The 251834-nt window shown below is 34.4% G+C and overlaps 27 protein-coding genes across 43 annotated transcripts; 12 read left to right on the plus strand and 15 right to left on the minus strand.

Moving 5' to 3' along the window:
• Positions 1-1264: 1264 nt before the first annotated feature.
• On the plus strand, positions 1265-12076 carry LOC117690135 (protein SSUH2 homolog). The gene is made up of 12 exons (XM_066068002.1): positions 1265-1521; positions 4820-4911; positions 5020-5086; positions 5548-5677; positions 8407-8467; positions 8556-8680; positions 8914-8976; positions 9091-9194; positions 9307-9399; positions 9544-9643; positions 11085-11183; positions 11512-12076. The coding sequence occupies exons 1-12, from the start codon at positions 1508-1510 to the stop codon at positions 11656-11658; spliced, it is 1095 nt and encodes a 364-aa protein (XP_065924074.1). The 5' UTR covers positions 1265-1507; the 3' UTR covers positions 11659-12076.
• A 3464-nt stretch (positions 12077-15540) lies between these two features.
• Positions 15541-25336, plus strand: LOC105327605 (protein SSUH2 homolog). Its single transcript, XM_011428180.4, has 13 exons — positions 15541-15636; positions 19771-19811; positions 20590-20685; positions 20796-20862; positions 21569-21698; positions 22111-22171; positions 22293-22417; positions 22592-22654; positions 22749-22852; positions 23133-23225; positions 24242-24344; positions 24517-24615; positions 24701-25336. The coding sequence occupies exons 1-13, from the start codon at positions 15623-15625 to the stop codon at positions 24845-24847; spliced, it is 1143 nt and encodes a 380-aa protein (XP_011426482.3). The 5' UTR covers positions 15541-15622; the 3' UTR covers positions 24848-25336.
• A 550-nt stretch (positions 25337-25886) lies between these two features.
• Positions 25887-29915, minus strand: LOC105327606 (2-acylglycerol O-acyltransferase 2-A). Its single transcript, XM_011428181.4, has 5 exons — positions 29773-29915; positions 27525-28032; positions 27115-27289; positions 26777-26976; positions 25887-26188 (listed from the first exon to the last, which is right to left on the minus strand). Exons 2-5 carry the CDS (start codon positions 28012-28014, stop codon positions 26031-26033), a joined length of 1023 nt encoding a protein of 340 aa, XP_011426483.3. The 5' UTR covers positions 28015-28032; positions 29773-29915; the 3' UTR covers positions 25887-26030.
• On the plus strand, positions 29762-34857 carry LOC105327608 (uncharacterized). The gene is made up of 5 exons (XM_011428182.4): positions 29762-29889; positions 31824-32030; positions 32496-32603; positions 33924-34031; positions 34214-34857. Exons 2-5 carry the CDS (start codon positions 31986-31988, stop codon positions 34742-34744), a joined length of 792 nt encoding a protein of 263 aa, XP_011426484.3. The 5' UTR covers positions 29762-29889; positions 31824-31985; the 3' UTR covers positions 34745-34857.
• LOC105327649 (uncharacterized) lies at positions 34369-61723 on the minus strand. 2 transcript variants are annotated; one of them, XM_034473413.2, is made up of 3 exons: positions 61652-61723; positions 37027-37217; positions 34369-36905 (listed from the first exon to the last, which is right to left on the minus strand). In XM_034473413.2, exons 2-3 carry the CDS (start codon positions 37199-37201, stop codon positions 35527-35529), a joined length of 1554 nt encoding a protein of 517 aa, XP_034329304.2. In that variant the 5' UTR covers positions 37202-37217; positions 61652-61723; the 3' UTR covers positions 34369-35526. The 2 variants fall into 2 exon arrangements, with proteins under 2 accessions (XP_034329304.2, XP_065924075.1); XM_066068003.1 differs by lacking the exon at positions 61652-61723 and adding an exon at positions 38900-39206.
• On the plus strand, positions 44688-50186 carry LOC136270679 (uncharacterized). The gene is made up of 8 exons (XM_066069040.1): positions 44688-45229; positions 45500-45748; positions 46407-46590; positions 47128-47174; positions 47428-47563; positions 47783-48214; positions 48353-48528; positions 49030-50186. The coding sequence occupies exons 5-8, from the start codon at positions 47551-47553 to the stop codon at positions 50128-50130; spliced, it is 1722 nt and encodes a 573-aa protein (XP_065925112.1). The 5' UTR covers positions 44688-45229; positions 45500-45748; positions 46407-46590; positions 47128-47174; positions 47428-47550; the 3' UTR covers positions 50131-50186.
• LOC136270680 (ATP-dependent DNA helicase RecQ-like) lies at positions 50213-52474 on the minus strand. The gene is made up of 2 exons (XM_066069042.1): positions 51742-52474; positions 50213-51050 (listed from the first exon to the last, which is right to left on the minus strand). The coding sequence occupies exons 1-2, from the start codon at positions 52251-52253 to the stop codon at positions 50213-50215; spliced, it is 1350 nt and encodes a 449-aa protein (XP_065925114.1). The 5' UTR covers positions 52254-52474.
• A 1147-nt stretch (positions 61724-62870) lies between the features above and the next one.
• LOC109618044 (cilia- and flagella-associated protein 300) lies at positions 62871-68711 on the plus strand. The gene is made up of 7 exons (XM_066068414.1): positions 62871-63066; positions 64669-64750; positions 64972-65041; positions 65405-65571; positions 67114-67286; positions 68139-68205; positions 68397-68711. The coding sequence occupies exons 1-7, from the start codon at positions 62966-62968 to the stop codon at positions 68523-68525; spliced, it is 789 nt and encodes a 262-aa protein (XP_065924486.1). The 5' UTR covers positions 62871-62965; the 3' UTR covers positions 68526-68711.
• Positions 68712-68853: 142 nt separating this feature from the next.
• LOC117690134 (octanoyl-[acyl-carrier-protein]:protein N-octanoyltransferase LIPT2, mitochondrial) lies at positions 68854-71003 on the minus strand. Its single transcript, XM_034473428.2, has 3 exons — positions 70856-71003; positions 70211-70757; positions 68854-69173 (listed from the first exon to the last, which is right to left on the minus strand). Exons 2-3 carry the CDS (start codon positions 70665-70667, stop codon positions 68869-68871), a joined length of 762 nt encoding a protein of 253 aa, XP_034329319.2. The 5' UTR covers positions 70668-70757; positions 70856-71003; the 3' UTR covers positions 68854-68868.
• A 141-nt stretch (positions 71004-71144) lies between these two features.
• Positions 71145-87044, plus strand: LOC105327610 (protein ECT2). Of its 2 annotated transcripts, XM_066068412.1 has the most exons (23): positions 71196-71264; positions 72918-73001; positions 74801-74874; positions 75276-75455; positions 75682-75768; positions 76430-76537; positions 78507-78605; positions 78789-78888; positions 79224-79339; positions 79434-79496; positions 79740-79965; positions 80244-80368; positions 80672-80860; positions 81198-81308; positions 81615-81711; positions 82086-82167; positions 82267-82345; positions 82979-83098; positions 83448-83586; positions 83829-83983; positions 84512-84597; positions 84806-84992; positions 85394-87044. In XM_066068412.1, the coding sequence occupies exons 1-23, from the start codon at positions 71219-71221 to the stop codon at positions 85544-85546; spliced, it is 2706 nt and encodes a 901-aa protein (XP_065924484.1). In that variant the 5' UTR covers positions 71196-71218; the 3' UTR covers positions 85547-87044. The 2 variants fall into 2 exon arrangements, with proteins under 2 accessions (XP_065924485.1, XP_065924484.1); XM_066068413.1 differs by lacking the exon at positions 72918-73001 and having other exon boundaries at positions 71145-71264.
• Positions 87045-91453: 4409 nt separating this feature from the next.
• LOC105327651 (uncharacterized) lies at positions 91454-101043 on the plus strand. Its single transcript, XM_020066982.3, has 17 exons — positions 91454-91609; positions 93974-94122; positions 94825-94955; positions 95228-95351; positions 95776-95844; positions 96480-96574; positions 97345-97423; positions 97673-97840; positions 97944-98027; positions 98142-98233; positions 98357-98443; positions 98705-98765; positions 98912-99019; positions 99214-99278; positions 99420-99491; positions 99613-99782; positions 100186-101043. The coding sequence occupies exons 1-17, from the start codon at positions 91543-91545 to the stop codon at positions 100428-100430; spliced, it is 1866 nt and encodes a 621-aa protein (XP_019922541.3). The 5' UTR covers positions 91454-91542; the 3' UTR covers positions 100431-101043.
• On the minus strand, positions 101036-112014 carry LOC105327611 (filamin-A). The gene is made up of 21 exons (XM_066068581.1): positions 111448-112014; positions 107427-107622; positions 107269-107334; positions 106963-107176; positions 106719-106830; positions 106105-106292; positions 105662-105817; positions 105083-105214; positions 104819-104945; positions 104591-104728; positions 104281-104457; positions 103974-104117; positions 103738-103863; positions 103468-103614; positions 103250-103354; positions 102949-103134; positions 102724-102828; positions 102322-102498; positions 102033-102182; positions 101729-101896; positions 101036-101452 (listed from the first exon to the last, which is right to left on the minus strand). Exons 1-21 carry the CDS (start codon positions 111764-111766, stop codon positions 101208-101210), a joined length of 3378 nt encoding a protein of 1125 aa, XP_065924653.1. The 5' UTR covers positions 111767-112014; the 3' UTR covers positions 101036-101207.
• Positions 112015-112649: 635 nt separating this feature from the next.
• LOC117690132 (D-beta-hydroxybutyrate dehydrogenase) lies at positions 112650-118555 on the minus strand. Its single transcript, XM_034473425.2, has 9 exons — positions 118411-118555; positions 117601-117757; positions 117387-117511; positions 117169-117291; positions 116686-116789; positions 116378-116450; positions 113440-113504; positions 113278-113328; positions 112650-113014 (listed from the first exon to the last, which is right to left on the minus strand). The coding sequence occupies exons 2-9, from the start codon at positions 117753-117755 to the stop codon at positions 112922-112924; spliced, it is 789 nt and encodes a 262-aa protein (XP_034329316.1). The 5' UTR covers positions 117756-117757; positions 118411-118555; the 3' UTR covers positions 112650-112921.
• Positions 118556-120411: 1856 nt separating this feature from the next.
• Positions 120412-130570, minus strand: LOC105328752 (NFX1-type zinc finger-containing protein 1). Of its 2 annotated transcripts, XM_066069126.1 has the most exons (4): positions 130486-130570; positions 129921-129946; positions 121467-126766; positions 120412-121344 (listed from the first exon to the last, which is right to left on the minus strand). In XM_066069126.1, exons 2-4 carry the CDS (start codon positions 129929-129931, stop codon positions 121157-121159), a joined length of 5499 nt encoding a protein of 1832 aa, XP_065925198.1. In that variant the 5' UTR covers positions 129932-129946; positions 130486-130570; the 3' UTR covers positions 120412-121156. The 2 variants fall into 2 exon arrangements, with proteins under 2 accessions (XP_065925198.1, XP_065925199.1); XM_066069127.1 differs by lacking the exon at positions 129921-129946.
• A 7005-nt stretch (positions 130571-137575) lies between these two features.
• LOC117690122 (NFX1-type zinc finger-containing protein 1) lies at positions 137576-146613 on the minus strand. The gene is made up of 4 exons (XM_034473398.2): positions 146486-146613; positions 145818-145839; positions 138262-143588; positions 137576-138152 (listed from the first exon to the last, which is right to left on the minus strand). Exons 2-4 carry the CDS (start codon positions 145826-145828, stop codon positions 137965-137967), a joined length of 5526 nt encoding a protein of 1841 aa, XP_034329289.2. The 5' UTR covers positions 145829-145839; positions 146486-146613; the 3' UTR covers positions 137576-137964.
• A 1478-nt stretch (positions 146614-148091) lies between these two features.
• Positions 148092-149950, plus strand: LOC105325922 (uncharacterized). The gene is made up of 2 exons (XM_034473396.2): positions 148092-148301; positions 149110-149950. The coding sequence occupies exons 1-2, from the start codon at positions 148180-148182 to the stop codon at positions 149726-149728; spliced, it is 741 nt and encodes a 246-aa protein (XP_034329287.2). The 5' UTR covers positions 148092-148179; the 3' UTR covers positions 149729-149950.
• LOC105325921 (protein N-lysine methyltransferase METTL21D) lies at positions 148721-152265 on the minus strand. Of its 2 annotated transcripts, XM_011425714.4 has the most exons (6): positions 152005-152265; positions 151598-151775; positions 151047-151166; positions 150377-150486; positions 149994-150039; positions 148721-149691 (listed from the first exon to the last, which is right to left on the minus strand). In XM_011425714.4, coding segments are annotated over exons 1-5 (648 nt in total). In that variant the 5' UTR covers positions 152244-152265; the 3' UTR covers positions 148721-149691; positions 149994-150038. The 2 variants fall into 2 exon arrangements, with proteins under 2 accessions (XP_011424016.3, XP_011424017.3); XM_011425715.4 differs by lacking the exon at positions 149994-150039.
• Positions 152266-152422: 157 nt separating this feature from the next.
• On the plus strand, positions 152423-156744 carry LOC105325923 (RAD52 motif-containing protein 1). The gene is made up of 6 exons (XM_066069655.1): positions 152423-152580; positions 152740-152964; positions 153883-154002; positions 154147-154282; positions 154467-154654; positions 154842-156744. Exons 1-6 carry the CDS (start codon positions 152467-152469, stop codon positions 154962-154964), a joined length of 906 nt encoding a protein of 301 aa, XP_065925727.1. The 5' UTR covers positions 152423-152466; the 3' UTR covers positions 154965-156744.
• Positions 156745-157067: 323 nt separating this feature from the next.
• On the plus strand, positions 157068-161357 carry LOC105325924 (uncharacterized). 2 transcript variants are annotated; one of them, XM_020066199.3, is made up of 4 exons: positions 157068-157615; positions 158040-158118; positions 159388-160450; positions 160965-161357. In XM_020066199.3, exons 3-4 carry the CDS (start codon positions 159443-159445, stop codon positions 161034-161036), a joined length of 1080 nt encoding a protein of 359 aa, XP_019921758.3. In that variant the 5' UTR covers positions 157068-157615; positions 158040-158118; positions 159388-159442; the 3' UTR covers positions 161037-161357. The 2 variants fall into 2 exon arrangements, with proteins under 2 accessions (XP_019921758.3, XP_065925729.1); XM_066069657.1 differs by having other exon boundaries at positions 157107-157615; positions 159388-160428.
• A 1032-nt stretch (positions 161358-162389) lies between these two features.
• LOC105325925 (uncharacterized) lies at positions 162390-167695 on the minus strand. 3 transcript variants are annotated; one of them, XM_011425719.4, is made up of 10 exons: positions 167431-167514; positions 167189-167313; positions 166782-166895; positions 166176-166334; positions 165570-165706; positions 165191-165290; positions 164366-164460; positions 163935-164098; positions 163639-163779; positions 162390-162748 (listed from the first exon to the last, which is right to left on the minus strand). In XM_011425719.4, the coding sequence occupies exons 1-10, from the start codon at positions 167441-167443 to the stop codon at positions 162630-162632; spliced, it is 1167 nt and encodes a 388-aa protein (XP_011424021.4). In that variant the 5' UTR covers positions 167444-167514; the 3' UTR covers positions 162390-162629. The 3 variants fall into 3 exon arrangements, with proteins under 3 accessions (XP_011424021.4, XP_034329285.2, XP_034329286.2); XM_034473394.2 differs by lacking the exon at positions 167431-167514 and adding an exon at positions 167548-167695 and having other exon boundaries at positions 162391-162748; XM_034473395.2 differs by lacking the exon at positions 167431-167514 and having other exon boundaries at positions 162391-162748; positions 167185-167313.
• Positions 167696-170805: 3110 nt separating this feature from the next.
• Positions 170806-180688, minus strand: LOC105325926 (histone deacetylase complex subunit SAP130). 2 transcript variants are annotated; one of them, XM_011425721.3, is made up of 18 exons: positions 180551-180688; positions 179708-179836; positions 179234-179324; positions 178776-179006; positions 178324-178525; positions 177727-178160; positions 177202-177285; positions 176152-176374; positions 175631-175764; positions 174962-175379; positions 174753-174878; positions 174471-174583; positions 174173-174272; positions 172902-173011; positions 172597-172731; positions 172088-172191; positions 171774-171902; positions 170806-171505 (listed from the first exon to the last, which is right to left on the minus strand). In XM_011425721.3, the coding sequence occupies exons 2-18, from the start codon at positions 179816-179818 to the stop codon at positions 171356-171358; spliced, it is 2895 nt and encodes a 964-aa protein (XP_011424023.3). In that variant the 5' UTR covers positions 179819-179836; positions 180551-180688; the 3' UTR covers positions 170806-171355. The 2 variants fall into 2 exon arrangements, with proteins under 2 accessions (XP_011424023.3, XP_011424024.3); XM_011425722.3 differs by lacking the exon at positions 178776-179006.
• Positions 180689-189403: 8715 nt separating this feature from the next.
• LOC105325928 (serine-rich adhesin for platelets) lies at positions 189404-203984 on the minus strand. Of its 6 annotated transcripts, none has more exons than XM_066069662.1 (11): positions 200948-201029; positions 200132-200523; positions 199559-199782; positions 198996-199119; positions 198225-198416; positions 197366-197461; positions 195382-197176; positions 195225-195260; positions 192845-194553; positions 191846-192181; positions 189404-191761 (listed from the first exon to the last, which is right to left on the minus strand). In XM_066069662.1, exons 2-11 carry the CDS (start codon positions 200349-200351, stop codon positions 190152-190154), a joined length of 6342 nt encoding a protein of 2113 aa, XP_065925734.1. In that variant the 5' UTR covers positions 200352-200523; positions 200948-201029; the 3' UTR covers positions 189404-190151. The 6 variants fall into 6 exon arrangements, with proteins under 6 accessions (XP_065925734.1, XP_065925733.1, XP_065925732.1 ...); XM_066069661.1 differs by having other exon boundaries at positions 191825-192181; XM_066069660.1 differs by having other exon boundaries at positions 189404-191782; positions 191825-192181.
• Positions 203985-204876: 892 nt separating this feature from the next.
• LOC105325929 (uncharacterized) lies at positions 204877-206387 on the minus strand. The gene is made up of 3 exons (XM_011425727.4): positions 206180-206387; positions 205692-205909; positions 204877-205508 (listed from the first exon to the last, which is right to left on the minus strand). Exons 1-3 carry the CDS (start codon positions 206290-206292, stop codon positions 205399-205401), a joined length of 441 nt encoding a protein of 146 aa, XP_011424029.1. The 5' UTR covers positions 206293-206387; the 3' UTR covers positions 204877-205398.
• A 13876-nt stretch (positions 206388-220263) lies between these two features.
• On the plus strand, positions 220264-221743 carry LOC105325930 (uncharacterized). Its single transcript, XM_011425728.4, has 3 exons — positions 220264-220445; positions 220889-221106; positions 221361-221743. Exons 1-3 carry the CDS (start codon positions 220327-220329, stop codon positions 221468-221470), a joined length of 447 nt encoding a protein of 148 aa, XP_011424030.3. The 5' UTR covers positions 220264-220326; the 3' UTR covers positions 221471-221743.
• Positions 221744-224715: 2972 nt separating this feature from the next.
• Positions 224716-231917, minus strand: LOC105325931 (uncharacterized). The gene is made up of 5 exons (XM_034473393.2): positions 231805-231917; positions 226815-226873; positions 226330-226557; positions 225595-225815; positions 224716-224894 (listed from the first exon to the last, which is right to left on the minus strand). Exons 3-5 carry the CDS (start codon positions 226449-226451, stop codon positions 224788-224790), a joined length of 450 nt encoding a protein of 149 aa, XP_034329284.2. The 5' UTR covers positions 226452-226557; positions 226815-226873; positions 231805-231917; the 3' UTR covers positions 224716-224787.
• On the plus strand, positions 230415-234584 carry LOC105325933 (uncharacterized). The gene is made up of 3 exons (XM_020066201.3): positions 230415-230714; positions 232373-232569; positions 233735-234584. The coding sequence occupies exons 1-3, from the start codon at positions 230596-230598 to the stop codon at positions 234502-234504; spliced, it is 1086 nt and encodes a 361-aa protein (XP_019921760.3). The 5' UTR covers positions 230415-230595; the 3' UTR covers positions 234505-234584.
• A 110-nt stretch (positions 234585-234694) lies between these two features.
• Positions 234695-248544, minus strand: LOC105325934 (filamin-A). Of its 4 annotated transcripts, none has more exons than XM_011425733.4 (24): positions 247549-248543; positions 245278-245467; positions 243205-243270; positions 242708-242921; positions 242206-242308; positions 241889-242049; positions 241263-241676; positions 241018-241135; positions 240292-240423; positions 239944-240117; positions 239815-239838; positions 239231-239335; positions 238777-238896; positions 238429-238602; positions 238191-238334; positions 237964-238089; positions 237618-237869; positions 237394-237532; positions 237016-237272; positions 236656-236913; positions 236169-236450; positions 235850-236002; positions 235559-235729; positions 234695-235405 (listed from the first exon to the last, which is right to left on the minus strand). In XM_011425733.4, exons 1-24 carry the CDS (start codon positions 247856-247858, stop codon positions 235140-235142), a joined length of 4353 nt encoding a protein of 1450 aa, XP_011424035.3. In that variant the 5' UTR covers positions 247859-248543; the 3' UTR covers positions 234695-235139. The 4 variants fall into 4 exon arrangements, with proteins under 4 accessions (XP_011424035.3, XP_065924738.1, XP_019921761.3 ...); XM_066068666.1 differs by lacking the exon at positions 247549-248543 and adding an exon at positions 245855-245999; XM_020066202.3 differs by lacking the exon at positions 237964-238089 and having other exon boundaries at positions 247549-248544.
• Positions 248545-251834: the final 3290 nt, after the last annotated feature.

The following is a 251834-nucleotide window of genomic DNA, read 5'->3' on the forward strand; positions in this document are numbered from 1 at the left end:
GGGGGGGGGGGGGGCATATGTCTACAGACCGCAATACATCCAAAAAAAAGAATTTTGCTTTGTAAATTTTTGAAAACTATTTAACAGATATGAATTAATATAAAATTTTACTTTAATATATATCGTAAAAATGTTAGTATTAAGTTTTTATGCACATATTGGCCGCTAAATAATATTTTCCTCACTCATAGAGACCGATTTCAATAAAAAAATTTAGACCCCGTGTTAGCAAAACTTTTGTTTAAAAATGAATAATTTGATTACAAATTTTATGTTGATATAAATTGATTAGGATTTGATTATACTTTTTAGTAAAAAACTTAGTTTTTGAATATCTGACAGGAATTCCGAAATATTTGGATATAAAATGTAGGCGGGAAACGGGCGTTAGCGTTCGCAGTTCTTTAGACATTAAAGCATAAATAAAATTTATTTTTCGGAACGTCATCATTATCACTATCGCATCAATTTCATGAATGTGTTGCTATTGGCAGTTCGTGTATATGCATACAGTATTATAGAGAAGTGGTGTCAGAAATACATCGTAATTTCGATGCTGATTTTAGTTGAACGATTAGAATTGCTCCAGTCTGTCCCAGAAAACATATTAAAATCCTGATTTTACAAAAATCTTTAATAACCAAATGTAAGATAATGCAAGCTCTTGTGGTCTTTTATAACTTTATTATGAATTTATCAACTTATATCTTTTTTGCCTGTATTGTTTGTATTTGAATTATGAAAAATGTTATTCTCAATATTTTATCATTAGAGGATGTATTTAAATGATTGTCATTATTGTATTTGTTTTAAAATGTACGCGAATAACATTGTGCGCGCTCCTCTTTTGTAGTCTATATTTTCACCACTATTAAAAAAAAAGATTTGAATTTATAGAAGGCAGGAAAATAATGTAAAATTCCTTTTAATAAATACATATATTTCTTTACATTAAAGATTTAAGTATAAAGCTCATGTATAAATATTAGCATTTGTATATATGCTATCTTTAGTTTGTCATTTAAATTCTCTGTCAGTGTCTTTAAAATATAAAAATCCTATCGTCAAGTCCGAACCATGCAAAACAAAACAATATGTAGAACGAGAAAAGGGGACTTAATTCTAGTTTACATGTACCAGACCCTGTTGAATGAAACGTGTAACTCAAGTTGATGGACTCGAATTAAAATTCACACTGTTTTGGATCTGATTGTCAAATGTGTGCAAAAAATCGGAACATATGTACATGTGTACACACATAAATGTACATGCATGATTAGACAAGCGTTTTCCCCTGTAGGGTTTCACACCTGTGTAACTAGGCCCGCCCTTCATTTGACTTTATCTGAGGTTTACTGACCATCTACAGACAGGTCTTTAAATTCCTCTAACTATACCAATTTGTTACCCAGACCTTTAAATTCCTGTGTTTATAGCAATTGGATTTCATACACAGTTTACCATACAGTAGCTTTTGTTACCATTCTGTCTCAATAGGACCTTCACAATGACGAGTGTTGCGTATGTATTACCTCATTCCTAATTGTTTAATATTTGTTTTGTATTCATTAATAATCATCATTTAGATTTTCGATCTGGCAACAAATAACTGTCCATTCTATACCAATCCCAATTATATGGTGGTAAAGTTCTGCCACCACTTGTCAAATCTTTATGTCGACTCGTCAGATGATTATGTGGACTTGTCAGAAAATAATCATAATGACTAGAAACTTAATATTTTGTTATTATAGCGTGTCCATGGCACTAATTGCCTGCCAATTACTTGTCTTTAAAATATCTGGCAAGTTAGCATAATGATTATTTGACATGTCGACAAATCTATTAAAGATGATCATTATAAATATTTGGTATTTCATGTATGGTGGCGGAGTTCTGCCACCATTTGCTAGATGATTATGTTGACTTGTCAAATCTTTATGTCGACTTATCAGATAATGATTTCAACTTGTCAGATCGTTTTATCGACTTATCAGTTATTCACGTTTTTAAAAATTCAGCACGAAAACGTGTCCACTCCAATTCGTGCCATTCAGTTGACGACAGTTTATATGACAAGTCGACATAGGGATAGACATGTCAACATAATCATTTTACATGTCGACATAATTCTCTGTTAAGACGACATGTCAACATCATTTTGTGACTACCTTACCGGTACACTTACCTTATGTTCACTCGTACTCGATTTTATTAGAAAAAAACAAAAACAAAATGGCCAAAGTTTTCTACGGAAACGTATAACCGCCTCTTGGTGTTGTGTTAAACCTCTTAATGGGGCATTAAAATTAGTGTCATCTTCCTATAAAATGTGTATATTGTCAAAATTATGTCGACATGGACAAAGAGATAAATACAAGTCGATGTATTTTGGATGATTTAACCGCTCATTTCAAGCTTTGTTGACTCTGATCAAGTCATAATATTATTTTGCGTTTTAAATTTGTCGCATTTATATAACTGCGTAGAAATTTTCTCGCTATCTTTTATAATGAAAATTAATTATCGTGAAGTGGTACAATTTGTTAGACTATCGTGTCTAACTTTCAGTGACTTCTTGTCTGTTAACAAGTATGTCAACTTAAGTTTGTCGTCTAAAGTTTGAGCAACAATTTAACCCAATCATAAAATACAATAATGTAAAGCAGTACACATTCTGTAGTAGCTATCTGCAAAGCTCCATAAGCGTGAGAGACAGAGGCGCAGCACATTGTTTTGTAATTAAAAAAACCCAACAAATTTAAAGTGGAAATAAACGAATGCAAAAATAAAACAAATATGATACAACCAAGATTTAAACAGTTTTTGATTATTTCAGAAAATACTTCAATTAATATATTAGTTAAATTAAATTTGTAATGCAAAACAATGAAACTTTCTGTAGATTTTAATTAACTTAAAGTTCAAAATTATACATGTATGAATGTATACATGAAGAGTTTTATCTTAACACAATTAATGATGATTCTACATTCGAAGTGCTTTTGAAAGATGACAAATAAAATTACTGAGCGAAATATACATTCCTGAATGCTTTTAATATTCCTTAAACTAAAGTAAAAAAGAAAGGCTAAACCTTTAGTTTGGGAACCATATTAACTTATACTATTTGATGGTAACGAAACAGGATAAAAGAAATCACAAAGAATGCAGTTACTGAAATGTTAAATAAATAGTACCTGAAATTAAAAAAAAATGTTTTTCTTTAATTGAATTAAGTTGTTTTCAGTCTGTTTAGATGGTCTTAACCAGAGCTTTGATTGATCACTCAATTTAAGGGTATCCACACACACACACACACACACACACACACACACACAAATATCGCTTAAAGTCTAAAGCATCTGGGGACCCACCCCTCTCTATATATATCACAGCATTCTATAAGTAAACCTATGGTGATAGTGTCACTATATAGAGTTTGTTGTCTTAATTAAATTGCTTAACTTTGAAACAATCATATATGACAATATATTTATGTGAATACATCGCGTTCAAACGCAACAACACGAGGTGGTTATACATTTCAGTAGTTTTCCACTCACTTATATAGGTTATTTTCTGACAAGGCGACTTAAAGATAGGACAAGTCAACATATTCATCTGACAACTGGTAGCATAACTAAGCCAAAATAAGTTTTGTTTTAAAATTTCCGCCAGTTTGTTTTCTGTTCAAACCATAGATTTCGAGTATATGTAAGGTAGTAATATCGATAAGGTCGGCTTGAAATAGCAAAATAGCAGGACAATAAAATGACTGCTGATTTGAAGAAAATTATCATTCAAATAATTAAGTCGACAAATAAGGTAATGATGTTGAATAGTTAGATGTAATATCTGCTTAACATAAATTATGCGGACTTTTCAGATTATTTTGTCAACTTGTCAGATAATTATGACGACTTAATAGAAAGTGATATGAACTTGAAAGATGATTATGTTGACTTGTCTGATCCTTAGACTTGTCAAAAATATGATGTCAACTGGGTGGCACAAATTCGGCATGGACTCTTTAACGTGGTGAATTTTTACACATGTGAATTAGTGACAAGTCGGCAAAAAGATCTGACAAGTTGACATAATTAACTGACATGGCAAGTCGACATGTAGATCTGACAAGTCGACATTAATTACCTGACATGACAAGTCGACATGAAGATCTGACAAGTTGACATAATTATCTGACATGGCAAGTCGACATGTAGATCTGACAAGTCGACATAATTATCTGACATGACAAGTCGACATGATGATCTGACAAGTCAACATTAATAACCTGACAAGTAGTGGCAGAAAAAAATTGCTTTAATCTTGTTAGGTGCAATGTATTTTTGGAGGACAATTATCACAAAGTCACTTATGATTGCTTTCGCTTTCAAATGTTAAATGTAAGTTAACACTGCCACGACAGTAATGTAAAGGATGCATTGTGTGCCCAACTAGATAATAGCTTAATAAACATTAACACATTTAAAACCGAAATAATTCACCATTTTGGAAGATTTTACTTTAAGTAAATTTTCGTGGACTTTTCGTTCAAGAGGAGCTAGGCTAATTTTTTACAAAATATTTTAAAAATAAATCAGAAATTTTCAGTCTAATTCAATTATTTCTAATGCATAGAAATAAACAAAGTAATTTATTCCCTTCATCAACACCCGGCCATGGCTATTCTCGCCAACATTAACAGGCCGTGGGCGAAGTTAATAATTATATAAATGTTTCAAAATTTCATAATGTATTAAAAATATACTGTAGATGTATCGACATTACAGATAATTTCTTTTACTTCGTGTAGCCCTAAAAACGACCTGAATCAGATGGATGATAAAAAACCAGTAATCGATTTCGCCATTATTCCAGGATATGAAAATGTACGACTGCATGAGTGTAAGTAACAATTTACTTTTCTTTTATGAATCCTCCCCATATACAAGTTATTTGAGGAAACTTTTAAATTTCATTTTCCAACTAGTTTCCGGTCGTCTTGTTTTACAGCACTACTTCCGCCTCCACCTGTGGACTACATTCCTCCGAAAAACCAGGAACAGCAGGATTTCATGAGGTACTTCGATACCTATATGCTTCCATATTCCTTTTTACCAAATTTAATAAACGACTGTTCATTGTCAGAGGACCATGGAAAATTATTTTAGAATTGTAAATTGGTAGTTCTAATTGACTTAAGTGTTAATTCAAGTTTTCTTGAAGAAGTTTATCGAACAATAAGAGTAGCAATTTTTGTAAGGGTGTTCGGATCCTCTGGAAAAAATTCCAATGTCTTAAATTTACGAGGTAAAATTACCAATAATATCCCTCAAACTCACCGTATCCCTTTTGGTAAACTCAAATATCCCTGGGACCCCATTAAGAAAAAATTCTACGTCCCTGCATGTTATGCATTGTTAAAAAACGATGAAATCGACTCCAGTGCAAAAAAAAAAATTGATTATACATGCATGCATATTTACTTTTATTATAACATATTTTTGAGCATTTGATGGACTTCTTTTCTTTATCATTCAGCGCTTCCGTGATATCTGAGGACACCGCCAGACAAGCTCTATTGGAACACGTGGGTCAGCAATGTTGCTGGGGGAAAGGTGCTGCACAAAAAATGACCATCAAAGAGCTTAAGCGGTCCCCGTCCTATCATGTTAGTTTGTGATAATATTACAATATATTAATTTAACAAATATATGGTATACAATAATATCATTTTCATTGTCATAATAGTAAAACGTTTGATACCTCTCTCTCTCTCTCTCTCTCTCTCTCTCTCTCTTTTTCTCTCTCTCTCTCTCTCTCTCTCTTTCTCTCTCTCTCTCTCTCTCTCTCTCTCTCTCTCTTTCTCTCTCTCTCTCTCTCTCTCTCTCTCTCTCTCTCTCTCTCTCTCTCTCTCTCTCACATTCTGTTCTTACTTTATACATCTACATTTTGACATATTTATGTATGATGTTTAATATAAATATATAGAAGACACTGTATTGAATGTACATGTATGGAAACATACATATATATATATATATATATATATATATATATATATATATATATATATATATAGGATCTCTCATGGTTTGTGATGGTATATGATTTTTATCCAACGAGTTGTGTGTTTTCTATCCCCGAGCCTTGGCGAGGGGATAGAAAACACACAACGAGTTGGATAAAAATCATATACCATCACAAACCATGAGAGATTCTTTTTATCACATGTTTTAACCAACTTAACTTGTTAAACTTCGTTATTTCTACACATTAAATCTTCGTGTTATCAAGCCGCACAACACACATTTTTGTGATGTCAACAATATTACGCATGACGAAAGAGTTCCAAGCCAAACAAACAAACATATCATTTTTGATCAGTGTTTTAATAATCTATGAAAGAAAGTATGCAAAATATCATACTCTGTTTTTATATTAATTGTTACTTTGGACATCTGGAATTGTATAATTTCGCCTTTGTTTAAATCAACGGCCTAACGTTAAGTCATTCATCCGAGTCAGAGTCAAAGATGACACGCGGCCTTTTTTTGGATGCAGAATTCGGTTCGTTTTGGATATTAACGATGATTTTTCCACCTAAAATATTTCCGTTGATCAGGTTTTGGACACCCCCTTTCACGTTTATTGTTGTGCTTGTGGCTCCTGTGTTATTTAAAGTGTTTCGAAAGGCAGTGTTGTTTTGGGTGAATTGGAAAGTGGCGGATCCTGAGGAACATTGGGGTGCTGTTGGGTTCGAAAGAATTGATGAAATATTTCTGTGCTGGATTTCATTTAAACTGCTGTAGTTGTTAATTGACTGGATATTTTTGTGTCCTGTGATTTGCATGATCTGGTTGGCAGGTACGTTATTTTCGCTTAATTTTTGAACCAGGTGTTTGCGAGCACTGTGATTTGTTAATTTTTTCTCGCCAACAATCCCCGCTGAAGTTGTCATTCTTTTCATAATCGATCCCAATTTATTGACACCTATGGGCTGTCTTTTAAACCATTGGTCTTTATGTGTCATCGCGCATTGTTGAGTGTGAGTTGCCAAATAAAACGGGTCATCGGGATTGCAGAAATCGGAGGGTCTTTTTTCTTGGTAAAATTTGTATATTTTAATTGGACAACGATTAGGTACTTCTAAATTTTCCCACATTTTTGGTTTGACAACGCGAACGTCTCGAGGATTTGCCCCTTGTCGGGTTTTTGATTGACGTTCATTGAAGGTTAAAAATTCGGCACCGCTGCTGTCTTTTTGTAGAAAGATGTCCCCCCATGACATTGATCTGTGTTCGTCGGAGCCCCTTAAGCCAAAATATATGGTGTTAAAAAGCCACAGGGAATTGATCACACTCTCGGGATTGTTTACACCCAACAGTTCTTTTTCCCATAATTGATTTATTTCTTCGTCCGTTATTGCGTCTGATTTTTTGGATATATTGCCCCTCCCCTCGCTTTTCAGATCCTTTTGTTTTGCTTTTAATACTTCCCTAACTTTAGAAAATTCCAAACTTGATATTATTTGTTTGCCATATTTCATTCTCCGTAAATGTCTGTCAAAGCTACTCATGAATGTTCTTAATGTATTCGGTTCGTAATTGGAACCATCAGATTTCCGAACACCGAGGAAAAATTTGCATATCAAATCGTTCAATTCGGGGGGAGGAATGGTTTCAATCGCTCGCTTTTCATTTTGAGTTTCTTCAAGGAATAATTTCAGCAAATTCATATCACATATAGTTTTTTTGAGAGTGTTTTTGTTTTCTTGATCATTTACAAATTTATCTATATCTGAAGCCCCAACTGATTGGAAACGTGAAGATGTACTTGCCATCGTCTGCTTTTTCGCCGGTACAATTTCAAGCCGATATTGAGAAAAAGGCAAACAAATATCGATCCCTTCGATTTCAACATCATAAATGGTTTCATCATTTTCAAATTTTGAAGATTTTACCACACCCGTACCCTTTCCGTCGATCTTCACAACTGTATTATTAGGAATTCTGCTCACCGACATAACGTATTAATTTTGTAAACAAACTACACATGTATAGTTCGTGTTTATCTATGACGTCATACGGCGTAAGAATACACAGTGGGATATCAAAAATTTATCTCATGAGTGATATCCACCGCATATTGAGATAAACATGTGATAAATATATATATATATATATATATATATATATATATATTAATATATACTAGTTAAATGTTCATGTTTGTCCTAGCTCTTTCAATCATCCAACTCTTTCCCTCTTGTATATGTTTATTTAATGTTTTTTTGTACATTGGATGTTGTATGCACAGTCTTCATGTTGCCTCTTGAGGGCCCTTAATTGGTTAATAAAGAAACTGAAATTGAAATTGTAATAACATTAATTGTTACAGTATATTTTGGAGACATTTACCGAAGAAAGAAGTACTAAATGGCATTTCGAACCATTTAAGGGTATGGGATTTTTATTATTCATAGTGTGGTGTACATAATATGTATTCATGTATAATACCATCATAATTGCAACATCTGATTTGATTAGGTCAACCAGTAGATGGCCCACATAATGGGCCTGCCCCTGGTCCCTGGGATATTCCAATAACGTACAGGGAGGTATTCAAAAACGAGACACTGTTTCATGAAGTTCCCCACACTGCTTACGTTAAGGTATCGGTTCATCGGTAATCGGTTAAGGTATCGATTATTCGGTTATCGGTTAAGGTATCGGGTTATCGGTTATCGGTTTAGGTATCGGTGTTGAAATTAAATTGAACAATTTGAAACAAACAAACAAAAACCATTGTCATGATTGCAGTTGTCTGATAAGTTTTTATAAGTATAGTATGATGTAATGTAAAGTAATCGACAGAAACTCTTTTAAAAATTAATCTTGATTGTAGGACTGCCATGGGTGCGACGCTAAAGGATACCTCAGATGTGCGGCGTGTCACAAACGGTCAAAGGTAAATTTGTAATTTCGTCTATACATTCATAGAAAATGTCAATTTAGATAACGGTTTTATAAAAAGCACAATCATGCATGAAGTTCAATGTCCAAGAATTCTCTGTTTAAACAGATAAGATGCCCCGCTTGTCAAGGCAGTGTACAAGAACGAGAGTACCAGAACATCAAACATGAGATCACCAAGTGTCCCCAATGTTCAGAAACCGGTGAAGAGATGTACCGGAAATATTTCCCTTTGATGTTTACAGTTGTCTACGTTTATTTTTAATACTAGTTTTCATGTCATTGTGCTCTGTACTCTTCATTATTCAGAGAGTCAAACTTTCAGGTGTGCGACATGCGGTGGCGACGGTCGGATTCAATGCCACTACTGCGAGGGACACCGACAGTTAAGATGGTTTATCCGACTTAGTATCTTCTGGTAAGCAATGAAATATTCTTGGAAACTGAAAAAAAAACTAAAATAAGGTTTTTCCTTTGTTTTAAGTTTGCATGAAAACCATTACTGGCCCAATAACGCTTTTTTCGTTATAAAATTACCGGTTTGGATTTAAACACATTACAGGGCCAATAACGTGAGTGATCACTTTATAGAGAAGACAGGTCTCCCGCATGAACTGGTTAAGGCTGCCGAGTCAATTGAATTTCAAGATACCCAGTTCCGAGTACGTACAGTACTTTGATTATTAATTTTGATACATAAACTGTAAATATAGTATTATGAATTAAATTGTAGATTTTATAAATTGATAGTTTGTTTTCAGGACTGACTGTGTATTTAGCGACCATTTAGTCCGCCTTTTTTGACACATACAAATTATATATTACCGAACTGTATTAATCAGACCTTCTTAAAATTACAACAAAAAAAGCAACAACAATAAAATCATTTGGCGTTCTTGTCAAGACCTTTTTATGAAAATTAAAGTGCAATGTGCAATTAAAAAATTGCAAAACATGCAACAAAACAAAGTAACATCATATCACTTTTATTCTTTATGGTTTTTTAATGATAATGTGAACCAAGTTTTCTCTGCGGAGCAGGAGTTTAAGGTGTCACCAATGCTAAAGTGATAAGTTATTATGTCTAAAGACCAGTACGTATGCCAGGATAAAGAAGACCAATTATTACCAAAAACAACCCCATAACTATATTCTCCTGAACTATCAGTAAAAATTTACAAAAGTTTACTACCTCATAGTTCATGTGAAGAAATGATCTATTAAAATTGAGCAAAAATTGAAAAATGACATTTGTTGATCAATTTTTGGAAAAATTGGAAATTGAAACCCACATTTGTAGGTCCATTTTATTTCATTTGTATCAGAATTCCTTATGTTTCTTCATGTGAAATGCATTATTATTACATATCCAATCAAAGAAGGGATACACTAACGCATCACAGAGGTAATATACCACTTTAAACTTATTACGTCACTTCCCCCACTGCTGAAAGTGCAATTAAATCGATGTAAATCAACGGTAAACAATGATCGTTTAAGCTCATGTTTAAAAAATATTCAAGAAAGTTTTCAAGTAAACACACTTTTCTTTATTCAAAACAGACGACTGAATTAAAAAATCTCGGATAGTCACGTGCTATAAACCTGAACTCTCGGTTTAGCCGATAACTTGTCAGTCTTAGCCTATAACTGGTACAATACCAGTGTGGCTGGATGCAATATTGGAGCGGGGGTCACTATCAGCATCGTGCATTTGGATGATGCAGCTTCAGTCCCTCTAATAGGTGCCCTTAGTTCCGATATAGTCACAGGTCTTACAGGCCGCAGCGATAGATCCCGACACCCTAGGGCGAGCATGTTGACATCCAGGCGTTAGCAACATTATTTCCAAGTCTTACACCGATGTGAACAATAAATGACGATTTTTGTATAAGAGCTGAGATTTGCGATGGTTCTTGCAGAAGTTGATTAAGAAAAAAGAAGAGTTGATAGCGCATGCTTATCAATTAACATGATGTTCTAGAATGTTCTGAAAGTAATAAAATGAATTCTCCGACTACTAAGAGTAATCGCCCTTTCCAGAAAAAAATTATAAACAATATAATTAATTGCGCTGATTATTTGGGGTTTTTTTATTATCAGGTGACGCCAGTCACTAAATTTCCAGAGGAGGAAATTAACGAGGCCTCCCAAAGACTCCTCAGTCGTCACCAGTTTCCCCAGCGTGTGATTCACATGCAGGTAAAATAAACAGTTCTTTCTTATACGTACTCTAACGTGTAAAATCCAGATGGCGCTTTTGATTTCATGTTGTATATATCATAAAATTGTACATTCGTCTCCGTATGCCTCTAAAGAATTATGTTTTTCACATCGATGATACCGGTATATTATAGAATGAAGAGTACTCTCATAAAGGACACAATAATGCTTACAAAAAGTACATTTTACCATTTAATTTAACATTACTTTTATCGATTTGAATTTCAAAGAAATATCAACCAATGGATATGAAATCTGGGGTCCTCTTTTTATCCACTAAGTTCTAAAATGACGTTCATGTTTTCAGCGTCACATGATACGCATGGTTCCAGTGACGCGGTGTTTATATGAGTACAAAGAGAAATATCTGTTCTACTATGTTTACGGATTGGAGAGCAAGGTTTACTCCCCCGACTACCCTGAACAATGCTGCTGGGGATGCTCCATCATGTAATGGCGATCAAACCGGATGTGACGTCACATGAAACGATTTTTTCTACAAGATACGATACCTATTCATAATTATGTGATGTTCTATAATGGTTTCTAGTAATCGTTCTGTACATTTACAACGTCCTGTTTTCTTTTATCAACTTTTCATTGGAATTCTTTGAAGCTTATAAAAACCATGAACATACAATAAAATATTAGTACATTGTATTGTATTGTTTAAATGATGCTCATCAGAAAATACGGTTTAATGAAAAAACAGCACGACTTAAAAGGGCTGAGCAACTAAAAAAAATGAATAAAGTGTAAATATTTGCTTTGAATTACGTGTCCATTTACTAAAACTAAATTAATTTTACCCAAACTAAAAGAGATAGCATTTACCGATTAGAAAGTTGTTACAGTTAATTTTTCTAACTTAAAATTGTTGATATATTTGATTTAAATCCAAATGATATAAATTTATTTTCAATATGTTAATTGTGAAGAATACATTTTTGTATAAAATAAACATGTTAATGACATTGGCATTTTATTTTACTTTATTCATGTATTGCCATATCAGACTATACTAATATTTCTTATCTTATTACTGTTGATTATTTACCACTTGGATATTAATTCCTGGGTGCGTCTTTTTACCAAAATGGACGCCAGTGAACCCCATGCAGTAAGACTATATATGTGCATAAATAATATATACCAGAATCTAAACTACACTTCAACGTTATTCAAACTGTTACACCCGATGATCATCCAGTTTACTCCAGTGATATCCAGACCAAACTAAGTGATACCTCAATGAGTCTTAATTTCCCTTAATGAACTTAAAATGAGCATTCCCCCAAAAACCTTCAACAAATGCACACCAACCTTACCCAAAATAACATTAATGTACCCCAATGATTTTAAAGTTAACAATTAATGATACCTAAATGAGTTAATCCAATAATACATTACTGAACCCATAAATATTGCACCAAAATTTTATTGTTATTGTGTTTATTTACAAAAAAGTTGATACCCAAATTTATAATGTGACTATGAAACCTAAGGCCATCCTCAGATAGTACCCGATCGCGAATATCAAGGAGGCGCTGAAAACCTGCTTCTCTCTCATCTAATCTTCTTGCTTGATTGGTGTGATTGTTAATATATATACTGAGTAATAAGACTGCTATTCCAATGATATGCATAATAGTTTAAATTAAAATAATCTTACGATATTTATAATATAAAACAGCATATTATATGGAAAATATCATATAACTAAATGTGGAACAGCGAAATGATATAAAGCAATTTAATATGTATAGAATATCACACTGTTGTTTTGATCTCGGCCCTGGTATCAATCTGAGCGGTTTGTGTATGATATGACATTATACAGTCGATATGATACAATATGATATGGTATCATATGATACGATATTATATTGTATGACACATTATCATCATATGACACAAATGACCTGTTATATACAATACTATATCATATTATATCATATTGTATGGAATTTTTATATGGTTTCATATTATTTGAAACAATATTGTATCATATCATATGTTACATAACATCTCGTATCCTATCATACAAATATGGACCTGGGTCTATATATCCACATTAACACCTACATGTACATTGAAGTCCATAATTTTAATTCATATGACATGATATTATCATGACTTTAATGAAAACTGTCATAAGTTGCATATATAAGATTGTTATAATTATACTAGTTGATCATAAATCATCGAGGTTTGCACTAAGAGTACTAAGGAAGCTCTTAGAGACCCTGATGTCGGTTTTTGAGTGTAATGAGGAATCTCTGGGGGACCCTGAGGTTTGCATTGAGGGTACTGAGGAAGCCCTGAGACCATGAGGTCCGCATTGAGTGTATTGGGGAAGCCCTGAGAGACCCTGAGGTCAGCATTGAGGGTACTGAGGAAGCCCTGAGACCCTGAGGTCGGTATTGAGGGTACTGAGGAAGCTCTGAGAGACCATGAGGTCGTCATTTAAGGTACTGAGGAAGCCCTAAGAGACCCTAAGGTCGGCATTGAGGGTAATGAGGAAGCTCTGAGAGACCCTGAGGTAAACATTAAGAGTACTGAGGAAACTCTGAGAGACCCTGAGGTCGGCGTTGAAGGTACTGAGGAAGCCCTGAGAGACACTGAGGTCGGCATTGAGGGTAATGAGGAAGTCCTGAGACCCTGAGGTCGATATTGAGGGTACTGAAAAAGCTCTGAGAGACCATGAGGTCGGCATTGAAGGTACTGAGGAAGCTCTGAGAGACCATAAGGTCGGCCTTGAGGGTACTGAGGAAGCTTTGAGGGACCGTTAGGCCGGCATTGAGGGTAATGTGGAAGCCCTAAGAGACCCTAAGGTCGGCATTGGGGGTAATGTGGAAGCCCTAAGAGACCCTAAGGTCGGCATTGAGGGTAATGTGGAAGCCCTAAGAGACCCTAAGGTCGGCATTGAGGGTAATGTGGAAGCCCTAAGAGACCCTAAGGTCGGCATTGAGGGTAATGTGGAACCCCTAAGAGACCCTAAGGTCGGCATTGAGGGTAGTAAGAAAGCTTTGGGAGACCCTGCAAAAACCTATATAACCAAATATATGTTCATGTAAACTCTACTTTTTACATATGTGTTCATATTCTATACATGTATATTTGATTTACGTTAGCTGATATCCCCGATATTTTATTATAAGATATTGTATTTACATGATTTACATTACTGTTTTTGTTGAAAATCTACGCGATTAACATTGTTTGCTATGTTCCTCGTAAGGTGTCTTTTTGCCACTATAATATGTAAAAGTTATTATGTATGATATTTGCAGGAAAAGAGTGTAAAACTTTATTTCAAGACTTCTTTACAATGAAGCCCATAAAGCCCATACATAAATATTATTAGCATGTGTATATATACTTTCTTTAGTTTGTCCTTTAAATTCTCCGTCAGTGTCTTAAATGTCAATAATCCTCTCGCCAAGTCCGAATCATGCGAAACGAAACAACATGTAATGTTAAAACTAAATCACGACCTATAAAACTGGCCTTTAAAGGCCCAGAAAATGGTGACAAATTTAATGCAGGTTTACATGTACCAGACCCGTTACTCAACCTTGCGTGAGCTGTGTATCTAGAACTGTTTGAAATTGGCGAAATAGGCGCATCACCTCTCCACGGAAAAAGTATTGGTGATCGATTCCGTAAATATTTTGTACGATTCCACAAAACTTCATTGTATTCTAAGTATGCAAAAATGTTATCATAAATAATACGTGTAAACATAACCTGAGAAAATATAAAATGAATACAATTGTGCATTCAAATGATATGAAAATTGCACACTGATAAAATAGCACCTTCTAACACTGCATAAAATGTATGAATACTTATGTAATACGATTTGATGATTACCTTTGAAAATTTTGTCGGTTTTTTAAGATACAAAATGTTGTTACAGCTGAGAAGCTGTAGCTCTGCACAAAAATGTTCTCTCAGCTGAAATTACCACTAAACAGTAATTATAACAACTATATATACAAATGTACAAGTATTTTAAAATGTGAAAACGTCTAAAACCTTTAGCAAAACTTGCAGACGTACACAAAAAATAACCAAGATGAAAAGAGTAACTGAGTATGATTGCATACTCAAATCTGAATTCACACTTATTGGATTGTCAAGTGTGTGCAAAAGCGAAACTCGTGTACATGTATACAGACATACATGTACATGTATACAGACATACATGTACATGTACACGCGTGATTGGGCAAGCTTTTACCCTGTGTTTCACACATCGGTAACTAAGCTCCGCCCCTCACTTGAACCTATCCGAGGTTAACTGACCATCTAAAGACCCCGGCCTTTAAACTCCTGTAATTATGGCAATTGGATTTACACGGTTTACCATACAGTAGCCTTTTTTACCGTATAGTGTCAATATCCATTTCACCATGACGAGTGTTGCGTATGTATTACTTTTTTCTTAAAATGTCTATTTATTTTGTATTTATAAATTATCATTATTTAGATTTTTGAACTCTCAACAAATTCCTGGTAATATTCTATACCGATTCCCATCCGTCAATTTAGATGGAAAAGAATTGTTTCTTTCTTCTTGTGTGTCATGTACATACTTGTCAGACATCTTTTGAGTAGAAAAATCACATATATGATAATTGAACGTGGATATCTTTTTTCATAAAACTGTTGACTGTATGAATATTAAATTCTTCAATATATTCGGATTGTTCCGTACAGAGTTTCTCTGGGACTGTTTAAACCACCAATCAATATAAATGTCGGACGGGGTTGCGAAATAATAAAAGCCGTTTCCCACTAACAGAATCGTCGATTAAATGGATAAGCTGAAAGAATCAAAGAAAGAATTCAATTCAAATTGAATTCATGTAATACATGTATGACCCGATCACTCTTAACGTGTCCAATTGTCAGGAGCACCTTAGTCACCCAACATATATTTTCCGTCATGCGTGTACTTTTAAAATCTAAAATCGAATCGGATCTGCAACACATCATGATGTTGTATTCCATTACGACCAGCATTTGTATTGATGATAACCTGACCTATTTGATGTTTTGAATTAAATACATGTATCACAATACGTTGATAGAACCATTATAACAGGAGCTTGGACTTTGGGTAGTTGTGTCAAACAGCAATGTCACGTATGCCTGTCTATTTCATTGCTGCCCACTCAGTGAAAGCTCATTGAAATCAACACGATTTGTCTGGCTTCTGAGCTAAGACTACGCAATCGGTGCATATTTCACTTGAATCCAGCATCATTTTTAACATGTGTTGACGCAAGAAGTGATAGCTACGTCCTACGGAAAGTCCAAGGCCTTGTAATAATGGTTCTAAACCAGACAGTTGAACAGTTACATCAAGAATCGGCGCGGTCTTCTGTATGAATTTTTCATTAATGTCATGCAAGAAAAAATATCTATGATTTTTTATCATTCTCTCTCTCGCTCTCCATCACCTCTTATACCTGTTTCTTACAAAATTCTAACTGCATTTCTCAATACCTTGTTGTAATGTCAAGCTGAAAATAATTCAGCATACCCACCAAACTTCCACTAAAGTTACAGGTACTATTCATGTGTATTGATTTTCACTCTGAATGCGATCCGAATTCCTGCATTATTTTTGCAAAAGATCAATAGAGTATATCGATCAAATATGAAGTCTACTGTCGGGTACATTATAGATTTTTTCCGTTCCTTATAGACAACAGTTGGGATATGATTGTGCTTCAGTGCCTACTTTGAGTTCATAAAGCTCGGAAGATTTGTAAAGAGAAACTGCTTCAAATACTTTGTTCATTGTTTGCAAAGATCCTGTTATGAAACTGAAATAGGTTAGAGGCTTAGGTTATCATAGCATAATTAGATGAACTATCGTCCTTTTTGAATTTTGTTTTTAAATTACTGTGTGTGTTTACACAAAGCAACCATTATAAACGACAGTAGATTTTGATATGCACAATAAGGCTTAGTTTTGGACGGTACGATGATCTTAAGAAATAAAAATGCATAGGTACATTGAATAATTGATGGAACAAGACATTATGTTGGGAAGTTGTCCTTGCCTGGCAAGGAGTTATAATCTACATCTAACAGAAAATAATAACATATTGTAACCATTTTTGATATAATAGTTTTCTACCAATTTTTAAGGGAAACAATAAAAGCAAAAGTAATTAACCTTAAGAATTCGAAAATGTATAATGTATAACTCGTTGGAAGCTTGCATTGGCGTTTTGGGGAAAAGTATATTTTCTCAAAATGTCTTCTTAAAAAGGCCAATGTACATGTATGTTTTCTACAAAAATTAATTTCTAAAAAACCAATTTCCGTTCGCACATTATTATTAAATATAATTTCTTTCCCCTCAATTTCATAAAAAACAACAACCATACATCCTTATTCCAAACTCTTTAATACAAAAACATTATCAAAGTTGGCTGACCTTTATTTATTTCAAGTTCTTTTTTATTAAATGATTTCGTATAACCAACAATAAATTTTCAAAAGTGTTGAATTGTCTCTCATTATTCATTGAATACCATTACTATAAAAAGAGCTGTTTTGGAAATAAAAGCACATATCGGGGAATGCGTCATTATTCGGGGAACTGTTTACAAACAGTGTATGTATTTAATATTTGACAAATCAAATAGAATATATAAGTGTACGCTAAAAGAATATATTTGGAGGAAAATCAGTTTTTCCTCAGGTTTTGAAATTACTTGGAAAATCTTGACTTAGGTTTTTACAATGGAATAAACACAAAAGCAACAAGATTAAATAATTTGCTGTCTTTCATTTGTTTTACAATTTCTATATATATAAAACGGAATGGAGATTAAAAACGAAAAATATGTCAATGATAAATCCTTAAATCAAAGTGAAAAATTGTCTTTGATTACAACATCTGATTCTGAAGAAAGCTTGTCTTAGATGCGATGAAATTTATCTTGAAGCAGGCAGTTATATAAAATTTGTATTCTTGATATTTTTTATAATAACTTTGTATGTCGTATAATTATAATAAATGAAACTGTACATTTATGTACTTATGCTATATTTTAAATAAAAGAAAAAAAGAAAAAAAAAAGTATCGGCTGCTATCGAGTCGAACTCATGGTATAGTTGATAAATAAATGCCGATGATTTTATTCTTTCCATTTAAAATAATTTATTAATCATAGTTTTTAAAAAATGATCAATATACATATATATACGGTATACCGAAATGTTAGTTAATCAAGTAGTGTAACATTTATGAATTGATACAATGAAGTAGTGTATTAAGCACTGCATTCACTTTGTTTATATGTGATTGTTTTCATGGTTGCTATTTAGCGGGATTTGACCATTTCGAAATTCATGACCTTTCACTAATCCCAAATAAAATGACCACACAGTAAATCTAAAAGAATTCCGAAATACACTGAGGGTAGCTTTAAACGTGTGTGAATAAAGATGGCACTCTGTTTCGTTTATGCAGCACAGATTTGTCAATATTGAGACGTTCAATCATAGTCAAAGATGGATTACATTGTGCGAGCAACCAAACATCCGTTTACTACCTGGCCTTGTAAAGGAATGCAGGCAAAATCATTATAATGTGTGTTCGTCGTAAATTAAACATAATCATTATCAACCCCTTATCTACAAATAATTGTTTATTTTGTGTCAACATACATCCCGTTTAAACAAGGAACTTCAATTTTCTGACCACAAAAAATAAATTGAGGCAAGATAAAGGTACCCAAGTTTAAAGAAAGATAACTCTAAATGGGCTACTTTAATTCAGAGTTATTAAGTCAGAATTTAAAATAAAATCTACAAAAATCTTGAACATTTCTATTGAAGTCGTTTCGGTTTTTTAAACAACTAATTTACATATATAGTATATTGTTTGTTAAATTATTACTTAGAGTCTGTCCAAATATATTTATGCTGCACATTTGGACGATTTTTAATAAAAAAATACAAAAAAATCGTTTTACACTCTGGAAATTCACAGAAACGAAAACAGATTTCTTACAGAGATTTATAATTTGGAATACTTACAAATTTTTTCCATTCGGAAGTCACCCGGAATTCCTCGCACTGTTTTATCAATGTTATGATCCGTGTTCCTTTATCTCTTTTGCAATGGAAAATCCCCCGTAGACTTTTTATTTTTAGCCGTGTATTGAAATCTTACAAGCTAGAGGGGGCGTTTCAAAAGGAAAATCATGGGATATTTTTAAAGGACAGACACACAATTCATCCTTCTCTTTACTAAATTGACCATATAACAGCGTTAACTAGACGTTTTTCAATCGTTCAAGAGGACCAGGGCTAGTAAATTTTACAAACGAACATTTTAAGTTTCGTTAAATTATTTCAAGTGCGTTAAAATCAAATACGATACTTTTTACCATCATGAAAAACCCGACCATGGCTATTCTTGAGAACACCTCATGGGCAAACTAAATTAATGCTTCATAAATATCAAAATGCATTTGGAATGTTTTGTAGAATTCCATTAACGATGTTAATTATTTGTTTTATGTTGTTGTAGTCCTGGAAACGACCTGAATCAGGTGGATGAGAATGACCCTGGTGAGAATATATTAATTTGTGTTATTTCCAAGGTATTTAATATATAATGAAGCGTTATTGAACAATTTTTAAAACATATTAAATAAGTTGAATATGTGTCGCTAGATAACAATGAAAGAACTGACAACATTTAAGAAGCCGGCAATTTCTCAGCTAAAACTTTTTGGAAAAGTTATCTCCACTTGATGAAAAGATAAACATTTTAATTTTTGTCCAAATATCTGCGGTAAACCATTTTTGTATAATATATTGATAAAGAGAAGAATTATGCATCTATTCACAAAGAGATTTGAATGAATTTCGTATTGCTTTTTACAATATCTCAAAAAAAGGCGAAGTCCAGAGACCCAAAAGTGAAATTCAAGGTGCAAAATCGTCGAATTTCAAAGTTCAAAAATTCCTCTAGTGGAGTATTTTTTTTAAAAGAAAGCCTTGAAAATTGTATCATGATTAAGAATATAGGACAATTAATTTATGATATACAAAATGTGGTCGTTATACATTGAATACCTTAAAGCCTTCTTAAGTGTGTGCCATATACATGTATACTTACATTAAATTGGACATTGTAAACAAAACACAAAGGTACTCCTATTTGATGGATTCCTGCAAAGTCCATGGACGCCAAGTACTATTATCTAATTAATTTAACATATAAATTAATAATAAGCTGGATTTTATTGTGGAAGTATCATCTCAAAGCAATTTTGCAGTGTTTTCGAAATATACAAATTATTCTTTAAAGCGAACTAAAAGTTTTGTTTGATTTCCTTTCAAGTTGTCGGCGGAGATTTGAATGCAGAGGGAGCTGAGGCCAAACCAGTCATCGATTTCGCCACAGTTCCTGGATACGACAATGTCCGACTGGATAAGTGTGAGTAACAATAAACTCTCTTCAAGAATCCTCACTACATACAAGAAGTTTTAAAATCTGCTTGGAATTCTATTTTCGAACTAGCTTAAGACTGACATCTTGTTTTACAGCATTACTTCCGCCTCCCCCTGTGAATTACGTTATTCCACAAGATCAGAAACAGCCGGATTTCATGAGGTACTTTGAAGAGTTCGATTCCTTCTTGCTCCCGAATTCTTTTTATTTATTTGATAAAATATATCTTAGATACTGAGCATCATTTTAAAAGTTTAATATGCAACTTCTAAATTACTAGTTCTAACTTGTTGGTTATTTTTTTTTTCGAGTTGCATTCAAACCAGGTACAATGAAGCGCATAATTTGTCGTTCGAATGGAATGTTCTAAACTTAGTATCGAACGTCAATTGTTACATAAGACACGCCCATTTCTTTTGAAACGAGAAGAACAGTGTTCGTCACAATGCTTTCGGAACCGCTACTCTTCTAAACAGCACAAGCAGGAATTTCACACACGTGCATTATACACATAAACACACTTTTTTTTTCCAAATAGATGTTCAGAAACAGTGATATTGTTCAAAATAAAGAGTCAAGAATATTTTTAGTAACAAATTTATTTGGGTTTACATTGTGACGAATACTATTTTCCTCGTTTCAAAAGAAATGGGCGTGACTTATGTAGCAGTTGACATTCGATACAAAGTTTAGAACATTCCATTCAAACGTAAAATTTTACCACTTCAATGCGCTTCATTGTATTAATTAACAATGAGAATAACGATTGATAATTTGAAGTCATATGTACCCTAGTTAAAACCGAGGAGAGTATTGAGTTTTATTTAGCAATAATATGTTCTAAATTGTTTTTCTTTTTTTCGATCAGCGCTCCCGTGATATCTGAGGACACCGCCAGACAAGCTCTATTGGAACACGTGGGTCAGCAATGTTGCTGGGGGAAAGGTGCTGCCGAAAAAATGACCATCAAGGAGATTCAGTCCTCCACGTCCTATCACGTCAGTTTGTGGATATATATATCTTCATAAGTTGTGCAAAATTCAAAACAGAAAAAATCAGATATAATACCGTCAACTTGGAATAATACATCGTGCAAGATATCATTTAGTTCATGCTAACTATTGTCGTTAATTGTCAGGGTTGTTTTATTTTAAAGCGCTAATGGCATGTAAACTCATGGATTCATTGTAATATGAATAATGTAAAGAATATGAAATCATCCACGAATATAACTGATATTACAAAAATGATTTAAATGAATAATTATTGCATTCAAAATAGACAAATTGCTGCGCGCGCTCTCTCTCTCTCTCTCTCTCTCTCTCTCTCTCTCTCTCTCTCTCTCTCTCTCTCTCTCTCTTACAATGTATTCGTACTTAAAAGTAACATAATATTGCATCATATTTACAGTATATTCTGGAGACATTTACCGAAGAAAGAAGCACCAAATGGGATTTTGAACCATTCCAGGGTATGGAGTTTTAATGTTTATATTAAGTATACTTATGTGTTTTACATAATGTGTACAGATCTAAAATTACCTTCATATTTCTTAAAAGTAACAACATCTTTATGTATCTTAATTTGGTTAGGTCAACCAGTGGATGGCCCACATAATGGGCCTGCCCCTGGTCCATGGGATATCCCGGTACCGTTCAGGGAGGTATTCAAAAACGAGACACAGTTCCGCGAGGTCCCCCACACTGCCTACGTTAAGGTAAATGTTTTTAAAATAATTAAAGTTGTAAAAAAAAAATGATTTGAAGAAACAGATTAAAAACTGCATTATCATGCTTGATTGCGGTTGACTTGTCTGTACAGTCATTGTATAAGTATACTAGTATGTGGACTTATCGACAGCAACTCGTTTAACGATTCATTTTGATTGTAGGACTGCCACGGGTGTAACGCTAAAGGATTCCTAAGATGTGGGACGTGTCACGGACGATCACAAGTAAATTTGTAATTTCGTCAAATTAGATAAAGAATTTTGTCAAAAGCCTAATAATGTATGTAATTCAGTTTCCTTGAAATCGCTGTTTAAACAGATAAGATGCTCCGCTTGTCAAGGCAGAGGACGGAAACAAGTGTACAAGAACGGCAAACATGAGCTCACCAATTGCCCCCATTGTTTCGGGACCGGTAAAAGGAGGTACCGGAAATACTACCTTTATATGTATACAGCTGTCTACCTGTACTTTTATTAATAGTTTCGATGTTAATGTACTAAGCCTTATATATAAAAGGGGATAGTTAAGACGAATAGCTTTTTTAAAGTAAATGTTATCACCAAATCGAGTTATAAAATAGAAGAACTATGAAATAACTTGAGGTCAAAAAGCAAAACATGATTTTACTTTCACATAAGCATTTCTGTAACTTTCATAATTCAGAAGATCAAAATGGTTGTATGTCACAACTTCCTGTTTCAGGTGTGCAAGATGCGGTGGAGACGGTCGGATTCAATGCACTTCTTGCAAAGGATGTTGTCGTTTGAGGTGGTTTATCCGACTCAGTATTGTCTGGTAAGAAATTTCTTTAAAATGAAAAAAAGCCTTACGTTTCTGAAGTTTTCCTGTCTGGACGAAATCATACTGCAAGACCAAAACACTTCATTGCACAATATAAAGAATTTAGATACATTATGTTCGCATTGAAACACAATGTAGGGCCAATAACACTTCCTTGCACTATACCAAAAAACTTATATATGTTCGCAATGAAACACAATGCGTGGCAAATAACACTTCCATGCACTACACCAAAAACTTATATTCGCATTGAAACACATTGCAGGGCCAATAACCATTCCTTGCACTATACCAAGAACTTATATATGCTTGCATTGAAACACATTGCAGGGCCAATAACCATTCCTTGCACTATACCAAGAACTTATATATGCTTGCATTGAAACACATTGCAGGGCCAATAACACTTCCTTGCACTATACCAAAAAACTTAGGCCTAACAAAAAAATAGGTTTGTTTCCGCTTTTAGGTTGAAAAAAAATAGGGTCGGTAGGTAGGCTTTTTTTCCCCTCTCCATCTGTTCAATTGTGCATATTAAACCATTTATCTATTAAACTTTTCATGGATGTCATCATATATTTGACTAAATGAAAGCCCAGAGGAAAATGATCTGATTAACTTTTTCCCCGCCTGGTGGGAACATTTCTCGAGCTCAACTGGCACGACATGTGCTGCCATTTGTAAATAACAAACATAAAAAAAACCACAACACTGATGACATATAAATAATGATGATATATGAATAAAATTTAGAGGACACAATAAATGTTTTAATCGGATAAAAACGAAATTTTAACAAAAAAACGGATAAAAGCGGAAATTTACGAAAAAAAACTCGGAAATTTTTTTGGGGGTCGGCGGGTTTAAGTTAGGGTCGGTCGGGAAAGCGGAAACAAACCTATTTTTGTTAGGCCTTATATATGTTCGCATTGAAACACAATGCGTGGCAAATAACACTTCCTTGCACTACACCAAAAACTTACATATATTTGCATTTAAACACATTGCAGGAGCAATAACGTTGGTGAACACGTTGTTGAAAAGACAGGTCTCCCGAATCAACTGGTCTCCAAGGCCGCCGGGTCACTCGGGTTTCAGGATACCCAGTTCCGAGTATGTGCAGTACTTTGATTATTACATTTAATAAATAAACGGTAAATAAGATATTACATGTATTATAATTTTAGTTTTTTATTGATTGGCTTCTTTATTTGTTGATTTTATCACTGATTAATTGATTCCATGACTGATTTCGTGATTGATTGAATGATTTAATGATTATAAGGTGATGCCGGTCGCTAGATTTCCAGTGGCTGAAATTAACGAGGCCTCCCATAGACTTCTCAGCAGTCACCAGTTTCCACAGCGTATGATTCACATGCAGGTAAATTACACAAAAAAGTCAGGGTCTTCTTTCTAACTATTTATGTTTTTTCGACATTACACAAAAATGACGTTCTTGTTTTCAGCGTCACGTGATACGCATGGTTCCAGTGACACAGTGTTTCTGTGACCACAAAGAGAAGGATCTGACCTACTTTGTCTACGGACTGGAGAGCAAGGTCCACGCCCCCGACTACCCAGAACAATGCTGCTGGGGATGTTCCATCATGTAATGGCGATCAACCCGGATGTGACGTCACGTGAAAAGGTTATATATGTGATATATTATACCTATTCATAATTATGTGATGTTTTAATTTGGTTAATCATTCTGTAACACTATAACGCATTCACTCTCTTCGAAACTAATAGAAACCATAAACTTATTAAATAAATCACTGCATTGATGAGCAAACCATGCCTGGTTTTAACTTGATACGGCGCGACTTTATAGGGCTGAGTAATGACAAAAATTAATAAAGTGTGCATTTTTATAATAATTTATCTGTCTTTATACTTAAAACTTAACTAATTTTACCCAAACTGCAAGAGCTAGGTTTTACCAATTTGGAAGTTGTAACACATTTTTTGTATATGACATGGATGTATATGCATGAAGTCTTATGAAGCTAATGCTGATGGGACTGTCAAACGCAGCTCTGTTAAGTATAAGGGTAAAGCTTAGTAATGATAAATTATAGTTTGGGTCATATATTGTATAATTATATCAAAAGAGTTATCTAGATGAGTAACTTCATCGTTAATGTATATATTGTATTATCGAGAAAAGTTTAAGTATTTCTCACTTAAATTGTTGGCATACCGGTATCTGACTTAAATTTAGATATTAATATATATTTTATTTTTATATTCTACGAACTATGTATTTATTGTTATTGTTACATATTTTTTTATATAAAATAAACATGTAAATGACATTTTATTTTACTTTGTACATGTATTGCACGATCGTATTGTACGCTTATTTCTTATCTTTTTACTTTCTTTTATTTACTAGTATGATATTATTTCGTTTCATTTTTATAATTCATACTTGTTCTTTTTTGTCAGTACTTTAATTCAATAAATTATTTTGAATGTTTTATTATCCTTGTGTAAACGCGTAATGGGATACTAGAAATACGTTCAAACGGCCTTATTCCGAAAATTTAAAACTGTAAGTCGCCGACCTCTCTGCAAACAAAGTGCATGTGTACTTGAATTCAAACTAAAACAATGTTTATGCTTGATTGATTTATAATAAGCAATGTATGAAAAAAAATGCATTTATATTATGCATTCGTAACGTCTCAATACACTTATAAAGCACAAAGAGCATATATGCTGGTCTGTATGCAGTGGAATCAGAACATATCCTAGGACATAATGGCAACATCAAGGCCAATGTCCGCCGTATCATTCAATGAAATGTATATGTTTGTCTTCGGCGACACCATACTTGGTCTTGTGTGTCTCAAACAGCTTTTCTAATTCCTTTAGGTAAGTTTTATGAAGTTCGTCGATCTTCTCTTGGGATGGGTTGTCGTCCTTTTGTACCTCTATTGGAGCTCCAACTGAAAGAAAATGTTGCTCTTTTCAATCCTATATCTTAGCATCGAGATTTTTTTTAAACCTCTTCTTCCTTTTTTGTGATTACCAAAAGTGAAACCATTTTTATTTATCATCAACATGCTAAACCATAGACACTGTTTCCGTAAATAAAGCCTATTTAAGAAATGATAACATTTTTTCGTCTGATTAAGTACATGTACGTATGTTATATGTCAATTTTAAATCAACAAATATTTCTTCCATATTTAACTACTGTGGAATCATTTAATTTCGTGGGGGCCAATTTTCGTGGATTGTGGTTTTTTGCTTGTTCGTGGGGATCTTATTTCATGGATGAGTCAGTTTTCAGTTTCAGTAGGTAAGCCAAACCTTTTATAATTAGTTTTCGTTGAGGATGTAATTTCATGGGCGAGGGCTACCCACGAATACCACGAAAATTGAGCCACCACGAATTTTAATGATTCCACAGTAATTTAATATCATATCAAAATTTACTATTTATTGAATTGATTCTACCTTACCAAGGCTTCAATGATTATGTTTCAGCCATTAGATTGACATTTTGATAAAGATCCAAGAACATTTCTTACCCACTGTGTAAACTGGTATTCTATATGGAACAAGACCAAACGTATAGTTGAACATGCCTCTGCCGTGAAAAACAGGGGGAGAAAATCCGGTGTATTTCGTTAGCCAGTTTTGAATATTTCTCAATCGGGACCCCTCGGGATTCTCCGCTTGTACGAACAATTCGTGTTCACCAAAAGAAAACACGGGAACTAAACATGCCCTGTTAATATATCAAAACAGAATTTTTCGCAAGTGTACATAGTAGCAAATAAAAGTATATTGCAAATATCAACGACATTAAAATCTACACGTAGGCAACAAAAATATTCAGAGCAACAGTAAAATCGCTATAAGTTACCCCGTTGTGAGTGCCACTTTGATGAAACCTTTTTTCTTAGCAAGCTTTAAATTAAATTTTCCGGGAAAAGCTTCCAATGCTTCTAATGCCCCGCCCACCACGAGACCGAGTGCATTTCCGGTTCCGTGCTTCGTTAGAAGAAATTTCATGCTCTCTGATGACGCTTCCACTGCTCCTGAAATAGTTTGGAAGTACATGTAAAGCATAAAACAAAATGCTGGTTTTATTCATTTCACAGTTTTAGTAACTACACTTTCTTGGCATTGACTTTGATAATTGTTGAAGTCAGTTGAAATCTTTCTCAATGCCATCTTCATATCATATACAAGCAAGTCTATCATATGTTGAGCTTCACCAGGAAATATGCCCTCTTGGAACCATGTGCTGAAGCCCATTATAAGTGAACTTACCACCAGCCATGAAGTAATCTCTGTAAACCGGAAACTGGAAATGGCCCGGAAGTACCAGTAAATACGGCGTTATTCCTGGAAATATTTTACTCCATCCCGACCCTTCCGTCGCAAAATGACAGAAAGCACTGACACTAAGAATTCCATGGGGATGAAACCCCATTATATAGTTCTTCTTTGGGTCTAACTCCACTGTTTTAATCAAGGTAATAGGAAAGTATTGCTGAAAGTATTTCCAAACGGGCCATTCCCGGATCCACTGCCATCTTCTGCCGCCTCGGGCCGAGGTCTTCCTGTCGTACAGGTAGTACACCAGGTAACATAGAGGAATCCAGTATAATGACGTGAACAATAGGTAAATCATCAGAATCAGACATCCAAAGCCCAGGAACAAGAAGGATAGCGTCCATTGCTGCACAGCCAGAGTCTGTAGTCGCCGCTCCATCGGTATGTGGAGGGGAGCTAACTCTATTCCCAGGATCCTCGGCATGTTGATCCCTCAGCTAGTCTAAAGATGATATTAAAACACTGTTCAGTTAGTGAAGTTTCAACAAAGTTGCTGCACTGTAAGTGTTGCAGTGTGATTTGCTAACCATATATTTATCGATTTATCGTTTGATTATCAAAAGATCAGAGAAAAGCATCTGTTTTAATAAAACTGCTCTACGTTTATTTTTATATATCTAAAAATCTGAGTGAATGTAATCAATATCACCTTAGATTGAAGTGGGTGGGGTCGATTATAAAACATACGGAAATAAAAGAAAATATATAGACGAAAAAATGACGGGAAAATAAACATCGTGGTTCATGTACAATATTAAACTTTAAAAAAATGCTTAATCTTAAAAAGTACAATCGTTGAAGTTACTTGTATATGTTACTTATCGCATCCATTTAGCTTATATTTGTAGCAAATGAATGATTAAGTAATACTGTTGACAGCTGAATAGGGTTGACTGCTCTCTTGAGTGAATTTCTGAATAAGAAAGCCTAGTTCATGTGATACACTGTAAGCTTAGTCATGTTTAAGTATCGCTCCACTTGTCTTATTACAGTATTTCGCACGTACCATTTATATATAATAACCCTCTTAATATATAGTTTATATACTATAGTACATTATGCATGTACAAAAGTGTTGTTGCTTACATTTAAATGTACTGATTAATGTGTGGAAATGCATTTGTAATTTGTGTAAGTGTGTCATCTTGGGAATTTTGTAGAAGCGTCAATTGACAGATATAAAAGAACTTGAATTTTTTAGGTATTTTAAAAAGTCCAAATTAGCACCTTGTCCTGTTTCCTCATTAGAACTGATTGGAAACTGGTACCACTTACTACCGGCAGTATATTTTCAATGTCTTTAATTTGATATGACAAATGTAATTTTAACTCCTGCATTGTTCTTGTTTACCTTGGTTATATACATGATATTAAATAACATTTGTCATATCAAATTTAAGACTTTGAAAATATACAATGTGCACAAATAGCTAAAAAATCAATAGCCGTATGCCCTATATTTCACAATGTAAACAAACCGTTCTTCGCCATTTTTATCATGACATGTGTACTTATCATTGAATATGCATTCTATATTAGTTTTGTTTTTAAATAATTGCATTTTTGAATTTAATGGGGGGAAACTTGAACTTTAAAAACAAAAGTTTTAAAAAATGAATTCTTAAATGTGCCCAGTGTGATTTCGTTTTGCAGATAAGGACTTGCACATCTTGGACCAAATGCGCCTGTTAATGATAAAATTTGTCTTCCTTTAGCTGATGTTTGAACAATGCATCATACTCGCCCACACAACTTTGTGTACAAAGTGAACAGTGTAAACGGTGTACAGCGTTACATAAAAAACTCATAACATAGCAGGCCAGTCATTGAACTTTCTCGAAATCAGCTGTTTAATGCATGTGTACTTCGTGACTTATACATGTGTGTGTACACATTACTACATGTATTGTATGGAAAGTGTAGAGATTTGTTTTACAGTTCGTACATATACACTGACACATGTTCATGTGTAGAGGGTATACCGCACGCGTGCCAACTGTGGACACTGAAACGTCCAAACACCGAACAAACTTTTCCCCAAAGAGAACCCCTTCCATGCATTTTTGCTGCTAAGAAAAACTAACTGTCAATAAATTGTGCACGCATACATTGACACAAATGTTCACTGTGACAGAGACTTGGGAAGGAATATAAAGCTATAGGTGTGCAGTTTGTTACTTACAAACACCGTGTGTCCTGTTCCAAGGAAGTGTGCTGATTATTTGTGCAGGTAACAGTCCAAGGAACACGTTCCTGATAAGGAAGCCGGGGAGGTGGATCCAGGGTTTTGAAGACAGCTGTATGTTACAAGTGATTACGTCTGCTGCGTGCTGTGCAGTCAGATCTACGCAGTACAAAATTCAATACGCGTCATCATAATGTCATGTTTTGTGAGGGTTTTGAGGGGTCCTAATATTTTTCTTTTTGGTTGGGAGGGGGGGGGGGGGGGGGGGGGGCTTGTCTCTTTGTCATTTAAGTCTCGTGAATAGAGACACAGCGATTTAATTTTCACAACATTTTCGTCTGTAATTTACAATGAAGCATTTTTTTGATTTAAATTCAATCTTGAGAAAAAAAGGGAAAAGGAATTAAAAGACGCATCTTTTCCTAATGATATATTAATGAGATAGTAAAAAAACACATTTAAGGAGGCCAACAAATTAACTATTAGGTCTGCCTAAACTTGACATATGGTATTTTTGGCCGTAAACTAACATTTAGTAAAGAAAAAATCCTAATATTTTAGTTTTAAAATTTGATCATTTTCCAATATCGTTATTTAAACAGAGCTCTTAAGGAGATAAAAATAGTCAAAAAATTCTTGTCGTTTGTTAAAATAAGAAAGAGTAGGAAACTGTGCTATTGCAAACTTGTATTCTAACATTATCAAATACATATAATTGAACAAAATATTTGAAATGAATTGTATTTTAATCTTCTTCTTCTTTAAGGAAACCCTTTTGAGTAATTTGTTGACCATTTCATCTCCTTTCAAAAATCAGATACATGTACTAAAGCAATTCGTGATAATGACATTTTAATCAAATTGAAAAAAAAATCATCCGTTCATAAAGTATTTACAAGTAAAATGGATTAACAATTGAATATAAAAAAAAGTAGCTACTACCATGCAATGAAGCAAAGTAATACATATAACGTCGAAAAATAGACGAACAGTTTCAGAGAGTATTTAACTTTGAAATTGTGTATAAAAATTACACAAAATTACGGAACGGTTGTTCATGGTTTCATATTATTTTTTAACGGAAAGGGGAGAAAAATTGTCATGAACTAACACTTGTAGGAATTTTTTCCAATTTTCCGCGATTCGAAGGGCATGCACTTAATTAATCTTTATTCAGTTATTTATTTATAGTGCATACTTTTAAGGCCTTGATGACTGGTGCATTGTACATGTCCAATTATTATGTGTAGTAGCTGATTACAGTATATTAATCTTAGTTTACGCTGGGTACATTAAACACGATAACGGACGCTTTGAATGAATTAAAACCCTGGTCGTAAGGTGAATCATACATTTCTTCAAGAGCAATAACTTGTTTACCGAGAAAAATACGAGGTGCCGATCTCAAGGGGGCGCTATGACAAATAGGGTAAATAACCCAGGGGATGATAGGGGAATTCAAAGGAAGGCGGTCCATTTCAGATAGTCGCAAAATAACAACTGTCACATATCGCTTAGGCCAATAATAAATTTCAAAAAGGTCCAGAAAAGGCTCTTTGTTTTCCGTGATATGCGAATATAGCTAAAGCTGATTGCTGAAAGATCTGGCAACAAACTCTCCAATCGCTCAACCTGTGTCTTCTAAACAATTTATCTCTTCAGCTGATATGCATTATCATCTTAAAACTCGGGTAGCTTCGGTAAGGAAAAAGCTGAATCGGTCCGTAAAATTTACGAGACTGTTTTATATATGTGTGGTATAGCAGAATTGGAGGGAATGGTGTGTTTTTTATTTGTTAATTGATACAGGGACATAAATCTGCTTCAATTAAGAAAGCTGGTTTTATCAGTCTAATACAATCGAACCCAACCCTTTGTACCCGGAATCGCAAATCACTCATTCCCGTCAGTTTGGGTACAAATCCAGCTTGCTCCCAAATCCATTGTAAGCCCCCTGAAATGAAAAGCAATTAAAACGTTTTCTTAAATTAGAAATCTGTAATGAATAGCTAAGTACCTGAGCTTAATCATTTGTATGTTTACTTTAGCTTTATGAATCCCCTCGGTTCACAAACACTTGGAGCATTGTTATCAAGCTTCCAGCAAACCCTGAATTACCATTGGATAAAACGAAAACTCGGCGTTTCTCGGGATACAGACGGACTATAAGAGAGCGGAGATTTCTGAAGTTTGCAAAGAGATTTAAAACAATGGATGGCTTTTATTTCGTAGTGAATTTTATTGGAGTTTTTCTGGTAGGATTTAGATATCAGTAGTTAATGTGATTTGGAGTTAATTTTAATATTCTTAGAATAACACACTGCGATAGAGAGATAATCAAAATTAAGCAAATTAATGATGAAAAATTTGGTTAAAAACAAAACAATGCGTCCTTTTCAAGATTTCATTCTACTGAATAATTCTGTTAAAATTATAGTGACCAAAAAAAATAATAATAAAATCTCTTCAAAAGTCATAATCAAAGCTAAGAAAATAAGGGTAAAATTAAAAAAACTACTTAATAATTAACTTATTTGTATTGGATTCTGTTACATTCTTAAATTTATTGCTTATAATTAAAGCAAATTGTCAAAAAAAAATATACGAGCATCCTTTACTATAAAGTGTTAATAATGTAGAGTGTAAATGTTAACTATGAATATCAATAAAACAAAAAAGTAATGTATTTTGGTCAGTCATTTATCATTCTTTTTCCACAGTGCTGTGAAGGTCGTTATTTCCGACCTTTCCCGATTTCCTCCGAGCCCCAGTCCGTGTTTGATGCTGTGGAGAGGAACACTGACTTACAGTATAGCGACCAGGCCCACGTAAGTATACTTGTGTTGTGGACATGATGATCGTGATAATCATAATAATGATGAAGATGGAAAATAGTTTGTGAAGTTTTCGATATGATGCAAGATATGATGTAAAAGAGAAGTATGCAGTATGCGATCAACATATGTTTAATTCAAAATGGTTTTAATTTTATATTGCAAAATTGAAATAACCATCTCTATGGCATAAAAATGAAAGGTTTATAAACTTCTATTGTTTATTAACTTGTTGGAAACCTGTTTAAAAGCTATGATAAAAGAAAACTGTGTTATTGTGTACAAAAATTCATTTATTTGAGAAGTATATTCCATAGAAATGATGAAATAAATAATATAAAAAAATTATTTATCATAACTACATGTCCATTAAATATCACAATAACATGTTTTACAGCAAAATGAAAATTTTTCAAAATGCAGCTAAACTGACCGTCTTAAGATTACATTATTATTTTTATTTTTAATAAACACTTATTTATATAAGTATAGTATTGTGAGTATAAGGCATCATTATTGGTTTTGAGACATTTGGGGCCATTCCAATCTAAAAATAACAACTGGTCAACTCTTTTATGTAACGATCCCGGTAATTCCGTCATCTTCCTGGGTGTGGTGTACGGTTACTTTGACGGGATCCCATCAATTTGTCCTTTATTACAATGAAGTATACACAGTCAGATAATCGGTATCTGTATTATGATAATCCATTCTATCTGGTCAACAGAAATCCGGGATACCGTATTATTTGTTCCTTATTAGAACCAGATACTTTGGTATCCAAGCCTATTGGTACTATTTATATTGTACGGAGGAACTTGAAATACATGGAAATGTATTTGAATTGTTTCTGCCTAAACCCGACAGAAAGCAGTCAGGCACGGTAGACATGAATAAAGTCCGGAGAGTTTGACATAAGTCTTGTTTTAGACTATGCTTTGCTTAGTGAATTGTAACTAAGAGACTTTATGGCACTGATTGATGTTGTCAAAAGCAACTGCAAGAAAGGTCACTTTTGATAGCCAGTCCAAGCTAAATAGGACACGTTTTTGATTTAAAAAAAACAACAAACCTTTTAGACAATCTTGATAAGAAACAACAACAAAATGTTACTAGTAAATCTACATGCATTCTTTGTTGTGCGGATGCGGTATTGTGAAATTGGTATGATGAGTCCGTTCATCAAAAAATAAATTAAAACTGATTAAATTAGTGCGATATTCATGTACAATCTTAATATAAATTTCAGTCTTTAAGAAATTAACATTTTGTAATATAAGTTTACATACTTGATTAAAACATTTTCTTCTACAGGGTGTGACGGCGTTACGTGACGTCGATTTGAGATCATGTTACATCACTAACTACGACCCAGAATGGAGCCTGGATCAGGACGGCAAGATTGCTGTCATGGAAACCGTGGTATGCATGTCAAGCTCTTTCATACTAATTAGTAATTGCAATCTAATTGTAATCGCATCGAAGCATAACTGTATTCTTTCCTGTAAAACATTTCAAACGTTAATTTCGATATTCCTTTTGATTTAACGCATCGGTGATAATTTGGAACGTTTTTGTGAAATAATTATTAATTCTGATTCTAGTCACCAATAATAATGAGGGACGAAGCCTTGTTTAGCCAGTTTATCAGACGAGTGGGTCCTATTGTCGGCAAACTCTGTAGAACCAGCAAGGTCTACGTGGTACGACCCACCGAGATCAGCACCGACACCGACGAGTCCTCCATATTTGCTGCCCCTCCTCCGCCCGGTCAACCTGTCCCACACAAAATATATTTCGACAGCGGCGAACATGTGCGACCAAGACCGTTCAGAATTCCCACAAAGAAACCTGAATTCCAGGAGCATTTCAAAGAGCATGAGGAATTTGGAGTACCGACCAAAAAACCCGAATTTAGTGCTTCCGGTCATGGTGCGCATGGACAGCACGCATTTCCAGTTCAGGCGGGAGGATCAGAACACAGGCCATTTCTCGTTCCTCAGCCTCTACAGCAAGGAATTCCTCAGCTGAAGCACCACGGACACGGTCACTTCCGCAAACGGAGCGACAACAGTCAGGAAGTTGCCGTTCCTGTTCCCATGAGACAGGAAACCCCCCACCTTCGTCAACCGTAGAGACAGTGATTTTTTTCTGTGTACATGCATTTAATCTTTCAGAACATTATGCTTTTCGGTTTGCAATTCTCATATAACCAAATCATCTTTTAAAAATTAAATATTGCAAATACGTCTTAAGTTTTAGATTGCTTATTAATAGATTTCTTTTTTTTTCTAATTTCATGTATAACAAATATTTGAAACGAATATGAAATTAAATCATGTATATAATATACCGGTAAAATAAACAAGATACAGCATAAACAAATCATATGAAATGAAAATAATGATGAGGACAGAACGAGAAAGATAGAGCAAGTTTTTATTTTCTTACGTGGAGATCGCCTTGACCACATAATACTGGTGTACATTTATTAATATATTTTACAATATATGTATAACTATATTAGATAGCAGAAAGCCCATCCAAAACTCTACCGGTTTCATTGTAATCTTCAGGAGATTTGAGTAATAACCATTTCAAATAATCATTTGACGTCATATAACATCAAGTAAATGTATGTACCTATGTATCTGTCACTTTTGGTAATTGCTCAAAACAATGAAACCGGTATGGTTTTGAAAAGGCTTTCTGTTATTTATTATTATTTTATTACTTGTTAGGATTATTTTAACTCAGTTTGGACTTTAATTATATGAGTAATGAGTAAATATTTTCTTTTACATTTGAATATGATTATTACATTCACAATCTTTGGACCGACAATAAGCCAACGATAATTGGATTGCCATTGTACGTATGCTGCACCTCGCACCAAACGCTTCACTTCTTTGATATGTTAGGCCGTCCTATATCTATTAGACCGTCTGTCACTAGATTTGTTCTCGTCGTCTTGAGATATCCAGTGTATGAACTGTTCTGCCTGTTGAACAGATATTCCATAACGTCTTCGATCGGTTCTGGAGGGAAGCCGGAATGAGCTCGACAATTTGAGAGAAGTATTTATCTTCTTGGTCGGAGATTGATTCGAACTTCCAGGCGAAAGTTCCGGTACCGTCTCTATAATGGCTGGAGAAACTGTTTCTTTATCAGAGAGCTGCGATTGGTTATTGATATCCAATGGAAAGTTGGGTTTGAAGTTTCTAGGTCGTGGGACGGGAATAGTTGATTTTGAATTGTCACCGTGGAATCGTGGTTCAACTGGTTGTGAGAAAGGTTCTCTAACTAAATGCAAAAATTCTGTATTTTTCACTTCTTCTTTATTTATCTTTATTTCATCTTTTTCATTAAATTTAACAAAGTCATCAGTGGAGGGAATTTGAGCATCGTCCATTGGACAACTTATTGGTTGATTTTTAAAGGTTGAAAAGGTCTTTTCATATTTTTCAGGAATAGTCGCTTTTTCATCGTTTTCTTCTTTTTCATGGCTTGATAAGCTCGAAAAACTTTCGTTTTCTTCCCTTTGTAAAGAAAACCCATGGGATATTTTAAATGAGCCCACTCTCTGCAAATCTCGAACCTTATTTTCGCTTAGTGGTCTTCCATCCATCGTGCTTATGGAGCTGACATCTGACAAACTTCCAGATCCGTCTGTCTGAAAACCACAAGCAGGTGCGTTCTTTTGCTGGCGACACAGGCAGCCGAAAAGTGTTTGAAAATCAACAGATTTTACAGACATTGCGATTTCTTTGTACTTTGTGGCAAGAGTTTCAACGAAAACCTCCTTACATCTATCATCCAATGATGCTTTCTTGAGTTGGTCGAACAGTTGTTTCCAGAGAATAGCTGGTGCCAAAGATGTACAGTTAAGTCTCCTCTCTATGATTGTGTCATCGATGAGTTTGTTTTCAAAAAGAGGATCAAGAACATCAGAAATATCAACCATATTTTGGATGGTACAGAAAAGACATTTTCTGTTGCCAGATGTTTCCAGTTTTTCTTGATATGTTGATTTAAGATCACTCAGTAATTTTGGATATTCTTCTTTGAGAGATTCTAATAAAGTCTCAAATTTGTCTGTACCATAGTGCCGGAAACGATGAATGATGTATCTGTTTTGATCTTTTCTTTTCTGACCAAGATTCAATATTGTCTCGTGGTCTGATTCCGATATGGCATCGCTCTGAAGAAGTCTGTCTAATACGTGTCCTTTTGAGAAGTCAAGCCCACATACAATCTTCTGATAATTTTCCTGTAATACTTCTTGGTGAACATACTCTTTCCGAATGAAAAGAAAACATATTTGTAAACGCATACTCAGTATATATAATCCATTAATGAGAAAATCAAATTATTGTTTAAAACGACATTATTGTAAAAATCAATATTACTCGATTACCTTTGAACGAACTCTCCGGACAACGATTTGAATTATGGCGGCGTTTTTTCTTTGGCCGTTCCTCATCGTGGAATGTCTCTCTGTTATTAAATGCAAATAAGAGTTTTTCTACTACTTCTTTCAATTTGAAGATTTCGTCCAAAACTTTCGAACAGCAACAACAACTGGAGTCCATCTTCTTTCAATTGTCCCTAGAAAAATAACATTTTTAATGCAAAATTTTAGACACATCCAACGAGATATTATTGATTCTTTCCCATCATATTTCTTTTTGTTTCACATTTGTTGGCTTTTAATTGAAGAGCTTATTTGCTTTTTTCAGATAATCGAAGTACATATATATTGCAGAGCGTTCTGTTTGTAGCGATACATATTTCAGCTAACAGATACCGAGTTCTTCTTACAGGTAATGTATGTGGTTTAACATGCATGGTATGACTATTTATGTTTAAACTAATGTTTGGAAACATCTCTACTCCTTAAACCAGTTATATTTACATCTACCAAGTATTATTCCCTCTATTTAATTTCTTACGAAAACTTATAGTTAATTCTGTTTCTTCTAGCTAACGTACTTATGTACATTAACAGTAATTTAGTGATTTTTACTTATTTTTCATAATCAATTTATTAATTAGCTAAAAGAGAGATGTTAATATAAACAATAAAATACTTTCTATGATGATTCATGCGGGTTATGAAGGTAGCGATCATTGCAGGAAAAATTACATAACCCGCTAACGTGGGTTATGTATTTTTTCTCCAATGTTGCTACCTTCATATCCCAAATGAATCCCCAAAGAAAGCATTTTATTGTTTAAATAACCTATATTTGATAACGTTTTGGTTCCACCCATGCAACGGTATGGCGCTACTTTATCAGATGAAAAACCACAAACAAAGATTACGTAAGGATCCACTCTCTGTAGTAACATACCGGTATTCATGAGTTGTTTTTAGATTTAGAACATTCTTTCACTCTTCACAGCACAACTATGAATTGAAGAAATGTTAAAACTTCGTCATAGCCATTAGGTTATGATAACTGAGTGTTTGACAACAAATATACATTCACATTAAAAATGAAATAAAAAAAAAGATCATACACAGCATTGCCAAGTTAGCTTAGAATTAACCGAGGTGTCTCGATAAGAAATGAAAATCGAAGATTATAACAAGGCCATTTATTTATGGAAAATTTTTCGGGTCAGTTATTTAATTTTCGATTAATTTTGTACAAATCAATCAAGCAATGTTACTCAAGATGAATATAAATTTCTGTAAATGATCAAATCAATAATGGCGGTTGTAATTTGAAACCCCTCAATGTCTTAGCTACGTTTAAAGATTTCTTTTTTTCAATTTTACCAAACTAAGTGTAAATGCAATGTTGAGTACTTGTACGTACGTTTTTTCAGTGCTCATTTCGGTACAAATAGCGCACGTGCGTTCATACACGTACATCTGTCGTTGTGTGAGGCACCCGAACACATTTGAGGAGAATCCAAATGAAAGGATTCATACTCCCCACCCACCCCTACCCCCGGTTGAAAATTTGTATGTATAGTGACATATCCAAATTATGTGTAATTAGATAAACACTAAAATAAATAATATTTTAGAATTAAATAGGTTTCATTAACGATAAAATCGAAATCTTTACTTTCTCTTTTATATCCTCTTTCATAAAACTTTTTTAAACAAACTACAATGAAATTTCTTCTTTTTGTGGTCATTTTAATTTTAAACCAACTTTTATAGATTTTTAAAAATATCTTACAAACAATCAAATAATATATTTGTACAATGTTGATCAATGAACAAGACATAAAAATAATGTTGCATTGTCGCTCTATAACAGTTTGGTACCTACCTTCTGTGCTTCACGGCAGGTGTATTTTCACTGGATATACATGTATCAACAATTGTCGCACTGCGCTCTATTTTAAGCACTATTGAAAGCGGTGATTTAAAGGTATCGTATTTATCTAAATATTGTGTCTTCAAATAAGACACAAGTTATTACTTTTTAAATGCAAACTCAAGGTTAAAATGTTAAGAAACCTATGTCAGTTATGATCAATTCTTGAAGGTATTGTTAATAATGAACAGATTACTATCAATAATCAGCCACAAAATCTACAATGTTTTTAAGTCTACCTGTGTTTTGTTTGAAACTTTAAATTCCTTTACGACAAATTATCAATTAGTCAAATTATTGATACAGATGAACAATCACCAGCATTGTCGATAAGATACGATTATGTAAGACTCTATTTTATAGCATTTGACTTGTCTCTAAATTTAGAACAATATTATTGTTTTCATGTTTTAGGCATATAAATATGAATTTTGAAAAATGAAGCTTGCTATTCTTTTCAAAATAAAAATAAAAAAATCTAAATAAAAATTCCCGGAAATTAAACTAGAAAATTTTTGAATCAATATCGTAAAACATAATGACATATCAATGAATAGACTTAAAAAAGTAGAACAGACTAAAAACAGTTCAGCTATGTTAGCTTCTGAAGTCTCTTCACGACAAATTAAGACAGCATCATAGACATGCTCTTAAACTGATTATTATGACTGCTATTTACCCATATTTTTTATTCACAAATTACGGAAATCTTTGGGTTTTTTAAATTTCAAGTTTTATTTAGTTTACAAATTCTAAATACGTGGTCGATCATTAAGGTCTTCCGTTTTCCAACGGAAGACCTTATTGTTTTCGTTCGGTTTCTTTTTCCCTATTATTAAGGTCTTCCGTTTCCAACGGAAGACCTTATTGTTTTTGCTTTGTTTCTTTTTCCCTATTATTAGGGTCTTCCGTCTTCAGCGGAAGACCCTTCTATTATTCTTCGGTTTCTTTTTCAATTCTATTATTATTAGGGTCTTCCGTCTTCAGCGGAAGACCCTTCTATTATTGTAATGTTTCTTTTTCACTTTTCTTATTAGGGTCTTCCGTCTTCAGCGGAAGACCCTTCTATTATTCTATTGTTTCTTTTTCACTTTTCTTATTCTTATTATTATTCTTTTTTTTTCTTACCGATTTTGTGCAGACGATTTCTCGGAGATGGCTTGGTCGATTTCTCTCAAATTTTCAATATAAACGTGTTTTTATCTAAAGCTGATATATAATTTTTATTTTTGGAAAAAACCCTTCCGGTCAGAAGTTATCGTCCGTTTACGATTTTTAAAAGTCAATTTTGTCTGTCGAGTTTCTCAAAAACGAGTAAAGATAAAAGGCTGAAATTTTCAGAGATGATAGATCTATCGTTTTGCTGGTGAACCTCGGTCAAGAGAATGTCCGCCGTCACTTCTGGTCGTCACCGGAAGGAATTTTGAAAAATTGAATTTTTCGACTTTTTTATTTTTTAATATTTTTCTTTGAAATTTTTACACCTTATAGTGACCCTTTCACTGATTCAGAATATGTACTTTGTTTAAAAATCGATCGAGGCATTCTCGAGAAATTAAGCGTCAAAGTCCTGAAGCGAGAGTCCGAGTAGCTCAGTCGATATAGTCGTGGACATGGCCCAGGCGACCCGGGTTCAAGCCTCGAGTGCCGCAAAATTTTTTTTCATTTTTTTCGCTTAGATCAACGATTTTATCTTTGAATTGATAAGTTTAATCTAATCTATTCAAAAATCGGACGGAAGACCCACTCGTTGCTCGCAACGAGATCGAATCTAGTTATTCTTTTTTTTTCTTACCGATTTTGTGCAGAAGATTTCTCGGAGATGGCTGGGTCGATTTCGCTCAAATTTTCAATATAAACGTGTTTTTATCTAAAGCTGATACATTTTTTTTCATTTTTGAAAAAACACTTCCGGTCAGAAGTTATCGTCCGTTTACGATTTTAAAAAGTCAATTTTGTCTGTCGGGTTTCTCAAAAACGAGTAAAGATAAAAGGCTGAAATTTTCAGAGATGATAGATCTACCGTTTTTCTAATGTACCTCGGTATAGAGAATGTCCGCCGTCACTTCCGGTCGTCACCGGAAGGAAATTTCAAAAATTGAGTTTTTCGACTTTTTTATTTTTTAATATTTTTCTTTGAAATTTTTAAACCTTATAGTGACCCTTTTACTGATTAAGAATATGTAATTAGTTTTAAAATCGATCAAGGCATTCTCGAGAAATTAAGCGTCAAAGTTCTGAAGCGGAGTCCGAGTAGCTCAGTCGTTATAGTCGTGGACATGGCCCAGGCGACCCGGGTTCAAGCCTCGAGTGCCGCAAAATTTTTTTCTCTTTTTTTCGCTTAGATCTACGATTTTATCTTTGAATTGATAAGTTTAAACTTATCTTTTCAAAAATTGGACGGAAGACCCACTCGTTGCTCGCAACGAGATCGAATCTAGTTATTAGGGTCTTCCGTCTTCAGCGGAAGACCCTTCTATTATTCTATTGTTTCTTTTTCACTTTTCTTATTCTTATTATTATTCTTTTTTTTTCTTACCGATTTTGTGCAGACGATTTCTCGGAGATTGCTTAGCCGATTTCGCTCAAATTTTCAATATAAACGTGTTTTTATCTAAACCTGATATATAATTTTTATTTTTTGAAAAAACACTTCCGGTCAGAAGTTATCGTCCGTTTACGATTTTAAAAAGTCAATTTTGTCTGTCGGGTTTCTCAAAAACGAGCAAAGATATAGAGCTGAAATTTTCAGAGATGATAGATCTACCGTTTTTCTAATGTACCTCGGTCAAGAGAATGTCCGCCGTCACTTCCGGTCGTCACCGGAAGGAAATTTGAAAAATTGAATTTTTCGACTTTTTTATTTTTTAATATTTTTCTTTGAAATTTTTACACCTTATAGTGACCCTTTTACTGATTAAGAATATGTAATTAGTTTTAAAATCGATCAAGGCATTCTCGAGAAATTAAGCGTCAAAGTCCTGAAGCGGAGTCCGAGTAGCTCAGTCGTTATAGTCGTGGACATGGCCCAGGCGACCCGGGTTCAAGCCTCGAGTGCCGCAATTTTTTTTTTTTTTTCGCTTAGATCTACGATTTTATCTTTGAATTGATAAGTTTAATCTGATCTATTCAAAAATCGGACGGAAGACCCACTCGTTGCTCGCAACGAGATCGAATCTAGTTATTATTCTTTTTTTGTCTTACAAATTTTGTGCAGGCGATTTCTCGGAGATGACTCGTTTGATTTCCTTCAAATTTTCAGGACTGATGCCCAGTGATATGAATTTTATACCGCCGGAAGAATTTTCAAAAATTCACTTCCGGTCGGAAGTTATCGTCGTTTTACGATTTTTAAAAGTCAATTTTGTCGGCGATGTTTCTCAAAAACGAGTGAAGATAGAGAACTGAAATTTTCAGAGATGATAGATCTAGCAATATCCTCGTGTACCTCGGTCAAGAGAATGGTGACCGTCGCTTCCGGTTGTCACCGGAAGCAAATTTAAAAAATGAAAATTTTAAACTTTTTGTTTTAATATATTTTTTCCAATTAGATGATAGTGACCCTTTCACTGATTCAGAATATGTATTTTGTTTTAAAATCGATCAAGGCATTCTAGAGAAACCAAGTGTCAAATTTCTGAAGCGAGAGTCTGAGTAGCTCAGTCGATAGAGTCGTGGACATGGCCCAGGCGACCCGGGTTCAAGCCCCGAATGCCGCCATTTTTTTTTAACTACTTTTTGCTTAGATTAGATTTTTTTATCTTTAAAATGATGGATTCTGTTCTTTTCCGTTTTGATTTTGTAAAGAAATTACAATAATAGCGCTTTTCCCAGTATTTGTGTATTGAGATCCATAGCTATGTATTCATACTGAAATAAAGTTAACATGTTGAAAAAAATTAATAGTTACATCTTTAAAACAACGCTTATACATTGTTCTTACATATGTATTTTATATAGAAATTGCATAATATGTGATATTTAGAATTTAATATTCTCCGTTTCATATAGAAGTCACTGACCGACACCCCCCCCCCCCATTCATAAAATCATTTAGTTTTTCTGACCCGATTTTACTTGATCTTTGATCTTGGACCTTTAATTTCAACTTAGTACCATTCTAGATTACTGTACTAAATACTAGTACAATTCGTTCATTATTAACAGAGTTATAAACTTTTTGGCATTTGAGTTTCAATCGGCATGTTTGACGTGTACTTCACCAAAAAATTCTAACTCCCGAGCCCTTCACTCAATTCTAATGAAAATTCGTGAATATAAACCTCGGACCCCATTCTTATTGTCTGTCAAATTAGCAGCAGATTGAAGAATTAAGAAGAATCAAACGGCGCTTATAGCCTATACGCGGAAATAAAATTTACACACTACACGCACCGACCCCCCCCCCCCCCATTCACAAAATCATTAAGTTTTTCTGGACTGATTTGACTGAATCTTTCATTTTGGACCTTTATTTTCAACCTAGTACCATTCTAGATTACTGTACTAATTACCAGACCAATTCGTTAATTATTAACAGAGTTATGAACTTTTTGGCATTTGAGTTTCTATCGTCGTGTTTGACATGTACTGAACAAAAAAAATCTAACTCCCGAGTCCTTCACTCAATTCTAATGAAAATTATTCGTGAATATAAACCTCGGACCCCATTCTTATTGTCTGTCAAATATGCAGCGGATTGAACAATTAAGAAGAATCAAACGGCGCTTATAGCCTATACGCGGAAATAAAATTTACACACCACACACACCGACCCCCCCCCCCCCCCATTCACAAAATCATTAAGTTTTTCTGGACTGATTTGACTGAATCTTTCATTTTGGACCTTTATTTTCAACCTAGTACCATTCTAGATTACTGTACTAATTACCAGACCAATTCGTTCACTTTTAAGAGAGTTATGAATTTTTGGACATTTGAGTTTCGATTGGCGTGCTTGACATGTACTGTAGAAAAAAATTCTAACTCCCGAGCCCTTCACACAATCCTAATGAAATTTTGTGTAAATATACCCCGGACCCCATTCTTATTATCTGCCAAATATGCAGCGGATTGAAGAATTCAGAAGAAATTCCTGAGATCATGCGGCAAGTATAGCCTGTACGAGGATTTAAAATGTACACAGTACAAGGGATGTAAGCAGCCGCGTGATATTTCTGTTGCATGTATATTTCTTGTTTTCCGTTTAGTCTGTATCTACGATAGCGTGTGAACTACTTATGAATGTTAGAACTGTGGAAATTACTGTCATCAAATTTTTACCGAATAAAATTACGTGTTACTGATTTCGTTATTTCTACATTTATAATGATTTTATCAATCCTGTTGAAATAAAACAGATAACACAATAATAAACGACACGGAAAAAAATCTCAACACTGAAATACATGTGTAAAATGCATCAGTCATTGTTTTAGGACTTGACTTCCCCTAATTGTCGTTAACCGAATCCGAGATCCACACCTCAAAATTCTACTTTCGATTTATTTACGACGAAAATCAAGCTCGGGTCTTTTCACCCCCCTCCAGACAAAAACACGCATCAATATTTCAAATGACATCGCACTGTTACCAAACCTGTGTAGTCAGACATCTCACACATCGTTCCTCATCTCATACAAAAATTCAGCTCCTCTCCCGGGCGGAAACGCCCCAAATTCAAAGAGAAATTCCGGAATTATTTCGCGTCAGCCATGTTTTGACGTGAACCTTTGCACTCTCTACCATCGGCTCATACATTCACCTCTGTTATTGGCTCACTTAATGTCGGGACTACTTTCGATCCACGTGACTTTCAAAAAGTCACATGATATTAAAGATGGTGACACCGGTGAAACGGGAAGTTGTTTGTTTTATTTGTAGAAACAAGAACTCGAGAAATTATAGTTTAGACAGCAAGAAAGCAAAAGAAGATAATTTTATAAGTAAACTTTCACTTCTCCTCGATAACGTTAATTATATAAACAAACTCTGTGTAACTCCAACAACTATATGCAGAAACTGTTATTCAAAAATCACAAACGTACACGGCTATTTACAAGATATAAGAAATTGTACTTCAAAATATTTGGAAGAAGGATCAGTTAGAGTGAAAAGATGCGCTTCCTCGCCTTTGACCCCCAAAACCCCCAATCCTGTGGCGCCCAAGGATATTTCGGGTATCAACTCGAAGAGTAGAAAGCAGTTAAAACTGGAACCTGATGAACCTGTACCAGATGGTCCAAAAGTTGAGCCAGACTTACCGATAATGAATGACCATGGGTATGTACATGTAACTGTTTCTTAATTTATTTATTTTTATTAGCAAGATGGTATTAGTCTGCGGATCCTGCAAGGAAGGAATAGTAGATTTATAGCAATAACAATAAAATTAACTCAAAGACAGTATAAACAGGTACACATTTTTACACAATTAATTTGGCCTTATATAGTTTATTACAGTGTATTACTGATTTCAGTTATGTATGACATTTGTGTACTCTATGTAATCAAAATAGGTTTTTAAAACAAAAATTGTAATAATAAACACAGGTACAGCATGGCAAAGCAGACCAAAGCATTAGACAACCCAGGGAGTAAGAAGACTCTGGAGAAATTGTCAAACATTTTCTCTGACATTTCTTCACATGAGATGCTCTGTGAATTACGGTCTCTTTCATCTACACTTACGTCCAGAACAGCAACTTTTGGGTCGGTATTGTATAAATACAGGGATGTTTCCAAGTTAGAAGACCATGTTGGTAATTTTACAGAGGAGATTGTGGAGGAGATGATCAATAGGTGTGTATATTTTCATGTTTGTTTCAATATACTACTCATTTTAAATATTTATTTTATTTAAATGTTTATGTCGGTTCACATATGTTAAATTGATTACATTACAACAATATATCAAATACTCATATATCATATACTGAAATTTGTTTTCACCTGTAAACCTGTACTGAGTGTGATTTGTCTGTATTTATAATTTTATTGAAGTATTAAGTAAGTCTGTTTCATTTTTAAACCTAAACATGTGACATGATTTTAAGTCTCCTCCAAAGAAAAAAAATGATGTATCATCTGTCCTTAAATCAGTGTTACACATCATTTAAGTATCAGAAATGAAGCACCTATTCTGATCTGTTCTTGTCCTTGCAGAAAACCTCTGATCTGTTTCTTTCAGTTCATATTATTCCTGAAACGCACTCTCCTTACATACTCTATGCAGTGTGCTTGCTACCTTTGTAACATAACTGCATGGTGTGCAATTTTTGCACATAAATTTTTGTGTCACTAACCCGTCAGTCCATGCAAGCACTTTGAAAATTGGAGATTTCTAGCTATATCTACTCATCTGTGATGCGTCCAGTATCTAACAAGAATATCATTTTTCAACACTTGAGTGATTGAGACAATATCTTCAAACATGACAATGATTAAATATTTTTTTCAGGGTACCATTATTAGTAAAGGCCATGTTAGCTGTAGCAGTCCCTGCCAGTAATGTGATAAAGGAAACAATCATTCCAGCATTAGCTGCATCTTACAGCATTCTGATGAAAAACAAATACGACAACCTTTCAGCATTTCACAGATTAACATCAATCATTGCTATAAAAGGAGGCTTAGATGAGAGGGTTTGTTATATAATAATTATTTTCAGTATTCAACTTTTAATTATCAATTTTAATCCCATTCTTGTAAATTTAGAGGTTCAGTTCATTTTTTTTTGTCCAAGAGTGATGTATTTTTATGGATTTTGAGATTTTTATTTGAATATTTAAATTCTATTTCATTACTAACCATGTTCACTGTTATAATGTTGAATACAGTTTAGTAGCAATATAACACAGACAAAATCCATAACATTCATGAGCTTTCATGACAAATACATTGTGCCACCTAGTGTAGATCACTTATGACACTATTTTTTAAAATCATTCATTTGGTTTCAAAGTAATGAAAAACTTTAATTAAAAACTTCATTGTCTTCAATACATATATAGTCTACATTTGTATTCATTATTTTCATGAGTACATTGTATCACTCTGGATCACATTACTACATCAACATAAAATCCTCACATATTAAAAAAAAAGTGATTTAGAGTATATATTGAGTTGTTCAGTATTGCTATTAACACTGTCTCTGTTGTTGTTTTCTGTTATTTCAGTTTTCTTGAATTGTTTATCCTCTGCCATTGAAAATGAAGAAAAACATGTAAGTCAATAAGCTGTTTTTCTATTGACTCATATACAAATAAAAGTTATTGTTTTGAGTATATAGGCTTTTCAACCAAGAATTAAAATTACAACTTTCACTTTGGTGCTTTTTAGCTCAACTGATCTGAAAGTAAAAAGCAGATAATTTTAATTTCACTCCATTAGATCATCTATCTAGCATGTAATTGAGTTAGTTATTACATACTAGTACATGTATTATAAAGTGTATGATTTTTTTAAAACCTATACAGGCCCAAACCAGACTGAACCATTTAGGGTTGTTACTTTCATGGTCTGTCCGAGTATCATTACAAGAGGACATTCACAAAAAGGCAGAGAAGAATATTGTGGACACCATAAAGTTGAACCCTTTAATGAAAATTACAGGTATGTTTATCAGTTTTGTGCATTCAATTTTATACCTTAAGTTGACAACTGACATGTTTACCTGTATGACTATCTGTTCAGTGTTAAATGCAAACCTCATTATTTTAGGCCTAAAATTATATTATCTATAGTACAACTGGAAATATATAATCATAATATTCAGAAGCAAGTTTGTTGCAGGGAACAGAGTAGCTTATAAATATTTTAATTTAATTTTAGGAGACAATGTTGATGTGTATGTGAGGACCAGTTCATTAAATAGGGAGAGAAGGAATAAAGATTTACATTTGTTTGCCAGTAACATCATCTTCAGTAGGATTGCTACTATAGACATGCCCAACACTCCTCCAGGTACAAATGTAGAGCAGCTTAAAAGTGAACATTTATTAATGACTGGTATGGAGAAGGCCAAGTTTTTGGGTGCATGTAGTGTTCTCCTAGCAAGAATATTGTGTAAAATTCCTGCCTTTGAAAACCTGAAGAAGCAAATTCCAGTTCATATTCCCCATGAATACAGCCAGAAGATGTCCACAAGATCTGAAGTTTTTCCACTTCCAATTATGTTCTTCAATGAATCCAAACATGAGGATTGTATGGGAATAATGGACAGCTATGAGAATCAGCTAACCAGACTGTTTGAAAATGCATTTGGTAAATCTTGTTTTCATTATCTCTTTAATAATGCAATATAGTGCTGATTACTAATGTATGCAATATTTGTACTTTCACCAGACTTGAATTACATGTAATGCATTACATTAGATTGATGAATTTTCAAATTTGCTTCAGGAAACATAGATGCGCTAAGAAGGTATGGGGTACCTGTAGGTGGTGATCAGCTGACTCGTGTGCGACTTCAGGAGGCCAAAAACATACGATCATTAGCTGTCACTCCAGAGAGGCGATATGACGATTTACATCCAATTGTATGTGAGATGTGGCATTCAAAGCAAGATTTTCTAGAGGTGAATTAAAAATTTCTTTTCTGTGTATTTACGAGACATCTGTATTCAAGAGATTGTAATCATCAGAAGTTTGGAAACATTTTAAAAGATATATTTAGAGCTTTAATAGGCCCCCTTTTTGTTTTGTTTTTAAACTACAAAATTCTTAATATGGTAAATTTTTAATATTATTTAGCATAATAGATTGCATATTTTATATGTCTTTAATCTTTAAAAATTGCAAATTGGGAGGGGGCACATGCCAACAATCAACCAGTGTGATTGACCTATAACTTTATTTGTTGGCTGTCTCTTAAGCGCTATCCCTTGTACCCTCTCTGTGTCCTCAGTTCACCACTACATATACAGGTATTTCATTATAAGAGGGTAGGAAAAATACATATGAACTGTATGAACATACTTTTAACTATATTTATTAATGGACACAGAGAGGGTACAAGGGATAACACTCAAGAGACTAAAATTACCATGTATATTTAGTAAATTTTGTTTATTTTTCAGAAATGTTACAAAAAGTTTTTTGGAGAAAAACATTCCTCAAGCCAGGGAACTCTTGCCCACTTCAAGACCATTCTTCACAGAACAGATGTGAATGGAAAAGTAAAGGGAAGGTTTAAGCCACATTTCGAACTTTTGATGCTTGTTGGAGAATGCATGGTCCAAGAACAGTTTCTTGAATTTCTCAACATGGAGTCTTTTGATAGCCAACCAACACATCCCATGACAAAGGACGTTGATGACCCAGAGAATCAGAGAGACAACTTAATGAAACTAATTCAAGAGTTCATGAAACACTATGGTTATGGTCAAGTAGACTGTCCTACTCCTAAAAAGGATGAAGCTGACAAAATTTGCATCATTACACGTGAAGGTCAAAATATACAAATAGAGTTGGTTCCTACAAACAAGCAAAGTGATGAGCTGTATAATTATTCAGTACAGCTCTGCCAATGGTACTTGCACCTAAATGAATTACATGATACTGCAAAAGAAGGAGACTTGAATAGGACAATCTTGAACTGTCAGTACTCACTACCCTTCTTTTTCTCTCACTCTAAACTTAGTAAATACTTAGTTGAAAATATTGACTATGTGTTGAAGTGCAAGTACCTCTTGAGCCCTTTGCAAAGAATGCGTGTTCTTGAGGGATCTTATGTAAACATTAATGGTGGTCAAGGGCAAAATGTTGAGAGTGATCTGACTCAGGAACACTCAGTCTGCAATCAGAAAATGCTGATTAAATCTTTAGGAGCAAACAAAAGTGAAAATGCAATTAAAAGAGTTACAGGTGCTGCAGAAACTATTTCAAATATCTGTGAGAAGTTTGATGAGAGTCTGAACATCAAACCAAAATCTGGAAGTCACAGTAAACCTTTAAATGAATCAGACCAAAAACTAGTGTCACGAACATTACGAAGACTTAGACCTTTCCGTTTTACACCAGGAAGGAAGTGTCCAGGCTTCAGTAACATTGACAGTGTTCCTGTAACATTTGAAAAACTACCAGACATGCATGCTAGAATAAATCAAATTATCTCTCGTCTCACAAAAGGTCTTCATGTAAATATTGATGAAAATGATAATGATTCAGAAGTGGAGTAGATTTGGTGAATGAGTTATAACAATATTTTATTTGAGCAAATTCAATGTTCTCAAGTTTTATATAACGTCATGTATTTCAAAATCAATATGAATCAGTTATGACAATATTTGCTATTAAACAATCATCACAATTACAATTTCTCTTGCAAATACAACAGCATTTACAATCAACAATATCTGAATTTTTTTGAAACCCAAAAACTGAAAGTATGCAGTTTCTTAAACAAGAAGTGTCATTTTTACAATAATGAATGATGTCCTCAGTTATGCCAGGGAGGTTTCTTGCAATGTTTCTTGCAGAGTAATAAAGTGATGCCACGGACGGTTGACCCCTGCGTCCTGCTCGACCAACTTCTTGAAAATACTGTGAAATGTTCCTTGGGGGACATGAATGAACAACATGTGTAACATTTTCTGGATCGAACCCCATTCCCAAGATGGAAGTAGTTAGAACAAGTCTTATCAGTGAATGTTCTTTCTTAAGTTCTTGCATGGTTCGGTCTATCACATACTGATCCTGACCAGAACAAATAGCACTGTAAATAGCATCGTTAATGTTGCTAGGTTTGAATAAATTGTTTAAATACATAATTGCCCTACTCATGTAATACACAGGGACATAGATTAAAGTAACTGGGAAATTCTTTCTTTCTACGAAAAGTTTGTCGCAGAGAGAGTTGACAATGTTTTCATACTCCTCTTCTACGTCGGAGGCATGTTCCTTCTTAAATTTCTCTAGATAAATGTTTGGCTTATCGGGACTACATTCGATTATTTTGAAATTATTAAGTCCTAGCATTTTTGGCAAATCTTGTTTCTGTGTAATTGTAAGAGTTCCACTCAATGCCAAGAACGTAACATCAGGGAAAAAGGCCTTTAAAGTTGGTAATGCCTTGAAAGCTAACCTGAACTCTTCTCCCCTGAAAAAAAAAGAAAGGAGTCATTAAAACACATAAAAAAATAGGTATAAATAAAAATGTTATTAGATGCCAATGAACCAAACTTTCAGTGGTTTAAGAAAAGAGAGCAAAAAAATGTAGGTTAGAGAACACAATTGACAGAACAGACAGACAGACAAATCAATTTTTCTTCTGTGACTTGGCATGATAGTTTTCACTTTTACAAACAATGTTTCATTTTTTATCCCCCCTCAATGAATATGGCCGGGGCATATGTTTGTCATGTCCGTCTTCTGTCTCACTTTGCGTTAAGTTCATCTTCAAAGAAACTAATCCATGGGTTCACATCCAGGGCTTATACTCTCTCTTACCCCCCCCCCTCTTTTTTTGGAAAAATATATATTATATAGGCATTGAAAATTGGGATTTACCTTTTTTGATGGTTTAGCCCCCCTCCCCCCCCCCCCCCCCCCCCCCCCACTTTCAATTTGCTTCGGACGCCCATGTGTTAATACATACTGAATGGCTTTTCGAAAAGACTTTAATAAAAATTATTTAGCTTTGATAAATCTCAATGAGATTAAACAGATGTATATAGGCCTAGCTCATTAAATCTATTACACCAATATACTGCAGCTTAATATTATTCAAAAGGTTTTTCTTGAATCAATAAATAATTAGAATAACAGGGTCTAAGATCTAAAATAGTTACCATTTCTCAATGATGTGGCACTCGTCTATAACAACAGATACAACATGCTGGTTAAAAACACCATTTAACAGCTCTCTCCCTTTGTTGGTGTTGAATAACGCTTCAGGGTGACAAAATACGATTTGAAACTTTCCATGCTTTACATCTTCGAAGTTTTCATCAGATTTGCACATGTATTCAGTCTCTTTATCATCTTCCAAACCATGAATAACATTAGCTACAATATCAAGTCTGCATGAACTGATGCCGTGGTCTTTCAACACAGATAATTGATCTTTCTGAATAATGTTGAGTGGTGAAATAACCAACACTACCGGATTTTCTCTGGTCTCTTCGAATATTAAGGGTAAAAGATGGAAAATAACACTTTTACCATACCCAACGGGAAGGCTAACGACAAGATCACATTTGCTCTTAACCACGTAGGTCAATGCCTCCCTCTGTTTATCTTTTAAAACCAAGTTCTTGTCGTATTTCTTAACTGCTTCGTGGATCACCGTCATCACGTCCATGTTTATTTACAAATGCGCATTAATATCACTATGTTATTCTTCCAAAAATAGTGCGCTTGAATTAATTAAATATCTTTGATTATTTACTTCAATATATGTCTTTTTTAGTAGATGTTTATTCATTTTATGTAGAAGTATTATTTTAATTTGAAAATATCCTTGAAATTACACTTTAAAATTTCCGTCAAAAATCTTGACGCGAGCCCATTGCAGAGGTGTCTGAGAGAGGAACGAAAGACAACTCTGCACGGGAGATTGGAACCTTTGCTGAAATAATGTTATGACACCTGCAAAGGCCTAGCCGGAGTTAACATTTCTTCTTTCTCTCTATTTCTTTCTCTCCATTTTTTTTTTGTTTTGTTTTTTTTTTTTGATTTTCTAACTAAGATATTCAACATAAAGGGGCTGTTGGACTGTAGTACAAGTTGAAAAACACACTTCCTTTAAGATTTATACAAAACAGCCTTTTATTATTAGGGTCTTCCGTCTTCAGCGGAAGACCCTTCTATTATTCTATTGTTTCTTTTTCACTTTTCTTATTAGGGTCTTCCGTCTTCAGCGGAAGACCCTACTATTATTCTATTGTTTCTTTTTCAATTTTCGTATTATTATTATTAGGGTCTTCCGTTTTCAACGGAAGACCCTCTTGTTATTCTTCGGTTTCTTTTTATTATTATTATTATTATTCTTTTTCTTTTCTTCTGACTCCTTTTTTGCCTCATAACTCAAAAGATTTTTAACCGAATTTGATGAAATTTTCAGAGATTTTTGCAAGTAGGCGTCCCTCAAAAAAGTTAAAGTTTTTGAGAGAACGTCACCTTCGTTTTGACGTGACGTCATTTTTAAAATTTTCAAAAAATCTTTTTGTCCCGGACTTTTCTCAAAAACGCTTTAAGATAGAGGCTTGAAATTTTCAATGAATATGATTTGGTCGATTTACCTCTGTAATAAGGCTCGAAATGAAAATCTGTCTCTTCCGGTCGAAACCGGAAGTGAAACAAATTTTTCGAAAAAATGAATTTTCTGATAAAATCAAAAGTGAATATGTGTTTTGTAGAGCTTATTAAGCTGAATCTAAAACTGAAAACCGTTTTAAAATCGGACGATGCATTAAAGAGATATCGGGGTTTAAAAATGGATTTTTCCGGAAATTTTGATTCCGCGTCCTTGGTTTAAAAAATAGCATAATGTTAATCGTAAAGTTAACTCGTACCAAAAATAATTGTTAAGTCGAAATTGAACACATTCGGATTTTTTTTGTTAAGTCGTTCTTGAAATCGGAAAGGTTTTTGTTAAGTCGTACTTAAAATCATTCGTATTTTGTTAAGTCGTACCAGGAATAATTCGATTTTTTTCATCTTTTTATTTTAGATACTCTTGTTGTTGGTTTAAGAGCTCTGCTTCTTACAGGAACTTCCAGCTTTACTTTCGACATTAACGGAAGACCCACTTGTTGCTTTGCAACGAGCTTTGCTCTAGTTATTATACTTTTTCTTTTTTTTTCTGACTCCTTCTCGGCTTTATAACTCAAAAAGTTTCCAACCGATTTTAATACACCTTTCAGAGATAATGTGAAACTATTATCCCTCAAAGATGTTAAAGTTTTCTTGACAACGTCAATTCCGTTTTGACGTAACGTCATTTTTAAAATTTTCAAAAAGTCATTTTGTCCGCGGCGTTTCTCAAAAACGTTTTGAGATAGAGGCTTGAAATTTTCAATGGTTATGATTTAATCGATTTACCTCTGTAATAAGGCTCGAAATGAAAATCTGTCACTTCCGCTCGAAACCGGAAGTGAAACAAATTTTTCGAAAAAATGAATTTTCTGATCAAATCAAAAACGAATATGTGTTTTGTAGAGCTTATTAAACTGAATTTAACACTGAAAGCCGTTTTAAAATCGGACGATGCATTACAGAGATATTGGGATTTAAAAATCGATTTTTCCGGAAATTTTGATTCTGCGTCCTTGGTTTAAAAAATAGCATAACGTTAATAGTAAAGTTAACTCGTACCAAAAATAATTGTTAAGTCGTACTTAAACACATTCGGATTTTTTTTTGTTAAGTCGTTCTTAAAATCAAAAAGGTTTTTGTTAATTCGTACTAAAAATCATTCGGATTTTGTTAAGTCGTACCAGGAATAATTCGATTTTTTTTCATCTTTTTATTTTAGTTACTCTTGTTATTGGTTTAAGAGCTCTGCTTCTTACATGAGTTTCCAGCTTTACTTCCGGTATTAACGGAAGACCCACTCGTTGCTTTGCAACGAGCTTTGCTCTAGTTATTCTTTTTTTCCTTACACATTTTGTGCAGGCGATTTCTCGGAAATGGCTGATTTGATTTCCTTCAAATTTTCACTGATGATGCCTCGCCATCTGAAGTTTGTACCCCCGTGATATTTTTTCGAAATTCACTTCCGGTCGGAAGTTATCGTCAATAAACGATTTTAAAAAGTCAATTTTGTCTGTCAGGTTTCTCAAAAACGAGTAAAGATATAGGGCTGAAATTTTCAGAGATGATAGATCTAGCGTTTTCCTAGTGCACCTCGGTCATGACAATGTCCGCCGTCACTTCCGGTCGTCACCGGAAGGAATTTTGAAAAAATGAATTTTTCGACTTTTTTATTTTCTAATATTTATCTTTGAAATTTTTACACCTTATAGTGACCCTCTTACTGATTCAGAATATGTATTTTGTTTGAAAATCGATCAAGGCATTCTCGAGAAATTAAGCGTCAAAGTCCTGAAGCGACAGTCCGAGTAGCTCAGTCGATATAGTCGTGGACATGGCCCAGGCGACCCGGGTTCAAGCCCCGAGTGCCGCAATTTTTTTCTCACTATTTTTCGCTTAGATCTACGATTTTATCTTTGAATTGATAAGTTTAATCTAATCTATTCAAAAATCGAACGGAAGACCCACTCGTTGCTCGCAACGAGATCGAATCTAGTTATTATTCTTTTTTTCCTTACACATTTTGTGCAGGCGATTTCTCGGAAATGGCTGATTCGATTTCCTTCAAATTTTCACTGATGATGCCTCGCAATCTGAAGTTTGTACCCCCGTGACATTTTTTCAAAATTCACTTCCGGTCGGAAGTTATCATCAATTAACAATTTTTTAAAGTCAATTTTGTCTGTCAAGTTTCTCAAAAACGAGTAAAGATATGGGGCTGAAACTTTCAGAGATGATAGATCTATCGTTTTTCTGGTGCACCTCGGTCAAGAGAATGTCAGCCGTTACTTCCGGTCGTCACCGGAAGGAAATTTGAAAAATTGAATTTTTCGACTTTTTAATTTTTTTATATTTTTTTATGAAATTTTTACACCTGATAGTGACCCTTTTACTGATTAAGAATATGTAATTTGTTTTAAAATCGGTCAAAGCACTCTCGAGAAATGAAGCGTCAAAGTTCTGAAGCGAGAGTCCGAGTAGCTCAGTCGATAGAGTCGTGGACATGGCCAAGGCGACCCGGGTTCAAGCCCCGAGTGCCGCAATTTTTTTTCACTTTTTTTTGCTGTGATCTACGGTTTTATCTTTGAATTAGTATGATCTAATCTATTCAAAAATCGTACGGAAGACCCACTCGTTGCTCGCAACGAGATCGTGTCTAGTTATTTTTCTTTTTTTTTCTTACAAATTTTGTCCGCGCAAGTTCTCGAAAATGGCTCAACCGATTTTATTGAAACTTTCAGATCTGATAGATATTGATCTGAACCTTATTGGAAATTTTTTATATTGATGACGTCATTTCCGTTTCCGATATTTTAACGTAATAGCGATTTTTGGAGGCTTAGTTTGTCCATGCAACTACTCCTAAACTATAAAAGATATTGAATTAAAATTTTCAGGGATTGTAGACAAAAGATTGTAGATGTGTATGATGTCAATCAAATTTGTCTGACTAAAAAGGCGTCGAAGCTCGCCTGGACCTGAAAATTAAGTTAAAATAAACATCGTATTTTTCTAGGTTTTCTGTGTTTATCTCTTTTCTGAGAAATATTTTGTTAAAACATGTATTGCAAAAAAAGTTGATTTTGACAGGACCTTTCATTTAAAACCAAGAAAAAGGGGCTGGCTCCTACAATTAGGGGACCAAGGGGCTTTAAAGTCTTTAATCTGTATCCCTTTACTGAGGGATATTTTGTGAAATGTTATAGAAGCAAATATGTTTATCTCACAGTTATGTATCTAAGCAATGCAATGCTTTTATCGTGTGTTACGTAATTAAGGGTTTTTAGGGGCCAAAAGTCCAGAATTTTGATCACCCATATCTCAGAAAGGACAAATATTTTGAAATGCAGTACAGAAGGAAAGTTGTTTAAAATGATGTTTTCAACAATATGCAACCGTCAAAATTTCGTTAAACGGCCCCTATAAAGAGATAAGGGATCGGCCCCTAAAACCTTCTTTCTCATATATCTCAAAAACGGTAACGAATTTCTAAACATTTGTTGAACAAAATGTGTTCAGAATTAAAAGCCCTTTCATTTGAAACCAAGAAAAAGGGGCTGGACCCTAAAATAAGGGGACCAAGGGGCTCTAAGGTCTATAATCTGTATCCCTTTACTGAGGGATATTTTGTGAAACGTTATAGAAGCAAATATGTTTATCTCACAGTTATGTATCTGAGCAATGCAATGCTTTTATCATGTGTTACGTAATTAAGGGTTTTTAGGGGCCAAAAGTCCAGAATTTTGATCACCCATATCTCAGAAAGGACAAATATTTTGAAATGCAGTACAGAAGGAAAGTTGTTCAAAATGATGTTTTCAACAATATGCAACCTTCAAAATTTCGTTAAACGGCCCCTATAAAGAGATAAGGGATCGGCCCCTAAAACCTTCTTTCTCATATTTCTCAAAAACGGTAACGAATTTCTAAACATTTGTTGAACAAAATGTGTTCAGAATTAAAAGCCCTTTCATTTGAAACCAAGAAAAAGGGGCTGGCCCCTAAAATAAGGGGACCAAGGGGCTCTAAGGTCTATAATCTGTATCCCTTTACTGAGGGATATTTTGTGAAATGTTATAGAAGCAAATATGTTTATCTCACAGTTATGTATCTGAGCAATGCAATGCTTTTATTATGTGTTACGTAATTAAGGGTTTTTAGGGGCCAAAAGTCCAGAATTTTGATCACCCATATCTCAGAAAGGACAAATATTTTGAAATGCAGTACAGAAGAAAAGTTGTTCAAAATGATGTTTTCAACAATATGCAACCTTCACAATTTCGTTAAACGGCCCCTGTAAGGAGATAAGGGATCGGCCCCTAAAACCTTCTTTCTCATATATCTCAAAAACGGTAACGAATTTCTAAACACTTGCTGACAAAATTTGTTCAGAATTAAATGACTTCTGATTTTTTTTCAAGAAAAATGGACTGGGCCATGAAATAAGGGGATATAAGGACTTTAAGGTCTTTTATCTATAGCCCTTTACTTAGTGCTATTTTGTCAAAGGCTATTTAAGCTGAATTAGGTATGATATGCTTTTTTATCCTGTCAATATCATGATTTTCTCTTGCGTTACCTAATTAAGGTTTTTAGGGGCCAGACGTAACCAAGTTTATCTTTTCTATCTTTTTTTCCATATTTATTTTGTTGTCGAAAATCAAAGTCGACGATGTCATATTTCTTAGAAAAATCGGACGGAAGACCTCCTCGTTGCTCGCAACGAGATCGTGTCTAGTTATTATTATTTTTTTTCTTACAAAATTTGTGCAGGCGATTTCTCGGGAATAGCTGAACCGATTTTCGTGAAACTTTCAGATCTAATAGATATTAGTTCTAACTTAATATACATTTTTTTATTTTGATGACGTCATTTCCGATCTTGAGAAAATGACGTTTTAGCGATTTTCAGAGGGTCGGCTTGTCCAGGGATCTCTTCCTAAACGGTAAAAGATATTGAGTTCAAACTTTCAGGGATTGTAGACAAGAGATTGTAGATGTGCAATTTGGCATTCATATTTGTCATGCTCAAAACGCGTTAAAGCTCGCCTGGTCCCGAAAATTGAGACTAAAAAAACGTCGTAATTTTTCATGGTTTTCTTAGTTTATCTCTTTTCTGAAAAATAATTTGTTAACACATGTAATGCAAAAAAAGTTTATATTTACAAGGCCTTTCATTTGATATCAAGAAAAAGGGGCTGGCCCCTAACATTAGGGGACCAAAGGGCTCTAAAGTCTTTCATCTGTAGCCCTTTACTGAGGGATATTTTGTGAACAGTTATAGAAGCAAATATGTTTATCTTACAGTTATGTATCCAAGCAATGTAATGATTTTATCATGTGTTACGTAATTAGGGGTTTTTAGGGGCAAAAGGTATAGAATTTTGATCACATATATCTCAGAAAGGAAAAATATTTTGAAATGCAGTATAGAAGAAAAGATGCTCATAATGATGAATTAAATCATATGCAATTTTCAAAATTTCGTTAAACGGCCCCTATAAGGAGTTAAGGGATCGGCCCCTAAAATGTTTTTTCCCATATATCTCAAGAACGGTAACGAATTTCTAAACACTTGTTGAACAAAATGTATTGAGATTTAAATGACGTTTTATTTGATATCAAGAAAAAGGGACTGACCCCTAAAATTAGGGGACCAAAGGGCTCTAAAGTCTTTCATTCGTAGCCCTTTACTGAGGGATATTTTGTGAACGGTTATAGAAGCAAATATGATTGTCTCACAGTTATGTTTCCAAGCAATGTAATGATTTTATCATGTGTTACGTAATTAGGGGTTTTTAGGGGCCAAGAGTCCAGAATTTTGATCACATATTTCTCAGAAAGGAAAAATATTTTGAAATGCAGTATAGAAGAAAAGATGCTCAAAATAATGTATTAAATCATATGCAATTTTCAAAATTTCGTTAAACGGTCCCTACAAGGAGTTCAGGGATCAGCCCCTAAAATGTTCTTTCCAATATATCTCAAGAACGGTTACGAATTTCTAAACAGTTGTTGAACAAAATGTATTGAGATTTAAATGAACTTTTATTTGATATCGAGATAAAGGGGCTGCCTCCTAACATTAGGGGACCAAAGGGCTCTAAAGTCTTTCATCTGTAGCCCTTTACTGAGGGATATTTTGTGAACGGTTATAGAAGCAAATATGTTTATCTTACCATTATGTATCCAAGCAATGTAATGATTTTGTCATGTGTTACGTAATTAGGGGGTTTTAGGGGCAAAAGGTATAGAATTTTGATCACCAATATCTCAGAAAGAAAAAATATTTTGAAATGCAGTAAAGAAGAAAAGATGCTCAGAATGATGTACTAAATAATATGCAATTTTCAAAATTTCGTTAAACGGCCCTATAAGGAGTTAAGGGATCAGCCCCTTAAACATTCTTTCCCACATCTCTCAAAAACGGTAACGAATTTCTAAACAGTTGTTGCCCAAAATGTGTTGAGATTTAAATGACCTTTTATTTGATATAAAAAAAAGGGCTGGCCCCTAGAATTAGGGAACTAAAGGGCTCTAAAAATTTTCAACTGTAGCTCTTTACTGAGGGAAATTTAATGAAAGGCTATAGAAGCAAATATGTTTATCTTACAGTTCTGTATCCAAGTAATGTAATGATTTATTCATATGTTATATGGAATAAGGATTTTTTAGGGGTCATGAGTCCATAAACTATGACCAGCTATATCTCAAAAAGGAATATATTTTGAAATGCAGTGTAGAAGAAAAGATGCTCAAAATGATGTACTTTACAAAATGCAACCTTCAAAATTTGGTTCAGCGGCTCCAATAAGGAGGTAAGGGACTGGCCCCTAAAACTTTTTTTTCTCAGATATCTCAAGAACGGTGACGACCTTCTAAACACTTGTTGAACAAAGCTCTTATCCCTGAAACAAAATAGTATCTGGTCCCTAGAATGTAGACCCCGTTTTTCTATTCTAAATCATGTTTAGCTGTTAAATAGCAAAATCAAGATCGAACATGTATCTCAAATTCTAAAATCAGACGGAAGACCTCCTCGTTGCTCGCAACGAGATCGTGTCTAGTTTTTTTTATTATTCAGATCTTATGTAATGGATAAATAACGAGATGGTGTTGAATAGTTTAGAGAAAACATTCCCTCCGAGGGCCGAAGGCCCGAGGAGGGGATGTTTTCTCTAAACTATTCAACACTATCGAGTTATTTATCTTACTTAAAAAAATTCCCCCATTTGAGCCTCTAAGAATCATTGACCCTGCATTCATATATCCAACTGTGATGTCATACAAAAGTAAAATTCCAGCAATACCATACACAATAGCCTAACCAAACACACCTTTTTAATCATGGACGAGTGAACAGGTGTGCATGTTATAGAAAACCATACCGCTGTACTGAGCAGACATAGATTCAGAAGATGAATTTTTTAACGCAAAGTACACACTTGTACAATGTATATAGAGATCCACAATTCCTGGAAAAACATGGATACCGTTTGAATGCATGATATTTTAAACTTGCAAGGAGAAAGGAAAAATCTAAATTTTGACGTCAATTAACAGACGATGGTTTATCTAAAAAATTGATAGGAGTCTTATGAAGTCATAGTGCGACAATATTTCCTATATTGTTAAAATAATTAGAAGGAGTGATATGGTTCAAGGTTCAAAGAGGAAATCTAAAAGTTTATGAAAGTGATTTATATGTGATCCCGAATCTATCAAAATTAAGAAAAGGAGATAGTTCTGCAAAACAATTATTCGTGGCTTATCGGATATACATTTATGGATGACAAAATTCTGTTTTATAAATTTGGATTTATATTGGAAATACACGTTTCAATATTTTTTTCAGTTTTCTTTGTTTAATGCCCTGTTGGATATTTGAATATCCAACTGATTGACGGTTGGATATTAAAAATATCCAACTCCTATCAGTTGGATATTTATATATCCAACACCTGCTGGTTGAATAGTGAAAATAAACGTTGACTAAATACAATGGGTGACGTCATAGAAGTTTTTTAATTCAGTATAAAAGGCGTTCGTGCGTTAAACTTTATTCATGTACACCTGTCTTAAATGAGCCACTCGTGCAGAAAGGCACCGGCCTGACGTTAAAACCATTATTTTCTTTTTACAATAAGATAATTTCATCTAGCGTTATAATAACGTTGAAATAATATAACTATTAAAGAAACATTTTAACGTCAGGTAGACTGTAAACGAGAAACCCAAGGATCCACCCCCCCCCCCCCCCCACCACCACCACCGCCACAACAGAGGTGTGGTATTGATAGCCGGATGCAATTAAATGATGTATATTAAAAAAAAGAAATGAATGGTAACGAGTTATATAAAGTTTCATCAAACATATGTTTGTTTATATTAAAGGCGGATTTCTGATAGAAGCTTGATAAAATATATCAATTGTTGCTGATTTACCTTAAGGCCGGTCTATCTTTTATTATGGGTAACAGTTGTCAGTTGTCTCAATGCAGTCTAGTGTATTGAAAGCACTGCACATTGAAGATATCTTATTTTATTAAATCTATAGTGGGTGTCCTTAAATAGATACACGTAATGGATTTCAAATGCTTAAACCTTTACCAAGTCACTGTAAATGTTTCTATCAATCATGAGAACAAGCCTGGCGTTTGCAACCTTGAATTTCTCTGCCAAGGATGATATTGGCAGCTGGAGTTTGAATACATAAGTCACCGTACAGTCAAAGACTTGTTAAGCATGGTGGGACCCCTAGGCCTAGCCACATCCAGAGAAATTCATTTACTGTTTTTGGGAGTTGATTTTTATCAACTCTCCTATGCAGTTACTCTGGCAAACCGAAACTGAAACAGTGTTCGGACCTAAGCACAAATCATCACCGCTGACAAGAGTTAGTTCTTGAAAATGATCGATAAATTCGATGTAATGTACGCTGAAGCATTTTTTTTAGGGAAACTTATTTATAAATATCTAAGAAATAGTCAGATTTTAAATAGTGCGAACAATTTAGAAGTTTTTTGCAGTCGTGTGTATTCCTACGCCAGAGTTCAATATAGTCTCGTTCAACCATCGGCTGTCTCCGTACATCTCCGACAAGCTGAGAGTCAGTCTATATTTAGAGGTCGCACGAGCTATATCACGTGACCTGGTATCTCTTACTTGACGGAGATTAACGGAGACAGCCGAGCATCTGGTTGAACGAGACTAGAGTTCATTATTGGTTAGATCCATACACTTTTCGAAATATTTCGAATACCGATACATAGTTTGATGAAATCAATTCTATTTTTAAATTTTACACAACATGATTTATAAGAGGTTTTCTCGAAATTCTTGTCGGAAAAGTGCAAGAATCCATATTATAAAAATGTGCGTAATTCAAATAGAGATTATAAACTACTTGCCAAGGAAAATAACATATCGTAACAGTTAAAGATTCAAAAGACAAGAAGATGCGGTAGGGTACATAGGCGTTGGAACCGGGGGGGCTGGGGGGCTGATTCATTTTTTTCATGATTTTCATGATTTCGAGAACTAGGCTTAAAAGACTTCATTTGTCATATAGCCAAAACGAAGTGAAAAACGAAGTGGCGGGCGCGGGTACCAGACTATTGCATTTCACCTGAGCGACCTATTAAAGGAACAAGTTGTTTTCTCTCTCACAAACACTTTTTTGACTAAGATCATTTACAAGCATAAAAAAGATTTTCATGTTTGCCGCACGACAAAACAAGAATTTTCTCGAAAAGAAAGATGTCAGGTGATAATGGTCCGAAGTATACGTTCCAGTTTTTGGATGGAAGAAAATTTCCTTCTTTCGATACGAAAGAGAACAAAGAATTCTTCTTGAAATGGTTTGTACAGCATTGTTGCTAGAGACGCTCATTCATTTTGAATAGTCGCGAATTTGTTCTTCATAAAGAAAATTTCTGTTAAATTAAAGAAACGCTGTATTTTCATTTTGCCAGAATTTTGCTATTGATTTTTATATTCAATTTTTCATAAGACTTTCCATGTAATACAACTGTAAAAGATTTGAGAAAAGTGTATATATCCTTGTGTGCCCATATTTCGACAGTCTTTATCTATAGGTCCTCTTTTCAGATAAAATGAGTAATAATTTTGAAAGCTAAGACATTTATCATGAATATCAATCATAGCTTGCTGTGTTAACATAATTTGATCAACCTTTTTACATTTTGTTATTTCAATATACAAAGTATAAATTCCTCAACAAAATTACGGGGGCCGCCATTACTGGGTCCTAAATTCGACGATTGCTCTCCATTGTCTTGTCAGTTAAATTTATCCTCACAACATTACTTGTTTTTCATTAATGAATCTTTGGTCTTTGCAGACGATACACCATGTGTTTTGTCATAGTGTTTATATTTTTGTGTTACGATGATTTAAATTCAGGGTAATGGTGGATTAACAAAATTTGCTGTTCTTTGTGAGGAAAAATTCATAAATTAATTTCTTACTTGTTTGAAATGCATTTTAATAAATACTAAGCCAGTTGATTGCTAGTCTATCATAGTATCATATGCATACAAAATTTCTCTTATTTCTGCGAAAACGAGCGAGATGTAAACAAAATTAAGATAAATTAAACACCGTCGAAATTTGGACCCTGTTGATTTTAGGACCTTTGACCATATTTTAGGCTTAGAAAGTGTGTATGAGCCTATACAGCTTATAATATACATGTATAATAATTATACTTGTTTATCACTTTGATATCCATGCCCCAGATATTAGGGATAAATTCTAGACCTTCAGAACCCACCCACCTAGCACTGTGTGTGGCCAACATGCTGTATTCACTTGGACATCTATAGGCAAATGGCTTATGCGATGACAAGCTGAATCGCCACATATATGTACATTGGACATGTAAACTATGCAGTAATTGAGATAGAGGAGAAAATTTTTCAGTGGATTATAAGGTTGCATTAGAAATATAGAACAATTATTATGGAACAGAAATATTGTTAAACTCTGAAATAATTTATTAAGTTATGCGAGTATAACCTGGGTTGGGGCAGTTAATTTACGCTTTATAATCCGCGAAGCAGAGTATAAAAAGCGTAAATTGCTCCAACCCAGGTTATATGTGTATAACTTGGGTAGATATTGAGTTTATTCCTTATAATTTAATTTCCTGTGATTTACTGTAAAAATTGAGTTCGCTTTACTTTTTAAAATACTAATCTGTTCGAATTTTCAAACGTAACGTCAAGCGGATTAGTATGTTTTTGACGGTGGTGCATTGTGACGTATCTTGTGACGTGCAAGCCAGGTTATACTAATTTAACTAAATTTTTCTATCCAGTCAAATGCTGTGTTACAACCAGAATTAAATTATATAACCATAACCCTACTTCAGGATTAAACTTGGAAACTAATCAGAACCTACTTTCAGAGCAGTATATAAATGTAATACTTCTTCCTAGGTCTATGAAAGGGAGACTGTGTGTACAGATGTTCAGCTTTGACCAGCCATTTCAACCCTACCAAAAGGATGACTTTGCTAAGGTAATAATATATTATACATGTATACTTTGAGTAAAAGCAAAACAGATCTGAAGATTATGAAATGTTCTTGCAATATGTGTTTTATGATATCAGGTCCTAATCAGGACAAAGCATTCATCTATATATAGTCACTTACAAGCAGATAAGGGGTGAAATCTGAAATCTTACCATGGATAATATGAGCTATCCATTTATTTTTTAATTTATGATCAATTCAACAGGATTTTATGAAAGATCCAAATGTGATTTCCAATTTACGGATGATATCAGGAGACAAATGGACAGTAGTTGGTATGTTACAGTTAGCTACACATTTCTTAAAGAGTATAAACTTATGCTAATTATAATGCATATATATAGACTTTTTCTTATTCACTTGTGTTTGTCTAATATCAGGCACATAGCATTGTTATTGAAAAGGGGGAGCTTATCCCAAAAAAAAAAAAAAACAACAAGTTTAAGTATTATGAAAATCCCAATTCATTGTTTTGGTTATTGATAAAAAATAATTCATTATTTCTGATATGGCTGTATGAGTCATAATCCTAGATACTATTTAAAGTCCATATTTTTAATAATATACATTCATATTAAATGCACAAAATATTTGTTATTTAGAATATGTAAGATAACTTTTCCTTATGCATTTTCCAGGCATTCCAGCTACAAGTGTCACTGCTGAACCTGTGCCCTGTTCTGTCTTGTCCATGACTTTCTTTGACAGACTGACAGAGAACAATGTCGTCAGAGAGTCGGGGCATATCAGTAAATGTTTTGATGAGTTCTGTGGAGAGTTCACAATCTCAGATGAGTTGAGAAAAGTAAGATATCTATACTACTATATTAAAATAATAGACTCGAATTTTTTGTCTTTAATACCGAGAAATCGGAAGAGTACTGTCATTTGTTTTATATATTTTAAACATTATTGGCAATTGAAGATTACTAATTTGTTTTTACTTTTTCTTAATCAAGCTTCGCTAATTAATAATCAACGAAAATTCCTTTAAAAAATCCGGAAATCATATGAATTTTTTGGATTTTACAATCTTGCGCATGCGCATTACATTCACGCTAAATCACGGGAGGCTCTTTAGTTTTTGTTTCCAGAATATCACATTAGCATGCATAGGCGTCGGAACCGGGGGGGCTAGGGGGGGCTTAGCCCCCCCACTTTTTTTGCAAAGTTATACCTAACCATTAGAAACATAGCATGATAGAGGGTTCAGCCCCCCCCCCCCCCCACTTTTTCTCGCAGGAAAGATTATTGTTCCTAAATTTACCTTGAAAGATTGAAAAGTTAGATTCAAAAGCATACTAGCCCCCCCCCCCCCCCCCCCCCCCCCTCCCCCACGGATTAGGAATTTCATGCTTTTGGGGAAAAAAATTTGGGTAAGTAATTTTTTTTTTTTGGAAGTATAGGTATACTCCCCCCCCCCCACGGATTAGGATTTCCATGATTTTGGGAATTACTTTTTTCTCAATATTTCTGAGGATTAGTCTAGCCCCCCCACTTTCAATTTGCTTCCGACGCCTATGGCATGGATAAACTTAGAAACGATTTTACAAATATGTGTAAATTTTCATTGAAAATTTGTTATATAGATTCTGTTCCTCAAAGGAAATACGGGAGATAACTCAAACTCAGTGCATTTAATATGAAAAATCCCGATATTTTCGAATGTCAGCTCGAAGTGAGTGAAAAACGTTGCTGGAGAGAGTGTTGAATTCTTCATTAATATGAATTAAATTTTTAGATGAAAGGTATCAACAGCCTCAAAATGGTTTATCATGAATAATTTGACTGTTATTTTCGATGCAGCTTCATTAATTTTCTTCAAGACACATACATTTCTATACACATTACGGGTATATCGGAGGCATTTTAACTGTGGTATAGGCAGAGACACATTTCGATTATTCTGTGTCGATGCATCTATTTCGTAAATATCCGATATCATATACAATGTCAACCCGTGCATGCACGGGTCAAAGTCTAGTGTATACAAATATAAAGTACCAGTATACAGATAGAGCTCTCTATATAGTTAAAACACAGTTACACAGTGAACTCACTTATATTGAATTCATGCATACTTTGATCAAAGTCAGTTTCATCCCCCCCAAGTCATAAATGGTATGAAAATAAAGCTTACCAGATATAACTAATTATTGTTGTAATTCATTGAATTCAAAAGGAATCAAAATTGTTTTGCCTTGCACCTTACTATAAACCTGTTTCGTTGTAGTACTACTCTGCACTCGGCGTATCGGTATTTTACTTGCATAATTTTATTCACAATATACAAGAACTAATAGATCACACTATAAATTTTAAAACTGTTGTACAACTTCATTTCTAGATGCTGCTGATCGATGACTCTGATAACTACTGTTTGTATAGTGATTCAGAGAGGGATGAGTTTTTGTTTCGAATCTTTTTCCACATTTGTCTGGGTGGCCGCTTCAACCAATATGAAGATGAAATACAGCCCTATCTAGATGTCACCAAACAGGTCTACAAAGATCTCATCAGGTACACATAGGTCTCATGATGCATTTATCTATTTCTTCATTTAAAAAACATTTGGTATAATTATCTTTAGTGGAACTTTGTCGATCTATACACCTTCAAACTATTATTAATGAGAATAAGTTTTACAAAAGAACTTATGACCATGCAAATTTATAAATGGTCATTATTTAAAAATGACTATGTACAGTAAAACTTGTTTAGTACGAACACGGATATTGCGAATTTACGGATATAGCGAAGTCATCTTGGATCCCCAGCTATGTAAATTTAATGAATTTCTTATACAGTTATAACGAATTACGGATATAACGAAGTAATTTCTTAGGTCCCAGTGACTTCGTTATAACCGAGTTTTGCTGTACATGTTTTAACTTCATTCCAAAATTATATACTTATATGAATTGAAATTGAATTGTTTATTATTTATAAATGGTTTTGTATAAATTTTGTTCTTTAGGATCATTCCACAAAACTGAAACGTTTTACGAGTTTGTTGTATGTTCTTTCGTAAAATGCAGCCCTAGATTTTTTTAAGCTTCATGATCCAATGTTACATCATATTGCTTGGATGCTGAAAAACAATGTTTATTTCTAATATGTAGTTTTCCTCATTATTTAAGCAAATTTTCTACATCTACAAACTGGTACAAATTGTGTTGTGGTATGGTATACATGTATTGTATATTGTGATAACCAACTGACTCATCTTGGATAGCTCATTATTTTTGTGTTAAAAGTAATAGGTTTATTGTGAATCATATGTCTGACATGTAGTGTTTGTTTTGGTGTAATAAGTATAATCATTATACTATACAATTTCTTAATTCAATAGCATTTTTATTTTCCAATTAGTGTTCAGAAAAATCCAGAAACTAAAGAACTTAATATTGTATCCTGTGTGTTCAAGCTCACTGCAAAAGTAGGTACTATTTGCATCTAAAAAATATTAAAAATAAATGTTGAATGATGTCTAAAAACCATGTTAATACTTTTCATCCTTCATTTAAAAGATAATAATATTGTAACATTTTGAAAAAAAATCAACATTTTTAAGAAAATAAATCATTCATTCATATTGCTTAATGCATTGATTGATATTTCTCTTGCCAGGATGGAGACAGTATGTTTTATCCAGCCAAGACGGAACATGAAAACACATTCTCTTATCTTGTGGTGGACCCTATTAAAAGGACAGCAACTGTGTTTTATCACAATTTTGGTGCAAGTGAATTTGAGTGATACATTATACATGTAACGGAATTTAGGAATTGATTACAACAGATATGTTGCAGATGTTGCCCAATCTAAGCAACATGGAGGTTCTTCATTTTCGTGTCTCAAGGAAAAATGTTCAGATTTCAGGGTAAAAAAATCATGAAAATTTACGTATTATAAACAGCTAGACAAAGACTCGCAAAAATACAGCTTTGTATTAATTCTCTCAGTTTCTTCTCAGTTGCAATATTCTGTTTAATTCAGTGATGAGGGAATACAATAAATGAAGAAAGGAAAGTTTTGTATATGATTTTAACTTATTTTTTTAAATACATGCATAAAGCACACTACATGTAGCTAGTATTGTTTATTTTTGTTTAAATGCAGATTTTATTCTCATTTGTATGACTTTTAGTTCACTCTCTTTTAAAATTGAAAGATCTTGGTCAGAAAGATGTTTAAAAGATAAGTCACAATCAAACTGCTTCTTAAAGCTCTCCAAAAATGGCCAAAATGCATCTTGAACTTGGACCTCTTCTTCCAGTTCCTCAGTAAGGGAAGTAACTCCTTTGTCCTCTATTCCACATGGTACGATGTGTTTATACCAGTCAAGATCTGTGTTGCAGTTTAGGGATATTCCATGAGTTGTTACAAAGCGACTCCCATGAATTCCTTAAGGATATTAAAGAATATATATATTTTAAAATGCCTTTACATGCAGATGTTACATTGATTACAATCAAAAGAATTTAACAGCTATAACCACTGGATAATTATGCAGTACATGTACCAGTATGATATTTTTAATAATCTCAAATGAATAAAACATTAAATTGTTATCATGGTAATCTGTGCAATATTGACAAATTCATAACTACTGGTAATTATTATTCTCTTTTGAGAAGTGGACAGGTATAGCCTACATCCACTTCTCTTCACAAGCCTTCATATTTTGATTCTGGAAAATGTGTAAATGTCGGAACCAAAGACGGTTTACGCTTCGACCCATGTTTCGACTCCAGTTTCCCTGAATTTTTGTAACAGACCTACTATTTCTACATTTTAAACATTATTGCATCCATATATCATAAAAAAATCAACACTAACCCGGGATGTAGAAGTTGCGAAAATGATTTGACAGCGGGTTAGTGTTGATTTTTTTATGATATACCGGTATGGCATCTGACGTTATATATTTTTCTCATAATAAAAAATATATACCATCTGCCTAAAAAAACACGAAACGCCTATCAAAAGTGTTCTGCATGGCAGTTATTGTATGGTAGACAGTAATTAAAACATCCAGGGTCATGTGACAAATAGCAAATAAAAGACTCTCAGACTGGTGTATTTTTAGGTAGAGGGGTATAATTTTTAGTATGAGAAAAATATATGACATTAGGTGCCTGTGCATACATTGTAATCTATTCAAAGCCCTTTACCAGGCAATTGGAATTGTTCTTTAAAAAGTTGGGGGGGGGGGGAGCAGCCAGAGTCTTGACAAGCAAAAAATTAAAAGTTTGTGGTACACGAAAAAAAAATTCTCATCCTAGTTTTTTTTTTTTTTTTTTTTTTTGGGGGGGGGGGGGGGGGGGCTATGTCATTTTGTTGATTTACATGCATCCAAAAATGTAGGGGTGATTGTTGTGAGAAGTAACCGAAAAATTTTAAACTTAAACTTGTTTTTGGTACATGGAATGTATGTATACCTATGGCCCCAATTTTTCTGTCTTCTATCCACACTCCAGTCTCTTGGTCAGCATTTGCCATCAAACCAAACCTCCTACACGTATCAATCATGGTTTTCTCCAATGCACACACATACCACTTCATGCTTGACTTGAAATGTTTCAAATTGATGATTGGGTATGCGACTAATTGTCCTGGGCCATGATATGTAATAAGGCCTCCTCTATCTGTACGGACAAAGTCTGCTCCAGTCGCTAGCAGTTTTTTCTCAGTTTCTTCATCATAATTCTTGCTGCGGATTCCAACTGTGTACACAGGGTCATGTTCAATTAACAAAAGAGTGTCACTTGCCGATGGTGTTTTACCATGTAGGGAGTCGATATGATACTGTTTGTACTTATTCTGGACTATTTCTGCCTCCTTAAATCCCATGCGACCAAGATTTACAACTTGAACGAGTCGAGAGGCTTTTTTCATTTTCAGTTGAGTTTCTATGCTAGTTGTGACAGTGCATTTTACTTGGCGCTTGGGTAGCTATACAGGTAAAGTCCTACGCACCTTCTATATCTGAAATGAAATGAAATGTAAAAATATGAATTGAATAAATAATATTGCCACAGTAAAGAGCCACTTATTAACCCAACCCTTAAAGGAAAAAAACCTACCTTTATCTTTCTATATACAAAATTACTGAAATATTACATTGCATTAGACAGGCTCTGTGACAGAACACTTTCTGGGGTCAAAGCAAAAATGAAAGTAGAAGTAAAACAAAATGCTAGTTAACCCGTACACAAAGGCTAATAAAAACTTTTCTATTGATTTTTAGTTCAAGGTCTACAGTCTATTCGTTTCCTTTTCAGTCTTTTTAATATGATCTTTAAAACGATAATTAAATTTTAATTTATGATTTTATTTCTTGCACGCCGCGAGTACAATTTATCTTTTCTTTATAAAATTGCCTAGATCATCCAATCAAAATCGTCGTATGATTTAAACAGCGCCATTTTCAAAGGAGTAAGCCAACAATGGCGACGGATTCCAAGCCTCTCGAGGCTTCAAAGAAGGATGACGGTAGAGTTTTATTTCCTTGTTTTAAGTATTTTTGTAGTCTTAATCCATGCGATCCATATGTTTTGATAAACAAAATGAAATCTATACAGTAGAGTGTCGCTTGGAACTCTTCTCTCTGCATGTCACGTTTGCATTCTTTGAATTCCAGTTTTGGTATGGTTCTATCACTACTCTATAGCTTTTTATGTTCACAGCACATTTGAAAGTATGTACAGTATTCACAATGGGCAATTTTATTGAGATCATCGCGCGTATATGTTAATTGAGTCAATAATTAGCAGTCTGCAGTGATAACGGAGTCTGGTGTCTTATCATGATCAACAAGCGCTCATTCATCCATGGACCTCACTTTTGACAAATTGTTTAAAATTTTTGTTTACACCTATGCTAAAAACCACAATCATCATACCAGTTTCTTTTTTTCCTTTATTAAATAACAAAATCCTAATATTCATTGTTGTGTAAATATTTGAGACAATATGCACAAAAATGTGTTATAATATGAACATTGGGTGAATCAAACAGTGCAATGTCATTACATTAAAACATGCTTTTGCATTTTTCACAACATTAAAAAAAATGGTAAATGATGGCGAACTTCGATTATCTTGTTAATCCGATCTTCACTAGCCAAGGACCGGATTTGTCTGTTTGAGATCATTTCCCCCATCACAGATTAAGCTGACTTACAGGGACTGGGTTTTTCCAATTGTTTTTTAAACTGGTCCAGGGGCCATTGAATTTGGGAAAGTGGTGCATAAATATTTGAAATTGGGAGAATAATAAATTTCTTAAAACAACTACTAGTTTCATTTTTATGCTGAAAGATATAAATAAAAGTGAAGAAAAAAGCTGTTTCTTTTTGTATTTTCATTATCAGCAAGGTTAAACATTGATTCTAATGACTTAACTATAAAAAAGTTATATTATTTTTCTCTTTTTTTTTGTCTTTAAAAATCAAGAGCTCTTTCCAACCTCTATGGATCGACACCTGATTGAGAAGAAAAGTCTTGAATTATTATTTATAGAAAATATTGATTTTTCTATTGGTAATTGGTCCGGTAAACAGGCCCAAAAATAAGCCAGGAAAACCCCTGTGACTTTCATATTTAGGGAATAATATCTAGTTGTTGAAGTTTCCTTTGTTATTTGATATCTTGTTCACAGTAATTGTGGCACGGACACCCAATGCTATTTGGTTTTGTCACATATAATTGGAAAAACTGTGTAAGAAAATTGGCAATTTTGACTATGCAATGCAAGTTACATGTATCGTGTATGTTAAGCTAGAAAAATGTATCTGCAGTATTTGTTCTGTAATACAGGTACTTTTAGGCTATACTGTTGTTATCACATTCTAATTAAAATTAGATCCTTTGATTGCTCACATAAGATTGCTACATGTACCTGTGTGTAGGGATTGTATATGAGTGAATCTAATTTTGATTAGATTGTCACCATTGTGATCACAACTGTGGTGGGTTTTTTTCAAGCAAGAGAACTCAGAAAAATATATAGATGGTGTTATGAATTAAGCTAGACTAGTGTATTCATATTCATCATCATGTTTAGGAAATTTTGATAATTTTAATTGCATGCTTTAAGTGTCCTAAGACCTGTTTCTTTGCCAAAGTCATCTTTCTGTCATTATAGCATATGACATTGGGGCTACACGTGTTCTGCGTTTAAGGCACTCACCTATGACAAAAATGTCATTCTACAAACATTACATGAGGGGTATGTCATCTGTAATCATGATAGCAAGTAGCAACATATATGATTTACATATATACCTTATCTACAGTTATTCAATAACCTAATCACCCATAATATACATGTTTACAAAATGTATATATATTTTTATATGGTACATATGCTTGTGGTACTGCATATGGGTGTGGGTGCTTGTATAATTATGTGTAGCAATTTATGGTACAGTGAAGGAATATGATATTAAGTATATGTATATTAAGTTACTGTTTAGGCAGTCAACATTGCAATATAAGCATGAACAAATTTTTGAAGAATGACTCTTATCTTACAGCATTCTGGTATCTGTCTTTACCTGTTCATTTATAATATACTGTCAAACTTTGTTATCTTGAACTAGATGGGACTGTTTAAAAACTTCGAGATATCCAAGTATTCCAGATATCGAGAGTAAAATACTTTTTAAAAAAGTGGTTGGGACTTACAAACCGCTTCGACATATCCATAGTATTCGAGATATGAGTGTTCGAGATATCGAATTTTAACTGACTGTATAGAATATATTGCTTATAGATATCTGCATGCACTCATGTTTTTTACTAACGCTTAACTGTTTATCTTGTTTTTCTTCTCTAATTTCCTCAACAAAAGGGTGTCATATCATCTACAAATATTCAGAAAAAAATGAGCTTAAAAGATATTTATAAAAGATAATCTCTTAAAGAAGTACAGGATGCGTGCTGTCTATAAGATTAACTACTTTTGTCTTACGTAGTGCAATTGTTTAGAAATTATTGTCGAAAATTGTAAATTTTTATGGAATTTTAAACAGTGTCAGATTATATTTTGAGTATTATCATATGTCCCCTCATGCACATTAAAATCAGATTTTTACTTTGTGTCTCATTCCTCCTTAATTATACTTAAATAGACTGTGTACTATTTAATGTGTAAACTGGGTGCTGGATTTTATATGCTGTTTGTTACATGTATATCTTTATCTTGTAAAAAGTTAATTAGCAATATTATATGTAAAATACATGTATTCAATTTATATAATGTATTAATATTACAGTCTGGTACTATAAAGCTGTTTGGTAAAAAAAAAAAAAAAAAAAATTCCCATTGCAGCATCAAACTTCATTTCTTAAACAAACCAATTCTTTTAGAAAGTTATAAAAAGTTTTTACAAAATAATACAAGTCTTGTAGAATCTGTCCCTTGTACACAAACTGATCAATGGATTGTTTTGATCAGCTGAATCACTTTTGTAAAAGTAGTTTACATTATTGGTGGTGAATACCAAAATCCTAGACCTTTTATAACCAGACATGTGTTTCAACATCGAGACGTATTACTATATAAGAGGCAACATTTTATGTTAGAAAAGTTTTATTGAGTAAACACGCTTTCTACATCACCTAATTCTAAGAAGTTTAACTTAAACGATCAGGAAAACTACTGCATTGCTTTCATTGTTTGTAAAACTGTCAATAGAATTTACATATATACAATAGGTCCAAGCAGCTTTAAAACTGACTGTTGTTTTTTTGGTGTTTTGTTTATAAACTGGCATAGTTATCTTTAACTTAATTTTAACAAACTATAACAAGTTTATATTTTATCATGATGGAGTTTTATTTACTTTGACATAATTTTCCTTTAAGTTTATTCAAACTTTAAAGAAAAACAAATTGTAAAAATAAATTTACATGATTTAAAATCAGGTTATATTAGGTTTGCATATACTCTTTGCACGCCATGTAAAACTTCTTCTTGAAATTATTGATCACGTGTAGAAAATAAAAAGATTCTCTTCTTTACAGAGGAAAGGCCCCTGCAGGTAGTATTGGTAGGGGAAACTACTCAGGAGAATGAAGAATTGAGGGCAGCTTTAAAAGTAAGAGTTGCATGGGATATAATGACTTATCTTCACTGGCTATTCAGGCAAAGTCAAGTTTATTGTTCCCCAAAAAAGCTATTTCCCAAGGCTGAATGAATGATAGAAGAAGTATTGATGTGTTTGTGTACGTGCTGATAAGACGGTCCTTTTTTTACAAGGACATAATCTTGCGCATTCTTTTTCCATTGGTAGAGTATTACATCTCTCTCTCTCTGTTGTTATTTGAATTAAGATGAACTTCAAAGTAACTTTTTGCTCATTAAAATTTCCAATATTTATCATCATTACCCACTAAAGATAATAACATAAAAAATTTGTGATTAATAAAAACTATGAAGACCTTTTGAACTGCACCCATTGTTTGAACATCCCTATGCATTGACAACTGTATTTTACAGAGTTTGGGTATAAAGCCCCGGAAATCTGACACAGGTACAGACTTCATACAGACTGCCTCGGAGAGAGAAACCGTGTTTGTTTTGTCAGAGTTCGAGGGAGATGTCTTTCACAACCTCTCCAAAGCAGAGGCTAACATAGTGGGTCCCCCCGTCATCTATCACTGTGCCAAAGAAAATAAGGTTTGTGTTCATTAAAATTTTGTGAGAAATTAATTCTGTACTAGTATAAAATGTCTGTAATTTGAAAAATAAAAGTTATTGATTTTCCAGGATCTGTAAAAATAATTGCTACGTATTTAGCTACCTGTAAAATGTTGTGTATGATGACATTTTTTACTGGTTTTGGATGTTTTGATGAATTACATAATAAATGAGCTATGACATAAGAAATCTACTCTCTCTGTAGGAGGTGCCCTGTCATTCCCGACCATTGTACAACACGGCCATGGAGGGAGTTATTTTGTGCTTCACTGGTTTGGACAAGCAAGAGGCTGTACGTAACTAATTTATTGTTATATTTATAGTTTCTGTTCAAAACGATTGTAAATTGACAGAGCTCTGATGTTAAGATATTTATATTTTTAATCGACATTTTGTGCTATAGGTCTAAATCGGGCTGTTTGCAGGGTAGAGAAGGCGTATGAAATTAGAACCATTTTAACAAGACCTTGGACATTCGGTTTGACGTAGCTGTCTATTTCTTGCGTCAAAACAAATGAAAAATGACACTGATTTCAGTCGAAATATGCACCGATTGCGTAGTCAACTCAAAAGCCAGACAAACCTTGTTGATTTCAAAGAGCCACGGCTGAGTGGCCAGCAATGAAATAGACATGCCTACGTCACATTGCTGTTTGACACAACTACCCAAAGTCCAAGCTCTTGTTAAAATGGTTCTATTAAACAAATGAGTAATCATATAGAGTTGTAGACTGTTTCAAATTACTGTATTAAAGCTACTAGTCATAGAATACAGCCTCAAAACGTCAATTTCTTTTGAATTTATGCAACTCTTTGTAAAATTACCATTTTCTTCTATAAAGGATTTCTGAAAGGAGTTGTTCAGGTATTCATGTATTTGTATGTTTGCCTGACTTACTGATGTAGTTGTGGGATTTTGTATACATAATGGTGTGTCATTTATGTTTTCTCAGAGACCCCTAGCAGAGATAGTGCACCACATGGGAGGAAGTATACGTAGAGACGTGTCTGCCAAAGTCACTCATCTCATAGCAGACTGCACAGACGGTCCCAAATACAGGGTAGGTCAAAGTCACTCACCGCATAGCGGACTGCACAGATGGTCCCAAATACAGGGTAGGTCAAAGTCACTCACCACAAAGCGGACTGCACAGATGGTCCCAAATACAGGGTAGGCCAAAGTCACTAACCGCATAGGGACTGCACAGACGGTCCCAAATACAGGGTAGGTTAAAGTCACACATCTCAAAGCAGACTGCACAGAGGGTCCCAAATACAGGGTAGGTCAAAATCACTCACCGCATAGGGACTGCACAGACAGTCACAAATACAGGGTAGGTCAAAGTCACTCACCGCATAGGGACTGCACAGACGGTCCTAAATACAGGGTAGGTCAAAGTCACCGCATAGGGACTGCACAGACAGTCAGAAATACAGGGTAGGTCAAAGTCATCCACCGCATAGGGACTGCACAGACGGTCCCAAATACAGGGTAGGTCAAAGTCACCGCATAGGGACTGCACAGACGGTCACAAATACAGGGTAGGTCAAAGTCACCCACCGCATAGGGACTGCACAGACAGTCACAAATACAGGGTAGGTCAAAGTCACTCACCGCATAGGGACTGCACAGACGGTCACAAATACTAGTGCTGAAACGAATGTTCGAATATTCGCGAATGAATAGTAAATTTCTAATATTCGAATGTATATTTAGCATTCGAATATTCAATCACATGTTAAACACCCATATCAAGCACTGTAAACTATGCAGCATCGTGTTATTTCATTTTACTCGGAACGAAAGTAAATATAAAGCCATCTATGAAAGCCATGCTTGGTAGGGTCTATTACTTAACCCAGTAATAGACTCTTCCGCCATGTGTGTTTACCTTGAAAGTAAAAGCAGGGTTTACATCGAACGGAGACAAACATTCTGGATTTTTCAATTCATGTCAGACGCTGAAGAAAAAAGTTGCTTAACTGTTTGAACGAGTGTGAGCTACGGAGAGTTAATATCGAAAGGTACATTGAAAGCTTTTTTTAAAAGATACCTCGATATAATTTTTTTTTTTTTTTTTAAATAAACAGAACATTTCCGGAGTTATGAGCGTTATCAGTTTTCTGTTTAATACTATATCAAACATGGGAGAACTATTTGGACTGACTTACGAAGTTACGTATCGGTCTCATCCAGGCGTCAGGACTGTATATTATTAAAGAAGTAATAAATCTTTTGATTGTAGTTGATGGAAATTTTTTAAAAATCAGTATATAATTATTTGCTTAAAAATTAAATGCGCACCCAATTCAATGGATACTCATGCATTAAGTGTCAACTTCGAACTGACATGTTTAAGCAGTCCACACATACACTCACTTAGTAATACAAACTATCATATATGCTTAATACATTGTCTATGAAGTCTTCGAATATTCGAATACGAATCGAATAGCACTCACGAATATTCGAATACTGATTTATGGTATTCGTTTCAGCACTAACAAATACAGGGTAGGTCAAAGTCACTCACCGCATAGGGACTGCACAGACGGTCCCAAATACAGGGTAGGTCAAAGTCACTCACCGCATAGGGACTGCACAGACGGTCACAAATACAGGTTAAGTCAAAGTCACTCAACTTGACCACACAGATGGTCCCAAATGCAGGGTAGGTCAAAGCAGACTGCATCTCATAGCAAATTTTGGTTGATTTTATAAGCAGAAGAGGCTGCGTTATTCTTCACAAGGCTTATTGAATATTGATTCATACTGAGTATAAAGGAGATGATATGCATGTACAATATGAAAAGCATTTACCATAATCATTTACAATAAACATTCATCATTACACTTTTTTGGGAGGGGGGGGGGATCAATTATTTTTTTAAGAATTATCAGGGATATGTTTAATAAATTTGTACATATTGTATTGAGTTATGCTAATTGGAATAACAGACACATGTACATGTATGTAGGATAGCTACTAGTAGTTCATTTTCCTGTATTCTCTGTGGTTGTAATTGTAGCTTGCCAGTAGTTTAGGGACTCCTATTGTCAAACCAGACTGGATCTACAAAGTATGGGCAGACAAAGATGTGGTGGGAATAAAAGCCGATGACAAAATGGTGTGTAATGGCTAATCTGTGTTAGTTTCATTCAAATCATCATCTTGATATGTGCATGTATCATGTGTATATGTTACTTTTAACTGCAGTTAAAACAATTATTTGAAGTACAACTTTTTTTAATTTTTATGTTTACAAATTATAGCAGTTGAATCAGAATGGTAACGTTTTTCCTTTTTTCAGGTACAATACAGAGTACCCCCATTTTACAAGTGCTGCTTGTGTTTTTATGGTTTTACTGAGGAAGAGAAGAAGCATATGGAAGAATTGACTGTAGAAAATGGTTTGTTTTATTTTTTGATATTGAATTACTTGATATCCAAAACTGACTTTTTAAAATGCAGTTTGGTTACAAAGTACATGTACATTGTAATCTCTTTTTCAATGAACATATATTCATACAAAGAAGGAAAAGACACAAATTATAAAAAAAAAATGTAATGGTATTAAATGTGGTATTTGTAAAATAGATGTAGACAACTTACTTTTTCTTACCTTTGAATAAGGTGTTTGATACTGTAGTTTGCTATTGATGATAATGCTAAGGTAATCTTTTGAATGACACAAAATTTACCAAAAAAATACAACTACCTTTTATAATGAGCTTTCTTCACACAGGTGGGATATTTGCTGAGATAGGGGATGAGGACTGTACACATTTGGTAGTGGATGATCAGCAAACTCCAGTGCTACCCAAAGACATAGTGCTTCCACATTTCATTGTCAGAGCTGAGGTTTGAAATTTGATTGCAATTGAAAATTTTGTTTTTATTTGATTAAATGTACATATTTGCATATAAATGTCAAAATATATCTGTGCATTTGCAGTGGTTTTGGGGAAGTCTACAAATGGAAGCTTGTTCAGATGAAAGGTTTTATGAATATCAGAAGGTAAGAAAGTTAGGTTTTTAAATGTACTACATACATGTAGAATATATTTAAGGAAACTTAACATAAGAAATGCTGGCTAGGAATAAAAAAGGAAAATTTGAAAAAAGTACTGCTTTAAATTAATGTACTATTAAATTTATGTACTTCTTACAAGAGAGGTCCTAATCAAATTGTGAAGACGATTACGTAAAGAAACCAAGAGTTACTAAGATTTTATTATTGTTTTGCTTGGAATTAATGTAGGAGACAACCCCTGGTTCTTTGTTTACACCTGGCCGGTGTATGTCCGGCTCCAAGTCAAGGAAACGCAAGAGGCTGAAGGAGAATATTGCCCAGCTGGCCGCAGAAGGAGAGCTGGACTCCCCTCTCTACAAGCGGCGCTCGAGTAGCGAGTATAGCCGGATATCCATGAGCCCTAGCTCATTCCTGGACGCCTCCAATACACCAGATAAATCAGATGTACTGACGGGTGAGTATTCGTCTCTGTAGCATAGTGCTTTGTCATTGCTGTAGTCTTTATCAATTTAACAGCATACCTTAATTTGTAAATTTGTTGATTTATCCAATTTAGTTTGAATGAAATGTGATCTCTCATGTTTTACAGTGAATCAAATGTAGCACAAGCATTTATATACTTAAAAAAATGAGTTAAAGTTGGCTTTCTGTAGCAAAATAAGTATTTCATGACAACTGTTTATTTACATGTGCATGTATATCTTATGTAATTATGCATTAATCTTTTTAAAGAAACAACTGAGATTGAGGAGAAGTCAAAGGCTGTTCCATCCAAGTTATCACCCAGACAACAGGTTGTCATGGAGTTACTGCAAACCGAGAAGAACTATGTGGCCATTTTGCATACTATTTTAAATGTAAGCTGTACAAATTGCAGTATGTCTATTAAGTGGACAACTATTGCTCCAACAAATCATAAAATATAAAGTCTAGATGCTTGTGTGCATTCATATGCTACACATTAAGCAAGTAAAGTCATTTATATGATATTCTGGAATGCATTTTTCCCTTGTAATTAGCACATTAGACTGTCTCAAACATTAAGCCCAATATGTATCAGTAAGGTGTTTAAATTATTTCTAGAAATCATTGTTTCAGGATAACAGAAATCATTAACTGTCAACATGGCATTACTTTACGTTGTATCGTCATGTTTGTAGGTTTTTAAATCTGAAATAGAGAAACCCAATCAATACCATGGTGCCATTTTGGCTGCACAAGACATCAAACTAATTTTTGGAAACATTCCTCCCATCTACAAAGTCCACTGTGAAATCAAAGATGAACTGATGGCCCTCATGGAAAACTGGACAGAAGATTGTCTTGTGGGCCAGGTCATATCACAGCATGTAAGTAGGTCATTTGACTCATTTCAAGAAAGACTGATCAGAAAATAATTCATATGTGGTAAGGACAGTTTGGTTGCATCATTAGTTAGATTTTGACACTTGTTTCGATCAGATTTGTCTTCAAACAGTAATTAGAGCAAAAAAAAAATGTTTGCAGTTTCTTTCTTGATATGTGTTCAGTTGAACATGCACATGTGAGCGTTCACTGGAATTCCCAATCTCTATAACACAATGTGAGCACCTATTCTGCTACGCAGGCCTCTAGATAGTCCTCCGTGGTAAATATTGTTTTTACAGTGTTTTATCTATAATTAATTCTGATTGGTTTACTTTTCAGGCTGAAGCCATGCTGAAAGCGTATCCTCCATTTGTGAATTACTTTGAGCAGACCAAGGAAACCATAACCAAATGTGATAAATCCAATACAAGATTCCATGCTTTCCTCAAGGTAAGATTGATTCACTGATTATGCTGTTTGGTGGGTTTTTATTTATAAGCATTTTCTCTGGCACAATGGACTGCCTCAGATTGGGCTCAGAACATGGCCATCAGTCATTTTGGATATCACTCCTACCACATTCCATGATTTTCTTCCTATTTTTTTTTTTTTTTTTTGAAAATGGTTTATATCTACAAGTAATCCTTTAAATGTAAGGATGTAGAATTTGTCAGAACTCTGTATTTTGATATATATGTGTGTTGTGTATTACAGGTGTGTTGAAGAACTCTTTACTATATGTGTTGTGTGTTACAGGTGTGTCAGAGTAAGCCTGAGTGTGGGCGTCAGAGTTTGACGGAGCTGTTGATTCGGCCCGTACAGAGACTGCCCAGTGTGTCGCTTCTATTGGGAGGTAATGTCTGATCACTGAAATGGTATTGACAAGAAATATTAACTCTTGAAGATTTTAGTATATTTAAGTACCTATATTTAAGTGCAAAATTAATTGTACCAAAAATTATTAAAAAAACTTGACTGAGTGATGTTACATTTAAAGTCACACAACTTAATGATTTTTAAGAAATCATTAAATCTGTAATAACTGTACTTGGCACTACTGGTAATTTGATAATTAAATTAATCATATTTGCTGGATCACAGATCACAAGGGCTCAAAAGTGTTGGCCCCAACATATCTAATGTCATCTAGCAAATAAATTTGTGATTAGTCAACATATCTGCCATTCCTTTTTTTTTAGAAAAATATAGCTGTTTTCTTTTTTGTAGATATTTTAAAGAAAACCAGTCAGGATAACCCAGATTATGAAAGACTGGAAAATGCAATTGATCTTCTTAAAGAAATTATGACGTAAGCACACTTTTCTTTTCATTGCTAAATGAAGTGTACATCTATGAAATGTACATCTATGTATATAGGAATGACACATTTCATGGCTTCTGTTTACAGACATATCAATGAAGATAAAAGGAAAACAGAAAACCAGGTTGTGATGTTTGATATTATGAATGAAATTGATAATTGTCCGGTAAGTATTTCTGTTTAGATGCTATTGTATCTAGAATTATTTTAACAAGACCTTGGACTTTCAGTAGGATGTAACCTTTTACCTGCATCAAAACAAGTTAAAAATGATGCTGGTTTCAAATGAAATATACAAGGATTGTGTAGTCTTTGCTCAAAAGCCAGACAATTCTTGTTGATATCAAAGAGCCACAGCTGAGTGGCTAGCAATGCAATTGACAGACCTAAATCACATTGCTGTTTGAGACAACTACCCAAAGTCCAAGCTCTCTTGTTAAAATGGTTCTGTTGTAAGTTATATTCTTTGCTTTTCTTCTGGTATCTCTAGCTTTAGTAATTTCAAGTTGCTTTACATTTTATTACTAAAAGATTAATTCTATGGCCTATACTACATGTAATTTGCAATTGTGATTTTGATTCTTAAATCATTTAGAATGATGAATAAAGTCAATGGTAGATAGATTTATGCATTTGCATTACAATTAAGATGTTCTCAAACATTTATAAATATTTGTGTATGGATTCATATAACACATGTACATATTGTATGTTTATTTCATAGTATTCATAAAGTACTTTTGTTGTAATGAAGTAGGAGGACTACCGGTACATATTTGTTTATGCCTTTATACTGCAGGCAACAATTTTGTCCTCCCATCGGAGTTTTGTGACGAAGGCTGATGTGATAGAACTGTCGGACGAGCTGAGTGGACGAAGCTTCCCTCTGTCCTTGTTTCTATTTACAGATACGCTAGAGGTTTGTTGACAATGAATTAATATTTACTGTCAAATTATTAAATTCATGTAGGCCAATTTTTGTGAATTTTTAAAAATGATTGGTTGGGATTTAATTTTGTGGATTTGCTCCTATGTACATGTACAATACTGATAAATACTGAGTTTAATGATTTATTAAAGATGTTAAATTGTGGATAAGGAGTAGCCATGAAATCTTCTAAAATTGAATTACAACAAACTAAATCGATTCTGCAGTAAAAAAAAAAAAAAAAAAGATATTAAGTTGAATTGATACATGTTCATGGCTATTTTGTAGGTTTGTTCAGTGTTTCCCACACCTTTACTTATGTATGCACATATATTATTAGATCTGTAAGAGGAGAACCAAGCATGGTAGTACTGCCAAGAGCCCCGCCCTCAGGAGGAGTCCCCAGAAGCCATACAAACACCTGGGTCTGTTACAACTGAAGACGGTCAAACGGATCATCAACTACAGGGAGTCCGAAGGTAGGGCTGTGTGTAATTAATACACAAGGGGACACTGTAAGCAGGATGTGTTAGTTTCTGTGAAAAAGAAAGATGGGTTAGTTTGAGTCATTTTTTTCTTTGTTCATGCCATGACTGGAAGAGCAAAACTGTCAGTGTTTCAATAAGGTCTTTTCTACAGATAAAATGATCATAATTGATTTTAACATATAAAGAATAAAATTTACATATACTTGTATATCAATGATGCTTTGGAATTGCAGATTGTCAGAACAGTTTCGGAATCATTTTTAAATCACATCCTGATGACAAAGACAAGCTTTACAGTTTCATGGTGGACGAGACGGATGTAAACAAAGTTCAGTTCCTGACCTCCCTGGCCAAATCAATCGCCCAGACCAAGTGTCTGGCTGATCATGTGAGTGCAATTTGTATGATCTTCTTCTGTGAGCAAGGGGTTGTCTTTCTCTCCACTTTAATAAAAGATGGCATACATTTGTAGTCTGTTTAGCATCTTTGGTGGAATGTCATGCATACAAACATGTTTGTATGTAATGTATGTATGAACTTTCAAAATCAGATCAGTGCTAAAATGTGGATTTATTAATTTCAAATAAATATCATACATACATGTACATTCTAGATGAAATACCAGTTAAAGACACAGAACTTATGGATATGGATATACAATAATATGCAGACTGCATATCTGTAATATACCGGTTGATTAAAGTGGCTTTGATAGATAAGGTCAAAAGAAACTTTACATGTAAAAAATCATGGTATATTACTAAGATATATATAACATTATCAAACACAATTTTTTGTCCACCTTGGGTATTGTGAACAGAACAAACCAGAGGTTATTTATGCATACGTATTCCGAACTTTATAGCAAGTGTAAGGAATGAACATTGATTTGTGTTTTTTCCTTGATGTGAAATAGGAGGGACTGATCGCCACAGTGGAGGGGCGGGACCTACAAATCAACACCTCCATCCTGGGGAGGAGCACATTCAGCAGGGCCGCCAAGTACGTTCATTAAGTAGAATAGCAAGTACATTTTATCAAAGCATTGTTCCCGTCATTGCTAGAATTATTTTTCTTTTGTGCAATAGATTTGCTACTACAGGTGTAATCTGTGATCATTACTTCACGAGGTCGATTACTGGATAATTTAACTTGATAAAATATTATTTGCGACAACAAGTGATGAATATTGGTAATGTTTTATTGACAGAATTGGTAAACGAGTCAGTAGGGCATTTTCCTTCAACAAGACACCCAGTAGATTAAAAAGAGCAGTGTCCAGTGTTCTCAGTCCATTCTCCCACGAAAACAACCACAACACCATCAATGTGATGGGCACGCCGCGACGTGGTGGTGATCTGTTCAACCGCAGACAGGCCAGCTGTATGGACCTCACTGTAAGTTGTTACCTGTAGACTTAGTAGTACTTTGATTCTTAATAGACATGTACATCTGTAGCTATAATTACATGTACATGTAGACTTACTCAAATGATACGTTGGTAAGAAACATTTAATTCTAATAAAAGTATAAATTTATTGGTGGGGGGGGGTCTACATGATTAATGACATATCTTATAAAATGTTACAGGTATAATCAAAAGGATTGAAAATGAATGCTCTTAGTTTATTTTGGGAATTTGAGTGGTGGTTTATCTCAATTATCTCATTTACTGTTTACCAGGAGTGAATTTGAGAATGTTTTTGTTCATAACAGAGTGTCCAGAAAATTGCACTACTTTTACCTTACTATCTAGGTTATTTATTGAATTCCATTGTTTGCTTTTCTGTATCTACAGGACTCCATCTCGATGCTGAGTAGCTACCCCAGCTCTACCACCCTGTACCAGGAGGAGGACACAGTCAGTCTGGGGGCCTACTCCCTCCAGACCCCCATGGAACACTCTAACATGAACGACTACAACAGTCGACTCATGAAGCCTCCCAGCTAACTGGGCAAAGATATGACAGTGAAATGTCCTAGTCTGTAATCTGACACAAATGAGAAGGGGTGACCAAATGAAGTCAATTACTTATATCTCAACTTACAGTCAATCAAGTGGAAAGAAAAAATATATGTTGGGAGTGATATCATTCTTGGTTTACTACCAGCATGTTTTGAATTCTTGTACATACGAGTAAAAGTATCTCCACAGAAGTTTAAAGTGCGGTTCAAAGAATATGTTGGCAAAAACGATCGAGTGAGAGTTAACTGAAAAAGTGCTATTTATTTTGTAACTGTACAGAACTTGCAATGAAACTTGCACTGTGTGCTCCAGGCGTGGAAGAAACATTTTGGAAGTGGAAGCTAAGAATGTCAAGTGCCTTGTTTTATGCATAATTAGCAGAGAAATGCTTTAATGATTCCTTCTTTTTTTCTTTCTCTTTTACTTAGATCTGATTGATGTGGTTTTTGTATTTTTAACTGTTTTTTTAAACAAAAATTGCTTGGTTTTTATTTCTAAAAATATTTCCCCATTTCACATTTTCAAATCTTTATGAGTTAAGAGGTACACATAAAGGTAATTGATTTTTGACTGATGTTCCAATTGTTCCAGAATAATAGAATTACAATGTATCTCAGATTTTCTTTTTATTGATGCCCTGAAATGAGATACAGCGTACAATCACTTTTAAGTACATGAATGCGAGTTCCTCTCCGTTTTCTGGGGTTGTAAGGTTTAGTGAACTTTATTAAGTAATTGTCTAGACAGTAGCTAGTGTAGACAAACAGGAGAACCCAACCTCCCAAGTGAAGTGTAGACAATCGTAAACATGAGCAGTTAACATCCCAAGTTTATAGTCATTCTTTAAAATCTTTGCACTGAACATGGTTCCCTCTCAGAGTACAAGAAACATGTATCTACATCTTCTTTCAAGAAGTACAAAATGTATTATGATGTTATTTTAAGTGTAAAGGTGCAAAAGAACATAAGAAGTAGTAAGGAGGTTTGTTTTTCCTCACTATATACATCATAGATTTGTTCATTAGATACAGTTTCAATGTTTTTCTGTGTACAAGTGTATGAAAATGCAGTATTCAGATCATTTATCTATGCCTACACCATTATTATCTTTTAAATATTATAAAGTTGGGGATCAAGGTCACATTTGATGTAATCTATCATTTACACTGTACATTATTTGTACCGTAACCATTTTTTCTTGTTCTGTGATAGAGTCGACAGGAATCTGCTTTAATTTTTGGTCTACAGCATTGTACAAAAGGTAGGTCTGTCTTGGTACAGCCTTGGCCAAATCATCTTAGTTTTAAGTATAATGTGATGACAGTCATTTTTACCCCACCCTGTACCTGATGTTTGTTATGTGTGACAACTGTAAATTATGTAACATAGACATGTAGTCCACAGTGTGATGAGAAAGGTTGTGTATGATGAAGGCAGTGCCATAGCACGCAATGACGTCAGTAAAGAATGCTAAAACATCAGATGTACCGGTGTTTGTTTCATTTATAAAAAGATCTTATGGTTATCGTTTTTTGACAATTTTGAATTGTATTAGGAAACCTTGAAAAAAAATACCATGTTGATTGATGAACGGACGATGTTATTCATTGCTGACACAAGGATTGGCATATGGAAACAACTGAATATTAATGCAATATTAAACGAAAATTCAAGATTTGGACATGATTGAAATAAATGTGAGTCCTAATAAAAAAAAATGCGCAATCCTGAGATACGGAAGAAACAGCACAACACAGTTATGAAATACAGTTTAACAACTGCAACAAAGTCAGGTTCCGTCACTTTGATACTCAAGACGTACTTAGAAGCAAACACTCTACATTTCTCCTCTACATTATGAGGAAATCATTTTCAAATGAAAATGGATGACCAGTATTTATCAGCAGAAGGCTAACCGATATGCATGGTATACGTTTCATGCGCGGATTTAAGGAAGGGGGGGGGGTCAGGAATCACCCCCTTCTTAGGAAAATTCAAATTTAATGAATTCACATTGTTTAATTTCTGAAACGGACCTTGGACCCGACTGGAAAACAAAATCATCCCTTGCCGCCCCCCCCCCCCCCCCCCCTCCACCTTGCAACAATTGTCTAGATCCGCGCACGAAACTGGCAACGGGACATATGCACCAGCACATTTTGAATTTCCATTGGTTCGTCCGTCTGTCAGAATTATTAGATGAACTCAATGTAGTTAAAAATTCATATTCTTACAGAAGAAAGTAAATAGACGTGGCAGAAACAATCAGCATCCTTATGTATATGGTACAGAATGGATTTAACAGGCTACTAAATTTTATTTTATTTTTTTATTTAAGAGGTAGCCAAATCATCCTTTGGAGTGTGATTGGTGGTTGGTGGTGTTTTGTAGATGTTTACATTGGTTTGAGAATTTTAAATTATGTAATGGTTGATATAATTAGAACTTACAAGTTTAAAATAGCGGTCTGCCAGTCATGTTTAGAATAGGATTGTTTTGTTTTGTCGATTTGCATTATGGTGCACGAGTTTGATTTTGAAGTTCGTTTTTATTTGGAATAATCATACGCTGAAGTAGTGATGGCAACCCATTGCTTCTAGATCTTCAACTATATATTGGAATATACCAGTGACAAATTAAATCAAATGTCGTTTTTTATGTGAAGAAATGTATAAGGAGAAGTAATAATTAATTGGCTTGCACGACAATTATTTAAACATTAACTAAATTTGATTTGGTCCGAGGTCTTTGAAGGTCAAGCGTGTTTGAAATTATTTAGAGCTGTTGTCATCATAGAAATGCATAACCTGTAGATACAATAGACGAGCATTGTCTGAAATCTATAACCTGTAGATACAATAGACGAGCATTGTCTGAAATCTATAACCTGTAGATACAATAGACGAGCATTGTCTGAAATCTATAACCTGTAGATACAATAGACGAGCATTGTCTGAAATCTGTTGACGATCTTACATTAGCCCCTGTGTCCTCGGCGACGACAAACGAGCATGGTCGCCGCGCTAATACCAGTGCCCCTGCCAAAAGTAGTATCAATATTACATTGGGAAGGAAGGAATTGCCTGTGTCTTATTATATGTCAATAGTTTTGGCAAAAACAGTATCTGCTTATTATAGTCCATTCCCTTGACCTTCGCCGGTCGCTCTGAAGGTCAAGGTTATGGCAATATTATGGATGAAGTGCATGTCCAGTTTGGCGCTATGCCTGGTTCGGTTTATACATATAATACAATGCAAAGTAACTGGTGATTGGGGTAAATATGTATCCAACGAGGTTGGACGCCCTTCCCAAGTCAAGGGTCCGATCCGCTCCGCTGTAGTATATGTAGAGTGGAGCGGATCAGAAACCCCGGCTTAACTTGGGAAGATGGCTGGACACAAGCCCATACCATTTGCTGTTACTATATATTTGCCCAATTTTTTATGCCAATGTTATATATATAAGTGTATGTATACATAATAAACCAACAACTTTTAGAGCACTCTAAAGGCTACATCTCCCTGCAAGACATATGCATGCAGTCACATTGAAGCCTATCGCTTGAGGATGCAGGCATTTTTCCGGAGAGTTGGGCTTGTTTTCTGAGGAGACATTTTAGTGAGGCAAATCCATTGCGACCGGAGGTCCAGGGGCCGCCTTAAGCCCTATCAGGTCGAGGACAGAGCCCTGGTTGGGGATTCAAAGGGGGGGGGGGAGCATATTTGTCCTGGACAGTAATTTAACCGATTACATCATAGAAGTCTTAGGCATGCTTGTACTACATAACAGGGATTTACTAGTAGAAAAGATGTTTGTTTTAACCGAAGCAAGTGTAGGGCATTAATTTATTTCGAAACTGTGTTGTGTTTAAAGATTATAAAATTATTTATTGGTTTATATGATAATGTTTTTTTTTAAGTACATGCACCCGCAGATCTAGGATGGGGGGGGGGGGTAGGGGGCTCAAGCCCCCTCTCCCCTGCAAAATTCAAATTTCTTTATATGCCTCAGACCCCCCTCCCCCCGGCCATCAGTTTTTAGAACGCAGTTCGCTCTTCGCAGTTAGGTAGAGGTATGAGGTATGAAATTTCCAGGGTCATCTAGAACGCAGTTCGCAATTCAAAATTTATAATTCATAATTAATGTATGAAATCTCCAGGGTCATCTACTGGTGGTATAGCATTAGCGCCTTAAAATATGGTGGAGTGGTCATCTATAGTTTTTGAGATTCGGGCTAATCTGCAATTGAAAAGTGAACTGCGTTCTGGAACGCAGTTCGCAATTCAAAAATCTAAGTGATATGTAATCTAACTTTCCTCTTTTTTTTCAAATCTATTGTATAAAGTGTTTACGTATATAGTGTATATATGAACTGGTAGTTCTTGATATTAATTAATAAAAGATAATCGACGATTTCCGTAGTTTGTGTACTGACACCGAGAGTCTCGAACATTTGCCGATCCACACAACAAAATAGCCTACGGAAATTCTTTCAAGTTATCACATGTAGTATTTCAAATGGAACCCTCATCAAAACAGCACAAATACTAAAGTGTTTTATTTTGTTCGTGGCTTTGTGATAAAAAAAAAATTGCTTATTTTTTGCATACAGGGTCACAAAAATGTGTGCATTTCAATAAACAATGGTACTCTCTGTAAAATGAGTTAAGGAGTTGAAGACAGGAATTGGTGGTTGGAGGGGGGGGGGGGGGGGCTTTCACGTATTGTTTAGCCTCGTAAGTGCGCCACTTTTCAACACTTATTGTATAACTACTTCCATGTACAACAACAATCACCTTGCTTACAGGATCGATGTCTTTACTTTATCTGTTTGTTTGAAGTGTTGTTTGGCTTATCTCTCAATTTCTTTTGACAGTTTTGTTGAAATTATTGTTTTGAAAATGCTAATGCCAAGTGTATTGACCTCCACAAACCACATCCATTGAATTCCCGAGATTGTAGGAGAACCTGTGGTTTCTAGGATCCCATTCAGTCGGGGAAGAGTAATAACACAGAGAAACAGTAAACGGCGCATATATTAAGAAACTCTAAGTCTTTAACATCTCTTTAATTTCAAATAAAATCTTATTTTTGCAGTTTGATAAGGTCTTTACTTTATATTTATGAGTGCAAGTTAAAGTTCATAATATTCATTCATTAATCGTTTTGTTTCATTCCTGTCCCGGTAATGAAGGATTTTTTTTAATAGAATGCTTATTTCGACGACTCTATGCAGCTAAGTTCGAATAACTTGTAGAGTTCTAGGGGGTTTTTTCCAAGTGTAAATATAAAAAATTAAAAATAATTTACAATTTTTGAATTATTTTAAAATTAGAATTGTGTATATATACGTGGATATAAGTAAAACTCTAATGTACTAATTTGAATTTTTTTTTTTTTATCTAAAACTGTTAATTTTGTGATATAATTTTGATATATAGATATACAAATTATACTGTATATTTTTTTTAAATTTTTTTGTGTAGTGTTTCACATATACAAGTATATAGATTCAATTTCCTTCCATAGTCATAAGACTTTGACATGTGTTTTAAAAATTATATATATATATATATATATATATATATATATATATATATATATATATATATATATATATATATATATATGGTAAAATTATGAAGTCATTTAAATATAATTTGAATTATAATCAAACACAACAAATGATACATAAATCAAACTGTAAGACTTTTACAATGTAGTTGCTTTACTCTTTTTAATTTAATTAGAAATAATTTTTAAATTCGAACACGCAGTGAATGAACATACATATAAAAGAAGCGTCCTGAACCTAATTGCCCCTAAAAAAACCAGTGTTGCATTTTGCATAACAAAAACATCACACCTTGTTATCCAATCATTTCACAGCTCTGCTGGAGGGAGATACATGTAGAAATGACTTAATACCGGTACAGAGGGTGAATTTGGCCACTACCTGCCGCGGTAACCAAAGCCAAGGATGCAGAGTGCCGGTGGAGTGACTGTGTTTTGTTTGGTTATTTTGGGCTTTGTGCAAGCTTCTCAAGGTAAATATTGCCGGTAGAAATCTGCTATTTGTTACCGCAATTATTCATTTAGGAACAAACCGCAATTAATTGCACCAATTTAGATTCAGTTATATACATGTTACTTGCTAAAATTTGTATTTTTACGGTACTAGTAAGTTGTTATCAATTTGCACCAGTATTCAATAAAAACTTACTAAAATCATTTTACTAAAAAGTTGCTAATGAATCTAATTTTCTTATCAATTAATACATTGGGAAATAACTCTCATCTGGTTGTTTAATTTTAATTTTAGCATATTGTTTTTATTTTTGATATTGTTGTTTTATTTTTGCCCAAAGTCCGTGGTCTACATAAATATCCAGGAAGTGGGGTTGTCAATTCTAATGGCTTTATCATTTTGACAAATATGAAGGACACGACATAACATTTTCACATTTAAGTTGTGACGTAACAAGGCCCAGACAAACCATTAAACATTTTGCAATTAAATTTGTCTTTGAGGTCAATATCTTGACACGAAACAGAGAAAAATCGTGCAATTTGGAAAACATTAAAACGTTTAAAACCATTTCATATTTCTTTAGCTGAACTTTTCCATTTATCAAATTTGATTAACAAGTGGGAAAAAAATTAGCAAAATATTTTGGCATCTTTTTTCTAATGCACATATTTTTACTGGAACCGGTAAAGATAAGACATTGTTGTGACATAATATCTTAAATTGCTTTTACAACTTATGATTGCATGTCCAATACTTTGATTTCCCTTTGCATTCTTTGTCATATCTCCCCTTTTCCTCAAATATATTCAACATACTGCCTGTCTAGCTTTTTCGTAAATAGTTTATGATGAAAGAATATGCATGTATGTGTTCATGGAAGCTTATCAATCTGAATCTACCGAAAAAAAAATTGGTTTATTATTAAGCTTTATATTTATTATCAATTCAACCTATGATTTAATTAAGTTGCAAATAGTTGCAAATACATGTATACTGTATACCTTTTTACATGTTCGCCAGACGTAAAATGTAAGAAAACTGCGGGATAAATATACTTATACTAGTGACTTTAATAAAATAATCAAATTAAAGAATCCCCATAAAATTCTTAACCCAAAGTATTTGCAAAGAAATTTATTAGCTAAACTTTACGAGTGGGTATGGTACATACAGCGTTATTGAGGTATTTCATCTATTCATGATATGATTGTTTTATTCAACACAAACAAAAATACTGATAAGAAGGGGTTTTCCTCCATTTCTTACAAAACTTAACCTTGCATAAGAAATGCTAGTTACCCCCCCCCCCCCCTCCGACGATCAATTACGAGCACTTGGTGTACCCGCGAGATTTTAGCAATGAAATATTGGCTGACGATTTGAAGAATTTCGTCAAGACATCTGCATGGCATGAGGGTATACATGTACCAGCAAAAGATGGCTGGCTCAGGCAATCGCAGCAACACCGGCGGTATTTAGTACATCTGCCCGCAGGGAATAGTGGGTATTATCGCGGATAATATGGCAAACGACCCGGATCATTAGCAGACGTACACCTATTTACTGGGTTAATCAGGTCAAGACGCCTGGATTCTGGTGGAAAAATGTCTGCTCCACTCGTTTTTGGATTTCGATGTCTGGGAAGTGCGCATTTTATGAATGAATTTTAAGAGATGCTTATCGGGGATAGGACATTCTTATAGTTCTTATAGACGCGGGCGGTTTTGAAGGGTCTTTAATGCATCAAACTTAAGGTATATCTGCAAGTTGATAACAGACAGACAGCTAATTTCATTGGTCGGTTATACTTATCTTATATAGCAAGGAATCTGGATGATGTTTTAGGTTTTACTTGGGCTTCGTACTGTCATTGTAGTACTAGCATATCGCCAACCAAAGCTGCACTGCGTGAATATGACACATTGTTTGAAATAAATTTTAACCTATCTAAAAATAATGACCTTGCACTTGGTATTCAATCTAACACTGACTTGAAATTTTTACCCCAAATTTATTAAGGTTGTGCAAACGGTGTATTATAACACCAAATAGTCTTGCAACTCGTAACATGTCTGACACTGACCTTTGAAAGATTTGACCTTTGATATCCAGTCGGTCATTAAGTTTAGAATTTGGTCATGACTTAGTCAATCTGTAATTTTTAGCTTGGATTTTGTCTTTTTGCTAGTTGGAGTTTAATAGATTGCTCTAACCTTTGATATTAATTAACCTCATTATGACGCCACTCTTGTCCTTAAGCTTCTGCTTCGTCTTTACAGTGCTTGCTCAGTCAAGTTACAAAATGAGACATAATTAAGCATCCAAAACATTTTAATTTGCAGGGTTTTAACCAATTGTAGGAGTTAACTATACATTTCAGGTCAGGAAGGTCTGAAACTGCGAGCCTTGGAGCAGAAGCTGTTGGAGATCATACAAGACGAGTTTCCAGAATTCTCTGAATCCTCGGGGCTTTCCCCGAACGACGGACGGGCGGAGTCCTACACATTCCAGGGGTTCGAGAGACGAAACGTTAGAATCATCGCATACTAGTTTTACAACCAGAAAAAAATATTAAAGCAAAAACGACTTCTATATACAGTGTAGTACTGTACTTAAATAGTGTGTTTCCAGTTCCACGGCAGAGTAATAATTAAGTTATTCTTATTTTGGTCTCTACTGTCTTCAAAACAATCTTATGTCATAATACAAAACAATACTACAAAACTAAAAACCACTTACAAAAAAAGTTTCCTACTTTAAGCCCCCCTTTATAACTTTCATGAACGCTAATTTCACTTAAAAGAAATTCGTGGTACATTGATATGAAATTTCAATAAAACGTCTTTCATTTTCAATTTGCAATGAAAAACCTATTCTTAATTTAGTTCAATTATTCCTTTCATTTTTGTCTGGTTTGTTATCTCTGACATACGTGAACATGTGAATTATCAATCCTACATGCATCCTTTAAAACAGAGATATCTAAGTAGGTATCTTAAGGATATAAAGATTAGAGTCTTAATATGTAGTACTGATTTTTATACCGATAAAAGATTAAGAAGTTACAAAAAGTTTTTTAATTGTGGTTTTGTGTTCGTCTGGATCTGATAACCAAGTTTTTCAAAGGAATGAGTGATTTATGCTTGATTATTCCCGTACAACCTGACTACGCAAAATGGGCATTGTTTATTTGGGGGTAAAATGAAATTAATTTTATTTGTCTACACACAGAACCGGAATATACAGCTCCTGCAGCAGCTGGAAAATATAGACAGAAACCCACTGAGCCGGGATGAATTGAATGATTGGAAAATACTGCGCTATCACGTCCAAACTATATTGAAAGGCTACAAATTCAGAGAGTAAGTTACAGGCAATCATTTCACCTATGTCCAGCCGTCGATCAAAAAAGTATGCATTGTAATTATGCATAATTGAAAAATATTGCAATGCCACGTCCAAACAATATAAAAACGTCTTAAGAAAACCTTTAGAAAAAAGGATAAATTACTAGCAACCTTTTTACTTTTAATCACCAGTATCAGTCTGAAAAATGCAAGATTTTATATATAGCGCATATTTGATTGTTACGTATTTCATGGACATTGTAATGCTATTTTGCTTTGTTTTACAGATGGGGACATCTAAACCCGATCAATTTCCTCGAGGCACCTTTGAAGCACCGCGACTGGATTACTAAGAAGACGACACAAGACCGGGAGAAATATGTTTTACGACTTCAAGCCATTCCACAGCAAGCAAGTTTAACTTGATCTGAGATTTTCATCAATTCAGAATGTTAAGAATAATGTTAAACTTTAGAGAAAAAAATTAAGGTCTGACTAATAATTTTTCTCCGACGAGAAGGTAAATCATTTTTCATTTGAACCGCATTACATCACACTCAAAAGCTGGAAAACAACAAACTTTAAGATAGTTCTTTTTATACTTGGAAACTGAATGTCCATTAAAAAGCTTAATAACAATCAAAAGAAGTAGATAAAGTACACATTGAAATCATAAAAAACAGACGAAGTAGGAATATACAGTCAGAAATCAAATACATGTACTAGATGAATAGGAATACATTGATGATATTCCTGGGCTGTTTCCTTGCTTCAATTAAAGTTAACTACGGTAAGTTTCCTTTAGGAGCAATAAATGTGTTTTTCATTTCTGTAGATTGAAGAGCAAATTTCACTCATGAGAAGAGCCATCAAACTGAACAGGACCAACCATTTCATATCTATGGTAGCAATTCCTTACTATACTAGTATATATATGTTTGTGACATATACCGTGGAATCATTTGATTTCGTGGGGGCCAATTTTCGTGGATTGTGGTGTTGTTTTTTTTGCTTATTCGCGGGGTGTAATTTCGTGAATGCGTCGGTTTTAGTTTTTAGTAACAAAGATAACTCTTTCTATATTTGTTTTCGTAGAGGATGTAAATTCGTGGAGGAAAGGTACCCACGAATACCACGAAAATTGAGCCATCACGAACTCTAAAGATTCCACAGTATATTTAATAAATTTTCATAATTTCACTTTTTCGATTAGAAACAGTTTCAAATTACCGGTATAATAGACGATGAAATCTTACATGTATACAGCTTATATACACTGAATAATTATTATTTGATAATTTTTCCTCTAGCGACTCTACTAGAGATTTTTTTTAAAAAATCAGATTTAAAAAAAAATCATACAGCTTCATTACATGTTGGTCACCTTATCTTTCCTTTGAAAAAACTCAAAACTCAAAACGTTTTAGGTAATCCATGTTATTAAATTTCTAACGTGCTATTTACTTTTATTTGTGATAAATTTCTTCCTCATATCAAATAATTTTAAGATAAATTATAATTATGGAACGTCATTTACAGAACGGGACTCTAGAGAGCATATGGAGTGACGTGTTCCTCGTATACCAACACCAAAATCGGAAAAGTGTGAATGGTTCTTCGCAACACTCTCAGAGGTATGCATCCTTTATCTTATCGCCAGATATCAGATAAAAATTGATGACTGTTGGAATTGCCGTTTTATTGCAACTGTAATCAGAAAAGCCGCACTAAATATATCCATTGGCTGTCGTATTGTGTCTGTGGCTTCAAAATTGGCATGGTTGGCCTTTGGGTTAAGGTCAAATACAATCTGATATTGGCCTTCCCGTAATTTGCAGCAAATATTTATTTTTTTTATCAAAATCAAGGTTAGGTTATATATTTACTGATCCGCAGCCCGTTTTTCAAAGTAATTTGTTATCATAAAATACAAAGAATATAGTTACATGTATGTATTATGCTATTTGTGTAATGTATGTAGTTTTAGGAGTAAATAATTTGATTTTTGCAAGGGAAAATGACACATACAATCTTCATACACGAAGCACAACTGGTGTCTGGTATACCAAATGAACCGGAGTCAGAATTGATTACTTATAAGTATAAGATTCCTACACAAAATTCAAATTTATGACATGACCACGATTTTTTTGTTATTATATGAGCTGTAACAATTGCTAATTGTTGGGTACAGTTAAATACACGATGACCAATAGATATTTTTTAATCTTATATAGTCTACAGCATAAAAATAGCTAATCATAATTTAAATTAGCTCTTTTTGTTTTTAGTATCATTGAACTTAAAAAGCATCCACCTGTCATTAAAAGTGATTGCTAAACAAATGTTTTCATTTGCACAACATCTTGTTTGAACTGTTTGTATTTATTTCACCGGCCCATAGCAATCTTCTAAAGGCTTGGAACCTTAGTACAGACAAACTAGCCGAGTCATTGATGAATCTACAGACTTTTATTAGCACGGTCAGTGATTAACATTATAATTCGTGCATTTTTTTTAAATTCCTCTATACTAGTACAAGAATTCTTAATTTTCGAATTCAGAAGAATAAATATTAAATAAATGCTACTAGCAATCAGAGAAGATTTTTTTTTCTAATTTTAAGTAAGAGTAAAATCCAAAATAAAAAAGAAAAATGGTAAACTAAGTAAAGAAACATAATATTTGATGTAATTTTTTAGTAAAATGAAGGTGTTAATTACCTCTAGTAGGAATATTTCCCGGCGACACGTCCGAACATCGGGGTCCATTCCATGCCGGGGGGTCAGGAGTACTACCAGGCCTGTCTGGACTACCACTTAGGGACCCACCTCACCCCCTCACAAATACACAGCCTGGGGTATCGGGAGGTGGAGCGGTTAGAAGGACTTATGAGAAAGGTACGAAATTTTGTGATTGGTTATCTTTATTTTTGCTGTCAAAGAGTTCATTAAATTCCGGAAGTATATGTGCTTGGTTTATTTGAAAAATATGTAATTTCAGATTATGATACAGCATAGATTTACCGGGAAAATATCCGAATTCCTCCAATTTTGGCAAACGAAAAACCGCCAACAAGACAAAAAGGTAAGACATTACAGATTTATTTTCAAGAGAAATACTTTAAACTTTAAACGATTATAATTGTATACGATGTACTTGCGAAATAAAGGAAGACTGTCACTCTCTCATCTTTTACAGTGGAACATTTACCAGGTATACAGGGGCGTCATTGACCGCGCGCGCGACTCGCTGTGGCGGGTCTTCCACAGAATTCCACTAACCCCTTTACGGTATTAACCATTTGTAATTTACCAATTAACACTGTTTCTTTTTATAATGAGTTACCAAAATACATAAGAAAGGTACACTGCAAATCGAATACCTTAAACAATGCTTTTTTATTGATTTTCCAGAATTGAGTTATTCAACAATTCCAGAGTTCCGGCAAGAGGCCATTACACCAAAAATGTGTTCTACCTTAATACATTCTATGAGAATAGGTAATGCAACATATTGTAGGCAATGTAATAAAAAACGTCTGAAATCTCTAATTTTAATAAATATACCCAAAGTATTGTTGATTTCAGCGTCATGTATAACTACATGTACTAGTAATGTATAAATTTGTTCATGCTTTAACGAAATTAACCCCGTGTAATGTTATCTATCTCTATTCTAAATTCGAAATATAATAATTCATTTAACTTGACACGGAAATGTCTTCCTAAAAAAACGGAATCATAAAAAGCTTTCTGTTGTAGGACCAATTCTAATGTCCTCCCATTGGCTTTTCACGAAACCTACCCAGGGCACCATTTTCAGGTAAAAGTGACGTCATCTCTTGTAATCCTTTGGAGAATGTTTTGTAAGTTCATGTTACATGTAATGTTTCATTAGCTACATGTATATTTTGGAATCTTAACGACACAATTAAATTAATGAGGATTGTTATGACGTCATCACTTTAGGAATGTTACAAGAGGCAGCAGAATCTACCGCTGTACCGGCAGTATCCGTTATACCGGCGGAGGTTCGCAATACCGTTCACATACCCAACCTATGCAGCATATTCAGAGGTAGGGTTTAATGAAGTCTAAATAGTGAAAACAGGGGTTAGAAAATGGGAAATTCATTCTAGCCGGTATAAATGATTGTAATTTGAATTAATATTTATTTCATGATACATTACAATTGTTTTTCTCAAAAAATTAACAGTTTAGAATATTTCTCGTACTTGTGTTCATAATCTTTGCATCTTTCTTTTCTGAAGGGATGGGCACTGTATGCGGAACATTTAGGGATAGAATTAGGCTTCTATGAGACTCCTGTCGACATGTGAGTTATATTGTTCGGTTTTTGTTACAGCATTTCCTGATCTTACCCATCATGTTTAGTTTCAAAATAACATACTGTGCTATTTAAAATACCGATATATTAAAGTAGTGGAATCTTGAAAACGGTTGAAATTTGTTTCAGGTTTCAAAAATATATGTCGGAAATATTCAGGGCTTGTCGCTTGGTAGTGGACACGGGTATCCATGCTTTTGGGTGAGTAGTGTTTTTATAGATCATTTAAATATCTTTTAACCTTATAAATATTAAAAGTCTATTTCTTCAAATGAACATGTACCAATTGATGTGAACAGTTTTGTTCCATGATCTTCTTCAGATGGACAAAAGAAAGGGCTATCAAGTTTATGAAAAAATATACAAACGCGCCAACAGGAGAAGTTGCTAGGGAGATAGATAGGTATATCACGTGGCCTGGACAAGCATGTGCTTATAAAGTAGGGGAGTTGAAAATCAGGGAACTTCGCCGACGGGCAGAAACTATGTTAGGTAAGGCTATGTGAACCCATTATATCAATGATACGGCAGTGTTGATTACTAATACCAGGTGTCTATGGAGGCTGGGTGGTCAACAAATTAACCATAGATCTAGATCTGCTTAGAATTTCAAGATATTATTTGTTTAGCTGCAAACTATTATTTTGTAAAAACCTAGTATACATTTAACCTTTAAAATTTAGACACATTTTATATTTTGATATAGAGCTCTTCTTCTATAGGAAATCAGTTTAGTCAAAAAATGGCCACGACCATCGAGCCATCTTAATTCTTTTTAAAAAGAGAGTCGTTCAATCTTACACAAATCTTGTACCTCCGGATAATGATATTGAGCTTTAGCATCAATAATAATCTTGTCTGGTTATCGAAACCTACCCATCATTCCATTTCACAGGTAACAAGTTCAGTGTCAAAGATTTCCATCACCAAATACTAAAGTTAGGACCTATTGGGCTTGATATCCTGGAGGAAATCATCAACGATTGGATAGCCAGTGCCACGCCCCTAGTGGCACCAAACCCAAACCCAATACTGTCTCCTCACACCTCATCGGCTGCAGGACAAACCACTGCATCTTGTTTGTTTCATATATCACTGTTTTTGTCCCTTGTAGTTCATTTGTTATGTAGGCGATTTTAACGTCTATCATTGTTATGTAGAGGGTTATTTTTGTATTGAATGTTGTTATTATTTATTTTGGAATATGTCAATGTGGGTATGCATTCGTTTCAGACTTTGTTCATCTTTTAAATGTTGCAGCAGTCGTTTGCAGATTGAGTAGAAGCTTTCATTTTTTTAAGAATTCAGAATTGTTTACTTTTTTGATAGTCTTATTGTATAGTTGTTTATTTTGTGCTCAAATAAAGCCATAATTTTGCCTTCCTATGCGGTGAATGTAATTTAGGGTGCTCTGAATTGTTATTATACAGAGAAAATTTAACGTTTAAGGAATATTATGTGAAAAACTAGTAGTTTGATTATATCTTATACAGAAAAATATATATAAGAATGGTGTTTTTGTTGCGGGGGTTTTGCTGTTGGCTGCTAAGCATTTACATTAAATATCGGTCATTATGATGCCTCTTTAGTTATTAACTCAAATCGAGATGTACAGTTCTAATTTATTGTAATCTACAAAGCAGATTTTTATTGACACTGTAATATATATAGATATCTTTTATGTACCTATATAATGACTGTTTTATAATCCACATCATGGAAAACAGTTATAAGATAAACTAGTGTTATTTTCTTTTTGATTTTTATTTAGCTTTAAAAAATGTAATGACAAACAACTGACATCTTTGACAACAAAACAATTCCAAACAATAAAAGTATTAAACTTGTAGAACACAAAATCAATACATTCACTATTAACAACTTTCAAATGCAAAAATATAGTAAAATAAACAAAAATCAAATTTCGGCTCGCCATTGCATATTTGCTTTTGTTTTTTCCACGAAAAACCCCTTTTTGTTGCCAAGGTAATTGTCCAGTTCTGCCTGGGATTCGAACAGCTGTACATTGAATGGGCTTCCTCTGACGTGGCGCCCCGACCACTTGACATTGATGACGTATTTCCCGGGCTCCTCTGGGCTGTATGAACACAGAACAGTCCTGTCATTCTCTTCCTCTCTTTGAATATTGACCTTGAACGCACCTTACAAAAGACGTTTATTAGGACATTAGATAAATTGAACAGGTATTCACGTATTTATTCATTATTTAGTTATTAATGGGCGTGCATTCAATCTATTTACCCCCATAACGCTTTTATTCAAATCACTTAAAATGAGTATGAAATTCTAAAGAATTGTATACTAGTATATATTTATTTAAAATTACGCGATTATGCCACAAACTGACTTCCAATATTAACTTATGCGTTAACTTCGTGAACGAAAGTTATAGAAAAGAGATTGAATCTTGAGCTTACTTCGAGGCCCCCTTATCCTCACAGCTAACTGTCCAGCGCCTGCGCCGGAAGTCTCCACCAAAAATTTACTCTCGAAGGTTTGGATAAGTCCGTCCTGGACTCCAGGCCCATAGACTCGGACTTTTCTCGGGTCGGGAGGCTCCCCTACCGGGATTTTAAATGGACTGCCTGTACAAGTAAAATATCCTATTTCGTATGTATGCTGAATACAGATATTTGAATTCCATCTCTATTCATTTACTAGGCTTTATATCAATTGAATTATCATATACATGTTAATGCATTTACGACAAAAAAAGTATACCTGGCACGTGTTCGTGATCATACGTGATCTCGAGTCGGTGTCTGCACGCCTCCCTAGGGTACATATGCACCTTATAAATACCATTACGTTGGTCGAACACGTCACATCTTGCCTCCCGGAGCTCTCCGTGACAGCTGACCTTGATTTCACCTTGAGAACAAATCAGCCCACATTACTCCGTTATCTTAGATGGGACTATTGCACTTCTTATGTTTTAACAAGTGATTTCATCCTGAAATTTAACAAAGAAAATAACAAAGCCCATGTATTCTGTTAGAAGAAAACTTACCGAAACCAGCTTCAGTTGTATCGACATCTAGATGAAGTTCTTGACCTACATAACCGCCCTTCAGACCTTGACCAGTAACTTTTACCTTGCCACTTGCCCCTTTGTTGGAAGCTGTGATCTTATACGGACATTTAGGAACAAGTTGTTCTGACCAATAAACATATAATACATAGGCTCCTAAAATAATAAAACAAACAAACAGAGCTTAAGTCGACGGAAAAAGTAGAAGGGAAAGTCATGTTGTAATTGTACTTAAACACTAAGTATTTCAATTGATCAAAATTACTTTCCTAATTTGAATTATAAAAGCCACAATTCAAGATGTAAAACGTAAAAGTTCAATTATTATCTATTAGCCACCTATAGATTGCATACATCGTGGGTAAATAGAGATACACGTACCAGGGTTTGGGGCACTGTATGTACATTTGTATCGGTCATACTTCATAGGTGTAATGTTTACATGTACATCCTTTTTAACGCCCTTTAACAGCACTCTTGGTGTTCCTGTAGATTAAAAAGATATCCTCATAAAGAAAAAAAGAGAGAGAGAGAGAGAGAGAGAGAGAGAGAGAGAGAGAGAGAGAGAGAGAGAGAGAGAGAGATGAACAGAGTTAGATTCTTTACCAGGTCCTGCAAATCTTCCATTGATAAGAAACTCCGCTGGTACTAATGCTCGTGCCTTTTCTTTGCCCTTGCCCTCAATGACAACTTTTGTGTGATCAACCGGAAGTGGAGGCCCTGGGCAATACGCCAGTATGGGCGAAGAATCCAGAGGTACATCCGACCAATACACGTGGATGTAATGGTCACCTACAAATTTTACTCAATTTTGTATAACGCCTTAATATATTCCTGCATTTTGTTTGCTTGTTTTTTTTTCACAAATTCAGACTAAATTTAACAAAACGAAACAATAATATTTTACCTTCTTCAACTGCTGTGAAAGCAATCTCCATCTCCTCTTTCTTTGGTTTTCGTGTCTCTACTTTAAGCTTTCCCCGGGGAGACAGAACAATAGCTGTCATCCTTCCTGAAGATTAGGTGATATATTTAAGACACGAAAGATACACACTTTTACAAAAAAGGATTTAAAGAGACTTAGCGGAATCTGAAATCTACTTTTGTTTTAAGCCCACTACTTACCTGGGCCAGCGGCACTTATGTCATAAAGAAGCTGTGTTTCCTTTCCACAATCAAGGACCAAGTGTCCGTTCTCGTCCATCAGATCCGTGAGGTCCGTGATCAGAGTCACGCGTGATCTATCCGTGATTTTTGCGTAGAATGGACTTCCTTTTGAATAATAAAGTCAATATCTCAATCATTATAAGAATTACTGTAACATCTTTAAAAATAAATAAAAAAGATGTTCTTTAGGAAAAAATATTTGAAATTACATGTTTTAATTACACAAACCTGGGACTGCTCTTTCATCCCAGTTGACATTTATCTTGAAGGTCCCTGCATTGCTAGGTACATACGAGAAAATGTATGTAGAGGACCCTGCCTCACGCCACGAGGTGTCCACTTCTTTACCTTCATCTTACAAGCAAGACAAACATTTCTATACACATAATGCATGTACAAAACTCATATCAGTTTATATCGGCATGAAATCAACGTGAATTGGTCCGTATATATATGTTGCTTACTTTCGACAGTGACACTTATGTTTCCTCCCAGATCTCCAATGTTAACCTGGAATGTACATTCCTTCCCCCTCAAACCTCGAGTTAAACCTTCACCAGTCACAACAATTTGGCCCGGATCCACCACATCAATACTTTTTGGAGACCCTGTATTTTAAAGATATATCATAAATTGTAACCAATCACTGTAAACTTACTAGAATTTTGATCATTTTACCCCCTTAAAAAATTCAAGAAACCTTTTAATCATAATTTCATAGCAATATTTATTTTTGTTGGTTTAGGATATGCAATCCGGAGGATAGGCAACCTGTAATTTCCGTGTTGTTGAACTTGCAGTACACAAAGAACATTCCTGAGTTTTGAGGAACAAACTCTATAGTTTTTATTCCATTGTATTCCGTTTCATTGACCTCGCAGACAATTTCCTTTCCGACATTCCGCACTGCAGCCTCGATATCACCTATCCCGGCTTCGCTGTAGTTCACTATCAGGCAAAAAATAAAAAAAACAAGACCATCAACTAGTTCATAGGTCCTACATTTTAAACTAGGTCCTACATTTTAAAATAAGTTCTCATTTAATAATAATACAATTGGATACTATGAGTATTGTCACACCTGTGAAGACAACTTCCTCTCCCACAATTCCTTTCTGTGGCCCGGATAACCATGCTTTCTGGGGATCGAAGACGTCAAATGAAATAGGACTGCTGGAGATCTCCTCCCCCTGACAGAACACATGGACGATCCACAGACCTAGCGGAATCAGTTCCCGTTAATATCACTTTCTGTTATTTAATCAAAACATTAGCATGTGTAAAACGTCATTGTATATCATGTTCTTACCGACTGACTTTGGTCTAAAAATGGCGGAAAAGACGCCATTTTCATATAGTGTCGTCAGCGATTTGACCTCCTCATTCGGTGAGCAATATTCGATTAATACTTCATTGCTTTCAGACTCTGACAAAACCTATTCCCAAACATAAAAACACATCATTTATACATTTATACATTTATACATTTATACACGTATTATCAAATTGGCTAAAAGTCGTCGATCTACAATGCTTAAAATATCAAGAACATCGAACTTATTACAATACTGACTTCAATGTCATTTGATGATCCAACCATGCACGAAGAGGACTGTGTTCGAAGTTTGACCTTGGAGAGATCGGCCTTGACACTGAATGTCACAGGACAACCTACTAAGGGAGTACCATTATACAGAACGTTGAGCTGCAAAAAGAACGGACAAATTTAATTGGTATGCCAGTATTAATGCATTTATTATTCATTCTGTGGCGATCATCATGCTATTTATACAGTGAACAAAAATCATTCGTCGAGATTGAATTGTGAAAGATTGTAAAGTACCCCTCCATACACCAATAATTGCAAAGTATATTGAATTCCGTTACCAAGTACTTTTTCATTGACATAAGGCGTATACTAGTAACGAAATAAGATCTCCAAAAAACCAAGTTTTTCATGAACCTTAAAATTACATCATCAACCCCTCAGAATAACAATGAAATACTACAGCTGATTAAAATGGACAAAATACGCACGCCTTATTCCAGCAATGTCTTTTTGTTTCAAGAATGAGTGAAGCATTAGCTTCACTGTTTAAAGAGCCAGGATTTACAATATCATAATGTGGGGGAAGTATAATCTATGTTTTACCGTGTAAGAGCCCGGGTCCGCAGGGGTGAAGCGACAGTCGGCGTACTTGTCCTTCCAGCTGACGTCACAGCGCTGGTTGCCCTTGGCGCTCTTTATCTGGACACTGGTCAGTTCCTTCTGAACGTCTTTGTCCTCCATGACCAGCTTAAAGTGGATCTAGAAAGGGAATTTTCAAGAGTGTCGAAATGTCTATGTAACATGCATGTTCATGATTTTAATTATTCAAGCCAGATTTGAGAGAGTGTGATAAATTTCAATATCCTCGAGCTCATTGAATTTAATAAAAATATACTCTTTTTATACAATCCAATTAATACAAAAAAAAACATGAAACGGAGAGAGTCACTTTTGGAGACGATGAAAATTGATTTCTAAATACCGAGAAAAAAAAGTTGGACGATATATAACGTCGATCATGCCTGAAGTGATGTCTGTATTAATACCTGAACTCCAGTCAGATGGTTGTCAAAGTCTCCCTGTATGCTCAGTTTCTCGTTGTCTGATTTTACCGGAGTGGCGTACCGGAACCGGTTCAGATATGTCATGACACTCAGATGATCGACGGAGGGGTCTGATAGTTCGGACGCACTCAGGATCGGGTCCACGCCCATTCTCTTCCCGGCATCAATCGCTATAAGTGTAAGTCAAGACAAAGTTGCGTCTATTGTGTATATACAGAATAAGATTATCAAGAGTATTTATTACAGCAATACTGAATAAAAATTGCACTTTTTCAATGCTGTGGTTTCATCAATATTCATCAATTTTCGTGTCGCAGATTTAATCCACGAAATCATATGTTACTTTCCAAAGTGCAATCTCTAATAAGGTATTGTATTGATAGGATCACGGTAATTTGCATTAAATAAACGAAAATTGACGCCAACGAATATCAATGAAATCACTTTATAGATTAAGAATTTACGCAAAGGTGAGTGTACTATTGCTTTAATTTAAAATAAGCAATTTTTTTTTGTTGGCATTTTCTTAGTCCTATTGCGAGCTTAATTCTACAATTACACTATTTTACTGACAGTGAAACTAAGAGTACACATACCCATCTGTACATTCTTCATTTTATCTTCTCTGTCGATATTTGGCCAGTCCGGGATCACCCCTCCCATTGATGATACAATAGAGCACAGGTTGTATCCATCATTCCAGTCCGTCTGCAGAAAAAAAAATGCATTTTTAAAACAGCAAATTCAATGATGGTTTAAGCATTGCATTTGATTTTAAATTAATTATCTAGTAAAAGATAACCCTCGATGTCTTCTGAAAAAAAAAAATCTATTCCTTACCGTAAGATTTGTGATTTGGGTAGTCCTTAGTTGCTTGCAAACCCAGTTTAAGGTGTCGTAATATCCCGGCGATTCTGACCTCACGAAATAGGAGAGGTATGTCATGGCCGACAACTCGTCCAGAGCCTCGCTTGCAAAGTCTTCCGGACTAATAACCCGTGGAATGTTCAGGTGCTCTTTAGCCAGAAGTATTGCATTTCTACAGTTTTCTACACTGAATAAACAAAAGAAGTTGAATATTCTCTTGAACTTTTAATTAATAAACATTCGGGGAATTGATAAGACAAATGTATTACATTTACATACGCATTTTTGGCGTGGAGCTCTCGCCAGTTTGGGGATGTACCTGGACGAAGATGATCAATGAGTGCGCTAAAAAAAATAAAAACATATTTAAAAAAGTGGCACATTTCATCTAAGGACTTTTTTTGGAATCAGTTTCGAGTTGGTTTGGCTTATCTTACTGTAGCGGTATTCCGGTGCTCCAATCGGAAGTAAAGTTTGAAATTTCAAGTTCCGGAAGTATTAACCGGAACCAGTTTATCATGAGCTTCTTTGGCGGAACCTTCGTCTTCCGGGATGAGATCTGGTAGCGGACGATAAGATGCCATAGCAACCCCAATATCAGCTTCACATTCCCATTGACAATGTCCTCATTTCCTAGGGAACATTTCATTATGTGAAGTATTTTTGAATGTGTTTCATTTTCAAAATGCTTTTACTTTAACATCAGGCAGGGTTACAATATGGGCAGCGGAAAGGGCAAAAAATACATTTTTACAAAATCAATGATAAACTCAATTCAGCAATCTAAAATAATATTATCAATGACCATAACTGCAAAACCAACAGTCTTCCGTGCAAAATAAATGTAATTAAAATCAACCAAAGATATCTAAATACAAATCAAACACAAAAAGTAAAACCAACAGACATAAATGTAAAACAAACATACGTCAACATGAAACAAGCGGACGCACAAATAAACGCCAGGTGGCGTTTTTTGGGAAGCAATATGCGTCATCGATTATTGGAATCCGGGATGGTTCGCGCCTATTCTGTTTCGCCCTGAGATGTTGATATATTTATTATGATTTATTAAAAATTAAAAATGATATTTCAATGACCTGTTTATACTCGTACATTTGTTCGAAATATTCATATAGTCTTCTTATAGTCTTCTATAAAAAAAACCAAAAAAACGTCATTTCATTGTTATCCATCAGGCACGTAGCATCGTTTTTGAAAGTTTGGGGGGGGGGGGGGGGGGGGCAGGCTCATCCAAAAAATCTTGACAAGCCAAAAAAAAGGGGGGCAGCCCCCCCCCCCCCCCCCCCCCCCCCCCCGATGCTACGTGCCTGTCCATAAACATGATGATAGACAAAAAATTGAAGGAAACATTTTCAAAATGCGACAAGACATATGTTCATTGTAAATTAAAATTTCATAAAGTGCATGTATCAGAATACTTCAAGCTTATCGACATGAATACTGCCATGTCTTATATTTTCTTCAATCTACTTGTACAGGCAATGCATAAGAATGTAGAGAAATAAATCAAACTTCGTTATAGAAAACATTTTAAGCTTTAATTAATGAATATTTTGATGATAACAATTTATACAAAATGTTTACTCTAAGACTTTCCGTTTCCGTCAGGCTAAGGCACATCTGTATAGATAATTATAGCAAACCAAATTTTCACGCCTCTATTCACGTAATGTCAGTCATTTGTTGCATTTCGTATCACTTTAATTTTACTGAGTGGAAGTAATGCAAACTATACAACTTGACATCTTTGTCAATTTTCTATTTACTGTCATCCGGTTAATTAAAAATTTACAAACAAACAAACCAACAAACAAAAAAATTGAAATAGATCGAATTCTAAACGATTAGGTTTGATTAAGTTTGACTTTTGCTATAAGAATTTTAATTTTTTGATTAAATTTATATTAATTTTATAAGACTGGTAAAAATCGTAGTTAAATAGTGGATGCAAGGGAGGGGAGGGGGGGGGGGGGGGTGGGGGGCAATGTAAAGATCAAGCAGATAGTTTATGTAATTAAATAATGATCCTCAAAATAGAGCTATGCTAACTATATAATATTTTACATTTGTAATTACATTAACATTCCCGAATTTTTCATAATAAAATACAGGTAATTCTCAAGTAAGGACAGGCTATAATTGTTATCACAACATAATTCACACCTCTTGTTCTGAACGATATAAAACGACATAACTTCATAAAATTAATAAATAAAAATCCTAATAAAGCAAGCACGCTGTCTTGGCCGTGCATGCATAAAAGCAAGCACCGTTTCAATGGGTTTTTAAAAACATATTTCAATTCTTGTATAGGTAATAATTAATTTCAGAGGAAAAATGATACGAGAAAAGTATCTTAATACAGTAAGATGTTTTGCTCTGAGGCAGGTGCGAAACATCGAGGTGCGAAACATCTCAGAACGAAACAGAATAGGTGCGAACCATCCCGGATTCCAATAATCGATGACGCATATTGCTTCCCAAAAAACGCCACCTGGCGTTTATTTGTGCGTCCGCTTGTTTCATGTTGATGTATGTTCGTTTTACATTTATGTCTGTTGGTTTTACTTTTTGTGTTTGATTTGTAGTTAGATATCTTTGGTTGATTTTATGTACATTTATTTTGCAAAGAAGACTGTTGGTTTTGCACTTATGGTCATTGATAATATTATTTAAGATTGCTGAATTGAGTTTATCGTTGATTTTGTAAAATTGTATTTTTTGCCCTTTCCGCTGCCCATATTACAATAAAATATTTTTATAAGTTATCAATTGTAGCAAAATCCAAAAACATTTGTTATGACTCGATAAAAACCCTTTCTGTTCATACATGTACATGATTTTGCTGTAAAACGCATGGCTGTAATGTCTAATTATCTTAAATTTGAAAAGATTTTCAACGAGTAAATTGTTAAACCAAATGCTCTTAAATTCTGTAATTTGTTGGCAGATACATGTACCAACTCGATTTTTTAAAAAGTTAACTCGTACATTCATAATTAAATAACTCGTACATTCATAATTAAATATATGACGTTTTCTGTTTTCCACAAACATATAATCTACATGTATAGCTATGCTCTTCAAGAATGTTATTTAATACGTACATATTGTAACTCTATTACTCAAATGAATGAAAGATACATGTAGATCTATTGTATTAATTGTCACACGGTTGTTGAAAATAAACATCTTGGTTTAATTTGTATGTCCTCTTTATAAACAACTACGAAATGAATATTGTTTACTTTTTTAATATCGCATGTTCATCTTAAAAAATTCTTAATCCAGCAGATGTTAAATCAACAAGAAATATCTGTAATTTCATACGTGGTGCATTTAAAATAAGAACATCTAGTATGTACTAAATATTTGTCTATATGTATGACTTGCGCCACATGTGGTTTTTGTCAATGAATTGAATATACTAGTATATAATAATTTGTACCTCTTGTAACATTCATGTAAAATTCGTAATGTGAATAAGTTGAATTGAATTTCTTTAGTTGCGGTATGTTGCAAGCCATACTCTCAGACTATGTAATTACGTGTATACACACTAAACATGTTCAAATTAATTAAAAGACCTAAAATTCGATTACATCTGGTGTTTCAGAATAGAATTTCCTTCAAATTTCGCCCTAATAACTTTAAAAAATCGTAATTCACATGATTCAAGCGATCTACGACTTTTACCTACATTTATGTATCATAAATAACTTTTTTTCATAACTCCAGAGGTTATTCTCATTTTCAAACTTGACTTGTAGCAGCTCTGAACTTAGCAACACAAATAAGTTTGGAATGCCTGCACGATAAGTCTGAATGAGTTTGTGTTGATCGGCTGTAAATCATTACATATGGTTACATTTAAAGAGACCTAGCTATTTATTGGCTATTCCCTGTCCCCTTTTTTCTTTAACATCATATCTAGAGCTTTATTTTATATTGAAAGAATGTAAGGACCTGTTATCATGGGATTTTTGTAAAACACAGGAAGATTAGAGCACACCATGTGATAATAAGAATAAACAACACGCATTAAAATAGGCGATTAGGAGTGGACATTGAGGGAATATTGTTTCTCGAGGAGAGGCACTTAATAGATATCAAACTACAAGTTATTATATAAAGTTGTTAACGTTTTATGATAATATTATTTTTTCGTGGAAAACAAAACAGAAATCGAAACAACGACATGAAATTTCGCTACTTGCAGAAGTTGTAGTATGTCTTCAGAGGTTTTGGACCTTACCAAATTATCAATTGATTTCACAATATAAATGCACACGTGTTTTGATAACGTGAAGGAAAAGACAAGAAAGAAAGAGAGAAAAACTACAAGTAAATTAAAATAGCAAATACTCAATGCTTATCTCTAAACTCTGAATAAATGGCATTTTAAGAATCTCCATACTTCCTCAATCCACTCACCAATGTTAACGAGTCGGACATTGTCTTCCATGATGGCTTTACAGGCCAGGGCCACATTCTGGATCATTTGAATCCGCCCCGTGGGGTTGGGGATGACCTTCCCGATCTTCTTGAACTGTAGTGATTCAACCAGCGCCACCAAAGTAACTCCATCACAGAAATCCTTCTCGATGTCCTGTATGACCCGCCCACTAACACTCAACTGTTCATTTATCCAGTTAGTGAACGTCTTCCTCTGAATCTCCACCCAGCGGTTCTCCGGAGACACCTTACTGAGCTCTTTCTCCTGGGAGGGGCTGGCGGGCTCCACCGTTGACATATTTGTAGGCTGTGTTTACGCTCCGACTGATTATTGATACACCTTTATTCTGGAATACCTGTCTGATAACAACTTGACAAAAGGGAGACAACCTCGCCGGTTATCGATCTACCTGTGGCGAGAGTCAACAGGGGGGTTCGTATCTTGATATTGGCCTAGGTGTGTTAGCCTTCAAGAGGTGTTTTATTAGCCTATATGTAACAAAGCAAATGTTTTGGCTATCCTGAGATAGGAGATATCGTGGATTTGACTAATTCTTTTTCAATATATATCACAGTAAAGTGTCCTTTTCGATCAATAAATTAAGATTTTGGATTTTGGTTTTCAATATGATAACACGTTCTAGAGAAATATACATTTGTTTTTGGTCCTCTTTTGTACTCAATCATTAATATCAGCCAAGGTTTATTTAATAATATGCATTAAATACACGTAGAAGTAAATATAGTTTGGACCAACGTTTCTGACAACGCTGAATACAAGTCTGAATTAAGAAACACGCAGAATTTTAACCTCTACTCGAAGCAAATATACGTAACTTAACTGCTTGATTCCTTTTAAAAAGGACCAAAGACAAAAGAACGCACTCAAAAACAAAATCAAAAGCTATTTAATTGATGACACAGTAATGTGTAGTTATAACTATCTACGGTCGTGTGAGATTATATTAAATTTCTTTAATGAATGTGTAATAAATGACTAAGAGCATAAATAAAAGCATAATGGGAATACAAGTACACATGGTGATAAATAGGGTGATCACCATCATATGAATTAATTTCCCTCTTGTCGTTGTTGTTATGCTTTTTTTTCTCATTTTCTACACCACGGGCGAATTTTGCTATTTTGACAACTATTTTCATTAATGAACAATAAAAAACGATTTTAAAAAATCAGTATTTTATTTTTTAAAAATCTGACAACTAATTATCAACAGCGGTATAAAGCCGAAGTGCTCATTTTATAATCCCCAAGTCGTATGAGTATCGGCATGGCAAACTGAAGAATCATACTTTACAAAAATTCTTGTCAGAGGTAAAATTTATAAATATACTGAAAAACATACTGAAAATAATATATCAATATATCAATTCACGAAAAGCAAGAAATGTTTGATCAGGGCCGTCGATTATAATCTGCTGGCGTGATTGTTGCTTACTGCACAGTGAAGCCTCCATCTATAACAATGGGTGACCCCGTCATACTGTCAGCGCCAGAGGAACACAGAAACACCACTAAGTCACTTATCTACAAATTAATCAATCAATCCATCAATCAATCAATCAGTCAATCGATTAAACATTCAACCAATTAGTCATTCAAGAATCAGTCAACCTTAGTTTATTTAAACATTTCTGTAGTTGTTTGTTTTCAGTTAAACGATTTATATTAAATTTCAATGCTATATTATTATAATAAAAGACAACCCTTGCTCATATGTTACAAAACTTTCACTATTCACAGCGGTACATTACATTATAGATACTGATATATTTTGTACTTGAAATTACCTGTCCAACTTCCACAGGTTTTCCAGTTGGAGCTCTGGAAAAGAACTTCTCCTGGAAAGTAATACAGTACCGTATTTATAACTAAACTCAACGGGAACATATAACGTACAAAATAGTTACAGGACAACATTAAGAAAGCTACCTCAACAATCAGTATGTTACCTTTGCTTCATCAAATGTGGCTAGACCCTCTTTCTCTTGAAAAGCGCGCACCTGTGGATCTGTGACTGGAACAAAGAAGAACGTGATTTAATACATGGACGCTTTTTCATTAATCGTCCAAACTAAATCACGTCCGCCCCATTTATTAGTCGCATGTACATTTTCTAATATTCAATTCACGTAAACGTGTTTTTACAAACAATCGTGATGGTTTTGTGGAACAATTCCAAAGTGCGTAGAAATTACGTTAACCCGCCATCAAAGAAAAGCCAATGCTTAGAGTAAGGGTTATCGGTTGAATATTTTCTTTAATTACGCAAATAGTTGACAGTCTACCAATTTACTCGAGGACTAAATTTATACTGTCTCTGTATGATAAGTGTTCAGGGGGGACTACTTAGAATTTTGATGAGCCCCAGATGAACAATACTGCCGGATGTGAAGCACATGCACTGATCCGATCTTATTTGGTTTCTTAATTCGTGTACATGCTCCGTCCACAAGTTCATTTCCTGGTAAATTGGAGTTTATCTTATCCTATTTTTTTTATAAATCATAAAAAAAAACAGACAAAGAACTTGTCAAGCAAGCTAAAGAAGTATGATAACAAGAGGCCCATGGGGCCACATCGCTCACCTGAGCAACAATGGCTTTATATGGATGTTTAAAGGATATTGTGCCATATGGCCCCTCGGTAGAAAAACAAAAAAAGAATACCATAAAATAAACTGTATCTAAAGTTTACACTTATTTTCCTACACTTAATCTATGACATTATACCCTTATGAAATACCATTTTTACCAAAAATAAGATCCTATGCAAGATACAAAATTTTGGTAGGGGTACACTCTTAACTTCCAATTCTCTTTATTTTAGTTCTGCCCCCTCACTTTAAAAAACGATCAAATCATATATGAAGAGGAAAATTATACCCCAAGGTGCTCAAATTAAAAACATTCAAATATTTAATTGGTCTTCCACATTATAAACAATTGTTGTTTACCAGGCGTGAACTCGTGCTACGTTTTATAACCTTACTCACTTGATCGATGAATACACTCGAATGAAAAATGTTGTCATGTAATATGTTAAAGAGCTATTAAATGTATTTTTTATGCAAAGTTAGACATAGCCATACTCAAAATCTTTTTTTTTTTTGCTTGTCAAGATTTCTGATAAGGTCTAACCCCCCCCCCCCTCAATGAGCCTCAGACTGAAATGTACTGACAGGCATATCGCTCTATTTTACTAAGGCCCACACTTTATTTTCATCTTTATTCAAGATCAACGTTAAAAAAGGGCTACAAATCAAGATGATTTTCCACTGTAATTTTTTCTTAAGAATAGCAATAATAGATTTATCCCGTAAGAGTTATGTTTTAAACTGTTTTAAAGAGGTCGTTTTAATTTAATTGTGTCTGAAAAAACCATCAAAGTTGGTGTAGATTCATCGTATAAGAAGGGGGCCCCAAAAAGTTGTTATAGCATATCATCCTTTTAATTTTTCTGTACAAGTATTTAACGTTAATTGAGACATTTCTAGTGATAAATCAAAATTTCAGCGTCAATCGTAGAATTATAAGCAAGATACAGAACTCACAATTCTGCTTGGTTTGAGTCAATTTTTTGTTCACAAGAGTTAATTTCATTCAACTTAAGATTTTTAAATTTGGTATTTCCTATTCAGAATGAACAAAAGCATGGCCTCAGTTCAATCTCCGTTTAGACTGAAAATGCAGAGCATCTTAACAAAACACGTTGCATTATAATCAACCGTAACGTAGAGATCGTACCGAATTACCAATAAAATGTATAATATTTATAATATGATATGCTGTTAGTGCATCAGATTATGCTAATTTTGCGCAGGTAAAATATTAACTGTCTGATTTACCGAAGTCTATATTTGATTCGATACATAAAAATCCCAAAATACAGGCAATATTTCCTCACAAGTTAAAGAGCATAAACGAAATTCAAAACAACGTAAAACCACTGTCATGAGTGAAAAGGTCCACGCATCGAAAGATTGAATCTCAATTGACTTCACGAAATTGGCACAAATATATTTAGCACGTTTCAAGTATCCCTTCGCATGTAAACTGTCGCACAACAAGCAAATACATCTTTGTCAGTTTGACCCGTTTGCCATGCGTCAACATTCAAACTTGGCTGCCTTACACAATGAACTTTCGTTTTCGATATGGAATATCGAACCCGAAGTTATAAACTGATTGACAGCGATTATCTCTTTATTTTTATTTTCGTTAATTACTCAAAATTGAAACAGAGTTCGCCAATAATTTTTGCAATTTATGTTTTCCTTTCCATAAGGATTATTTTTGCAAAATTACATTGAATTTGACTCAATACTTCTTGAGAAGAAGATTTTTTTAAATGCACCCCCCTTTTTCTAAAGTTTCGAGGTTTTCTCCGTTTAAAATAAAGATAGGTCTTTTATTTCTGCAATTTATAATCACCTTTCTATAGGGATGCTTTGTGCCAAATTTGGTTGAAATTGGCGAAGTGGTTTTAGAGAAAAAGTTTAAAATGTGAAAAGTTTACAGACGGACGGACGGACAGACAGACGGACGGACGGACGACGGACAAAAGGTGATTAGAAAAGCTCACTTGAGCTTTCAGCTCAGGTGAGCTAAAAAGGAATACATGTCTAGTATAAGATCTTTGCAAGAGTGAGTCTGTAACATTGTTTAAAGTAGTCTTGCTTTCAACGGAATTAAAAAATAATGAGCTGTGAATGTAGACCTTTGCAATCTAATTTGAGCTGGAAATTATCATAATGTTAAAGTTATCTTTACAATTTTTATTCAATAAGACTTTGCAGTTTTTCACTTAAGGTATAAAGTAATTGTCTTTGAAATAAATGATCGACAAACATGGTACATGTATTTACTTAAAACAGAGTAAGGTAAATACCAGCGGTGTAGGCGAATCCAGGACAAATTGCATTACACGTTACTCCAAAGGGGGCTCCCTCCAAAGCCACGCCCTGTAACAAATAATCAAGAATAACATTACAACAATTGTTCTTCTACTCGTGTGATAAATGTTAATGAAACAGTTACAGGACTATGTTGGTTTTTGGAGTTAATTTCTTAATCCGGAATATAAGTGTGTATATGGAGATAAAGTAGATACACCCGAATGCGAACAGATTATTTTCAATGTATAAATTGATGTAGTGTACAAGAAAATACTAAATTCAATATCTAAAAAAAACCAACCCTGGACAACCCGATGATTCCCGATTTAGCAGCACTGTACACAGCTTTTCCCGGCTGGCTGATCAAACCCATCATGGAGGATATGTTGATTATTCGGCCCCATCCTGAGAATTACAAACGTCAATTCACACGTGAAAAAATTTAACATGAGCGTTTTGTAAATTGGAATTAAAAGAGGTTTTTGGAATAATTAAGATGATTGACATCATGCCTATTCCTCTAACTTATTCTAAAACCTGAATAATTTAAAGTTTGTTTTGATTTAGTATGATCGAGATGAGAGCTTCTCTTCATTTGTGACCGATTAACATTTTTACCAAACTTTGTCTTACTTTTGTGGGAACAAAATAACAGCATATCGAATAGACTCTCCTACGAAATATACATTTATTTCACTATTTATATATTCATATATGATACAGTTATCAAATATGAATAAATATTTGTCCTTAGGGCATAGCCGGACTACTAAACTAGACTAACCTTTCTGTTTCATGCTAGGAATGAAATATTTGATAAGATCAAACGGAGAAGTTAGCATTATGCTAATCATTACATCCCATTTTTCATCCGGGTATTCGTCGATTGGACTTACATGATTTATCCCTACAATGAAACCACTACAATCGGATGTCATCACAATTTTATTTAACTGTTGTAAAATGTCAAGATCTTTTAAAAAAACGTGATGCTAAACATACCAGCATTGTTAACTAAAATATCGACTCCATTATGGTGTAGTTTAGATATTTCTTTGCACATCTGATGAACCGAATCACGTGATCTTAGATCACATGGTACAAAGGAAGCATTTCCATTGCATGATCTGTCAACACATGTAACTAAGGTCAAAATGTAGAGATGATGATCATTTTTTATATTATATTGCTTTTACTTCTAAGACAAGACACTTACACTTTGAATTCCTTCACCAATTCATCAATGGTCGTTTGATCCCCCAGTCCAGTCAAAATCAAAGCACATCCTTTCTTTGCCAGACTCCGAGCAATGCCAAGTCCTATCCCACTTGTTGAACCCGTCACTAAGGCGACTTTACCGCTTAAATCCATAACTAAAACATTACAGTTATTTTGACTTAGTTCCAATGTCTGCAGTATGATTTACAAGTACATATTCACTACTTTTGAGGACAATTTACTTTCAATGTACTTATGAAGTCTGCTTTTGGTTTGAAAGCTGCTACTCGAAAATTGTACATGTTAACCGGTAGTTTCTCACACAATATAATATATAAAGGACGGATAAAAGCTGGTTTGCACTGCTATTTTGGTGATTCTTGGAAGAAAAAATATATACTTTTATACTAATATATACTATATAAACCAAAAGTACTTTTACAGTAAAACTGTTGAAATTATATTTTGTTAAGAGCAAAAAAAAACCCAATGTATTTTTATTGTTGAAAATAGACTGACTGAGCTCTAAAATTAGTTTTTTATACATTTTATGGATTTTTATGTTTTTTAGGAGTCGCAATGTTTCATTAATATTATGACAGGAAAAGCCCTCCGTAGATAAATAAACAAAGTCGTCCTCAATCTTGAAACCTACAATGCCTTCCAAACAGAGGATTAAATAATAGAGTATATTTCTGAATATCGCACTTTGAAAAAATGCATCGTAAAGTTGCATTTTTACATAGCCACTAGAAAAATTTCTTTTTTTAGATGAATGTGACAGAGATCTCTGTATTTCTCCACTTACCGTAGTGTATGGCTGCCCTGTTCCGAGTTTCTCAAATCAAATTACATGTACGTGTTAGGGCCGCTAGTGATCGTGGAATTCGACGGAATGAAGAAACGTGCGCTTATTTGCAAATTGTACGAGAACTATGGAAAAATTATCAATGATCATTTTTCACATTATTTTAAACACGCACGTAGCATCGTTTTTAAAGGGTATGGGGGGGGGGACTTACCAAACAAGCTAAAGCAGATAAATAAAATCTCCAAACAGGGGGGTGGGGAGGGTAAGTCAGCATTGTGACAAGCGATTTCACAAATATTTCTAAAAATTCTTTTTCCCTAATCTTCAACATCCTTAACCGGGGATGGTAGGCATAATAACTAAACCATCTTTTGATAATGGTTCATTTTATTATTTTTTTCCATATTTTTTTCTAATATTCCAAATATTGGGGGGGGGACTTCCTGAAAACTTCAATTTTTGCATGTTAAAGAAAATTGTTTATTTCCACAAAAAGTGGCCCACCACCGATACTACGTGCCTGTTAACTGCAGCAAATATTCACAGTGTGACAGACCACGTGATACGCATATGATGAAGTATATATCGTTTCGAGGGATTTTTTTCTAGCCTGATTAAATCCTTATATTTTAAATGGACTGAATGTTTACTTTAAGTTTGAGAAATGCTTGATCACAAAAGCAAAACATGGATAAGTCAATATGTGCGTTTATTGAATAATATATAGACATAAAATAAAGATTCATATCATCTGATAATTTTACGTTCACTTATAAAAACTGAAAAATAGTTTTATGCATAAGCCGTATTAAGTAACGATTTTCAGTCTTTTTAAAATTTTATATATATCGCAAAGAATAAATATACATATACCTCCAAATTTTATTTCAAAATACCCCCCAAAAAAATTCAAACTGCACATTAATCATAAATATTACTGATATTAATGTGACGAATTACAACGCCAGCTTTATAAAAGGAATTCATTTAAATTCTAAGTATTTAATAGAGAGCATGATTAATAAAATATATGTAAAATTTTGGACATGTAAAAAAAATTTTAAACGTTTTTTTTTTTTGGTTAAATATTGTAAAATTTAAAAATTCTAAACCGGTGAAAGTACATTGTATTCTAATTTTAATGTACGTTAGTCAACATTAATATCGGCAGATGTCCCATATAACCTTAAAGCTATACACGCTATAATTTGCGTCAATTTTGAATAAAGGGGAAAGTGTATGTGTTTGATTACTAATGAAAGTTACCTTTATGCTGTTAATTATAATGCTCAATTCGATCACGTAACAAATATATCAAATATTAAACAATAAAAAATATTTATTTTCCTGCCAGGAAAGTAATGCCTCTTCGTGAATATCAATCTATCACGTGATATCGACAGCTAAATTTAGTCTATCATACCAAAACTGGTGAAGGGTCAACATCTTCATAATTGTGATAGTTTCACAAAGGAAAGGATATTTTCAGTAAAGCATAAATTTGTCCGATATACGAGTACAAACAAAAGAAAAAAATACAAGCCTGTGAGTAGATATGAATACTTCCTTTCAAAAAATGACGTAGACCTGTGTTTTTCCCCTATGTGCTATTTATAGATCCTATAAGTGTTAATGCAGAAGTAAGGATATCGTGAATGACAAACGTATTTTACTCATTATACATGTATGTATTTCAAATAAACAACTGTTAAGCATATCAACAATCAAGTTGGATATTTAATTAGGCAAACAATAACGACCACCTAGTTCTCCGCGGACATGCGCAGTGAGGTCGGTTTGCTCTTCCTTCATCAATATTCATGAAAAGGTATATTTTCCTGGCAGGAAAACAAACAATTAAAAATCTATATCTTTGTAACTAGATGGAATTCACCATTGTAATTTACAGATTAAGGATAACTTTTATAAGTAGACAAACACATGCGTTTTCACTGTCATTCAAAATTGACGTAAGTTATAGCGTGTATAGCTTTAACAATGATCTAGATTATGGATAAAATGCTATGTTGCTAAATATGGAATTCTCTATATGTCATTTATATGTTTTCAAAAAGACCGGTATCTTGCAATACCCGCCCCGGCATACAATTTTACCCGTCAGGCTACTACACACCTCTGAAAAAAATCCGCATCAGCACATGTTGGACTTCATTCATATTATTGACGTAGATGAACGTCGTACAAAAAAAAATAACTAAAGAGTCTCATCAAATATGAATATATAAAAAACAAATAAAAATCCACAACAAACAATACTGAAAACTCCAGAGGTACCTTTGGACACAGATTTGTTCATATTTGATATAAAACAACATTAAAACATATAGCTTAAAGAATTTAATTTATGCGAGTTTATGCTCTCATTTCATTTACTGCGCCAATCCAATTTTGTCTTAACGCCTAAATGTTAAAATTTGTCAATTTGAGAATACTTAAGAAAAAAAAAAACACAGATGAAAATTTTTTTTCAAAATCTTTGCGCTGAGAAATGTATTAAAGAACAACAAGTAAGGCAAAATGTAAAAGAACGCAGTGACTTTGTGAAGAAAAAACATATGTGATTATTAACATGATACCAGTATCATCGGTGCCACTAGCACCGTAAATGTGATCTACAAGAGTACCATACTACATATACTATTTAAACATTGTACTCGTATATCAATGTCTAAAATAAGGTCGTGGAAAAGATAATGTAGGAAAAAGGTCATTTAATTTTGGATTAAATTCTTTCATAATTAAGCAGATTTGCCTGCTCAGACCAAGCTGGATACCGGGCTCCGTCCATTTCTCCAGCAAACTGGTTATCATCCCGCAGCCGATGGCTCGACCCACCTATTGTAGCACTACATTCTGGACACTTACTCTCCACCGTAGCTCCTCCACAATCCCCTATCATATATACATGACCTGAAATAATAATCTTAAGTTAATAATCATTGTTCGAATTTTTTCTGCGTATTAAAAAATAATCTCGCTCTCTCTCTCTCTCTCTCTCTCTCTCTCTCTCTCTCTCTCTCTCTCTGACTTACCATTTGGGCATTTAAACCAACGTCCTTTACTCTCTGGCATTGCTCTAACAATTTCAATTCTTTCTTCTTCGGATACACCAAGTCCACTTGCAGGGAAATTCTTTTCTAAAGCTGCTAACACATTCTTCAAGTATTCCTTTTCGTCATCATTCAACTTTTTCCCTTTAGTAAGCATATTTTCAACTTTCTTCAGGTTTTCAAATTTGGTAACAGTTTGAACGCCACGTGATTCAAGTCTGTCAATGCATACGATATAGCGACGAAAAAATTGAAGACGAACAATTTCATCCTCTGCATCTGCCAATTCCTGTTCAGTGAAATATTTTCTTGGGACAATAATCCACTTTCTGAATAATTTCAGGTCTTCGAGACATTTATCTTTGTTACGCATTTTCTGTCCCCAATCCTCTTCAATCTTATTGATCGCTTTCAAAAACTCGATTTGGTTTGTCATTGCCACGAGTGTATTTTCATCTACAATTGTTTCAAACAACATATCAAATACCTTTCTAATAGCTTTTGCATCAGATTGATTCTTACTCGATAGAGTTCTGATTTGATCGGGAATTTCATATCGCATTTTTTTTATTCGCTGTCGGTCTCCGATTATTTTTTTCTTTACATTTTCTATATCCAAAACAGTTTTTTTCACATCATTTCCGTATCTTAAGTTTTGGCGAATCGGCGTTTTACATCTGGGGCATTCGATTAATTTAACGGAGACATCTTTTCCATCTCCTTTACCAAAATTGTCAATGTAATGATCTAAACCTGTTACTTCAAATACATGACCACAATCTTCTAGCTCCACGAATCGTGCATTATCTTCCTCCTCAGTTCCAAAGAAAATTTCCTTTACATCGTCCCGGTTACATATACGACATTTTTTCGGACACGGTTCCCCACAGAGTCCAATGCATCTGTGGTTACATTTCAATAGCTTTAGGCAAGGTTTGTTACATCGAGGACGATTGCATGGCTCAAAACATCTCTTTGTACACATATAATGCCTGCATGCCCAATTACATTTTTCAACACACTGAATGCAAGGTTCTCCACAGGACCGCATACACCTGCTGTGTATACAACGATTTTCACATGGTTTCTTGCAGGATGGACATTTTGAACAATTATTTGGACAAATATGACCACAAACAAGAGTTCTGTTACATCTCTCTTTACATCCAACATGAAGTTTACCATTGAAACACTCTCCACAAGTACCTCTACATTGATGTTCGCAGGATAATTCTTTACCGCAAGGGTAGGTGCAAAATGCTGAATCTACGTTAAAACAAAGTATGTTTCCAACATGACCACATTTGAATTTTCTTCTTACTGGTTGCTTACAAATCTCGGTGTGACGTTCTCCACATATATTCTGACATGCATGGCCACACGGAAGGTATTTTGTACATTTCCCCATACATTTAACTTCGTGTGGTTGAGTTGAGCAAGGCACTTGTTGCGTATGTCTACATGGCAGCGTTTTTGCGACAGGTGTTAAACATTCACCACACTGCTGATAGCACATTTTATCACACCTGTGGTCTTTATTGTCACAGATGCGTTTCTGACAGGGTTTCCGACATTTAGCTTTTTTGTGACCGGGATCAATTACGTGACAAACAAGAGAACAAGTATGTCCACAAGGTAATCTGTATTCGCAGGGTTTCATGCATCCCCCCTCGGGGGCTTTTTTGAAATCTTCCGGCATAGTTGCATATATTCCATCATCGTTTGGATGATTTTGACAGTAAAGCTGTAATCCCTCTGCAAATAAATTTTCTTGTTTAGCATGTTTGACAACTTTTCTCCATAAATCGCTATTATCCGACATCAGGTTAAAATTTCCAATGACATAAAACCCATGCTTAGCACGCGAGAGAGACACACACACTCGGTTTTCAATTTTTAGGAAACCTATTCTTCCTTCATCGTTACTTCTTACAAGCGACAGTAAGATAATGTCGTTTTCTTCTCCCTGAAAATTGTCAACGACTGTAATTTTGGTTCCACAAAATTCGTTTTTTGGCATAAGCTTCTTCAGTTGAAAAAGTTGACCAGAATATAGTGTTAGAATTGTGATTTGCTCTGCTTTATACCCTTGCAATTTTAAATACCGACAAAGAGCAACAATGTATTCGGCCTCATAAAGGTTTGAGTGACTTTTCTGCTCCACTTCGTTACTCTCTAGATAGTCGTGATGAATAAAGAAAAAGTTATGAGAAATTCCCTTTATATCTGGATATCTTCTTACAATCTCGTGATCTTCCAATTCTGGGTAGATAATTCTCATCATCTTCGAGATTTCGGGTCGCATTCTATGCTGGTATTTTAAACAATCACACTCCATTCCATTTTTCACCATTCTCTCGAACATGGATACATCAAGATTGTAGTCTTTTGCTAGTCTGTATACAGTTGGGTTAGGTTTTAGCTGTTTGTGATCACCTATCAAAATCAAATGTTCACAATCTTGACTCAACGTTGTGAGGATGTGCGCTTCTAATACCTCTGCTGCCTCCTCTACAACTACTACTTTCGGACCAATTTCTTGGAGCACAGACTGATATCTTGCAGCACCTGTTGTCGTCATTCCAATCACTGTTGCCAAACGCATGATCTGTTGATCCTCCTGCATCTGAATCTCTCTTAGACGAGTCGCACTTTGTTCATACTCAGCTTCTTTACCACGAATCTGGTCTCTATATGAACAACAAAATTTATGAGTCCAATAACGATATAGACGCCATTTATCTTTTTCAGTCAATCCCCATATGTCGTATTCCATTCTTTGGAGGTTTAAAAACTCCTGTTCCGTCATACGATTTGTAGATCTCAGTTCCTTTCGTAATTTAACTTTCATCTTTTTTTTCTGCTTTCTGTCAATTTGCCAACCCTCCCCTTGATCGTCTGCATTTTCAAATTCCGAAACATTGAGTGCAACTGCCTTTGCTTTGATTTGAACTCTTGAGAATGTTCTTTCGAGATCTACTGGGAGTCCATGATTGTCAGGAAAATCCAAATCAATATCATCTTCATCGTCAATTTGTCTCATTTCAACCATTCGATCAACATCGTCTACGACGTCAACTTGTTCGACTTGCTCACCAGGTAACTCATCAATAAGGTCCCCGTCTTCATCGACATCTCGTCTTATTTGTTCTAGGGGAAATTCGACAACTCCATGTTCAATTTGCAAAATTGTTCCATAACCTAGCCATTCAACTATGGCCGATGATTTTTTTATTCTCTTTAGAGATATTTTCGGATTTTGAATTTGCACGTAATGCTCAACACCTTGAACAAGTTCATTATAATAATTTCCCATAAAAGGTTGTAAATAATCTTCATGAATGATCTCCCTTTCCGCAAATTCTATTTTCTGTGCAGTATCGTTGATGACTTCTCTAATTTGTTTAAGCGCCCAATTGATTCGTCGAGCCTCTCTTGATATATGTCTATCGATTTCTTTTGATTGCCTCATCTTCATGCGATAGGTACTAATGTTATATTGTTTTAGCACCTCACTACTGCTTCGACCTCCGACGCGCAAAATGTCACCATTGTAACATTCTATTATACCTTCTAAAAATTGGTCAAGAGCATGATTCGTGTAGCAGACAATCAACATCGGTTTATGTTCAACAGCACCATTCAAATTAGTGTTCCAAACTTTGTAGTTGTGTAGCAAAGCCCTGACAATTTTCAGTCCAATATACGTTTTTCCGGTTCCAGGCGGACCCTGGGTTATAACGAACTCATTTGTGAGAGCCCTCTGTACCGCCTTGTACTGTGAGCCATCAAGATTGAGCTGTGTTGCAGAGGGCCATTTTTCAAAATCCATAATCCTGATATTTGCACATTTAGCAGACAATGGACTGAAATTATAGTTGGGTTCATGCGAAATCGAAATGCCCACTTTTCTTAGCTTTTTCTCTCCCTGCAAGACAATATCATCGTCCACAAGAGGACGGAGGTCATAGGTAATGTTCCTTCTTAGCAAGTACCTAGGGGGTTTTATTACATCTGTTTCACACCTGACAATATATTTCTCAAATGGAATTCGGCGCATGTTTTGAAGTCCATGCAACACGTGTTTATATGCTTCAAAGTAAGCCGTGGTCTCTGCCATAACAAACCGTGCATCTCTTGGGAGGGCTGCCATTTCTTCATGTGTTTTTTCAAATTTCAAGTCCACAATTCCGTTTGATATAAGCTTTACTTCCCTGTTTGAAACGCTCGCAAATAGCATTGTGCGAAAGCCATCTCTCGACAAGCAAACAAGTGATCCAAATATTAGGCGCTTGCTTGACTCCCAACGCACAAACTTCAGATTATCGACATCAAAGCAGATCCTATAGGATAGTCCAGATTTGTCACATATAGGTGATATGATCTGTACATTCTTGTATATTCTCAGATCCTGCAGGCGTTTGACTTGGCCAGTGTTGTTCAAGGCTTCAATATATTCCTGAATACCATCGCGCAAAGGACTAATGAAATCCTCTCTCAGAAGACGAAATTGTATGTCTAAGTAGTGGTCCAGGTCCCTGTACCCTCCTTTTTCTTTATTTCGTCGAAGAAAGGGATTGTGGTCCACTCCTGCTGCCACATCGACGCTCTGTGGAAACACATTGATATCTCTGAAATCATTGTCTGGCTCCCGTTCGTCATCTCTCTCCATTCTCCGTTCACGATTTTGCTTTCTTGGTTTTTGTTTCATAATTCCCTCCTTGATTTCCTTGCATGTTTTAAATTCTTGTTCTAAACTTCTATCTAGCAATTGGCGACTTTTTAATTTGTTTATAACGAGTTCAATGGTAACAAAAAGTCCAAAAAGAGTTGAACTGTGTGGCAGATTTTGACCTAAGGCGATAAACAACGTTATAGCATCCTCAACGGATTCCTGGTATTCCATTATTTCATAGTCATTTTCAACTATGCCATGCAAAAATTCCAATAGATTACATTTAGGAAAACGTGAATTTTCTATTGTAGTTAAAAGTATTATGGTGCCTTGGCGTTGTGATTCGCATTCCAATGCTTTTGCGATACATCTAAGAATCAAAGCCGTCATGTTTGAATCGTGACTTTCGTCTTCAAGGGCTTCTTTGAATCGAGTTTCTGGTGAACTCAAAGTCGTTAAAACCTCATTTGCGTGTTTTGTTTTTAGTTCTTGCAGGCGACGAAACCCACATCTCAGCTTCCAGGAACCCATTGGGCGCCCCTCAATTTTCGCTGTTGCTCCCCCGGGTCTACGTCCTCGACCGCCAGATCCCCATCTTCCTTCTCGTCTAAAAAAGAAATAATAAACTCTTATTAATACCGTTACTTAAAGGGACATGGTGACGCACAAACCAATGATTTAGCAAATATCGAATTTTTATACGATTTCCACATATTTTATATTACAACTTTCACGGTAATCAAAAGTATATAAATCAATTACATGTTAAAGGAGAAAAGTAGAATTAAGCGTTGGGCAAACACATAAATAACGAGTATTTCTTCCGCTTCATAGCCACGCAAGCGCAGGGGAATGTAAACACTGCTGCGTGGCATACATCATGAGCCAGAAACCTCTCATTGAAACATGATGTTTTCAAGAACTATATATTTATTAAGATGCATTCTTTTTTAATGCATATTCCTTACCACAGCCATCGAATAGCTTCAAACTCAAATTCTTTTTTCAGTTTGTCAAACCAAATGTAGCTATTTTTAGACAGAAATGGCAATCATGTGACACTAAGCCAATGTCCTAAACAACTCGGATTGTTAACATGTGCATTTCGGATAAGTTTTAATTACTTGTAAATTGATAGGTGATGGCTCATGGTGCGTGAAACCTTCCATATGATGAAATTTCAAGTAGCTCTTTTTATTTCCGTTGTCATATTCAAAAAGTAAAACATCTATTTTAAGTCACCGTGCCACTTTAAAATATAATTCTGTTTTGTATACTAGTATATGAAAATAATGTTAAGTTATATACAAAGACAATGCTTCAATAAGCAGGAGTTACCTGTCTTGGTAATTAGAATCATAGAAAATATTCTATATGGTATGTGATAACTCTGATCAAAGCAGGTAACTCTAATCAAAACCGCTTTGTAAAGTCAATTACAAATATTGAAGGCAATGTTATTTCTAGATTCTTTTATACTTACGGGGGATGTGCGGCCTTTTGTACATTTGAGGATAAGAATGTAAACATTTCTTAAACTTGCTTGTTTCTGCCCGAAACTGGCCAAAAATGTTGCCAAAAGATAAAAGCAATAAATTTATATGAAGTCCTTTATGCCATTTTGTTTTAAAAGTATGCATACAAGAACAAGAAAATGCCTTTTTAATCACTCAGAACAGCTGTGGCAGTGCGCAACTATAGACTTATTTTGAGGATTTAAAAATCTAAAAAAAAAAATATGAACGGGGTTCATTGGTATCCTCTCTATAACCATTTGTGGAGGAAAAAGTTTGAATTTTGCTAATTTAAGTTGAAAAGGTTTACATTCTCTTCCTCAAATTTACAAGATGGCCGCACATCCCCCTTCATTATATTTAAAACTGTAGCGATGCAGCTCTAAATAACAATATTTTGAAAGATTTTTACCCACACTGTTCCTTTCCTCTTCTGAGATCCATTATAAGTTTAGTGAGGAACCCCTCCTTAAACTTATAATGGTTTAAACAACAAACGAAACGATATTCCTATATTAAACTTTGAATATCTCGTTGGGGTCACAACTATGATCCAATTGTCCCAATTTAAATCTATTTTCAATAAATACATCAATAAATAAATTCTCCTATTCTGGGGCCTTGAGATTTTACAGGTATTTTACTTGATTATTAAGAATCAACGCTTCAGTACATTATTTTAAACTCATGTTTTAATGACTTAGCCTTATTCTACTTTTGCCAACCATTAATGAGGACAGATGAGAGAAGATATTACATGATGATAAACACTATTTATGATATGGGCCTAAAATGGCCCCCTTAAATGAACATCGTCATATGCATTTTACTTTAATTCTTTGTTTTCTTTGTACAGATATGTATGTGATATTTTTACATAATGTTCATTTTGATTCAAGCGCCCACAATTTAGAAATATGACATCATAAAGACAACCTTTTCCCGCCATTTTTGCATAAAACAGCTTGATTTCAAGCAGTTTTTCTTTCAGAAAACATAGAGCGCATGCTTGAACAAACAAAATATTTTAATCAGAAATGTATCTAGCCAAGATTAATAAGTGACAATTTTTTTTTCTTTGTTCAAACATACGCTCTATATTTTCCATTCGTAAAAAGATAAGAAAATGTGAATTTTTGACTTTTTTTGATTGAATTATAGAAATAGCGTCATTTCTAACGTCATATACTGTAAGTGAGTGCAAATAAATAGGTGAAAAATATTTTTTATATCAACTCTTCTAAACAATAATATAACATTTTAATGTACCCGATACACTTTATAAGAATTATGGGGCCAAATTTAACTCATATCATATATAGTTCTTTCAATGCAAACAGCTCTCTGCAAACAGCTATGCATTGATAAAACTAATGTTCATCATTCGCCAAAAGTAACAAATTGTCAAATAACTTTTTTTTCAGATTATAATGTTTTAATGTTTACAATGCTTTAGTAAGTCCTATGTAACCAAAAACAGGACACGATCCTTGTTTATATGACAAAGAATCGTGAACCCTGTATCTTGCTTAATAACTAAAAAAATCAATTTTCATTTGATCACTAGAAATGCACTCCTTAAGGTTTTTAAATTTAAAAAAATTGAATTTGACCAAAAATCATGACCACGCCCCTATAAGTGTTGACAGAACAAACTGCTCCTCAAAATTTTTGATTGAGAATGCAAAAAATAAAGAAATTTAAATCTATACATGTATAGGAAAAGTCTAATATCTTCTTTTGAATTGTCTGTTAATTTTGCAAAAGAGGCTGTTGGATTTGTTTTAAGTCGGTCTGTTTCGTATTTTAGTTTGTTTTAAAAATTAGTTGTCCGTTTTGCATCAACGTCTTTTTTACCCTTTCCGCCGCCCATATACATGTATTACGTAAAATTATAAATATATATGAATGCATATAGATTACACAGTGTATAGTGAGGGCAAATTAGGGATGATATTAGCTCCTAAAGATCTTGTAACGAACGTTGCAATGACCAAAGAGAAACTTGAAAAAAAAAATACTGCGCGCAAAATCACTCGTGCCTGACGAAACTGCTAAGAATATATTAATTAAGAATCTCTAAAATGTCGTAACATCTGTTGATCATCTTTGCATTTATATTAATCAATAATTGTGGACATTTTAAAAGATAAGACAAATGGAAAAGGGAAAAAATATAATCAAATACCGTATATTCACCAATTATCTATAAATATATTAGCTTTATATAACCTGTGTATACATTACCTTCCATACATAACGTTTATCGATCGCTACAATAAAAAAAAATCACCGGTTAAGTGTCAAACGCTTATTGTTATTAGCGTATTTAAACAAACATGGATGCTTCCATAGTGACAACTTACGTTATAACTTACTTGGAAAACATATCAAAAGAGAAAACAAAAGTCAATTTCTTTGAAAATGATTAATAGGAATTTTAATGTTATTTCAATTTAATCAAAATGGTCACGTTACTAAAAAGTACTAATGTAATGCTTATTTTATGTACAGATTATTTAATTTTTGTATGCAAAATAATACAATGAGTTTTGATAATATATGTCATCAGTTTTACGCTATTGATAAATACATAAATGTATCATAATTAATTGTGTTATTAAACATTATAGTCATTAATTTTGTTATTAATTAAACAGTATTAAAGAGCAAAATCTTAAACAAAAGAATATAATTCCAAGGTACTCTGATTCAGCCTATATCATCAACTATCTTCAATAATGTGCAGTTTTCCTTGGCTTTTTAATTCATAAACCAATTAATGTAGAAATTTAAGGATGTTCTTACGTACCTGATCATGGCTGAGACTTTAATACAACTTGAACATTCTTCCCTCCGATTTCCCTGTTCACTATAATGACGTCACAGAAAATTTCCATAAATATTTCTTGTTTCGTTTTGCTTCATTGTAATTCCTATTTTCGTTATTTTTAATTAATTGGTGTGGTCAATACTCTAAGCTCTAAACAATTAATTTAAGTATGTTCAAATAGCACTTGTCTTCATAATGAATTTACACATAATGAAATTATATAGGGAATTTAACTTAAATTACAAAAGATCGACCCGTCCATAAATTGCAATCATTTTGATATTGCAATACATTAGGCATGAAATGCCAACCTAGCTGCAATAATGTAGCCCTCTCCGTTTTTTCTTTATATATGATGTTTACTGGAGAGGGCTACAATTCCATTAGAATCTCCGTAATGGTGCAAAATTAATTTTTTTAATGCAGCTGACTTCGGTCTGAAAAGATCGATTTTATACTTGACTTCCGTTTAGATAAAATGATTTTTAAATCAGGTTTAACAAACTAACCGTATATAAATCAAACCCAGATAAAACACATTTACCAGCCGTCTTTTTTAGCAGCCAGTTCTCGCGTGATTTTATGAGATTTACGGCCGGAGTTTTGATGGGCTTGATAACGTGAATATTAGTGTAAATAATCGATCTTACCTCGTTCTATCACTAACACATCATTTAAGGAAATGGTATATAATGGAAAATTCATATTTACCGCGTTAATTCTGTTTAAAATAGGGGAAATCCTATATTCAGTTCAAGATCCGCTCCTGAATTCTCATTGGCTGTCCCAAAATAAAACTGGTCAAGGTCAGTAAACATGGCGGACAAATTCAACTTGCGTTGTTGACATACATGAAAAATAACCGATATGTGGACTATACTTGATATTTTTGGATTAATTTATGCCATAGAAAGCTACAATGTTTGAGTTCAGGTAAGAAATGCAAATGATATTACGGGCCGCCAAGAGGCGGTCCGTTATTTGATACACATTTAAATATTGTAACTGCGATTCTGCGGGATAGTTTTTTGTTTTAAAGAATTAATATTATGCTCATTTTTATCAATTAAAATTAAATTTGCATGTAGAAATATGTTTTATGCCTTTTTAAAAATATTATATATTTTTTGGTTTGCTCGTAAATGAAAAGTTGGTCATAGACTGTCGTATTAGACGCGTTTTTATCGAGACTATGTCACCCCTGCGAATGTGTTCGGGATGTTTTCTTTATCGTTGCTAAGTATATAATAAATTCAGAGGTGCTCGAATGAAAGTTCACGAGACTTCACCGATATTTGTTCAGTTCCTGTGAAATTTCGAGCGGAAGTAAATGTGTTCGGATAATATTCTCAAAACACGCAAGAACTGATCGTTTTTCGTATCATATCCTACTTTGATTTATGTTAAAACATGAAAATCATTTTTAATGTATGTTTTATTTTACAATCTAGCGGTTTTTAAATTAAACGATGATATTCAGAACAGAGTTATCATTCGTGTTCAATCACGTGTGGAGTGGTTGAAAATATAAACATTGGGTTGCTTAATAAAATCATAGCCATATTTGATGCTTGTTGTGTGCAATACCAGGTTTTTAAAAAAATGATGGGTGTCTGTTTTACATAAAAACTTAGTATATCGAGCCATTTTCACGGAACATTCTGCATAAAATAGTATACAGCAAAACTCGGTTATAACGAAGTCACTGTGACCTAAGAAATTACTTCGTTATATCCGTAATTCGTTATAACCGTATAGGAAATTCATTAAATTTACATAGCTGGGGATCCAAGATGACTTCGCTATATCTGTGAATTCGCAATATCCGTGTTCGTTCTAAACGAGATTTACTGTAGTCTGTTTCACTATTGATGCTATTACTAGGTCAGGCGCGGATCGAAAATAAACCCTTAGGGGGGATCTCTACTAGGCATATTGCAATTGTTGCAACAGCAGAAAAAACTATTTTTTGTATTGTTACATTTATTTCTAAAACACATTTTATCCACCAATTAATGAAGATAAAGTTTAAAATCAATAAACGTTTAGATTTTATATTTGTCTACAAGTACCTAGATTCTATGAAATAGACTACAAACATAGGGCACGATTTTTTCTGCGAAACTGAAAGGGTCAAATATAACCACGTGGTCTAAAATTTAAATGACAATAACATTCGCAGGAGTGTATGTTACATTTGGAAAATTTCGGAGTTTTCCATTGTATCGGGATTGGTATACGGGACATACTAAAGACCTGAAATACTAAAGACCTGAATGACATGAATTTTTATATAAATGATGTATTTGAATTTCTATGTGCTGCGTCAAATAAAATGACTTTGTGTGTGAATTTATTATATTGCCTTGTGCTTTGTGGTAGAAAATTATCATGAAATGACGTACATATCATTTTTTTACGCAAAAATATGAAAAAACTGAAAAATTAAATGGACCTGAAAAATTGAGCTAACCTGATTTATTTTTAATTCTTTTGAAATTCATTATCGTAATGATTATCTTCATAAACTGTAGTGTAGATAGGATTTATAATTCCATTTAGAAAAAAAAATTATCCGGCTTACTTTTTACCTTTAAAATTGTGCAGATTCTACCGGATGAGCATAATCTTACATGTAGCTTTACAATTAATCCATTTCTATTTTAATATGTGGTCCCTTGAAATTATATAAACTAATGCATTAAGTTTTAATTCAATACAATGCAGCAAAAAAATCAAGATGGTTTGAAATATATAATCTCCAAGAGAATAATGATGACTTAAAATTTGCATTAAAATTGTGTTCTCCATTAGTTCATACTATAGCAATGATCATACAATTACCGTTAGGTATGCTTACAGTAACGAACTCTATTCTTAATAATAGTTAATGTTAAAATTCAAAACGAGTTGCGGAAAATATAGTAATTAAAAAAATTAAAATCTACCATTAAAATTAGTACAACCAACTCGTTATTTTCTTCTTTGTGGTGCGTTTTTATGTAAACAACCAATGATGATTCATACAACAATTATATTTTTGCAGCCCATTTGACACTTGCGTCAATATGATTTCTTGTTGTCTTTTATATACAATTTGAACCGAAATCGTTGCGAGAGTAAATCACTCCCGCACTTGCACCATTACGGAGATCCTATGGAGTTGTAGCCACCCCCCCCCCAAAAAAAAAAAAAAACCAAAAAACCGAGAGAGGGCTATATTATTGCAGCTAATGCCAACCTACCATCGTCTTCAAAAAAATCTTAGAAGAGGAAAAAAACCTTGAATTGTTATTATAGAATCTAAAAAAGAACTGACAGGAGTTGATTTTGTCGATGTATATTTATTTTAAAATCAATGATATGTTATTTTGCATGACAAGTACATGTAGTTTCTAATTTGAATTACGCACATTCTTATAATATGAATTTTTGGACTTTTTCGACATGTTAATAATATTTAAAGATAAAATTAATATTTCTCGAAAACTGTATGGATCCATGCAATATTGAACTCTAGTCTCGTTCAACCAAACGCTCGGTTGACACCGTAAATCTCCGACAAGGATTTACGGAGACTGCCGGGCGTCGAGTTGAACGATACTATATTGAACTACATACGACTACAAAAAATATTTAAATTGTTCGTACCATTTAAAATCTGACTATTTTCAAGGTATTTATAAATAAGTTTCCTTCAAAAACAATGCTTTAGCATACATTACATCGAATTTATCATTTTTTTTTCAAGAACTAAGTCTTGTCACCAGCAATGATTTGTGCTGAGGTCCAAACACTGTTTCACTTTCGGTTTGTCTGAGTAACTGCATAGGAGAGTTGATTAAAATCAACTCCCAAAAATACAAAAGTAAAAAAAAATAAGTTCTAAATGTTACAGTTAGATTCTATTAAATAATTCTAGAATGACGAGCAGTGAATTGACGTACCATTTTCATTAGTTCCACTGGAAAATCAATATAAGGTTCGTTCTTCAAACACTTTGGAAGAACCACTGGAACCGTTCCTACCGGGTCCATTATTCTGTAAAGGTATCTGGTCCTCAGAGTCAACACATTCACGACACGAAATATTACCCAGGCCCCATTTCCGCTTCCCGTTTAGCAACATCTCAAAAATTCTTTTTACAAGTTGACCAGATCGGCGTTTGGTTTGTTTGGGTAAAACATAAATAAAAACAGCGAGGAAAAGTGCGAGTTTGGACTCTTTCTCGCAAGGTCCTGTGGCATTAATTCCCTCAATTATCACACTCATCAATAACGACATCACAGCCGATTGGATTCGTTAGTGTATGGAAGTGTCATGAATCCCAAAGGTTGACTTTTTTATTACATTTAAAACCAGGTTGATCTGAGTAATTGAATACCAGAGACAGAGTAATGTAAACATTATTTTTATGTATATTCTGCTTCATTCATAAATGAAGTGAGATTTATCAACGTTTTGTTATGTTGGCCAATAATATTAGCAGGCTACCATGTGCTCTAGCCATGTCCAGACGAATTTATATATAGACACCAGGGTTGTATCTCAAAGCAAACAATGCTCTTTTCTGAACGCCAAGATTTGATCTTGTTACTACTATTTATACCATTGGAAAACTTTGTCCATATTATGTTTCGCCCGACAACGACCTCGGTGTATTCCTTTAGGTTCGGAAGCAAAACCGGCACATGTAAAACACCGTTTAGAGAAGAGGATGATCATCAGGAAAAAAAGGACTCTCCGTCTCGAACTTTCCTATTATTTATTGGAAGCAAACCGCCACAACGGCAAAAATGATTCTCAAACTTTCGATAACATCAATTTTTTCAAAATAAAAAAAGTATTCTTTGTTACTTTAAAGTGTGTTTTTCTTATCTACCCATCGTTTGTCGTCAATAGAAATATACCACTATGCATGTTTAAATTTATATTTCCTGTTGATTTTATCACAAATATTGCGGGGGCATAAGGTGTAGATTTGGCAGAAATCTGGGCGTAAAAGAAGAGTAACAACTTTGACGATAATGTGGGTACATTTTCAAAATTCTTATCTTTATTTTTTTCATTTTGACTTGGAAGTAGATTAATACATTTTTAAACATAGAATCATAATTTTTCGTTCGAGTATAACATTACGCAAATACAGCATTTGATCTAAAAACCTACGCATTTAAAACATTTTTTTTAAAGTGACTTCATTGGGGTTATTTTGTTTGTTTTTTGTTTTTTGTTTATTTTGCCTTTTCTTTCTGAGTATTTAATGTTCAATAAGTGTATTTTTTTACCGTCAAAAACCATGCTTGAGTTAAAAAAAAAAAGATGTCATGACACAGATATGAACAAATATATATATTTAATATATAATATTTTTAAGGGAAGGGGGGGGGGATTCTCAAGTCAAAGAGATGTTTTTTTTTAGTACTGCAGTTACTGTACGATAAACACACTATTTATTGTGTTTCGATGATCTGTTTCTGGATAAGTGAGATATGCAAAAAGTATTTTTGATTAGTTTCCCCCTTTTTTCGGAAGGGAGGGGGTGTTAAAATGTTGGGCTTTTTTTGTATACAAAAAATAGGTTGACTTTGTTAGTTACAACGTGACATAAAAATGGATTATAGGTAGATTTTATTTAAGGTTCCTCGACACACCAAAATTTTATTTTATGGATCGATAGAGAATCTTTTTTGAAACATAATTCCTCAAAACAGAGATCAATATCGGCTTTCAGTTATTTTATACGATTTTTTTTGTATTTTTTCAGTGAAATAGGAAAAACTGTTTTGCAGACAAACAGAATATATTAGAGCTTAAAACTTGTTGTCAATTAATGTGTAATATAATTATAAATAAATTAATGCCAAAGATCGTTTGGTCAAGTGTTTAATTTTTTAATTAAAAAAATATTTATGAAAATCAAAATTGTAATTCTTTAATGTCTTTTTAATCTATGGATAAAATTTTAAAAATAACATATAGTCACATAAACTATTTACTAAACAATGACATTTTACAAAGAAATTGAAATGAAAATGCGAAATTTTGGGAAAATTGCTATTTATCAAATTTGAACCGATATCCCGATTGACAAAAAACTGATCCCGATCAGAATAATGTTAAAATTGAAATTTTACAAATAAACTGCAGTTTTTTTCTAAGTAATTGATATAAATTATAAAGTTAGAAAATGACAAAACCATTTTACAGCTAAACAACCTGAAATTTTTGCAAAATTCTGATTCATTCTAACTTTATGTGATTTTGTTCGGGATCAGTTTAATTACAATCGGGATCAGTTCGATTTTAAAATTTTCCATTTAAACTTTAATTTCACTATTTGGTTTCAATTTCTTGTTGAAATATGATTGTACAGCAATTGTTAAATGCGAGTAACAGTTTATCTGCAGTTTTTATCTATAGATTTAAAAAATATCTACAATCCTTTTTCTTCATTTTCATAAATATTTTTTTTACAAAAATATTTCAAAGTTTATCTGGCCGTTTTTGATATGTATTTATAGATAATTGTATTGTGCATTAATTGATAACAAATTTTTAGCTCTAATATATCTTGTTCGCAGCTAAAACGATGTTTCCGGTTTCTATAAAAAAAATACAAAAAAAATCATGTAAAATAATCAGAGGCCGATATAGGTGTCATTTTTGAATAATCATTTCTTCATCGATCCATCAAATAATGCATTGGTGTCTCCAGCCACCTTAACCACACTTTTCCCGCGTTATCGGAGCGTTGTGGCAGATATCGGTACTAGACTGCGGTTTAGTCAAAAACGAAGCACATGAATACAATGGTTTCATCAATATTCATTGAATACCAATTTACGTAGATTTCTTTTATATGTTGATCTACGAAATTCAATGTTCTTTAAAGTGCAATTTTTACAAACTATATTGTATTGATAGGATCATTGACAACGAATTACATATCCTTTAAACTGTGATTTTTTTTTTAATCCTCGAACATTGACATCCACTAATATTGATGTACGCAATGTACACAGTACGCAAATATATCCGTCTAATGGCTAAACAATAAAAACACAAGTTTTTCTTTTTACCTTTAATTAAAATCAAAACATTATTTTTAAACAGCATTACAAATGGTATTGATCATACATTAAATATATCACAAAAGTCCTTTTAAAGTTAGTAAATAAAAAATTAAATGCATCCCAACATAATTTGTAGTAGGCAATAATAATACTACTGATAATATAATATAATGTAAATCACCACGACCAATATCAGAAGTCTGTTATATAAATTACACATAAGGAAATCTATAAAAGAAAGGAAAAAATGATTGTTTAAAAAGAAATTGTTCCGAAAATGTGAAATCTCCGTTTTTGCAGTACAAAAAAAATTTTATTCACTAAAACTACTTTTATAGCGAATTGTCGTAACTTTTAAATGTCATTAATGTTGAATTCAATGTTAAAACCCTTGGTAATTAAGAAGATTAGCCTGCTCGGACCAAGCAGGAAACTGAGCGCCGTCCATTTCTCCAGCAAACTGGTTATCACGGCGCAGCTGATGACTCCCTCCACCTATTGTAGCATTACATTCTGGACACCTGCTCTCTATTGTAGCTCCTCCACAATCTCCTATCACATATGGATGGCCTGCAACGATGATTATAATAAATATAAATATTGTATTGTTAATTTTTTCTTTATTTTGAAAATCATTATAAATATATGTGTTTGTACGTGAGAAGGAGTGGAAACATACCATTAGGGCACTTAAACCAATGACCTTTTCTTTCTCCTAAAGCTCTAACAATTTGAACTTTTTCTTCCTCAGACACACCAAGACCACTTGCTGGGAATGCTTTCTCCAAATCTTTCAAAACTCTCTCCATAAAGTCCCTCTCGCCAGGTTTTAACTTTTTCCCGCCCTTAAGCAAATTTTCAAGTTCACCCAAATCACTTTTAAGTTTGCTTGGTACTGAATCACGGCGTGTGACCATTCTGTCGATGCAAATGATGAAGCGCTTAAAAGACTGAAGACGAGCTATCTCGTCCTCTGCGTCCGTCAACTCCTGTTCAGTGAAATATTTTCTTGTGGTAAGAATCCAATTTCTGAACAAAGTAAGGTCTTTGAGACATTCGTCTTTGAACATTTCCTTCAATTCTTCGTTGCGTATATTTTTCTCCCAATCCTGTTCAATCTTGTTGATTGCCTTTAAAAATTCTATCTGATTTGTCACAGCCGCCAAAGTGCTTTCATCTACATTTGTTTCAAATAACGTATCATACACTTTTCTCATTGCTTTGCCATCAGATGGATACTTTCTAGAAAGAGTTCGGATTTCCTCGGGAATATCGTATCGCATTCTCTGAATTTTTTGTCTATCTCCAATAATTCTTCTCTTAACATTTTCAATATCAAGAACAGTTTTCTTAACTTCATTGCCGTATCGCAAATTTCGACGAATAAGTGTTTTACATCTTGGGCATTCTATAAGTTTAATAGCGGCATCATCTTGATCCCCTTTTCCGAAGTTATCAATGTAATGATCTAATCCAGTAACTTCAAAAATATGACCACAGTCTTCTAACTCCACGAATCGTGCATCATCTTCGTCTTCGGTTCCAAAGAAAATTTCCGTCACTTCCTCTCGGTTACAGATACGACATTTTTTTGGACAAGGTTCTCCGCAGAGACCAATGCATGGATGTGTACATTTCAACTGCATGCGACAAGGCCTGTTACACCGAGGTCGATCACATGGCTCAAAACATCTTTTTGAGCACGTGTAATGCTTGCAAGACCAAGCACATTTTTCAACACACTGTACGCACAATTCTCCACAGGTTTGAGTACATCGGCTGTGTACACACCGGTTATTACATTCCCTCTGGCAGGGAGGGCATTTGGAACAATTGTCTGGGCAAATATGGCCACAAATGAGAGGCCTCTCGCATCTCTTTTTACATCCAACATGAAGTCTACCATTCAAGCACTCTCCACATGTTCCTTTGCATTGGTGCAAGCATGATAAATTTTGCTTGCAGGGTTTAGTACAAATAGCAGAATCTGCTTCAAAACAAAGAACATTTACAACATGGCCACATTTAAATTTTCTTCTAACTGGGTGTTGACAATACTCAGTGTGTCGTTCACCACATAGGCTTTGGCACATATGACGACAAGGAAGGCGTTCTTCACATTTTGCCATGCATTTAAACTGGTGTGGTTGAGTCGAACAAGGCACTTTTTGTACGTGTCCACATGGTAGTGTTTTGTCGACAGGTATTGAACACTCGCCACAATTTTGGAAACACATACGTCTACATCTGTGCTCTTCATTGTCGCAAATTCGTTTTTGGCAGGGTTTGCGACACTTACTTTCTTTATGATCAGCATCTATTACGTGACAGACCAGTGAGCAGGTATGTCCGCAAGGAAGCCTGTATTCGCAAGGTTTCATGCATCCTCCCTCGGGAGCTTTCTTGAAATCCTCTGGCTCAGTTGCATTGATTCCAGCATCGTTTGGATGATTTTGACAGTAAAGATGCAAGCCTTCTCCGTATAGGTTTTCGCGTTTGGCGTGTTCTACAACTTTTCTCCATAATTCGCTATTACCTGACATTAGGTTCAAATTTCCGATGACATAAAACCCATGTTTAGCGCGAGAGAGAGCAACACACACACGGTTTTCAATTTTCAAAAACCCTATCTTCCCATCATCGTTGCTTCGAACAAGGGAGAGCAAGATAATGTCATTTTCTTCTCCTTGAAAATTGTCTACGACAGTGATTCTGGTCCCATAAAACTCGCTTTTGGGCATAAGCTTCTTCAGTTGAAAAAGTTGACCAGAATATAATGTAAGAATCGTGATTTGTTCTGGTTTGTACCCTTGCAGTTTAAGATATCGACAAAGAGCAACAATGTATTCGGCTTCATAAAGGTTTGAATGACTTTTCTGTTCTTCATCGTTACTCTCTGGATAGTCATGGTGAATAAAGTACATATTGTTTGAAATTCCCTTTATGTCTGGATACGTTTTCACAACTTCGTCATCTTCAAGCTCTGGGTAAATAATTCTCATCATTTTAGAGATTGTTGGTCGCATTCTGTGCTGGTATTTAAGGCAGTCGCATTCCATTCCATTTTTCACCATTCTCTCGAACAAGGAGACGTCAAGATTGTAGTCTTTAGCGAGTTTGTATACAGTTGGGTTAGGTTTCAACTGTTTGTGATCACCTATCAAAATCAAATGTTCACATTCTGGGCTCAACGTTGTAAGGACGTGTGCTTCTAACACTTCAGCTGCCTCTTCTACGACCACTACTCTCGGACCAATGTCCTGAAGCACAGACTGGTATCTTGCTGCACCTGTTGTCGTCATTCCAATCACTGTTGCCAAACGCATGATCTGTTGATCCTCCTGCATCTGAATCTCTCTTAGACGAGTCGCGCTTCGTTCATACTCGGCTTCCTTACCACGAATCTGGTCTCTATATGAACAACAAAATTTATGAGTCCAGTAACGATATAAACGCCATTTATCTTTTTCGGTCAATCCCCAGATATCGTGTCCCATTCTTTGGAGGTTTAAAAAGTCTCGTTCAGTCATACGATTTGTAGATCTCAGTTCCTTTCGTAATTTACTTTTCATCTTCTTTTTCTGCTTTCTGTCAATTTGCCAGCCCCCTTCTTCGTTGCCTGCATTTTCAAATTCTGAAACATTGAGTGCAACAGCCTTCGTTCTGATATGAAGTTTTGCTAATTTTCTTTCGACATCTGCCGGGAGTCCAAGATCCTCTAGAAAATCGAAATCAATATCATCTTCATCGTCAATTTGTCTCATCTCGACAATTCGATCAACATCATCAACAACATCAACTTGTTCGTCTTCTTCATCAGGTAACGCATCAATAAGGTCCCCATCTTCATCAACATCTTGTCTTATATGTTCCTGGGGAACTTCAAAATCGCCATGTTCAATTTGCAAAATTGTTCCATAGCCTAGCCATTCAACTATGGCTGATGACTTTTTAATTTTCTTTAGAGATATTCCTGGATTGTGAAATTGAACGTATTGCTCAAAGCCTTGGACAAGATCATGGTAATAATTTCCCATAAATTGTTGTAAATAATCTTCATGAATAATTTCTCTTTCCGCTATTTCTATCTTCAGTGCAATCTCGTTGATGGCTTCTCTAATCTGATTCAACTCCCATCCCATTCGTCGAGCCTCTCTGGTTATATTTCCATCTATTTCCCTTGATGTCCTCATCTTCATGCGGTAGGCACTGATGTTGTAATTCTTCAACGCTTCACTACTACTTCGACCTCCGACGCGCAAAATGTCGCCATTGTAAAATGACAAGATACCTTCTAAAAATTGGTCGAGAGCATGATTGGTGTAGCAAACAATCAACATGGGTCTGTGATTTACAACACCTTCCAAGTTAGTGTTCCAAACTTTGTAGTTGTGTAGCAAAGCCTTGACAATTTTCAACCCTATGTATGTTTTCCCAGTTCCTGGTGGGCCTTGAGTTATAACGAACTCATTTGTGAGTGCCCTTTGTACAGCCTTGTACTGCGAATCATCAAGATAAAGCTGCGCTGCAGAAGGCCATCTATCAAAATCCATTATCCTAACATTTGCACATTTAGCAGACAATGGACTGAAATTATAACTGGGGTCACGCAAAACCGGAATACCAAGATTTCTTAGTTTTTTCTCTCCCTGCAAGATAATACCGTCGTCTACTAGCGGGCGTAGGTCGTACGTAATATTTCTCTGTCGCAAGTACCTGGGCTCTTTTACTTTGTCGGTCTCACATCTCACAATGTACTTTTCAAATGGAATTCGACGCATGTTTTGGAGTCCACGCAACACGTGTTTATATGCCTCGAAATAAGCTGTGGTCTCTGCCATAACAAACCGTGCATCTCTAGGAAGGGCTGCCATTTCGTCGTGAGTGTTTTCAAATTTCAAGTCCACAATTCCTTTTGATATAAGCTTTATTTCCCTATTTGATACGCTTGCAAATAGCATTGTGCGAAAGCCATCTCTCGATAAGCAAACAAGTGATCCAAATATCAGACGTTTGCTTGACTCCCAACGCACACGCTTCAGTTTATCGACGTCAAAGCAAATCCTATAGGACAGTCCGGATTTGTCACATATTGGTGATATGATCTGTACATCTTTGTATATTCTCAGATCCTGCAGGCGTTTGACTTGACCAGTATTGTTCAAGGCTTCAATATATTCCTGAATACCTTCGCGCAATGGACAAATGAAGTCTTCTCTCAGAAGACGAAACTGTACGTCTAAGTAGTGGTCCAGGTCCCGGTATCCCCCCTTTTCTTTATTTCGTCGAAGAAATGGATTGTGTTCCATTCCCGCTGCCACGTCGATGGTCTGAGGACAGACATTGATATCTCTGAAATCATTGTCTGGCTCTCGTTCATCTTCTCTCTCCATTTGTCTTTCGCGATTTTGTTTCATTGGCTTGGGTTTCATAATTCCCTCTTTGCATTCTTTGCAGATTTCAAATGCTTGTTCCAAGTTGTCGTCTAATAAATTCAAGAGTCTGAGTTTGTTAATTACAATTTCAATGATAGAAAAAACTCCTAAAAGAGTTGAAAGACTATGAGGTAGATTTTGAGCTAGAGCAATGAACAACTTTATGACATCATTTATCGATTCCTTGCGATCCATCATCTCAAATTCATCTCCAACAAGACCAAACATAAATTCCATAAGCTTCACTTTCAAGAAATGTGAACCTTCTAATGTAGTCAATAAGGCTATGGTGCCTTGGCGTTGCGATTCGCATTCCAATGCTTTCGCGATACATCTAAGAATCAAAGCCGTCATGTTTGAATCGTGACTCTCATCAGCAAGGGCTTCTTTGAATCGAGTTCCTGGTGAACTTAATGTCATCAAAACCTCATTTGCGTGTTTAGTTTTCAGTTCTTGCAGTCGACGAAACCCGCATCTAAGCTTCCAGGAACCCTCTGGGCGCCCCTCGATTTTCCCCGTTGCTCCCCCGGGTCTGCGGCCTCTACCGCCAGGCATTCCTCTCCCGTCTCGTCTGAAAAAAAAAATTCGCAACTCTTAATGATTCTGTGAAATTAGTTAGAATTAACTAGACATTTAAGACCACCAAAATTCATGTTTGATCGTTGATATTTTAAAGAGATTAAAGTTTTTTTTTTTAATTTTCAAATTCGTGATTAAGAATTGGTCAAATACTTATACATGCATTTATCTTATTAGAATAAGTAATGTGATTATTTCACCACTCTAATTTATCACTTATTATACATGTATGGAGTGAATTACTGTTAAAAATCCTGACATGTAATCTTGTAAATCCAAATATGCAATCGCCTTGTTATGCGTGTGTGTACATGTAATTCTGACTCTGAAGCCTACGGTGAAAATTGGCAAAAACGTTTTGATTTTAAGCAATTTTTACGGGATATAAGTATGGCGTCCTGAATGTCGATTCAATACAGACTCACTAAGTGAAGTTGGTTAATCAAAATTTTGTGAACAAGCAAGCAATGGAACTACTTGGGGTCACACGGTGGTCTCAAACCCCATGCCGCTCAAAATATATTCACCCTATCGGAAATTATAATAGATATAATAAACATTTCTTTTTGTAGTAAAGTTAAACCCTTATCGTATAATACCATGGAAATTATATTACAGAAATTTAAGGGCATTCGTCACACCGACAACGATTTTTACACAAGGACATCTTCTTGTTTGGTCCAGTTTTATTCATACCTCAATAATTTGTCTAACATTAATATATTTTGATCCAAAGAAAATAAAGGTCGTTCATTAAATGCTTATTTTAACAGTTTAACCGAATATTATGTTTATTTTGGTCCACTCCGGCCGATTTACAGCATGCCCCCCCCCCCCCCAACAATCAAGCATTTGCCATATAGGGTCATGTCAATCAAAATTCGACAAACTTGTAGATTTTACATTTGTCGATTTGTTACATGTCAAATGTGCTATTTCCGAGCACGAAGGTACAAATGTAGAAACTACGGGTTAAGAATGTGCAAAGTTGAAGGTTAAATTAACTAATTAAATTCACACCCAGGCTCACACACCAACACGACTGGCATATTCGGATTTACAAGTTTACAGGTCTGGATTTTTTTTTAACACGATTACCCTCTATAACTACGTTTTGTTCATTTTCATGAAATGCGCTTACTATTTTCAAAGTTTCAAATCCACCCAATTTATGACATTACAATGACCTTGTAAATTATATTAAAATTTGTTCAACAATTTTTTTGATTTTTAAAAATCAGTCGACAGTGTTTTATATATGTATTGCCTAAATCCCATAATTTAAAATTAAAAGCCATACGGCAAGTTTTGCTTTTTATTTTTACTCGTATGAGCTTTTCGAAATAAAACTGCGTTGGAACAATTAACCAGTAATGACACCCTGGACATGATTTGATTTAACTGTGTGTTGCCAAGACTCAATCCTTAGGTATTCCGTGAACTATACCAGGTCTCGTAGATTTCAATGGCGATGAAAGCATTTAAAAATCAATGTATAAGTTCTACCAATCGATATTTACATATATTTAAATTGCATATAACAGGCACGTAGCATCGTTTTTGAAAGTGGGCGGCGGGGGGAGGGGGGGCGACTCATCCAAAAAATCGTGACAAGCAAAAACAACCTCGTTAATTTCAGAATCCTTAAAATCCTAATCCGTGTGTGTGTGTGTGTGTTGGGGGGGGGGGGGGCATAGTAGGGTCTGTATTCCTTTAACTTCAACTTCACTGTTTTATATTTCCGTATTTTCAATTCAATTTTTTTACATGGTCCCATAAAAGTTGGGGGCCAACTTCATGTTCATTCAATATTTTGTATGTAAATTTAAGAAAAATGTTCAGTATTTCAATTTGTAAAGATTGATAGTCACTCAGTGTGAGCTAAATTATGCAATATATAAAAAAAATTGTTTTTAAATTATTATGGCTATGTCATTTATGATTCTATACACACTGTGTATATTGTGATTGCCTATTTGTAAAATTTCATTTGCAGGATGGTGTAATACATTCGTTTTACATTTGCGTTGCATTTCTGATTTAGATTTCATTTACCACCACACACAAGAATGGTTAAATTATTGATAATTTTTTCATTTTATTGTAAAAAATTTCAAAGATTAACATGATGGCTTTTTATAACATTACAATAAGAACCTGGTATTAAAAATTAAATAGTCTCTTTCATTGTTTTCATTTATAAAGCTAGTGTATACATTACCTGCCGTCCATGGTTTTTATCGCTGCAATTAAAGAAAAAACTATGTTATATTATCTATTCAGATAGTGTAAATACAGTTAACATTATTGTAGTTAACATAAACTTTGATGATTGGGGGGGGGGGGGGGGGGGGGGGGTGTCTGATTTCTTATCATTTACTCGGAAACTATATAAAAGGGAAAACGAAAGTACATGCATTTCCATTTAATTAATTAAATATTTCCTTGTACTTTCGATTTGATTAAATACTCCAAGTAGAAAAAGTAAAGAATAAATAACAATTATATTAATTTCTGTACCGTTTAGCATCATTTTTGACTAATTAGGAAACACGTAAGCTGTTCAACCCAGCGGAAGTACACAGTGTTTTTAGTACTTGCATGATACTGTAGTTTTAGACATTTTAATAAAAATACTTTAAAAATCCGATCTTACTCTATTAATAAACAATGCAATGGTCCCATCAAGCAATCAAGAATCAACGTTGAAGTGAAAAATCGATCACAAACATTGAATTTACTTCATAAAAAAAACCCATTTACATGTATATCTACCCCGCACTTCACAATAGGTTCTGCCCACTGTCATAGCATATACATATGAAAGTTAAACAGTTTTGCCTACGTTGTAAATATAAACACTGCCTCGATTAGAACGTGTCCACTTACCTCCACAGGTCCAGCAGTTTGATACGAACTGATCCTCATTCTGTCTGGTTTACTTACTCATTCAATTGACGTCAGCGAAAATTCCTGCAATATATTTCTACTTTCGTTTTTGTTTCACGCAGTATTTTCCACGCAGGATTTTCGTCATCTTTTTTAAAGCGGAGTGTTTACTAAGCTCTATAATAAGAAAGCTTCATTTATTAATGTCCGGTAAACTTTCCTTAATTTTCTAATCATAATTATACAACAAAATCAGCGGCTCATTATTCTTTGCGAAAAATTCAGTAATAAAAAAATCTTAATTCAAACTGATTTTTTTTTAAATCTTGAACTGGGGAACAAATAGCGATTTCCATATCTATTCAAATAAAAATTAATTTCCTTTCAGTGGCGTAGCGTACTATAAGGCAAAAAGGCAGTTGCCTACACATAATTTTGTAGAGCAAAATTTAAAATTTGTGTACAATTTTAAATTTAAAACAAAGTTGACATTAACTTTGATGAAAAAAGTCATAAAACAAATCGAAAGCAGTAATTGTCATACTTGCACAGGGTCGGTTCTTTAATTAGCATTAGAATTATACTTCCGATTTAATTTCTTTTAAACTCGAGGGAAAATGCACAAAATTTACGATTTTTTTTTCATCCAAAATCTAAATCCTTGGTGAATGAAACTCAGAGTCAACCAGTTACCCAGAGTGCTGGGCCCTCCGAATCTATCAAGATTACAACCCCATAAAAAGACCCGTACTCTCTGAATCACTAAAAACTTATTACTCCTAGTAATATATGTACATGTGGCGTATCAGTTAAGACTTATAAAGAAGTTGATATAGAAATAGTACGGTTGTTGGTTTTGTTTACAAAAACATGCAGAGTATGGTTAACGATACGGTGTATATTTCAATAACGAAACATATAAGTTTGGTTTGCTTTCTTTTCGAAATGAATGTAGTGACTGAGAATAGGAAATAACATATTTTAAATTTACATAATGTTCCATAAAAACATTCAAACCTAATTTGTTGAAACTAACAATTTTTTTATTCTCAAAAGTGGTATTTTTGCGTCCTTTTTAAAAAAATGTCTAGGGGGAGGCCCCCTAAACCCCCCCTGCGGGAGGGGGGGGGGGGGTACCCCCTCCCGCACCTACCCCCTTCCGCGCTTCGCGCGTCAGTGAAGCTTTTGCCTACACTTATATTTGGGTCACGCTACGCCGCTGCCTTTGTATTTGAAAATTTCGGTCTGTCTTTAAAATTTTATCAGTTGACTTTAAATAAAATATGTCGATGTAAATATCAAGACATATTCAGGCTTTAGGGCAGATGCAGAAAAAATCACAAATCTAGCTTTAAAATTTCCTTATTTCTGTAAAGTTGGTTGTTTATTTATACCGGACATTATAATCATTGTACAACAGAATACCCCATAAAAATAATTATAGAATAAAAACACAAATAAATAAAGCGAACACACGTACAATAACTATATGCATTCGATATTTCAGTTTATATTAATAGACAGCAATCACGTGTATCCAAAAACGTCGCGTCATTTCAGTCCGAGCCAAAACAAAATTATTATTTTGAAAATACTATTGTTTCGTCATTTAACCGAGTGATGCATATGACGTCACAATATACGAGACGTCACAATGTCCATTCATAACCTTGCAAATTTTCGTTTAGCATGAAATGCCAACCAACGACCGCCTTCAAAAGCTTTTAAGAAGTGAAGAATACTCCGAATTTACGGAACAAAATGTCATTTTAGAATCTCAGTTTGTTGAATTGACTCACAGAGGAGATCCTATAAAGTAAGTATGTTGAGTCGATTAATTCACTGTAAAAATGTGTTTAGCTCCAAAATATTATCACGTAAGAGAATGTTTTCATTCTTTAACTTTCTATTTTCTAACTTAAACATTCAAGTTTTTTATATTATAAACATGTTGTGTATTTTTTAAACAATGTGATTCAGATATTTAAACTATAAAAAATTCATTTCATTTTGACTGTAGAAAAAAATATTTGTACTGCATTGCAATCGAATATCAGTTTCCTGGAAAATGGGGACACGAAAGCCTTTTATTCTTGGATTACTGTAAAAAATATCAATTTCACAAGAGATAGTATAGATACCTATAAATATGTTACAAGGTTGAAGACAAGTCAAAATTAAATTCATGCCGTTATGACTATTTTCGCCATTTGACTAAAATATAAAGTCAAAATATATAATTCTATTCTTTTTAGGTTAATTAAAAAAATACCACATGGCTCTTAAATTGCATAAATATCAAAGTCATCTGTATGGACAGTGCTGCATGAAAACAAACCCGATCAATAAAAAATTGGTTATATAATGAATCAAAAGGGTCGTGGTTGGTGCTTTGTAGTGTGACTCAAACTACACTCTATTGCCTATTCCATGTTATTATTTCATACACATCATTCTAAACCCTCTCGATTACAATTTAACAAACAACATTTATTGCGCTAAAAAAGTCCAATTAAATTTTATGAAGCTACCCCTCACAGATATTTAATAGTTCAAACGTAAAGTAATTTTATGAAGATAATGATATATTATATCGTATTTAATAATTGTACATTTATTCACAGAGTCGTTCTGATAGGAATCACCGAAGAATTGTTCATTGTGGCAACTGACGTCATCAACGATCTACGGAAGTCGCGTGCTAGCGTCCTGATGACGGATGTTGACCCGGACACCATGGATCTGGAACTGGAGTGGGTGGTGCCAAACTTACAGGTGATCCCCGTGCCCGTGCATAACGAGCACGTGCTGGACGTGCGCGGACACAATGACCACCACCGATATTTCCTGGTGTCAGCTACTCGGGGGAATGGTAGCGAGAAAAGGGTTTGGACCAAGTGGATGAAATACCTGGCGAAACACAATCCAGAGCCTGACCAGTTTCTTCAGGAAATTCCCAAATCTAGAATCTCCTTAGGTAGCTTATTTCACACAGATAAAAAGTCAAGCACAGAAATGCTTGTTAAATCTTCCCTCATTGATGATAAAAAGAAGAAATCATCGTCCATTTTGAAGCAGTCTAAGGAGAAAAACGTCCATTTTACTCCTCGACCGCAGTTTAAAAACTTGATCCCAATTGCAACAGATCTGTATGATACAGCTGGTATTGTAAAAGAGGAGCAGAAAGAGAGTTCCAGGGCCTGCTTCTGTTTTCCAAGAAAGAAAAAAAGATTGAAACACTGATATAAGCAGGGTCATTCTACAATCAATCAAAATTCTATATGTACAACTGCACAAAGTATTATCTATAAAATGACAATTTAAGAGAGAAATTAAAAAAATATTTATAACTAATTTCAGTAATTTCAGAATGAATACTTCTTGTTTCAATTTAGAATTAAGAATGAACCAAAATGATACATCAATTTTGTTTTTCCACTTAAAAATAATAAATAATTCAAATACTTTCAAGGTTTTTTTTATCTTTTTATTTAACTTGATTTATTACAATTGATTGTTGATTCTAAAATCTTCAACACTGATCCTAGTTGGATCTGGAAAAGAGAGATGAGTCAATAGAGATTGTACCTGTTATAGAGTAGCTATTTAAACCTGACAAGCCACAAGTAAGATGAAAAGTAAGTCATCTTTGAACTGACATAGATGATACAAATGCATTGGAATACACGTGCATTATTAATCATTTAATTAATCATTTCATTCATTATAAAAATACATCATGTACTTTGAATATTATTATAAAGTATCAAATTAGTTTGAAATCATGTATATATAAATAACCACCATATTAGAGACAGGTGTTAATTAAAAAAGATAATAATTTGTTGCATCGAAAATGATTGAGCAATGATTCTTCAGATAAGTGTTTACCAAGTAGATTTTTTCCTTGTAAACTTGAAAATATGAATATCTTCACTTCTGAAGTGGCTGTCATGATGATCTAGAGGAACTTCTTTTACGTCCAAGTTATCACTGATTAGCTACATAAAAGAATATAAATTAAATAACATTGAAAAAAATGTATTAATTTAAATGAATACTTTATATATAAGATCAAATGCACTGTGGTTTATGTCTTGTAAAAACAAAGGAGAAATATCAATTACAATTCTACTGACATTGGCCTAATGTTAATTAAAAAGGGAGTGGTATCATCCAAAACTCTAAATCTTGACAGTAAGCATTTTATGCTGATAGATATACAGAGACAAAAGTCTGAGGTATCGCTCTCCTCTGCCATCTAGAGATCATGGTGAATCTATTAGTTGAGCCACATCTATTTTTATTAGACTAACGTGAGTTTGATCTCAATTTAGTCGAACTAATGCTTTAGAGTTTTTAATTGAACAATTCCACAGACGTCTTCTTTCCATGACCAAGTTTAAAAAGAGACAACTCTGTGTTTGAAAATCCCTGTTCTAAATCCGCTTATAAAAAAGGAAATCTAAACTAAAATGGGGGCAACAATAATCCTTGTACTATTATGATACAACATGTTCTACATACAAATGTATGCAGTGTTTTATCTTCTGAAACTAACCTGAAAGAATTTCCTCTGTAGCTGTGGTTTGTTCCCTGTGGTTCTCTCTTCATAACAACAGAGCACTTCTGTGTTCTCCTGGCAGTGGTCTACAATGGCTTTAACCAAGGGCTCAATGGACTACAGAATGAATTTGGGTTTTAGAGAAACATATCAATATTTCAATAATTTAGTAAGAATATTTAGAAATCATTAACTTTTATAGAGCAATTATTTATATACATACATGTATTAAACAAATGGTTTTAAAATACATGTTCTGTGAAAATTGGCACTTAACACTATTACTTTATGACTTAATTATTAATGTAAGTAATTGCAACTCTTGCAAAGAGGCTGGCATAAATGGAAGAAAAAAATGACTGAAGAAAAAATGCAGACAACATTCACATCTTTTTGAATCTGTGTACCGGTAATTGTCAATAGTTAATGCTGTTTGGTCCGATTTTATAATTTTAAGTGCGCTGCATAAACCTGTGTACATTTTTCGCTACTCTTTTTGAAGTAATTTTTGTAATGAACTTCAACATCGTCAAAAAAAAAAATGATACCTCTTCATAATAAATGCAATCAGCCAGCAAAATGTAGTGAAAGTAGTCTTGGACAGTGTCCTCTCCCCATTTCAATGGTAGTGCCTTTGCTGATCCCTTGATCAAAGATTTATTTTCAGTAATGTTCATTTCAATCAAAGGTATAAAGTCTGGCAAGTCTGTTATTAAAGCATTCGCACTACAAAATAAAAAAATGTACATGGATATGGATAGTATATTACGTATTAATCTTCATAAGTTATGCATTATCATCTGTATTTAAACAGTTATAAATTGATTTAATAGTCATGAAGGCTATATACCCGCCCACGCCTCTACAACAAACAATATAAGCATGTATATAATTTCCATTATAAATATATAAAGTGTACATCATTTTGACATAGTCGGGTATACTCTATAATCACCCCATATTAGCTGCAACGAGACCAACACATCCGGTCCCTGCTCCAAGTTCTAGAATTTCTTTTCCTTTCAGAAGTTCTCCATCTTTAAAATCTGGAGTTTCTAAGTATTTTGAGAGTACAAGTGCTGCGTCCCATACCACACACCCTACGTCACCAACTTCCAGTTGGTGGATCTTTAAAATTTCACTCTTATTTGTTTCGACTTCACGAACAAATGTGTTCTGCAAGGGAGCATCCATGACAGTTTCAATTTCGAACCCGAGCCAAATAAAACCTAACTTAGAAGATCATCATGATCATATAGCCTATTCACTTGATATTATTTTTTTGTAAATTAAATCAAATTTAATATTGCTAAAGCAAGGGTGGTAAAATATCAGATTTTATCCACGATATTATTATAAACATTTGTCTTTTATTTCGCATTGGGTTCGATAAACCAAATGGCTGATCGCGGTAAACATGAACAAGAGAGAAAAAGTGTCAGTTGAAATACTTGATTTCATATCTCCTGATGCGAACAGGAAGAGTCTCTTTATCACAGGTATTCCATACATGACAGAGGAAGAATTGATAGTGAGTATAAGATTAATATTCCGATGAAATCAACTTTCCAGTTCTCATCAACTGCTCATCACCCCCCCCCCCTTTAAAAAGAGACATACGCACACATTCAAAAACAAAATTTTAAAAAAGACTACCATTTATTCTGTCATATTTGACCTTTGCTTACAGGAACTCCTACATTCATCATTTTCAAAGTACGGCCTGCTGTACGGAACCCAAGTATTCCCCTACACACCTCGGCTGCAGCCACCCTCCCCAACCCTAAAGGATGGGCAGGGTGCCAGTAATCAGACTGGATACTATGCTTTTGTTAACTTCTACCTAGCTATGTCTGCAAGGCGGGCAAAAGATGACCTGAATGGAAAGGTTAATTTCAAAGGAACGGAATGCAAGGTTTGTACCTCAAACAAATAGACTTACTCACTCTCGTACAGATCTAACACAATCTCTTGATTTAGATATGTGACTATGTAGCTTGAAGTATAGCTAGATAGCTATTGCAAGCTAGATATCTATTTCAAGCTATGTATATGAAGATAAATCAAGATATTATGCCAGACCTGTCATATGTAAAAAAAAAAAAACAAAAACAAAAACAAAACAAAACAAATAATAAAAAAAAACATACTTTAGTAAATGTAATATTTGGATGTCATGTCAGGCATTTTGATTGTTTCAATAGTGTGGTTTCATTACATACTTTTTACAAAATCAGAAGTTCTGAACTTCAAAGAATTCAGATTCCAGAAATCAGTCATCAGATTCAAGACATTATTATGCAAGAAATATTGAATGCAATGACTCGATTAAATCACAACATTGTTTAAAAGGTTTTAGGTAAAAACCAATATTAATTTATATAAACCTTATATCGTAGAAAACTTTTTCAAGTTGTAAATATTTCTTTCAATTCAGCAACTCCAAGAAAATTGTTATAGACAAAAGTTGAACTAAACATACCGGTGTTGAATTTTTTAATTATAGTTAAATATAAATGAAGAATTCTAAAGAACAAGCAGAATAGAACTACATGTATTACTTCAATTGATTCTTACTGTTGAGTTGTCATGCCTTCATACTGAAGGGAATAAATGTAGTTCCAAAAATTCCTAACACATGCAATGCTACATTTACATGTAATATTGATTGAAATTATTTTCAAACAGTAAGAGAGCTCATGAGACATAAATCAAGAAACTTTAATGAAAATTATCTTTTATTTATATGATTAAACTGATAATCATATTCATGTACAAATTAAAATATATAACTGTTAGTCTGTATATACAGTAAATAAAAATATTTTGATAGATAACTTTTGCAAAGAGGAAAAAGGAAGCAACTGAGAAGAAAACTCTCCACTTCAGTAAATGTCAAGAGGTTGCAAATAAATTCCTGGGCTTCAATGGCTGGTCTGTCTCTCTCAAATGTGTAAGTTAAGCTCAGATATAATGTTTCCGGAGAGTTAAAATGATAAAATATCTATTAATGAATCTTCAGTTTTAAAATGTCAGAGTTATGTAAGGCTGAAACTAATATGAAATAATTGACCCTTGTTTATTTATGATTTAACAGACTGACAGTGAAACCAATGCTACAGAGGAACACACCTACAAAGTGAGAGAGGTGTGTGTGGTCAGACTGGACCTGAAGACTGATGGTCTACACGCAGAGGGGCTGGGGGCTTGGGAGGAAATCTACTGCACCAATGGTAAGCTGTCCAAACAAAGCTCAGGAGAATTTGTCTGTAATTATCGAAAAGTGTAACATTTTATCATTTAATCTACAAATTAATTCAATTCAATTTTTTTTTATAATAAACCTAATTGGGTCAAACAATACAAATCAACAATGAAAAAAAAGCCCTAGAGAATAATGAATGTATATTTTTGCAGATCCCACCAGTAGAGGAAAGGCTGTATGTAAATGTAAGAAGCTAGCGTATCAGCGTGCTGTAGAGAACGCCTTCTCCAAAGTCATCATAGTGGTGTTATCCAATGGGAAGGTAGCCGTAGAAGTGGACACCACTCAGCCCGAGCTCTTACTGACAGAGAAGGTGCTGGATGATGAGAATGTACTAAAGGTATTGGCATCTATGTGTTACGTACCTTATTTATTATACAGTACATTGTATTTAAACATTTATAGGAGGATAACTCAATTTTCAATACATGAATATCGAATTATTTCCCTTTGCAAACTTGCATGCATCGTGTGTAATTTTTGAATTTTAAAATGTTTTAATTTTCATGTTTCTTTTTATGACACAGATAAATGAAATTGATACAGACACGCTGATGTTTGAAGATGATGATGTCACCCTGAGTGAAGTCCCTGAGGAAGACATAGATGCTGCAAATCTCCACATACTGCACGAGTTAGAGGAAGTCTGAATGTGGCAGTTTCTGTTCACTGAACATAACAGATGCTTTCACCTCTTCATACATTTACTGCAAAAGCTCAAGGAAATCTGCAGGAATTTTTCCAGTCTCAGAATTGCAGTGAAAAATAAATTCAGTGTGAGGAACTTCAAATCTGCAACCTCTGTGTATTTCAGAAAGCGTGGAAAAATGCTACACCAAGATATCGACAAGGATGTAGACTGCTTCATAGGCTTTGCACAGCCTTTTGAATGTGAAGAGAAAAATGAGCATATTAATTTGAATAAATCAAGAAGTTATCTCTACTAGCTTGGAACTGGAATGGAAAAAAGTGTGATTTTTAGACTAACATAATAATTGTGTAGTTTGATGTTGCTTAATTTTACATTTGATTATGAACATCACATGTATGGTAATTAACAGTTTCCATTTTTCAGGTGTATATGTCTATATGATGTTGATTTCCCACAATGCTTAGTACCATAGACCTCTTTCACCGATGGTATACACCTGCCAAAGGTTGTATTTTTGTCCCTATCCATTGCAGACCTATTTAAAATGGATATCACATGTAAAATTTTGCTTTGCACCACTATAGCGGAAAAGAACAAAATGGAACCAAAGATAGTTTTTTATAAACCTACATGATTAATAAATGACATCCTCAAACCAAACGCAACTATAGCATCTATGACAGTTTGCCATGGTAAACCATTTAAAAACCAATGAGCTACCCTACCCCTTTCTGGAAACATTTTAACCACAATGAAACACATTGACCTAATTAAAAGTGAGGGAGGAATGATAAAATTAATCCGTACTATTTTATGTTGGTTTTACCAAAGAATAAATATACAAACTGCAATGTATTGCGTTAGCTCCATTTAAATTCTCTGAATTTCAATGAAAGTAGATAATGTCAGTTTAAATGGGATTATACAGAATTTAAAAATAATGTTTGTATTAAAACTAGACCTTAGACTAAAATTCAGCTTGATTTTTACATGCTCCTTTAGTCATTCAAACTTGATTTGACTTGCGTGCGTGTTTCAAAGTCGCGACATTGTGCACTGTTTAGAGATGAAAGCATGGATGTTGAAAAATTAAAATTAGGTTTTTCCTTTTAATTGTGAAACACAGTTGATACCATACGTATATTGCCACAATTCTTTCTATCCGATAATTTGTTAGAAATTGAATCAAAATAATTTTTGATTTTTTTTCTTTCTTCATCACCCGTGACAGGAAAGACTTAAATGGCTGTCTCGAGTCTATTGGTGTGTTAATTACACGGTTCTTGTTCAATTTATGTAGGACCCCAGAACAAAATGACGCTCAGGGAGAAACCCCCTTTTATAATTTTTTAGATTTGAATTAATAAAGGGGAAATGCAGTGTGACTTTGATGACACCTTTTTTCTCCTGTTTAAAGGAAGCGTTTATTGGCGCACTTGAATTACATTCAGTGTTTAAATGGATGTAAGTAAGCCTTTTCAGAATGTGTAAACCGCTCTAGTCAGAGTAGTACGGCGTTTTATAGTGACGTACTTGAGATGATTTTCCAAAAGACGAGCTAATGATATTGTATGTGATTTAGCGGTAAATAACAAAAGTATATTGGGGAAATTTTGAATTCTATACGACCAAGTATTATTCACCTTAAACTGATACCGCCCTCTGTCTGTGTCAAGCTCTTTGTTGACTATCTTTCTGTTTGTTCATATTCTATATTTCGGAAGCAATGTTTGAAAGAATTGTTTTTGTGGAATAAAGACTATTTTATTCAAAGTAACTTTATTATTATTCCTCTTTCTTACGTTGTTTTAAAGCGTACAGATTTGTGGGGAATGGTTTGGTCATTAATGTCCACTTTAGTAGTATGCAGTCTATTTTTTCCATTATTATCACACAAAACATCATCTCGTGCATTTTATTAAATCGTTTTTGTAAAAAAAAAACAAAAAAAAAACGTAATTACTAAATATAATTAATAAAAAAAAAACATATGAAGACTAATTTAGCCAGAACACAAACAAACGAAAATGTTCTAACTGAACGAGTGTGAATGATTGTCCAGAAGGAGGAAATTGAATACCAAACACCGAGACACAACATAAATTCCACTGCAAAAATTCATTTTGCTCCCACACAATGAAAAGAAAGGAATCACTACCCCGTATGTGTACATGCCAGCATTTCATTCTCCAATTCCTTTTTGATATTCCGGTGCTCTGTGTTTTCTTGTTAACACACACCATTATTCGTTCAATTCAATATCGAACCCGGGGTTACTACTGGGGTGTTTAAAATCTTTCATCGCAGTGGAGAGCAAGGGCGCATGTTAAACACTGCTTCAAGTTTTCATTTAACTTAGTTCGAGATTTCTCCTTACAATTATTGGATTATTGTATTCTGTTGCTGTATTTCATAGACCAAGTACTGGATTAGTGTGTCGAGTTTCATTTTTTTCAAGGCGGGATCTTTTTAGCTGACGAAATTACTGGCATCAACTGTGCACTACCCCTCAGTAATCGTAGAAACCCCGTCATGTTTCTGGGGGTTAATATACGCAAGCTACATTGATAATGGAGTGATCATTATTGATTTTCAAATTTCCGGGTTACTAGCGATTGGAGACGGAGGTATCACTTATAGCAGAGACAGGTAAGAATCTTCAGGGCAGATAACGGGATAGCGGAATATAATTTGAAAACATTTGAGATCGTGTTAACTAAAGTATTTAGAATGTTGAGTTCATATTTCAAACAACCCATCATAAATACTTATGATTGTTAAATAGGAAACTGTATTTCTATACTCTGTTTAAGTACTTTGTGAACATACACGACCTCTTAATTTATAAACATTGTAAATTTACTGTCGCTTCTGTAGTATTTCCTTTTATATAGAAGACCTATTGGAGTCTATTTGAATGTGGATTCCTTTTAAATTTATTTTGAAAAAGGAGTTATTCAATCATAACATATTTATAGCCTAGTTTACCTGAAGACGAATTCACAGGTGAATTGAAAGCGTTTATTGAGAATGTAAACATCTTAATGGATGTGTCTGCATTTTTGACTCCTAGGAGACGGGATTGGCATCTTTCCGAATTTCCTCATAAAGACGAATTGGACGTGAAAAGGGATTAATTTCAACAATTTCAGGTACAAACATTTTTTGCTGGGTTCATCCTAGTATATAACTAAAGTCATTTTTGAATACCAATATCCATTTCATGGTTTTTAGCAATTTTTACAATGGACGGCTGTGTTCAGACTTTCAAAGTAAATTTACCAATATTTACATGTAGTATAGGATAGAAATACAGGTTGTCCCAAATATTTGATTCCTGTTGATTTTCCACGTACGATATTCTTTGGAAAGCCATTTATTTACATGTTATAGTTTTGAATTTAGTAAAACAAACCGCCCTCCCCCCGCCACTTATTTGCAAAATTAGACAGAACCCTAATTAAAACCCTTCTTTTTTTTGGATTGTCAAGATTTCTGATAAGTCAGTTTGGCGCACCCCCCCCCCCCCATTTCAATTTGCTTCCAATTCCACTGACTACTCTCTCTCTCTCTCTCTCTCTCTCTCTCTCAATAGTAAGCGTTGATAAGTTAATGGAAAGTCAACAGAACATGACTGATGTAGAAATTGTTTCCCTTATATTTGGTTAGACCAGGAATACTTTAACTAGTTTAACACCGTATTTCAGTTAAAAACGTTTTCGTGTAATGTGAGAGGTTGATGGCTGCTCTAAATCAATATTGTGGACTCCAATCCCCCTCACCGAATATTGAGATATCAAAGTACTTACGATCAACTTGGTGGCACCTATGTATTTATATAAGGGTTACAAATTACGTCTACTTGGCATTCGCCATGCTGAGAAAACACTGCATGTTTGGCTGACATTGCTAATTTAACGCAGGATCGAACTATTTTCTTGTAATACAGACCTTCAATACATCAATAACATTGCATCCAAATGCAATTTTTTCTTTTAAATTCTACCGCTGTTGATTTTTGCAGAAGAATAACATTTCTTTGATGTGCACTTATGAAGTTCTTTATTTATTTTATCAAATGGCACATAAAAGTCTGAACGTGTATGAAATTCAAAACAGGTGACATTTTGGTAGACAACATGGAGAAAATAGAAAAATCTTCCGATAGTGGAAAATATAAAAAGCTAATTGGCAAAAGTTGTTCAGTCATTTTTGAACATGTATATCAGTTTCTGCCAAGTGTTCATAAATTGATGGATGGTTTAAATAGTTAATTATCGCTTTTACGCTGTTTACCAACCACTTAACTTTCAATTATTCAAAATCAGTTTAAAGATTGCACGTACAATGTTTTATCTTTGGTTGGAGATTCAACTTACTGCTATAATGATATTTATAGGCACCTTTATATTTTTTTTTAGATGTAGATCTTTCTTTTGTTGTGATGTCCATTTGCCTTGGTGATTACTGTCGGAAATGTCAAGAGGAGGAAGTCGAAATTCCGTCGTTTTAACCAAATATGGCGAACGTCCGCTTATCGACGTGCCGCCATTGTCTCTATCAAAAAGCAGAGCCGATGATGATGTCCCTAGACACATCTTTAAAATTCCCGGGAAAAGAGAGACAAATGTGTATCATCAACCGCCGCGGTCGCCACAAGTCTCGCTCACGGCGCCGCAGCCTCAGCAGCGGCGGTATCAGGAACCGCTGATGGATCTACCCACCACCCAGTATCCTCGACCGAGTCACAGTCAAAACAGAAACTTTTATCAACCGCAATATCCTGTGCAGGTTAGAGCGCAACCCCCGCCGCCGCCACCACCGCCGCAACCGCAAATTCAGCAACGGGGATATTCAAATTTAGCACCCGATTCGAACTTAGTTCCGTATAATTACTCTCATTATCGACCACAGCCGCAACCCGTGCAACCTGTGCCACAATACAGCACAACATACGCCCCCGCACCGACTCAGCAACCAGTGCCTAATGGAACCCAGTCAAACGAAGTGCATGTGTATTATGGTCCTAATGGTGAAAGACTACCAGGACCTCTCCCTGCTCCTAACTACCCTACGGACTTTACTTTGGAAGGGACTTTAGAATACGGGAAATTAGTGTCGGTTAAAGTTCGGAACTCGAATATCTCGTACCGAGAAATGCCGGACTTCGTTTTCCGAGATTTGGTAAGGATGTACGGAACGATGGAGAGAACAGATGTGAAGATTGTGGCACAAGGAGGGGAGTACAACATATACGCCACACCCAGCACGTCTGATGGACATATCGCCAACAACCCTGGGTACATCTATGACCAGCCGCCATTGAGGCATGTTCCCGTCCCGGCCCATAGTCATCATAGTCACCAGCCCCCCGTCCCGGCCCATAGTCATCATAGTCACCAGCCGCAGGTTTACGACCACGAGGGGCAGGGGATCTACGATCCGTTCACCAAGATCTACAGGTACGGACCAGAAACTCGTAGGGTAAGGCGGAAGCGTTATCCTCCTGTCTCCAAGAGAGGCAGCAGTTTATCTGACGTCGAGGAAGATTATTTTGAGGACAGTGAACTGTTTACTAGAGATACGCGTCGTTGAATTTTTTTATGGTTTCTATTATTTTCAATTTTAAAAAGTCATTTGGAAACCAATACTGTTGTAAAGCGCACTTTGATTGGGATTTGCTTATTTTTTTGTGACGGGGATTGCCCTCCAAAAATCCATACATTCTAAAAGAGTAAGAAACCAAAACAAAATTTAAACTAATAGAAAGAAAGATAAACTTAATCATGTCAAATATTCATAATACGTACAATTTATTTGTTCATGTTACATACGAGACCGTTTGGACTGCATGAATTATTGATATTTTCGCTTAATTCTCTTGGAGAAAAAGCCCAGATGAAATATTTAGAAAAAATGAGAACCTTGCTTTAAAAGAAATTTTAAATTTGTAGCCAACTTGATTTCACTGAATAATGTATTCAGTAATTTTTTGTAGATGATGCAATTTAGGAGGAAGCACACAGTCTTAGAGTATGCACCAATAGCACGCCGTGGGTACAGCGTTTGAGAAGCGAATCAAATCATGCTGCGGTTGCAACTTCACCACAGTTTTGTTTGTTTGCACCAACTAATTGTACTGTACATGTATTTGGTAACTTTTTGGTGGATTGAAAAAGAGAAAATCGGATTTGCATTTATAGATGTTTATCACCACAGAATGCAATGTTTTTGTTTAGTCGCGTCTTATATTGATATAATAAGTTATGCACCTGAAACAAAGAAGTTTTTCATTCATCCGTTGTTTTTTACGTATTTTAAGGAGTATCATGTATATAAATGCTGAATTCATTTATCATGATGGATACAAATAAAGTTCAATATACCGGTATTTATATTTTTGGTTTTCATAATTTTTGCCAAAAGTATTAAATATAACACATTTCTCAAGCAAACGAATTGCCCTTAAACTCGGCCATCCCTAACAGCTACAAAAAACAAAAACAAAAAAACTATGAATTGGGAGGTTTGTAGAGCAACTTGGCGCCATTTGGAAATTCAACATGCATCTAGGTGTCCGATACATCCCGTATGTATAAATGAACCATCCTTATGTAATAGTACACAATACTTGCAGGGACGTAAAACAGAGAGAGGGCACTTTATTCTCAATAACTAGTATGCTGTTTCTTATATTTACCTAATAATATACGCTTTTTGTATTAAGCCAAAAGCCCAAGCCCCCTCCCCACAAACAAACACCTTAAAAACAACGCAGTGCCATTCACATTATCTCCAAGTGACATTTACTAAAAAGAAATATTTTACTCCATGTACATATATTTGTATTTTTAAATCTATTTTCCGTCGGTAAGATATCAACAGTCGAACACATGCATTTAATTTTGAATTTCTTTATGCGTATACCTAAAACTAATAATGTTCTTTTGTCATCACAAACAATAAAAACACTCTCGACTAAAGAAACCTTTAAATAAACTTAAATACGTGAAGTAGTGCTTTCTTTCATATTTCATTGCCCTCAAACCAAAGAATTAAATATATTCCGACAACTGTGCGCTTGCAATAAAGGCTAGAAACGCTTAACTCGGTATATTATTGAAAATATATGAAAGAAATCAGTTCAATAAAGAAAGTAAAGACAAATTTTTTTTTTTTGAAAAATCACTTTGTAAAACTTTGATAAAACAGTCTACTCCAAAATTCTTGTCAAGTTCAAATCCTCTATGACACATTTCTAAAATTTATATACTGCGGAATGTAGTTTACAACGCCAGCTGTCACATGTATCGTATATGTAAGCTCACTGCAATTTGAAAGCGATTCCAACCTTTGTTTCAAAACATCGCGGCTAAAGAAGTGACTTCTACACAGTGTTCAATATTTTTCCCTTATTAAACGAACATCACATTTATTTAATTGTTCCTCACAAACAAAGAAAATATTGTCAATAATATTGTCGTGTACAGTATATGTACATAACTTATAAAATCGATTTATGTATAAGATTTACTGCATAAATATGATACATTGGTCTTAAGTGCATCATTGCAACTAACTATACATTTAAATTCATTTTTATATAGTAAATTATATGCTATAGTCATATTTGTTTAAATGCCTAAAATCTACAGTAAGTTATTTACACTGAATTTATAGAATCTCTTTTGTCTGTCCACATTTGTACCACACTGCTGTTGGCTGTTTTTCGTTGTTTCAGGAGATCATTAATCCGTCCATCAAATAACCCGTATGTTCCTCCTACAATCCATGATTCAATTCAACAAAATGTACATTTATGTTAAAACAATGCTAAATTGCAGCCAAATTTTCCTTTAAAATTTTCTTCTTCGATCAAAATCTTACATCGAGATTTACAGTCCGACTTAGTTATCTCGAACCAGATGGGACTGTTTAAAAACTTCGAGATATCAGAGTATTCGAGATATCGACGTTGAAATACTTAAAAAATAAGTGGTTAGGACTAACAAATCACTTCAACAATTCCCTTGTATTTGAGATATCAAAGTTCAAATGTGTATTTAAAACAATGCTGATATTGCGGCCAAATTTTCTGTTACAATTTTTTATTACTAGTATATAGTCTTCCACCAAAATCTGATATTGAGAAGAATCTTGTATTGTTGTACTGCATGGAAAGTGTGAGAACCTAACATTTTACCTGTTTGGATTATGAGAAAACATTTTACCTGAGTGTCGATAGTGAGGAAACTTAAGGACAGTGGAGATAGTAAGGAAGCCTTAGTTTGGTTTTCAGATAATAAGGGAAAAAAAATACCAATTTAAATAAGGAGCGAATATTACAGTTGAGAGAATATATGTGTATGTGTGTATAATTTTAAAAAATCACATGATAGAAGAATAAAAAAACATCCATTTTCAAATCCTAGGAGTGAGGCAAGGGATGAATTAATATTGAGGAAATATTTTAGCTGAGTGGATTGTTAGAAACTGTGTATTGATGTGGACGGACGTTTATCTGATGTAGATAGTGGTAGATAGTGCTTTACCATTTTATATACATGTAGTAAAAGAACATTATACCAGAGTATAGATAGTGAGAATATTGTATACATAATAATATCCATTTTCCATGAGACTTTGGATATTAGATTTAAGAAATCGTTTACCTGTGTGGATGAACAGGATTGTATTTCCCTTGAACCTGCTTGGATTGTTATTTAGCTCAGACACCAGCCCTCTCACTGCTTTTCCAGTGTATGTAGGATCTAGAACCACCCCTGTCGTGGCTCCAATATTCATTATGAATTCTACAGAAGAAATTGAAATGATTAAACTCAGAGCATTCCATAGCACTACTTAAGTTTACTGCATTTCATAATCATATACCGGTACTGTATGTACATGTGTTTATGTTACAGCCTATACATGTATTTGGTAAATACATAAAATATGTCACACGAACCAAGTTCATCCTGCGTAGAGAGCCCGTAACCTCGGCCTTTGTAACCTTCTATGATGTCTAGAATTTCCTCTGATCTGACATCGGTCAATCCCAGTTCAGTCAGAGTCTCGTTGACATGATCATGGAAGTATTTAGCATCATCACATACAATCACAGCATGGACTCTACAAAATTTCCGCCCAGTGTCATTAATTTAATATCAATTCAAAATTTTCACATACCTAGTATGTATAATATGTATGCCCAAAGTCAATTAATCAACAGGTTTGACAAATGTTTTCTTCATTAAAATTGCCTTAAAAACTTAAAATATTTTTATCACTTGTAGTCCATCTCAGTCATTGTGAGATGTGAGTACATTTAACTAAAGATAATACCATTCTCTTTTATATAATACTTTTATATCCAGACATAAATATGCAGGTACTGACTTGACCTTTGACCCTGTGAGATGATTGGCTATACAAAGTCCAGCAGCAGTTCCTCCACTCCCACATGTTACTACGATATCTGTGATATCTGATATCTGAAGATATAACATGTAACACAGGTCACTACAGAATCTGTGAAAGCTGATATCTGAGGATATAACATATATTCAGGTCACTACGATATCTGTGCCATCTATGGATATAACATATAATACAGGTCACTACAATATCTGTGATATCTGATGATATAACATGTAACACAGGTCACTACAAAATCTGTGAAAGCTGATATCTGAGGATATAACATATAATTCAGGTCACAACGATATCTGTGCCATCTATGGATATAACATATAATACAGGTCACTACAATATCTTAAGATACAAAAAATAGAGACAGTATTTTTCTCTCCACTCTTTAAATGCTTATATATACAAATGCATCAAAATTAAAATTCAAAGCTGATTATGCCAAAACCAAAGGACAAGGAAGAAAATAGTTATATAGTAGTGTATTAAATGGGAGGATTTTTTATTGGATTAGGGAAAAGGTCTACTTTTTCTTGAACTCAAAGTGTTTACTCTTGGCTGTGTGGCCAGTCACTAGGGTCTAATAAGTCAACTGTTCTTTACACTTTTAAAAAATAGTTTGTTTTCGTGTTAGACCAGTACTGTATCACATACATGTAAATAAATTACACTGTTCCACCCTCAAGAAGTGACATCAAAGTTTATTCAACAATTATTATAATATGGTATGAACTGCATTACTTAATACATGTACATGTAGAATATATTACAATGTTTTAAATGTAAAGAACTTACAGAAGACTGTATATCATCAAAAACTGTCAGGAAACCAAAAACTCCAATAGTATTAGATCCTCCCACAGGAATCAAATAACTCCCCTCTCCTGTTGTCTCTCTAAAAAATGTTTTCTACAACTTATACCTGGTTCATGTATAAACAACTATTAAAGTATTACATTTACTTGACCCAAAGAGTTGCATCATATCAAAGTGCATTTGTAGAGAGATCTTCTGTAAACTAAGAAAGAAAAATTTGAACTGTTTATTTTAAAAATATATGTTTTATAGAAATACATTTTCATGGTATCCCAGATAAAACTTTTCCACCAACATGTACTTTTTAAGAATATGTCAATTCAATACACTCAAAGTTACCGAATTACAAAAATGTTACCTAATAGTGTTGGCCAGTTTTTCCATCCTTGGTTTCAGTTCTGTGAGGTAGGGAGAGAGTCTAGGCACCATGTACATGTGAGCACCACACAGTCTGTTCAGTAAAACATTGCCTTCACAGCCAACCTCATCCACATTCTACCAAAACAATAAACATCCTTCATTCTTTTTTTTCTTCATTAATATACTGCAAGAGTTTCTGGTCACAAATAAAAATACATTTTGAAAAATTATTCATAAGGTCAGTGCTGAGTGCCATTTGTACCAAGTGCTTTTTTGAAATATTGTGATATGAATTTCTTCTGAGTGCAGAGTGCAAGACCAAGCAAATCATTTTTTTCCCAAAAATTGTAGTTGATAATGCATTTAATCTCGTTTTATTACATTTGAATAGTAATTGAATTATTTTTAATATCTACAGTAAAACACACTTATAGCAGTCACATTTATAATGAATTGACGCTAATTGCGAAATTATTTTCATTCCCCGTGGTTTTTAAACATAATTTGAAGCAAAATCGTTCCTACCTACCACTTCATTAAAAGCATGTTTTACTGTATTTTTCACATTATATTTTTTGTCCTTTTCTCTGCCCATGTCTGATACCTGTACATCCCCTCTAAGTACTAGATGTGGAGTCAGACCTAGCTCCCTGGCAGCAAGGGCTGTAATCCTGCAGTGATTGGACTGGATTCCACCACATGTTATCACATGTTTACACTCTGTATGTAAAGCATCAGCCAGCAAGAACTCCAGTTTTCTTATCTGTGAAAATAATGCATAATCTGTGTGTATATGTAGATTGTTTTCAACCAATAACATTTGTTATAAAAGATATTTCTCTAACTTAATTTCACCTTGACACCAAATGGCAGTTACGATACAGCTTTCACCAAACTATATTGTGAAAATTGATCACTCCTCAAACAACATAATTACATCTAGTAAAGTTAATTCATCAAATTATTCTGTGTAATACAACAAAAACAAACATTACATGAAGAAGAAAAATATAGAAATAATCAAATTGAATATACATGCATTAACAAATCTTATTTGAAAGTTAACAATACTGCTTATATACAAGCTGTACATTAACAGTATTATTAACTAACAGATGTAATTTGTTAATATATATTCAATTTGATTATATCTACATTTTTCACCATGTAATGTTTGCTTTTTTCTGAGAGAGCATGGATTAGTGATCACCTTGTTTCCTGAGATTACTGCTCCATCTGTGTCTTCTCTTCTCATGAACACCTTAAAGGAATCGGGAACACCAGGGAGGTTCCATAGATTTATTTGATTGTTTTTCACACTTAGCTGAAAACAAAAAATATGTATTTTGGAAAACAAAAATAGAAAGTGGATTGGAAAAAATATGAATATTTTTTTTATTTAAATCATGTCAATATCTTGGCAAATATTTCATAATATGTACATATTAGTCTAAAATTCATTGTATGCCTGATTGTGCATTTCACTTAATTAAAACTTTAAATCATATTTGAAATTGGTATGTTATTTGGGTGATGTGTTAATATTATTAAAGTGGACAGACAAAGCTTTCGTCCACTTCAATCCGCTTCATTATTTCATTAAATAAGATTACCTACAGGAATGATAAACTTGGGGATGTTTCTGAGACCCTGAGCCCATGAGGGTGGAGAAAACCTCTTTAGTTTAGATAACGCCGAGGATAAAGCCATGTTATCCACATCATTCGCTAACGATTCTTCACCTGAAAAATATATGAAAAAAATTAGGGAGTTCTATTGTCAAATAAGCCCAGTTACTGAACTGTGTCTAAATAATTACCATAGGCATAGTATTAAGTCCATAAAAATAAGTAACTCACATTTCGACTCCATTTTATCGAACTGACCCCCACCCAACTGATAAGGCCGTGACCTACTTAAACAGAGTATTGAAATGACTAAACTCTATTAAGTGTATTGTTTAACTTATTGCCTACCTAGACCGGTACTCTTTTATGCATGTCATGATCGGAGTATATCTGCAACTGCTGGTATTGTAATGTCGTTTCCTGAATTGTTGTTATTAATTTACAAATTCAGATAGGATATAATGTATGCCTACTAAATTTAAAGTTTATGTACAACTTTACTTTTTCCGGAAAGATTTGATACTATCTAAACAGGTCGAGACCACTATATTTTGTGACGTCGGCATAAATTTGCATACTAAATTAGCCATCTGTTTACTTTTATCGACAAACCAATCAGATGAATGAGTTGCAAGGCATTGTGGGCTACTACAAGTTTCAGTGAATACAAAACGTATTGAAAATATATACCATTTTGAATTGTCCTTTGGAAACTCATTTTGAATGATTTTTCAGAATTTATCAAATTAATATGGACAGTTATGTCTCAACTTCAATTTCTATGCTCACATTTAAAAAATATTGCATATGAGGACTTATATCAACCTATATAAATACCCCATTGTCACTGTTAAAAAGAGAGGTACGTCCTATAGAATTAGAAGCAGCGAGTACCGTTTTTTCACGTGATATCCCATATTTTAAGGCAACATTATTAGAATGCGCGTTGATATTTTCTTCAGGGACATTCATCAGAATGCTTAACGGACAAAATACTATATGCTGCACAGCTTGCGCTTCTGCATTTGTATATTTCTGCATTTCTACTACCGTGGCTATTCACGTATGTTAAAAATGTACAGTTATCTGTGTTTATTTCTAGTGCACAATGCTAAAGTCACCAATACACAACTGTGCAGTTTTTTCTTATCAAAACCTGTTTGTACTTGTACATGCGTATGTTTGTCAGTCGTTTGATACTGATCATTTTTGAAGCAACAATTGATCAACTAAAACAACAGTATTTTTCAATGTGAGCATGGAACAAAGTTAATGGTACGTAATCTTTCCTTTTTTACCTTCTAAAGTAAAAATCAAGATGTACAAACATTCCGGCAAGCAATTAAATATTGTGAATAAAACAGACAAAAACCACGTGCGTCTGTTGAATCGTAAACACGTTGTAGACCGTCATGCATTGCAACTCATTCACTGGATTGGAGAATCTGTTTGACGAAAATACTGTCACGTGTTAAATAATGCTATCCATATAAGGTAGTGTACCCGACCTGCTAAAGAAAAAAATAACTATTGGAATATTTACTTTCATGATATACTTCCTTAAATTTGAAACATTTAGTGTGTCACTGGACTCAATGTCGGTAGCTCTGCGCTGTGCTTTGTTCTTTAATATGGAACGAATCTTCACAGTGTCTCTTTGTCAAATAGAACAATACGCATATTTAGTTTGCATGCAAAAAGCGTTTCGGTTACAAATTAACAATAGAAAGGTTTTAAAAAAACAACTTATTGACGGTTGAAACTTGGTTTATCTATCGCAGAAAAAAATGACGACAATTTAATGAAACAATTAAATACAGATCATGAAGAGGGTTGAAAAGTCTCCGTATGCAGCCCGACCATCAATGACAATGCCAATTCAGAGGCCAAAGAACGTTAACATAGCCAAGGGTAAAGCAAGGAGAATGCCTGTGAAAACCGTTAGTCCGAAACGAGAGGGAAATAGCCGTGAGGTTGGAGAAAAGCAAAATGGTAGAGACCAACAAGAGACTCAGGTGTTGTCAGGTCGGGAAACTACAGGAACAAAGACCTCAGAAGGAGATGTAGGGCACGCCAGTCAACGTACAGAAATGAGTTCGGCAGAAAACCAAGCCAATACGGAACCTTCGAGATGCGTATCAGAAACGAACTCGGAGGACAACAGAAAGCACAACACTGTAGTTCTTGAGAAAGAAACGGAGAGTAAGAAAGTTGAAGTTCAAAATGATTCCACGCAAACAATAAATGAGGATACTGATTCCTCTGAAAAGTTTGAAGAGCCGAATGGTGATTTCCAAAGCAGTGACGTGAACAGCCTGGTGATAAATGAGAGCCTGGTGTCTCCAAAAGCAAATTTCAATGCTCGTCTTGAGAAAGTGGATAGGAAAGAACCTCCCTTGTCCGAAATATGTACAGAGCACAATGAGACGTTGATTATATTCTGTAGGGATTGCAAATTACCAGTTTGCACGGAATGCGTTAGGACAACACATAAAGAACATGAATGGATCCAGCTTCAAAAAGCTGGCCAACTCATGCGGAAGAAACTGGCTCAGCATCGAAAAGACATGGTCAAAACACATCTTCCAAACTTTATGGCATGTTTAGAAAAAGCCCGAATAGCGAAGGAAACGGTACAACGGCAAAGAAAAGAAAAAATGGAGGAAATTGTTGCTCAGAGAGACGAAATAATTTCGGCGGTCACTGGTCTTAGTCAAGTAATGTTGGACTCGTGCAATGAAGACTTAAAGATAAACGATGGAATTATAACGCAAATGGAAAATGACGTGGCCGAATTAGAAACGGTGGCATCTAAGTTGCAAGAAAGCACATTGAGTTGCGCGAGCGATACCGAAGCAATACAAATGGAAATCCGTTTATCATCCATTCTGCAGAAAACGGTCCCGGTCGATGTAGCCTTCAACACAAAAATCTATTTCATACCAGGAGAAATCGACATTGATCAACTAGAAAATATGCTTGGAAAACTAACCGGCTTCGAACCTAAACAAGAAGCAGACGACACTTGTGCAAATCCTGACGTCACCAAATCCACACTGAGGTCACCACGGAGACCAATTCGACCTCTGAATGACTTTCAAAAATGTGTTCAGTGTAAACGGATGGTAAAGAATTTTGTGAAAGTTAAATACATGTGTGGACATAAAATTTGCAATTTCTGCTGGTTTGCGACCATGAACAGTACCCGTTGTCCAAACTGCAACTCTCTCTAGATTGTATTATCCATCAGCTGACAGTTATTTTTTGCGATATTGTGTGTCTGAAGAATATGTACTGACAAAGCTAAAACGATTACCAAACCATCAATGTAAATGTATTTTGTTGAGGAAGATATACAGTTGTGATGAAGTAACACGCACATAACGTAACGTCATATTTTCATTTAGAGTGTTTTTCATACACAGCTGATCACATGCGTATTCACCGATTTTAAGGCTCACTCAGTCAGTTTAGCAATTTCAACCTATATAACTTGTATAATAAATCAACTAAAGTGTTGTGCTGTTTCACAAGAAATTCGCCTTTTTTCTACTTACAGTCCATAAAATATACCTTAAAACTACTCTAATAAATGACACGTTGAAATAATTTTTTCATCTCAATTTATTAATTTTTCATGATAAATGAATATATAGAGATGTACAATGTTTTGCTCCATGTCAAAATATGTCTCTAATGCGCAAGTAATTCTCAAACAACTGAGAATCTATAGTGGTAAGCCTTATGTTTAGCTACTTCATTAAGGAAACATTTTCCCTCAACTTATGAATGGCAAATAATGTCTGTATTCACTCATGAAACAAATAAATAAAATGAAAAATATTGACATAGCTTTCAGTCGTAATGCAAAACATGAGGTTGAAAAAGGTAAATAATTTGCAATAATGTATAACAGGACAAACAGCTGCTAACAAAGAAGTGAACCAGGTCCACTTCTATCATTTATAAAAACAGTGACTAAAAACGACCAGAAATATCGAACATAAAAGCTTAGTTCTTAGACCGCAGGAACTACAACCATAAAAAGTTCATGTAAATCTCCATCAAGTTGACACGATTCAGCACTGTTAATTTCTTTTTTTCTCTTCATTGGTTGGTCGAATTTATATATTTGTTCTCCAATGATTGGTCAATGCTAAGACCTCTCTTTCTTTTTGATTGGTCTTTTACTGACATGCTTATTAATTATTTCTGAAATTTTTTGTTTATGTTCTAGCACTTTCAACATATTGGCTTTGGATTCCTCAAGCTGATCCATAATAAGTTTGCATCTCTGGATATTCGCCTGAAACCAAAAAAAATAAAAATATGCCTCACTGAATGCTGATAGCATGAAAATATTTTAAACAAAAGTAGTTGACAAACAATTCTGCTTTCCATCTTTACAAAGAATACAAAATTAAATTTTACCTTATGCATGAAATTCAACAATGAACTTCCCAAATTGAAAAATTCAAATCTTAATTTTAAATTACCAATTGATTCACTACAGCAAAATGTCTAAAAATACACATGACTGAGATTTTACATAAACTGGGTCCTCCCAAGTTTACCTGAGTCAACTCGTGCATCATGCTCAACTCATCCTCCATTGACACTACACTGAGTTTGTTCTGTGGGCGGGGTGATAAAGCAGACTGAATCGTTGAGAATTTGCTCAGTAAAGTTTTCTCCAGATCATTCTAAAAGAAACAAAATATATACATTACTAAAATATTAGGTTTCTCCACCCATACTTGAATAAACATAAATATGTACATAAATAATTTTCAACAACTTTGAATAATGCTCCTTTTGTAATGTATCAACACAATATGAAATGTAGCTTAGTCTGTACAATACAAGTTGATTAAGGGAGAAAACTCACAAGATCCTCCATCTGAGCTGCCATATGATACAGTTTCCAGCCGCTAGCCTTCTGGACGGCTCCTTTCTGGTTGGCTAATTCATTTACTGTAGGTCGCCTTTCCTCTGTTAAAAAATACCAATTACATGTATTCAATTGGTATTCATATTATATTATATTACTGGTAAAACAACAAATATGCCACAAAGGAAAGTGGAGTATCATGCAATTGCTGAATAAAAGAATGGTTTTATTTTAGGCTGAAAAAAATCTTTAGCTTCTTGGGCCATTTAAAAATGTTGCAAGCAGGTATTTCATTTTTAAATAAACAGAATCAAAAAGTTTAATTTTTTAATTCAACACAGAATTACATGTATTATCTTTTTAACGTGAAAATAAAAATTCAAATAAATGCAGTAGTACATGACCTTATACAACAATGCTTGAGAAACAAAACTCTTATTTGTTGTCTTTAGGATATTATCCTTGTAAGACAAATGAAAGTAAAACCGAGATTATTGGAGGCTTACCTTTCGGTTTAATGTCTGTGTGTCTGTTAAAATGATTATTTCTAGGTTTCCAGGATATACTATAGAAGTTCATCAGGGATACGTTGGGTCGACATTTTTCTATCGTCCACCGTATTCCCTCGTCATCCACATATTCTACAATAGAGTTACATACCATATCATAACACTTGCAAATAAAAATTCCTTTCGCCCATTTTAACCATCTAAAACACTGTGCTAGGAGTACAAACAACAATATGAAATACACTGTACATATGAAGTTTAATATTTTTGGGGGCTTAGAGATGGATGTAAGAGTTGTCTACCTTCTCTGTATTCGGACTGTGTGTCCTCCTCTTCCTCTTTAACCGAGTCCACAGCCAGTTTCTCCTCCTCATCAGAGGACACAGCATCCTTCAGCTCCTCGTTGGCATTTCTGCAGCACAGTGAGTAATATGTAGCACGTACAGATATCTCAAAGTTAAATTCTTTTTCTCTACTTACCATGCTACACACCGATCCATTAGTTTTTAACCGCTGCTAATCACACTAATTTACTTAAAGTTTTCAAGAATACTTATACACTAACAGGAAAATGTTTGCTCTTATTTTATATTCACTCCCATTTCCCCTCATTGACAGTGTGCAGACTTGAAGGAGCTACTTGAAAATTGCAAGCAGTCACAATCTCTATTTTCGTGAATAGGAAAAAATAACATGAGGCTAAAATAATTATGTATATAGTAAACATCAATAGAAAGTATTAACATCTAGTTTAAGGTACCTCACTACACCTACACTTATACTTTTTAAGACACTACATCACAAGATGGCGATTTAAATGTTTTGTTAAACTGTTTATATCGTTCAATTTGGTTGTATATCGTCATAGCTCAGTGGTTAAAGTATTGGGCTTCTGAATTGCAGATCATGAGTTCGAATCCGCCTGGAGCTTTTGTTAATGTTAACTGAATCAAATTTTTAAAAATGTAATATTTCATCCAAAATTGCATATTTTTTGGCCTATTAGACTTAAGGTGGCTCACTACACCTTGGAGTATTTTCTCAAATTAGCAGAAAATTACTTGATTATGATAGAAAGCATGATGGATAAGAAGTATATATGTCAAATAGGCGAAAAAATGTGCAATTTGGATAAAAAAATGATATTTTCAAAAATTTCATTCAGTAAACATAAACAAAAGCCCAGGCGGATTCGAACTCATGATCTGCGGCTCACAAGCCTGACACTTTAACCACTGAGCTATGACGATATACACCTAAATCGATTGATACAAACAGTTTAACAAAACATTTAAATCGCCATCTTGTGACGTAGTATCTTAAAAAGTATAAGTCTTGGTGTAGTGAACTACCTTAAATACTTCTTATCCATTATGATATCTATCATAATCAAGTAATTTTCTGCTAATTTGAGAAAATATTACACGGTGTATGAGCCACCTTTTAAAAGGGCTCACATGTATGCGAGAATAAAAAACACTCATTAATTCATTGTATTTTGATAGTTATATCTTTTCACATTATTTAATATTTCACTGACTGTGCAGGTAACAGAACGTGTATCCAAACTTACAGTAATTGTTTCCGTGGTTTCTTCCTGGGGGAAGCATCTGTGCTGTTGGGGAGAGAATTGGACAGAGAGGCAATGCTGCTACTGATGGCTGCTGATAAACCTATTAATACAAAATTACTTACATGTATGTAAAGCCACATAACCTGTAAACAGAACTTGGGTTCAAACATTGAAGCATCAAATTAGATAATACATTTTTTTAAACTGATTTTTTCATCCAAATTTTTATCAGCACCGTAAAAATAAGTCACGTACTTGAAATTATATTGATGACATTTAATGCAGAAGTTAAATTTACCATTTTCTAAGCCCTCCATGGGCTCCTGTTTTATTTTGAGTTCGGCCATATTATTTTGAGTGGGTGTTGTGGCCTCACTGGATAGAGCTGTATCTGTAGACGACTGACTCTCCCTGTCACACAACAGTCAAACACGTTTTACAATCAGTAAATTATTTATGAAGATTACTCATTTCAACACAAACAGTATATTTGGCACCATTTTGAAGCTCTCCATTGCTGTCATATGAAAAGAGATAAAAAAATCTGACTAAAAATGAAAATAACTGGATCCTCTCTTACCCTGCGGGAGTAGCTGGAGTTTTAGGAGAGCTGGTGTTGGACTGAGGGGCAGAGTCTGTCCTAGAATCTGGACGAGGACTGTGTCTGTCCATGGTGTTCAAACCACAAACTGGTTTCTTTACAGGTCTAAATAAAAGATGCAGATCAGGGTTAAAACAAGATCTACATAAAAATTAAAACAAAGCATCAAATGGATGAGATGTTCTTACCCTTCATTGGTTCTCTTTCTCAGGATACTTGGCCGTGGAGAGGCATTGGGGGTGCTCACAGGGGTATTGCTTGTGGATTGAGAATTCTGAGGGGTCATGGGTGTGGATGGATAATTGGCCGAGGGATTACACTGCCCCATCACTGTCAGGGCAGGGATAGGGATAGAAGCGGCTGCGGCAGAGGCCGAGGACAGCGTGCTCAGACTGTCCGTGGGGGTGGTGGGGCGCGCAGAGGATTCTGGAACAGTTGCGGAAGCTGTGAACGGGAGGTTCCCGGACAGTGCTTGCTGGGCCCTGATCGACTCCATCGCAACCACAACCGGCTGTGTCTGATTAAATCTCACCGCTGCCCCTGGGGTCCCAGAATACGTGTGTGCTGCTTGCAAGGAGGCTGTTAAATTTGGAGTTTGATTTTGCACTAAAATATAAATGAATGAATTGGTGATAAGAAAACTAAGATCTATTTTATTATCAAAAGCAAGTGCTCCATTATAACACCACGGTAGAAACTGTAGAGAAATCCATAGTTGTGTTATGATGCAATTTTCCTATATATTTTTTACTTCAAGAATATGCTTGCTTTAAAAATCAGCCGAATTAATACAAGAGGTGTGCCTAGACAAACAGATTTTCCTCTTCTCTATACCACTATACAGAGTCATGACTTACATAGCCCTGGTCGTATGGTAGATGCTGTGGATATAGTTGGGAGGGTATGCACGTTCGCCAGTGCCTGCATTTGGTAGTGCATCAAGTAATCCGCCGGAAGCAAGTACGGATAAATTGGATTGGAAAGGGCTGGCCTACAATATTTTATTACAAATTTAAAAGCAATACAAATCAATAGTATGATGTATACTTTATAATTCAAGAAAATTTATGTGTATAAGTAGCTCTGATTTGAGGTGTATGAACATGTTTGAAACATAAATACATGTACCGGTAATACTTAACAATGAATAATTTTTAAAAAAAATTTAACAGATACAAAACATGGCTTCAAACTTAAATCCACATTCACAATAGAATAAAAATTTAAATAGTTTATCACCTTTGCAGTTGATGAAGCTTACTACCCCACTTCACATGCATAGAATACCACATTCAATAGCTCTAATCATTTTCCATTAATAAGACCAACAAAATAAAATTGACAGAATTTACACTAAATCCAGAACAGGACTAGTTACCTTTCAGTGTGAGTAAGTGTTGAAGGTGCTGTTAGAGAGGTACTTGGCTGAGTTCGGTGAGGCATGAAGATGCTAGTTGTTGATGTGTGGGCGGGGGGAGCTGTCCCGGGGTTAGAGGGCTCCAGTCTCGGCCTCTCAAGGGTGCTGGGGGTGACAGATAGGGAGGAGCTGACCGTGTGGGGGGCCAAGGATAATGGGGGCTGTCTCACAGGGGGTACTTTTGCTGAAAAATAGTAAGAGAATGTGTATTAAGATTTTGTTAGGAATTAAGTAAAAAAAAATACACTATCAAGGAAATAATGTAATTTAATCTCAAACAAATATTTCTGCACTTACAGTATTTGTACTCCTAGTGTAACTTAATATATCTTCCACTGTTCATTTAAAAGTCATACTGTACATAACTTTCACATTAAAGATAGGAGTTTTTTGTTTATCTGACATATTCATATTTTATTACATACTTAGTAATAAAAACAGATTTTTTGCATATGTGATATAGATAACATCACAAAACTCGTATATTTCAGCCTCTGGGGCTGATACAGGTTACCCTCTAGCTCTATACAAATCCGTATCACACCCCTTGCTGTGCATATTTACAGAATAAAATAAAACATTTGTTACAGTTGTCATTTTTAAAGGCAGTTGAAAACTTCAAATGCTAACAAATGTTTGGAGCAGTTAGCTATTGAAAACCTGAGGGAATTCCAGTTCTGTAGCTACATGACTGTTTGTTAAAACAATTAGACCTCTTATTTTTATTCAATACATGTACACAATACTTTCAAATAATATTTAAAATCAATTTGTTCAAGTTGGTGGTTTTTGTTGTTGTTTTTTTTACGAAGTATGTAATAAATATAATAATAAATACCCTTTTTTTTCATATCACAGCCTGTATCAGCCCTTGACCAATATCATCCCTCAGGCTGATACTGGCTGTGATATGAAAAAGGGTATGTATCATTCTCTATGAATTGCATTCCTGCATTTACATGTATTTCAAGAAATACTATTATAAAACAAAATTCTTGAGAAGATGTTTACCTATAGGAATGGCTGTGGTTGTCGTGGTAACAGATGATAGTGCTGCAGACAATGAAGTGGTAGAGGGGGAGGGGATGGTGATACCTGTAAATGTTGAATCCTGCGATGAATAGATATCAACACAAATACACAACATTACCACAAATACACATACACGAACAGTGAAACACCTTGCAGTCTAAATAACATAATGGCCCCAAAAATGTTATCTTTGTTTTTCAGGCATTTAGCATTCGGTCATGAGCTGCCACATTGGTTAATATATTTAGGACTATACTGAAGTTTCAGTTATTCCCCTTTTCAATCATGTAAATACAAAATAAAATTCCTGCCTTCCTCATCATATTTTTATCAGCCAAAGATACTAAAAATTAATTTTCTTCCTTATATATGATATATAGGTAATGTCATTTTGTATATATATATATATTATTAAACAAGCTATTTGCAAATTACAAAGATTACAGTTTTCCTCATAACCAATTCATTTCATTAACAACAACAATGGAACAGAGAGCTTGAAACCTTTGTTGGTCTTCATTGGATTTGTCACCAGATTGTGAGGATTCACAGAGGAATTAGAAGCCTGAGTCACTATCACTTTAGTCCCAGAAAATGCTGAAGTCTGTGGCACATGTATTGTCTTTGGAGGTCGAATGACCGGTTCTGTAGGTTGTCTCCCTGCTTGTTTAGTCTCCAGTGACCTCTGCAGGGTGCCCGCTATAACAGATTTGACCGATGCCTCTGCTAGAGGCCTGGCTTGAGTGGTGATAATTGTTTTAGGGACAGAATCCACGGTGGTCGTCCTTAATGCCTGGAGGAGGGGTTTTTGGACATCAATTGTCCTTGGGATAGTGGCCTGTTTGGAGGACCCTTCTCCACTTGGGCGAGGGGCCTGTAAGGTGATTTGGATACTGCCCTGAGGGGTTGTGGATGTATTCTGAACTGTGACATTTGTCCTGTGGAAGAAATTTGTAAGTCATACAAAACGTACCAATCAACCATCATATACACATCATCTCTTAATGCAATGTCCTTTTTTTTAATGTTCATCTTTTGTTATTTGAATTTGTGGAAATTATTATCACACAAATGAAACAAGTATTAAGCAGATGGCCTTACCTTGCTCCTTCGCTGGCCTGTGTCACAGATATTGTAACACCCGGAGTGGGAGACTTAGATGTAGGGGGTGTGGTCGACCTGATCAGGGAGGCAGTCTGTACTTTGGTCCCGGGACTTTGCAAGCTGACATTGGGGTGTCTGACCATGGGCAGGGCTGTCAGGGACTTGGGCCCGGCTAATGCTGAGGCTGCTGCCATTGCTCCTGAAACCACAAATAATATATCTACATTATTTTTAACAGAAACAGACAGTAATTGTCAGTAAAATCTATACACCTGTGTCAGTCCAGTTTATTCAAAGGAAAACTCTCGACCAAAAGGAAAGTTAATCTTTATCAGAACACCATTAAAGTTTCTAAGAGCAAACTCTGTCAACAATTTTGGGATATTGAATAATGTACATAGCATTTTCATGCAAATGAATATTACTGTACATAGGATGTTAATCCAAACCTTTTGGGAGGTGAGAGGCGAACCCAGGGTTCTGAGTGGAGGCACCCCTAAGAATAGAGCTGACATTGGTGGGTGTCCCCGGACTTATCTGTACAATGCTACCCTGGGGGATGCTGGGGGTAGTGGTAGAGCTCATCAGTGTTAAAGTGGAGGGAACAGAGGCAGCAGCAGTGGTCACGATACTGCCCACTGGTTTGGGTATTTCAATGCTGGTAGTGGCAGTCAACAGAGCTGAAAATTATATGTAACTTTCTTATGTTGCTAGAATTTCTTAGGGACTTGTTCAGAACCATGTACCTTTTATTTGCAACATTGTTAAAAGATGGAGAAATAGGAAGGTGGGGTCGTAAGGAAATTGTGAATTTATTAAACATGAAATTTCCACTTATACGAGCTAATTTACCCTTTTTAATTTTATTCAAATGCATAAACAAATGGTTACAAGAAATACAATTTACCTTGAGGTATAATGGCAGCTAAGCTTCCCCCCTCTCCTGTTTTTCCACTGCTCAGATTAATAGGAACCATTGGTTGATTCAGTGTCTTTGCCTAAATAACATGGATAAATATGCTGTTTATAGTTTAAAAAGAAATAACTATTAGAGGTTTTTAATTCATCTGCAATACTTCGAGGATGCATAAAAGTTATATAGTTTATATTAAATTGATAAATTTTACTCTAGAAATTTACACTACTCATGCAAGACGATTTACAAGCTCAAACTGTTAAAGTAAAACAATCAAAACCTATATATCATTTCCTAACTTCCCAATTTAACATGTGGTTTGAAATTCTCGAAAATTACAGATTCATACAATGATTCAGAGAGAAAAACTTCAGAAATGTACACAAAATATCTTGGCATTACAAAATGAGAGGTACATATGTAATATTACATATATATGTTCTTATACAGTGTACTTTAACACACCTGTAAATCTGAATAGTGGCTAAAGATAGCATGGCCCTGTTGGAGGTTGATTGCATGTGTGGTGGATATTGCAGTTGGATCCTCCTTTTCTCCAGCTGGTCTGTTACTCATTTCTTCTCAGAAATTTACCTGATGAACATCATCAAGATTTTATATACAAACAATTTTGTTGTATTTTAAAAGTTTTTTTTCTTTGGGGGGGGGGGTGTGTTAAAATAGGGAATTAAGTAGGCACGTAACAATTTTTCGTTGATATCAGAAAAGAAAGATTGTTAATTTATAATTAGTTTCAATGAGGTAAGAGTTAACGTAATATCAGGGGGATGTGGAAAATATTGTATTTTGAAATTACCCCTGTATACGTCACATCGGAATCCTCGTACTTTATCGTGCATCGAACAGAAGGCATAACACATGATAATCCCTAATTCAGGGAATCTTAAACTTTTCTATCCAACTTGAAAATGTATTGATAAAACACTCTCTACACAATTTTTCGGTAAAAATAACTGAAAATTAATTGTTAACCTCGAAATCCGATCTTTTTACACCAATAATTTCACACTTTGAGATGTTCCATAAATCTTTCCACCATTCATAAAACAGACCCATTTTGAGTCCCGCCAACGTCTTCATGACAAGTATTTCAAACATTTATTATCTATCCGCTTTATCATTGTATCAAAATGCATCCTAACATTGAGTTCTACAAACCAATACTTCTCGAAATAAAGAAAATTACCTGACGACAACGTTTCAACAGTGAACACGAAGATTTTCATAGAATCGGAAAAACATACATTTTCTCTATTCAAACATAGTTGTGTCAGTTTTACAACTTACCTATTCATAGCAGCGATACCAAAATAGTCCAGAACTTAGATGTCGGTTACAATCCTGATGGAAAAAACGGTAATCTAGTCGTGTTTTGCTTTGCTTCCGAGGTCAAGCATGCCGAACCATCAGTATTTGTAAACTTAAAAATGGTTGGACGGCTTAACCACGTGACAAAACCTGAAGTGAAATGAGTTATAGCGCGTTTCAATATTTTCATTGTATAGAGTATTTCAGGTTAGGAGACGAACATTGCACGCGGTAACTCAACAGTTTTTTTTTATGAAATGTTTAGGAATGTTTTGCTTGTATGCTATTTTTTTTTATTTTAGAATATAAAATTGATTAAACATATGTATTGAAGAATAACGTTATCTTTTATGCTCACCAAGATTGGCCATTTTTCCCGCAACATTAAGTTAATCTATATAAGCTAGACTGCACCAAACCTCCAAGCAAAAATCACGAAAGCACTCATTTTTGAACATAAATATTTAGTTAATTAAAAGAAAGTTCTTTGAGCATGAACTGTATACTCTCGATATACTCTCATTCATTCGTGTGCGGATCCTGCATTTTTTTCGGGGGTGGGAGAGGTTTGAGTGATATTTGAGTTTGGCCCGGGGGGGGGGGGGGGGGGGTGGTCCGAGGGATATTTTCGATTTCACAATGTCAGTTTAAGACATTTGAATTTTTCAAAAGGGGGGGGGGGGTCTAGTCCCCTCCGACTACCACTCTAAATCCGCTTTTGCCATTAAATATTCTAAATTAAAAGTCATTGGATTTATAATAATTATTTCATAGATTCCCACTTCCAGTAATTTAGAGAAGAAAATGATCGATCATGCATCATGATTGATTGAACATGACCCAGAAGGAGGGGGTTCCGGTGGATGGAATCTCCCTTCTCTATGTGGCGTGATTTTTTTTTTTAAATAAAAAATTATAATGCTTATATAAAGGCGATTTTTTCCCATAGATCTATAATATAAATAGTATAACTTATCTAAATAAATATTTAAAAATTACCTGTTTAAAAGAATTTCGTACAACGGACCATAAGAAGATTGGGGGGGGGGGGTAGATAGCGCAATTGCCCATTCGGTTGAGTCGTGAAATACAGTTTTGAATTTATTTATTTTCTAATTAAATTTATTCAAATATATTTAATACAAGTTTACCGGAGCTAAAGCACAATTTCCAACTATATTCAGTTTGTTATATATTTAAAGGGACATGGTCACGATTTTGGTCAAAAATTATTTTTCTGATTTTAATGTTAACAATGCTTAAGGCATTTTTAATATGCAACTAAAATTTGAGTGTCATTCGTTGAGCTATAATTTTAAGCGAGTTACAGAGCTCACAATTCCTTACTATGTAAACAATGCATTTGTTTACATTTTGAATGTTGAAGTGACAAGTCCTATTTTAGACCTTAAATGAAAGTGTTAAACGTTATGAACTGTTTATTTATGCTTAAGATGAAAAAGAAGATAGAAAAATCAGCTTGAAAAAGATTTTTTTACTGGTATATTGAATCTATGTAAACAAAAACAGGGCACGAGTCTTGTTTACATAACAAAGAATTGTGAGCTCTGTATCTTGTTTATAAACTAATGACTGCCTATCAAATTTCACTTGATCATTAGAAATGCATATCTAAAGCATTGTAAATAATATAAACAGAAAAATAGAATTTGACAAAAATCGTGACCATGCCCTTTTAACAAACGATAAGAAAAAAACACATTTCCTTAAATTTTGGTGGTATCGAACCCACTTACGGACTTGGAATTTTTTTTCAAAAAGTTCAATTGTTGGTATACAAAATGATATTTTCAATGATTAGTGGGTCATCTCTCCACGTTTTTGTTGATTGGAATCGGTTTGTTTTCCATAAGACCTTCTAACTACATGAATACTACGAGAAAAGCATTGAGCACAGACCCACTCTATAAAAGAAAAGATCTTGAAGTTTTAAAAAAGAACACTATTTGGAGGTTCTGATACGTATACGCCTGTTTGAGTCTACATATTCCAAGTTTTGAACATACTTAAGGGTTAAAAAAAAGATGATATGTTAAATATATATTGTTTTGAATATATTTTTTTTAAATATCAGATTTATTGAAATTTTATTTTTTCAGTATCTTATCCTTTCGTGTATAGACATTTTACACGCCTTATCCACCCATCTTCTTTATTTCTAAATTAATTGTAAAACCACCCTATTGATATTTTATAAAAGTAAAGTGCTCCTCTTTCAGCATTCGGTGTTTATTTCACTGAGTAAACATGTGGAAAATTAAAAATTGTATAAAGCAGTATATTTGTACTGCTAAAAAAATGCAGGTTTAAATTACATGGTATTTTTTCTATATTTCGTAAGAATTTTGATTGTAGTTCATGCTGTGTTGCACTGATCATGGGCGCCCCCCATCTAATTTTGTAAACGACGGATGATATAAGTCTATATAAATGTTTAAATACTATATAATACTAAGAAATATGGAATCAAATACCATATATAATAATGCACTTCTAGTATTATCTTTCAAAGAAGCTAGACAGAGTTAGCTTTGAAAAAGAGTTAATTTCACAGCAAAGCAAGATTTTTAATCTTCAAAAGAAACTAAACTTGACATCTATAGATATAAGGATTTGAGGTTTAAGTTCAATAAAATATTTTTTGATATGATCTTTGAACAATTGAACAAAATTTCATCTTCTAACTCAAGGAAACTTTATTTCTACAATAAAATATTAAATTCGACCGAGTGTAAACTGCAAGACTACTTAAAGTTTCCCTTGAAAAAACATAAAAGATCACAGCAAACAAGATTACAAATAAGTGCGCATTCATCATTTATTGAAACAGGTAGAGATTGTAAATCAATTTCCTGAGAAAAAACGTTTATGCTTTGCTTGTAAATTATTAGTCGAAAATGAAAAACATTTTGTACTTTAATTACGTGTATTACAATCTTCGATTTCAATATCGTGATATTTTTAACGATAAATCATAATGTGGTAGTGATCCCATTAAAGAAATTGTTAATCCATGTGATTATAATACTACAAACATAGGTAATCATAGATTACTAAGCTCACCGAGACGGAGCATCACCCTTATGAGACATCACCTTTATAAGACCACCTTTATCATTTTTTATGAAAATCATACTTTATGATCTTGGATATTCATGGATTCTGTTTTGACAAAATATCGTATATCATCTGATAAAATTTTTTATGATAATCATATGTTCATATGTTAATCAATACAATGATATAAAATGAAATATTGCATCATGTCATATTTATAATATATATCATATAATACAATAAAATACCGTAATAAACAATAATGAAATATGATATTGTAACGTATGATATGACATTGTATTGTGTTATACCTTATTGTATTTGATCACATAATACAATATCATAAAATATAAAACAATATAGTATTATATTACAATATCATATTACATAATACAACATAACATTGAAACATGATATTATATTGTATAATATAGTATGATATTGTATTAAATGACACTGAAACATATTTGATACATTATATGATATTATATCATATAATACAATATAATTTGATTCCAACATTGTATCTTATCAAATGATATATAGGATCTCTCATGGTTTGTGATGGTATATGATTTTTATCCAACGAGTTGTGTGTTTTCTATCCCCGAGCCTTGGCGAGGGGATAGAAAACACACAACGAGTTGGATAAAAATCATATACCATCACAAACCATGAGAGATTCTTTTTATCACATGTTTTAACCAACTTAACTTGTTAAACTTCGTTATTTCTACACATTAAATCTTCGTGTTATCAAGCCGCACAACACACATTTTTGTGATGTCAACAATATTACGCATGACGAAAGAGTTCCAAGCCAAACAAACAAACATATCATTTTTGATCAGTGTTTTAATAATCTATGAAAGAAAGTATGCAAAATATCATACTCTGTTTTTATATTAATTGTTACTTTGGACATCTGGAATTGTATAATTTCGCCTTTGTTTAAATCAACGGCCTAACGTTAAGTCATTCATCCGAGTCAGAGTCAAAGATGACACGCGGCCTTTTTTTGGATGCAGAATTCGGTTCGTTTTGGATATTAACGATGATTTTTCCACCTAAAATATTTCCGTTGATCAGGTTTTGGACACCCCCTTTCACGTTTATTGTTGTGCTTGTGGCTCCTGTGTTATTTAAAGTGTTTCGAAAGGCAGTGTTGTTTTGGGTGAATTGGAAAGTGGCGGATCCTGAGGAACATTGGGGTGCTGTTGGGTTCGAAAGAATTGATGAAATATTTCTGTGCTGGATTTCATTTAAACTGCTGTAGTTGTTAATTGACTGGATATTTTTGTGTCCTGTGATTTGCATGATCTGGTTGGCAGGTACGTTATTTTCGCTTAATTTTTGAACCAGGTGTTTGCGAGCACTGTGATTTGTTAATTTTTTCTCGCCAACAATCCCCGCTGAAGTTGTCATTCTTTTCATAATCGATCCCAATTTATTGACACCTATGGGCTGTCTTTTAAACCATTGGTCTTTATGTGTCATCGCGCATTGTTGAGTGTGAGTTGCCAAATAAAACGGGTCATCGGGATTGCAGAAATCGGAGGGTCTTTTTTCTTGGTAAAATTTGTATATTTTAATTGGACAACGATTAGGTACTTCTAAATTTTCCCACATTTTTGGTTTGACAACGCGAACGTCTCGAGGATTTGCCCCTTGTCGGGTTTTTGATTGACGTTCATTGAAGGTTAAAAATTCGGCACCGCTGCTGTCTTTTTGTAGAAAGATGTCCCCCCATGACATTGATCTGTGTTCGTCGGAGCCCCTTAAGCCAAAATATATGGTGTTAAAAAGCCACAGGGAATTGATCACACTCTCGGGATTGTTTACACCCAACAGTTCTTTTTCCCATAATTGATTTATTTCTTCGTCCGTTATTGCGTCTGATTTTTTGGATATATTGCCCCTCCCCTCGCTTTTCAGATCCTTTTGTTTTGCTTTTAATACTTCCCTAACTTTAGAAAATTCCAAACTTGATATTATTTGTTTGCCATATTTCATTCTCCGTAAATGTCTGTCAAAGCTACTCATGAATGTTCTTAATGTATTCGGTTCGTAATTGGAACCATCAGATTTCCGAACACCGAGGAAAAATTTGCATATCAAATCGTTCAATTCGGGGGGAGGAATGGTTTCAATCGCTCGCTTTTCATTTTGAGTTTCTTCAAGGAATAATTTCAGCAAATTCATATCACATATAGTTTTTTTGAGAGTGTTTTTGTTTTCTTGATCATTTACAAATTTATCTATATCTGAAGCCCCAACTGATTGGAAACGTGAAGATGTACTTGCCATCGTCTGCTTTTTCGCCGGTACAATTTCAAGCCGATATTGAGAAAAAGGCAAACAAATATCGATCCCTTCGATTTCAACATCATAAATGGTTTCATCATTTTCAAATTTTGAAGATTTTACCACACCCGTACCCTTTCCGTCGATCTTCACAACTGTATTATTAGGAATTCTGCTCACCGACATAACGTATTAATTTTGTAAACAAACTACACATGTATAGTTCGTGTTTATCTATGACGTCATACGGCGTAAGAATACACAGTGGGATATCAAAAATTTATCTCATGAGTGATATCCACCGCATATTGAGATAAACATGTGATAAGATAATATATCATATAAACCAATATCATATTATATAAATAGTGCCTGTTTGGGAGGGTAACAGTTGAAATTAACACCCCGAGAAAACCATTGTCAACCGACGCGAAGCGGAGGTTGACAATGGTTTTCGAGGGGTGTTAATTTCAACTGTTATCCTCCCAAACAGGCACTATTTATTTTGTTATACTGAATGTCTTAATTTTTAAGAAAATTTTACTGCTTTTATATAGGAATAACGTGAATTCTACAGCGAACCGTACGCGCATAATTTTCGCGCATGTAACATTTTTTAATGTTACCCGTTGCTAAGTGCGTTGCTAACGCTGAGGGTAATAGAAAATATTATTAACTGCGTCTTAACCAATCAGATTTCAGTATTTAACATGAAAGTATAACAACATACAATATCGTATGATACAATATTATATAATATTACAATATCATATTATACAATTTCATGTGATATAATTCTATATTACTGAAACCAATATCATATTATACAATATTGTATGATACAATATTATAGAATATACAATATTGTATCATAGGATACAATATAATATTTTGCAATATCTTATGTAATTGTATCATGTGATAAAATAATAAATTAAAAATACAATATAATATTACAATATTGTATCATAATATACAATACTATACATAACAATATCATGATACAATATCATATAAAATATAAAAAAAATTGATACAATATCATATCTTATCGTATAACTTTTTATAATATAACATAAGATATCATATTGTATTATATCAAACAATATTGTTTCATATCATACAATACTATATCATAGGAATCATGTTATATCATTTATCAACAAACACATCTATCTATCGAGCTGGTTTGAGTGAGGTAGGAGATTTCTTTAGCATCCTTGATAATTGAGATCAGGCTCTGCATCTGAAGCAACCTCTGCATTTAATTTATAATAAAGTTAAATCAACTATGCAAGCTATCATCTATAAAACATGTGACCTGTTCCAAAAAACTAAACCTCATCCAGCATCCGAAACCAGCATTCAAGCCCATAAGGTGCATTGGTATCATAAGACGCATCATCCATGCAAGTTTGGTGAAGTTTGGACCAGTAATAACTAAGATATCATCATCAGAGGGCACTAGCAATTAAAACCTTAACTTCCTCCAGCATCCGCAACCTATGGCTCAGATTCAGCATCCATGCCTGTCAGGTGCATCTGTATCATAAGACACACCATCCATTAAGGTTTGGTGAAGTTAGGACCTGTAATAACTAAGATTTATTTTTTAGCATCCTTGATAATGGAGATCAAGCTCTGCATCTGAAGCTACCTCTGCGATTCATTCATATTACAGTTAAATCAACTATGCAAGTTTGAAATAGTACTATCATCTATTAAACATGTGACCTGTTCCTAAAAACTTAACTTTATCCAGCATCCGAAACCAGACTCAGCATTCAAGCCTGTCAGGTGCATCAGTATCATAAGACACACCATCCATGGAAGTCTGGTGAAGTAAGGACAAGTAATAACTAAGATATCATCATCAGAGGGCACCTGTTTCAAAAACTTTATTTAACCAGCTCTTAAAACCCTAACCTCCTCCAGCATCCGAAACCTATTGCTCAGATTCAGCATTCAAGCTTGTCAGGTGCATCAGTATCATAAGACGCACCATCCATACAAGTTTGGTGAAGTTAGGACCAGTAGTAACTAAGATATAATCATCAGAGGGCACCTGCAACAAAAACTTTAACCAGCTCTAAAAACCTTAACCTCTTCCAGCATCCGAAACCTATTGCTCAGATTCAGCATTCAAGCTTGTCAGGTGCATCAGTATCATAAGACGCATCATCCATACAAGTTTGGTGAAGTTAGGACCAGTAGTAACTTAGATATTGCTATCAATGGGCACCCGCAACAAAAACTTTAACCTGCTCCAAAAACCTTAACCTCCTCCAGCATCCGAAACCTATAGCTCAGATTCAGCACTCAAGCCTGTCTGGTGCATCAGTATCATAAGGCACACCATCCATGCAAGTTTGGTGAAGTACGGACCAGCAGTAACTAAGATATTGCTATCAAAGGGCACCTGCAACAAAAACTTTAACCTGGTCCAACAACCTTAACCTCCTCCAGCATCTGAAATTTAGGACCCAGATTCAGCATCCAAGTCTTTCAAGTCCATAAGTAGGTCCAGATGCATCATCCATGCAAGTTTGGTGAAGATAGGACAAATAATAGCTTAGATACAGGACCTGCAACAAAAACTTTAACCAGGTCCGGACGCCGACGCCGACGCCGACGCCGAGGGTATAGCATAAGCTCTCCTTGACTTCGTCTCGGTGAGCTAAAAAGCCAGTCTAGGTGTATACTTAGATAAATGCCTTTGCAGAGAAAACAGTTCGAAGGACTAGAAAGAATGGAATAAAATTGTCTTGCATGCTATAACCTTTATGTAATAATAATATTCTTTGGTCCGTCATTCGATTTCATTTTGACTGTATGCCGACGTGGTGATGTCAATCAACTGAATTGAATTGAATATAATTTACGAACACCGTCTATACTATACGTTTATCCTCTATACTATAAAACCTTAAAATATTTTAAATGTTTTTGGTTTTTTGACGAATGAAAGGTTCAGTATAGCACTCAATTTACTAATACTGATTTTCATCGTTTGGAACTCCCTTTTCCGTATTGCTGGATCCGTCTCTGCACCATCCCTGCAAGTTCGATACAAGCAAGGCTAACAAACCCTTACATGTATAAATAAGACATTCATTTGAAAAAAAAAATTAGGGTTGATATATAAATATATATATCTCGAAAGTCGATTGGTTACTCCAGAGCGATCTGCCGCATTTCCCCCCACTTTCCAGAAAACATTGTCATTCAGAACTCACTGTACACGAGGTAGTAGATGCTTCTTTTGTATTTCTTTTATTGTGTTAGAAGTATTGCTAGATTTTATTTTCTTTGTTTTTAATTCATGTAATTTATTTTCCGTGTATCCCGAAAAGGACTGGTTGTTCCAACAATTTGCCAATTTCAAGCTTCACAAAATTTCATTTTTTTTTTTCAAAACTAAAAATGCTTAAAAAATTGATGAAACACAAATCAAGTCATATACATTTTTAATAATTCACACATTTTCTTTCATAATGAGTGTACATTAACAGTGATAAAAGTCTATAAAAATTGGCAAACAAGTGGATGTCAATATTTGTACATGCATAAATTCTATCATTAGCAGCCAACAATCCATATATTATTTGTATCATATATTCTGTTTTGAACATTGATACAATCTAAAACTCATTCTACCATAGATAAGAAATTTAACAGGTGAAAAATTGAAAGCTTATCCATGATCATCAGACATACACAAATCAACACATAAATCAGAGTTACAAAAAAGAAAAAAACCCCAAACATACAAAACAAACAAACAAAAACAAAAAACATGTACACATAATCAGGTTAACACCCCCCCCCCCCCCCTCCACTTGCAAATCACAACTCCTAGCAGATACAACCTTTGAACCTGAAACTTTAAAATAAAAACCACTAGGCTTGCAGATAAACACTGTTAAAACAGTCTACTTTTAAATGCCTTGCCGGTATATAAAATATGCACATTTTTAAAAACAGATTATTTTGTGACAATAAAATCTAGATGACTGATCAAAAATGGCTTAATTTGCTAGGGTTTAATTTCGTAAGGGTAATTAATTTGCATGGAAATAAATCAAATTAATTGTGACTTTAAAGCATGCAATCTGTAAACACTTATTCAATATCAGGAATCAGTTTTGTCTTCAGGGAAAGGAATACTCATTTTGTACGACTTTCCCTGGTCTCCATTTCAGTCTGTTTGCCCTTTTTTTGCTTCATTGTTTCCATCTGATTCTGGAAGACTTAATTCTTTTATTTTTCCTTTTGAAATTGATTGAACAACTGAACTTAACCGTTTCACAGCATCCTCAAGTTCACTCTTAGTATGGTTTACTGGAGGTTTAGAAACTGGCTTGTAAACTGTAGCTTTTTCATCTGTTAAACCATTCTCCTCATTTTGATTAATTGGAGCTTTTGAAACAGGTTCACTAATGCTAACCTGTTTTTCTACTAAATTGTTCACCTCTTCAATCTGATGTTCCAGAGGTTTAGTAATAGGTGCATTAACACTATGTCTTTTGTTTGCCTCTGAATCTTTTAAATTTGTCCTTGTTGTAGGTTTAGATATGCTAGTTTGTTCCTCACTCAAAGTTGTCCTTTTTAATAACTCTGCTTTAAGTTTCTGCATAGTGTCCCTGCTGGCAATGTCATTAATACAAGCAGATTTTACACTAGTATTTTCCTCACTCAGTAATGTCCTTTTTGATAACTCTGCTTCAAGTTTTTGCATAGTCTCTTTGCTAGTCGCATTCTTTAAAGATTCTATTCTTTCTAAAGTAGCAATTATGTCACTGAAAATCTTTTGCTTCTGATTATTTATTTGATCTTCAACATGGTTGCTAAAAGGAGGCTTTGACAAACTATTAAGAGGAACTCTCCTATGCAGCAGAGCATTGACATTAGCCAAGGCCTTAATAGGCGAAGATGACTTCCATTCTGTCGTTTTGGTAAATTCCTTCAAAAATGGATGCATAGGAAGCAACGCTTTCTTTCGAAGATTTTCATGACTCTCTTCCAGCAATGTAGGGTTGCTTTTGATAACAGACAAAACAGACTTGGTTATAAACATGTTTTGTGTTTCCTTCGGAATTGGTGTGGGTGAAGTGTTGTTCTCCATTACACCTCTAGGTTCTGGGTCAACACCTGATGATATTGAGCCAAGCTGACATTTTTCTTCATTTTTTCCTTCTTTCTCTGAAATCCTTTTCTTTTTAATATCATCATTTGGATATAATGGGTTTTTCCTTTTCATTTCTTTTCTAACTGTCTCTGACATTTTGCTGCTGCTATGTTGATTGGAAACAAAACTTTTAACTTCAACTGATTTAGCTTTGTCCTCTTGGCTAATGGAAGATGCTGCTGATGGCACAGTAGATTTCTTTGCTAATAATATACTCTCATTTGGCTTTGTTATTGTTTCAGATTTCTTCCAAAACTGTAAAAGATTTGAAATAACACCTTCTACTTCTTCTGATAAATCCTCACACCCTCTCTTCTTTCTCTCAGGAACTCTTTTATGCAGGTTTGAGGATAAAAGTGTTTCTTCTGTTTTTCCCTCTTTGGAAAGATTTCCACTGCTTGGCATTTCTACGGAATCCTCTATGGATTCCCCTGGTGATACTGTAGCACTTTTTGATGATGTAGCACCCGTTGATGCTATATCACCTGGTGTTGATGCAGTAGCACCTGGTGTTGATGCAGTAGCACCTGATGATTCACTAGCACCTGGTGTTTCAGTAGCACCTGATGATTCAGTAGCACCTGATGTTGATTCAGTAGCACTAGGTGATCTAGTAGTACCTGATGTTGATGCAGTAGCACCTGGTGTTGATGCAGTAGCACCTGATGTTGATGAAGTAGCACCTGATGTTGATGCAGTAGCACCTGATGTTGATGCAGTAGCACCTGGTGATGGGGTCACACTACCGTCTGGCTCATCTTCATCAAGTACAATCACCTCAGGTGTAAATCCATTGTTCGGAACATGATAGGCCCTTTCAATCTCAGAATTAAAGAGTCTAGGCAAAGAAATAGTATTATTATCTGGTGCACCTGTAGAATTTCTGCCATGAGTGCTCTTGGATTTCTGTGGATCATCCATTTCCACAGCTGAGATCTGATCTCCCTGTATTGTTAAACCTTGTCTGGCTTGTTTGTAAGGAATGGCTGATGCTGAACTACCAGAATCTTCACTTTTTCTTTTCAAAGATGCATGACAATCTGCAAGTAAATTATACATGTACTGTGTGACATCATCTTTCACTCTTTTTGGATCATGTATGTGTACAGTGAAATAAAAGTTTTGCATTTCGGATCAAACAATAAATAACGGTGTACAAGTTATTTACAGGAGCTATGGGTAATCTTCAGTTTCCTTACATAAAACTGAATGGCATTTATGAACTCAGCCTCACTTTTACAGCAGGGATGTATGGTGAAAAAGTGAGACCGAGACCAAAAGCAAGCTTGTCTAAGTTTTATGACAGTGGCTTGATCTATCCTCATTGATTCTGGCAAACAGGTACCTGTAGTTGTTTTTATTTATTTCATACATAAATAAACACTGGTCCACAATTGTAAATCTCTACAAGCGGAGGTTGGAATCTCCCTAGTTTTCATTGCACTTTAATATGAAATTTTTAAAGTAGCTTTTTGATCACCATTTTTTGTGTAAATAGATGTTGATTTAAAATAAATCATTTATCAAAAAGAATATCGGATGGTTAAAAATCCCCTCCCAAATCTTTCTTTTTGCAAAATTACTATTTATTTTTACATACAAGTCTTAATTAATATCTGTCAACCCAAATTTTCCCTTAAAACTTCATTTCTGCAGCTAAAATGAATGGTTAATTTGTCACTACACAGAAAGAAAATATTCACCTTTTTCAGACATTCTGTTGGACTGCAACATATGCAAATTTGGAAGATTTGAAACATGAATAAAGGCATTTCCCTCTCCTTCGTACTTTGATTCAGTGATAGTAACTTTCTGACCATTAATAGTTGTGCAGATCTGCTGTGCTCTATCTCTGTCCAACTTGTTCTGTGTCTCTGTTTCTACATCACCATCTCCTCTATCCACAACTTCAACATCTCCAGTAAAAGTGCTCTTATATACATTTTTCATAATCAGTGGTGTATTTCGAATTCTACAAAAAGAGGTCTTCTTTACAAGCAATGGGGAATCGGATGAAGATGCTGCACTTCTGCCTTTATATGGTATTGATTTCTTTGGGCGCGTAATCTTTGGCAAGCCAAGACCGTCAACATTTTCTGCAGTACAGGTTTTAACTAACTCGCCTTCCTTTCCAATATTACTAGCTGACTCATCTTTCTTTTCAATATTACTAGCTAACTCATCTTTCTTTTCAATATTGCTAGCTAACTCATCTTTCTTTTCAATACTGCTAGCTAACTTGCCTTTCTTTCCAATATTACTAGCTAACTCATCTTTCTTTTCAATACTGCTAACTAACTCACATTTCTTTCCAATATTGCTAGCTAACTTGCCTTTCTTTCCAATACTAACAAGAGTTTTTGGTAGTTGGGATAAATCTAAACTTGCATGATTTCCATAGCTTTTCACAGTATATCCAGCTTCTTGAGTGGTCTTTTGTTTATTTGATGTTAACGGGGTGGATATATATGGGCGATGCATTGCAGTCAATGGTGTCTCTTTTAACACTGTGACTTCCATAGAATTCGCATTCAATGTTATAGTGTCTGCAATGTTGACCTGTACACCATCTAATGTGTTGTCCAATGAACTTCTATGAACTTTCAATGCCAGGGATGTTCCAAAGTTTTGCGAACAGGCCTTACAAGTGAATTTGAACAATCGGCTGTGTTGAAGTATGGTATGGTTGCAGTAGTTTTCTTTGTCAAAAAAGATTCTGTCACACAAAAAGCACTTCCAAGCTCTGCTTAAAGAAGTCGGGCAACCGTGCCTGACATGTTTAGAAAACTCCCTGTTGCACGAATCACAGTAATATACAATGAGTGAAAAATGACAAGTAAAGTGTTTTAAAAATTGTTCGTGACTTCTTTGGAAAACTCCACAGAAAGGACAAGAATACTTTAAACCATGCACTGACATCTCATGAATTGACAGTTTGACTACGGAATCAAACTCATCCCCACAGTGACAGCAATGAAAACTGTTCAATTCATTCTCATTGTATTGGTAATATGAGTGACTCTGATATAAATGGAGCTTCAATTCTTGAAGATCAAGATAAATGTTATGACATAGATAGCATTTGTAACATTCAATCCCCATTTTAGAATTGCTTTCTTGACTTGAGCTAGCCGTACTACTCGATTCCTGACCAGAATCTGTAGGTATGACTGCCTTTAAGCTCAGTCTTCTCTTTCCATTTGAAGAATCCTGGCTGGAAAACACTGACGGCTGTTTATTTAAATCTACTGATTTAGAATTCAAGTATTTTCTGATTAACGAAAATTTGTCCACTGAATTTGATTCTTCTACACATTTTTCAGATTCAGGTAAATTTTCTTTTGACGTGACATCTGTTTCTTTTTCTGCTGAACTATTATCCACAATGCTAGCACCCTCCTTTTTTGGTTGCCTGAAATTACATTTATTTTTATCATTACTTATGTACATTAATAAGAGCCAAGGGTTTTACAAAATTTTTTAGAAATGGGACTCGTGTTTATTGTATCTCACGCTATTGTTTTAACATAAATGTATACTGTGGTTTCATCAATATTCGTTGAATACCAATTTTTGTGGATTTCGTTGCTTAGTTGATCCACGAAATTAAATGTTCATTGAAGTGCAATTTTTATTAACATTTTGTATTGATAGGGTCATTGGCCACGAATTTACGTATCCTTGAAACAGTGATTTTCACTTTATCCATGAAAATTGACCCCCTTGAATATTAATGAAACCACAGTATATGTATTTGATCAGTTATATTTATTTCATTTCTTACATAATTTGATATTATTTTCATCAATCATATTTTCTGAAATACAGTTGAACTTTGATATCTCGAACATTGATATCTTGAATACAATTGATATGTTGAAGTGATTTGTAAGTTCCAACCACTTATCTTTTAAGTATTTTATCCTCCATATCTTGAATACTTGATATCTTTTTAAACATTTCCATCTAGTTTGAGATAACAAAGTTTGACTGTAAATCCATTGTAGCTTCCCAAGAGAATTAAATTTGCATGACAGTTCAAAAGGCAGCAGCTTACAAAGGAATGTAATTAAAAAAACTCACATTTCCAACTGCTTCTGTGGTCTTTCACTCACAGGACTTCAAAAGATAAAGTAATACAGTTTATTGCATCACATTACAAAAAAATTATGAGAGAGAGAGAGTTTATAGATGGTTCACAATTATTAATTACAATATCATGAGATAAATTTAAACTCACCTTGTTGTAGCTATTGTACTATCTACAGGTGACTCTTCTTCATCTGAAGACAAAATAATAACATCTGGAGTGGCAACTTCCCCCATGTTGCTTTCTCCATACATTTTACTTTCATCAATTTCTTGCAAAGGTGGTTCGGCATTCACTTTATCCATTCCACTTTCATATTCTTTACCCAAGACCTTGGCTGACTCTGTTGTGGTCTCTTCTTTTAACTCTTCTGTGCTACTGACTTCCCAACTAAGTGCTTCTTCTTTGGTTTGAGGTTCTTTCATAGGAGCTTGCTTTACCTGAGATAAAAGACTTTGTTCTGAAGAAGAATGTCCGTTTGATGCCAAACATTGGTCAACATCATCAGGCACTGTGCTCGAAACTTCATCATTTGACGTATCCTTTGAGGTAGATGAAATTGACCCATCATTTGTTTGGGCCAACTGCGATTCCAGATCCATTTTATCATTTACAATAAAATGAAGTTCAACTTTCTTAGTGCCATCTTCACTTAAGGTGACTTCCACTTTCGATTTCAATCCTAACTGGTTGATTAATGATTGAATGCGACTCTGGTGACTCGTAAGAGAACTCTCTCCAGAGGAAGATGGTAAAACAGCAGAAATCAGTTCGAGAATACTACCAGACTGTGATGTGCTTGTTTCTAATGCAGTATCTGCATTAAGGGAAGAACTCTGTGATTTCCCTTCAATCTGTTCTTGAGACACTGAAAACTCATTCCAGTCTGCATTTTCCTGTTTTATATTCACAGGTACTTTGGATTCTGACAGATTCTTCTTGATTTCTCCATTACTTTGGTTTATGATTTCTCCATTACTTTGGTTTCTCAGTATTTCCTCTTTCACTCGGTCTTTATTGTCAGGTAGAGTTTCATTCAGTTGATCATCACCACCTGTTGAATAGTTCAATGTGGGATTCAGAGACTCTTCTTCAATTAAAGCAGGAGACGAAACCTCTTGTTCAGTAGTTGATGTAGTTTTGGTAAGTGAGTCGCACACTGTCTCATTTTTCACTGTGAATGCATCAATTTTGGGCAATGTTCCCAGGCTCTCTGATGAGTCATTTTTATCATCCACATTACTGTCTTTCTCATCTTCATCGCTAGAGTCAAAATCAACAAGAATGTAGTCATTCTCATCCTCCTCATCATCAATGAGTAAGTCGTCTTTCATTGTTTCACTTTTTGACATTATCTCACTGCATGTCTTTGTTCCTGTCACACTGCTGTCAGGTCCACTGTTATCTCTTCCTTGCAGTGCAACATCATTTAAAATAGTCGGTCGATTTTCTTTCAAAGTTCTAATGCCATTACATGAATCTAATGGCTCTAAATCCTTCTCATCACTACAGACATCTTTTTTACACACTTGGCTGCTCTCCCCTTCTCCACTTGTTTTCTTTTCAAGATACGTATCATCTTTCCCAAAATTCTTCTCATGAGATAATACAATCTGTGTTGTATTTCGACTTTCCAAGTTTACATTTTCAGGTTTCAATATCTCTTCCGTATCTTCCATTTCATCACAATTTTCCGGTTTCCGACACTGAGGGTCTGAAGAGTTTTTAAGACACAGGTATTCATCTTGATTAATATCAATAAGGCTGCAGTCTAACTGGCTGAGTAGAGTCATTTGATTCTTGTTTAATTTTTTTCCCTGCCAAGTATCTCCCTGTTTGTTTCCTCTGGCTTTAGATCTGTTGCTGTCATTAATAACAATTGGATTTTCTGGATCATTCTGGAAAGGATGCATTTCTAATGAATTTTCCATTTCAAGCATCTCTTCTACAAAACAAATGAAACAAAAATCATGATTTTACAATCAAAGCAATAAAACAGAGGTATGTATTGGGAAAAAAGAAGAAAAACATACCGGTATATTCAAAATAAAATAAAAAAAATTGTCAGGTGAAAATGTTTTTTTTATATAGATTTTTTTTCATATATTTTAAGAATCATTAACCCCTGACTTACTGTCTAACTTGATATGTGTGTAGCGATGCATTATCAGAACTCCCAAGGATGAAAAACTCCTCCAGCAAATATCACACTTGTACTTCAGAATGGATTCTAAAACACAAATAAAGTTACAATTCAACATACAATTATGTAACCCACAGTTTCTTAGAAACTATCACATTCAATCAAATCTTATTCATTGTCAGCATACAAAAAAGGGAAATACATGCAACTCTACATTCTATTTTGGGTTGTATCAATCATTCATCTAAGAAGGATAACAGTGGAATGAAAAAATATCCATTTTCATGTTTTGTTGAAGGGAATAACTCAATCTAATTTAATTTCCATACAATCTACTACAGAGTGATCATATACATGTAGTTTTTATAACACAGCTCTAGGAGATGACAAAGATAATCTCACTTATATGCATATTATTATGCTGTTTGTTAAAACTACCTTTTACAGGTTTTTTTTTTCGAAACTGAGGTACACTGTAAATGCAAAACCAGGACTACTTTAGTTGAGGTCATCAAGAAGCTTAAAATCACAAAAGTTAGAGACAAAAAATAACCTACATGTACAAATAGATAAAATTCTGTGGAATCATTAAATTTAGGCAAATTCTCATGGATTGTCTACCTTTTATAGGAGGATGATAGTTATGGAATTTTGTGGATTTACCAGTATAAGTGATGATTCAATCACTATTCATGTTTCATGATTTGTTGGGAATGTTAATTCTTTGCTGAGGGAAACTTATTAAATCATTGAACATTGAGCCTTAGGCTTATTGAGCCCCCTGGGCCCTCATATTCTAATGATTTCACAGTGTAATCAGTGTATGTAATGAAATTGATAGGATATTTACCAGCATCTCTCTTTTTACAGAAGAACACACTTTTCTTGTGCAGCCTGTGCTGACATTCAGTGACGAATTCCCGCTCACAGTTGGCGCAGTAATAAGTAGACGTAGACTTTTTACATTTTCCCAGATGCTGCTTCAAAAAATACCATGACAGGAAAGCTTTCCCACAAATTAGGCAGACCACAAAAGAGGAATCTAGAAGGAAAGTTAAACACATTAGTTCAGTAAAAAAATCCTTCAGCTTAAACAGTCCTAACTATCTGTAAGAATACAAGAGTACCAGTAATTAAGGACACTCACGATGTTCCTCAGGTTTATGTTAAATCTGTTAATGCCCAAAAAACTCAGGGTGCATTACCTGGCTATTTTTGTAGTTACTGATAGAATATTCTGAATTTTTATTTTTTAAATAGCATGCAAAATGCAATTAAGTGCTTATCAATATTAAAGTCATAAGCATATATTTTCAAATGAAACTATACATGTATTAACAAATAAAAATTATCATATATAACATAAAAATATAATTCTTGGATTACGTAGTGAAAACATTGCAGAAATAATAAAAAAAAAAAGAGGAAATAATGGAAGATATGTTGCAGCTGTCCTTGAGAAAGAGATACCAATAATAAAAGGTTGAATGTATTTTTTTTTAATTTCTTTTTTCAATTTTTTCCAAAATAAGTTAAATAGGACTCAGACAATAATCCAGATGGTATTAACATTTAATTTAAGACTTGGTATTTTTAATACTTAGATATAATTTACATGTACCTTTAGGCTCCATTCCAACAAAATAACAGCGAAGTAGCCGACAGAGCTGACAGTGGCAGACAGTGGCTCCAACTGTGTGTCTTGTTAACTTTACGCCATCCTCTACACATTTCTTGAAGAAGATCTAAAGGAAAAAGTTCACAAATTTTCAACAGAAAAACTAATGGGAAAAAAATTCAAGATTTACATTAATTGTGTTTAAAAATACATGTACTTTGCTAATCAAATAACAATAATTCTAATGAATAAAACAAAATCTTCTTTAAACAAATTTATCTGAGGACATAAGCAGGCTTATTTTAAAGATTTTATAAAAAGATATTTCAATAACAAAGAAACATGTAAATGTATATAATGCTAAAATCTAGTTTATATAATCCATGTAATAATTATGGATTATTTCGAACTACATGAATTTTATTGTAGCCAAACTTGTAGCATGTTTTTGTTTATAAATTACTAAAGAAGTATTATCGATGAGTGTTCTATTAATGAGTATTGTTGTCACATCATTCTAATGTAATCATAAATCAAATGTCTAAGTGTCAAAACTTGTAACATACAGAACATGAATCACAGGCAGGCCCTCCTGGATCCTTCCCTCGATCTGTCGTCTTACAAACTTTACATCTCTTAATTTCTTCTGGCTGTGTTTCATCAGAGAGCACAGTGTTGACACCAGATTCTGGTAAACCACCAGATACAGATGGTGACTCTGGTGTTTGGCTTCTGGTAACGTCATCTTGTTCAATGGCTGAATTGATGATACAGCAAATCTTGTCCAAAGCTACAATAATATTTTCAGATCATGTTAAGATTTTATATACTAGGCAATCAACCTATGGAGAAGTCCATTGATCAAAATTGTAGAATGAAAACTCAGATACATGCATCTTTTTGAAAGTTCTAAAATGTGAAATAGTGTATTTTGAAAAATCAATTTGAACAGGGCAAGTCTTACTGCTTGTCTATAAAAACTTGAGTTAAACTAAAGACATCATTCATCTAAAGATTGATTCGAACACATTTAAAGCTATTTGAGAAGCATCACAGCTGAATACATGTACTAGGTAAATAAACAATCCTAGAGAAGGAAACCGTAGAAAAATTAAGCAAAAAATGTAAATTTCGCTTGCCTGTTTTATTCTCTGTTTTGCTTGAAACTGTCTCTTCGTCTTCATCCTCAATACAAATCACATCTTCATCCATTGCTTCTAACGATGCCACATTTGAGGGCTTAATTTGTTGTTTACTGTTATCATTTTGGGATTCCACAGATTGGTGTTGGGAATCACCTGGTTTGCCAATTCGCCGTTGGCATTCTGTTTCTGTAGAGTTTGTTACATTCTGTTCCATACTGCTACTGTTTAAGGTGTCCTAACACATGGTATGGCATGTGTTAGGACATGATGATTAGTTTGTTCGATTCCTGACTTGAAAAACAGATATAAAATCCTTTATTGTTCCTGTTTTCAGGTTTGTTGTCATCTGCCAATTAAGTACTTCATATGTGCTGTGTCATTTTAACCTAAAAGAAAAAAATATACCAGTAAACTCAAGAACGTATATACATTAAGGTACACAGAGTTTTGACATAGTCTGCATTGGTTTGAGGCAGAAAGGGGGGTGTGTAGTTTTTTGTTGTTGCTCAGATTGTTTCATACTGGAATGCAACATAACTGTATGATACAGGTGTTTCGTGTTCGAAATTCTACTTTTGAAGAGCTAAGTTGTGCATGAATAAAACGGTATGATCTTTATGTTTCCCAAACAAGGACAGCTGACCATTCTGACACTGTCGAGCATATGAACTGATGAAACAAAGCCTGACTGTGTCAGTTAAAAAGTTTAACACGTATTTCATATTTGAATAAGATAATTTTATATTCATATTCGGATTTATACTTAATAATTATTTGAAATAAAAGCACAAACTAGTTCAATTTGCTTACCAAAACATAAAACAAGCAGGCATGCAGCCAAAAATTCGAGCCAAAATTCCGTAACATACACCGGATGTTGTGGTGACATTCTGTATTAGATAATTCGTATCCAAGGCATTTCGTACGATGGGGGTGTTTCATTCCTTTCAACGTTCAAAGTTAATAAATGAATCTCAGTACTAAGTCGAAGAATGTTTTCCTAATTAGAGCTTTGTGAATTAATTGCAAATACCTGTGTCAAGATAAAAACAATTAGACGAAAAAAAGAAAGAAAAGAAATTAAGTCAAGGAGACTTAGAAAAAAGGTAGGTGCTTGTAAAAAAACAAAAACTTCTGTTATAAAAGTTATCATTATTATATTTTTTTATAAAACCAAATGCATGTGATGAACAATAGCATCTGCTTCTTTACATTGCGGTCATGATATAATTATCAATAGCCTCCATATTTATTTGTGTTAAAAAGTTACTGAGTATAAGTTCTGATCAATTCAATTCAATTTATTCTCTCAAACCATTATCATACAATGGTACATGAGGTACAATAACATATTTGCATTAAATTGTGATGTCAAGGGTCTCATAAATTATATATAAATTATAATACAACATAGTATTACATGTGTTAGTAAGCGTAAGTAAGTAAGAGAAAAAAAATTAGTAATAATACAAAAAGTGGTAGAAAAAAAATAGATCATCATATAAAAATTTAATACAATGTTTCATTGGTGTTCAATACGCGGGGAGTAATAATAATAATAAATGCTAATACAGTTTAGGCTGGACAGCAGAATTGCTCTTGGATATTCAATATAAAAGAGCTTAATTTTTTCAATGTTTTGATGTTCGTTGTCATCAGCAGTTCCCTAAATTTTAATGTACTTGGTTTTTGAAAATACTTGGTACATAGGAATTGCTTACGTAAAGTTAAGAAAAATTTACACTCAAGAATAAAATTGGTATTCGTCTGCTAATTTACCACTATTACAGAGTGTGCAGCTTCTGTCATTTACAGGAATTCCATACCATCTACCGGTTTCAATCGGTAAACGGTGATTTGCTGTTCTGAATTTAATAAGTGGTTTCCAAAATTTTTTTGTAAGAATGCCTAAGTATTTTTCAAAACCAAACTTTTGTTTATAAATTTTATATATTTGACCTTTAGATGATTTATCTATATCTTTTGCCCATTTCTGAATGAACTGGTCCTGCAATCTTTGTTTGATGGCGGCAGAAATCCACTTATCATTAACTATTGCAGTACATTGTTCTGTCCAGATATTAGAGAACCCACATGAGTCTAAAATATGTTGTATACAATCAGTCCATGGATTTACACAGTCATTATTATACATATATTGGTTTGCTAAATATTTGTAAACAGTAAACACAACCTTATTGTCTTGGCCTTGGATCATTTTTGTCCAATAAGAAATCAATCGAGAATATACAGTTACATGTACGTATAAAGGATAACGACCTGATTCACCATAGACCATATACGATGGAGTACTACTTTTCATACATAGAATATAATTTCAAATGGATTTTTTCAATAATATCTATATTCTCGTAACCCCAGATTTCACAAGCATAGAGCAAAACCGGTACTACTACTTTATCAAACAAATCAAACTGTTGTTCCATGGGTAGATTAAAAAGTCTTATTTTTCTTATAATACTATACAAAGCTTTCTGTGCTTGCTCAACTAATTGTTTTTTTGCTTTACAAAAAGATCCACTTCTGGAAAATACAGTACCCAAATATTTGAATTCACTCACAATTTCAACAACGTTATTATTATAATAAAAAATGTTTTTTGGCTTAGGGCCTTTTGAAAAAACTAATATCTTTGTTTTTTCTACATTGACATTTAGTTTCCATTGGGAACAGTACACATGGAATTCATCTAGTGCTTTCTGGAGATCATCAGCGGTCTCAGACATAATAACCGTATCGTCTGCATAAAATAACAGGCAAAGTTTCAAGTATAACATCAACTCATCTTCAATGGAAGAACTAATACTTTGTAACCCAACAATATTTTTATCTAATAAAACATCTTCTAAGTCATTAATATACAATGAAAATAAAAAAGGAGATAAATTTTCTCCTTGACGCACACCTATATTACAACAGAAAAAAATCAGATGACATAACGTTCATACATATCTTAGATTTTATTCCTTTGTACAAATTTAGTATAAAAGCATAACATTTCCCCCCTATTCCATTATCTAATAGTTTATACCATAGACCATTTCTCCAGACGGTATCAAATGCTTGTTTAAAGTCAACAAAAGCACAGAATAATTTTTTCTTTCTACATAGTAAGGTATTTGATAAAAATTGAAGAGTTAGAATATGGTCCAGGGTTGAATGATTTTTCCTAAAACCTGCCTGACTGCTAGTAATGAGGTTGATTTCAGATGCATACGTATCTAAACGCTTGCTCAAAATGCATGTAAATATTTTTCCGAGGCAACTAAGTAATGTTATCGGTCTATAATTTTCTGGCTGGGTGGGATCGCCCTTATTCTTAAATATAGGTTTAATAATTCCTATCAACCACTCGTCTGGTACATAACCTCTGGTACATGATCAAATTAACAAGAAAAAAAATCGTCGTTATCTCGATATGATACACGTACTTTAATTCCCGCATATAATGTATATTTCAGATATTACTGAATTCTATCTCATTTACGTAATTTTTAAGTAGGCCTTTATGAAATGGTCAAATTAAATAAAAACGCGGCTTTAAAAAATCTTTGTTCGATAAAAGAGTAACATTATTGCACGATATAATCATCTCATTTTTTAGTTATAAATCTTATACTTAGGCCAAGATATAATCTGTTTGCATGTTTTAGATTAAAATTAAAAGAATTCTTTAAAATTGATTTTAAGCTTACCTAAGTTGAAAAGTAATAGAAGTTGCCTCCCTTATAACACCATACTTCTCGAGAGCTTTGCGAACTCAAGACCGTGGCTTGAGACGAATCGGTCATGGATTATACTTTGATACATAAAACAATTGCACCGTAATTATTTTAGTGCAAAACAATGACATAAACTGTGGTACTGGATAATGACTTTTTTTGTGCATCCGAATTTTACTGCACAATGATTACAATTATTTTGAACGTTGTTATGCATCCAGGTGCAGAGATGAGGGCACGGGTAATTATTAGACAAGTTTTCATCAAGTGTCACAATCGGCACCCCCGTGTCCGCATTCGATAGCTCTGGTGCCGTATAAATAGACAGGCTCTGCATGTTTACATATAACCTTCGTAATCTTTAAAATCATGTACTCATCATGTACAAGTCATTTTATGACCTTTCAAATGTTTCATAACGAGATGGGAGGCCCCGGACCCGCACCCCCGGCTTTATGATGGATAGTTTCGACAGATCTGTTATCGTATTTAGAAATAAAATGTAGCTTTGCAATATAAGCATTATTTGTTCACTTATGTTCACCACAGGTGGACAGAGCCAATCGGAAATGTTTGTCATATAAGACAAATGTATAAAAACTCATGTAAAATTTTGTGCGAGTTTTTTGAGATATTTTATATCTAGATCGAATTTAGGTTTGGCCTTTAACTTTTATACTTGTATTGTGAAACCTAGAATTTAAATTTGGATCACGCTGAAATATATAAACTGCATTTATAGAAAGTATATTGGAGTAAGTCATTTCCCGGACCAGACTCTTTGTTATTGATATTTGTTTTAACTTGGCGTCTTGTTAAATTCTCCCCCAGCATTTGGCACCAATCTGTAAACCTTCTTTGTCTTCTGCATATTTTGACATTTCTTAATTTTCATGCGATATAATTTAATTTTTTTGTTATTAATACATATGAAACAATTTCTTTCTATATTAAATAATTGCTTGTTTGTACACTACAAAATAAAAAAAATACATGGATTGTTGTGAGTTTTTATTTTTATATATCAAAAAGCAATAAAGATGTATAAAAAATAAAATTTTGTACAGAAAGACTTTATAAGTTACAATATTTAAGACATAATATGTTACAACTCATCAACAATGTAAATGTATTTACGACAAAAAAATCTTTAAAAAAATATATAATAAGCACCAAATTCTATATGTCAAATAATTATGCTCAATTATTGTAGAGTATTTTCTGGGTTTTGTGTCGACTTCCGGAGGAAGCTATAATACACTCCTTGTCGCCCCTTTTCCTCACACACCTAAAACACTAAACGTAGTGGTCATTCTAGCCTTCAGAGGTCATTTGGTGAGACAGTCCATATATGGTCAGAGCGTCCACGCCGGGCCATGCATCGTTGACCCAGTAAGAAACTATGTCCAGGATAATCCATTTTATGACCCTCCCACAAGACACCAAATCCCAATATGGTCAACGGCGCTGAACGGCCAAGGTAAATTCCTATATTTGTAGTTATTTATAATAATGACATCACGAGAGGCACTGGACTTTGAAGTAGGCCTTCATCACAAAGTATTTTCTAAGAGATAACAGGTTTACATCCAACGTATTTCCGAGAGAATTAACGCAAACGTCGGTTTCTGGAAAAAAAAGGGAAAATGCTAAATAATTTCAGAAAAAGAAAACAAATCTACTTATTCTGTAAAAAATATATATATATAAATTGTCAACTTGAATTTATGTACTACACCCCCTCCCTTCAAAAAAAAAAAAAAAAGAAAGAAACCCAACAAATAAGCATCAAGCTAATAAAACTTTCTTACCGATATTTGGGCTGCCAACAAACATATGATAATAGGATACGTTGTAAACTCCAAATTTTTCGTAACCTACAGGGGATTTACTGCTGAAGCAAACGGAAAAGGGCGAGGGTCTCTGGAATCGCAGCGTCACCAGAGTTTTGGTCATTCTCCAGTCCACTTCCCCGGATGAACACGCAGCATCAACGTATAGCTCACGACTAGAGTCTTCGTTGATTACTCTATAAACAAAAGAAAAGGTGATAAAAGTGTTTTTTCTGCTAAATGAGGCAACGAAATAAGCTGCAGATTAGTTTTAGGTGTATCAGTTTCGTTTTCTGGACGTCTTACGTCACTTTAAGTTCACACTCAACAAGTTCACACTCAACATGTCCCTATTTAGTAAATATTCATTCATATGAATGTAAAATTACTGATTTATCTCGAAAATTTAACTGTAAGTAGTTGATAACAATTATATGGATACTAAATGGAGCTTTATAAATACTTACTGCTTTCCATTTAAGTCTTCACATACAAGACTGGCTCTATCCCAAATAGGGACAGCGAGAGACAGAGACAGTACCCAACAGGAAAGCAGGAGAACAGAAGAAGTACGAATCATTGTTTAGAATATCAAGAAATGCTGGCAAAGCTGAATTGTTTGAGTAGCAATATAACTCTAGAGAAGTGAGAGTAGTTTGATATGGTGAAGTTGCGAGAAACCAATATTTATACTGTTTTAGCGCGTCATTCAAAAATTTCGAAAGCATTCATTCTGTAAACAAACACTACGCACGTGTAATTATGAATAAATAAATCGTGACCTTATTAGAATTCCTACACCTCTGCACGGTGAGACAGTTTCCCAGACGGATGACAATAGACAAAGAAAAGGTAAGCGAGCGCAAAATCCCGTACCTGTGATCTCCTTATTACTACATATGGTCATATTTGGGGGAAGTTAAGATCCGGTACATATGTTCCGGATGCAATGAAAATACCAAAATGTTTCCTTATGAATCAGGTTTCTTGAACGCTAACAACTAAAATACATATGCCGATTAATTAGATCTTTAGTACTTGGCGTCCAGAAGACCCCCCCCCCCCCCCCCCCCCCGCCCACTCTCTTTCCTTTTTCAATTTACCAAGTTCAAGGAGCCGATAACTTCAGGCAGCAGAAAATAAACAGGCCAACGTTTCTTTTTGTTGTATTACCAAAGTTTGATACATGTATCATGTTCAATGCATATCATTTATCGAAAATGCAGCCATAGGATATAAACTATATATATGTTTTTAAATTATACTTTGTTAAAGTAAAGCTTTACCGTTTATAAAGATGTCTTAATAGTTATCTTCTCAGATTTTAAGACATAACCATGAACACGCTTTTGACAGGTCAGTTTTGTTTTATGTTTGATCCATTTATATAACATTTTCTAATGTGCTTTAAAGGTATGTATCTGGTTGCCACAAAGTGACAACCTCGTACCAAAGACGTAATTTACATTAATAAAGTATAAATTAAGCAGATAGATTAAAATTATTCTTTAATGGGGCAGTGGTCAAACAAATACGAGTCGCTACATTAATTTTTACAATGTTAAATTTAGAATAATTCCAATTATTTTAGTTTAATTACTTTGTTGGACGCGAAATGTACATGCCTGGTGGTCACATAAATCAAAATCCAACAGTTAGTATCTCTTTACATATGTAGTTTTGCTCTTAATGATTTTCTTATGTAGTTATTAAAATCTGAAGTGTACTAAGTGCAGAGAATTATCACATATATTTGTCGAGAAGGTCACGTTTTTCAAATGATGGAATGATATTTATTTTGATTGCAGGGAATGGCATTCTACTGTTGTCTCATGTTTACACGAAAAACACAATTGCATGCATGCATAGAATTCAGACTATTTGGTAAAAATAATATAAATGGTATAAAAACTCTATATTTTGAATATTAAGAAAGAAAAAAAAATTAAATAATTTATTGGAAGTGGAATTTGAAAATCAGAATTTTTACTTTTTTATCGTAGCGGAGAGACAGTTATCTCAGTATATTTTCTTTCATCAACTGAAATAAATGACACATTCATAACTCGTACAAAATATGACTCATTTACTTCAATGTTTCATGCTGGTAAGTTTTAAGCAGACTGTGAGTGAGACGAGTTACATCGGATTCATTGAGTAATATTTCATAGAAAAAAAGAACAAAGGAGTTGACGGAGGATATCACCAAACAAGTAATATCTCCCACACACCAACCACCAGTATCCTCATACAGTCCAGTACACGAGTACTGTATTCGTCAGTGGTAATTATTTTTCCAGCTAGTGTCATTTTATTGCGGATGTTGGAGGTTGTAAGGGAGATAAATCTATGTGTGTGCTGTAGGTACAATATCATTAAATGTGACGATTCACAAAAAATAAATTAAAAAAAAAAAGTCCGTGTCAACGAGAATGACTTAATTCGTAGTTTGCAATAATCTTTGAATTTTGGAAAGATATGTTTGTTTATTAACTTTAAGAAAGAAAGCAAATTATAGAATTAAATTTGATTGCCTTTATAAAGAATATGATTTCCTTCAAAAATTTACAATTATGTCATTTATTAGATTTCATTTTATCATATTAAATTCTATAAACTATTACATAATGTATATATGTAAAGTCTTGTACTTAAAAAAAAATAAACATATTATAATTTATATTCCCAAGAAGTACATGATTAAATTAAAGTTCGGTGCAACAAATAAAAGTGGGCGCAAATGTGTGTTATTGGTCCCTTTGATATGAAGCGCACAATTGTTAAACATTAATTCAAAATTATTTGAAATACATATGTATGTTTCAATGTCTTGGTTACAGAGGTCACCCGCGTCTTCTATCAGTTTCACGCTTTTTAATATACTGTATTTTTGGGTTTTTTTCTTTTGTATGTTTTTGGAATCTTACGGAATTTGAGAGGGTGTAGGCGAACACCAATTTGGAGCTTTTAAAAACGAAAGTTTGATTTTTTATATGCGTTGTAGTGTGCAACGATCTTTTTATGCATGTTTGATATCTTGTGATGTATGTTGAATTAAACAATTAAATGTTTTATTTGGTGATTCATGCGGGAATGAAGGTAGTGAGTATTGCATCAATACGTTAGATATCATAGAAGAAATAATAGCTAATGCTTCTATACATGTATATGGGAATTGAGTCTGACGTCATTTCTTGCACTCTGTCAGTGTGATTTTCTCGGGGAGAAAATACTCGATGAACGCAAGTGTTGTAATGTACATTCAATACGGTGATGTATTTGCAATAATGTTGTGATAATACATGTATAATAATATACCTGCAAGACCTTTCTTCGCATAAAACAACACTATTCTTTTATCATTATTTTAAAAAGTATACTTTTTATTTTAAATACAAGTGCAGTTAGGATTAACATTGTGTATACTGTATAATGAATTCCCACTAATTTATGCTTAAGTAATGCTGATTTGTATTATGAAGGTTTGCACTGAATAAGTACTACTGAATAATATTTCATATAGTCATTCTGTGAACTTTACAGATACCAAAGACTATGTCTTTTAAAAAGAATTAGCACAAACTTGTTAAAATGAAAAATATCATAAAGATAAGCAAGGTCGAATATATCACATTAATCACCCCCGACGAATTAAGAGGTTTAAGATCTAATTGTTCTGGCTTAATAATATACAGGATGAAGACATATTAAAATTGTATAAACGCATTGTGTAAATTTTTACCTTTCCGACAGAAAGTTGTATTTTCATAGGTAATAATTTACGCATTCAATTTATGATTATGTTCACCTCTGAAAATCCTTTTGAAAATCAAAGATTTCGTGATCGACCGAAACTTAGCTACACTGAGAGGGCACCAACTGACGCCAAATTGTGAGTGGGATGTACGATCCTTATATGGAAAAATTGGCTGTTTCTCCTGTGCAGTACACTGATCGACAATAACGAATACTATCGTACCTACTTTATAAGGAGTGAAGATGAATAGAAATTGAGAAAGAAAGAAATACAAAGGTACATATAAAATCTTGTGCGGTTTAAACGGGATATGAGGGACGCGATTATGTACAAAAAGTTCCATCGCCTTCTGACATGAGTTATGCTTTTTTCTGCAATGCCTGCAAGCTCCATACCGGCTCATGCTATGAAAAAAAATATTCTGGTCTTTGAACAATGAATTCCCATAAGTTTATCTTGTACATGTATCTGTGTGTAAATTATGAGTTACTACAAACTATTGGAGTGGTTGGCGTACAACACGCTGTGTAATATTGTAGTTTGATAAAGTTCATTAATACAGTTAAGTGTATAGTTATGTAGTTCGTCCAGATAAAAGGAAGAGGCGAATTTAGGAATTGACTAATGGAGAAAAAGAAGGAAAGTCTTATGATATCACGACTTCTGTTTATTCTATCATAGAATAAAAACTCGTAAAAAGAAGATACAAAATGACACAGAACACGTAATCAATATTACCTGCATGTTAAACATTTGTACTGGACACAGTTCCAATAGGTTTGTTACAAAACGTTCAGATCCTCGGGACAAGTGAAGCAAAGTTATATTATTCATTTTAATTTTATCTGGTTTATTTCTTTCTTTAACGTATGAACTTTGTTTACTAATTGATATTAACTCCTCATCTCTGACCTAAATTGTATTTGTTATGAAACATAGTGAGGAGTTATTTCAAAGAGAGGAGTTGATTTTATTATTAGGAGTGAATTATGCACGTGATTGAGGAGTTATTTTAGAGACGTTATATATAAAGGGAGATTGGCTGAAGTTCAGTGCGGGTGGTTTTATTTAGCAGAGTAGTAGGTTAGAATTGCACAAGTTTTGAATGATTTATACATATGTTTCTTGGATTATTACCTTTTATTAAAATTGTGAGAACAACGCTGACTTATTCTTTAAAAAGGAGAAACGTTGAGAAAATAGAAACGCTACAAGTGGTGGCAGCGGTGGGATACAATTTTAATATTGGTAATTATGAATTAAAGTGAAAATTTTTATATAATTTGATTAACTTTTGACGTGTGGAATTATTATTATTTTTGGAGGGATTTATTAATGCATAGTGCATAGTGATGGATTATCAAGGACGACAAAGATTTGTGAACTATTATGACATTGTAGAAAATGGAAATCTTATTCTCCTTGGACAAATTAACGTAAGTGACCGACGAGAGTGTCCCAATTGTTTTGTTATGTTCAAGAACCACGAGAATCGTCACAACATTATTACAGCAATCGGAAAGAAAAGTGAATTTTACAAATGTCCGTTCTGTGGCTGCAGAATTAAAGCATTTACAGAAACACGTGTGGCGTACCGATAAACTTTCTGTGAATTCTTTCTAGATTTAGTTGTTTAAATAGTAGTAGAACTTAGCAAGCTGGATATTTTTGTAAGTGCTGTTTTAGTGACACATGTTGTTTTACTTTGTTTGTTGCATATGCAACCAGAAAATAGTGACATGATGACTACGCCTCGAGGAACAACAAATATTCCGCAATCTTCACCGCGTACTGCCGTGCGTCGGAACTTGTTAACGGAATTCAATGAAGTTGATTCTCCTGTGTGTCCGATGTACAGAGAAGATTTGAATACCCCCTGTGTAGAAACAGAACTAGCAACAACCGAAGGTACCGCATATGTGAGCAATTCAACAGGATGGGGACAACTAATAGGATTTTGGTTCGGAGTGATTCCTATCTTTACAACTCTGTTGTATGTTGCCTACCAGTTCTTTCCTGGAGGAATAGTAATGTGGGCTACACGAGAACTGATCATTGTGTTAATGTTTGCGATTACTTTTGTGATATTAATTAGTGTAGTGTATAAATGCTGGAAATCAACTGGAAGATCAGGTGGAGGATATCGACAACGTTCCGTGCGGGGTGCGACTCCAAGAGGTAGAAGTGATTTTCTGGCAACTCCAGAAGTTACTAACCAGACTGAAAGTAGTGTCAACATTCCAGTCAAAAGGACATTTTCCGGAGATGGATCGACTACCTGGACTGAATTCTTCAGATATTTTGAGAACGTTGCTAATTTAAATCAGTGGACTGTACAAAGAAAGAGGGGTGTGCTGTTAACTTCTTTACGTGGCCAAGCAGAGACATATGCTTATGGACTTCCAGACAACACCATGGGAAATTATCAGCATTTGACAGAAGCTTTAAATCAGAGATTTGGATATACAGCTCTGAAGGATAGTTACATTGCTGAAGCAAAATTACGCCGAAAACACGTTAATGAGACATTTAGAGATTATGGACAAGCGATTGAAGATTTATTCAGAAGAGCTTATCCTGGAAACAGAGCATGCGTCGATGAAAACAGTTTAAAAACGTTTCTGGATAACTGTTCTGAAAATGAGGAGTTCCGAATGTCAGTTAAGAGGACGAGGCCGAAAACAATTCAGGAGGCAGTTACATCAGCCATGCAAGAAGAGTGTATTCGGTTAGGCGAGGAACGGTCATTGAAAAATTCTAAGACAGTTAGAAGGGATATCTACACAGTCAACCCAAAACAACTATCCCGTGGAATTGATAAAAGTTATCAAAATGGAAAGAATTATAACACCAGAAAGAGATGTTATACCTGTGGATCATTAAGTCATTTGAGAAATCAATGTCCTAGTACAAATTCATTTGCAAGGAGGGAGAATGGCGGAGCAGTTCCCCAGGGAAAAGACGCGCCGCCGAGGCAGTAGGCCATGCGTCGGACGGCTACATAGACTGGCCTGGTGCTAATTCTGATAACGATTCTTCATCTTCTAATTATCAAAGAACCACAACTAATGACAAACTCGTTGATGATGAAAATGGAAGAGATGTGACAGAAGAATCTGAAGATTTCCCATCTTGTTATAAAATAAATGCAAGTAAAAACAAGAGAGGATTCTACGTTGATGGACTGATACAAGGTACATTTGTTACGTGGAAGGTAGACACTGGAGCGAAAAATACCTTCATAACAGAAGATATATTTAATGAAATTCCTCCAGAAAATCGACCAGTGCTAGAGCCAGCTAGAAAGAAATTTGTGACTGCGAGTGGCCAAGATTTATATGTACTAGGAACAGCGCATATGACGTTAAACTTTGATGATTTTGAAACGGATTTAAGGGTATTCGTTGGTAGAGTTTCTCAGAATTTATTAGGAGCAGATTTTTATTCATATTTTAGATGTAATTGGGATCATGAGAATGGGGGATTGTTTGTTAAAGTTCCTGGTAATAATGCTTGTCTTAGACGTACCAACTGGATAATAGCAAGTCAGGACATTTCTGTGCCACCAGGACACGAAGTTGTTATCCAAACGGAATTCACTTACCCGGAGAACAGTGAAGGAATACCAGTTGTGTTATCAGATTTTCTGCATAAACATAAGTTGCTGGTTGCAAGAACTCTGTTAAACGCAAGAACATTTAACGGATATTTAAGATTGTTTAATCTGGGAAGAGCAGTAGTGACAGTAAAACGCAATGCTAGAATAGCAATATTTTCTCCTGTTATTAAAGTTTCTAATAGTGAACGCCTGAATTCAGAGGAAGTTTATTTAGTGGAGGAAAAGAATCCAAAGGAATTACCTGCTCATTTAATTCCTGTGTATGAAAAAGGTCGGATTTACCTCTCTGATCAAGAGGCAAGTTTATTTAAGAAGTTTCTGCAGAAACGCGTTGCTACATTTGCTGATCCTAATGGACGCTTAGGACAGACAACTTTAGGAGAACATCATATTGTTCTGAATGACGAACGACCTTTTAAGGAGGCATCGCGGAACATGCCTTTATTTAAGCGTGATATTCTGAATAATGAGATTCAGAAATTGGAGGACTTGGGAATAATAGAAAAATCCCATAGTCCGTGGTCATCTCAGCTTGTTTTGGTGCAAAAGAAAGACAAAACATGGCGCGTATGTGTGGATTATCGAAGACTCAATTCGAGAACGATAAAGGACGCATATCCAATACCAAGAATAGATGACAACTTGGACGCTTTAGTTGGATCGATGTGGTTTACCTCCCTAGACTTAAACATGGCGTATCATCAAGTACCGATGTCGGAGAGAGATAAGGAGAAAACAGCATTTGCGACTCCCAGAGGAGGACTATATCAATATAGCGTCATGCCGTTTGGGTTGTGCAACGCCCCGGCGACATTCCAAAGGATAATAGAAAAAGCTCTTTGTGGATTACAGTGGAACATTGCTGTTTTATATCTTGATGACATTATTGTGTTTGGAAAAAGTTTTCAAGAACATTTAGAAAATCTTAATCAAGTTTGTGACAGACTGGACTCAGCAAACCTAAAATTAAAGCCATCGAAATGCTTTTTCTTCAGACAGGAAGTAGAATTTCTGGGACATGTAGTTTCAAGATATGGTGTGCACACAGACCCGAAGAAAATAGAAGCAATTAGGAACATACGAATTCCTAAAAACGTAACAGATTTACGAAGATTTTTAGGAATTATGTCATATTACCGGAAGTTTGTCAAAGGATTTGCAGAAACAGCTAAGTGCCTTCATGCTTTAACTAAGAAAAATGGAGTATGGAACTGGACGCCGGAATGTGATCATGCTTTTCACGAACTTCGAGATAAGCTTATACATTCTCCTATACTTGGATATCCAGATGTAGATGGTGGACCATTTGTGCTAGATACAGATGCTAGTAATGATGCGGTTGGTTGTGTTTTGTCACAAATTCAAAATGGTGAAGAAAAAGTGATGCAGTATGCCAGCCGAACTTTAAATTCCCATGAGAAAAACTACTGTGTAACGAGAAAGGAAATGTTGGCTGTTGTTTTTTTTATAAAACATTTTAAACATTATCTTCTTGGACGGGAATTTATCTTACGTACTGATCACGGTTCCTTAACCTGGTTACATAGGTTTAGAGATCCAGATGGCCAAGTCTGTCGGTGGTTACAGCAGTTATCGGCGTTTGATTTCAAAATTATTCACCGACCGGGAAAACGTCACAGTAATGCAGACGCTTTATCGCGTTTACCGTCAAATTATGCAAACGACAGTGAAGAAGTTTGTAGACAGTGCAATCGAAGATTAAGTGACATTTATGATGGAAAGCAGCAATCGCATATACACGAACTAAGGAAAGATATCAGTGAAAGTGGAATATGTGACCAAGAAAATATAATTTGTAATATTGTGAATTTATTTAGTGAGGACCATTGTTCTGAAGTAAAAAGCAAGAAGAAAGGACGCACGGAAAATAGACCAAAGCGAGCCATAAGTGTTGAGATGCCAGTAAACGAGTTATCGTACGAGAACATACGTAAGGCACAAGAGAATGATGACGGAATATTTCCTATTTTAAAGTTGCTTAAAATGGGAAAAGACAAACCCTCGTACCAGGACATTTCACATTTACACCCAGAGTGTAAATTTTGGCATGCACGTTGCGAATTGTTACGAATTCATAATGATGTTTTGTGTATTCTTTGGACAGAAAAAGATGAAAATAGACTGCGTATTTGTACTCCGAATAGACTTCGCGAGGATGTAATGTGGTATTTACACGATGCGCCTACCTCAGGACATATGGGAATTTACAGAACACAGCTAAGAGCTTCATTTTCATCATATTATTGGCCGGGGATGAGACAAACTGTTCGTGATTATGTGAAGTCCTGTGAAATATGTGAAGAACGGAAAAATCCTGGAAGAAAAAGACGACATTATATGGAAACCTATACCGTTGGTGGAAGATTTGAAAGAGTTGCAGCAGATATAGCAGGACCATTTCCTAAAACCGCAAATGATAATGTGTACATTTTAGTTATATCGGATTATTTCAGTAAATTTGCGGAAATATTTCCGATACCAAATATGGAAGCAAAAACGATAGCTAATGTATTTTTCCGGGGCTGAAAAAAAGATACGGGTGCCCATACGAATTTCACAGTGATCAAGGTGTACAGTTTGAAAGTTTAGTGTTTAAACATCTGTGCTCTATGTTTGACATAGCGAAAACAAGAACAACTGCATTCCATCCAAGATCTGACGGAATGGTAGAACGACTCAATCGAACAATTAAAGATATGTTGTCTAAGTATATAAATGTGAAACAAACTGACTGGGACGATTATATTGATTGTGTTGTGATGGCATATAACTCATCAGTTCACGAAACGACTGGAATTACGCCTTTTCGCATGATGTTTGGTTCGGAGATGACTATACCCGTAGATTTACAAACGGAATCTCTGGAAATCGGAAAAGGAGAGAAAATATCGGAAACAAAATATGTGAAAAATTTGTGCAAAAATTTGGAGCTTGTACATAAATTCGCTAGAGAGAGAACTTCGGGAGCAGTGTGCAGACAAAAGAGACATTATGATAAAACAGCTGTGCGGAAAACTTATAACGAAGGTGATATTGTACGGAGATTTCAGCCCAAACAAATTGTTGGCACAAAACTTAAATTAGCTCGAAACTGGACTGGACCATGGATTATTACGAAAAAATTAAGTGATGTGTTGTTTGAAATTAAACATTCGAGAAAATCTAATCCCGTCATTGTCCATGCTGACAATATAAAATCATTCCAGATACGAAAAACAGCAGAGTTAAAACTGAAACACCTCCTCAAATTCAAAGAGATGCCGAGCAAAACTGTCAACACGCCTGAGCTGGATCCCTCCTCAAATTCAAAAGATGCCGCCGAAACACCGCGCGTGGGAAAAGCTAACGCGCCAAAGACAAACCCGAAGTTGTGTATTCCAATTCAAGATCCTCCTCGAACTGACCAACCACGTGATCAACAGACCGTGGGTATGCCTAAGAAAACTATGCGGGGAAGAGTCATTCGCAAGCCAAAAAGATATTATGAAGACTGTATTATGTGATAAATGTGGAATTGTTTTTACCAGATTGGATAATTTTAAAAGACATTTCAACCATCAACACAAAGAAAATGTAAACTTATTTCAGTGCATGTTTTGTGATAAAGTTTTTAAGCGAAGAGAAAATCTGCGCAGACATTTTCACAATAGACATTATGATTACGATGAACAGCTGATAAATGATTTTGATTTGTGTTTTTAAACTGTTTATTCCAAAAATCATGGATTTTAACCACAGAATTATTAAAAACCCGGATTACAGTGACATTTCGTCAGATGAGAATGAAGATGACTTTAATCAAGATAGTGACACTATTGCTTATTCCAACGATGAAAAATCTATGGATTTCATCATGATATCAGATGAAGAAGAAGACGATCAGCAGGAAGTGTACGAAGATACTCGTGAGGTTGTTGTGACACGATCAGTCGAACTAAGTATGACCAGTGTTTCGGTTATAAAAGATGGTGAGGTGATCAATGAACAAAGAACGATGGACATTAATGTTTGCGAAAACTTAGATAGAGAAAGTGCGAACATTTTAGCGCAAAGAACTTTGGAGGAAATTTCAATTTTTCTAGCGGAACTAAAGAGACGGAATTCAAATCCCGAGTGACATTTTGTATATATGTATATATATTCTAGACTATTTTTAGTAATTGTATAATATTTTGTTTTGTTTTGTTTATCAATGTTTATTATTGTTTTGTCGGAGTCAAAACTTGTGCAGGGGGGAGTGAAGCAAAGTTATATTATTCATTTTAATTTTATCTGGTTTATTTCTTTCTTTAACGTATGAACTTTGTTTACTAATTGATATTAACTCCTCATCTCTGACCTAAATTGTATTTGTTATGAAACATAGTGAGGAGTTATTTCAAAGAGAGGAGTTGATTTTATTATTAGGAGTGAATTATGCACGTGATTGAGGAGTTATTTTAGAGACGTTATATATAAAGGGAGATTGGCTGAAGTTCAGTGCGGGTGGTTTTATTTAGCAGAGTAGTAGGTTAGAATTGCACAAGTTTTGAATGATTTATACATATGTTTCTTGGATTATTACCTTTTATTAAAATTGTGAGAACAACGCTGACTTATTCTTTAAAAAGGAGAAACGTTGAGAAAATAGAAACGCTACACATATATCATATATATTTGGATATCTAATTGGACCTTCACTTATGGCAATTGCAAAGACAAGTTACGTCTATGTAGTCGAAAATTTAGGAACAATAATTTACCTCATCAATGTTTCTTTTAAATTTGTTTGAATTCGTAATGATACTTCAACAATGTTTCTAAAAAAATCTAGTTGAAGAACAGACAATTTATACTTGCAGTTCTTTGATAATTAAGAAAGGAAAACAAACAAGGTGCGCAAGGAGACGGACGAAGCATCGTTGGAATTTTGGATGACCACACCGTCATTTCAGATTTCAGGACTTTGATTGCCAACTTACAGTTGTGGAACAAGAATGCAAATCATATTAAACAGTGAATAGTAAACGATTACACCGTCCGAAGTTGTCTCATTTTAAAATAATAAATCATTTTATACAACAGAAATTGTTTTGATTGTCATTTTCAATGATAAATATCTCTCACTTTTTTTTGGCGTTTTAAAAACGAAATTATATTTTATCTCAATTCACTAAGCCTATTTTAAAACCAGTTAATTATGAAAATAGCAGTATATCATCAGAGCACTGCTGTTTTTATGGTTCTGTGCAATCAAATTTGAACGTTCTCAACAATTTATTTTTAAAAGTGACATTCTCATTTTACATACATTACAATCCAAGGGTTTGGGATATGAGCCTTCATCTTGGAGATGTGACCTCCTCTTCTCTTTCAGAGCATTTTTAAATGTGTAAATGTACATTAAATATAACTTGTATCGTGGTTTTATCAATATATGCGGAAATCAATTTTCGTGGATTTAGTGAAAAACACAGTTTTAAAGATACGAACATTCTGTTATCATAAAATGTACTTCAATGAACATTTAATTTCGTGGGTCAGCTCAACAAAATAATCCACGATTTCAATTGGTATTGAACGAGTATGGATAAAACCACAGTATCATATACATGTAGTTTAAATTGACTTAAAAGACATGATTTGAAAAAAATAATGGACATTCAGTCCCGACTGCAGTTTTGTTGAACAACGTAAACCGCACGACCGAGATCTAGAATCTTCATTTAACCTGAAAAACACTGTCATTTAGGGGTTTGTTTTTGAAGTGCCCAGCCACAAAGTAATTGCAATATTGTGATCATAATTATCCTACAATTAAACACTGCACTGATGGAGATAGTCAGTGACAAAAATTGCTTGACGAGCAATAACAGGCACCAGTAAATGTTGGACGGTTTATAGGTTATTTAAAGAGTTAAAGGCTGGCTTTTTAACCAGAAGTCGGCATTAATGTCACTAAAAAGAAAACACCTGCGCAATGTCAAAATAATAGTTTTACGTGATATCCCAAATTAACCACGTTTTCAGGGTTTAAAAACCTTTTCTGTCATTGTGTTTCATTTTTTTAATCTTAATTATGGGTTTGTTTTAATATTTTCTTTTATTAACATAATCATGTATAGCCATTTTGCGAAGAGGTTAACTTTTTTTCTTATGTCTTTAAGCTAATTCATGCTCTTTTGACAAGAAAATTTTCACAATTTCAAACTTTTGTCAAACTTTTCCATTACTGTGTTGAAAAGGAACTTTCAAATATGAGACACTGTCTTTTGATTTACTGATTGTATTAGCCATTTGTGTGTATATGTTGTAGCTTAAGCATTGATATAATTAGATTTCTCATGGTTAAAGAATAGCATGTTATTTAGACTGATCCAATTACATTTTCACTGCTGCTTTGTCTTAATTTGACTTTAATTACACATCTTTGCGATTAAGTAAAATTCTCAAGAGTTTACACCAACCGTGATCCGTGATCGAGGACTTCTTCCCTGACAGAAGTCGAACAACCACATTCTAAGCTCCAAAATATATTGTGCCTTCGTCTTTAATTTTTTTTTTAATAATTGCAAAATCTATATGAAAACTTTCTTTGCCGTGTTCATCGAATTTGCACAATTGGTAAATATTCAACGTGTAAATCAGAGTGGTGTGTTTTTTCTGAAACGTTTGTTTATTTCCAAACATATTTAACTTTGAAAATCAAAAATATTTTTTCAAGTATTACGTAATTGGAAAAGGTTTTGTTTTCCAAACATTCAAGTACATTTAATAATTAGCAAAGTTTCAACTGATATTTGCGACATGAACAATTGCATATTGTAGACGGAGTTATCAATCACATGTTCATAATATTTTCCGAAATAAACAAAAAGGGACTTGCACACGGCTCTTTTCTTTACTCAAAACACACAGGTAATCCAATGAGTTATAATATATTCATAAATTGACAGTCCTCCACTGACGATTCACAATTTAATGTGAAAATTTGTGCGCAATGACAACTCCCATTCATTTACCTGTGAGCGCCTATAAGAACTTGACCTCTTGTTTTTTTTATGAGGTAACATAAAAATACACCTCCATATAGGGTTCTCCTAGCCTCCAAATTGCCCACGTGATCACGTCGTAGTGACGTAGCAGTCGGGCATAAATATAGTAGCCGGCACTTACAGTTATCATCAGAATCAGTTTGCATCGAAACAGAAAACATCTTATCACTTAAAAAAGAAATAATGGAGACCTCTAATCTTCTTTTAGTTGGAGCCTTGTTTTTATTCATGGCTCCCGTCTGTCTTTCTGTGCCCTTGTGGGATCGCGCCTCTTTAGCCTGTGCATCTATTCCCGGTAAACAGTAAGTAAATTATAAATACTTAAATAAAAATACTTTTCTAAAACTTTTGCAAAGTTTTATCTTCTACGGATATTAAAGATGAATTGGAAGATTTTTGTTTTCAAATTTTGTTTATCCTCAACAAATGAAATTGCAAAATGTGTACTCCGTTTTAGAAATCTAAGATAACTATTATATTTGATTGTATAAAGATTCTTTTTTCAAACTAAATAATTTCAAAATTTTTATTTTAAGAATAAGATATTTCAATGCAATAAAATATTTAAGATTTTATCAAACTAAAACGCGTCGTTTTATTTTTGCAAGAACTTTCTCGTTAACAGGAATTAAAAATATTTTAAATAATTGTTTAAACATTTCTATCAATCCTTTTAAAATTTAAAAGCATAATGCTACTTATATCTCATTCAATGTAGCTTGACGATTTTACGCCTGTTTTACAGAGTCCTAGACGAGGAGTCAGGTCGATATTTCCTGGTCCCCCAGACGTGTGAGCAGGGCGAGGTAGCCTGGAGAATGACCCAGTCATACGTCGCTCTGAGGTTCTGGAGACCCAAACCTTTCAAGGTGTGCTTCAGCAGCAATACGCCCGTCAACTACGAGAAATACAGCGTCTTCAACGCCTCGTTTGGAAACATGTTCGTCGGAAGTCCAAATATGTGTAAGTTTTTTAATCTTATGCACTTTTTTCGAAAACTGAATTGCTCTTAACGTTGCATTTTCGTAAAAGGTTGATAAATAATGAATGTTCTTTTGTTTCTCGCATTTTTTAGATTTGCATACATTATCCCTAGTTGTCCATTGATACTTTTATTAATGATCAACGCATGATGTAGGTCAAAGATTACTCTAGCGTAACCAATGAACGATAATCCAAACAATGCTGATTAACATATATATTTTGTTCTCTTGTAGACCGAAAAGTCTGTGTGAATTCTATCGGAAACCGTTTAGACATCGTTCTTCTGGCCAAAAAATCATTCTACGTGATGAGAGCCAAGTTCACCGTCCAGTGTAACTCCTGAGGTGTTAGACCGAACGCTTCATAACGAACCCAGTGACCAGTGCTGGTCAGTGACCCCGGTGACAGGCCCAAATCTACAAATGACCGGAAGTAACTTAAAAGGATTCCGACGCCATGACACGAAAAGGGAAGAGAGGAGTCCCCCAGCCATGGCGTGTTGATCTACAATAGGACCACAGGATCTCAGTTTAACGCAAAGAATTTTTTCAAGCGAGCCTTTTTTTATGTTTTGACATAAATTTATTTATTTTTAGCAATAAAATGTCCACATCTCCGTCTTGGTCTTTTGTTTACAAACACAATCTTGGAATTAAGAACTAAATGTATTTATTACATGATGAACAAGTGGTATATTACATCTATACTATATATGCTTATGTTATACGAGGGTTGTCCCAAAATAGCGTAGACATGACACATAACTTAAAATCTGTTAACTGCAATTTCATTAGACTTCTTAGTTTTCTTCAATGACCCATTGGCAAACAATACTGAAGAATTTAAATCTGTACTTTATTTAATTCTTAAGAGAATGAATAATTAGCAACAACAGGTTTTGTCAGGCGGCGCAATGTACGACGTCAGAAATTTCCAGTGTTTACATTGTTGCTAAAACCCCCCACATCGTTAACGTTTACGATAACATTTACGTTTTAATTCCGAAAATGTCTTGGAAAAAATATTTTCTTTGAATATATACCATGAGTGCACATTCAACATACATATCGATTTTTAAAAAAAATATTTTATAAGTCTTAACGATCTGACGACTCCAAAAATGGCCGGTATGACTTGTTGTCTAAAGTCCGTCTTACCGCAATGTGTCGTTCAACATTTTGACGTCCATTGATATCGGTCAGTGTTTCTTTTTTCTACCTATTCTCATCATACTCGTCTCAATATTTTCAATGTTGTTAAAGTACTTTTTCACAAAACGCATTTCGAATCAGTTTTGTTAATTTTATTTACTAGACAAGCCGATTAGGATTTGTTTCAAGGTCTTTGCAAAATTTGATCAGATACTGCCGCGCCGCCTTAAACGCTGGCGTCGTGATTTTATTACGTGTTAACTTTTCAACTTGTCACAAAACGCGCTTTAAAATATTTGAAAATTTTGTTATAGCCAAAAAATGTTTTAAGTAAATAATATACATGTAATTATTACTAAATATAAATGTATGTTTTATCTTAATTTTTCATTCAAAAAGTACTTTTCCTCGCAATTTTCATTTCATTGTGTTCAATTTTTAAATTAAACCTTTTGTTTTTGACATTGCGCCGCATCTAACATGCTTTTATTTCACTAACTTAATATCAAACAATATATGATTTTAAAACATTATTTGAATGCAAATTACTTGAATCCTTTATGGCACAAGTTTCATCTTTCTCTGTCTTCGATTAAATGAATAACGCCACTTGTTTACGCTATTCTGGGACAACCCTCGTATGTACTCATATATTTATCATTTTTTAAGGTCAGACGCGACCTATCTTACATTTTATCTACTTTTTCTCATCTCCACAATGTGAAGATTTCTACTTAAGATAGTAATTTCATAATTATATTTATATGTTTTATGATTCTTTTTGTTATTTAGATATAAAGAGTTTAATTGAAAATACGGCTTTATTCATAAGCATTCCAATGCATTTTGCATGCTTTTTTAAAGGGTAATTTGAAATATTCTAGCTCCGAAAAGAGCCTGGTAATGTACCGTGGATTTTTGGGAATGAACAGATTTAAATGTTAATAAATATGGAATAAAATATCAAGGAAAATGATATAAAATTGAGAAACGTCACGTGTATCCTTAAATCATTGAATGTGCATACAACAATTAAAGCCAAAGTAATTAAAAGTAACTTTAACTAAAAATACACGTAATTTAGAAGGCAAGGAATTAAGTCTCGAGAACGTTTGGACAAATTGCTATTCAATTTGACAGATTATTTCTAAATGTTTACACTCGATACACCTGGAATGAATAGGATTTTAATACACTTAAATACAAGAAACGTGCTTTCTGTTGTTGAAGATTATATGTCTATAAAAAACGCAAACCTTTATAATCAAGAGTTGTGGGATTTAGATAATAATACACAACGGTGTCTAAAATACAAGCTAGTACACAGTTCTAGCTTTGCGGATCACATTCACCCCTGCGAATGTGTTCGGAATGTTTTCTTTATCGTTGCTAAGTATGTAATAAATCCAGAGGTGCTCGAATGAAAGTTCACGAGACTTCACCGAGCCTGTGAAATTTCGAGCGGAAGTATAAGTGCTCGGATAATATTCTCAAAATACGCAAGTACTGGTCGTTTTTCATGTCATATCCTACTTTGATTTATGTTGAAACATGAAAATCTTTTAAGATGTATGTCTTATTTCACCATCTAATGATTATTTATACTAAACGATAATATTCAGAATATGCAGAGTTATCGTTCGGTTCAACCATGTGTAGAGTGGTTGAAAATATAAACATTGGGTTGCTTAATAAAATCATAGTCATGTTTGATGCATGTTGTGTGCAATACCATGTTTTTTAAAAAAAATAATGGGTGTCTTTTTTGCATGAAAACTTAGTATATTGAGCCATTTTCAAGGAACATTCTGCATAAAATACTATAGTCTGTTTCACTATTGATGCTATTACTAGGTCAGGCGCGGATGGAAAATTAATCCCCAAGGGGGATCTCTACAAGCATGTTAATTGTTGCAACAGCAGACAAAAATATTTTTTGTATTATTACATTTATTTCTAGAACACATTTTTTTCCACCAATTAATGAAGTTAAAGTTTAAAATCAATAAACCTCTAGATTTTATATTTGACTACAAGTACCTAGATTCGATGAAATAGACTATTACCAGGAGGCACGAGTTTTAGGGTCAAACAAAACTACGTGGTCTAAAATTTAAATGACAATAACATTCGCAGGGGTGACATTGCAATCGCTGATAAAAATTGCCGAAATCCACACATGCGCGGACCCGAGCCTGATCCCCATTTAAAGCCGCACATGTCACATGTGACGTATGTGTACTTGATCTTGAAACTAATAGAATAATTCATGAATACATTTGGGGGAGAGTATATAACTCCATCGAGGGGACAAGATTCACGGTCTACGACGAAGCTTTGTATGTATATGCACTCGTCGAACCCTTCCATTTAGACCAGAAAAAGCATCATATTGTAGAACACTTATAGTTCATTAATTTTGAGAATGCAGCTAGTGAATCAATGATTATAATTAAAGGGGCTCTTTAATAGAACTTATTTTTATGAACATGAGATAACAATGTCGAGCTTAGAGACAGCTGATGGTGAACTTGGCCGTGAGGACATAGAAAATGTCCAGTGCTTTTAGAACTATGTCCAGACTGGTTCCTGGGGAGGTCAAACACACATCGCCATCTGTAAAAAACATAACACGAAAGATACAAAAACTATTTAGAATTTGAATTTTATTTCAAAATGCACGTATCAATATATACATTTTCGTTTGCCTTTGAATTTAATGAACATAGAAAGCATGCAAATCATAGCTTACAGATTTATACAAATCTCGAAGTTCACTGCCTACCATGAACACTGCTTGCTATGTAGGAATGGGACAATTGCCCGAAATTTTTGCATTATAATTGATTTTCGAAAAAGGGCCTTTATTCAGTTAATCAATTATCTTAGTATTTTAAACTTATATATACATTTGCACCATCTTATCTCCCCATTTAGCTGTTTCTTGTTCATGGGCATTTTAATATGCTGTATTCTTGAAATATATTCACGTACCAGCAAACGATTGGATCAATATCTATAAATGCTATCTTCTTTGCTTTGTTTTATATTCTAGGACTGGGAGGCCCCCTTTTCAATGTCATGTTAACACACAGTATTGCCATTTGGTCGAAAAATTATGTTGTTTTGAGTGTCTCACCTGCACTTAGTAACTTGCCCATTAATTTCAATTTCATTTTTTAATAAATGGCAAGTATGGAAACTACATCTTCTGTTTTTTTTTTGTTGTTTTTTGTTTGTTTGTTTTTTTGTTTTTGTCAAAAAACTCACATTATTGATGGTTAAAAAAGTTTTAATATAAAAATATACATTATACCTCTATTGGGACTGCCAGCAAACACCATTCCTCCGTCCGTTATTTTGTAGACTCCATATTTCTCTAGGCTGGGGAAGGCAGCGCTGCTGAAACAGATCCTGAAGCTAGACGGCTTGTTGATTTGAAGCTGGACATAAGTCTGGCTCAGTCGCCATGCCACCTCGCCAGACTTACACTGGGAGTCAAGCACGACGATTCTATTCGAATTTTCCTCAACCACACTGGAAAAAAAATAGAAATGGATTGTACAGGTATATATAATATTAAATATAATCTTAAATGCAAGTATATATACTGTGGAATCATTTAATTTCGTGGGGGCCAATTTTCGTGGAGCGTTGGTTTTTTGCTTATTCGTGGGGATATAATTTCGTGGATGCGTCGGTTTCCAGTTTCAGTAACGCTCTCTTCTTAAATTTGTTTTCGTGGAGGTTGTAAATTCGTGGGAGAGAGCTGCCCACGGATACCACGAAAATTTAGCCATCCCGAATTCTAATGATTCCACAGTATACACTGCTAGCGCGCTCACCGTGCATCGTAGAAAGATAAATGACAGGAAGTTCATTTGCTTTAAAATGATAGTTACCAAAAGATAAAAAAAAAACCCCACAACAGACTTGTTTTGGTTATGCTAGCAAAGAAAGACAACTCACATTCACATGGACTTTTTAGGTCTTAAATAGTTTTTGATGAAAGTTTGAATATGCCTAAAACTTTGGATATACTAGTACTTACTGTTTCTTTCCAACTGTTTCACAGACAACAGTGGCTCTGTCCCACGCATTTAAGCTTGACACCTCAGATACCAACATGCACAGCAATAGAGACACCACCGAAAAAAGAGGGAGGAGGTCCATGATAATTGAAACCACTTCAGTGAGCGAAAAAAGAAATGATGCTGAGGGTTTGGGACTTAATACCCTCTTGATGTCTGCCCAAGGGTGTGCCACTTAATCAATGCTCCTACAAAGTTACACAGATGTGATGACGTTGCGCTTGGGCTTAGAGTCACTGCTTATGCTAGTGAGTGTATAATTGAAAACAAAATTATCCCCAGGTTACCATATCAACTGAATTAGGTCACACGTTTATGATATATTTTCGATACTGCTGAATAAATATTGAATGAAAATTAATTAGTTGGAAATTATTTTTCTCCTTAAAATGTTAATTGTGAAAAAGTGAGAAAAACCTGATAAGCATCGCTTTAGTACACACACCTTTTTTCCATGTCCAGAGCTGCTTTTCTTTTCGATTTTTTCCCTGAAGCTTATTTACCCTTTGAAATAAAAAATGAATTAATACTGAAACAAAACTCCAGTTAAAACGGACGTAAATATAAAAGCAAGTTTGTGTTGGACAGAAAAAAAAGATTAGACATTAGAAAGCATAAGAAATCCAGAAATCAAATTATATTACTTTCGTAGAAGAAATAAAATATTAGAGGAGTGTAATCTTTAATATTCAACTTTTGTGTACCCTACTTTCATTCCTTATTACAATAATCAAATTTATCCCTTACAGATAAATACAGTTATTGAGAATAAATTAGGGAATTCAAATCTAACAAAATATCCAATTTTTCCGGAATTTTTTTTTCTATACATCATGACTGATACTTTATTTATTCCTGAGCATGCGCTTTTGGCCTTTTCATTTCAATCCTCGGCCGAGTGAACACGAAAATTGAGCAGCGGAAAAAATCAAATTCCATCATTGAGAGAATGAGCACGGGAATGTTGAGAGTGGGATCGTCTCGCCGATCTAAAACAAAGTCTCCTTACGCGAGACCTGCACGATCAACACGATCCATGCCGACAACAGACCAGGCAGGTGGCCCCGCACTGGCCACAGACCAAGCACGTGCAACAGACTCCACACTAGCCACGGACCAAGCTACGACATCAAGTGTCCTAAACATCCCCCAAGTTCCAAGCAGTGTCCCTAATGCCCGTGGAATGTATAGCTCACCGCCTGCGCAGATGTCAACTATGCCTGTGTTTGAGCCTCAACACAGTCAACAGCAAGGAACCAGTATGTCTACTGTAACAACACCTCTAGTGGCTCAACACGGTACGCATATTAACCCGCTTGTTAGCATTACATCTGATCTTGGTGCCAATGTTTTACTGTCAACACAAGAAAAAATTTGGAATAATGAATACATTGATCTAGCAAAGTTATTGCATTCAGACCCTGCAGCTGAAACTCGACAGCTTTTGGATTTCATTCTGCATGAAATCCAATTGGCGCAATTTTGACATATAACCATTTGCTGAGGGATACTGTTGTCTCCAGGTCCCCCAGCTCTGATATGGTTTGTTGAATGAATAATTTGTGAATGCTATGCCGCCAAAAGCTTACAAGTGGTAAGATCGGCGCATAGAGTATGAACATGCAAGTGGCATGTTAACTGTGAATGTTGATATGAATAAAAAGCCATGACAGTTCCGCCATATATGTGTTTGAGTAATTTTTCCACATGTCAGATGTCATGTTGGATTAAGTACAAATTCTATTTAAGATCAATAAATGCACAATATGTATATATATGTATAATGGTGCAAGAGTGGTTCAATATTTATGCATTTCGAAATAATCACCAGTTTTATCAGTGTTTATGGCTTGTAAAACGTTGCTTTATTAAAAAATCGTGTTACGTATGTTCAAAATCTTGTGATGTATATTCTATAAACTTGAGATGTATGTTCAATATATTGTGATGTATGTTCAATATATTGTGATGTATATTCAAGATAGTGTGGGATATGTTCGAAATTTTGTGATGTATATTCTATAATCTTGAGATGTATGTTCAATATATTGTGATGTATGTTCAATACATTGTGATGTATATTCAAGAATAGTGTGGGATATGTTCGAAATCTTGTGATGTATATTCAAAATCTTGTGATGTTGAGTGTCAGTTCCTTTGAGCATGTTAGTAGATGCGGGTAAACTACGAGTTATTTAAAGCTTGTGACCAAATAATTTCGAAATACACATTGAAAATAATGCATTGTTTATAGAATATCATCAGTATAAGTCAATTTTCACATCAGCTGAGCATTTCTCCTCTATTCGCAAGGTATCAGATTGTGTCAATTCTTCTTCTGAAATAACAATCGCATTCAAAACAGATTGTATGTATTACATGTAGCTGCAGTATGTATATGTCCGCCTGCATGGTGTACGGCTTTCGTACACGCTATTTAGACATCACAATTACTTCAGTAGCGCTAAAAGCAATTAGTGACGCTGTTTATTTTAAAGAAGTCATTATTAACAAAACTTCCTATATTAAGATTTATTTCATGATCGATCGAAAACTGTTACCGCTGCAATCACTTCCACATATGTAGAAGAATTGTTTTTTTCTTCTAAATATGCAAAGTACTGATCGACAATATGAATAATCTACATATTTTTTCTTATTAACTTTATATGAAAGAGTGAGAAAGGCGAGCAAAACAATGGGAACTGCATTTGGACGGTTCATTTGGGTTATTAAGATACCGATCAATACAGTAAAAAATCACATTTTCCAGTTCCGCGGGTTTGTATTTTTTTAATTTTGCTTGCAACCTTTATATCCACCTGACCAACGACAGAAAGCTTTTAATTATTGAGGTTTAGAAATGCAATCTTTTATCGATTACTTTCATTGCTTTAGTTTTTTTTGGTGGCAGTTAATCAGTGCGGTCAAGATATTTTAAACTATATTCCAGGGAAAAACTTTGATTATGATTAATTTTCCAGGTAAATCTAAAAGCTCTTGCAAAAATACATACTGTTGCACAGTTTTCAAGAAACCTAATAAAAAGAGGATAATTGATCATAACTTCATAGTTTGACACTTTTGATATCAATGATAGAGTCTCCCTGTAAAAAAAAAAATCAGAAAATATATTAAATGTCACAATTTATCATTAATTCAAATGATAAATTTTTTTCTCTTGATGTTTTAGCAGGTTACATACAAGGTAGATTTGATATAATTTATGGAACCTTCATTTTTCAATATCATAATTGGACTTATCTTTAGAAATGATCTAATTATCTTTTTTAGAATATAAAATTGATTGATTTGATCAGCAATTGAAACCATAAATCAAAATTAGACGAATGCATTTAGTGACTTTTGAACAAGTTAAATTCATCTCTCTAAAAAAAAATAATTATGTATTCCTGCAATCAATTTTCTAGGTCTGCTTTGTGAAACTGTGCAACATGTGAATTCGTGTGCTTAAATTTTTTAAAACAAATTTCACATATACATTAGCTTGTTTTCTGTAATAAGTGTCAATAACTAGTAATTGTAAAAACAAAAATACCGGGATTCATTGTGTGTGTGCAAAATTACTTTTAAAAATCTGTGATTGCGAGTCAATAAAGTTTCCTTGCAGAAAGAAATATCCACATATTAATCCACAAATTAGAGTGAAAAAAAAATGCTTCGGAAAAGTTATATCGGACGAAGAGACAGACGGACAAATCATTAGTGTATCCACGGAGCGGGGCCCATCATCATCGTCGTCGTCGTCGTCATCATCATCATCATCATCACTGATGATGAACCAGAAATTTTACGGAAAAGTTTCTATCGCATTGTATTTTATCTTTTCTTTAATTTAAAATCGGCAGTGTAAAAGTGAAAGTAAAACACATCCAGCCAAAGAAAATTAGTCAATAAACATGCAATAAAAACATTATCAAAGACTAGTTTGAGACACTTTGTCTTGTCAATTAACATGTTCGCCGGATCTGTAAAGATCTGTTCACCTTCCATTTGTCAATGAGAAGTTCCGCGTGGAGTCTTGTTTGATTAATTAGCGCCTCGTGAAGACGTTAGTTCATTAGAATAAAGAGTGACGAAACAGTTAGCATAAGTAAATTTTCGTCAGTGTTTTTTAATTTTTTTTTTCGAATAGGATTTATATCTATCTCTGAGGACAAAGGCAAGAGTTTACCAAGATAATTCCTTGCGTTATATTCAGAGACATGGGCCCGCTGCGAGGATTAGTATTCTGGGCACTAATTGTGTTAGGGGCTTGTGCTACCCCTAAAAAACTCATCAAGGACCGCATGTCGCAAGAACACTGCAAACAAAAGATCGCCGGGTGAGTAGTCATGTCAGGGGAAATTTCAAAACAAAAAAGTCAAAGCTAAAAAAAAAAAATTAAAAATCAAAAACCATCGTATTCTAGCCTAATGTCAGGGGAAATTTCAATACAAAAAAAAGTCAAAGCTAAAAAAAAAATTAAAATCCATCGTATTCTAGCCTAATATCATTTATATTTACAATAAATATTTACATGGGTAATACAGGGATATTAATTGTCGGTGTAAGGCTTTTGTCAATTTAAAAAAAAACAAAAAAAAAACCCAAATTGTTTCGAAGGTAGTGGTCTACGAATTTCATCAAATTCAACTTAAATTAATGTTTACTCTAAACTTCTTCTCAATCGATTTAAGCCCAAAAATGTATTTTATCAGAAACAAAAATATTTGTTTTCAACTATTTTTGTACGTTGACTGGTCATATGCATTAATGATTGCTGTAAATGACCATGGCATGTCATCAGAAAGATGTGTCTGTATTGCTCAATCATACAAATGACAGCATCATAAGTATAAAATCATTTAAATTAAAAAAAAAAGGTACATATCGAATTCTATAGATTTAATGTGATAGAGATTTCCCCCCGATATTCTTTTGAAATCTTTCTGGAGACATTTGATAAAGTATGCTGTACTTAATTGTCATTAATTAGTTTTCTGTATTTAAAGACCGTATATAATTGATGATGCAAAGATTGTGTAGAAACCTGACTATAGACACTTTCTCTTTTACCTGCATGTCTTTAAAACCGTGAATAAGCTGTCTGTTTTTGGGTAACCAGACCATATTATGTCTTGCATGAAATTATATATTTTTTAATCTTTATTATGTAAAATATCACTAGGAAAAAACCCCCTAAAACAACTTTCACAAAATACAACATTCCAATTATATGCATTTTATAACAGAAAGAATATAATTATAGATAACAATGCAGTCCTTCTACACTATCTAATAGAACAACCATTGTAATTAATAATGGTATTTATCTTTATATTTTTACGTCATTCATCATTGCAAATGAATGAATGAAAGCTAAACCCCGAAAAAGATTTACATCATATAAAATGAACCCATTATATGTTTACCTGCGGGTTTGGACACACTCTTAGCTGATAAACACGAGCTTTGCTATACATGTACAATGTAGTAATGGTCTGCTAGAAAGGAACAACAAGGCGTTGTAACATGTTAACAACATCGTCTTATTCCAAGCTTCTTCCAGAACATGGCTATTCTTTGTCCAATTACAACATACAATGATTTTGCAGAATTCTAACGACGTAGATTATGTCCAGTTTTTGTATTTCTTGAATGTATTTAGCGCTTGTCGAATTATTTCAGACGCCTCAAAAAAAAAGAAATTCAGACATTTGTCACAGAGAAAAAGCAGCCTAATTAACTATATATTATATTAATACTGTTTTGTTTACACTTGTATTACAAACTACATATAATTGTTTAACATATTGTATGTTTTATATAAAAATCAAAGTCACAAACAAAAATGATCAAGTATCGCAACAAATAACTTATTTAAGCGTTGAAACATACTACTAGTAATTAGGGTGGGAAAAACCCCAACGCAGATACGAATGCCTGTATGATGTAATCATGATTATTGCCAACAAAATGAAAATTTTCGAAACTTTACAGGATGAAGTCTAATGCCCAGTCAGGGCCTTCCATTGATGTCAATCCAACATGTGATATCGGCAAAGTCTCGTACATGTACTCACGTGGTCAGCTCCAGCTCTCGTTCTGGCGAGACTCTCCATTCCAGATCTGCTTGGTTGAATTAAAACGCTTCGAAATTGTGCGATCTACGGACAACAATAATCAGCAACTGGAGCGTAAGTTGCACATATGCCATGCACGTACTTGTTAATATTTAAAGTGAGTGAAAGTACGAAAATATCTGTAAATTTTCCTCAATCTCGATATATTTTTATTATCTGTTGCAAGTTCTACATACTGCTTAGAGCGTACAAGAAATAACTTGAATGATAGGAATTTGTGTACGTACGGTGCAATTTAGAACACACACTTCCTTTCATAAAATTAACTGGAATCCAAATATGAGCAGGGAAGCTGATTAAGTGAAGCCTTGTGAATAATTTTCTCTGCTTTTTTAAATTTGCATCGATGTCAACGACATGAATACAATGAGACGTGTGTTGGGGCCTCGGGTCAGATACATTTGCGCGGTCACATAAGCTGCAGAAAACTATTTTAAGTAATATAATGAAAATTTCTTAAACTAGAGGTTTTGAAAAAATCGTATATGCCAGTCACAATTATAATTTTTCTGAAAAAGAAAAACTGAAAAAAAAACTCAACACTTTTGCTTGTCATTCTATCACATAGTAACGAATTCGTATTGTTAATAAGCATTGTAGTTTTTCTGCATGGTCATTTGAGGAATATTTCTTGAAAAAACTTATGTTATACGTGTTTACATAACGAACATTACCGATAGAAATTAATGAATATCAAATAAGTTTATGAATCATTCCGCCCCTTATAAATCAATATCAAAATGTTGAAGCTGTGTTTATTGTCATTAAACGTAAATGAGGCATCAAACCTGTTCTTATTTTAAAAAAACCCATATTATCAATTTTTGACGTTTGTAAATGTAAAGACTGCGCAAATGCAAACTCTGATCGCATTTTTTGTTACACTGACAATATGTCGCCTTGAAAGTATTTAGTATTAATTTTGTTACTACATTGCATATCAATGTATGATGCGATGGAACATCATCATCATTAATCCCCCGAAATCGTCGTTTTACGGAATAATTACCGAACTGAAAAATTTGGAGTGACTCAACCGAAGTATCGGGCGACAAAATCTTTATTTTCTAATGCCACACGCACTGTTATTTGGTAAATTTGTCCAACATCCCAGGAGAGTCATTTCTCTTCAAAATTCATAAAACTGAAATAACCAAAACCATAACCAATGGTTACCAATCAAACTCGCTCATATCAATTTTCAATTTTTAATCAACAGAAATCCCAGACGGGGAAAACGTTTGCTTCCAAAACAGAAATGCTAACGGTGGAACTGTGTACATTGTCCTGAAGCCGAGAGGTTTTACCTATATATCCGAAATTTACTATGAAATCCAAAGACTGCACCTAACAGACGATTCATCCGTCAATCCCAACCCACGAGAACAGTTGTCTGTGAGCACTTCACCAAGTCCTCCAACTCCAAGAACCCACCACCCACAATTTGACATCATCACACCAGTTCCAAACGTTCACGATTTACGCATGCGTCGTCCTGAGAGTTTACGACGTCCGGTTCAGACACCATTACCGTTGTCAAGACAGTGGTTCTTAAGACAGCTTCCCTTGAATAGAAATATAGCAGCAGAGAATACGTGGAGACCAACACTGAATACGAGACCAGTAGGGAATGTGCGGACACCAGCTGAGAATACATGGAGATCAGTTGAGAATACGCGGAGACAAGCAGAGAATACGTGGAGGCCTGCAGAGAATTCGTGGAGACAAGCAGAGAATACGTGGAGGCCTGCAGAGAATTCGTGGAGACAAGCAGAGAATATGTGGAGGCCTGCAGTGAATTCATTGAGACCAGCAGAGAATACGTGGAGGCCTGCAGAGAATTCATTGAGACAAGCAGAGAATACGTGGAGACAAGCAGAGAATACGTGGAGTCCAAGCAGTTGGCAAAGGGAAAATATGCGATTTTTAAGACAACAAAGACCCCAAACGAATTTTAGACAATTGAGGAATTCAAATTTTGTCATATGATTAAAAAGAACACACACATTGAATAAAGTCACCTATGTTGAGTGTTAAATGTATAATAAAAATCACAAAAATGTCCATAAATGCATGTATTCATTTTTTGTTAATTTTATGCAAATCCAAGGAATTTTTTTTTTTTACAAAATGCTGGATACAAATCGACGCATTTAGAATAGGTTATTTGCACGGCATAGTCGATATGTCTGTTACTTTGTTGCTGCATTCTAAAAAATAGATTTTGCTGAAGAAAAAAACCAAAAAACCAACTGGCATGTCATCATAATGATTAAAATATTTTTTTTTCCGTATGATCGTGAAAAAAAATTAAATAGTGGTAACTATTCTAGAAAAAAACAAGAGTCATACCTTACGTTAGTGATTTGATTGTAACAAGTTTTTATTCCTTACAAGGTATGTACAGTGTACATAATACAATTTTAACATAGATATGTAGACCTCACAAATGTACTCAACAAGATGAAAACGCAAATGTTATTAATCAATTATCATAAATACAAAATATAAAGTGTATCCTAGAGCATGCACTGTATAAGGAGAGAAACTTGAATATATAACTTGGCCTTAAAAACTTAGTATTATCTATCGTATAAAGATTAACGCAGGGAATTTCCCACATTTTAATACAAAATAGTTTCTTTTTCAGGATCTCCATGAACTTCCTTGCTTGAACTTAGAGATGACGGACGTGATTCTCGTCTTTCTTCGAGCATGCGCTCTAGCTGTAGCTGGCTCGTAGCGAGGCTCACTTTGAAAGGACTTCCGTCCACATGCTTGTTAGACCACAAGACGCTTATCGTGTACAGGCCCGCCTCAACGGGGCTATATCGACAGTGAACAAGTCTGTCTTTTTGGCTGGTCCGGCTAAGTTCCACGTGAAAAGCACCTGATGTAAAAGATAAAGGGAGGAATTTTAGTTATAACGTTTTTTTATTACATCTTATAAACACCTTAAATTAATCTCCGTTTATTATGATCATCCTTTCATAAAATGCATTAATGAAATAAAAATTAAGATACGTTAATGTATAAAACAAACCTCTTGGTCCCATAAGAACAACTTTCAGTTCCCCAGCTCCGGCCCCTCTCGCGTCTACAAGGAAGTGACTTTCAAAATCCGGTAGGACCCCGTCGTGAATCCCTGGACCGTAGACTTTGACCGGGTATTGTAATTTTTTAGGGGTGATGATGTCAATTGCGTAGGGACTTCCTACAAGCATACCAATCAACATTTTTCTATAAGCCCTTGTTAAAAAAAACACCAAATGAAACCAAAATGAAATAGGATCAAATAAATTTAGCTATTGCCCAATGCAAGTCTTTTCTATACCCAGGACATGTTCTCCCCCGAACAAAATATTGAGAATGTGTCTCCCGGGCTCAGCGGGTGTGATCTTAACGCTGTGGGTACCGTCATAGTTATCCAATAGCTGAACAGGTACATACGACATCTCAGGCCCAACACACCTTACCGTCAGGTCACCTGGTAAAATGGCGTAATAATTACGATTTATAAAAACTATTGCGGAAAGCATTCGTGTATCCATTTAAACTATTCGACAACTGAACTTGTTTCAGACATTTGGGGAAAACTTTTAAAAATTACAGCATCATAAAACCCCACTGGAAGGCTGAATATGTGTACCTACCGGACCCAGCATATCTAGGATCAATCTGCAGTCGGATGTCACGCCCCACGTATCCACTTTTGAGAGGGTCCCCGGAAACGTTAACCTTGTGTGGATACACGGGCCGACTGACGTCGATCTTAAACGGACAGCATTTCAATGGCCGTTTGTTCCAGGTAATATCCAACAGGTAGGCACCAGGTTCTGTGGGTGTGTACGTACACCTGTACTGCTGGGGACCCGTGGGGTCGATTCTGACCGGAATCTCTTTGTTTATCCCAGTGAGTCTGACTCCGGGTTCTCCTAAATATTAATAAATACAACGTGATGATTTTACATAGCCAGTGAAGTTGAACGAGGTAGTGCATGGACATTGGTAGCAAAAACTAATTATCTATACAAGATTCTACCATAAATAAAAATAATACGCTTAAAAAACAAACCAGAAGATCATGCCCTGGTATTCTAAAATTCAATTTTATTGACACACTCTGAATACAGCACCGACCTGGCCCAGCGTTACGTCCGTCTATGCCGAACACAGCAGGTCTGTCTAGGTGAGCGTGCTTTAGACCTTTCCCACTCAACACGACCTTGGTGGGGTCCCTGGGGGAGGGAGGCGTGGGGGCAGGGTAGCGCTTGACAGACGATTTCCTTGTCGATGGTTGGCTGGAACTGGACGCGTGACTTGTGGCGTTGGACCTCTGTAGTACGTTGATTCTCACCGGACGTTCAGAGTTAGCAGTGGTGGAGGAATACATACTGTCTGATAAAAAAAAAAAAAGAGAACAGAAATTTTATATAAAGGCCCGATAAAAATACTAGTATTTATGTTATAAAAAAAATACCCCAAAAATAGAAGATGTACCTGCTCGTTGTGGGAGATAGATTTTGGTAACTCTTGTCCTGGGATTGATGACGTCCGAAGGTCTCCGAATGACGTTGATAGAGCGAGGCGATGTTGTTCGAGACCCACCAGCATCCGTATAATCACGCGCAGGTGGAGGGGAAGTGTTATAATTCAGAGATGTAGTGTTTGGAATTTCAAAATGAATGTTAACCGGGCTATGCAAAGGACTATGAAGTACAGGCTGAACTTGAGGATGATCCTCTGATGAAACGGATCTGAAACAAAAAAAGACACCCAACCTTTTCTATAGATCTGAATTACACATATTTTATATAAGAATCCAAGCACTTCATGGTTTTCAAATTTCACCTGCTTTGATAGAGAAATTTTACATACCTAGGTGATCCTGTGTTGAGGTTGAGAACTGGCCTGAATAAGCCGCCATTTGTATCGGGTGGAGGCTGAGTAGCGTATCCTTTATATGGCGTGTTAGGCAGGGGAAAACCGTCCCACTTTACATTGATATAATGATCACCTACAATCCAAAAAATTTAATTTCTGTAAACGTGAAATATATAATTTGAAAAATGTTTATTTAGTAAAAAAAAAAAAGGTGATACCTTCTTCCTCTGGAGTGAACACTAATGTGTGACGACCCCCGGGCCGGGTCTCAACAGCCGTGGGGATTTTCGTCGTAGGTCCGCGAACATCTGCCGTCAGTTCGCCAGGTCCAGCTGCAGAGGCATCAAACGGGATTTGTTTCTCCTTCCCCACAACTAACGGGATCCTCTCATTGTCGTCCAACAGAGGGCGCCAACCACCGGATATCCGGATCTTCCCAGGGTCCACCACCTTCACAATGTAAGGACTCTCTGTGGAAGAGTTGACAGATTAATCCTATACACAGCAAAAATTACCAGAAGTTAAACATGTAGACGCGTAATAGTTTATGTATCAAACACCCACTGTCTAACGGTCGTCCGTCAATGCTGACGCGGATTTTGTGCGTGCCAAATTCCTCGGGAACAAAGGTCACGTTAATGGTGCCATCTTTTTCGGGGGTCAGGGTGCAGTTAATAGGGTAATGTGGACCTGCAATGTTAATTTGGCTGTCAAACATACTGGTTAGCTTCAAAACAACATTCGGGAGAAAAACGCAAAACACACCAAAAGGGGTAAACACTTCAATTCACCTTCAACAGTTATCTTCAATTCACCCGGAAATCCTCTAGAGTCAACCTTAAAACTAGCTGGCTGGCCAACTACGCCTTGTTTAAGTCCATCGCCGAATACTTTTGGTGATGTCAGTTCATCAATTTCTATTATAAATGGCGACCCTGCAACAACAAGATTTATTTCATAGTGTTTTGAAATAGAGTGAAACTATAATAACAACGACAACGTGTAAATGACACTTGAAATAGTGCGTACCCTTGACAACTAAGCCACTGTACACCAGCCACACTTTATAGGTCCCTTTGCCCCGGGGGTGGAAAGTGATCTGGTAAGTTTTAGGGTTTGTTTCCTTTACGGTGGCAGGGAATCTCTCGTGGCCGTACGTGACCTCCGCATCCAGTCGTCCCTCGGGAGCCTCCGAGCAGTCCGCTACAATTGTACATACATTGTATAAAGGTACCGTGTACGTATTGTACTGAATGTATACATCTACAGGTATGGCGTTGCATTATAATGACCACTTAAACCTTAAATTTTTCGCTGAACATTGTTCCTGGAACTATTTATAGGAATGCAGCAGATTTTATAAATTCAGTACAATACCTATCAGGTGGGGGAGGTTACAGATGGTCCCGTCCTTCATACTATACACTCTGATGTCCAGGGAGTCGGAGATAGGAACTTGGAAGGGACCACCAGTGACGTAGTCTATCTGCCAGTCACCTACACACCACCCAAATAAATAAAAAGACTGTCCCCATTCATTTTGCTTAATACATGTATCCGTGAATTTTCGAACGCATCCGATATTTCGAAATCAGTTACCTAAATTTGTTTTTCTTTTAAGATTTGGTTTTCACTACCAAGATCACAATCAGAGATTTAATATTCTGTACTGACATGTCATTGGCCAATTTTTGTTTTTACAATAAACATAGAGATGTCCTCTGATGATTCAGTCCTGTAATGTACTCTCAATATAGGACACCTACTGTACAAATAACAGAGATGGCGTAATAATACTGTATACAATTAAATGATTGAAGTTATGACATACACGAGGCTTTGACTTTAAACTTCCCGTCCTCGTCCGTGATCTCCGAAAAGAAGATGGCTCGTCTGTGCATGCCCTCACCGTCCGCCCCCAGCAGTATCTCGTCATCTGACATACATACCACGTGATGTGTCAATCAAAACATACATTTAAAATTAAGCTTTCCACAATAAAATTGCCATTAAATATTATCTTTTTAACAATATGGTGTGTAATTTGAAAAATCAAACTTGCAATTGCAGATTGTCAGCTGATGACACGACATGAAATGGATAGGCCGATGAATATTTTTTTCCATTTATTTTCCAATAATACGCTGACTATTGATTGTCTTAAGTTTCATTGTCTACACGAATTAAGACATTTGACATTGTATCAAAATTAGTATTATATCTTAATGCTAAATATTAAACTAATTTACATTTGTTAATGCAAACTGAATGTATCTACATATCCTGTATGTATGTAAAGTTGTACACTCCAAAGTCAGTCTACAGAATGACACTCAGAGGGATAATGGAAAATGGTGATTATATATCGGGATATTAATTCACTGGACAATTTAATGAGAAAACTCTGTTTCTTACAAAAATCAGCAACTTGTTGAGGGGCTGTTCAAATGTAAACATACAGTTAACATTTGACTTTTCATATAAATCAAAGATATACACAAAAAGTTTTTCCATTATAAAAGTTTTGTAACTTAAGAAACCAACCTCTGATTTCTGCCCTGTTGAAATTGACGCTGACGTAGTGGGGTCCTTTGACATAGGGGGTAAAATGGACGTTGTATATACCCCGCCCGCTATCAGAACAAAACGAGGGAACGCGCCCTTTGTCGTTTTTAACGAAAATCTCCAAATCACCGTTTCCTGCCTCCGAACAATCCACTGAAAAAATATAAATAGACACGTAATGTCTATTATTTCTCATAATTGTCTACTGATATAACTTTATCGTCAAATCTCTCTCTCTCTCTCAGAATTTTTTTTATCTATCCGTCCGTTTGGCTGTCTTTATCTCTCCCCACGTTCTTTCTATCCCTCCCACACAAAACCTCCTACCTTTAAATCTGTTCGGACGACCAACAATGCCGCCTTTGAGGTCAATGACCTTGACCCTGGACGGGTCGCAGACGTCTACTTGACACGAATCGATACGTTTACCCTGACAGTACAAGGTCACTCGCCACTCCCCTAAAAACACAAACCGTATCTTATTGACGTTGGACACCGTTATGAGTATACACTTGATTTTATCTCAGAGATGTATGGACAACAAAATCCTTGATTTATATCAAGAATATGCATCTTAACGGTAATACTATTATGGTATGATATGCAGCTCTTTCTTGAGAGTTACATTTTTGCATGTTAAACATAAAAAGGGAGACAATGCTTTCTATCACATCAGGTTATCCCGGATATGCCATAACAGAGAACGGTAGAGATTAAGTTGACAATAGAATTCAAAGTTTAGTTGACTGTTAACGTACATCTAAAAATCTAAAACTGTTTTAAAATCATTTAATCAATGTAGGACTTTTGCCACAGTCTACACAGCTGTGCTAAGTATACAAAATACAAACCCTCTAACCATACTATTTACTCGGTAATGCCTGCATAGCACTAGCTGAAAATGAACCTTAACAATTTTTTTCGGCTGTGAATTACAATGACTTGTACAGCTTATATTATAATTAATCCTATCAATCAAACGTCACACCAAAAAGAAATCTATAAGAATTTTTTCCTAAAATTATCGTAGCAATTCTGCAAAGAAGGTAATACCTATTTCATCGGGCTCGAACTGGGCATTATATGTGCCAACTCCAGACATCTTAATTACGCGACCATTTGGAGACACTGCCTCAATCTTAACGTCTTCTTTAAGTAAAATGTCCTCTGTCTACAATAAAGCGATAGAATCCAAAGAAATAATTGACATATGTTCTACATCATAGAAATGCTGCAGTGTCAAGCTATTGTCTCGCAATAGCACAAGTACTTGTTGATAATAAAAAGACGAGCATTACCGAGGTGGACATGATGACACCAACAGAGTATGTGTCAACTTTTATCTCCCCTGTCAGCTCAGACCGAATTTTCTTCGCTTTCCGTAGCGACGGCTGTCGAATGAGGTGATAAGAGGCGTTGTTTTGTACCGGAACACTGTGGTAGCCATTAACTTCCGGTCTCTCATTGGACCGATGGTCGTCCAATCTGTCAGTACGGAAAGAATTCGCTCTCTCGGTGTTCGCTTCTGTTCCCTTTATCTGGTAATTTACTTTGTCAAGTCCTTTTTCGATTCTTTCGATTCGAAATGACCGTGTTCTGTCTGGTTTGTTACTTCCGGGCTGTACGATTGCGTATTGTGGGTTTCGGGTACTCTTGATTGGAATAACTGTTTCTGCCGGTATCACAGTTTGCCTGTCGTCGCAAACTATTATCTAAAAATATGGAAGAATACTGAAGAGGCTGGTTAAAAGTAAACTTTATTAAAAGAAAAATGTCACTCGTCTAATAAATTAATAATTTAAGTGTAAAAACAGTAAAACAAAATATGTTGCAAACAAATCTTTTTATTATCTAAAACTCTATTCCTATCATTAAAAGTATTTTGTAATTAGTCACTTGCTCATGATGAATCTAAGGTTCATACCTCTTTCTGCTCATACTTTGAGAACGCTGATATGTTGACAGGTTTTAAATTGATAAACTTTGCGGCGTATGCCATAATGCCGAGGTGTTCCGAATCCTCTTCGGCCATATCTGCTGCAGTTAGTAAGGGAAAAACTCCGAGGCTCTCTGCACCATCAATACCTGAGAAAATAAATCAAGCAAAAAATTGGTTTATGAATAATTTCTCTTTCAGCGTGTTGTTAATTTATTAATATTATGCCAGACAAGGAATGCTTGTGGCCAAACATAAGTTGATTTTTTTAATCTATGTTATGTAATGTGGCTTTGTTTACACACCATATTGGATTCTCTCTATATCGGAGGCGGTATGGAAGTCCCCGAGATTCCCTCCTAGGCTAGACACTAAGCTACACAATACTCGTCCATCGTTCCAGTCAGTCTAAAAGAAACACCAACCTCACAGCTAAAACTATTTTTACCTTTCAATCTTTATTCATATAAAAGTTTATACAAATGTTTATTATAATATTAATGTTTTCACAACGCAAAAATGTCCTTTTCTCAAACACGCAATAAAGTAAGTGAATCTTAAATTTTCAGTTACTAACTATTAAGCAATTTTTCATAGGTTTAATTTGTACACACCTACATTCTTTAGGTTTAATGGTTACAAGACACGCACATGCTATCTTACATGCTCTAATTCAGTTGCAATATAGAGAAAGTTATATACTTTTTGTGTCTCCATATTTTGTCAAAATAAAACTTCAAAGGCAACGACTGTTCTCGTTGAATAAACCCAAAATGACAATTTTCCTGAGCAACAGCGTTATCGTACCGTGAAATTAGACACCACCAGGTTTCTAAGGAGGGACTGAACTCTCAGCAGGGTAGCGTTGTATCCAGGGGAGCCAACTTTTATGAAATATGATAAATAAGTTATACAGGATAGTTCGTCTAGTTGGGAGTTGGCGAGGTGCTCCGGTTGTAGAATTAGAGGAATCCCGAAATGCTTGCGGGCTAGTTTCATCCCATTTTGACAATTGCTGAGCCTGCAGATTGCAATGAATCTTTAAGAACATTTTTCAAACAAGTTGTCAAACTCTAAATATATTTTGCTACTTCATAGTTCTTACTTTGATATTAACTGTCTAGTTTTAAATAAGAACATTTTGAAGATATATAGTACTTTGAAAAAATCATCATACCAGTTAACGTTGTTTATTATGATTTTAGGTCTCCGTTTGATCAACATCAATTTCAAGGTAAATAGAAAACATTTTGTACTAGTTTTAAACGTGTATTAGTTGGTCCTTGTGGAGATGTTTAAATTACCGGTTTTGTCCTTTCAGGGTTTTCCAGTTCGGACACAAGCCAGGATTGCAGAAATCCAGTAAAGCACTGCATAAGATAAAAATAATAAGGTTTTAAAAGAAACAGTTTGATTGTAAAATGAGCTCAAATACAAGCATAAATGCCTGAATTAAAGACGATGAATGAATGACAAAACATATTACTGTCTTAAATTTATGCATTTTTTTATTTGAATCTCATGAAATTCAGTTAAGATTTAAGAGAGAAATACGATCTCCTTGAGTTTAACATGGTTCAGTCGTCAAAGTGTAAATCTTACGTGTATCAAAAACCTTGTATTTCCAATAGAAATGAATAGCCCTGACAATATTGTAAGATAGTTGTGAACAGAGCATGAATGATCTTTTGATAAATTTTGTAGGTATATGGAGTTTTAAGAGATGCTAAAATCTGACAACAATGTAAAGGAATGTTTTGATATACAAGCGATAAAAATACATCAACATTATCATGATCATCATTGTTTAAAGAATGCAATTAGTACTTGTCTCTAGTCAAATTGCGGATGTGACTTTTCAGATTGTATATGATGGAGGGTTTTGATTTTGATAACAAAATCTATATTTGACGTTGCATACACGAGTGAGTGTCCTTTTTAACACGCCAGACATCAAATTCTGTGAATTCTGTATAATTTTGTATACCATTGCACATAGGAATGTACACGTAGATATAAAAATTTTATTCATCTGGCAAAATAAGCCAAACGTTAAAGACATATCAAAAAATATCATAGAACATGCCCGTATGTTAAAATAAATAATGTAAATAGAAATTAAGTACATAAAATCTTGCGTACCACATCATCGTACGCATTTGTACATACACCCTTTTTGCAACAAACACCGAACAATATCAGCACACAGTATAGCACCCAGATTGCACGGAAATTCAATTTGGTTTAGTATAATTATTGTATTTTATATAATTGGTTTAGTGAATTGATATTGTACGCCCCATGAAAATTGAGGGCTTTTATGGAAATCGTAAGGGAAAAACATTCTATAGTTCGATAAGAGGGGATAAAACACTATTTACAGTGTACCTGGATTTGGTTTTAGATTAGTGTACATGCAAAATCGCCATAATAAACAAGCCAAACCGTCACCGAATCAAAATTTTGACTGAATCAATGCTATTTTTTTACTAAGTAGTGAAGAAAAAACCTTGCCTGGTCAAATTCCATAAAATTTAAATATTACAACGTGGTATTCATTACATAACAACGTATATATATAATTTTTAAACTGATATCAAAAATCTAATGCACGTGAAAGACAAATAGGAGCAGAGTACTGTGTGCACAAAAAAAGTAAACATCTTTGAGGTAAATGAATAGCAGGAAACAGCCAAACTGGTTGTTCGGGTTCCTCACACTTAGAACCTGTTTTAAGCTGCCTGATTAGGTAGCGTTTTGTGCATTTCCTAAATAGAAGTCATTAAATCTGACGATCTGCGAAGAATTAAACTCTGAGAACACGGTTCGTCTTCACAGATTGAACGCTCAATTTTAAATGGCTGACACGTCAAACGTCAATGAATTGCATATCATTACCGATTAATAAAGGTAATATTACTAAAAAATCGTTTGATGGTTTTTGTAGCCATTTTAAATTAGGTGTGGGCGACAAGAATGTTGTCGATAAAAAAGTCTCCAGAGAATGTTAAAATGAGTCGAGCTCTATCTTTTTTCGCACATGGTTACGTAAATATGAGAGTAAATAAAGTCGATGCGATATTAGGCTTTTTTATTTAAAATTTCAAAAGATGTATAAAAATTTGCTCGTTCTGTGTAAACAATATTAATGGACACGGATTTTTTTTATATACAAGCACATGTTTAATATAAATGAACGTGGCTTTTTACATACATACAGGTATACGTACTATAAAACATGCATAATCAACCCCCCACTCCCTAATTTTATGTTCTTCATTTAGCAAACAAGAGAAATCACGACAATTTTTTAATTTCCTTTTTTAGAATATTTTATATTTTAGATTTTCATGAAAAATTCCCAATAAATAACTTACTGCAAAGCTACACCGTCGTTCCAATCTGTGGTTAAGTTGGTGATGTTACATTCCGGAATTACAGCTTGTAACCATGCTAACATCCAGTTCTTGTGTTGAATATTAGAAAGTCCTATCTGGTAGCGCAGAATCAACTGCCAAATAAGGGCAAGAACCAGTTTAATGTTGCCATCAGTAAGATCTGTACATCCTAAGAAAAATAAAGGATTTTCAGATTTAGATATTTTCAAAAAGCTTCGAAGAATTTGATATGTGAATTCTAGTACAATTTATATCAATACACCTGCGTCTAAATCTTTTGCTGAAGGATAAACAAGACATTTATAATCGTCAACACAGAAAATCAAATATTTCGCATTCAAATATAAGATAAAGAGGAAAACACTTTATCATCAGAACAAAAATAATTTGTTGAGTTGCAATGTTGACATGTTTCCTGTGTTAGGCGGACCAACATATATTTCATTAAAATCCGATATTTTACCACCATATTTTACCTGAAACTTTACTTTACAGAGATTTTCTCTCAGTAAAAAAAAAAGAATGAAACATCGAAAGAAAAAACTTGCATAGATACCCAACGAACAACTCCCCTGAACAAAGTTATGTGTAGTTATATCATCGAAGGGACGAGTGAATGACCATACTTTATTTAACAATACAGGAACTTGTATATGTAAGTAAGGTATGTACTTGGCAGAAAACATTTAAATGGATGAATCGCCGTGTTACGACATAACTGGACCTAATTAAATACCCGCTGGGATGTGGTCAGTATCGCGGATGACCGTCTGTATACCAGACAAAGGACCAGTAAAAACATTCAATACGCATGTTAATAAACCTATCCCGACGACAATCGTTTGACATTTTGTTCAAACTGGTGTACGGCGCTTATCAAGCAAGATACAAGAGAAAATAACAAGACACTGCTCGCATAAGCTTCAGAGAGAGAGAGAGAGAGAGAGAGAGAGAGAGAGAGAGAGAGAGAGAGAGAGAGAGCACGCAACTGTTATAATTTGACTGATATTTTAGCACATACACGAAGAACATATAAGGTGTAGGGTTCAGGTCAGGTTGAACCAGATGTGAAGTTTTCTGGACCATGGTAACGGATCGGAACCGGCTATAATTACAAGGCGGAGAAAGGTGAGAGCCCACTTAAAAAGGCGAACTTTATGTTTAATGCTCCATTAAATCACAGTAAAGCATTCTTTGCATGGGACCTTTTTACATGTTATTGAATGGTCTAGATGTCCATTGGAAAGAGTTTGGCCATTGAATGACACATGACGGTATTTTACAAATATATAAATGAGAAAATCTATAAATACAATTTAATACAAATATGTGAAAACGATAAAAATATCAAAGTTCGCAAAGTTCTTGACAGCCCACTTTTGCCCTATTTAAAATGGGAGAATAAAAATGCTTTATAAATCTACTGCCACCCCTTGCACGTTTGATAAAATGTAAAACTACATCTAGACAAAAGCCAACAATCTTCATCTTGAATAAATATTCATCTTGCCAGCCATTAAAATCAAAATTAGATAATTAAAATACGTGAAAAATTGTCTCCCCTGACGAGGAATTTCTTCCATTGCTAATTCTCAAAGTAAATAAACCGCAAGTAAGGTAGATTTGAATATTCATATTAAGACATATCTGTTCCACGTTTTGAAGCCCTGTGTAATTTATACGCACACATTTTTTTTTAATCCCCATCTTTTCAACATATCTACATATGTGTCTATCAGAACACTACACATGAAAGCGAGTGTTGATCATTCGAAGAATTTTCAATGTTTTCAATGAACAGAAAAGAAGTTCGACAAAATGATAAACGAGTCTGTGGTTCAGCAAAACGATACAGAATTGTGACATTCTTCACAATTGATCAACCTGGGACTCGATAGACTGTATAATGTAGGAGCCCTCTGTCTATTCGTGTTCTATTCGCAGTGCATAATGAGGCATCCATTTATCATTAACAATGCACAAAGTAAATATTACACCCATGGCCTTACTAAACGACCGCAGCAAAAATATTCAAACTTGTTTCTAGTTACAGGAGCATTTTGAATTACATTGTGCAGTAAAAGATCACTGTGACCCAAATTACACATAGCATGTATGATTCACAAGTACTTGCAGTCACTAAACTTATTTTGGCTTAAGGTGTTTTTAAATTGGTTATGATATGCAAATAATGAACCTTATACTTAATGATTAAATGGGAATTCAATAAAGACGAAAAATATCCTATACCAATGTTAACAATCCGGACGTTATCTTCTCCAATGGCTTCTAACGCTGCATTCAAATTTTGCAGAACTTCGTGTGGATTGTTCGGGCGCTCAACGGCGCCATTTATGCGCCGGCGCTGCAACACTTCCAGAAGAGCAACCAAACTGACCCCATCGGCAAGGTCGGTCCTCAGGTCATGGACAGATATTCCGCGCATGCGCAGCTGTTCGTTGACCCAGTTGGTGAACGTGTTCTTTTGGATGTTGATCCATTCCGCACTGCTCCGAGACACGAGTCCCGATTGATATCCGTTGACCAGAAACCCCGACATGAAAGAAAATTGTTGCTTATCGAGATATCACAACATTTGTCTAAATACTGGATAGTCTTCAACACACGAGTTAAAAGGATTCACATATGTTACAGCTGGACTTCCTTCACAAAAAAATAGTAATATCACTGCATAAACGATTCAGCCATACCGCAGAACAGAAATTATGTAAAATGATAATTTTCTTTCTCAGTCAAGTCACAACTCCCAGAATAATAACTGCATGAGTAAACGTACCTGTTGACAGTTTGATTCATACCAAGTCAAAATTAAAACAACACTTATATCACATCATACACAGCCCCTACTTTATACAGGCAAAGTTGGAAATACAGTAGAAGCAAGATGGACACACCTGAGTAATTCTGAAAGATCAGATCGAGTCGTGATTCGGAACCTGAATTGAGCATCTTTAGATGAAATGGCATTTCAGATTTATCAAGCGTGTCATTTCTGCTATACTTTACCAAATAAACACACGTCGAACCGGTTTTGTGAATTCAGTCAAAAGTGAAAACATCCTACTGATTTCATTAAGGATTCCGCGGTCTTCTGACGTCGTGTTTGACACTTTTTCCCTGTTGCTCCTGACGAGAGAGAATCACATTGTCCCCTGGTCCACGACAGCTGATATCCATATTACTGCGCGAAATATAGCTATTTAAACCCAGAATGTCCAATGTAAGTCTATACATATGTGTCGAATTAATTGAATAGTTAAAGATGTAACGGTATAAAGGGGGATACGTTGTAACTGAACTAAGGAATATAAATTACATGTATATCGCCCTGTGTAAAGCATTGGGCGGATTTTAACGCTGGATAGGTAACAAAAAATCGGCTCTTTTTACGAGTTGCGTTTTGTTATGTGAATATAATCGGGATCCCCCCGATTTTGTCGTTCCCACCACTGTGAAATAAAAAGAAACCCTGGACAATGACTTGCAATCTCTCAATAGAAATGCTTTTTATTACACGGTACATGTATTTAAATTATACGCTATTAGAGTTTTAAGCAAGGAGGATCCATAGTAGACGTTAAAATAATCATATTGTGATAAAAGGTTATTTAGTTGATATCAAACATTAAGATTATAGCAAGATGTATACATTTCTTTTGTATCCCAAAGCCCTTTTTGGCATGTACATATACATGTAGATTCGTACATTTGTATATTGAAAGATGATTCACTATTTCATCTGTTTCTATTCGGGGTTTTTTTTCAAATATTTTGGGATAGTGAGGATTGAGTGGGGTATCTGTCGTGTTTGTCCTAAAACTAAATGTCGATATCTCAGGCAAGTTCAGTCGGGCCTGCATCAACATCTACATCATCGCTGTATACATCAACCAGACGTTTGTTTTTACCATGGTGGTGAAGATACAAACGTTTGGAAGATGCAGACTACTTCCTTGATCCAACTCGGTTTGACGCAAATTACTTTTTTTAAGCACATCTCATTTGACTGGTGTCCAAAGTTGCAATTCTATTAGCTGCATTGAACAAGAAAATTACAATTATTTCAATATAACAATTTTTTTACAGCATTGGGATACGATATACATTCTTATTAATTTAAGCTTTAGAAGAAAGTGATAAAGTATCATCGACAGGTACATGTACTGACACCAATTTCCCCCTTCTTTTTGCTTTTCTAGCATAACACCGTCAGTAAATGAAACTAAAATAAAGACTTTATTTCATAATCACATTTAGTTTTGCACTTATGAAAACAACGTGTTTCAAAGTAGTCGAATAACTTGTAGATTGTCTAGACTTGTCTTGAATTATTTATATGAACGTTTTGAGCTTTTATAATTAACATAGAAAGGGTCAAAGGTTGTTTATTTCTGACTGATGAACAAAAAGACTTTTTCCAAGTACCATAGCATGTGCAATCAGGGTCTAATAAGTTTGGATATTTTTATTTGTTTAATACTGCGTGTTTCATAGAGAAAACATTATACACATATAATCGTGTTTTCGTTTATCAGCAAATATATTTGAAGAAGAGTGCATCAATCGGTCAAATTGGTTAATGCAAAGTAAAAGGAAGGCCCAGTCCAAGTCCACCGAACACCTTGCTACTGCATGATTTTATGTGTAGATGAAAATCCCATGCACCATCTGTCTATTTATTCATTCTGTATATTGCGATTTTATATATAACTTATTGAACACTGGTCAACGGTTTTGATAGTATACATTAACTTGTATAACTATATTAAGGTATCTAATCTTTATTACATGTACAGAGAAAAAACCTTAAATCATTTAAACGAAAATATGATCATTCATACAGGATCATGTATATTACGGGTCAAGTTGTTAAAAATACAAATAATCCCTTTCCTACCCTCTTCAATAAATCATAACAGATTAATAGAATCATTCATTATTACGAATATGGGATATAGTGAAATTCCACCGAGGGGACAAGAGTCACGGTCTAGGACGAGGCACTGCCGAGTCCTAGACAGTGAACCTTGGCCCCGGGATGGAATTTCGCTATACCGCACGAGTACATGTATATAATAAATGATAATTTTTTCTCTTATTCTCAAACATTAAAAAGACAATGTCTGACAACTTTCTGTTATGACGTTCGAAAGATTCCTTTCGGTTTATCCCTCCGCGTGCTTCAAATAGTGCAAGTCAAAATTAGAGCATACTGCAGTGTTTTTTTTTCTTCAATAAAAATATGCTATATTGTAGCTTCATGGATATAATATTAATCCCTCATTTTACATTTCCTTACACTAGACAACGTTTGTTTACGTTTAAAAGCGGCGTAGTAATACATAGTGTAAGACAGAGAAATCTCACACTGAACAAACCGATTTCACACGGGTGATAATGCGAGAAAATATTAGGTTTTTTAACCATTAAGCGGGTTATATAATTTTTTTTTGCAGTGATCGCATGAATCATCAAAGAACGCATTTTATTAAATATGTTAACATCTTTCTTTTAACAAATTCATAAATTGATTGTAAAAAGTAAAATTAACTAATTATCATCAAATTGTTAATGTACAGTAGTACGTTAGACCAAAAAAAAAATCCCAGCCATATCATCTTCTATATAAATTTTAGTCTAAAATCAGCATGATTAATTCGTGTTGTCCGTGAATTTTCTTAGATTGCTGAAGGTTTCGACCATTCAAAACACGGGGCGTGTAGATTTCAGTCTTGTCAGTTTATACAGAGATGTGAATTACAATTAATTTCCATAAGAAATAGAGGGAATCATACTTTGGGGATGTTAATAAAACTGTCGTAAGTGGTGAGAACGGGTTTGCCCTTGGGTAAATCATTACTATATTAGGTATTAATTTTGTTACATCTGTTGTGTTATCAACAATTTGAATTGTTTTTGAGGATTTAAATTTGACAAAACAATGATTGCAATTGTGTCCGACACATGCACCAACACGTTTTCCTGCATCAAAACATGAAGGATTAAAGAAAAAAGTGGATGAAGCTTAGCTGAAGGATACAAATATTTATCAGATCTGTGTTCTCAGGTTCAATTCCTGATGCTAGTATTTTGTACACACTTATTATCCTTTCTTCGAAAAAAGACTCATTTTTCTTATCCAAAAAGTAACAAAAAAGCCTTTTTAGATGGATGGAATTGTCATTTATCAAATAATCACAATAGATAAACAAACCAGAGTAAGGTAGACCACTCTTACTTAATACTTATAAGATCATAAGAGTGTATCACAATAATAATCAATTTAACTGTTACAACAATTTAACAAAGCATTAAATGATTACAATGAGCAAATATAGGACACAAAAAGCTCACAAAAGTCCCCCACCCCTGGGACTTTACCCCTTTTTTATTTATTAAATTATCTTTTTCTAATCTTATTTTATTTCTAATCTAATTTATACATTCATTGTACAAAATTACATAAAACAAACATATTTATGAAAAATCAGACCCTCTATAAAAATACAAGATTT

Source organism: Magallana gigas, chromosome 8, assembly GCF_963853765.1.
Source record: "Magallana gigas chromosome 8, xbMagGiga1.1, whole genome shotgun sequence".
NCBI lineage: Eukaryota > Metazoa > Mollusca > Bivalvia > Ostreida > Ostreidae > Magallana > Magallana gigas.

Excerpts from the sequence above, each read along its gene's own strand:
- LOC105327649 (XM_034473413.2), bottom strand. The coding sequence starts at position 37,201 with ATGGACTCCAGTTGTTGTTGCTGTTCGAAAGTTTTGGACGAAATCTTC. Across the intron at positions 36,906-37,026 it reads TCCGGAGAGTTCGTTCAAAG|AGTATGTTCACCAAGAAGTA; the intron begins GTAATCGAGTAA and ends TCATTCGGAAAG.
- LOC105325922 (XM_034473396.2), top strand. The coding sequence starts at position 148,180 with ATGCCAACCAACGACCGCCTTCAAAAGCTTTTAAGAAGTGAAGAATAC. Across the intron at positions 148,302-149,109 it reads CACAGAGGAGATCCTATAAA|AGTCGTTCTGATAGGAATCA; the intron begins GTAAGTATGTTG and ends ATTTATTCACAG.
- LOC105325931 (XM_034473393.2), bottom strand. The coding sequence starts at position 226,451 with ATGGACCTCCTCCCTCTTTTTTCGGTGGTGTCTCTATTGCTGTGCATG. Across the intron at positions 225,816-226,329 it reads GAAACAGTTGGAAAGAAACA|TGTGGTTGAGGAAAATTCGA; the intron begins GTAAGTACTAGT and ends TTTTTTTTCCAG. Across the intron at positions 224,895-225,594 it reads TGCTGGCAGTCCCAATAGAG|ATGGCGATGTGTGTTTGACC; the intron begins GTATAATGTATA and ends TGTTTTTTACAG.
- LOC105327610 (XM_066068412.1), top strand. The coding sequence starts at position 71,219 with ATGGCGACGGATTCCAAGCCTCTCGAGGCTTCAAAGAAGGATGACG. Across the intron at positions 79,340-79,433 it reads ATTTCATTGTCAGAGCTGAG|TGGTTTTGGGGAAGTCTACA; the intron begins GTTTGAAATTTG and ends GTGCATTTGCAG. Across the intron at positions 84,598-84,805 it reads ACATTCAGCAGGGCCGCCAA|AATTGGTAAACGAGTCAGTA; the intron begins GTACGTTCATTA and ends TTTTATTGACAG.
- LOC117690132 (XM_034473425.2), bottom strand. The coding sequence starts at position 117,755 with ATGGATTTAAGCGGTAAAGTCGCCTTAGTGACGGGTTCAACAAGTGGG. Across the intron at positions 117,512-117,600 it reads TTGGTGAAGGAATTCAAAGT|ATCATGCAATGGAAATGCTT; the intron begins GTAAGTGTCTTG and ends ATGTGTTGACAG. Across the intron at positions 117,292-117,386 it reads TATTTTAGTTAACAATGCTG|GGATAAATCATGTAAGTCCA; the intron begins GTATGTTTAGCA and ends GTTTCATTGTAG.
- LOC105325923 (XM_066069655.1), top strand. The coding sequence starts at position 152,467 with ATGAACAAGAGAGAAAAAGTGTCAGTTGAAATACTTGATTTCATATCT. Across the intron at positions 152,581-152,739 it reads TGACAGAGGAAGAATTGATA|GAACTCCTACATTCATCATT; the intron begins GTGAGTATAAGA and ends CTTTGCTTACAG. Across the intron at positions 152,965-153,882 it reads TCAAAGGAACGGAATGCAAG|ATAACTTTTGCAAAGAGGAA; the intron begins GTTTGTACCTCA and ends ATATTTTGATAG.
- LOC117690134 (XM_034473428.2), bottom strand. The coding sequence starts at position 70,667 with ATGAAAAAAGCCTCTCGACTCGTTCAAGTTGTAAATCTTGGTCGCATG. Across the intron at positions 69,174-70,210 it reads CAGAAAAATTGGGGCCATAG|GAATTCATGGGAGTCGCTTT; the intron begins GTATACATACAT and ends AATATCCTTAAG.
- LOC105328752 (XM_066069126.1), bottom strand. Across the intron at positions 121,345-121,466 it reads TTGGTTTAAATGCCCAAATG|GTCATGTATATATGATAGGG; the intron begins GTAAGTCAGAGA and ends TTATTATTTCAG.
- LOC117690135 (XM_066068002.1), top strand. Across the intron at positions 4,912-5,019 it reads AAATGTACGACTGCATGAGT|CACTACTTCCGCCTCCACCT; the intron begins GTAAGTAACAAT and ends CTTGTTTTACAG. Across the intron at positions 9,195-9,306 it reads TCAGAAACCGGTGAAGAGAT|GTGTGCGACATGCGGTGGCG; the intron begins GTACCGGAAATA and ends TCAAACTTTCAG.
- LOC105327606 (XM_011428181.4), bottom strand. The coding sequence starts at position 28,014 with ATGCCGAGGATCCTGGGAATAGAGTTAGCTCCCCTCCACATACCGATG. Across the intron at positions 27,290-27,524 it reads AGATTACTTCATGGCTGGTG|GAGCAGTGGAAGCGTCATCA; the intron begins GTAAGTTCACTT and ends AAACTATTTCAG. Across the intron at positions 26,189-26,776 it reads AATACCAGTTTACACAGTGG|TTGGAGCTCCAATAGAGGTA; the intron begins GTAAGAAATGTT and ends ATTTTCTTTCAG.
- LOC136270679 (XM_066069040.1), top strand. Across the intron at positions 48,215-48,352 it reads ACTGTTTGAAAATGCATTTG|GAAACATAGATGCGCTAAGA; the intron begins GTAAATCTTGTT and ends AATTTGCTTCAG. Across the intron at positions 48,529-49,029 it reads CAAAGCAAGATTTTCTAGAG|AAATGTTACAAAAAGTTTTT; the intron begins GTGAATTAAAAA and ends TTTATTTTTCAG.
- LOC105325934 (XM_011425733.4), bottom strand. The coding sequence starts at position 247,858 with ATGTCGGGGTTTCTGGTCAACGGATATCAATCGGGACTCGTGTCTCGG. Across the intron at positions 243,271-245,277 it reads AACGACGGTGTAGCTTTGCA|TGCTTTACTGGATTTCTGCA; the intron begins GTAAGTTATTTA and ends TATCTTATGCAG. Across the intron at positions 242,050-242,205 it reads TATAGAGAGAATCCAATATG|GTATTGATGGTGCAGAGAGC; the intron begins GTGTGTAAACAA and ends TTATTTTCTCAG.
- LOC105325924 (XM_020066199.3), top strand. The coding sequence starts at position 159,443 with ATGTCAAGAGGAGGAAGTCGAAATTCCGTCGTTTTAACCAAATATGGC. Across the intron at positions 160,451-160,964 it reads ACGGACCAGAAACTCGTAGG|ATGATGCAATTTAGGAGGAA; the intron begins GTAAGGCGGAAG and ends AATTTTTTGTAG.
- LOC105325928 (XM_011425724.4), bottom strand. The coding sequence starts at position 200,351 with ATGGAACAGAATGTAACAAACTCTACAGAAACAGAATGCCAACGGCGA. Across the intron at positions 199,120-199,558 it reads CTGCCTGTGATTCATGTTCT|ATCTTCTTCAAGAAATGTGT; the intron begins GTATGTTACAAG and ends TTTTTCCTTTAG. Across the intron at positions 194,554-195,224 it reads CCACAGAAGCAGTTGGAAAT|GCAACCAAAAAAGGAGGGTG; the intron begins GTGAGTTTTTTT and ends ATGTAATTTCAG.
- LOC117690122 (XM_034473398.2), bottom strand. Across the intron at positions 138,153-138,261 it reads TTGGTTTAAGTGCCCTAATG|GCCATCCATATGTGATAGGA; the intron begins GTATGTTTCCAC and ends TCATCGTTGCAG.
- LOC105325929 (XM_011425727.4), bottom strand. The coding sequence starts at position 206,292 with ATGATTCGTACTTCTTCTGTTCTCCTGCTTTCCTGTTGGGTACTGTCT. Across the intron at positions 205,910-206,179 it reads GAAGACTTAAATGGAAAGCA|AGTAATCAACGAAGACTCTA; the intron begins GTAAGTATTTAT and ends TTTTGTTTATAG. Across the intron at positions 205,509-205,691 it reads TGTTGGCAGCCCAAATATCG|AAACCGACGTTTGCGTTAAT; the intron begins GTAAGAAAGTTT and ends TTTTTTTTCCAG.
- LOC136270680 (XM_066069042.1), bottom strand. The coding sequence starts at position 52,253 with ATGGACGTGATGACGGTGATCCACGAAGCAGTTAAGAAATACGACAAG. Across the intron at positions 51,051-51,741 it reads TGCCACATCATTGAGAAATG|GGGAGAAGAGTTCAGGTTAG; the intron begins GTAACTATTTTA and ends TTTTTTTTTCAG.
- LOC105325930 (XM_011425728.4), top strand. The coding sequence starts at position 220,327 with ATGGAGACCTCTAATCTTCTTTTAGTTGGAGCCTTGTTTTTATTCATG. Across the intron at positions 220,446-220,888 it reads GCATCTATTCCCGGTAAACA|AGTCCTAGACGAGGAGTCAG; the intron begins GTAAGTAAATTA and ends CCTGTTTTACAG. Across the intron at positions 221,107-221,360 it reads CGTCGGAAGTCCAAATATGT|ACCGAAAAGTCTGTGTGAAT; the intron begins GTAAGTTTTTTA and ends GTTCTCTTGTAG.
- LOC105327608 (XM_011428182.4), top strand. The coding sequence starts at position 31,986 with ATGGATGGCTTTTATTTCGTAGTGAATTTTATTGGAGTTTTTCTG. Across the intron at positions 32,604-33,923 it reads AGTATAGCGACCAGGCCCAC|GGTGTGACGGCGTTACGTGA; the intron begins GTAAGTATACTT and ends TTTCTTCTACAG. Across the intron at positions 34,032-34,213 it reads TTGCTGTCATGGAAACCGTG|TCACCAATAATAATGAGGGA; the intron begins GTATGCATGTCA and ends TTCTGATTCTAG.
- LOC105325926 (XM_011425721.3), bottom strand. The coding sequence starts at position 179,818 with ATGAGTAACAGACCAGCTGGAGAAAAGGAGGATCCAACTGCAATATCC. Across the intron at positions 175,765-176,151 it reads ACACTTACTCACACTGAAAG|GCCAGCCCTTTCCAATCCAA; the intron begins GTAACTAGTCCT and ends AAAATATTGTAG. Across the intron at positions 171,903-172,087 it reads CAGCTCAGATGGAGGATCTT|AATGATCTGGAGAAAACTTT; the intron begins GTGAGTTTTCTC and ends TGTTTCTTTTAG.
- LOC105327611 (XM_066068581.1), bottom strand. The coding sequence starts at position 111,766 with ATGTCAACGGTGGAGCCCGCCAGCCCCTCCCAGGAGAAAGAGCTCAGT. Across the intron at positions 106,293-106,718 it reads AATGAAGAATGTACAGATGG|CGATTGATGCCGGGAAGAGA; the intron begins GTATGTGTACTC and ends TTACACTTATAG. Across the intron at positions 101,453-101,728 it reads GAGGATAAGGGGGCCTCGAA|GTGCGTTCAAGGTCAATATT; the intron begins GTAAGCTCAAGA and ends GTCTTTTGTAAG.
- LOC105327605 (XM_011428180.4), top strand. Across the intron at positions 20,686-20,795 it reads CAATGTCCGACTGGATAAGT|CATTACTTCCGCCTCCCCCT; the intron begins GTGAGTAACAAT and ends CTTGTTTTACAG. Across the intron at positions 24,616-24,700 it reads AGCGTATGATTCACATGCAG|CGTCACGTGATACGCATGGT; the intron begins GTAAATTACACA and ends TCTTGTTTTCAG.
- LOC105325933 (XM_020066201.3), top strand. The coding sequence starts at position 230,596 with ATGGGCCCGCTGCGAGGATTAGTATTCTGGGCACTAATTGTGTTAGGG. Across the intron at positions 230,715-232,372 it reads TGCAAACAAAAGATCGCCGG|GATGAAGTCTAATGCCCAGT; the intron begins GTGAGTAGTCAT and ends GAAACTTTACAG. Across the intron at positions 232,570-233,734 it reads CAATAATCAGCAACTGGAGC|AAATCCCAGACGGGGAAAAC; the intron begins GTAAGTTGCACA and ends TTTAATCAACAG.
- LOC105327651 (XM_020066982.3), top strand. The coding sequence starts at position 91,543 with ATGCAGAGTGCCGGTGGAGTGACTGTGTTTTGTTTGGTTATTTTGGGC. Across the intron at positions 95,845-96,479 it reads CCAACCATTTCATATCTATG|AACGGGACTCTAGAGAGCAT; the intron begins GTAGCAATTCCT and ends CGTCATTTACAG. Across the intron at positions 98,444-98,704 it reads AATACATTCTATGAGAATAG|GACCAATTCTAATGTCCTCC; the intron begins GTAATGCAACAT and ends TTTCTGTTGTAG.
- LOC105325921 (XM_011425715.4), bottom strand. The coding sequence starts at position 152,243 with ATGGATGCTCCCTTGCAGAACACATTTGTTCGTGAAGTCGAAACAAAT. Across the intron at positions 151,167-151,597 it reads ATTGCATTTATTATGAAGAG|TCCATTGAGCCCTTGGTTAA; the intron begins GTATCATTTTTT and ends TTCATTCTGTAG. Across the intron at positions 150,487-151,046 it reads TACAGAGGAAATTCTTTCAG|CTAATCAGTGATAACTTGGA; the intron begins GTTAGTTTCAGA and ends TCTTTTATGTAG.
- LOC109618044 (XM_066068414.1), top strand. The coding sequence starts at position 62,966 with ATGTCAGGTGATAATGGTCCGAAGTATACGTTCCAGTTTTTGGATGGA. Across the intron at positions 67,287-68,138 it reads GTCTACAAAGATCTCATCAG|TGTTCAGAAAAATCCAGAAA; the intron begins GTACACATAGGT and ends TTTTCCAATTAG. Across the intron at positions 68,206-68,396 it reads TGTTCAAGCTCACTGCAAAA|GATGGAGACAGTATGTTTTA; the intron begins GTAGGTACTATT and ends TTCTCTTGCCAG.
- LOC105325925 (XM_011425719.4), bottom strand. Across the intron at positions 166,896-167,188 it reads TCCCCAAGTTTATCATTCCT|CTAAGTGTGAAAAACAATCA; the intron begins GTAGGTAATCTT and ends TTTTGTTTTCAG. Across the intron at positions 162,749-163,638 it reads AATCCTGTTCATCCACACAG|GAGGAACATACGGGTTATTT; the intron begins GTAAACGATTTC and ends CATGGATTGTAG.